Source organism: Molothrus aeneus, chromosome 1, assembly GCF_037042795.1.
Source record: "Molothrus aeneus isolate 106 chromosome 1, BPBGC_Maene_1.0, whole genome shotgun sequence".
Classification (NCBI taxonomy): domain Eukaryota; kingdom Metazoa; phylum Chordata; class Aves; order Passeriformes; family Icteridae; genus Molothrus; species Molothrus aeneus.
The window spans coordinates 148,606,710-148,864,476 of record NC_089646.1 but is presented as its reverse complement, the minus strand read 5'-3'; the positions used below and the strand labels follow the sequence as shown (position 1 = coordinate 148,864,476).

Genomic DNA, 257,767 nt, shown 5'->3' with positions numbered 1-257,767 from the left:
GCAGTGTCACAGCAAGTTCTCATAACAGGGACAGAACCCAGCACAGCCCCAGTTACAGCAGGGGTGGGGATTTTTAGGCAATTATTGCATCTTGTATGAGATCAAGAGGCTTGTGGAGCATTGCATGGGACCTGGGGAAGGTTCTGTGGGGAGCAGGACGTGCAGATGCTGTGCTCACTTGGGCTCAGGGGAAGCGACAGAAGGAAGATTTTCAGCTGCTTGTCCCTTTGAGAGTGCCCCGTGTCACAAAGTGCTGCTGAGATCTGCATTAGTGAGCTGCAGTCAGGGATCCAGGAGTGTGCTGGGATCAGTCAGATAAATCCAAAATTGTAACTGAGAACCAGAGAGGATCTTGCTAGTACTGACTCCTAAATAATGAGGCAGGAGTGAGAGCTCAGAAACCAGAGTCTCATTTATTGTTGCTTAAGAGAGAGGAAGACATGTTCAATATGGACAAATTTGCTTTTTTTTCCATTATTCTTTTTTTTCTAAGGCTGGAAAATCTGTTTCAGAACTATTTCCCACAGAACTGCAAGATGCTGCAGTGGAGGAGATGGCTGTAATTTCCAGGAAACCCAACTAAAGAATTATTATCGACAAGGCTCTTCTGGCAGACCATTAAAAAACCCAGCAGCCATTTTTTCACTCCTGATATTGTGTGAGATAATGGAGTCAGTGGCTGTACAGACAACTCCTGCCTCATTACTCTGACACCATGGTCAATAGATTCAAAGAGGCAGCTGATGGAGGTGGGACCAGAGGGTCTGCAGGGAGTGACTGAGGCACATCCAGCAAAGCCTGGCTGGAAACTTCTGCCAGCAGATCTGTCTGGGCAGCCAGACACCAAAACCATGGCAGGGGTGAGTGGTGGTGGGGGATAAAAGTGACCCTGTTAGGGGAAAAAAGTGACCCTGGGTCTCTCTCTGATGAGATGATAATCTGCTTCTTTCCTCCTTTGGGAAACCAGTTTCTAAACCATAAACTTTCTTATCCCCTCTAAATGATAGTTGAAGATCTTTGTAGCTCTTTTTGTTACTTTAGTGAATGAAAATCTGTGAAATTTCACATGATGGCTCAATTTATTTTTCTTAAAGCATGATTTGTTAAGAAAACCAAGGCCTCTTAATTTTCTAGAAGCAAACTCCACTAAGAGACTTTGATGGAGGATGTTTCTGTGTAAAGACAAGATCCCTGAGTGATAAGGGGAAGAAAACACAAAACCTGTGTTCTGTGACCCTAACCCATCTCTGATCATTTAGATTTGGTACTGCACCAACTGAAATGATACAAAACTCCCATTACATCCAGCTGGGTTAGGTTAAATCCCTAAGGAGAATGGTTTGGAGGTAGGAGCTTGGTCCTTTCTCTTTGAAGTCTCATTAGGATTCCATCGAAAGGAGTCTGACATGGGCATTTCTTCTAAGCCACAGGACTGGAGACAGTTCAGAGCAGCAGTGACTGGATCAGTTGCCCTCTCCTGTGTGATCAGAGGGACTCAAGACAGGGACAGATAGACCCAGGGCATCCAACTGCTCAGATGTCCACACCCTCCCAGCCAGAGCCTTTGTTCCAGGCTCAGGGGTGCAATGAAGATGTGGCTGGCCAGGCATGCTAAATTACCCTCTCATCCTGTAGGTGATCCAATTAAGCCAAATTTGAAGAGAACCAGAGAACTTCATGCTCTGCCTTGCTGTGCATGAAGTCAGCAACTTACTAATGGACATTGATCTCTAGGGCTGTCAGTCTGTCCAGGGCTGGATGGAAGAGTTTTCAGATTTTTTCCCATCACATCATTAGGTTTCATACTGGAAGCAATAAACTCTGTAGCTTGCAGCTGTGAAAACACTAATTTGAAAGATATTCTGTTTTATATTTTTGAGAAGTTACAGCTCTATTTCTGATATATATTTGTATTTTTTGCAAAAAACCTTCAAAAATTTCTTTCAGTTTATTTTTCCTCTTTTCTGATTTTCTGAACTTTCCTATCAATTAGACTATCTTTTTTTTGGTCCTTCCTTTTATTCCCCCTTCTCTTTTTTCTCCTTTCTCTCCTTTTAGTTGCTAGAGCAACAAAAACCTCCAGAGCAGAGGGGATTTACACAGTAAAGACTGTAAACATACGGTGACACTAAAGTTTTGCCTGTTATTTATGAATATAATATGAACTCTTCTGGATGACAATCATCCATTTGTTAATCTAATATTGTCTTCCCCCTTTCTAGGACTGTGATTTCCCAGATCTGTTGGCTTCATTCTACATCTTCAACCTTGTAAGATCAAAAGAATAGCCCTTGGCTAGGACTGAGTGACATTACCTAGGAAAGGAGCTGTCACCCTTCAGTGGCATGTGCAAGAGCATCTCTTTCCCCTTTCTGTTGTATTTCTTTCTTCACCCTGTGTTTACACTCCAGAGATTTCTCTGCTTTATTGGTCCGTGCAGCTCCTGAGTCCTGTAGTAGTTAGCAAAGCAAATTTTTCTAGGATAGTTCTCCCCCTAAGGTATCAGAGGGACATCAGTGCAAAAGCTAGTCCTGGGCATTGCTGTTTTGAAGGCAGCAATCATGTGAAACCTTGAGACAATTTTATCAGCCTGTGTCTTTTGCCTTAGTGAAAGAAAGTGCAACACCTGCCCTTCTGCTGTTGTGGGAGGTTATGGTTAAACATGGAAATATTGCACTGGGTGAGAAAAAGCCACATTTCTGTCTGAGTTAAACACAGGCTTGGAAAATAATAACAGGAGTTAAAGTGTGACTAAGCACTTCCAAGGGCTGTTATGCTTGACACTGAATGCAGCTGGTCATGCCCTTAAAGTCCTTTTTAATATGATTACTGTGTTGCTCATTATTCAGAGGTCTAGAAAACGCAAAAATTGTTATTTTCTTACAAGGGTAAGTAGCTGCTCAGGTATGTCCTTATTCTTCCTGCACCAGGAGCCCTGAAGAGCCCTCTCTGTCACGACCAGGTAGGACCCATGGGGTTTAATTCAGGATTCTTTCTCATTGAGTATTTTATAATGAACCACGGTTCATCCAAGTCCTTAGGTTTGTGCCTAATTACATCTGAAGTCAGAAGCTGATGCTTTCTCTGAGTTACAGAAGACACACTGGTGCCATAGCACTGCAGAGCAGAGCTGGGGAACTACAACACCAATTCCGCGTGGCACCGTGTGGTCACTGCTGTCCAGGACAGGGCGCAGTCCTCAGGAAGCAGTGCTGGATCTGCCCCTGCTATTAATGAACAAAAAGAAATCCCTCTCCTGTCTGGGCAATGCTGGGCCAGAGAATGAGCCATAGAGGAAACTTGGCTTTAATTTCCTTTTCAATCCCCATGTTCAAATCCCCACGACTGTGATTCATTACTGAGAAATGACTCTGTTCTACCTTCCTATGTTGTAACCAGATTAATAGAACCATTTCACATGTATTGGTGATGATGGCCAGTGCTCAGCACACCTGGGATTGAATTAAAAGCTGCTGGGGCTGAGAGCATGAGTCACAGACACAGGCTGAGCTTGGGAGCCAACCTTTGGAGCTGTGGCTGAGAAACAGCTCCTGTGGATGAAGGAGGGGTGAGGCTCTGCACAGAGCTGGGAGGTCACCTCAGCCTCACCCCATTTTTACATTGCAAAGAGGAGTTCTGGCTCAACACTGACACATACATGGGACTGAGAGCCCAAGCATGAGGGGATCTGTGGAATACTGACTCCTCCCACCCTCTGCCAGGCTTTCTGGAAAGGATTAATACATTGAGGATCAGATGCATGGAAAGGTTTGAAGGAGTATCTGTAGTTGCCCATAGTCATTCATGAAGGTTTGTCTCCACCTGAATTCATCTCCCAGTGCAAGTGCTGCTGTGGGTACCACCAGGGAGATGGTGAGAACCAGATCTGTGTGAAAATACAGGGCCAAACCAACCCTGTACCACCAGGGAGATGGTGAGAACCAGATCTGTGTGAAAATACAAAGCCAAACCAACCACAGAATCATGCTACATGCAGAGTTGGAAGGGCCCACACAAAGACCATCAAGTGCAAACCCTGGTCCTGCAGAAGACAACTCCAAAAATTGCACCAAGTGCATGAAACAGAATTTTCTTTGGAAGAGTAAAAGAGCTAGGAAACAGAGTTTGCCATGATTGTCTGAGATTAACTAAAGCAATTAAGAGAAGGTTATTTTCACCTACCCTGGATAAAGCACCCTCCTAAACTGGGGCTGCTGTGAGTTAAAGTGCTGGTTGTATTCATGTTTTCTCTGTTTGGCACAGGTCCAACATTATTTGCAAACCACAAGCAGCAGAAGTCACTGTGAATTTTTAAATTAATTAGTTCCTCTTTTTTTTTTAATGGATTAGGCTGCTTTTGGATACAATGAATTCAAGTTCATTTTCAGCTTGTATAATGGGAGCTTAAGCTATCACTGACTTCTTTGAATCTGTAGAAATAAGAATAAAACATGACCCTTTGTGTCCTCAATGGCTCAAACTGAATTGAAGTAGATGATTATTTAAGGTTCAGAGCAGGTTAGATATCTCCTGTGTTTTACTGTCAAGTCTGTCTCTCTCTCTTTCCATCTCTTTTGTACTTTTTCTTCCTCTGCACTCTGGCCAAGTCCTGGAAAAAAAAAAAAAACTATGCCAAAAATAAAGCAAAAAACTTGGATTATATAGGTTCTTGTCCAAAACATGGTGAACATACAGAAATTCAGCAGGAAAAGATATTCTCAGAGGCCAAGTGATCTGGATAGTGAACAAAGCTTAGGAATTACTTAGTGACTAATGTTTATTGTCACTATGGATTTTGTTTGTTTGTTTAAAGCTGAAGTGTTTGGTGCTTCCTGGACTGGGCTTGTGTTTGTTAATAAGCAGATAAAATTTTCAGAAGAGAAACACTGAAGAAAAATCACTGCTGTGGTGTAGCCCTATCCATCTATGATGGATACAGCCTACAGATCTGAACCTGCTGTGGAATGTTACCATTCCAGCACAATTATTAGCTTTATAACCATTTTTCTCGCTGTTACTGGGAACCTCTGGTATTTGGGATCAATCTGTAACAACTTCTAAAATCTGCTCTTTGCATGCCAGTTGTTTCTACTGGCTCTTTCTAATTCCTCTGTGCCTAACTGGTGCTGAAAGCATTTTAGTCTAGACTCAGCCATCACAGACCAAGACACACAGACCAAGACACAGCCTTTTTTTGCAGTAAAAGGCTGGAGCATTTTCTACTGTTGCATGTAACTAGAAGTCACTCTGTCTGTTTTTTTATGTGGCAGAAAATCAATGCCATAATAGCTATTCCTTTTTGGCAAGAGACTGATAGCATTGGCCAGCACCCAGAATAATGCAAGCTGGAGATATAGAGCTCTGCCAATGTACCTTAAATCTCCTGACCTTCAGCATCTCAAGATTTCCAGCCCTGAGAGGAGAGCTTTTGGGAGAAGAGATTGATAATTCTGCCTGGCTGCGAGACAGTGTCCAAGACAGAAACTCCAGTGGGAAACTGAAAACCTCCTCTCTGTTGCTGCTTCTTTCACAGTAAGGTAAATAATGGCTGATGCTACTGAAGCCAAGGGAACTGATTACTGAAACTAGGGCTAAAGACAGCAAAATCAGTCCTGCCAGGCACGTCCTGGCTCCAGGACTGGCTGTGCTGGGTTTGCTCACAAATGTCGGTTGGATGGAAGTGAGGATGTTCTTGGGGTGACTGTTCTGCCCCCCAGAGCAGCCTGGGTTTTGGGAGGGACTCCCTGTGGATGCTGATGTGCTCTGCCCCTGTGGGCCACCCTCTTTGGGTCAGGCTGGCTCCCAGAGGCTGGGGGCTCTCTGACCCTTGCAGGCTGCTCCCTGCAGCTGCAGCTCAGCATCTCTTGGTGCTGGGAGTGCCGCTGGTGCTGGCGTTACCCTGATTAACCTGCAGGGCTGCTGATGTGCCAAGGTAAACTCTCCCTGCTCCTTAGACACCAGCATTTCAATTCTTGCTGAATGGAAGGGTTTGGTTCACTACTCAGAGCACGGCTCTGGGAGCCAAAAGTGCTGACATCTCAGTCTGCCTTGAGCAATGACTTTACTGCATGACCTTGTCTCAGATGCTCTGCTTGATTTTTCCTTCTGTAGAAATGGGTTTGTGAGCTTTGGGACCCACCTTTGCAGGACTGTTTGCTAACATGCAGAGCAGTAACATTTCCCATTTCCTGCTGGCTTGACTTCATGATCTAGAGTGGGTTGCTGGATGTAATGATGCAAAACAAACATTGCCCCAAGCTGATCCCCATAAGATAATAATAATAATAATAATAATAATAATTTCATTTCCACCATGAAATGTGGCTTCTGAAGAGATATCAAACACAAGGATTCTTATGCATGGTTATATCTTTTCACTCCTTCCAGATTTAAGCTTGCAGCCCTGTTGTCTACAAACAGCTGCTGCTCTAATCCTTCACGTATTACTTAATCTGAGAAAATTCCTTCCAGGGGTTATTTTGTTGTTCATCTGCACAATCTTTTTCCTTATAGTGAATAAAACCACCCTGCCCACATGCAAACAGATTGATGAGGAGTAAAGAGGTAATGTTATTGCACAGGTCTTAGATCAAGTGCATCCATTATTACTGTTGAAAATAATCTTCTGCATAGTCAAACTGTTGAATTTTGCCATGAGATTTTTTGCATGCTTATGTGTTTTTTATATAAATAATACGTATTTAACTTGCTTTTCTTTTCTGAAAAAAAACCCAGTATCAAGCAATGTCTCTTCAGACACAAGTGTCAGGAAAAAAGGAGAAGCAAGAGTTAAACTAAACTGGAAAGTGACAGCACCAGATGCATTGACACTAATGTGCCTCTCTAAAGTTCATGCCTAAAGGCTTTGTGTGCAATGATAAATATATTTGTTTTGGTTGCTGGAGGTGCCCTTAAATTATTGAAAGACAAAACAGAAAAGGGACTTTTCATTTTCTAGCACCATTAACTTGTTTCACTGGCCATGAGAGACTCAAAAAAGGATTCAGCATTGAAATAGCAAGGCTCAGACAGCCCTAAATTCAGTTATAATTTTCAACCTTCTGTTGTATTTCATGTTCCTATCTGTCTAGGCCCTGTTAACAGGGTTGCTTAATCATAAACCCCACAACCTCGGGCTGCTGCAAAAGTCTTTTTATAATAAAAGAGGGAAAATAGGGCATTTTCAATATTTCTTTCTATTGATTTTATGTATGGGAGAGAAGAGAAAGGGAAAGAAAAAATACACCATTGTGATAATATAATAATGCAGTACTGGTATAATTTTAGCTAAAAAGAAAAATGTTGAAGGGGAAAAAACTTCTGGCTCTATGAAGTTCTTTGACACAGCCAAGGACATATTTAGGGCTAAACTTTTTAAAGTGGAGATTCACCTCCATCATGTGTTACCTTTTATCTATTCAGGCTGCATTTTAGCTGCTGTTGCCCGTTCATTTAACCTGTTGCTCCCTCTGTAGCTTTCCCCATCACAACGTTCTTTAAAAAGGCAAGACCTCATCTAGAGCTTGTGGAGCTCCATAATTACACTATGGTTTTTTTTCCCAGATTGAAAAGAAACCATTTGGTTTCATGCTGCAGCTCCTCTTGGCATTCCTCTGGGTACACTGAGCTCAGGCAGGTGGTGGTCAGGGGGCTGAATGTGTCTGTCAGTCCTGTTTGCCCTGCACCTCTGCTCCCCTCCACTCAGGTACAGACTAAATGTTGGTGAGTAGATATCAAGCTTTGGGTCTCTCAGTTCTGAAAATAGTAGCTTTTTGAAAAAAAAGAAAAGTTGTTATATTCATTAATTACCATGGAGAACATCATTAGGTACAACATTTTATGAGACACATAATAGCTCCCAGGCTCAGTTAGAAACTATCTCAAACTCCTTGCCTGTTTCTTACAGCAACATCCTGATTGATGCCAAAAAAAGGAGAATATTCCACACCAAGACATGCCCTTCTGGAGGGAATGCAAGTAAATCAGATGCATCTGCCCTCATGACTTCTGTGCATTGAAGAGGGGTGAATCTGTGCAGCCAAATGCCACACAGACTGACACAGAGGACTCAGCATCCCTGCAGTCCTACATATTTTGATGTCAGACCCTGCCTACCCATCCTGGAATGAGAAGATCTTTCTGGGCCAAATAAAATTAAAGACGGTGGTTCCCTAGGTGGGTTCAATTTGTAAGTAAAGTGTCCCACAAACTTTCAAGGAGCTGGCTTTTCTACAGAAAAATCTATTTGTTTATTTTTTAAAGCTATATTTGTTCAGACTAAGGAAAGTTCTTATGTAATAAACTATGGTGATCTTTATCCCATTAAATACCTAATAAAAAGATCTCCCTTGTTAGTGGTTTGCACAGCGTTTTTAAACACCAAGTCCCATTCATTTCACATGTAGTGGAAGAACAATTTAAAGGTGCTGTGAAAGAAAACCTGGGTAATCAAACATAAACATACACTTGGATGCAATTAGAGCAGCAAATGATTGTGTACAGTAAATCTCTGTTTAACCTAAGCCATGCAATCACCTTCTGAACCCTTTCCAGTATCTTATTATTAACCTCTTGTCTATGGAAAAGCCCCTCTCAAAATGAAGGAGCAAATGGGAGCAGTTTTAATGGGAGGCTTTAAATCTTAGCTGGGCTTTTATTTGGGAACAAGAACAGTCAGAGCTCACAGTACAGCCCATAAGACTTCCAAACACTGCCACTTCTTTATCACTTCTTTTTTTGAAAGTTTTGCCAGATTTTCATACAACTGTGGAATAGCTTTAACTGCCTTGACTGCAATATTCTGTCTGCCTATTTGCGAGATATGTCTTTCTGGGGTTTTTGTGGTTGTTATTGGTTTTAATTATTATTTTGTTAGTTGGAGGGTTATTTTAAATATTATTTCTTTCCCCAAAAACCTCTCCTTTAATTTTAGCAAAAATTATTTGTCTGTAAGATATAAGAAGGAAATGGAAAAACTGCTCTTTTGCCCAGTTTCCTGGGATTTGCTGGGAAGTGGAACATTCAGATGTTCCACAGCGGACATGATATCCCCCTTGTGCCAGGAATGTGCCTTCTGCTACTGCTATTAAAATTCATCTCTATTAATTTTAATTATTAGCTGCTGAAATGTGTTTGCACATCCTCGTGGGGGATGTGTTGGAGTCTGCCTGCTACAATGCCACCCACCCTGAGTGTGTTCCTCTCTTGTACTGGGTGTAAAATTCCCTAAAACACGTGGCTAAATATGTTAATCTGCATTTCAGCCATTCCATACCCACCTGAGCAAGCCCCACATCCTCTCAAAGTAGTGCAGAGCTGTCCATGTGGTCAGTGGAGATCAGGACATGGTAAATTTCACTATCCTTGGTGCAATGATCATCTTTGGTCAGAGCTATCCTGAACCCCAAGTTCTTCATGGGAGGTCAAACACTTGGGTGCAAACATCTACACTGTGAACAGGAAAACTTAGTGGAAATGAATTTTGTCTGAATTTTGTAACTGATTAGTCCAGTACTGGAGGGATTGAGCAGAAACGTGTCCTGGGAATCTGTCATGATGAAGTATTTAGAGGGAGAAATTTCTTGCCTGAACATTTGTTTAGCATCATATCTGGGTGGAATTTTTGACACTATTTCTTCCCAAATTAACTCAAGCTACCAGGGACTTCAGGCCAATTCTAACTTTTCTAATGGAATAAGCAAAAGAAGACAGAAACTGCAAACCTCTGAAAGCATCAAGCTAGCCAGATGCAGTGAAGTGCCAGTGGAAAATTTTTATTGTGCAAGGATTAAGAGAAAAATGTACAATACTAAATAAACTTAAACTTTAAACAAAGACACGTATTTCTGTGATAGAAAAAAAAATCTGTGATAGACAAAAATTATCTCTCTCAAAAAAAGAAAGTATTTAAAAAAAAAGCTAAGAGTTAAAATATTTTGAGAATACTCATGGAAATTTTTTTAGAGGGAAATATAAGACTTGTACTCACATAAACTCAGGTGGGATTGCCTACTGTTAAAATACACATCTAAATGGAATATGACATCCAAATTCAAGTATTAGTTTATATTGTTACTCTGGACTTCCTAGATTCAAATTCTGCTGATGCTCTGAACTAATAGGCTTGTTAAATTAACTTGGATGTGCCTTATTAACAGCAGGCAAGCCTGCAGGTAGTCATTCTCTGCATAGGCACTGACCTTCCCTTCCCCATCTGCTTTCAGGATGGGCATTACCCAGTGCTCCAAAGGCTGAAATGGCACTCCAGAGGTAATTGGTGAAGCACCAACTGTGCCTCAAGACTCTACATTATCCTTTCTCCCAAGCCTGCTAAATTAAATTCAGTTCCTTCCCCAGTTTCTGTGTGAGCTCTAGAAAGAGTTAAGCATGAGGATGATCCTCTCTTCTCCAAGAGGCAGGGAAAGCAAGAACTGCTAGGTGCTGTTTCTTTAGAGGTGGACATACTCAGCACAAGAAATCACAGTTACTGGATATTCCACTCCAAAATCCAATGAAAGAGAAAAGGACAGCCAATCCACAGAGATACTTCCTAAAGACCTGCTGAGGACAACAATAAAAAATGGGCAGTTCTGTGAATATGTGAGAGACTGAGGATGCAGATCCACAAACAGCAAATTCCCTGCTCTCCTGGCACATGGCTTGTGCTCCCCTGCTCTCTTGGTTTTCATCTGTCTGCATTTCAGTGCTGGGGGACCTGGGCTCTCCATGAGCAGCATCTGCCGAGCAGTGAGAGCCTGGCAGGAGAGAGCTCTGTTGACAGACAGTGGTGCTGACCAAACTGGTAACCTCTGCTGCAGCCTCTGTGAACTGCTCATCCAGAAACTTCTCAGCTGTTTGTTAGCTACTGCACTTGAGAACATGACAATCCCTGGTGCTGCTGGAGAGTCTGTTCACTGCTACAACCCTTAATGGGATGCAGCATGGCTCTGCTGCGTGTTCTGCCAGCCCTGACTGCCAAAGGGAGGAGGGGAACCAAGGGGAAGGGCTTTGCTCCTGCTTCCTTTTCCATTAGGACAGAGGGAAGGAGGGAAATGGTCCTCAGCTCTGAATGAATGCTGGGCTTTGCCAATCCCTTCAATATCTCCAGTTTACCTTAAAAAAAAAACATATGAAAAGGCTTGGCTTAGGATTCAGTAGCACTGACCAGTTCTAGGCATTTCCAGCAGCCTCAAAAAGTTCATCATAGCTTTATAACAGTTGCCATTTGAATATTGCTGCTCATAACGATGCAAACCATCATCATGGCTTTGGAAGTTTGTGCAGGGTGTCAAGGAAGGAAGGGAAAATATCTGCTCACTCATTTTATTTCAAGGTCCTTTCATCCATGGCATTGTAAATTTGGAAGCTTGAGGAAGAATTAAGACTGAAATGAACTGCTGCAGATGGTGAAAGATCTCATTTATTGATCACCACGGGTGAAGGATGTGTCACAGACTTCTGCTCTTTACTACACTTGCCTGCTCTCAGGTTCACAGGTAGAGGTGAAGAGTGTTCATTTTTAAAACTGAAAAATATATGCTGAGGAGTTTCAGGGGAAGAAAAGTAATAGTTTTGACATGATTTCTACACTGGAAGACTTTGCAACCTGATTTAAATACAATGCTCAGTGATCAAAGTGAAGAATAGGAGGAGGTGTGCTCAGAAGTTGTGGTGAGTTAGTTTGGTGTTTGTGTGTGTGTCTGTTTGCTGCTCCTTCCTTTCCATCCATGAAACAGGCATCCAAAACAAATGAGTTGGGCTAACCCAGGCTAGATGCTTCATGCCTTTTGAAAAGGGAAGACAGTGTTGTCCATGTCCAGAACAAGATATTTCATTTGAAAGTAAAAATAACTGGTTTTGTCCATCCACAGGAAACAAAAATTACCTTAAAGTGTATCCTCTTCTCTAGCAGCCTAGAGCTTGTTCCTTTATCTGCCATTTGATCTTTCCTGTAGCTCTTTCTACTGTTTACCTCACTTTCACACTCTAAACTTTTCTTCATTACTTCACTGTCCCTCTGATTTCCCTATACCTCCTTTATCCTTTTTTTTCCTCAGTAGCAACATCCTTCCCTAGCTCTTCTCACATGTTTTTCAGAGTTCAGAAGACTCCACAGTCCTCACACCACCATGTCTTCACTGGTCTGTTCTGACAGGGATTTTTTGCATGTCAGTATAAAAACCATCAGGAGGTGGCAATGACCTTATAGGTGTTAGCAGGTGTGTTTTGTGGGGAAATGTAATTCAGATCCAAACTGCCAGCACAGCAATAAAATAATGAGAAACCCAACCTGGACATCTGATATCCACAGAGTACAATGTGTCTGTAGACTGATCTCATGGATTACCACTTGTTGCTCAAGTGCCTGAGGTTGTTCAGTTCTTTTTGTTCAGTTTAATCTAAAATGAAACAAATTTCAGGTGCAATCCCATTCTTTGTAGGGAAGTGCAGCAAGTGTGACTGAGAAATTCACTTCCAAGGCAAATCCTGATCTCCACTACAACTCTAATGTGGACAAATCCAGTATGTCCATCTTAACTACTCTAGTAGAAAGGTGATACTCTTCAGTTGTTTTATTATAAAAGGCATTGTAAAATGTGTTATGGGTCAGTCCTGAAGGTTTCAATGACCTGTAATTGCTGGAGTATGTCTTTTAAAACTATAAAGCAGGTTCTCTTGGCAATACATCAGGAAGATACCTCTTCTGTTTTTAAATTCAGGTGCCTTGTGCCCTGATGTTTCCCACTTAGATAAGCTTCTTGTGATTGGTCACATTTTTATGAGACTTGATACAGTTCAGCTTAAGAGACACTCCGAACTTTTCAAACCTGCAGCCAGATAAGTTTCCAGAGGTGGGCTGTTCATCCCAGCTGCTTTTTTTTAGGGCAGAAGCAGCCAAACAGAGCTATTGCTGAAATTTGCTGAAATTTGCTCTCAGCTTCTCTTTAGCTGCCCACCCTTACTCTGGTGGGGAGACACAACGTAGTGGTCCTCCTCTGTCTCTCCTCTTGGTAAGCTCTGCCTTGTGAACAGTCTAAAGACCAGGATCCAGAAGAAAACTGGGAGTTAAGTTGTCTTCTGATGGCTCATCCACCCACCACTGACCCATTTGTGAAAGGGAATTTTTGGAGCAGAAAATTAGAAATTGACATGTTATAGGATTTTCTGTACTAAATATCTATAGGGCAGGGGATAAAAACACCTTAGAAGCAATGATACTGTAATGGCAGATGCTTTACTTTTTGTTTTATTAGCTATTCTAATGTCTTATTGCTGTTTGTCCTAATTTTGTCCTAGTCTGTTTACACTCTTAAAGAGCAGCACAGTAATTCTGCACTGATCTGTTGCTGGTGGGTGGCTAAATGAAATTCCAATAAGTTTTTCCAGGCCAATGATATTGATGCATTTTTTGGAAAATTTTCTGAACATTTTTTTCTGCAGTCAAAAATATCTCTCTCAGAAGATTTGCAGAGATGTTACCTTGAGAATGAGGAAAAGCCTGACCTGACCAGCTTGGCTTTACCCTAGAATATGCCATACCAGTGAGGAGAAGGGGTTCTCTCTAGCTGGGTGGGAAATTGCAGCTCTGAAGGAAGTCACTGCATTACTTCTTTTCCGTGCCATTTCAAGTTGGCAGAAAAGATCTGCATAATTACTAAGCCCCACAGCCACCAATGTACCCATAGGGTTATTTTACAACCTAGGAAGTCCAGTTAGGTGGAAGATATCCCTTTGATTTATGACCCTGAGTAGTCAGCTCATAAATTAATGTTTGCATTGGCAGCTTCAAGATGCCTTTTTGCATCTGAAGGCTGTGGGTAGCAGAGAGTGACAGGAAGGCATCAGACTAAGATGTGTAAAACATACTGAAATTGTGTCTATTTTCTGTGTTTCAAGTGAGAAGGCATTTCACTGTGAGTGTTATACCGTGGCTCTTTAAATGCTTTATTATTTGCAGACATGACTTGGAAATTATTGAAAGCAAGACTTCTGGGTGACAGGAGTGGGCGAGGAGAGGTAAACATGAAGAACAATGCAGTCAGACACAGAAGGTCTTAGATCATTTAAGTAATTGGGCAAAAAGGTGACAAATCCAGTTCAGTGCAGATAAATGTAGAATAATGACTCTTAGAGCAAAGGAAATAAAGACAGAAAATGTTGAGAAGGAGATTGCAGCACCCTACTGACTAGCAAAGAGGTGGGGAGAGCTAAGGGAGGGAAATCTCCTTAATGATTGGGATGGAACTGCTCCTGAATGGGTGGAATTCAATGGAATAAGAAAAAGGTTAAAAATTTAATTTTTCATAGACATTGAACTCACTTAGGTTATCTTGTCCATCCTCTTGCATCAGCTGAGAGACAATTCTTTCTGCAAAGAACCCTATTATGTTGAATTATGAGGACTGTCAAGGTGATTTATAGGATAGATTTAGTTACTGTGAACGTTTTTGCTAGCCAACACAAAAACCAGAATGTTTTGGATGAGATTTTGACCTCCCTGACACAGATGTAAATAAAACCACCTGTAAAATCTTCAGCAGAATCTTTCATGCTCTATAGGAGAAAATACACACTTATTCTTGCAACTGCAATTTTACTGCAGGCTTTGCAATACTGGGATTTTAGCCACAGCTGGGACAATACGGAATCCAGTGGAGATGGGTTTTCCTCCAGGGAAATTCATCAGACCTGTGAAGCCCAAGCTGACTTAGGGCTGTGGACTGGATCCTACTTCACCTCTTTCCTGGCTGCTGCCTGGTGACTCAGTTCAGAAGTTGATCTGAATAAAAGCTTATCTGCCCTCTCAGCACTCACTGACTTCAGAAGGGACCATTGGAAGGTGAAGAGTTGGAGCTGACTCTTGCAGTAAGTATCTAAACATGGAAGGCAAGATTCCAAGACCAAAATTTTGAGCTTCAAATCCCATGTTCAAGTCACCCTAGAAGCACACACATCTATCAGGGACTATTTTACAGCAATGTCTTCCAGGGTCTGCTTTGCTGCTGGAATCTGCACCAAAGTCCAGCTGGGATCCAGATCTGGTTGTGATCTTCCTCCAAGGGCTTCCTCCTCACACACTTTACATTTAACAGGCACAGAGGCAGTGAGAGGAACCCAGACCTCCCCTTTCCTCATGAAATCAGAGCAGACCAGTCCTCTTGTGCTTTTACACAGCAGCCCAATGAAGATTGTGCCCTCTCTTCTTTTGACAAGAGGGGTGAAGACTTCTCCTTTTGAAGCCTGCAGTTACAGACACAACACAAAGGGCAAGATACATCTTGCTTTGAGGAAAACACTGATCCCAACACCTCTGTTAAAGAGCATGACATCTGTGAGAGCTCCAGCTTTGCTCTAGAATGGAAAGAGCCTCCTGTCCATGGCTTTTGGATGATGGACTATGTTGCTTCTTCAGGGAGGTTTGGGGGGTTTCAAGGCTTTCAGTTCTGAGAAGACAAAAGAACCCCCCACCACCTTGTGCTGAGTGAAGAACCAATGAAAACAGGGAATCAGTGCTGGCTCTTGGATCTGGGATCCTGAAAACCAGGCAGGTATTTTGTTGCCCAAATCTTTCATGAAAAATCCCAAGATTCACAAGTGACCCAAGTGCAAAATTAACAGGGCAATCTAATCAGAGCACTGTCATTTTGTTAATTCAGCCTTGGAGAAACTTCCCTCTAGGTAAGGAACAGCTGTAATATCCTTTTTTCATGTCAATGAGGTGCATATTCATCTGCACCATTTGCCTCTGCCAGTTCTTATTTCCAAACCTTGCTGAGGCACCAGAAATTGCTTATGCTGTTAAGCACCAGCAATTTAAGATGCTAGCACTCCACTAGAATTTGAGATGTTAATTAAAAGTTTGATTTTGCAACCTCTAGGGGTTTTTTTGTCTTCTTTTTGCGTCAGTCTGGGCTGTACTTCTGAGGGGGTAAAGCTGAGGCTGGGTGAGGTAGAAATAAGCAGTGCAGAGTGGGATGGAAGCAGGATGGCTGTGCTACACGCATCACACTGTGGTGGGCCCAAATCAGCTCCCTTTGTATCAACAGGTCCATTTTGACAGTGATTTTCAAAGAGATGGACATGGAAAGTGGAAAAGAGAAGATGGGGAAACGAGGGAAACCTTTGTTCCTCTTCAAGGTTTTCCATTACAAAGGAATTTCTGTTTTTATATCACTGTGTGTGAAACACAAACAGCATGAAAACAGAGCCCTTCCCCATCTCCCAGGGCCAGGATGCTGATAAATGCATTAAACTTTCTGTTTCGGAGAGCTTGGCCTTGAGAGCTGTTGTGACCCACCCCTGAAGGCAAGGGCAAATTAGGTTCTTGTTAATAGGTCCCTTGAGGTGGAATAGAGTGAAAAAACACTGAATGATTGGTGCTTGTAACTATATATATGTAGGGTTTATTTTAGAACAATTTGATTGCAATGAAAATCAGTTATGTAGCCATTTTGGTTATTATTATTATCTACAGTAATATGGCAATATAAAAGCATAAAAATATCTCTTAAATGTATAAGGAATAGGAGGATCTCACTGCCCATGGACCTCACAAGGAGATTTGGTTGTTGCAGTTTCAGTGCCTGTTGGTAAAAGTGATGGTCACTGTCTGGATCTGTCAGGGGTGGATTAACCAAGGGAACTCTGAATTTCCATGCGTTATAAACACTCAGGAATGCTCAGGAATGTGGGGAGTGCCAACTGGATGGTGTAATGCTGCCGATCAGGGAATGATCTGTGAGTCTTTGATGGTCCATGACACTCCCAAGGTGCCACAGCTGCCTCCCAAGCCAGCAGAGTTTGAGTCAATGGGGGCCCATCAGAAGGGAGGGAACCTCCAGGCTACTCCCAGCACTTTCCCAGGGGAAGTTTTCACAGCTGAGCCATTTGTGTAAGGAATTTGGCATGATAAAAAGCATTGCCTGCCTTGAGGGATCAGCCTCTTATCAGCCTCTTCCCCTGCCTTGCTCAACGCCCAGCTGTAGCCTGAGGTGGGGCTGTGTCCTCTGCACCTGGGTGGTTGCTCTGTACTTCATCAGCTACTCTCTAATTGTTCGAGCCATCAGCATTCCACTCTTTCTCAGGAGCCTCCAAAGCACCTGGGAGAGATTTTTGAGACTTATTTTTTTTTTTAAGACATGTGCTCTTCCAGTAAAATGTGTTGTTTAGGGGCAGACAGTAGACTCAGCTGAAACCACACGCAACTCTGATATTTTTGGAAAAATAATTTTCTTTCTGATGAGTTACTGACTTTCTTGGGCAGTGCCAACAAAATTCTATTTTATTTATTATTCTCATTTTCTTTCCAAGCTGGATTTACCGTCAGTGTCTACTAAAGCTGCTAATAAGCCTTTGCAACAATTTTTTTCCTTCTGAGGCGTTGTTTGCAAGGCCTTTGAAAAGTGTGACATCACACTGGCTTTTCAACATATAAATGAAATGGTTTTTGGTGCTCTTTGATCTGCTATAGCTTCCAAATGCCTTTATATTTTTATCAAATGGATGCCAGTGTTCAGCTACATGATTATCAGGTATTCATTTAACCTTTTTGACACACCAAAATGTCAAATGCTTCACAAATGCCTTTTTGAATACAAAAGGCTACAGAAGTTTCTTCTGAATTCTGACGTGTCTTAACAAATCTGAGTTTTTGTTGTTTTAAATACTGTATACGGCTTTAAAATGAAATCCTATCCTGCTTAGTGCTATTCATAGAATCATATAATCATTGAATTGTTTGGGTTGAAATGGATCTTAATGATCATCCATTCCGGCCATAGGATCTTCCACTATCCCAGGTTGCTCAGAGCTCCATCCAACCTGGCCTGGAACACTTCCAGGTATGGAGCACCCTGTGCAAGGGTCTCACCATCCTCTGGGTAAAGAATTTCTTCCTGAAATCTAGTCTAAACCTACTATTTTTCAGTATGAAGCCATTCCCCCTTGTCCTGTCACTGCATGCCCTGGTAAAAAGTCCCTCTCCATCTTTTCTGTTGGCTCCCTTCATGCACTGGAAGTACTGAAATTTGCTCACCCTGAAGCCTTCTTCTGTTCCAGGCTGAACAATTCCAACTTTTTCCTCATGGGCAGAGCCGCTCCATCCCTCTGATCATCCTGGTGGCCTCCTCTGGACTTGCTCCAACAGCTCCAGGTCCTGACATGGGTATGAACAGACTATGAACTTCGGATTTCTATGGGCACAGGAAATAACCTGATCTGATAAACAAAATGGAGCAGTTCTCCATGAGATTATTTATTATTGTTATTTATCACCTTGTCCATCAATGTACCCTTTTTTCAGAGCTGCAGATGATCCCCCTTTCAGAGGTGAGGTCCCAACATAAACATAATCTCCAGTGCATGGTGATATTCACATAGTCACATCAAGATCTTGTCCCACCAGCTCAGACCCTCGATTATTGTCAGTTGAGAAAGAAATTCCACATCTGAAGTACACAATAAGATTTTTCCTAAAAAAAAAAAAAAAAGAAAAAAATGTCTGATATGTCTCTGTGGAATGATATACTGTGCTGAGGGAGCAGGACCAAAAGGGAATTGAATACACAGGGATAAACAAAATAGCAATTTTTTGGCAAAATGGATGTGTGTCATGTGGCATATTTTACTGCAAACAGAAAACTAATCTCCAGCAAGTAACTAGTAGGACAATTCTGTAGAGAAAAAATAGAGTCCTTTCACTTTAATTCTTTCAGTCAAGAGTGGCTATCTTTCCAAAAAGTATTGCTTATTTCAAAGAGGAAGGAGAAATTCAATGCAGTGTTTGCTGTCTGGAAATCATAATAGCTGGTTACAGTCCCTCAACTTGAGGGACTAACCCTCAGCTTGAGTTGAGAGGGTTACAGCCCTCTCAACCTGAAACTCCTGGGTGAGGTCCTGGTTTCTCTAGAACAGATGGAGATGGGATTTTACCACATCAAGTTATGCCTTGTACATCCAGAAGATACATACACACATATCTGTATTTTAGATTAAACCAACATTTGAAGCACAGTTAATTTGGTTTTTATGACTCAGTGCAGGGAGAAGTCCAGAATCAGCTGTAAGAGGCAAGTACAACCAGTATTTGATGGAAAGGTGTCTGCTATCATCCCAGATGGATAAAGATAGAAATTGCTGAAATGCTGGAGTTGAGTCAGAAAGGCCAGAGGATACCATCCACAGGACTTGCTTCTGAATCTTGATAACAGGCTCAGAGCAGGGACTCCAAGAAGAGCTGTTGTAGAGGAGGACTAATGTGGGTACATTTTTGAAAAAAAATGGGCTGAGATCAACTGCACCTCTGCTTTTAGTGTCAAAGCACACCTCAGTCTGGGACTGTGGTAGGACATTATCACACATTGGCATATTTACAGTCATGGAAATTGCTGTAGGCTGGAAGGAAAGTGAATAAAATGTTCAATAAATGTAGTCTGTGTATCTGTGTAGATATATAAATATAAAATTTGGTTTGTATTGACTATATGGCATGTTAAACACCTGAACATGAGATGAATGCACACGGGGCATTTGGATTTTTGGCACTTGTCTTATAAGAGAGTGCCTGGTGCTCCAGTGAAAAGGGAATTAGATTTGAGGTAAATTCAGCAAAGGAGACCTGAATTTTCCTACAAGCTTTGTTGAGACAGCCTGACCTATGGAAACACTTTGGACAAAGTGGGTGCAAGTCTGTGCCCATCATCTCTGCAATCAATAAAGGGGGACAGAGCAGCACACTCAGTGAATTCCACTGTGACCAAAACCTTGATGTCAGAGTTAGGAGGCTCAGAAGGGATTTATGGTGCTTGGCTTTAAGGATGAGCAAAGGACACACTACTCACTCCAAAAGAGGATTAGGACCTTCTTGTGGCTTTTACTTCTCCAGAAGGACATTGCCATTGGTGGAGCCTTTGATTAAGAAGCAGTACTTGAGACATAACAAATTTTCAGTGATTACCATGGGAACCACAAATGATTTCATAAGGGTGGAGAAATTATAAAAAGTTCTAATTGAGAGAGAGGATGAGGCTTAAAACAGTTTCTATGGAAACCAGAGGTGGCATCCAAAAAAAGTGTGTGTACTAATCTGATAGTCTGATTGGCAGGTAATTGGTGCAGTGCTGGAGTGGGGAAGCCTTAGGATGTAAGATGAAGTGTCCATCACACAAACAGATTAAACACACAGCCTTCTGAAGAAGAGCTGGAGCTTCAAACTCTTTCCCTCCCAGTAGAATACACTCATCACTCAAGGGTGATTCATTTTCATTCTTGTCCTTGTACTGAGTGTATTTTTTTTAATTACAGTATGAAAAACTTAAACAGAGCTGATGGATGGAGCTGCTCCCTCACCTTACCCGAAGAGCAGAAGTCATGAAGGTGCATTTATGGACAGCAGACACGACCCCCAGTCTGCTTCTCTTCTCAGGCAGAGGAGAAAAGTGAACACAGACTTCCAGCATTCAGTAAGCTCTCTGGACAGCTGGATGGGATACTTGCCTGAGCTTTCCAGGACTTTGGTTTCTTCTGGATAACTGGCTAATATCCAGCTAAGCTCATTTCACAGAATTCAAAATTTCTGCAATACTTTTACTTGTCAGATCCCAATGGAAATTCCAAGGACACAAAGTCTGATATCACCTGTGTAGGAACGTAGAGGCATACATTAAACCAGATAACCAAGGATTTTTATCTACCTGAACTATTTGCTTTAAGGGAGAGTGGAAAACTCTTGTCAAGAGTTTTGTGGAAGACATGGGATGAGCAAATCTAATCTTTGCTCTCTCACAGGGCTACAGCCCAAGAACATTATGATATCTTTCAGCTTGATGCCTAAAGAAGGAAAATATTACTGTTGTCAATAAATTAGACAAATAACAGGCCTTTGGCCAGCTGCAACTTGCTGAAGTCCTCAGCAAATTCTTTGCCAGCTCAGGGGTTTGGCAGACACAGATTTTTTTTGCCAGTATTCTCTGAGCTCACCAAATTCATTTCTCCATTCATCAGATGCAGACAGAAAACTCCACATTTAGAAATAGACAAACCCCACAAAATAGAAATATTCTGTGGATCTAAGGTGTTTTGAAAGAAGATAAGCCTTTCTGTTGCAAGATCTAGAAGGCTGGTCTGCAATCTCTGTGACACTGAGGTTCATTGCTCCCCAGTGTTATCCAAAATAATGATTTAAATGACGTATTGAAAAATTATTAGGAGAAAAATCATCCTTTCACTTAGAAAATGTGCATTTAGAGAACTTTGCCCATTTCCTGCTCACAGAACTAGCAGTGTCAGCATGGTCTAGGCTGGAGCCATCTGCAGAATGGCCACAGTCCCCATGGCTGGAGGCAAATTCTTGTTCATAAGGGCTGCCATGTCATAACCTCTGCATACTCCAGCATAAACTGGATATGAAGAACAGTGCACAAAGATAAAGAAGGAGATCAGGAAGAATTCTAGTTCCACTTTTGATGTGCCAGTTTAGATGAATTCTGGGTCAAGCAATATTCTGTTTTGTATATAGGACTAAGGTTAGGTGAGTCTTATACATAACACACTTCTGCAAAACTTTGAAATGTCTGCCTGGATGATAAGCTTAAGATGTAACCTTTCAAGGATTCTGTCTTTATAATGTGATAAAAAAATTGTTTTCCATAGACTGAAGGGCTCAGAGATACTCTGAAGAGATCGGTGACATGCATTTAAAGAAGGCTCAAAATTAACCACATTAATAGTTGTCATGTAACTGAAGGGGCTCTCAGGTGGTCACCTTGCTTTGTGGTTCAGTGAATCCATCACTGCTTATACCACATCTTCTTTTTAACAACATTTCACAAAAAAACAAGGCAGTGAACTAAACAGAGCAACTGAAGAAAATAACAGAAGATGTAGCTCAGTTCAAGAGCATCCAGAGCTCCATTCTGCTCACTCTGCCTGGGTAGCCTTACTGGTGTTTTTTTTTCCTCAGCAAAATTCTACATTTTTGAATTTTCCCATATGTTTTCATTCCCACTGCTGCCATTGGGCAGGGAGACAGAGAAACAAACTTGACCTTGTTATACTTCTGGTTGGTTGCTTGCACATCTGCTTTTTCTCTGATTCTTTCATGGATGGTGTTGGTCTGTGTCCTCTCTGTTATGTACCATGCAAAATTCTGGCAACTGAACCATTAATCCATATTTCATTTATTTAATTTAGTTTAATTTCATTTCAGGTCTTGCAAGTGCACTTCTCAGAAATGCATGTCCATGTGGTGGATGGTGTGCAATAGCCTGATTTATACACATGTTCAGTAGAAAGAAACAATGTAAGTTTCTGGTTCACACAGTAGAACATTTCTCTGTGTATTTTGCAGGTGGTGCTTCATCCTTTCAATTTAACATGCCAGTAAGTTTTTAGTCCCTCTGGAAACTTTCACTTTTTTTCTATGCAAAGAAAATATTCCTTTAACTACAGATATATCAGAGTTCTGTAGATGCAAAAAGGCAGGAATCCTCCATCATTGTGAACAGAAGACACAATTTACCTCCTTCAGTAGCTAAAGAGGACTTGCAGGAAAGCTGGAGAGGGATTTTTGACAAGGGCTTGCAGTGATAGGACAAGGGGGAATGGCTTTAAACTAAAAGAAGGAAGGTTTAGATTAGGAAGAAATTCTTTCTGGGAGGGTGGTGAGGCCCTGGCACAGGTTTTCCAGAGAAGCTGTGGCTGCCCCATCCCTGGAAGTGTCCAAGGCCAGGTTGGGTGGGACTCTGAGAAACCTGGGATAGGGGAAGGTGTCCCTGCCCATGGCAGGGGGGTTGGACCTGGATGATTTTTAACATCCTTTCTAACCCAAACCATTCAGTGATTATATGATCATGGGGGATCAACATGCAGGAATAACAACTGGGTCAGGATTGGGATAACTAAGTGAAGGAAAGTTTGCAAGACTTAGACAAAAAGAGATACAGAAATGTTTGAGCGTGTGCAGAGCAGTTGGTTATTTCACTTAGAAGCAACATTTTGAGAGTAGAGGAATACTTTGCATGAAAACATAATTGTGCTGCTCCACAGGGGTCAAAAATACAAATCAGGAGTGGGAGAAAGGAGTTGACATCTTAAAAGAGAACTTCATTGTACCTGTGTGACCCCACATTACTTACATCCTGATGACTGTATGGAGGTGTGCCATCTATCCCAAAAAGGTGCAGTAGGCCTGAATTTCGTGGAAAAGGTGACACAGCAAGGGATAACTGTGTGAGGGATGATTCAAAGACTAAGAATCTTCTCCCTTAAAAGTGAATAGCAGAGGAGGAATTTTAAAGAGACCTTTTAAAACCTGAGTGGTATGGAGAAAATTATAGTTTACTTCATGTTCTCTTTCAATACCAGAAGTAGGGGATAATAATGAAACTACCAGGCTACGGTTCAGAGCCAAAAATAAGAGGATACTGTCCCTTGTGTAATGTATAATTAGGCTGTGAAATTTCTTCCCATGGGATGCTGTTATAAGTTTATGTGGGTTCAAGAAGTGATTAGGCAGATTCATATAAGAAAACGTGCTAAGGACTATTAAATACATACACACGATGCCTGTCTGAGGAAGGAAAGTCACAGAAGATGGGCAAATGTCAGCACATGCTGACTCAGTTCTTTCTCTTTCTTAGGAATCATCTTCTGGCCAATGTCTGGGTTAGCATAATGTGCAGAAGAAAATTTGGGTCTCACCTGAAAAAGCTGCTGAAAGCAGCTTCCTGAAAAGAAGTGGACTTGTGCAGGGATCTAGCTGTGAGAGAGACAGGCTGAACATGGAATGTGGAGCAGAAGGTGCTAACACAGGATAACAATGACCCACTGATGAGAAATGCAGTTCAGGAGTATCAGATGAGCTCTCAGAGCACTGCTGACTTCTGCTTGAGTTGGAAATCATAGAAACTGCACTGCGAGCCCTTCAGAATTCTTGGCAGAATTGTGAATACACAATCCAATAGACTAATGCTTTGCTGCAATTTTTGGAACTCAGATAAAGGCATATTCAAAGACCCTGATGTTCAGATTGTGAGTAGTCTCATCCCTGTTCAATAAAGTCATGAGGCTCAGGAATAACCAGGATCCTGTGAGGAAATTCTGTTGAAAGGAGTTCACGTGCAGGTGTTTTTCTGATCCATATATCCAATGAAGAAATTTTATTGAGTGTCTTGGTTTTTTTAAACTGTGTTTTCAGCTCTCCTTTAAATCACAGTGCAACCTATGTGTCCCAGAGCAAAACTTCATTTTTTGGCAACATTAGAATCATAGAGTCAAGTTTTGGAGGAAGGCAGAAGGAGGCAAAGTCTGCATGTAACATGGCTTAGATAGAGCAGGTGCTTTTAAAATGCAAATCCAAACTTGCTTATAATTTTTGTCTGAACTTAGTTGTTATTTAGGCCTTAATGACTTAATGATGCCACAAATATTTGTGCAGACTTAAATGAAAAGCAAAGAATTTCGTTTTTTATTAAAAAAAATAAAAGGCAAACATTCATGTCCACAATCAATGATAAATCAAACTTTAAATTAAACCATGCCAGTTCTATTTGCCAACATGCCAACATTACTTGAGAGTGAATTCAAAGTGCATGTTCTTGAAGATTGCTTACAGTGATCTGCTTGCAGAGTTTGCAAATACAATGATTTTCTCATTTGTTGAGTGACAGCTAACACAGTAGCCTGGCTAATGTACATCAGCCTTCCTTTCTCCAAGCTCTGAGGTGGGCTAGCATTAAAGGAGGATATAGAACAGGCAGTTTTGGGAGAGTAAATTGCATCAATAATTTCTCTGATAAATGTTCCTTTTTCTTTTTTTTTCTTTTCTACACAAATTGTCGATTAATAGGTTATGGCTAAAATTATGTGCTGAAGCTGAACAATTTCTGCCACTGTGTCTATCATGAACTCTTTTCTATGAATGTATGATTGACTAAGGTCAAGCAGCTTTGCCTACACACATATGTTATGTGCATTGTTTCTTTTCCATCATTGGTTGGCAGGAAATCCAAGAGTAAAATCTGGAAAAACAGCTCTGAAACCAAATTCTGAGTCTGTCTGCTGATTGATTTAATTATATTTTGTTGTCTAAGCTTTTTGAAGTGCATTACATGTTGCCTTCCAAAAGACATCATTCACAAGGAACCTTCATCTCAAAGGCTGAAGAAAATCATGAGCTCAAGTATAGGAGCCTTCAGATCCATTTTCCATGCCATTTAAAATTAGTATTGCTCTTTGCCTAAACACTCTGGACAATACATTTTTCTTATAAATATATTTTAGAATCAGGGATTACTGTAGATTAGGAAGTACATCTGGAGGCCTCTAGTTCAACCTCCTGCTCCTTGCAAGACTCATTTCATATCTGGGTCAGTTTGCTTGAGGATTCTCTCTAAGAATGGAGAAATCACAGCCTGCCTGGACACAACCCATTCCAGTGTTTAGCTGGAACATTTTGAAAAAGGCTTCCTTGCAAATAGCAGAATTTTTCCTTACTGCAACCTGTGTCTGATGCTTCTCATCTTTTCATCTGCCCCCCTGAATAGAATCTGTTTCTATCATTTCTATAAGCACACACCAGGAGTTAATGAAGTCTTTGGCCTCAATAAGAGCAAATATGAAATATTGGAAACCATACCTGTCTGGATAAAATTATGTCAGAATGAGAGCTACTTATAAAATTGATCATTGGGATATTATCCTAGGTCCCAGTGGCAAAATTCATTAGCACAGATTTCATTGTGACAGGACACGTGAAAACACAAAAGTAAAGAGAGTAAACAGACATACTTAATGCATGGTATAGTTTCTAAGTCTCTAAAGCTTCTTGTTGCAGCAAAGTTCTTCTCCTCTCCAAAATACCCCAATGCCACTACTGTGTGCACATGTAATCCTCACAGATCCTGTCTCAGATATCCTTTTCTGCAATTTCCAATACTTCCATGGCATTAAAAGACTCCCATATAGACCATCACAGACAAAGAAGCAAAACCCCACCCTGTCCCACTGAAAGTGCAATGCCTTTGTTCTGTGGGAAATCTCCTCCACAGGCCATAGCACAGGCAATGTGATAGCAGGATCATTTCAGAGTGGTTTACTGTAGTCCCTACAATGCTGGTAATTGCCAAGGAGGATTTTTCAGATGAGATTAGCACAGACTTTGGGGATATACAGTTACAGAGTTATGGGCTTTAATGGTGCCAGTGGTGCAGAGCACTCTGCCTGCTGGCTGGTGCTGGAGCCCTGAGGGACAGGGCTTGCTGATGCTGCTGGAGGGCGCTGGGGTGGGAGTTTTCCATCCTCCTGAAGGCAGCTGAACACCAAGTTTAGCTGTCCAAGGGACTTCTCAGCTCTCTGTCCTTGCTCCCCTTTCCCACACTGGGAACAGCAAGACCTCAGTATGGTCATTAATATTCAGACTTGTTGGTGTAAAATTAGTTTTACCCTTTATGGGGTGCACTCAGAAAAGGATACTGAATGTCTCTGAAAGCACACTCAGTTCAGTTATTGCTATCAGTACTGAGATGTTAATTTCTGAAAAAAAAACAAGTATCAAATGATTCATTTCTGCATAGGCAAAGATTAAAAAACCCTGTTAAATACCAAAGCCTTTATTCTCCTGTGTGTGCTAACCTAGCCCTTCAAGGAAATTTTTGGCACATGTGTGTCACTAATCAGACCCATTCTCATTAGAGTACAGCTGTTTTAGCATCTTTCTGTAACCCTCATGGATCTCTCCAAGGCACTGAGTCAATAAGTGATTTTAAATGAACTGCTCTCTCCAGATCATGCATTAGGGGTCTGTGATGGGTCTCTCACAGGGAAAAGGAGGCCACAGGCAGAGCAGTGCTGGGTGCTGGCCCTTCATGGAGAGTGGGATCTCCATTATTGACCTTGAATCTCTTTTAACCAACACTGTGAGCAGACAAAGGGCCACCACGTGGACCAGGAGGGCAGGAAGGTGGGTTAAAGCAATCTTGGCTCATATCAGTTGTTGTGATGAATTCAGGCATCTGGAACAGGAGCTAAGACAAATTAATGTGGGGTGTTGTTGAATGGAGGCACTGGAACACTTGGCCACAGATACTAAACTGCAGCACCAGTGTAAAGCATTCTCTGCTGGCTCAGTAGTGACAAATTATTTCAGTTGGGTTCAGAGCTAGCTGGTAACTATTCCAGCTGGCCTATGTTAAGTGCTAGGCACCTTCATTGCACTGTATGCTGATGTTAAATTATACTAAAAGAGGGGCTCTGTTAGCAGTCTGTCCATTGACTTTAATGAAATAGCTAATTTGATCATTTTAATTATGAGTAGAGGCAAAGCAAGAGCATAAATGTTAAAATATCATTTCATGCCAGTAGAGAGAAAAGTTGACATTTACTTTAACTAAGGACTAGATTGCTGAGAATGAAGGGAGAGATAATGAGCAAATGCAAAGAAAAATAGGAATGAAAAGGTGAGACAATCTGAAAACTGACAAGACACTAGAAGGACATGACCTGGAGCTAGAGAGGGCTGGAAAAACCTTCAGGCTGGGAGAACATGAGAAGGTTAGTGAAAAGATTCCATGTGCTTTTTTAGTCAGGAAGAATCTCGGTGCTGAAAAATGGAGCCTCTGTTTCCTGCAGTTCTGAAACAAAGCATTGGATATCATACAGACAACAATATCTCTGGATTCTCTTCTGAATAGAATTATTTCTGCATTTGTAAAGCTAAATTTGATCAAATTCCTACAGGAAGAGAAGCAGGCACACAGACTGTCTTTTTGTTTGTTGGTTTGTTTAAATAAATAAAACCATACTTTCACTGTGACAGGCTAACAGCTACAACAGGCTTCCAACAACGTTAGCAGAGAACAGGTTTCTAAGAGAGAAAGGAAAATGGGATTACATAATCCCTTCAGTACCAGAAGCAGGGCAGAATTACCAAAGCACTGCAATTGCAAACCATTGAGGCACCAAAGGACCTCCTCCTCCTCCACAGGCTGAGTTCTTTGTCTGCTCTAGCCCTTTATGAGGTGTGTGGACTTTATATGAATCATCTAAATTCCTTAAGTGAACTTGTGGCATAGAAATTTTAACACTGGTCTCACTGAAGGCCAAAATGTTGGTGCCCAGACGTGGCAGGAGTTTCAGTCACTCCCTGGTTGGGGCTCATTTAGAGCTTGGATGGACATGGGGCTGTGAGAAGCCCGGCTATGTTTGAAGGTGGATGAATTTCTGCTTTATATACCTTATGGTAGAGCCATAAGATTTTCCAATAGTTTTTCTTTTAAACAATTTTTTGTCTTTATCAAGAAGTAAATTGACTGCAGTGAGCTGTGTCAACAACTTTACCCAAAATCTGAGAGGTGCAAGTCACCACAAGAGCTGGGGCCTGGTGCTGCCATTCCTGAGACAGACCTGACATGGGTCTGGGAAAGCTGCTGTTAATTGCTGTTAATCAGCACCCTCACCAGGAGATCCTGAATGGTATCTGATGGGAATTCAGAGCTGGAGGAAAGTTTCTTCATCAGAAATTTCTCATGAGAACATGTTTCCTTACAAAAGAAATTTGCGGTTTCTAATAAATTTATTAGCAATATTGCAAAGAGAGAATGCTTGCCTCATATGAAGAATTTTTGTTCTTCCCAATCCAGCAGAGAGAAATTCCCCAAGATCTCTCATTCTAGAGGACTGCTTTGATCTTCCATTAAAGGTATATAGTATCTGACAATTTCAGTGGTTTATTGTTTGCATAATTGGATGCAGTGAATGGATTGGGTCAAATTCCCAGCAGGTTTAAATCGCACTGTTGGCAGCTTTGAAGCTGTATTTTCTCCAGTTTCTGTCAGCTAAAGATTTTGGTTTGGCTTTGAGTTTATCATATGGAGGTTTGAAATCTTGTTTGTGTGGGCCTGACTGGGGAACAGTCTCAAGGAAATCTGGTTCCCATAAGTGCTGGACAGGTACTTGGGGGAGCAGATTTGGCCTTTGTGTCTGCATTGCTTTTGGTTGAGGTCTCTGATCTGCACAGGTTTCCTGTGGGCAATGCTGTAATTTCTCTAAGATGCAGTTTCCTGTCTGAAAGATGAGGGTGGTAATTCAGCACTGAATTTCTCCTCAGTCAAGTGATGCAAGGAGAAATCCATTAATGCAAGGCAATTGGGTAATAGGGTAATGGTGACTATGAGCATCATGAATACCTGGATTTAGTCCTGAAGAGATGCACTCTTATATTTATAGGGAGATAAGAGCCATGCTTTTCTATCTGTTACTGAACCAATTGACATTCTGTGTTGAAAAAGCAGAAGACAGGGAAATAAATATCCTAATTGCAGTTCCACAGAAGAATCATGTGGAAATAAAGAATGGAAAATTGAAAAGTGCTGTTTTAACTTCTGTTGTCATTTGTTCTGCCAAGCTATGTGAAGGTTTTGAAAAATAAAAGTGCTATTTTGTGGCTCCTGCTCTCCCTCTGTAATCATCCCCTTTCTCTTCTCTAAAGCATCATGACAGTGTGTCAGTTAATAGTGATCTTACATAGAATTAAATTCTCCCTCTCTCCTCAGATCCCCTAGATTCAGCTCCAGGTCAGGCCTGGAGCTCCTACTCTATTCCTTAACTGCAGAAGTTGTGCTAGGATGGATTTAATGACATATTCATAATAGATGCTTTGGGCTAAATCCTAAATGTCTTTTCCCTCATTCTCAGTCTCTGCTCATGCAAAATGCTAGTGAAACCAGTCATTTCCACCAAACCCAGGCTTTGATTTTCCAGACTTCAAAACACACAGAGAATCAAGCCCTGAGTAAGGTTCATCTTCCCATAAATGAAGAAGCTGTAGCCCAGAGGAGTGCAGAGCTGTCCCATACTGCAGAGCCAGGAACACAGACCTCTGCTGGCACCCCATGAAGGTCATCCCAAGCTGTTGTCCTGTGTCATGACAGAAATGATTCCCCCTGGGGATTTGTGTGAGCTGGTGGCATCAGGGGTCAGCAGGCAAACTGCATCCAGGGAAGTGAGAAGCATGGAAAGAGGCGTGGAGTCAGGAGAAGAAGAGCAAGATAAACAGAGTACGAGGGCCAGAGTAACTGCGAGGTGGGAGGAGAAGCTGAATGATGGCGGAGGATGTGATAACAGATGAGGCTGCTATAAGAAGCCTTAACTATTAGTAGTGTATCAGTCTTCTGTTTTACTTAGCAATGTGCTGGAAAGTGTGATGAATTCAGTCTTGTGTAGCCTGTGGAGGGATGGTGCTGTGTGTGTTTGAAATGCAGAATGTGCCACGGTCTGGAGCGTACCTCAGCCCCAGTTTTATCTTGCACACCTGACACTTGCTACAGTGGGAAATGGAGTGCAGTTTATTTCACAATATATGAAAAACATTCAATCATGTGCCCTGCTGTCTCATCCTCTGCTGTGCTAAGAGGATGAGATTGATAGTAAGTGGTCTTATGAAGCTATCAAGCAGCTTCATATTCAGAGCTCAGATTTCTGCCTTTTCAGTCTGCTCAAAAAAGGCCTTTGCAAGACTTTCCAATCTGCCCAATGGGTCTTTTCAATCTGCCAGAAATTATTTAACCTTGCCAAGGCATGATCTTCAGAGAAAACCAAAAAGTCCCTAGCCCCTCCTTCCCCATCTCCTTTTCATGACTCGGCAGGCCAGAAATATCATTTGCCATTGTCTCATAAACTTTTGACCTGCCACTCTTGTGGGTTATTTAATGTGGCTTTAGAGCAGGTTCAGCAAGGAAGAGCCCAGCAGTGCCCTGAGCACACACAGGAGACCCAGGGCCAGCACCATTCATGCTGCTTGGCCACCACTAACCACAAGCTTTTCACTGGCCAAGCAGCATTGCCCTGGGCTGTGAGGAGGTGTGAGCAGCCACTGTCTAGCTCAGCTGGCAACAAGTCCTCCAAGCAGTGTGGCTATGCAGCAGAAACCTCGTGCTGCAGTCAGACAGCTTGCTTTGCTGGTGGGGAAAAGCTACTAAGCTTATGCAAAGCTCTGCTTTGCAGGCAGGAGTCTGCAGACACTTGCAAAGATGCCTTTCCACTATAGTTTAGCAGTAGAGAAATTAATCCACTCCAGACATAAAATTAATCTCAGGAAATGTCTGTTTAAACAGCAAGTTTCCCTCCTAAGCTATCTTTTCAGGAGAATGGATGGGAGGTGTTTTAGCTTTAATGCCCCTCAGATACTGGAACACACAAGGGTTCTTCAGCTGCACTATTGGGAACAGATAAATGAAGATCTGGTGGAGATCTGGCTCTTTTTTTTCTTCTCACATATCTTCTCTATTGACATGCAAGCACAGGCAAAAGTCTCTGCAGTGTGATGTCCATGCAAGAAAAAAGCCTTAGCAAGAGATGTGCTCAGAAATCTTCAAGGCACACAGTTCAGGACAGAGTTCAGGTCTGAGAGTCCACTTTGTTATGCCAGTATCAGGGCAGTGATAACTTCACTGGACATAATGTGCCTTTCCCAAAAATCCCCTGGGTTTGGAACATTGCATGACAGACTGTCTGTCCCCCTGAGGAAAATAAAATGCGGGTGCTATCTGTTCCCTCCTCTACTTTGTTGCCTTCAAGAGAAAATGCCAAGAGGATTCATCCAGAGTCTCCAGACAGCTGGAAAAGCTGCAGACACAGCTGAAGTGGACATTGATAAACATTTTCTGAGTTCTGACTGCAGTTTTTTTCTGCCCAGTGTCAAATGACTGATTGTACCATCTCCCTCCTGGCCCCACATCCTCAGCATGCAATTTCTCTGTTCACTTCCTTCCTCAGTCTCCTACATCTTCATTCCAGTCAGCTTTTTCCCCCATCTAGGGTAGATCCCCTGCATGATGACCTTTGCTGTCATTCTTTTCACTCTCTTTGTGCATTCTGCCCTTACCACTGATCTTTTTTGTCTTGCACATCTATAGTGTGAGCCACCAGTGGCAGTCATCCTTTGTCTTGACTGTTCCTTCAGGATGGACTTACAGACCCTGGCTGGCAGTTGAGCATCTTCAAACCTTCTATTAAGCACAGTTTTTAAACTTCTACTTCAGTTATTTAGATGAATGACACAGAATCACAGAATCATCACAGAATCATCACAGAATCATCACAGAATCACAGAATGGGTCAGGCTGGAAGGGACCACAGTGGCTCATCTGGTCCAGCCTTCCTGGTCCAGCAGGGCCATCCCCAGAGCACAGGCACAGGATTGTGTCCAGAGAGGTCTGGAATATCCACTGAGGGAGATTCCACACCCTCTCTGGACAATCTGGTCAGAGCTTGGTCACTGCACAGGGAAGGAATTATTCCTCAGTCCAGGTGGAACTTTCTGGGCATCAGTTCCTGCCCGTTCCTCTTGTCCCATTGCTGGGCACCCGAGCAGAGCCTGGTCCCTGCTCTGAGCCCTCCCTGCAGACACTGACAGGGATGAGGTCCCCTCTCAGTTGTATCTTCTTGAGGCTGAACAGCCCCAGCTGCTTCAGCCTTTCCTCGTAAGAGAAATGCTGCAGTCCTTTAATCATATTTTGTTGTGGCCCAGATCCAGGAGCTCCATGTCTCTCTTGTTCTGAAGAGCCCAGAACTGGACACAGCACTCTGAATGTGCCTCACTAGGGCTCTGTAGAGGGACAGGATCACCTCCCTTGATCTGCTCTTCCCAATGCACCCCAGGATCCCCTGGGCCTTCTTGGCCAAAGGGCCCTGCTGGCTCCGGGACAGCCTGTTGTCCACCAGGACCCCCAGGGCCTTCCCTGCAGAGTGGCTTTCCATCAGATCAGCTCTCAGCCTGTGCTGGTGCCTGATTATTCCTTCCCAGGTGCAGGATCCATTTACCTCTGTTGAATTTCAGGCAGCTCTTCCCTGCCCATCTCTCCCACCTAATGAGGTCCTTCTGCATGGCTGCACAGCTCTCTGGGGTATTGGCCACTGCTCCCAGCTTTGTGTCATCAGCAAACCTGCTGAGGAAGCATCTGCCCCTCATCCAAGTATTTTAGATCTAAGTTAAAAAATACCAGGCCCAGTATTGGACCCTGAGGGTATTGTGGATTGTCAAGAAAAACCAAGAGTCTCAGGATGATGGGATGTGACACCATGAAGATAAAAAGGCAGTAGTACCATGCTAAGTTGTCAACTTTTGTAGCCAAGAGACACAAAAAACCAGAAATTCTTGCTGTGTTGTGAGCAGCCACAAGGAAGAAATGCTGTCCCAAAGCACTGCTCTGTAATAATCAGGATACAGCAATCTGCATTTGGTTCATGCTCTGCCACTAATTCATTTGTTGGGCTTGTAACCATATAACAATGCTGTGCTTCAGAGCAACCATCTGCAAACTGAGTGTAGTACTTACTGAATCACAGGCATGTTGTGAGGCTTCATCAATCAATTGTGGTTTTAAAAGGAATCTCAACTTGTGGCCCAAAATTGTAAATCATCATAATTTATATCCTTGTTAGATTTTTTTTATACAGGACTTATTTTTCTATTCTTTTCTCATAACAAATGTATACCAGGTCAATTCTCAGTGGGTTATTCTGGATTTAAATGTGTGTAAGAGAGCTAAGAAGCAAATCTTCAGACAGGGGAAGGCTCTTAATAATGTAGCCATTTAAACACCCTCAAAAATGGAAGCTGTTTAAGAGCTTTGCTTGACTTCAACAGCAGGAAAATGTGCACCTCACTTTGCTCAGCATCAATCCTTTTTAAAGCATATTGTGTGTTTACAAGCTGTCTTGAGCACTGAAATTGGTTTTAGATCTGGGCAGTTATTAAAGGTTCACTTTCCTTCCCTCCTCCAGTTTCAAAGTAAGTGATAATAATATGAGGTGGTGGGAAATTGTCTCCAGGAGCTGGTACTGCCTTTGCCCTGACTCTGAGCTTCTCAGGAAAGGTTTTCACTGCAGTAAATATCCTGCCTGATCTCTGCCAGTAACACTATAATCTTCCTTTCAAAGAAACAGTTCAGCTTTTTGTGTATATACAGGTTGGAATTTATTTTGGAAAATACCCGTAAGAGACCCTGGCACAGCTACATGTAATCGAATTAGCTGAGGTTTAAGCTGCTGCTATGGTCTTGCTTCCATTTCAACACAGTCAGATACAGTTATAACAATGTTTAGCACCAGCTTTTTAATTGCTAGTCAGTCCAACCACTGTCTGAATTTGAAGAGATAAAGCTGGCACTTCCAGCATGTCTGTGAAGATGAGGGGAGAAGCTTTGCTTCCACTTGCTCTACAACTGATTGTCTTGGTTGGCCTTAAGGTAGAGTTCAAAGCAGCATCCACAACTGGAATATTCAGGGGTATATGTTGGAATATTCAGGCCATATGGACCACTGAGGCAGCTTGGCAAGAGCTGCAAGTGGAGGCAGTGGGGACACCGCAGCAGGTGCCACTGAAGTTTGTCAGATCTGGGCTAAGGTTTCAGCTGGGCACCCCATTCCTCCCAAAGTGTTTCCATTTCTGGGAGGCAGTCATGTCATAAACAATGGGAGTAGAGGCCAGAAAAAATACGTTGGAACAAAATGCACTGTGAAAATGATGGAGGTAACTGGAGGGTGAGTGTATTCATGTGTCCTCAAATAGGAAAAAAAAAATAGAAGGAGATGTGGAAGACCCCACTCAATCTTTTCCAAATAAAAAGGATGAGTATACATTAACCATTTATTCCAAGGAGATAAAAGCTGGATCCTGCTGCTCAAGCAATCAAAAGAGAGAAGCAAGATAAACCAGAAAATTTCATTCACATTTCATTCAGCATTATTCTAAATATTCTAAGCAATTTTTTTCTGGATGGAAAAGGACAATTCCACAGTAAATATACCTGACAGCTCCTATTTTGCCTTTACTGTGGCATTCCATTAGTAACAGTTGCAGCTCATTGCACTAGCTAGCAAGCCCCCTCAGCAACTGCTTTCCTTCTTCAGTGGTGATTTTAATGAAATGCACATTTTCCACCACTTCATTCAGAAATTGTTGCACCAAAATACAGTACCCATTGCTGCAGGAAGATGTCTCCCAGAGCTCTGCATCTCTGCAGCTCAGCTACCTCTGGTGACAATGGTGAGGGCTGTGCCTGTTCAGGGCTCTTCTTTTTTACCTTGCCAGAGTTTTCCTCAAAGACATATTCTTCATCAGGGGCAGGTTTGGTATGGGAATTATTCATTTAAAATATGCATTAAATATCACATTGAGGCATCAGCTGCAGTAAATGCAAAAGTGACAGTCACACTATGAGCATTTGGTAAGCTACAAATAGACCTGGAAGTCACAGTGGCTCAGGAAACTTAGATGGAGTCGATTCAGTAAGAAATGCATCCATATCCAACACCTTTGCTGCATTAATTCCTCCAAGCAGCTCACTCCTCTATAGTGTGCCTACAAGACGTGCATACATTACTGTCAGTGACTGATGCTGTCCCCGTGGCTGCTCATGTTTAATGAAAGCTTTGTGCCTATATATAAATTCTGTGCCGGGGTGAAATATCTTCCAAATCCCTCACAGCAGTTCTGGAAGAGACCTTTGGCTTGTACACCGAGAAGTGAACTCACCCTTTCTGCCACGCACAGGCTCTGCAGAATAAAAATGATATACCAGGATAAAAATAGAACAGAAGAGACTATTTAGGTTGGACCAGATGCTCACATTCCTGCCACCTAGGTGGATTTAATATTAGCGAATTCCCGGTGAAAAGAAACGAGTGTGGGAAAAATACGAAGCGTAGGTCTGATTCTGTTCTTTTTTTTTTCTCCCACGTGTGAAGTTGCTTCACACAAGCACCCTCTCCCTAAGTCAATGAGACTCTTGGTGCATGTTTTCTGTCACTGCTGATTACTTTCAAGAGGACTGTCATGTTGCAGGCACAGGGGGGATGGAGGCAAACACTGCCTGGTGAAAGGAAGGCTGTGGAATCACGTGAGCCCTGCCCGAGTGTATCCCACAGAGGTTGCACTCCTTTGAACATCAATGGGAGGGAGGTACAAAGAGTAAAATGAGAGCTGCACAGGGAAGGTTCCCTCCTCCATCATTTTCCAGAGCTACTGCCCTAAGGACACAGGTGCACTCACCTAGTAACCCGAGCTCAGCTTCCCCTTGCACTCAGCTGACTGAGTCCATGGTCCACAAACACTTCAGTGACGGAGTAAATGCACACAGCTGGCGGAAGCAAAGGACATGAAGGGAGCCTGTGAAAATAAAGGGAGCTCTGACTCCTTACAATCCAGTCACTAATACTTGTCATCATAATCTTTGTGTTCCTGATAACAGCCTGATCCAAAGGCCACCAGAACTGATAGATATGGCTGTGACAGGCTTTGAGTCAGGCACTGCATTTTTAACTGAGCCACTTCCCAGTTCTTAAAATTGCAACGTTCAGTTCACTGCCGCAGCTGCATTGTAAAGTACAGGCTTCATTCATGGCCAGATCATTTAATGAATGAATTTTGTAGATTGCAGGGAAGAATTTTTATGGGGGACCTCTGGTGATTCTTAGTGACTGAAATTGCAGTGTCTTTCTTATGTATTGCCAGTCTCATTAGGTCTTGGAATTGTTACAGATTTGCAGCCCTCCTCTCATGTGAACAGCCCGGCAACAGCTACTCCTTGTGTGTGACCGCTTTCTGTGAATTGTCACTTTAAAGAACATCCACAGCAAAATTCAACACAGTGACTCTTTTATAGTAGTAATTCAAAGGAATCCCCCAAAGGGCCAGAGACATTTTATAGGGCAAACTGAGCCAGGGCTACACCTCTGCTTTGCTCACCTGTATACATGAACCCTCCCATAATAGAGATGGGAGAGCCACATGGAGATGTCATTTTATGGCCCTGCACTGGGAAAAGTGGCTAAAAACAGAGCTACATTCTTGAACTTCAAAGTCTTTACCAAGCCCTGATGGCATGGAGAAATTGCAGTGTGTTCTCTGTTCCAGCCCAGGGCCTGGCACCACTGAAGGAAGCTTGGACAAAACAGATAAAAGGGAGCAGTTTTCCTGCTCTCAAGAATAGATCCATTGATCCGTTCATCTTTGGGAAAGATGAGATTTTTTCACGGATTTATAGAATGGTTTGGGTTGGAAGGCAACCTTGAAGGTCATCTCATTCCAACTCTCTTGACATGGGCAGGGACATCTTCAATGAGACCAGGCTGTTCAGAGCTCCATCCAACCCGCCCTCAGCTTGAATTTTTGCTGAGGAGGCAAAAAGTTTCAGCTGGGGTCAGGAAGAGGGAGGACAAGTACTTGGGAGAAAGATCTGTCATGGGTCACTGGATAGAACAACTAAATGAGAACTCAGAAAATCCAGTGATTTAAGGTAGGCTGAGGTTGGGAGAGTATTTAAGGAGATGAAAAAGAACTGCACATACTTGCTCCACTGGCATTTCTCCCTTTTGCCTGTACAGCCTCTGTGGATGAGTGGCTTCTGGGCTTGATGAACCTTGGCCTGAATCAGAACTGCTGTTCTGGTCATCTTCATGCCACCATTTTCAGAGAAAGAAAATGGTTTCTTAATAACCTGTATTGAAAAATAGACAGGTTAGGTCTTCTTTCTAGTACTGATCATATTTTTCAGTTATTTTTCTTGTTTTGGGGGCTTTTTACCTTTTCTGGTTTGTTGTGACTCCTGTGATTCATCTGGAAGATGGCTCATGGATTGGCAGCTCTCAGCCCATTCTTGCACAGAGAGAGAAATCAGATTTCTCTTTAGGAGAGCCTCCGTCAGGTCCAAAGGATGGACAGGAGAACAACTCCCAACCCCAGTGCCCTGAGGCTGGCTCTTGCCTTTGTTGCAGAGTGAACTCAAGGTAAAACAGAAGAGCTGCTGTGACACAGCAGCACCCACATCCTCTTACCTAAAACGTGGGAAATTTCAAATTCCACTTGGCTTTTTGTGGAGACAGTAGGTGCAACTTTGGGTTAGCAGAGCTGTCAGCAGCCAGGGCACCCACTGCACATCTCAGAGCTGTCTTCCAGCCTGCGTTCTCTCCCACAAATTAGACTTAACCCAAGAGGAGCTAAGTTATGTGTTGTCCCTTTGAGTTAACTTTCTTTTTGGTGACTAAACATAGTTTGCTCCTTTGGTAGCACCATCTACAGCAGAATAAAATACATTTATTTATTTATTTATTTATTTATTTATTTATTTATTTATTTATTTTTAATCTTATGGAGAAAAGTATTGTCCAGGAGTTTTTAGTCACTTCTGTCTATATTAAAGAAAAGCTCTTCACTCACCACTTACCCCTCCAAATCTTTTCCTGCCAGAGATATTTTCTAGATTCTTCTTTACAGTTTCCTTTTCTTTTGGTCATGCTGTATATCCCAGGTCCAAATCCTGCACTCAGGATGAACTTTCTGTTCCTGGGTGTGTCTCTGCCTCTAACTTGGCTGAAGCCTGCCACTTCAGCAGAGCCTGTAAGCTGAGCCATAGACCATCCTGTCCAACATCAATCCTTCTACCTTGCAGTTTGCCTGGCAGCTCTCTTGTAGATGGAACGATTGAAGGACACTCCCCTTTGCAAGTTATTTTCTGTGCATGTATATGGTGTTGAGTTTGGATGAGTGAAGACTGGTCCTCAGAGTGGTGGGTACTCCCTTGGTAATGGGGTCAGCAAAAGAGAAGAAAACTGCAGATTCTTATGGAAGTAAATAGATGTTTAAAAAAATGACTGTTACTTTTCTCTAAGCAATGTTGAAATGTTTGTAAGTACATAGAACAGCATGTATTTTCTGTTCCAAAACCCCAGTAAAATGTCAATATTCAGATATTTCTCCAGAAAGCACCACACCAATCAGCATCTCGTCACTGTCGCCTGACCAAAGGAAGGCTCTGAGCTCATGGCCGTGCCTGTGCCCCCACAATGTCACACTGCTCTGTGCCCCAAGTCCCACAGAGCCCTCATCCCCTCCCAGCTGCCCACAGGCCCCACTTTGGCCTCCTTTCAGCTAAAGGTTAATTACTCCAGGGGACATTTCCATCCAAGCTGTTGCTCGCAGGTTGCAGTCCCTGCCTGAGTCCTATTTTTAGACCATCTCCTTCCTTGCTATTGATCCCAGTCACCCTCTGTTAATTAGATACACACAACACACACAGCATTTGCAACTCATTTATCAATTCTGTTCAGCACCTCCCTCCCCTGAGATGTAATTTGGAGCCCTCCTTGAATCATGCTATTGATCTTTCCCAGCAACTTTGCTATAGGATTCTGTGTGTTGCAAACTATTTATAGATTCCTCTTCTCCTGCTCTCCCTTGAGGAATCAGAAACGGGCAAAAGTAATCAGACTTCTATATTTAAGGAGTTGATCGAAACCAGATATTTCCTTTTTTCTCCACCTTTCCCCTCCTTCCCTTTGTTGCTGATCTGTACACACTTCTTTTGGCAGGTGAGACCTTGCTCCATGTCATGCTGTAACGATTCTGGTAACTCTCAGGTGATGTGATTCAGAATTTGCCCTGGGTGAACTCTTGTTTGCTGAATTGATGAAATGAATTCTTCCTCCTCCCTGCATCCATGAGTTTTCCAAAGGGCCTTGTGACCAGCTTCATCCACTCAGCTTGGGGTGCACCTTTCAGAGGGCTTCAGTCTTGGAGATTGACTTCTGATCTGATCCTCCTACAAGGCACTGGGTTCCCTTTGCCCCTCCATGCCTCAGGAAAGGTATCCAAAGGCTTTAGGCCAGTAGTGAGACAGACAGAGTTACTTTTTTGGATGGAGAATTACAGTAATGAGCCCTGTGGTCCTAGGATTTGAGAAAGACCTAAACCAAAGGAATGTAACCTGAGGCTCAGAGAAATCAGGACCAGCTCAGCCTTCACTGGGTAAGGCTAAAAATCCCAGCTCTAATGCAGGAGGATACCTGCAATTATGAGCAAGACAACACCAGGAGGGTCAGCCTTGTTTCAGGGAGTACAAAAAAGCAGCCTCAAGCTCCTGTGGTAACACCTGATGGTGAATGAGAGGCAGGATGTGGCTCTCATTCAAAGGAGCTGAGGGGTTGCAGCCTCCACAACCCCACTGGGCAGTGGCTCAGGAGCCATGGGGCTGGGACTGGACCCTGTGGAGCCAGGCTGGCTCCTCTGAACCATTGGGAACATTTTGCTGTGTGTATGTAGGTTGTATGCAATGAGTACAGAACCACAGAATGGTTTCAGTTGGAAGGAACATTAAATATCATCCAGTTCCACCCCTGTGACATGGGTCTGAGTGCCTGCCTGTGCTTTGGAGGATATGCTAAGGCTGGGGAAGGGGCTTTGCTGTGCGGCAGGCACTGGTGTGGCCAGGTTTTGGAGTGTGTGATACTGTGGTGCATTTGGTAGGGACATGAGGGAATTTTGATATGTGGGGCTGTGGTATTTGTGGCTGTGGTGTGCCGAGGTCAGTGTGGGGTGCCTGAGTGGAACTGTGATGTGTGGATTTCTGTGTGCAAGGAGTATCAGCACACGATGTGAAGGTGTGGTGAGTGACTGTGCTGTGTGTGACTGTGGGGTGTGATTCTTGGGGCATGTAGGGCTGTGCAGGTGTGTGCATGGGGACCATGGTGTGTGACACTGAGGGTGTGCAGGGCTGTGTGTGTGTGTGTGTGTGTGTGTGTGTGTTCGGTGGTGTGCACCGCAGGGCGTGCAGGGGATGCTGTGCGAGGCTCGGGGTGTGCAAGGGATGCTGTGTGAGGCTCGGGGCGTGCAGGGCTCTGCCTGTGTGTCGGTTCCGGCGGTCTGTGGAGGAGCGGCGGTGCAGTGGAGCCGTGCGTGGGGCCGCGGAGCCGCTGTCCCCGGGGCGGCGGAGGTGGCACAAACCTGTCCCGGCCGCTACGCGCGGCTCGGCTCGAGGGTGGGAGCGGCTCGGGGCTGTCCCTGCCGGGACGGCACAGCCCTCCCGCCGCCGCCGCCCGGCCCCGCTCGGCGGCCGGGGCGTGGCCGAGCCCGGGGAAGGGGGGCGGGAGCCGCAGCCGCGTCGGGGGAGCTCCGCGACCGCTCCCTGCCGGGGCGGCGCCGAGGGGGTTAAGGCGCTCCCCGCGGCGGGCCGGGGCGGGCTCCGCATCCCGCCTCCCGCATCCCGCCTCCCGCGCCGGAGCGGGCACGGGCACGGGCACGGGCACGGGCACACACACACACTCACACACCCGCACACACGCCCGCACACACACGCGCAGGCGATGGCTGCGGGGCGCGGGCTCGCTTCTCCCCGAGATGATGTCAAGAGCCCGGGAGAAGGAGGAGGAGGACGGTCGCTCTTTTTCTTAACGGCTTTGTTCTAAAATCATCCAAAATAAAGCAGCCCCGGTACCGACCGCCGGGGTAGCAGCCGTGAAAGTACCCTTTCATTTTTCCCTCCTTTTTGCCTCTTTTTCTTTTTTTCATTTTTCATTTTTCTTTCTTTTTTTTTTTTTTGGTCTTATTTTTCTTCTCGCCTCCGTCTTTGTGTCCGCCCGGGGCCGAACTGCCCTCACGCGCTCCCCGGGGAAGCCGCCGGCGATTCTCCGCTCCTCCCGGCGGCAGCCCGCGGCCGGAGCCAGCGCCGGCCACCGTCCCGCCCCGCCGCTGCCCCGGGCAGGTGCTCGGTCCGCGGCCGCCGCCGCCGCCTCCTCCCCGCCCGCCGGCCGGGGCGGCTCCGCGCCGCTCCTCCCGCTCGCGGAGCGCCGGCTCCCCGCCGCCAGGGCCACGCCGCCGGCCCGGCGCCCCCGCCTCCCGCCCGAGCGGCGGCGCGGCCCGGCGCGCCCGGGGATGCTGCCCCCGGCCCCGCGCCCGCCGCCTGACACCGCCGCCGCCGCCCTCGCCGCGCCGGACGCCGCTCCGCTGCCCACGCCGCGGCCACCTGCAGCAGCAGCAGCAGCAGCAGCAGCAGCAAAGGCAGCAGCAGCAGCAGAGGCAGCAGCAGCTGCCCGGCTCCCTGCCGCCCTCCGCGCACCGCGGCGGAAAGAATAGAGCGCCCAGCCCGTCCCGACCCTCCCGGCCGGCGCTCCCGCAGGCAGCCGGGGCCGGGGCGGGTCGGGTCCCCGACGGCCGGAGCCCGGGAGCCCTCCTCCCCTCGCCCCGCTCCTCCTCCGCGGATGGGCGCGCTGCCGCTGCCCGGCTGCCCCCGGCCCCGCCGCTCCGCCTGAAGAAACTTGGGACGGCGGCGGCCTCCGCCTCCCCGCCGCGCCCCGCCCGGGCTGCGGGCGACCCTTCCCCGCGCCGCCGCGCCAACTTCGCGGGGGGACCCGCCCGCCGCAGGACTCCGTGCCGGGGCCGTCGGCCCCTCGGCGGGGACCCCCTGCCCCTGGCCTCGGTGCTGGGGAGGAGCGGGGGGTGCCCTGGATGGCCCTGCGCACTGGGACGGCTTGGTTTGGGCAGGTCCTGCGCAGAGTTTCCCGTCTTCAGGGCACCTGGTCCCGGCGCTCCAGCAGCCTCCTGTGCCTCTCTTCTTCGCAGGAGCCCGAGCAGGCGGGCGGGGAGCGACCGCCGCCGCAGCACAAGCTGCCCCGGAGCGGCGGCAGCGGCGGCGGGCGCCGCCGGCCCCCCCGGCAGCTGCTCCCCTGCTGTAGCTGCTGCGGCCTGTCGGAACCCCGGGCGGCCAGGGGGGGACATGGTCCCCTCACTCGCCCCTTGCTGGCGGCCATGAAGAGGCAGAACGTGCGGACCCTGTCCCTCATCATCTGCACGTTCACCTACCTGCTGGTCGGGGCTGCCGTCTTTGATGCCCTGGAGTCCGACAACGAGATGCGGGAGGAGGAGAAACTCAAAGCCGAGGAGATCCGGCTCAAAGGAAAGTACAACATCACCAGCGAGGACTACCGGCAGCTGGAGTTGGTGATCATGCAGTCCGAGCCGCACCGCGCCGGAGTCCAGTGGAAATTCGCCGGCTCCTTCTACTTTGCCATCACGGTCATCACGACCATCGGTGAGTGGCTCCCCTCGGGGAGACCCTGTGGGGCCAAGGCCGGGGCTGGGGCAAAAACTTCCCGGGCTGGAAAAAAAAAAGGGAGAGGGGCAGGGAGGCTGTGGCATGCAAGGGTGTCTGTGCTGGATGAGTCTTTTTGCTTCCGTCCCGTGTTACGTAATTTAATGCTCTTCTTGGGCACTTGTTGGACTTGAGGGTGTCCCGCGCCTCTTCTCCTGGAGATGGATCCTCTGTCTCTTGTGTGACTGGAGAAGAGTGGGGCTGGTCTGGCTAGGGGCATTGGCACTGCCAGGTGGCTACCATGGTGCTGTGACTTGGATGGAGAGGAAGAGAGTGGAAGAGGGAAGAGGCAGAGTGACACTCCTGGGGTTCCCCTCAGGAGGAAGGCCCTGTTGTCACACTCCTTCCACCTTAAGAGACATGGGGAAAACTTAGGCAAAAAGTAGCTGGAAGAGAATGAAAATGATGAGGGCATGGGAACTGGATCAGCTGGGAAAGCCCTTCATGTAGCCAGGCATGGGGTAGACCTGCTTTTGCAAACTTTGTTTTGGAGTTGGCAAGGGCAGTGGTGGTGGTTCCCACTGCTGTGCTCAAACCCTGGGCACTGACAATGTGTTCCTGGAGTTTTTATTGCAACTGGAGCATCTGATGTGACAACAGGTCACAGTCTGCGTTTCCCCTTTGTGGGCACATAGTCTGCCAGGCAAAATGATGCTCGCTGTCACATCCATGCTGCCCAGCCTCCCAGATGTGCTGCTTCCCAGGACAGTCAAGGGGCAGTCAGTGGACACAGCCACAGGCTGTCATTTTGTACTTCCCTGCTTCCCACAGCTAAAGCTGAGAATTTGTCACGAAGTTTGCTTCTCTGCCATAAAAATAAATACCATGGTGATTAGAGGCTATGGAGTGCACACAGAACTGTGCTACAACTCTGGCTTTGGCTGGATGAGCAGGTTTACTCGTGCTGGTTTTGTGTTCTTTAAGGTGAATTTACTAAGGCAGTTGATAATGTTTTTTCTCCCAGAATTTCTAATATCTGCGGAGGTCTGAAAAGACCCCTCTAACTCAGTGGCTGTTTGATAGTGCATTAGACATGACAGGACATGAAATTAGTTCTCTTATTAATACAGAAGGACTTGGTCTTTTTGCCATGTAGGGACTGTTACAAGAAATTTTCACACTGCCACTGGAAGATACTGAGTTTTCAGCAGAACGTGTTGTCTACTGCACTTTGAAAAGTGTCTGCTTATGTTTGTATTTGACTATATTTACCTGGGGCAGTAAAAAATTTCCTTTGAGTGACCATCTGACAGTATAAAGCCTATTTGCCCTTACAAAGATAAGATGTTTAAGGGTTAATTTCCTCGACCTTTCTGTTATTAGCTATATTAATACAAATGCATATATTATCAGGTTATAGAATATAAAGTAGAATGCAACCTTGGCTGATGATTTGTATTTCCCGCTGTTGGTTACAATGTCAGAACTCTCTTTCCTCCTTTGACCATGAGTCTCTCCTCCTCAGCCTGTCTCTTGCCACTTGTGTGTGCTAAGTGAATACTGTTCTGCTCCTCTGTGTTACAACAGCCTTCCACACACCCCTGTGTATTCACGGTGCCCTGTGCTCCTGCCTAGGAGCTGCCTGCAATACTTGCTGTGTTCTTAAGCTCTGTTGCTGACAGAAAGGGCTGTTTGTACAGTACTTTGCTGTTTTGATGGTATTTTACCCATAAACAAGTACAACCTGCATGGGAAGTTGTAGCATTTTCTCCTTCAGAGGGCTGGGATTTGTTTGGGAAGCTTGGAGTACCTCAGAATGCATTTCTGTAGGCAGGGGTGCTTTGGGATGTATGAATTGTTTAAATTTAAAAATGTGTATAGCAACAGGGAACCACTGGGAGGAAGACTGATAATAAAGATTGGTGCAGAAAGTTACAGACATTCTGTAACAATTGTTCACTTGGGAAGCTGTGCTCTGGGAGGATATCTGATCCGTCTTTCAAAAGTTTATTAATAGTTGCTCTCTGCATCTTGCCAAATGAAATTCTATTTTTTGTACCATCTCTTCAGTACTAAAGTGGCTTCATGATGTTATCTGATCTACACCTAGTCTGTAAAAGTAAGCATGGAAGATTTTTCTTTAATTTCTTATTTATCCTAAACTAATTTGTCTCACAGAAGGAGAAAAACCCCAAAAACTGCAGGGAAGTGACCTAAAATGTTCATATTAATATTTTGTGCTGGTTATTTCTTTTCAAATCTGTGTGTATGCCCTCATCTTTCTCCCTCTAAAACCTTTTGGACAGACTTCCAGAAGCACATACAGTGGGGTGTGCATTCGTGAACCTGCTTTACTCAGTAGATACTCCAGCAAAAGTGTGTCTTAAATATCATTGCAGGCTGACCTTTAAAAGAGAATGAACAAAGACCTTGCCTAATCTGGAAGGGTACCTCTGTCTCCACAAAAGGTCCCTTCAGACAAAGCAGTGATAGGAATCGGCGGACCACAAAGCCGAGCAAGATGCATATGGTTGCAGATTAATTTATGTCTAACTTAATTGCACTCTGTGATATTGCCATGCTAGCAACATGTCTGGAGCGATTACTTCTTCACTGTGCTGATTTCAACTACTGTGGCTTTAATTTAATCAAAGGTGTTCATGGTTGGCCATGGCCCATCAGTAGCCAGGAAGAGGTTGGTGCTTCTCTTCCAGTGCCAGGAGACAGGTCCAACAGTGTCCCCAGACCATGGAACAGGTGCTCCATTGCCCCTGAGACATGGGGCTGAAGGGACAGCTCTGACAGTGTCCCCAGTCTGTGGTGCTGAAAGGACACCCACCCATGGCAGTGTCCATGGTACTCAAGGTCTAAGTCTGGCAGTGTCCCCACTCTATGGTACTGGAGGAACAGCTCTGGCAAAGTCCACTGTCCATGGTTCCGAAGGGACAGCCCCGGCAGCGTCCCCTGTCCATGGTTCTGGAGGGGGAGGGACAGGGACAGCTCCGGCAGAGCCCTGGGGCTGTGGTGCTGAAGGGACAGGGACAGGGACAGGGACAGGGACAGCCCCGGCAGTGTCCCCGGTCCGTGGTGCTGGAGGGACAGGGACAACTCCAGCAGTGTCCCCGGTCCGTGGTTCTTCAGGGACAGCTCCGGCAGTGTCCCCGATCGGTGGTGGTGAAGGGACAGGAACAGCTCCGGCAGTGTCCCCGGTCCGTGGTGCTGAGGGACAGGGACAGCCCGGCAGTGTCCCCCGTCCGTGGTGCTGAGGGACAGGGACAGGGACAGGGACAGGGAGAGGGACAGGGACAGGGACAGCTCCGGCAGTGTCCCCGGTCCGTGGTGCTCAGGGACAGGGACAGGGACAGGGACAGGGACAGCTCCGGCAGTGTCCCCCGTCCGTGGTGCTGAGGGACAGGGACAGCTCCGGCAGTGTCCCCGGTCCGTGGTGCTTGAGGGACAGGGACAGCCCGGCAGTGTCCCCCGACGTGGTGGTGAAGGGACAGGGACAGCCCGGCAGTGTCCCCCGTCCATGGTTCTGCAGGGACAGGGACAGCTCCGGCAGTGTCCCCTGTCCGTGGTGCTGGAGGGACAGGGACAGGGGCAGGACAGGGACAGCCCCGGCAGAGCCCTCGGGCTGCGGTGCTCGGGTTCGGTTCCCATCCGCTGCCGCTGCAGCTCCGGACTCCCCTCCCCGGGCAGGCTCTGCCGCTTGTTGCTCGCCGTGGAATCGCATCATTAAAGACCTGTTTGGAAGGGACCGTGAAAACCTGAAAATCTCCTCTGTGAGGCAAAGCACTGAGATTTGGTCAAGTCTCTCTTTTCCTCTATTCTGTGGTATTTGGCTTTTATTGGCGGATGCTTTGGGGTTACTGCTCACTTGTTAAGCTGAGTATTAAATTTAAAAGTGAGAGCTAATCAAGTATATGAAAACAGTTTTTTTTTTTAACCTGGGACAGAACATGTGTTTCTATTCCTCAGGTACAATGTTCATGTTCTTTCTTTCTTTCTTTCCTTTTTTCTTTTTCTTTTAAACCAACACAACAATGGAAAGGTTGACAACAGCAGGTGCTACAACACTCGATGAGTCTGCTCTTAAAATCAATTAGCAGAAAATCCTCTCCCCCTCCCCTTCTTCTCCCCCCAGCTTCTACAAAGTTTTGGCTGTGTTTGAATTGCGTAAAAGTCTTTAGGGGATCAAAAGAGTTAATAAGCTTTTTTTGGCTCTCACCAGGTGCTGCATTCATTTCAGGACTGTTCTTGTTTCAGAGTGAGCTAGTATGAATTCCTATCCATTTCCACTTGCAGAGTCAAAATGATGAAAAAGAGTGGTTTAATGAAGCTCTTCATCCAGCTATTTGTCTTTTATGAGATATGCTGTAGAATATGCCACAGAGTTCATCTAAAGGCTTGATACTATGAATAAAAACACCACCTTATAAAAACAAAGGGTTATTTCTAGGATTTCTAGCAAGTTTTAATGCCCTTTTCTATAGGTCATTAAACTGCTTTTCTGTAAGCAGGTGTCAACACTGTCACAATGTGTTATTGGTATGGATATCGCTCTATCATTTAGGCCTTAAAGGGTGATAGTTGTACTTGATTTAACACCACCAAACTCTAGTAAACACTGAATATTTCTGGAGGCTTATGCGGAATGTAAAGAACTGAAAGCTGCTTGTGTCACTGTAAATTGAACTGAAACAACTAACAGATTGAAAATTGTTATTCATTTATTTTTTCCTGAGAAGTGACTCTAAGGGGAGCAAAATTAAGGCAGTCTGTGCTGTGAATTATGAGTCTCTTTTTGTAGCTTTTAGGACTCTGTTTTCAGTTTTGAACCTACGATAAGCAGTGAGTGAACTATTCACATAAAATACTTTTTTAAAGAATGTCGTGCAATACCTGTAATGGTGAATGGAACACCCACCTATTGACAGCTGGTTGGCTGCTGAGTAGCCAAACACTCAGGAGCTGTCTGCATCCAGATGAGGACATTTCATACTTCTGGCAGATGGTGTCCTGACAGGGAGTTTGAACCTGCATTAATGAACTAAGCAAACACATGCTTAAATCCATTTTGGGATAGCGGTTGGTTGAGTCTCCGTGTTCTTTCTCTGCATTGTTTTACCCTTCCATAAAATGAGTGCAAAAACACCAACTTAGAAGTGTCTCTAATCTGGGTACGGAAAAGATTGAAGTGTTCTCACAAGTGAATTATTTTGTCCGTTGCTCCTCTTTTAAGACTAACATCTGGTGTTTTGAGTCTGCTCTTGGTTTTTGGTGGATGGTAATATTTAGAGCCAGTCCATTGAAAAGGTTTGAGTAGGGAATCATGGCAGATGGATAACCTGCAATGGAAAGAAAAAAAAGAAAGGAAGAAAACAAGACGTGTAAGGGAAGAGATTAAGAGTAAAGACACAAATGTTTTGGTCAATTAACTGTGGCATTCCTGACTTGCCGGGACCATGAAGGTCATATCTTGTTAAAAAACCAAACAAACACAGAGTAGATTAAGCCAATCAATTATTAATAAATTCAGGTGAAAGCAGAGAGCAAGATTTTCTAGTGAGAGAAATACACTGTAGATGCACCGAAGTAACAAATCTCTTAATTCATGCCATCTGAAGGCTTAGTGGAGAATACTGGATGCTGAGGACCTGAATATCTGCTGGTGGTATCTCCAAAGCAAGAAGGAGGTTCTGCTACAGTGAGCCCTGTGAAGATGGACTGCGTATGGGATTTTTCTCCCCTGCAAAACTAGAACAGTCAGGAAGATGCAAAACTAGAATAGTTGGGAAGATTGTTTCACACTATATTCTTTGTCTGATGAAAACTAAAAAAAAAAAAAAAAAAAAAAAAGAAAACAAAACCAGCATAGTATTCTGCCAACAAAAGAGACTTTGAAGCTACTTTGCTCATGTTTGTGGATAGAGTTCTTGAGTTCTTGAAAACTGGTTTTGCAATGATACCGCAGATTCCTGCCAGAGGCACTTCAGCAAAAGCTTTTTAAAAATCACTGATAAACAAGTAAAAATTACAGCTCAGAATGATGTTGAGCTGCAACTTCCCACAGTGTGGCTTATTGGCAGTGCAAACATAATAGTAAGAGTTGGAAAACAGTTTTGGGGAAATATTGAGAAACCTCTGACCACTGAGCTAGGTGGAGGTGTCTGAAGATTCCCTTATGTAACAACTGGAGAAATTAGTGTCTTGTAGTTTTTTAGGATTTGGTGCTCTTTCACTTCCTCCTAACTACGCATAACTTCTTTCTTTACTTTTCTTTATCTGAAGCAAGTGAGATTTAGATTAACCATGAAGAAAACTCTTCCCTACCGTCAGGATGGTTGTGTGCAGGTAGAGACTGCCTAAGGAGGCTGCTTTAAAAAGAGATAACACAAAAATTTCCCAGTAATGAATAAGCTGTAGCTGCTTTTGCCTTTGGGAAGGAAAGTGGACTGGCTGACCTCTTGAAGTCTTTATCAGCCGTACGTTCTATGATTTTCTGAATCTTCCTTTTTTTCCCTACTTCTTGAGACCTAGTAGTTCTTGGGTCAACTTGTTTTTCTTGAGAAAAAAACCACAAAGATAGTTGAAATTCTATTTTTTCCACTTTATGGTCTTTGCTTTTTGATTATTTTTCTAGCCAGTAAACTCATTTATGGACCCTTGCTAGTGTCAGAATAGAAATATCTGTGTTTACCCACAGTCAAGGTTAGAAGCTAGAGGTGTTGGTGTTTTGGGAAAGAAGTTAGCTGAAGGAGAAGATGATCCTGCTGATACAAGGATGGCAAGCAGAGGGTCACAGGGCAGAACTGGGAGTGAAAGAAGGTGGTTTTGACTAAGAATAAGGAAAGAAATTTAGCTGTTGGCAGTGGGCTTAAGCCTGCTTCAAATAAAAATAATGAAAACCTTTTGCTTTTTCTTGGGACAGCTTCACAACTATGAGGCTTGACCAAAGGAAAACTGATTAATGGAGAGCTTCCCTGTTGGACACCATGAGTTTTGGGACAGATGCTGCTGGTCTGGCATGAAGGACAGCCGAGAATGCTGTTGTGTTTCCTCGAATGCCATGTGAGCTGAGGTGCTCAGTTCCTTCAGTGTCGGAGTATATTCCCCCATAAATGCTGAAATCCTTTCTCATGGCTTTGAGCTGGAGCTGCAAAGAACTTTATATTCAGAATGCTGTACTGACATTAGGTGATTCATCTTCACAACACTTCTGTGTAAAAATTATCCTCAGTTTAGAAACAAGAAGAGAAAATGACTTTCTGAAGATCCAGGTTGGGAGCTATTTCTAATTGCCAAACTGCTCACTTCTTTCTCTTTTGGATGACATGGCATGAGTTTACAGCCAGATTGAACAGTGGAGATGAACCAAAGTCAGAGATCCATAAGGAGTTTAAGGTGATACTGGCAAACTCCTTCAGCCTAGGTCTTCTGACATGCAGTAATAGCAGAACCTGGAGCTTTGTTTCATGAAGGTTCATCTGCTGTTCTGCCTAATTATCTGTTATTACTATGTGTCTTCTCTCAAAGGCTCTTTAGGCTATCAGGTGTCCACTTGCTATGGATTTTACTGAAGGTCCTTGGCTGGATATAGTTAGAGGTCATATGAAAGATCCCCTTGCCCTCTAGCTAGCAAGGACACTTACTGGTGATGCAGAACTAATGAGTCCTTGATGCCTGTAAGTGGAGCTAAGAGGTTACTGTGGACCTGCAACAGATGTTTGCTGTGTATACCAGGCCTATTCTCCTCTTTTTGGATAATTTTGGGTGAAGCTGTGGACTCCTTCAGAAATTTCACCCATGGACATTGCTGCAATGCAAATCAGTTATAATTTTTTATTTTCTCAGGATAATAGTCCGTGGAATCTGCTGATTTTAGGTAGATTTCCATGCTACTGATACCCACAAGGTATCTCTCACTTGATTAGCTACAACTAAAATAGATATTGCTGGTGTTGTAGCTACAGCATTTCCTTTGATTAAAGTGAGACTGTCTGTGGACACCTCCTCTATAAAAGAATATTTGGCAAAATAACAAACAAACAAAAGAAACAAAAACCCCAAACCCAGAAATAAAGGCCTGATCCAAGATTTATTATAAGTAACAGAGAAAATACTTTGAGTCATAGTTGTTTCGGATCAGGCCATTATTTGACAAGAATTCTTCAATGCAAGGAGCTATATTCTATAGCAAACCAACTAATGGAAAATATATTTAAAAACAGTTTTATATGTTTATAATAATTTATAAATTTATTTGTTTTTAATAATGAAGTTGACTTTGACATTTATACTGATTTGTGTCTTTTTAATTGAAACTGAAAGGCTGAACTTACATGCCTACTGCATATCTCAAACTTGAGCAAAGAGAAATCTTAAGGAAGAATGTTGACGTTTTTATTCTTTTTTTTTTTTTTTTGGGTGGTGTGTGGTTCTTTTCTTGTTGTTTGTCTGTTTTCCTTACTTTCATGACTCCCAGACAGTTAACAGCTTCTTAACTTCTTCTGATCTATCACTTTCTGATCCACTGAGATGCTTTTCTTTTTTCTCAAGTGTAATGGGCACTTATATTTTTTCTGTTTCAGGGGAAGAATCCCTGAAGTTTCCTAGGAGTTTTTTTCATTTTTAAGGAGTTCAATGACTTTTTTTATTAATACCTGGCCAATTGCCACAAGAGGCTTAGGCAGTTATCAGTTGGTTAAAGGGTTCAATATCCTCTTTAACTGCTTTCATTATGGAGGTGATTAGGGCATGCCAGTGAAAGGAATCTCTCTATTAAGGGCTGCTGTATTTGTTACTTATTAGGATGATTAGGAGGGAGCAGCCTGCTTTGTCCTTTCAATTCCCTGCACCAGAAGGAAAAAAAGAGCTTCAGAGAAAAGCAGGCAAGTAGTGGGGTTAAAATGCATCTGATGGGAAGCTGATTGTCTCCTACTTTCCCATCAGAGAAGAGGACCTTCCTTCTCAGGCAGAAAAAATTCACAGAGGGCTTGAGGGCACAGATTGATGAATGAAACCTGCTGCAGCTCTCTAATTGTGTAGTGCAGGAGATTAGCTCTAAGGAAATGCTCACAGACTCCCAATTTAGGGATATTCTTGACATATTGAAGGGAAGATATAAATAAGGAGATCCACTCCCAAGGCAATTGGCAATGTCGGCAATTTCAGATGTCTTAACTCATTACAGGGGTGTTTTGGGTGGAGATAGAATATTTTATTTCTTCCACCCTCTTTGCTTTTGATGTCCTCTGGAGAGGATGTCCTCCTCCTATGCTTAAACCAACATGGCCTATGGGAACTGTGTCAGAAATTATATGTTGTAACAAACCTAAGCCACTTGAGTTTTGATTTGTCACTCTGCTGCATTTCACAGCCACATGGAATTTCTCAGGACCAGACACAGTAGGAAAAGGTGTCAAATATTCCTGTTTCAAAGGGGTATATCTCCATTACTTGAACTAATGAACAGTTGCTGTTAGTTTTTAGTAGTTTGAACTGTTATGGTGAAACAAGGCTGACTTCACTCAGTGCAAACAGTGTTTGCAGCAGTAATAAATTCTAAAAAATCTGCAGTTTGGTGCTTAATTTAACTTTGCTCTGGATACATATAAAATACTGTACTGCAATAAAATGAATTCCAGCACCAGGAAGGACATGGAGCCCTGACCATACAGCTCTGCTTGCAGGCTGTGTCATGTAAGATACTGCATCAAGAATATTTAAAAACAGTTCATGAAATGAAGATGATTGAACTCTCCATTACAATCTTGCATCAGAAAAACATCTCATACTTGTAGAAGTGACTTGAAGTCTCAATGCTGGCTCACATTTTTTCTGGCCTTTGGGGACTTCTTGGGCTTCCAAAGTAAACCATGAATTTTAGAAGAGTTCCTTACAGAATAAAACATATTGTATTTTCTGCTGAGAACTAGAAACAGTAAAAGGATTCTCTTTCAGCATTATTCAGGATCATCACATGTACTAAGCTTTCAAAAAGACTGGATTGCCCCAGACTGCCAAAGAGGGGAAAAAAACCCTGTATTTTGGGATGTGATAGTCTGGAGACCAACACTTGGGGAGTGAAAGTCTCTTCCAACATTTAAAGTTATCCACCCACCTTCACTTTGACATGTCCTCTAAAAATGTTCCTGATCTACTGTTTGTTTGCTTGTGGACACTAAATATGTCTTTGTTTTTGGTTTGTGTGGGGTTCTTCTCTCTTCTCTCTTCTCTCTTCTCTCTTCTCTCTTCTCTCTTCTCTCTTCTCTCTTCTCTCTTCTCTCTTCTCTCTTCTCTCTTCTTTTTCAATATTACTTAAAAGTGTTAGAAATGACATTGGGCTGGTTCTAGGCAATTGATAGTTAAAACAGCAACACTGGATCTGTGCCTTTGGAAGCACCAGGAAATCCTAGTGAGTCGACCTGAACTCTTCAGTTGACCTTTCAACCGATACATTGACAATTCAATGATCTTCCCAACCTCTCTACTTTGGAGTTTCTCCTCTCTTTTGCTGTTCCATGTGGGAATGAAGATCCCAAGATGAGGAAGGAGGTGGTTGCTGTTCAGTCTGTACTGATGCCCTATCAGCTCTTTCGTTCATTTCTGGTATTTTTCTCTGACAAACAAAAAATGATCAACCAGTCTTTTGGCAGCAAAGGCTAAAGCTCTTAGAACACATCCTGCCTAGTAGTAAAAGGCCTCTTGTTTAAAGGGCACTTTTCAAAACAATTAGTACTTCAGCAGCAATGTGTTTGCCTTAATGAGTGCACTCTGGCAGTCAGGGGAAAGAGCATGAGCTGATACCTAGAGATGTGGGCTAACATAGGCAAATTAGCAGTGCTACAAGTCAGTTACTGAATGTACTGCACATCCAAAAGATTTATTTTAATGAGTGAAAAGCACTAGGTATGATTCAGAACGACTTAATTTTTTTTCTCCCCAGATATGCACCCCCTTTTATATCTTCTTTCAGAAGGCCTTGTACCACTCCTGTACTTTTGATAGTTTATGTGTGGGTTGCATTCAGGTCTGGTTTGACTTGCTGGACTGGCACCAGAAACAATTTTTCGTAAAGTTTCAGACTTGCTTCATTGCTGTTGCTGTCTGATGTTTGAAATCAGTGTCTTTATGATGTAGGTATGCTGCTGGCATTTTGGTATAACATAGATTTCTTTTTAAAAGTTTCAGGAGGTTTTTCTTTTCCCATGATGGATCACACACAGTAAAGGCTGGTGGTGTTGAAGAGGAAGAGGCACAGGATGCAAGCTTGGCTCTGAGTGCCCAGCAATAGCTGTCTTGGGGAAGGTTGTTGGCTCTTGGGCATGTGTGGTCCTGCTCTGGATAACTAGATGGACCCTGACTGCAGGTTGGGTGATGAGAAGTTAAATACTATTTCTGACAAGAATCCAGCCTGTGGAGCATTTCAAATCTGACCAAAACTCCAGGCCTGTTCCTGAAGACCTTGAGTGTGGCACAGTGAATAAGGAGAAATGTTAACAGCGAGGAAGCATTAGAGTGGCAACACAGAAAAAAGACCTTTCTAGCAGAGATACTTGTGAAACAGAAATGTGTGGTTGGTGGGGGGTGCCCTGGGCTCTTCTTTGCTAGGTCTTGCAGAACAGGATGGACAAGCATCTGTCAGGAATGACCCGTGCATTCTGTCCTGCCTTGCGGCAAGGTATGGACTGGCCTCCCTGTCCTGTATTTATAATGGTTCCCTACACACACAGGCTATTTGAAGTTTGCCTTGGATCTTGCTTGGGATCTTTGTATGTTTATCTTGTCCTTTTTTTTTTTTTTTCTGAAGGTTTGGGCTTCCCTGAGGGGCTGTCAGTGCATTTTACAATTCTGTCTCCAGCTGAATATCAGGATAAGAATCAAACCTCTCCTCTAACAGCAACTGCTCGGTGTTAGCAGTGTGACCAGCTTTTTATGGCTGCTGTTTGAACAGCCATACCAGTGGCTGTTGCAAGGAAAAACAAACATGCTGCCTATCTTTAAAAAAGGGACAGGAGAGAACACGGGCAGTTAATGCTCAGCCAACCTAAATTTGATCTTCAGAAAGGTATTTGACCAAGCTGTTAATCAGCGTGAAAGTACCTAGGGGATAACAAGGGACAAGCTGGAACAACCCCAAGTTTTTCTTGAGTAACTCATGCTCTTCTCTGGCTTGTTTTTATTCCAGCAGATAGCTGATGGAGAGGGAATTTATGATATATGTGGCATGATAATAGCATTGAGTTCTCATAATTGCAGTAGAAAATCCTAGACTGGGTTAAACTGCAAGGTGGCTGTAAAATCTGGATGGACACACACTGTGGACCAGAGGCTGGATAGTGACTGGGCTTATCACATGTGTGAAAAACACATACACTGTGCAGGTGTAATTTGGTACAGAAAATACAAGCCCACAGATCTGCTGAATCTGCCACCAGATAATTTCACAATAGGATTAAAAAATGCAGAAATATTTATCACTGGTTTTCTGTCAGATTGGATGGACATAACATAGGCAGTCATACTGGGGTCTGTCCTGTGGCTGGTACTATTCAAGTTTCCCATTAATGGCTTGTCTAGTAGAACAGAGAGTACACACATTAATTGTGAGGGGTGGCTAGCACTGCGAGGGCAGGAGCAGAATACAAAACGATTTTGTTAGGTTGGAGAAATGGTCTGGAATCAATATGATGAAATTCAATAAAGTCAAGTGCACAGAATTACACTGAAGAAGAAAATATCAAAGACATAAAAATTATATAAACTGACTAGATGCAGGTACTACAACATCATGCTGATAAAGTGGTAAGGCTTCAGCCTGGAAACTGAGTGCAGTTTTGGTCACATAGTGTTTTGTGGAAGGATGAGAAAAATCAAAATGCTGAAAGAAAAATTAACCTGTATTCAGTGTGAAGTGTACAGATATGAAATATGTGAAGGGAAGGAATAATAACAGCTTCAAACATGGGAAAGGTTGTTGTAAAGAGGACATTGATAAGTTTTTTCTGCATACATACTCAGATGTAGGCTGATCATCAGCTGTGAAAACAGCTATAACCTGATCTGTAAGGAACCTCCAGAGTGCCAGTACTGGGATATTTGTCTGAAGTGGTTTAACAATTGTCCAATTGGGTTTGGTAAACTTCAGCCTGCCTCAGTTTTGAAAGGGCTCAGTTACCTTTGAAGGCCCCTCCAGCCATGTGTTCCTAGGAATGGGTGGCTGAGAGCTGCTCTACAGGAGCTGCCTGCTGAGCTGAGTAACCCCCAAATGATGGACTGAGGATCTGAGCATCCTAAACCAGGTCAAATGGTTTATTGGGGTTTTTCCCAACCCTCAGCTTCTGGGATTATGCATTTAATGGATGTTTCTAAATGCTCAATGTACAGCAATGTTTGCTGTCTGACAGTGGACTTTGTGGTGGTCAAGGCTGAATTTGGCTCTAAGAGAGCTGTTCTGCTAGGACAGGCATCAATATTCATCTTGCAGCCCCTGCTCACTTGGCATTTTGGGTTGCATATTCTGTAATGCTGAAACAAAGAGGTTCCTCCTCTTTCCCCAAATCCCATGCATACAAACCAGCAATTTCCATAGCACAGACAATCATCCAATCTGTTATCTTGGCAGACACCAATGCCTTTCTACTTTGGAGGAAGGAAATCTATCCCATAATACACCTGTGCAATATATGGCGATGGCGATTTTGTTGCTAACCCCCGCAGCAATCAGTTTATGCCCTCAAGCATGAGATTTGATTATCCTTGTCATTATCTAAGCTACAAATGTTATTAGCAGCCATAAAATTGTCCATTAAAGTGAGAGGAATTACTTGCCTGCACCAGGGGGAGAAGAGATAATTTACCACACAGATTTAAGCCCAAATGCACTTTTTTTTCCCATAAGAACCCTCTAAGCCTTTGTACAGCCTCCATTTTTGCATTTCAAAATCTGTTTCCCCCTGCATGGCTCTCAAGTCTGGGTCTTTTACCATAAGAGTGACATAAATACCTGCTGTTGAAATAACCTCAGAGATAATGACCTCTTATTTCTTCTATGTTCCATAGCTTGGAATGAATGCTTCCCTAGTTCTGGAAGTGCAGATGCCCAAACTTTTGTTGGGTTCCATATTTTCTAGACTTCAGCACTGGGCTGAACTTCATTTACACAGAAGCAGTTCTGGATGCCTTGGGCTGACTTGGCACTCATGGACTGACTGTGCACCACTGGCTGGGTGTAGGATCAGTTGATTTGCTCCTAGCAGGGCCATTTTCAGGTCTTCCCGATCCTGCAATACTAGGTTTTTGTGAGAGGAAGAAGTGATGTATCACAGGGGCCAAGAAAAGATGCTGTGTCTGAGTGGGTGAGATCCAGGGTAGTGTCTCAAAAATTTCTTTGTCTTCCCTGGGACTGGCTGATTCATCCCTTCCCACCACCCTGTTAATTCCTGTTCATATATCAGTTCACCATAAAGCTGCTTTTTTATTCCCATGTGGTATTGTGTTCCCACCCCCTTCAAACAACAGGGAGTGGGAGAGAACACCCACAGCTTTCCCAACAGACAAAAATGGTGGATCCTGACAGACTGGAACAGATTCTGATCAGTTTTTCTCTGTAAATCCTGCAAAACTTGGTTGTTTTGGTGTATTTGTTGACTTTAAACTAAGATAAATGTGTGCAGAATGTGGTCTGGAGAGCCTGTATTTTGAAGGAAGCATCTCCTCCTACTCACCCAACAAATTTACACACACATGGTGTAGCATCGATATTAGCTCCTGTAGCAAATGGAAAATATGTCAGTAGCCCGAAAGGAATAGAAAATGTTCTCAAACAGGGCTTAAAAAAGTAAACAAACATCATATAACCACCAAAATCAATACAGCTGCATATTAGCCATTACAGATATCTCTGTCTTTGTCTACATCATACTGTGCACATTTCAGTGCTGAAAAATGTAGAACCCAGGGGACCTAATTTCAGAACTTGGAGATGGTGTATTGAACACAAGGCCTGGGATGGAAGGCCTGGAAGAGATTTATGTTAAATAACAGAAGAGATTTTCCCCTTGAACCCCATGAAAGAGCATTAACTGAGTCAAAGAAATGTAAATATATATACAAAACCAATATATATTAATTGGTGTTACAACATTAAGAGAAAACGCTCCTTGAAAACTCCTTTTTTTTTTTAGTCATCTCCACTGGCATAAGGAAATCACTTTGTGAGAACTAATATTAGGTTCAGGATGTCCAAGAGGAGGGGACAGCTTTTCAGCTTTCTGCATTCTAAAAGCTTTGTCTTCCTTAGCTGCTCTTCTGCTTGGAGGGAATCCGAGAGAGAGAAATATCCTAAGGCTTTTGAGCCTTTGCCTCATGGCCTTCCTTTACTCTTCATGTCTTCCAAAACAATCAGTGGTATTCAAGCTGTTCTTGTGGATTCCTTCAAGCCAAGCTGCTCTTGGCTGCTGTGAGCATTCCCTCTTCTCCTGTTCCCTTGAGAACTTGCTACTCTTATTTATCCATGAAGCAAGAGTGGAGGCTGCAGACTAATCAGGTGCTTGATGCTCTTCCTAACCAGAAGAGCACATCTCAGTAGAAGCTGTGTGAGATTTAACAGGAGGAAATGCTCTTGTGACCCAGTGTCATTCTTTGGTTGCCTGTCTAATACACTTAATATTGAGGGAACATCCTGTGTCTTTTGGATGGTGACTTTTGCTTCCATTCACAGTGCAGAGCTCTTTGGCAAGGAGGGGCTGGCAAGATTTCCTGCACAGGACATGGGTAGAGACTTTGAAGAAGAGGAAGAAGCTGGAAGCAGCTATTAGGACAAAATGGACCATTGCTTGGAATCCTCCACTCAGGTGATTTCCTGAAAGAGAAATGTTTGGTTTTGGTGGTCTGTGGTCTTCTGGAGTTTTAGTGCCATGTATCAGCAAAGCTGTGCTGAGTGTGCTGGAGACCCACAGGAGCTGTGCCTCCCTGTGCTTGCTTTTCAGCTAGAAAGATAATATTACTTGAAATACAGATTGATTGATAGATAGATTGATAGATAATTTATTTTCTTTTGATGTGATGTGCTCCAGCCCTTTAACAAGTGTCCATAGGCCCTCTGGGAGGTCCACAGCCTTTCATCCTGAAGGGTGATCCAGAGGGTTCTTATGTCTCCTCTGCCTTCTATTCCACCTCCCTGCAGTGCTTGCTGTTGATCTCACTGCTCAGAGTGCCTGCAGCATGCACAAGACCCAGGGGCCTGGGTTTCTTGTCTCTTTAGTGGCATTCTATGAGCTTGTGTTCAGAGAGAGACAGAAAGATCAAAGGCTGTGCAAGTGCAGTGTGCTTGATTTTGCTTACACCAATACAAATCGATTGACTTCACCGAGTTATGAGGGATTTACAGCTAGGGGAGAACAGATTCTGACCTAATGGCTCCAAAAGAGGCTTTTCTTGGATGAGCAATGTAATTAGAGCACTGGAACAGACAGATTTTGTGACTCATCTGTGGGTCTGCAGTCTTTTCTTTGCTTCTAGTAGGGTGCTCACTAATGTCACCACACTTTCATTTCACCCGTGGGCTGATCTAATGAAGGACCAACCTTTGCTTGAGCAGAGATCTCTGTTCAGCTGCAGAGCATCCTCCAGTCTTCATGTCACTGTGAAGACTTCAAGCTCAGGACCAGACATAGGGGGAGTGGAAAATTTCCACTCTTGTCCTTTGTTGTACTGAAGCAGAGGATTAAAATAACTAGAAAAACAAAGCAGGGGCCAGTGAGAATGGACTGATGACTGAATTCACTTACCAGTCTGAAACATGTGTCCTAGCAAGGGGAAAAATCATGTGCCAAGGTCAACCTGCTCTATATATCCAGCTGGACAACAGTACATGAAATCAGTTGCTGCTTTTCAGAGCTGGATGGAGGTCTGGGGATGAAGTATTTTTGTTAGAAGATGCCACTTCACTGGGACTACAGGACATTCATTTGGGAAAATTTGTTGGGAATGTTTCCTAAGTTTGAGGGTGAGGAGGGAGTCGTGGCTAGTGTACAAGGGACTTGGCATGGATTTGGGAGGGCTGGAGCTGAGTGCAGCCACAAAGCTCAGGCCTCCAGGTGTCTGGGGGCTGTGTTGGGCACAAGGGCCTGGCAGAGAGCTGACAGCACTCAGGATATGGAGGTGGTGCAGTTTTGGCTGCTGGTTCTCCTTTGGTCCCAGTGCAGCAGGAATTGGAGTCGGGGGCCAGCTGTTGCTGTTTGGCTGGTGGCCATGATGGTGACAGCAATAATGGCAGGGTGTGACAGGGCAGAAGCTGTCACCCTGCTCTGTGTGTAGTGCCACCTCTTTCTCACCCACCCCTCATTTCATCTGAGCTCGAGCTGTGAGACCCCTTCAACACAGTAGTTTCAGGAAAGGATGGGGGAGCAGTGGTGCAATGGACTGGAGTTTAGCATGGGTTGGGAGAGGTGAGACAGTGACAGCAAATCTGGCATCACTGATGGTTCCTTCAAAAAGTTTGGGGGCCACTGACATGGGGAACTCAGTGGAGGCACCCACCTTACATGCAGCCTTGTCCTTTGTGTCTGTGTGCTCTCTTCTGGAGCCTTCCAGGTGCCAGAGTGCATCTGCACTCCAAACCACAAAACCTGCTGCAGCCATCCCTCTGCTAGATGTACCCCTCTGAAGTGTTGCTGCTGGTGGGGTTCACATTCAGCACAGACTGTAAGACCCACCTGGAAGAAGGTGAACTTCTATGTGCTGAATCATGTGCCTCACCACTTGGCAGTGGCAATAGCACAGCTTTATGTGCAATTGGATTTGATGTCAGTTTTCTTCTGATTTGCCACTCATTGAAACTGAGAGCCAGTCAGGATGATTGGTCCTGTCCTTGGATTCAAGCCCTGCTGCACTGGGCTCCCTACCAGCACGAAATTCAGAGTAATTTCAAAAAAGTGTCTAGAAGACCACAGAACTAAAGCTCCATTTTCAAAAGTAGCTCTTGCACTTAGGAGCTGCTTTCCAAGCCAAGGAACCCCGTCCTTGCCAAATATGGGTTTAGAAAACAGGTTGGTTGGAGTGTGAAGTCATTGAAGAACAGGAGAAAAATATGCCTTTCAGGACAGTTTATAAAAAAAGGAGTGTACACTAGGTGCTTGGTAACTCCAAATCCTTTGGTAATCTACTTCTTCAGCTATCTGTCACACAAACATCCCTGGAAAGATTTTTCTCTCTTGTTTTAGCTGAGGAAGTAAGTCAGCATGTGGAGTATTAATGAAAGCTTCTGTCTCTTGTACATTAAAACTGCTCTTTTTGCTTGCTGACTCATGAGGTACCAACTCACGTTGATTTTCACTTGATGAATACCTGTAAAACACAGGAGTAAGTCTGTGCTTTAGAGAAATTTCTGTTGCTTTGAGACGGGTCACAAATGAGTGTAACAAGCAGTAGGATGAAGGGAGAGGAAATAACAGTTATATTCTGCTATTTACTCTTAGTTGCCACCATCACTGATCAGATGAAGAATTTATCCCAAGAAAGATACTGGGCTTGTGGGTTAGTTCAGGGACATGTTTTGCATCCAAGATGCTGTGAGGAAAAATGCCTGGAGACGTGTTTTGAAGGAACCAAAAAATTGTAGTCACAGCTGGCACAAATGGCATTGCAGATGGGAAAGTGGGTGATGAGAAAAGAGAACTGGGAAAGATGGGACAGGGTTGTGTGGTCATGAAAAGCTTGGAGATGTGGGAAAAGGAAAAGTTAGTAGAGAGGAAAGGGTAAAGCTCTTGAGGTTTTGTGCTGCTCAGAATTGAAGTCTTGGCCTTAGTTTGCTTTAAAGTTTTTTCCAAGATATCCCTCCTGAACTGAGTAGCCTGCAGGTATAGAACATTCCAGCTTATACAAGTGCAGTTTAGAACAGTCACAACTTGACTGACCTTCCCTGGTGGTGGTAATTGGACTTGGCTGAGGGTTTTCTTTCTTTTCATGCCATGTATGATTGGAGGGATCTGGATGCAGGATGCACTGTCCTTTCTGAATTAGTCTGAAGCTATGTATTTTATTTTTTAAGCCTCCAGAGATAAGCACTGCCATAAGTCCCCAGGCTATTTGCACTGCACAGCTATCTATTTTATGGTCTCACACAAAATTAGAGGTTCACACAGTTCACAAAGTTCCAATACAGGCAGGGTCAAAGCATCCCAGCAGTGTTTTGCCTTAACCTACAGGTTTTGTGTGCTCTTTGCACTGGTTTTAGCATCAGCCTCATTAGTAGCAGAGCTCTTTTTAATGATTACCAACACCTTAGCAATCTTTGGGGTTAAAACTCTGATGAGAGAGTCATAAAATTCTTTGTGCTGTTCTGACCTGTAGAGGTATTTGGCTTTGGAAACAGTTAAGCCTCAGCAGGATTAGATAATATAGAAATCCTAGACCTATGCCATTAAAGCCATTGATCAATAATCTGCAATCCTAATTTTCCAACCTCAGAGGTTTCTTAATGACTTCAGCTGAATCTGTGGCCTCCTTCCAGCTCTGGGTGTTTGGAAACAGAGCTCTAAGGAGGGAAGCTGCTGCTGCTGTGACGTGTGGCAGACGTGCTGATGCTTCTCTCTTCAGCCTGGGGCAGGGCCATGCAAACCTTTCTGAGGCTGTTCTCCAGGTCAAACCACGCTCAGGGAGCACTAAATATTGTCACTATTTCTTGTGTGACCAGGGAGAGCTGAATTACCTTGGGGAGGAAGGAACCGGCCAGATCCGCTCTGGTGGCCGCACCGCCCCAGAGAAGAATTTTGATGGTGAGCACACAGCTCCAAAGTGCCTGTGATGTTCAGCTGTCAGCAGTGCAGGGCTGAGGCAGACGTGCTCCTTCCACCCTGGATTGTGTATTTTGAGCACGTTTCAGTAGTGCTCCAAGTTAACATTTTTTTTTTCTCTTCCTCTACAGTGCCAGTCATTGGCTTTTCTTCATTTTAGTGATTAATTGCTCTAAATACTCCTGCTCCTGGGCTGCAGGAGTACAAATTTTGTGCTGTATTTCATCTGAACTTGCTATGCAAGTACAGGCGAACTTGGGGGAGTGCACACACCCACGTCTTGCTAGGTAGAGATGGTTGCCAGAAGGACACCAAGTAAAAGAACAGTTAGTTCTTAAACAAGGATATAATCTAATAAGAGAGAAAAAAAAAAAAAAAAAGAAAATTACATACTGGAATCTTCAGTGCCTTTCCCCTTCCCCCCAGTTTCAAAATTTACAGCTAGTACAACCCCTGACTAGAGCAGTGATTTAAATATATATAGGCATCTGTGCTTCTAAGAAAAGGAAGTGTGTCTGTTTGGGGAGCTGTGTGGAATGAGTTGGTGGATCTCAGTCCAACTTCTGGCAGACAGGTTTTCACATTGCTCAAAGTCACCCTCTCACCCAGCCCCCCTCCAGGGCTTGTGCCAAGGGGTCTTTATCTATTCCTCATATGATCCCACCTGCCTTAGCACCTTCTGCAGAGATGGAGAGCTCCTCATATTCTATTGTGTCCTTCTGGGCTGGAGCACTGTCAGCCCTGCACGTGGAGGGTAGGGTTGGCTGTGTTCTTGATTCTCCCCAGTGTTGCTGCTCCTTTGCATCTCACTCCACGTGATCCCCATGTGTTAGACACTTTTAGCCATCCACATGACTGGTTTTGCCTGGCATGTGGCATCATCTTTTCATCGTGCTGAAAAGAGGCCAGCTAGAAGGCACAGCAGTGTCTCCTGACAGGACCATGGCATGGCTGCTGTCCTGGATGGGCTGACACACACCTCTTCTGGGGCTGCTCTGGACCCTGGAATTCATCTGGGGTGTTGTAGCATAGTGCTTCTTCATCTTTTCTATACCTGTTTCTGTTTTGTTATAGGCAAAAAGCTTCAGGGCTTGCAACAAATTTAGCAGCTCAAAAATAGATGGTTAATTTGTACTGCCTGGACTTTGCAATTTCCTTTTCAGCTCCTGGTTGGAAAATCCATGGCTTGCTGCTGGCCCCCTTCACCTGTTTGTAGGATGTGCATTGCCAGGATCCTCAATCTGGTCCTATTTATGTGCTGCCTTCCAAACCTCATGGTGTGAGTTACTTACAAAGCTTTTGCTATGCCTGTGTGTATTCAGCTGTTTGAAGGATCCTCTTTGCCCCTTGAAAAGCACAACAGCCCTTTCTGATGTCAGCCACACTCTTCAGGCTGAGTGCTTTTACCTTGACTCAAAAACTTAAAGAGGAAATGTTAATTGCTTTAGTGGTGTTATTGTTGCAAAAGGCACACCAGGCTGACTAGCTTGGAAAGATGAGTCCTGCTGCTGGTAAGGGAGAGAACAACCTCTGTGAGTGCATGAAAAATCTGCAGTGCCCAGGGCAAATTCAAAAGTGGAATAGAAATTTCTCAGTGCTTGTCTTCCTTGTTGCTTTTGTCTGGAGATGGCAGAGCTGACTGGCATCTCAGGGCTGCTTTGCTTCTGCAGTGATTTGTCACAGGCTCTGTGCTGCTGCCTGTGCTGCTTTTCCCTGCTGTGGCACATGGCCAGCTGCAATGGAAATGTGAAGGGATAAGGGAAAAGACACTTTTTAGGGAACACATTGGTTACAGGACTCATGGAGAACATGGGCAAGGTGTGTGCTTGCTCTTCTCCTGGACTTGGAGATGCTGTGGGTGGAACAGCACAGTCAAATTCGATATTCATTGACTATTGAATGCCCTGGGGGTTGAGTAGGTCTGGAACAGGTGGCACAACCCTCTGGGAGCCTGGGTCTAGAACTGGGGCATAGTACCCCAGGAAAATGAGGGTGTCCTAACAAGTTCCCTTTCCCAGCTCCCATTTGTCATAAAGACAAATCAACATGTCCTTGCAGTTGCTGGTTTGAGTTGTAGGTGATGTTCCTCCATGTTTGGGGCTGGCTCTCTTTGTTGCTCAGGTAAGCTTGCCTACACTCTTCTGCTATCTCTGCTGTTTCATTTCTTTTCCCTTGAATTTTTGTGCATTTTTGAGCTCTTCCAGTCACAACAGCTGCAGTTTGGCATGTGTGCAGAGACAAGCCAATACTCTTTTTTCAACTCAACACTTAACACACATTAGGCATCCCCAGGATCATAAATAGAGGTTACTTGGAGCAGAAGAAGGTGGGGAATGAGCATTTTCTCTGTTTGCTGTTAAAAATGAGCCATTCTATCAGCAAGGATCCAGCAAGAGAGAGGAGAAGGGAGGGAGCAGGGACGCTGTAGAATGAGAAAATGTTTTGGGTTTTACTCTGTAAACTTAACAAAAAGTATGTACATTTCTGTACCTCGTGCCCCAGGAGCATTCTGCTTCTACCCTAAATTTGACTGTGTCTCATTTTCCTACAGGTGATATAGTTATTTGTGCCTCCTCCTTCCCCTGCACGTGCAGTCTACCCTCAGAATGAATCCTTTCCTTGTCTTTTGCTGCATTTTTGGAGCACATAATAGATAGATGCTTGGCTGGGGGTTTAGAAGCCCAACTCAAATCCAGTGAACTAATGTGTTATTTCAATTTCTGTATGCACCTGTTACTGTTCTCCAAATTCCTGGATTTTTTTTTCCTTTACAAATTCATGCTCATTCTCCCCAAAGAGGTTTTAATGGGAAAGAGAGAATTAAGGTAGACAGCCTGTAAAAATCCAGACACTTAAGAAAGAGCAGCAACCTAAATTATCATCTCAAGTTATTGCTCTACTGTGTTAGTGCTTACACTACAAAGTGCTTTGAGCTGTGAGGAAGCAGCTGGTCTGGAATAGTGCAGCTGATTGGTATCAGGTAGAGCCAGAAATGCCCCATTATTTGCTAGGCAGTAATGGTGGTATTCTGCATGAGAGCATGGTGGAAGCTCTCTTGCATCAGAGAAATGCCTGGTGTCTCATGTGGCCACAAACAGGTTATAAATGGCATTTATTTCATAGTATCTCCAGCTCATACAACAGAATAATCAAAAATATAGCTTGTTATCAGTTATTCTTTATGCTGGCTTGTGGTTCAGGAATAAAACAGCATAAAAATCATCCTACTTAACAAAGCATGAAGGAAAGAATCTGTAGTTTATAGAGTAGGAGATAGAGTGGTCTGATCCAATCTTGGGAAAAAACGTAGCCTTGTGGTCTGCAGGCTGATTTTTCTTGCTGTAGCACTCACTAGCAGACTCATTCCCCATGCATAACTTTTTTTTTTTCCTTAAATTATATCACAAGCTAACTGCCCCCTTTCTAACCCTCCAAGCCCTCCACCATCCCCATCTCCCTTTTTGATGCTTAGCCTATGTTGCATGAATTTCATAGAATTTCTACCTGGGCTCTGATGCTGAAGGGTTAATACAGCACATAGTAGGTGAACAGTGGTGGCTATAAATAAGTGCCACTTAATGCTTGCTTGAACTATTCAATAGCCTCTAAAATTGGCCACTAGCCTGAGACATTCATAATATTCCCAGAAAAACTTGGGCTTAAGGTTTCACAGACAACTGAGAGTATTTAATCCTAGCAGAAGAGAATGCTTTTCCTGCCCTGCGACTTTTTATTCCTGAGTAATGAAGGCCTATTTTCCTATTAAAGCATTGCTTTAATAGGACTGTGGCAGAATGTGGCTGCTTGGGTTTAACAGCTCACAGTTGTGATGGTGTTTGCATGAGTTTCTCTTGGTTTTCATGTCAGTCTCTTTTTTCTGGCATGGTCCTTCTTTGTGCCTGTCATTGCTCCAAAGAGAACAGGAGCGGATGAACCAGGCTGGTAGTGAAGACAGACTTGGGTGAGATTCATGTTATCACTCTGCTAATGGCTCAGTAAGATGCAAAGTGGGGAACAAGTTCAAGGGATAGGGAAGGAAATAGTATTTTTGGAAGCTTGATGGTGGGATCAAGTCCTTTGTGAATGGAATTTGATCAATGATGGTGCTTTTCAGCCTGACATTTCATCCTGGTCTGAAGGAATGCTCTATGACAAAAGTGGTGTGTTCCTAAGCAGGGGGAGCAAGGACTGGATTGAGAGTTCAGCTGAAAAATACTGTGAAATGACTGCATATTCATTATCTGTCCTTGCTGCTGCAAAGGAATCCAGCTGTGTGTCCTGTGTGTCTCCCAGCAGAAGCAGCAACTCTTCATAGAGCTAAAATTAAGTACAAACCCAGTGCAATTTTGAACTCAAAATGAGTGAAAGCTCCTTAATATGTGCCTGAAAATGCAATGGGAATCCAGAAGTGCACCCTGAGTTCTGCATTCTTTGGTAAAATCTAAGCAGGCAGAAAGAGAAAAGAGTGAATGCCTTATACAATTTAAGTGATAGAAACAGCTCTGTCCTCACAAATCTGCTTTAGATGTGTGGAGGCAGGACAGTGACTGCTCCTGAAGAGTTGTTACTGCTGGGCAGCCCCAGAAGGTAATCTGAATATGTCTCATTATTACATCTGCTCGAGGATGTTACCTTTCATGGCCTCTTGTAAGCTAGGGCAACCCTGAAAGGAGCCTAAGAAATTATTTTAAAAGCTATGGATCAGTGGCAGGGATCCTGGATGTGGGGGGAGGCAGCTGGCAGGTGGGACCTGGTGAGCAGATGAGGACTCCCCCAGAACATACCCAGGGCTATTGAAGTAGGAACTTCATTACAAAAAACTTCAGGGAGCCAAGTACTCTGTTTCAGCCAGTGTGAAGTAATTTAATACATTTTCCAATATTCTGTGAACAGGAATAATGTAATGGTGGTGCTTTTTCTTTTATCCCTGATGCTCATCAGGAAGATGAAAGCAATGATGTTGTGACTCAGCCAACTTGAATGAGCCTGACAGTTTGTCCCTCTTATGGGTTGGGACCAGGTTATGATGTGGAGTCATTTACTCTTAGTTGGCTTTCAAGCCATAAGGACTCCAGAAATGTCCCTGGTGAGGTAGGGATGAGGGCACTCAGCAAAAGCTGGTTCTTCTCTAACTGACCAAAAAAAACCCCAAAAAAAACGTGAGAAGCTCCTTATTCCTGGTAGAAACATAACACTGACTCAAAGAAGGTGGAGTGGGAAAAGTGCCTCATTCCAAAGTGTGTTTATCCATGATAAAGTGCTTCTATAAAAGGCATCTTGGGACTCCAAGTTTATTCCCCCTCAATTACTTCTAGAGGCTGGGTTTGCTCCATTTTCAAGTCAACAGGGGTGATGCTATTTTTCCCTACTGCCAACCACATAAACTTAGCTGGGTTCTGGAAATAAAGCAGTGCTTTCTCCCTCACAACTGTTGCCTCCAGTAATATCCTGCAATCAGCACATGGGAAGCATCTTTATTGGTGATACATGAGCCAGTTTAGATCCCAGTTCGTCCCCTCTCCCCCAGTGACTTTATTCTGCTAAGGATAGGAAAAACCTGTCCCTCTGAATAAAATCAGAAGAATGAATTGCCACCTTGAGAAAGGGATTGTTTTTTACTTTGACACATTGGTAACTGTTGACTTACCTGCTTTTTCCTGGTTCCTGCACTCGTATTTAAAGATCACCGTGGTGGGTCATCAATGCTGATGCAACTGTGCCTGTTTTGTGGTGAAGAAGAAGGCAGGCTCCTGTTTGTATGTGTGTAGGTATTATTCCTCTTTCTGGAGGGCTGTATGGAATTCCCACTTGTATCATACAGAATCTTTAGGCTGGGAAGTGCTGTGTCCTGAAGGCAAGCAGCTCAGAAAGTGATTCTAAAAGGTGAGCATGCAAAGGTGGCATTAGATTTCCATTTGTGCCTCAGAGATTTTGGGTGGATATTGGGGTCTTTAACAGTCTCATGGGGAGGGGAAGGAGAATGATTTCTTAGGGTTATTTCTGATGCAGTTCTAAATCCATTTTGTGCTTCTGAGTGCACTTGCTCCTCATTTTGCTCTGTTTGGGTTCGAGTCAGCTCCTTATGTAGAACCACAGAATGGCTTAAGATGGAAGGTCCCTCTGTTGGGCATCAGTCCAAGCCTCTCCTCTAATTAGCCCAAGTCCTGACTTAGGTTGGAGCCTTATCTGGTTGTGTTTTGATCATCTCCAAGGCAGATTTTTACCCAGCTGAGATGGCACTGCTTCTCTGCCCCTGTCAAGTGTTTGTCATAAAGATTTTCATCCTTAAACTTGAGTTTCTCTGCAATTTGTCACCATTCCCTCCTGTTTTGCAGTGCACAGCTCTGGGTACACAGCTCTCCCTTCTCCTGACCTACCCCTTTTGCTCTCACTATTGCAACTGGTGTGGTCAACCCTGGTTGCTTCAAGGGCATGCTGCTGGCTCTTCAACTTGCTGCCCACCAGGACCCCAGATCTTTTTCTGTAAATCTGCCTCCTCACCAGCCATGATAGTTTCCAGACCTCTAATGACTGTCTACAACCCTTTCCCTTCCAGAGGATCATAGGGGCAGGAGAAAGGGGCTGATAATCCATCTGGATGAATATTAGAAAAAAGGAATGAAAAGCCTTCAGTGCGGGATCTGTTACTGATGCTTCCTTTTGTAGCTGGAGCGATGTTTTTTCCCTCCCTTAGTGCAGAGCTGCTGAAAACTGCACAGTATCAGTTGTAACAGCAGCATTACAATTTGCAAACATGCTCTGCTAAGCACTGAGTGTGGAGCTGCAGTCTGAAGGTTCCTGCGCTGATTCCGGCTGAATCCTCGCAGATGTCAGACTGTTCTCAGAGACGTTTTCACTAAATTAAATCTTTGCTTTTCCTGGGAAAGATCGCTTTCCTCGACAGACTATTCCACTCTGATAAACCCAGAGTTGGGAGGCAGCTCCTAATTTTTAGCTGGCCTTTTGTATTTCATAAATTCCATCAGTTCTTGGTAGTTCTACTGTCTCTAGTAAAGTGTTTGCATCTTTCCAATGTTTAGAGGCTGCTCTAAAGTCCTCAGCATAGGTTATATTTAGTCCAAGAATATGTGTAATTGGCTGATTTAATCTCCCCTTGTTAGCCAGTTCTTTCCAACACAGAAATAATTTCTCATGCCTTTCTTTGGAGTTCCTTATCTCATTCAATTTGTTATCTTGCCTTTCTGGGCCAGGGAGTACTCTGGAAAAACACTCACAAGTGAGCATTTCGCCTCTCATTTTTTCACTGGGACATTCATGCTGGTTATATTTCATCAGTGATTTAAGTTTTTAATTTTGCCTTTCCTGATGAATGTGTGAGTGCAAGAGTGGTGCAATGACATCAGAAAGAGCCACAATGAATGGAGGGCTTCTGGAAGCAAAACCCACATCTGTAGCTGAGGCTGAAGTGGAGGAGGAACATACTGGCCTGTAACCTCCTGTTTTCTTCTGCTTTTGGAAGCATGGCTTTTCCCAAACTCAGCTTAACTAACATCAAGGACCATCAGAGTTAAATCCCCCAGACTGGCAAGGACTTTGGGGATAGGAGGATCACAGATTTACCCCCCCCCCTTCTCTGAGGGGATGCTTGATGCATATTCCCTGTAGAATTTTCTGAGCTAGAGATGTTCAAAGAACTTTGTGTCACTGAGGCAAATGAACACACTCCTCTAGTCCTCAGTGACAATACTGATGGAATTAGATGGGATGGGTGCCGAGTGATGAGGGAAGAAGATTTTGAGATTGATTAATTCAGAAGCCATTCGGAATTCCCGAGGCTCTGAGAGATGGCACAGGAGCTGATGGATAATGTGCCACCAACTTCAGTATTATTGCTGGTATTCATGGCAGTGCTTGGGATGCCTTGGGATGCCTTGGGGTGCCTTTGTCCTCTTGTGCATGATCCCAATCACAGGAATAATTAGTATGACCCAAAAGAGATCCTGTTGTTGAGAGCAACATTGTAGGGGCGGATTGGCGTTTGCTTCGCCCTCCTTTTTCTGTTTCTTTCAAGCAAGCTGACAAAACGCCGTCAAGCAGATACCTGAGTTTGCAAACTGAATTTCTAGGGGAAGAGGACCCTTTTTTAATCGAGCAAGAGGGAAAGGGGCAGAAGGTTCCCCTCCTTTCCCAATTTCACAGCAGAGACGGCCCCGAGGGGGGGGAACCGCGGTTCCCGAGCTCCCCCCAGAGGCTCGCCGGCATCCCGCTCCCAAAGCCTCCCAAAGCCTTTTCTGGGTTTTTTCCACCTCTTTTCCCTCTCTTTCTCTCCCCAGTGAAGCCTTAGGTAAGTAAACACTCTCTGATCATCAGCACAAATGCCCCCCCTCCTCTGTTTCCCCTCTCTTTGTAGAATTTTTTTGGTAGATTGTTTTGGGTTTTATTTGCAGAATATGGTGTCCATTGCCATCTGCAATGCAAAAAAAAAACCCCAAAACTGCAGTGCCAGGTACTCTCTGGTCAACTAGTTGTTAAACCTGTTGTGGGCTCTGGGATAAGAGGAAAAAAACCCAACCAAACAAAACCACAAAAAAAACAGGAAAGGAAACAAAATGCCTCAAACTGTATCTTAAACAATTTTATCAGCTTTATTTTTAGTGTCGGCTTTTTTAGGAGAAGCTTCAGGTTAAAAGAGATTTGCCAGTGGCTGAGAGTGTACAGACACTTGTCATTTAGGCTGCCTGGTTCAGTACAAGCCATCACTGGAGGGAGGGAATTGAAAGCAGGAGGGGCACTTGTGCTTAGTCCTTTTGTGCATCCTCCTGTTGGATGTTCCTATTAACTCTGGATTCCTGGCCAAACCAAACTCCCACTTCTTGGGAGTGCATTCTCATGTTTCTAGGTAACGCTTATTTCTGGCTGGGTTGTTAGGATTTCTGCAGGTTTGAGGGATGTGATTGATTAAGCCCGTGTTTTTCTTCTGGTTTTGCTGGGGAATTTTGGATCAATTCCTCCTACCATCCCACTCCTCTTCCCTTCTTCCCCAAAAGGGTGGGTTATTTTGATCAAGAAACACGAGCTGCAGAGAATAGCAACATCAGTTACACTGCAATGTGGGGACTGTGGGGTCAGCCTTGAGGGTTTTTTTGGGCAACCCAGTGGGTGCTGTGGAGGAGAGGGATGATACAGCCACTAAGCTGGTGTCTTTTAGGTCTTCAAATTACACATTTCATGTGAAGGATTATAGGAGGAGGGGCTAATCCATTGTCAGAACTCATCTCCCAAGCCTGTGTTACTGTGTTTGGTTAACATTAGAATGACATTTAGGTGGTGTCACTGGCCTTGCTGAGCTGAAGGAGAAGTCAGAAATCTCTGTGTTGTCAGCCTTGGCCAAGCCCTGGTACTTCAATGAACAGACAGCAAAGTGCAGCTGAGGAGCTGTGGGGGTGTCAGTTTATTTGTAAAGAGCTCCCATTTCAGAATGGTGGCATTTTCCTTTCTCAGCTTCTATTTGCTTTGCCATAGACACAGTCTTCCCTCCTTTTTAATGTGTTATGTATTCAGCTGGGACATGCACAGACTGGTGGATTCTCTATTGGATTTGTTTTTGGCACCTGGGCTGGATTTTTACAATGGACTGTGTACTTACCAAGGTTTATTTTCTGGTATTTCCCTCTCCATTTTATGCAGTCTGACTGTACCTGTCCTGCTTGAGCAAAGGCTTAATATCTCTCATCTAATGTGATTTAAGTCACTTAAATGCTTTTAATGGACAGGGAGTAGCATTTGGGGTGGCTTCTTCTTGTCCAGTGAGGAGTTTCTTCACTTGATAGTAAATTTATTTAATCTAAATTTGAGGCAGAGTGGGAGCCAGTGCGAGACCATCTGGGGAGCCCGAGTTCAAGCTCAGATGATGAGTAACCCTGTCAGTGAAAATGTTCTCAGGACACTTGCACGTTCCATGTGGCAAGCAGATATTTTCTGGTGGAGCTCCATGCTGTGTGTGCCACCCAAGGCAAATCTCCAAGATGCTCTCAGGAGATTCTCCATCAGCATGAGAGGAAAGAGTAGGCACATTCTGTTTTTCCAATCAGTGGGAGTTATGTAGGAATTCTGAGTGCTGCAGCATGTTCTTCAGCCACGACTTTTGATGTCAGTTCAGCCCCCTGAAGGCTGTGCCCTGGGGTCACTGCAGCTGCTGGACAGCAGAATAATTCTGGTGGACATCAGAGAGGCTTTGACATCTGTTGCAGGAAAATATCTACTGGAGCAGAACTGATCTGAAATTGGCTGGTCTGGCTTTTCTTACCCACCTCCTTCTCTGTAACCATGGAGCTCAGTGGGGATGGAGTTGGAGTGCCTTGCTTTTTCTTCTTTAAAGTATATTTTCTAAATCTTTGGTAAATGATAAAAAATTAACAGACTCTCAGGCAGTGATGTGTAAAGAAGAAATAAATAGGTTGTGGTGACGGCATCCAAATATCATAATCAGCAATGCTGTGTTAGATTAAAAGGACAATGATACCAAGTAAAATCTTTTCAGTATGCATGCATCTCATTCATGATAATATATTACCTTCAAAAAGTGCTCTTTGTTAGCCAGTATCTAGTTAAACTTGAACTGTGTAATGACTATGAAAAAAACCCCAACCCCTGTACCTCATTGAATGTGTAGGTACAAATCATATTTAATTCTGGTTAAAGGATATTTAATAAAACAGAGTAAGAAAATGATGCATTAATACTTTTCATCTCAAAGACTGTAAAAAGCATAAAACACTGTGAGAAATACATGTTTTAGATAGATACACTGCTTCTAATTTAAGGAAGTTTTATTATAAGAATCATGAGAACATATATGTTGAAGTACTTCTTTTAAGTATGTAGTAAAAAACATGTTCAAAATGACCAAAGAATTCCACAGGGATGATGCAGAATTAAGTATCTATTGATATTTTATTAGGATAATGATTTTTTTTTACTTTACAGACAATAAGGTTTCAATAAAGGGAAGCAAAATTGAAGAACAACAGTGACATTCACATTTTGATGGAATTGACTTAAATAATCAATTCCCTTGTCTGAATCATTCAGTTTTTCATCAACAGATTCATTTCTCTTCTTTTTCTCCTTTGATTTGACAATTCAGTAGTGCCACTACTTTATCATAATCATAAGAGACCATTTTTAGTATCTTCAGCAGAATGATGTTTGGTGGGAAGAGGAAATTAAATAATGAATCCTAGCAAAGACAAACAAAGAGGTTTGAAATTTTTCTTTTTTTTCTTCTAGGAAGGGTGCTACTACAATGTTAGGTGAAAATTATGATATGTTTGTAATTGAAACCAATCTTGTAGTTTGCATTTTCAATTAGGAGTATCAGTGAGTCATGTTCTAACTCCCACCCCAAGTTCTCAGTAGGAGCCAGTCCCACACATGGGATCAGTAATCCTAGAAGGACCTGCACTGACACAGAATCTTAGAATAAACTCAAGACTACCTCAATTATGAAAGGAATCATAAAGGCTATTGATTCCAACCCCTTGCTCCTCTCAGGACTATCAAAAACTGAACCATATGAGGAAAGATCTTTGTCCAGACACTCCTTGAACTCTGACAGGTTGGTGCCATGACCACTTCCCTGGGAAAGCTGTTCCATGGCTGACCACCCACCCACGAAGAACCTTTTGTCTGCCAGGACTCAGTGCTGACTCACATTCAATTTCCACCAGCCCAAATCCCTTTCTGCAGAGTAGCTCCCCAATTTATATTTACAATAATAATGACTTCTTATACAAATGGGTGACTAATGCATTGTTACCTTATCACCTTCATTTTTGGCACTACCTGCCAAGCCTCTCAGGCCCTACAGCTGCATCCCATGGAGTTCTCTCTCAGGACTGCAGGACTTGGAAAGGAGACTGGGGGCAGCCAGAGCAGCTCTGTGCTCCAGTAAATCTGTCCCTCCCTACAAAAAGAGCCTCCTGCACCTGCAGCAAAATTAAAACTTGTTCTCAAAAGCTGAAAGGAGAAGGTTTCTCCTAGAAGCCATGTGAGAAGTCAGAACTGCCAGAGTAGCCACACTGGTGTTGTCCTGCCTTTATCTTTCTCTCTATAAACATTTAGAGGGAGAGGCAAACCTCTCTGAAAGGCCAGACTCTGACCTGACAGTCTGGTTCAGTGGGTCGATTTGGGATGGATATCCTTTTAGTTTAGCTCCTTCTTTCCTTTGTTTTGTTGGGTCATTCCAGACAATTGGCTTAAAACTGTTGCCTGTTTCCTTCTCTAATTGTGACAGTACCCACTGCCTGCCTTCCTGAATCCTTGCTGAGGATTGTTAATGGTGGGAATGAAGAAATACCTCCAGAAGTGCTAGTTGTTAATTCAAGTGAAGAAATGCTGTTGTATGTACAATAATTGTGCACAATAATTTTGCATTTGGATGAATTGGCCAGTGGCAAAATCAGCTGATGTTCAGAACAATTCACTCCAAGGCCCTGTTTAGCTGGGTTTATCAGCCATTGGATTATGAGCCTGGGGTATTGTTTTGTGTTGCACAGTGAAGGCATTATATCTGCACCAGCAAAGCCTCTGTTAGCCAGGCAGGCTGGGTGTGATGCTGTGAGCTGCAGCCAAGCCCAATTACCACGCGAGAACGCCTCTCCTGTTCGGAGCCTGCCAGCCATTTCCTTTGCATATTAATGATATTTATTCTATTTAAGTGCCTTTGCCATCACATCTCCAGCTCCCATTCCTCTGGCTGCATGGCTGTAAGCAGTGTCAGGCATGGACAGAGGTTGTTCCAGCTTGAAGGGAGGATTAATTGTCCTTTGAGGACCGGGCAGGGGTTTGGGTTTTGGGGTTTTGACTGTATTGAGGGGTTAAGCTGTACTCAGCAGCACCAACCACCTCTGTCATTTGCATGGGGTAAGAGTAGAAAGGTTGGTCTGTCGCCTTTTCCCCCCGAATTTTCCTCCTTACTCCCATCTTGCCCCAGCTTTCTGCACAGTGCTCTTTGGAAGAGCTCCAGCTTGGCTCCTGACCAGAGGAAGCTGCACAGTCGGGTTTCTCTGTACCAGCCTTTTCCAGCCTCTATGAGGTGACCCCTGTGATGGGGCTTCTGCAGTCTCAGCCCTCTGGCTGCTGGTACAAAAGAGGGATTAGGCCCATAGCTGATCCCCCCTGCTAATCTGAGGAGCATGGTCTGTTCATTCAAGAACAGTTGCTGTAAAGATTTTAAGGATGTTGTTACAGCTACACTCGCAGGCAAATAGAGCAGTTCATCTGCTTCAGGCTGTGAAGATTTAATTGAGCTCCAAGGGAAGGCTTGAAGCTGAATTAAATCTTTTGCTGATGGAGAACAAGGTCTGCCATGAAGAAATTCTCCTGATTCTTCTCTCCCCTGAGTGCTGCCATACCAACCCAGGACCAGCTCTGAGACAGTCCAGAGCAGAGGTGGTGCTGAGAAAGGGGCTGTTTACCTTCATGGAGTTGCTTCCTGCAACCAAATAAATTATTTTATTCTCTGTTCAACATGTGTAAAAGATATTCAGAGTAACTGAATGCCATTTTTTAATTGCTGACACTCTGTAACTAGAGATTGTGAGATTTGCAGGCTCTCAGTCGAAATGTCATAATAAGATTATTCCCTGTAATCGTGTAAGAAGAAATAGCATATGTGAGAGGAGACAGACCAGGAGAGAATAGTTTATCAGTTTTCCTTAATAATGTAAGTATGACACATGTATTAATTTTGGAGCAGACTGTGGAGATCTGTAGTAGGACCCATTTTTTCTTCCTGGATTTTACTCTTGGATAAATAAATACTCAAGTTCCAGCACATTATGGGTCTCAGGACATTTTTTCAGACTCCTTACTGCCAGAGGTACCTGGTTAGTCCATCTCTGTAAGGATTACGCTTGGAGGTCCTAAGGCACAAATCTTGTGCCACTTTGCTTGGAGTCAATTCCCCTGGATTTCTGCTCAGTAAACACCTCTTAAAATGACTTTTAAAAAACACCTTCAGCCCTGTGTTTCTGTTAGTCTGACAAAAACATCCTCAGCAGCCAGGAGTCCACTGTGGGATCCTCTGGAGATAGCCAGATTTAGTCCTGAGACTCAGAAATCCCACAATATCTTTAAGAATATGTCAAAAAGTGCTTCCATGGAAGGAAAAATTTATGCAGACTGTCATCTGCTGCCTTGGGTTTGTCTGGGCTTTTTGGACAGGAGAATTTGGGTTGTTCTGTGAAACAGTGTTTTCATTTAGGATCTGTAATGTTTTTCACATGGAAAAAGAAATACTGAAAATCTCTTAAAACCCCAGGAGGGTCAGATGTCTGGGTAAGGGGTAGAACTAACTACAGGACACTGGTGGCCCTCAAAGTTCTGAGAATATGTAAAGTGTCATGTTTTGTAACTTGAAATAGAGAGGTGCTTGCTGAGAAGATATTTCTGCAATAACACAATTACTTTCATGGATTTCTCAAGAATTTAGAGGGATCTCCTGCTATCAGATCAGTTAATTAACATACCCCAAAAGTCATTGTTTTAGACTTCATGTCTTTTTCACAAATCCTCCCTGTTTGTAATGTACCTTAACACATTTTTATTCAGATGTATCCAACCTAGGACCAACACAAAGGTGTCAAACGTGTTTAAACTAGAGGAGAGTTATTACAGAATTCAACCTTGAACTGCCTGGGGTTACAGGAAAGGATAGAACAAGCCATGAATTATGGGGAAATAGATGTGAGGTGAGTGACAGGTAATATTCTTGGAGGCTTTAGGGTTCCAGAAAAAAGGGAAATGTGAAATTCATGGTGAGACAAAATGAGAGACCCTTCAGAGACACTAATAAATCTGATGGGTGTTGATTAGTGCAATGTTTGTGAGCAGATTCCCATCTTTTGTGCAATCAAGGGAGAATTCTTTCTGAGTCAGTGCGTGGTAACCTGGTCCTCACCTGGTGTAAATCACAGAGCTGATTAGTTTTAATAGCATTTTACCAATGTTCTGGACAGGAAGAAATGAAAACAGCCATCATGGCAGCTATTCTGTGTAGGGGTACCAGTCATTGGTTTTTCTGGGTCTCAAAAGGCACTTGAGACAGTGATTCGTGTTCGGACTCAAGTGTTTATTATTTCTTATGAGTAAAACAGTCTCATTACTGTGAGTTCTGCAGTCTTTCATTAGAAGGCACAAAATGGCCAACAATCTCTTGTTACAAGGTCTTTTAAGACTAAACTATCCAATTAAGAACTGACACCTAGATTATTTTCCCTTTTGACTAATACCTGATCCCAAAGAGCCCGCAGTGCGGAATTTCTGCCCAATTACAAAATGCTCCCCAAACCCGTGGAGAAGAAGGAAGGAGAAGCATGAAGAAGAAACCCAGGATGACGCCCTGTGCCCTCCATCTTCCTTCCATCCACAACATACTGAAAATCCTAAACCCAAAATTTCTCACCAAGTGATACACCTACACTACTCTCTATAATCTATTTCACACTTTTGTGGATTCCAGTCTATCTTGAAGTCTAGGAAACTTTCTCCATGAATGAGGATCAAAGTCAGTGCTCCCCTGGGGGTCAGGGCACCCCAGAGCAGACAGAGAAATATTCCTGGTACCCTGGGTTTCCACAATACTGATTTTGGTCCTCTGACTGCGATTTCATTGCACAGTCTTAGGTCTTAATTATTTTGCCTTTCACTGATGTAACAAAATGAGAGGAGTCTAAACCAGACACAGCTTCATCCATACCAAAACTTGAACCAAATCCAGTGCAAAAATGAACAGACTGATATCTGTGACTGAAGCTTGTGGATGCCTCACCCCTTCTTATGCTGAAACAGCTCTGGGAAGGGTTTGCCTCTCCCATAGGAGACCCAGTCTCCTGTTGTCCTCTAATTCCTCCTGGTGCTTTAGGTATCCCATCAAGTAACTGCATGGAGATGATTGCTGGAGCTAAGGCTCTCTGTGACCTTGTGAGGTTAATCCTCATGTGTGCTAACGTGGAAACAGCATCCAGTCCATATGTTCAGCTTTGCCTGTGGCTCTGGGCAGGGCCTTGGGTGGGTGCAGTGTTAAAGCCACACCTCTGCCTCCTCGGGTGGAGGGAAGCTTGCCAGGACTGGAGGGGGAAATGTTGGCTGATGCTCTTGAAAGCAAGGACAGTCACGGTTTTTCCTCCTCCCACCCAGGTTAGAGACTTGGAGAACCTCAGGACCTTTTTGTTTATCTTTGTTTAATGAGCAAAGAGAAAGATTGATTTTGATTTAAATGTCAGATGACAGAATTATAGACTTGCCAACGTCTTGGGTGCCCTTTTGTTTAAAAGAAGCATCTGTGCAAAAATTGGTACCCACAACAAAGCCAAGGTCTCAGCCAGCAAAATTGAAGTGACTCTAATAAACTGGTAAATGCAAAGCACAAAGATGCCTGAATCTGCCTCAGAAACTTCAACTTCTCTTGAAGCTGCAGGATGGGGGCAAGAGAATTTTCTAATCCTCTGACTCACATACCAAATTGCTCTGCAAAGCCTGTGAGCCACAGGATGTAACATTGTCTCTAGAGATGAAGGGATGGGAAGATTTAGGAATAGCTTACAGTGGGGGATGATGGTGGTTTCTTGGGGGTCAGTTGCTCATTTGGCCCTGCTCGGTAATGAAATGGGGCTGATCCTGAGTCATGGGTAATTTCAAGGGTCCTGTGTCTATATTTTGGTCTCCCCAGTACAAGAGAGGTGTAGGCATACTGAAGAGAGTCCAGAGAAGGACCGGAATTGTGATTAAGTGACTGAAACTTCTCTCCTATGAGGAGGCTGAGAAAGGTGGGAGCTCAGGGGGAATCTCATCAAGGTATATAAATATCAGGAGGGAGGATACAGAGAGGACAGAGCCAGGCTCTTTTCAGTGGTGCCCAGTGACAGGACCATGGGAGGGTCTATCTGAACATCAGGAAATGCTTTTTTTACTGTGATGCTGACAAGGTGCTGCCTGGCTGGTTGTGGAGTCTCCTTCCTTGGAGATGTTCCAAAGCCATTGGGCTTGGCAGTGGCTCTGGGTGGTCCTGTGAGGGGGGGCCACAGGATGACCTGCAGAGGTCCCTTCCCACCTCCACCATTCTATGATTCTTTGTAAAACTAAGGGTTCAGTTTACCAAAAGGAATTACATCCATCTAACTACAGGTGTGTATGACCACACCAATATTTTTCTGTACAAGAAGTCTCTGGTAGAGGATTTCTCAGGTTCCAGAGCTCCACATGGAAACATGAAGCTAATCCAGACTACAAGATGGGGATGTGCAGGCTGGAGAGGAGCTATGGGCTCTCTGAAATGATGTTTAACTGTGCTTTGCTCCTGTAAATGGGCTTTGACAGAGGAAGTTCCCTGCAGTGAGGAAACCTGGCAGCACCTCAGGTTGGGTAGTGGCAGTGTCCTTATCCAAGGGACAGACTCTCAACCTCCATCCCATGTGGACTTGCTTGGAGCTTTGCAGTGTACCCAAAATAGCAGCACACCATGTCTGACTCATTTGCTGCACCACTGAAGCCCTGTGCAGCGCTGCAGTTGACCCAGCAGTGGCTTAATAATATCTGCAATTCCAGTGATGTCTCCTGGAGAGATCTGAACTACTGACACCATGTAGTGCAGTGGAATAATGGGAAATGAGTTTTGATGGGAGAGAGGGTAGCAGTAAAGACAAAAGTCCCTTCTAGGTCAAGAGGTTAATGCAGGCCAGGCCAGTGAAGTGTTGCTGGTGGAGGTGCTGAGAGGCCATGGAAAATTTACAAGCTGACATCCTGAGCCACTGCCAGACTGCAAAACATTGAGCTCAGTCCTCTAGGCCTGTCATGCCATGGCCAGGCAGGGGACACTGAGTCTCTGCAGGAGATGAGGTTGTGTGCTGATGGTCACTCACCTTTCCCTGCAGTGTTCTTGTAGGATCTGCTGATCTCTGCACACACTCGGTGTCATCCCGAATACAGCTGGGTGTCTGATCTGTCTGCTCCAAAAATGCAGAGCTGAGGCCTCACTGGAGGCTTGGCAGGAGGTTGGGGGCTGGCTGGTCTCTGCTGAGCTGTGGGCTTCACTGGAAACATGAAGAACACAATTTCACATCAGGTGGAGGTCTCTTTGACATAGCAGTGCCCTTGTAACTGCTCAGCATTTCATTCTCTTCATTGATGCTTTTCCTTCTTCATAAAATTGCTGAGTTTGCTTCTTTTTGCTTGAAAGAAGGGAATATTCTAGCTCTTCTTGATGAGGTGAATACTAACCTAAAGAGTTCAAAAATTCCTGTGAGGATACAGGTTTTATACCATGTGTCTTCCCTAAGCCCTGGGTGATGTGCTCAATGGAAAACTGGGAGCCTCCCAACATCTCAGTCCCAAAGAGGAAAGACTGGTTGGAGCACCAGGCTAAAAATTATCTCAGCTGTGTCTTCCTCTCATTCTGATCCTGACTTGCCCTGATGGTTGTAGAGGTGCTTTTCTCCCCCTCCAAAGCAGCTCACTTCCTCCCTGGTGTCAGAAGGTCTGGTTGCCTGGTGTTTATAGAAATTGGAAGTCCTCCAGGGAAAGGCTGAGTGCTATTTCACTCCTTTAACAACCCACCATCCTGTGTGAGCTGTAACCCCCACGACAACCATATGTCAGTCTTATTTTAAACCTAATCTGATATAAATTTGCTTATACAAAAGCAGAGAGAGAGACATGAGGAGAGCTGACCTCTCCACATATCCAATTAGATTTCCAGTTTGAAGACAGTGTAAGTAAGTAAAGAGTAAAACCTGAGCAGGCTCTTCAGAGCTTGGCCCCTGGGCAGCCCTTTTCTCCCTGAAAAACAAAAGTAGCAGCAATGGGAGCTCCTTGTCCCACATCTCTGGGCCCACCTCTTCCTGTGCTCTTGGAGACACAGGTTGTTTCCACCTCTCTGAGATCCAGCCCTCTCCACCATGTACTGTCTCACCTGGGCATCACCAAGACAATGCTTTTGGGCCAAAGCTGGCAACTTCAACTTGTCAGTGCTGACAATTTGGTGTCCTTCAACTGCATGCAAGGCACTAGCACTGGAGATTTGGGCCATGCTGCCTGACAGAAGGGTAAGTGGGTGAAAATGATACAGCCCAAACCAGCTGGGGTCTGATTAGTGGTGTCCAACCCTCAGAATGGTCAGGCAGCTGTTTGTCTTGTGAATGATGGAGCATCTGCTTGTTGGGTAAATCAGACAGGTAGTTGTGAGATATCCAGCTGAAAATTCTCCTAACACATGCTGATTGAGTATTGGCTAATAAAAGCCTGAATTGTCTGGCTCCTGTTGAGCTGTGCAACCAGAAATCTCAAAGACTTTACTGCTAGAAGTCAGGGGAAAACTTGGGTACATGAAATGGCAATAAATCAGAGCCTGAAAGGTTTTTAGATTTAATGGGGCAGTGAACAGCATGCAAACAGGACCAAGTATTTCCCTTTCTTCCATATTTCTTTCTCTCCCCTTCTCCCTTCAGCTTTTATGCTTTGCCATAAGGGAGTACTGAGGGAGGCTGCACAACATCACTTTTCCTAAGATGAAGTCCCTAACTGTTGTGTTTTGTTCCATTCTCCAGCCACAAAATTTATGATAACAATAAATTGAAGGTGGTAATGTGCTCCCCAGTTTATCAGTGAATTCATGGATAGAAATGAATGTGAAACACAACCTTCCTGCTCTTCCTGCTGCTGATTTGGAGTGTTGTGGCAAGGCAGCCAGAAACTACAGATCCCTTTTCCATTGCAGTGGGGAACCCTCCTATTGGCTTCATTCACGCAGAGGTGATCAGGCTTCTCATAAATCTTTGCAGGCTTCCAAATTTTCAAATTAATTTCCTGCTTGGGATAATAAACACTTGATTCATCTCCTTCCCAGTTACAGACTGGTTGTGGTGACACTAAATACTAGACAGTCAAGGTGAAAGGGATGTGATGATGGGCAGTACACAGACTGCAGAGGAGCTCAATCACTTGTTTGCATCAATCTTCACTCCAAAGCTGTGCTCATATTGGAAAGGGTTTGGGTGACAGGGTGAGAAGAGATTTGTGGGAGGGAATCCCTTTCCTCTCCTGAGTTTTAATTTCTGAGTGTCATTGAACTATTCTCTTGGTGAGGCAGTGAGGCAGAGTGTTTCAGGCACAGTGTCTCCCCTGTGAGTGCATGACATCAGAGCAACTAAAAGACTTTCCTGACACTGGGGCTGCAGGCAATCCAGGATCCCATTCTGGAGAATTTTTCCTTCTTTGCTCGTGCTTTGCCAATAGGATAATAAGAGGGGGAGGGCAACAGAGAGACTGGGAAAGGGAGCCAAAATCAATATGGCACTGGAACAAATTGGGATTTTAAGGCTGCTCCTCAGTAGGGAGCACATCATGGGCACTTCTCTCTTGTACCCTGGTGAAGTTGGCTGGGTGCAGCTTTGGTTCTTAAGGACCAGGTCCCAGTAAAGAGGCACAGATCAGAGCAGTGGGGAAAATCAAAGTGTTCTGAAAGAGCTGAGCAGTTCAGTATCACATGGAAAATGCACAACCATGCATCAAAAGCAGCTGGAAGAACAGAACAATGCTGCAGTTAAAATATTTGGCTTGGGTTCTTGTGACAGCTCTTCATTCACTGTGCTTTGCTTAGTTCACTTAATGTTGTTTGCAAGTAAGCTGAGAGCCCCAAAGGATTTGGGAAGATATCTTCCAGTCTTCAGTTAATCAATTTAAATGATTTTCCATCAATTTATCATTGATCAGGGATTTTCCACTGTGGTTTGTTGCTTCTCTGATAAAACTGTTACAAAAGATTGTGGACACTGGGAACCAACTAGGAACCAACCATTAAAAGTAAAGAGTAAAAGGAAATTACTTGCAAATATCTCTAAGTCTATTTTTCAAGTGCTTATAAAAAAAAATCAACACATTTAAAGAAAATCAGGATGGCTCCCAAACATTCTGCTAACCAAAATAGGGCTTTATTCATAATAAATACTATTTATGATGAATAATTTGACTAGGAAGAACTGGAGAGAGGCCAATGTATCCATCTATTTAATATGAACTATGGGTGATCCAAAGAAGCATAGACTTCTCAGTCTTATTTCAGCTGCTGAAAGAATAACTGAGAAATTAATTAAAGAACAGGCAGTAAAACACCAGGGCAAATATAAGTTGAAAGCATTAAAACTCCAGAGATTTTAAGGGTAAAATCACACATTCTTTAATTCACATTTCCTGGTCAAGGTAGGGATTACTCCTTTCACTAGCATTTCTATATCTGCTAAGATCATGAAGAGAGATGTGGGCTTTCACTTGGTGTAAGCAGAGCTTATCACATTGCCACCTAATCTTTGGTGATGTCTTAGAAGGCTGCAGCACCTGAATGCAAATAATGTTATGTGTCTGCTGTTAATAACCCCTCAATTTCTTTGGGAAGATTAAGAGCAGAGCAGATAATGGATGACAGGCAGATACAGTTATTTTAGATTTTCAAGATGCTTTTTTTAAAAAAAATGCATTACAAGAAGCTATTAATGGGATTTGGTTAGTATAGAGGAGGAAGGAAGGCAGAGGCATAGCTTCAGCAGTGGTGAAGAGGAGGGACAGAAAGACAAGGGCCAAGAGTTCAATTCTCAGCATGGGAAGAGGTTAATAACAAGTTCCACCCAGAATCAGGTTCATGAAGATTTGTGAGGAATAAAAGCAGCTCCATAAAAGCCTAATAAACCATTAAAATTGCCAACATGAATTTCAGTATACCAAAGCAGAAATCAGTGCTGCTCAAAAGGGCTGATGTAAAGGTTCCATACACACTGATGATTTCTGTATTCAATTTAACCCTCTGGACATAGGGACATAATTGCTAGCAACTGAAAGAAGAGATTCAGGCAGCACACAGCAGGGCTTGCAACAGTGAAAAGCCTGCTCAGCTGAGTTAAGGAATGGGTGGAGGAAGCTGTGTCCAATAATAATGATGTGTCTAATAATAATCCCATGAACTAATGCTTCATCTGTGCCACCTGCTGTATCGAGTCTGATCACTCTTTTGTTGAGCAAAAGAATGGTAGAATCAAAGAATCATGAAATTGTTAAGGCTGGAAAAGACCTTTGAGAGCACTGAGTCCAACCATTAACCCAGAACTGCCAAGTCCCAACAGCAAACCATGTCCCAAGTGCCACATCTACACTCTTTTAAACACCTCCAGGGGTGCTGGCTCAGTCATTGCCCTGAGCAGCCTCTTCCAATGCCTGACCACCCATTCAGTGAGGAAATTAACCTAAACCTACCTAAACCTTCCTTGGCACAGCTTGAGACTATGTCCTCTTGTCCTGACACTTGTTAGGTGGAAGAAGAGACCAACCTGCAGCTGCAGGCTGCTGTCAGGGGGTTGGAGAGAGTCAGAAGGTCCTTCCTGAGCCTCCTTTACTCCAGATGGAACAACCCCATCTCCCTCAGCTGCTCCTCATCAGACTTGTGCTCCAGACCCTTCCCAGCTCTGTTCCCTTCTCTGGACATGCTCCAGCCCCTCAGTGTCTGTCTTGTTGTGAGGTGCCCAAAACTGAAGCAAGAATTTGAGGTGTGGCCTCCCCAGTGCCCAGCACAGAGGTGCAGTCACTGCCCTGGTCCTGCTGGCCACACTGGTGCTGACACAGAAGCCCAGGATGCCACCCTCCTCCTGGCCCACCTGGGCACATGCTGGCTCATGTTTGGCCACTGTCAGCCAGCGCCACCAGATCCTTTCCTGCTGGGCAGATTTCCAGCCACTCTGCCCCAGTCTGGGCCACTGCAGGGGCTTCTTGGGACACAAGGGCAGGACCCAGGCCTTGCTTTTCTTGAACCCCATCCTGCTGGCCTCACAGCATCCATCCAGCTTGTCCCCATGCCCCTGCAGAGCATTCCTCCCCTCCAGCACATTGACACTCCTGTCCAGCTGGGCGCCATCTGTGAACTTACTGAAGGTGCCCTTGATTCCCTAGTCCCGATAAAGGTATTAAACAAGACTGGCCCCAGCCCTGAGCCCTGGGACCAGGAGCCAGTAGTGAGTGGCTGCCAGCTGGGTTTACACCATTCACCACTTTTCTCTGGGCTTGACCACCCAGCCAGTTTTTTACCCAGTGGAGACCATGTCCATCCAAGCCATGGGAACGCAGTTTCTGCAGGACTGTGCAGTGAGAAATGGTGTCAAAGGCTTCACTGCAGTCCAGGTAGACACATCCACAGCCCTTCCCTCAGCCACCAGGTGGTCACTTGATCATAGGAGATCAGGTTGGTCAAGCAGGACCTGCCTGCCATAAACCCACGCCATGTAGCCCCACATTTCTCTTCACAGAGAAAAGCAAAGCACAATTCTTCCCAAGAATATTTCTGGGTTTCACATTCTCTGAACATCAGAGAAAGAAAACACAATTCTTATCATTTGCTGTGCCTGTGTTTGTGCAAAAGTAGAATGCAATATGGAGATTGTTTACCCAAAGTGATGGTGTTTTGTTTCCTTGGCCTAGCAGGGCCAAGAGTGTGTGTGTGTGTGTGTGTCAGGACTGTTGGGTGACAGTCACAGGATTCTGTGCAGCTGGAGTGAGGCTGTGTGCAGAGTTGAGTGCTTGGCAGGTTCAGTTTTAGGTGTATAGAATAATATAGTATAATGAAGTAATTCATTAGCCTTCTGATATCAATGGAGTCCTCCTCATCATTCCTCCTTTGTTGGGGCCTTCACATCACGGCAATAGCTGGGCCTGATCACCTGGTTGTCCTGTACATGTCACATGATGGCACTGCAGATGGACTTCTCCATAACCTTCCTTGATTCCTAATCTTCCTTCCACTGAAATCAGGTTGACAGGCCTGATGTTCCCTGGATCCTGCTTCTGCTCCTTCTCATAAACGGGCCCTTCTCATAAATGAGCACATCCTGCTTCTGCCCCTTCTCAAATGGGCACAACATTTTCAAACCTCAAACTGGAATCTCTCCAGTTAGCCAGGAGTGCTGGTAAATGATTAAAAGTGATTGTGATGCAAATAGGAAAAAAATGACAGTGATCAGCAAAATGTAGCTTTTCTTTACAGGCTTGAGGGAAAATGTTGCAATTTAATTCATAGGGAAAGAAGATAAGTTAGAACTGATGTATTTTATAGGGTTAATACTCAAAGGGAAGAGCTTGTGTGCCCCTTTCTGGTTTTGCTTTTTGTGTTTTAATGCTTTTTATGAAGTAATGAGTACAGAAAACTACAAAGACAGTAAAAGGCAGTTTGTTTCACAGAACTGTTCAGAAGCTGCATGACAGTCTGTATTTTAAGTTTGTGGACCTCAGTGGGGGAAGTATTTCTTGGTGGCAGCTGTATACTTTTGTAATGTATGCCAATAGAATAGAATAGAATAGAATAGAATAGAATAGAATAGAATAGAATAAAATTGAATAATTATATTTGTGTATATATTTTTAATTAAGGATTTGGTACTTTCAGGATCTAGAATTTTAGTACTCTAAATGAAAGGAAATGTCCTGGGCTGTGAAAATTCAAGGTGCATACTGATCTCAAATTGGGAATGGAAAGGGATGTCATGCCATGGAAATATCACCCTGCTCACAAGTGCTACTCTGCACAAAATCATTTTCACTCTGCAGTGATTGTAACATGGGTTTTCTCTTTCCAAACTGCACAGGGTTCAGATTTGTTGGCAGTTTGGAGCTCTAGGTCAGGCTATTTTGATGTTACCCATTGTGGTGTCCCAGACCAATCTGAAATGCTTGGGCAAGGGTGTGAGGCTTTGCCTGTCTGTGACTGCAGTTTTCATTCAGTCTGAAGCATTTGAAACTGAGAATGAAACATGGGCAGGTCTGTTCATCCCAGCTCTTGGGCAGCAAAACTCCAGATCTGTTATTTTTTTTTTTGAAGAATTGCAAAGTGAAATCCCTGCAAAGCTGAAGAATGCTATGAGAAATTACCTGTGACCTGACACTCCTGGGTGTGATGACACAGGCTGGGATGTTGCTGTGCACATACATGTTCTGGTCTGGGAGTGACAGCAGGCTCCAGGCAGCTGTGAGGTGTTTGCCGATGGTGATGCTGCTGTGAGTGAGATGTCAGGGCCCTGTGCCATCAGTGGGGATCACTTGCTGGAGAACTGAACATGTGCTCTCTATATTTCCCTTTTTTTGCTGAAGTCACTTGATGTGCATGTTAAGATGTGACCACCTGAGGCACCTGATTTGCCTTCTTTCCCATAATGGTGCTTGCTGGCCTAGCCCTACACTAATTGGAGTCCTCCAGCTGGTGCTGAGAGTCACCTGCTGGCTTCTTGCCTTACCTCCTTTTTCCACAGCACTCTTAATGGCAGAGGCAGCAAACAGGACAAGGAGGAGCTATCTGGATGCTAAAGAAGCACTTAGGACACTGATGAAATGTGACACAGAGATCACATCTCCCCTTTGCTTGAGAAGGCAGGGAAGTGCTCCAGCCTTCAATTATCACTGGGGAGCTGAGGCACAGAAAATTTCCTGGTCACACCATGAAGAAATTCAATGGCAGCAGCTGATTCCATCTTTCCTGGAGTCCAGCCCTGGCTGTAAAGCAGAAGCCTGACCCCTCAAAGAGGCTTTTTTTTTCCCTCCTTCCTGTTTGTCCCTGTGTCTCATTGTGTCATGCTTAGAATTAACATCCACACGTGCTGTGGACAGGTCAGGTCTTTCTGGGGTGCTCTGTGGGGGATAAGCCTTACTTCAGGGCTTTTATGCAAATTCATACCAGCAATGATCCAAAAATAGTAATCTTTAATCATGGATAATTTCTAAAATGAATCAAGCACATTCTTTTCTAATGAACGATTCTCTTAATAATGATAAGGACTTTCTAATATCCCTAAATATGTTTTTAAAAGGCATCAGTCTCTCCTTTTAATAAAACCCCTTTGGAAATATTGTGTGTAATTTGAAAACCTCAGGAAAAAAGGAGAGTCTGGTTGAAGGCAGTCACTGCTCTTCAACCTTAATCACATCAAGATGGTTTTTGTCTGCAGGTTTCACTGGTGTGTGTGGATGTGTGGCTCAGACCTTTCCTTAGGCATGCACTGACTTGATAAGCTGTAATGACCATGTCAGTGACCCATGGATGATGGGCCACTGGGAGATTTTGGGCATTTTGAAACTGCACCTCTCCATCCACTCTGCTGCACCTTTGGGGGGTTTCTGGGGCAGCCACAGGAGCTGGTCTGTTCCAGGAAAAGTGATTTTGTACCCACCACAGAGCACCCTGGAAACACCTTGGGCAGGGACTTTCAGCTTACCCCTGGCCCTTGAACTACTCTGAAGGACAACTCTAAACTGCAGGAAATTGTACAAAACCAGAAAGCCAGGGGAGGTTGTGCTGGACCACATTGCCTTGCAGAGGTATTGCTTTGCTCATTGGGCATAAAGCTGCTGTGGGCCTACTGAATAAGACTAGAAGAAAAAGGAGGAGCATAGTCTGTCCTAGAGGCACTGTGTAGAGTGAGCAGAGGGATCCAGGAAATATCTGGCTGGAGGTGTTTGCCTCAAAGTGCTTGGACTCTGAGAGAGGGCATAACTGAGCCAGAGCAGAGAGACAAGAGCAGTGACACATGTGCCAAATGTGCATGTGCCCTCACTGCCAGGAGTGTAAAACTTTAAACTAATATTGGTCTTTCCTTACTATCTGAGTCTTTCGCTCTGCCACTTTTTTTTTTTTTTTTATCTTTTAGAGATAAAAAAAACACCCCATAGATTGTTTCCTTAGAGTGCTGAGGTTGTGAGTGCTCAGTTCTATTTCAGGGAGGCACAGTTGCACTCAGGAGTTCCTGGCACTTTGATTCATACTTCTCCCATAGGATGTCCTGACCACCTGTGCAGTAGTTGTTTTACCAACTTATGTTTGGTAAAACATGTCTGTTTTATGTTTGGTTAGTCAGAAGTAGGAAGGTGTGGAATTACCAAGAGAAAACCTTTATTCCTTCTTGGAATGTGTTTCACCAGGAATTGGGAGCTTTTCCCAATGTGCAGTGCCCAAGACCCAGGGCCAAGGATGCAAAACTTCTTGTCCTGCAGCATGATTACACTAAATATCCAGGGTGAGCAGCTGATTCTGGCTTTTCCTTCAGTTTTCAAGGTTGTCCCACAGACAAAAGCAAGATCCCTGCAAGGCAATGCAGCATTAGGGTTGAGCTCTTGTTCTGTGATAATGTACAGTTCTCTCTTGCATTTACAAGTGTGTCAGCAGAGGGGTCATGGCCTCGTGTTGCAGACCCATAACTGTGAGTTGGAGCTTCCCTTTGTGCCCCTGCTGAAGGGCAAGCAGGTTTCATGGTGATGTGAAGAGAAAGCTCCTTGGGTGAAAAGTTGAAGATCTAGATAGACACCATTAAAAAGCAAGGGGTGTGAGGCAAGTGAACATCCAAACCAAGAGATGAATTTGGAAATTTACTGCTCTTCTAGCCTGTCCAGTGTTGGTTGGATGTGGTCTCAGTGCTTGGATCACTGGAACTGGTAGTTTTTAATAAATAAGATATGGGAAAGCTTACATAGCTTTAACTTTTAATATATAGCTTTTTTACAGCTTTAGCTTTTAGCTGAAGCTAGCTTAAAAAATGCATATGCCTGTGCTTAAAGGTGAGGGAAAGGTAAGTAGGTTATGGTGAAATCATGTGGTATGATTGACTTGTTTTTATAAACATGTTTGTTTACTTATGCTCCTAAAAGCGTGGGTGCTAGAACAGAGGAACTGTGGTGTGTCTTGTAGCAGGAAAAGGGATGGAGGCAGGCAGGCAGAAATATGTGATGGAGGCATGGAAATCCTTTAAACTGGATTTAGTTCTGGAGATGTGACATGAAACTGCCCCCTTCAACATCAGTGTACCAGGATGGTCATCCTCCTTCCCCATATCCCTTGGGACAACCCAGCTGATGTTGCAGTGCTTTGCTGCAGCTAAACAGCAGCTGCTCCTTGGCTTTCCATGTGCTGCTTTGTGCTGCACAGAGCCTGGAGATCATTTCTGGGCAGTGCCATGCTCTTGTCTCTGTCCTCTTGTGGCTCAGATCCCCTTGTCTGCTATTGCTATTCCTGGAGTTCATTTGGGTTCTCTGTCTGGGTCTTCTCTCTACCTGCTTTCTCCCTGTCTTTGATGAAAAGAACCTTTAACTAGCAGAGTTGGTGGAGTAATTTGACTTAAAATTATCCTTTGATAATCCTGATTTGGATGCCATGCAAGATCCAAGGTGTTTCTACAGAATGAAAGAGACAGTGATGCTGTTTGTTATTGCATGGGGCTTAGAGTTGCAGAAGGAAAATGCTGAGGAATTCTTTGTGTCCCATCATCTAAATTTCATTCTGTACATGCTTTCTTACAGAGAAATTGTTCTGCAAACACTGTAGAGAGCTGTAAGGTATTAAAATTGGATTTAGGTTAGCATCCTCCCACCTGGAAATCCAGGTGCTTTACTTATCATGACTTGAGCTCTCCAGAGCGCGGAGACAACCATAAAGCTTCTGTGAACATCCTTAAATAGCTGTTCTGCATGTATAAATGCTGCTCCTAATTTCCAGAGCAAGTGATATGTATTGCTGTGCCTGGCTCTCTCTTTCCCTGGGTATTAATTACCCCATTCTTCTGCTGAAGAGCACGGCAGCAGGAGCGGCAGGGTTTGTGTTAGGTACTTCTTTCTGGCCAAATTCCCCTTCTCCATTTAGCAGAAGGTGCAAGAGAGAAGAAATGCTGTGTGAGAGACAGAAAAGAGACAGTATGTGGAAAATTCAAAAAACTATAATCAGTGGTAGTCACTGGAGGTGTCCAGATAAGGTGGTGGAGGGGTAACAACACAATGTATCTATATTCTTGTAATCCTCAGTGTTATCCTAGCAACTCTCATCACAGGGAAATAATTTCCCTGGTAGGGAGTAGAGCAATTATTTTTAAGGCCACACTAAAATCTAAGCTCTCTTTTCATCTGGTGTGGGATGGCATAGCTGCAGGACCTCAGCTGAGCTCAGAGGATTCACTGCAGCCAAAGTCCTGGTTCATGGTCCTACTGCCATAAAACGCCCCACAGGTTGGTTCTAGGTGGTGGACACAGGGTGCTGCATCCAAAGAGACATTTTAAGGGAAGCATGGATAACACAAAACTTGCTCACCCTGCTCTGGTGCTGGGATTTACCCAGCAGATGCTTACAAACAGGGTGGATGGCCCTAGTTGTAGCTGTCCCCTTAATCTGCACAGCACAGCTCCTCCCAGGAACCTCCTGAGCCTTGGGGTCAGTGCTGCTTCTGGGGAAGAAAAGCTGCCAATTAAGGGGCTGGCTGCCTGATGTCCTTTTCTGGCTTATGTGTTGGAAAGCTAATTGCAAATTTGTCATCTTTGGGGAGAAAAAGGTGGAAAAGAAAAATTTTCCAGGGGAAAGGCTGGTTGAGTTTTGATCTCAGCCTGAGAAGGTGCAGAGTTGGAGTGTGGAGTTTATTGGGAAATGGAGGTCTAACCCAGTGGCTTTGGAAATCAATAGGAAGCTTCCAACTGGCTTCGGTGTCTCTTTATTCTAAGCAAACAGAAGATTGCAGAAATAGGAAAACAAAATTATAGCAAAGCTGCAGAATGCACATTTATCCTGGGCTCTGTGGATATGCAATTACCTGTCTAGGCTTGTGAAGAGACAAAACAGTGATGTTTCTCTTAAGGGAAATGACTTAAACAAACAGACAAACAAACCAACCCAAATAATGCATTCAGGGGAATTGCATGGAGGAGTCTGCAAAGGAGGAGGATTAAAGGCTTGGTTCTGCCTGCTGCAGTCCTACCCAAACCTGAGTTTAAAAGCAATGTGAAATGGTGCAAGGAGCAGAGGAGGCAGCCCCAGTTCTACAAGGAGATGCTAGATTTGTTATCCAAACAGTAAAGGAAAATAAATTATAAAAAAACAACTAAAAACTTCCTAGTGTAGAGTCAAAAAACTGAGATCTGTTAGAACTGTATGGAAGGGACAAAATACAATAAATTGGCAATAAATTAAAAACAAACAGGTTGTCTTGGGAGCTTTCAATCTATCTGGTTCTCTGTGAATGTGTCTTATACCTGGTGCACTCTATAACTACAGTAGAAAATCAGAGTGGTCCATGATGCACATGAGGGTGTTGCTTTGCATATGTATTCCTGAACAATGCCTGGTTATTATGGTGATAGGCACTATAGAGAGTGTTCATATGGAATCCTTGACAATTTGTAATCCAGTGGGGAGAGTGATGGTCTGAGAGGGTGTCTCTGGCAGATGGAGAGCCTCCAGAGAACCCCTACAGGGACTGAAGGGTCCTCACTGGAAACCTTTGATTCATTGGCTGAATTAATATATTTTGAGAGAAATAAAATGAGCTCTACCTACCCAACATCTGTAGCTTTGCTGGCTAGACATTGACTCAGAAACTTATGGACACCTGAGTAAATACACTGGGTTTTCCATTTAGTGAGACCTATCAGATATTTGAACTCATCTCTGCTTTTAAGCAGCTAATTCCATATGTAGGTGATACTAAGAATGTTAAACAGCCAATGAACTGGGATGAGACTTGTTAAATCAGAGTCATGGAGGCTTGAAGGGACCTTGGGAGATCACCTAGTCCCCAGCTCAAGCAGGGCCAGCCGGTGGCTCCTGAGTGTCACATCCAGGTGGAAGTTAAATATCTCCAAGGAAGGAGAGTCTCTGAGCAACTTGTTCTAGGAGTGACCACTCTCATAGTAGGTAAGTTCTTCATGTTGAAATGGCATTTCCTGGATGCCACTTTGTGCCCATTGCCCTCTGAGTGGGCACCACTGAGAAGAGTCCTTGTCTTCTTTACATTCTCCTGTCAAGTATTGATACACATAGACAAGGTTCTCCCTGACCCTTCTCTTCTTGAAAGCTGAACAGTCCCAGCTCTCCCAGCCTATTCTAAGTCAGATACTCCCATCCTTTATGGCCCTTTGCTGGACTCACTCCAGTATTTCCACGTCTCCCTGGTATTGTGGAGCCCAGCCTTGGAGAGCTTGGCTACAGGCACTGTCCTTTGGCCACCATCCACATTGTGCATCAGAAAATGATCAGAGGAGGCAGGATCCAGACCTGTGTGTCCCATCTCTCAGCTCTGACAGCCAGACCATGCTTTCTAGCCAGGCTCAGAGATGGTTCCCTTCTCTGGCTTCTCTTCCTTGCTGCAGTGGAAGCCTGGTTGGAATGATGATCAGAAGTGGAGAAGTTGATGAGTCACTGTCGTGTAGAGCAGCGCAATTTTGTGTGGAGCACTGCGCTGGTCTGCCCACCCATCTCGGGTGAAGGTTTATTTATGGTGCTCTCCCAAGTGATACTGTAATATCCTTCCCTAGCCCACATTTCTGCTGGTGCCTGCTCACTACGAGATTTCTTTCTTTTTTTTCCCTCCCCCCAATCTATTAAATAAGATTATAGTGTATTGAGGTTGAAGGGAGCAGGATATTATTAGGATTTTTATCATCACATTACTACTTTAGACAATTTGGAAGTCTCTTATCAGTCATGTAGAGCACAATGTACTGGGCCTGGCCTTGACATCCTCTCTGAGCACCAAGGCAAGATTCAGTGATCACCCAGAGGTTACCCAGGGTAAAGGTGAAAAACATTTTGGTGTGAACAGCTGTTCCTGGTGCTGGCTGCTTTACTCTCAGGGAGGGTTCAGGGATGTTGCATTTGTCTCAGTGAAGCTTTTCCCCTGTTTGCTAAGTTGTGCTTCACTAATGCACTCGTCTGCCAGGAGGCTTTTTCAGTTTATGCCCATTCCAAAAAGGAGAGAACATCTCCCCACTCCTCCCCACCTCCTTGCTCTGCCCAGGGAGGGCTCCAGGGGCTGGAGCAGGCATCCCTGATGCCTGCAGGGAAATGTGAGTGCTTTGCCATCTTTGTCTTCCATGCAGTGTCAGATAAGTGATCTGTTGAAGGGGTCTAGGGGAGGTAGAGCTGCTCATCCACCACTTTCTCTTCATCTGTTGCAGGCATGGAAGTGGTCAATTCATATTTAATTTTGGTATGAAGTTAGATTGTGATTAGAGGCAAATTCAGTGGGTTGCCTGGCAGGCAACCTGGATTGCTCTCAGCACTGATAAGTTTAGATTGCTAAGTGCAAGTGATAAAATACCTTCTCTTTTTCAGAAGAAGTTAAATATCTCTATTTCTGATCATTTATCAATTTCATTCTATACTTCTATTCTAATAAAACAATAATGTTTGATAAAATCAAAGGCAATAGAAATACAACAATGAGTTTTGGATTCCCAAATGCTGATATGTGTCCTGAGAGCTGCTCAAAGGTGGCAAAAAAAAAGACTGTTTCTTTTCTATGGTCAAAGCCAAGCACAGCTCTCCTTGTACACTGCCTAGAGCAGTGCTCAGAGCAGCTGCTTCTGGTTTTCACTTTGGTGACATCCCTGGAAGTGTTCAAGGCCAGGCTGGATGGGGCTCTGAGCAATCTGGTTTAGTGGAAGGTGTCCCTGCCCTTGGCAGATGTGTTGGAACTAAATCATCTTTAATGACCCTTCCAACCCCAAACCATTCCATAGTTCTACAGTGGGCTGGTGAATGCATGGTGGTGATACTCCTTTCCTCTGCTGAAATACTAAATTTTGACTTTTTATTTTGACTCATGCCACCCTTCAAACAGTTTTGAGAGCCTATTGAATCTAACACTCAAAAATTAACTCAGAGGGCAGCAGTGAAGTGGTTAAGAAGAAGGGCAGTGGAGCACAGTGATGGAGATGAAAGGGAGATGAGACAGGATTATCCAGGACAAGTTTGTGTTTGCCGCAGGGGGATGACTCAGTGGTGACGGTGGCTAATGTAGATTTTGAGATGTGAGGGATTTTTTTCCAAGTGAGATTTTCGATGGAAAGTATGGTTTTAAATGTGGACTAATGTGAAATGATACAACAGGGACAGTAAAGTGCATATGTTAAACTGGGAAGCTCCGCAGCAGCCACCCAGTGAAAGGACTGATGGGTTATTTATTGCAGATTATGTGACAGGGAAAGAAATCTGGCTCATCAGAGGTCAGGGAAATGAAATGTTGTCCTCTTGTCATGGTAGGTGCTGAAATCGATCTGCTACCTCCTGTTACATCTTTTGATGGGCATGCAGAACAGCTTGTTGCTCGGTGGATGAGGTCAGGTTTTAGAGTTATAGCTGACTAATTTCTAGGCCAGCAATAACATTTCTTGTTTTCAATCTAATATAAACCATAGAATTATTTGGGTTGGAAAGGACCTTAAAGATCATGTAGTTCCAACCCCCTGCCATGGGTAGGGACACCTTCCACTAGACCAGGTTTCTCACAGCCCTATCCAACCTGGCCCTTGAACACCTCAAGGCATGGGGCATCCACAGCTCAATTTTGGACCACAAAATGCTTTCTCCATAGATAAAGAAAAACAGCTTAGCAGATGGACTATTGATTACCCATTATGGAAGTGTTTTTACATAAAGACAGCTTCTCAGTACCATCAGATAATGGTGCTACTAGAAGCATGTTAATGAAGCAGACTTGCCTTGTTTTTTCCTGTTTTGTGCAAAATTTTGATTTCCATAGGTTTCAGGAAAGGTCACCCAGTTTACAGCCTAGTGGGGCTTATCCTGTTTACATGTCATTTACTTCTGTGCCAATATGTGAATGCTGTGTCTGTACTCCCCTGTGAACATGTGACAGCATTTATCAAGGTCCAAAAATGTGAATGTGTTAGCCCAGACAGGTTAAGTCCTGTGCTTAACATTCAGTCAGCAGTACTGCTCCCCAAACCCTTCCTATATCTTTAATGATGGAGCTGTCCAGGGCCAGGCTCATGAGGAGTGGATCACCCTGGTCTTGTGGAAGGTGTCCCTGCCCATGGCATGGGAGTTGGAACAAGATGATCTTTAAGGCCTTTTCCAACCCAAATCATTCTGTGAATCTGTGATTCTGTGATGAAAGTTCACACACAGTCAGCGCTGTTGGTGACTGATTTAGCTGGCCCAAGTTTTCTAAAAGCATGAAAAGGTATTTCCTCCTCTGAAAACAGTAGTCATTTCTTTACTCATCTGCCAACATCTGTCAGTGTGTGCCAGTCACAGTTTATGTGTTTTAATCCAAAGCATGCCGTGCTCTAGCACCCACAAAGCCCCAGGCCTAAAGGGCTTTGGCTTATGCCTGTGGCTGTTGGACACCATTGCTAAACAAATTACTAAAAGTGACAGCATGTCTGCCATGGCCCTCCATGGCTGTTGATGCCAATATTTGGCAGATTTTGCCAAGAATGCTGAGCACTAAGGGTTTTTTCTTATGGCCACCCTTGATGTGGTAAGTGGCACAGATAGTGCTAACAGGTACCTAAGCAGGTAGAGCTGGAGAGAGGTGAGTACAGCTTTTCCTGTGTACAGGCAGAGTAGAAATCCAAATCTGCCTTCTGGTAACATACAGCTAAGTTTTTTGGGGGACTTAATGTGTAAAGTGATGGTTTTTCACTGGAGAGACATTTCTTCTGTTATAAAGAACCTGGTGGCTGGTACCTGACTACAGGGTTCATTGCATTGGGCTTAGAAATGAACTAAGCTTGTATATCTGCTAAGATTAAGGGCCTGAATCTGTTCCCACCAAGACAGCTGTGAGGTTACCAAGCAAAGAGCACCCAGCATTACAAAATGATTTGGTAAATCTGAGTGAGATCAGCAGTCACTGAGAGCAGCCTAAAGAACAGCACAGAGGAGGCAAGCTGAGTGCAAGCTGGATGGATGTTGTTGCTTTGTGCAAGAGACAGTCCTCTGGAGTCAAGACATGGGCAAAAAGCAGGGCTAACCAGCTTGGCAGACAATTAGGCTGTGGCTGAATGGAAGGAAATGCTTGTGTGATTTAAATGCCAGCAAAATTGTCAGGTTGGGGTTCTGCTCCTGACTCTGCCACAGGCTCTCAGACTCCTTCATTCACTGACAGTGCTCCCCCCTACACAGCCTTGTTCCTGCTTCAGAGCTGCTGAGATAAGGGGTGGCTGTATGGGCAGCAAAATGTTTTACTGTAGACTTTGAGCTTGTTGCAACACCAGTCATGTCTTTGTTGAGAGAAGGATGCTGGTGGCAAGGCTGGTTCCTACAGTATCTATAGCTATTTATGCATATATATGTATATATATGTATTTATATAGCTATGAATGTAGGTATGTATGTGTGTTGTAAGGTTGTAATCTTTGTCTCTGGTTACCACTGCAAGTGCTTTTTTGGAGGTGGTAGAGGAGGCAGGAATAGGAATGCAGCTGTAGCCTCATCTTCTTCACCCTGATCTCTCCTGGTGTCTTTGGCTGGCCATGGAGAGAACATGGGAGAAGCTGCATCAGGGTCTTCAACAGGCTAAATCAAAAGCTGAGAGGGCCTGCTTTGTAAAAGCAAACTGTTGTAAACAAGGAGTTGCTGATCTTTTGGGTAGAGGAATCAGCCCATCTAGCAGAATGGTGGTCCTTTTGACATTGCCTGTAATCTGACACACCCCTATTGGGAAAATAGACCAATCATTTACTCAAAAGGCAGTATTTGCCTGAAGGTTTTATGCCAAAGTATCTCAGTCAGTGTTCTGCATGTGAGGAGATTCAGGGTTTGCCTATGCAAGCCCAGGGGCTGGTACAGCTCAGGAGGACAGGGGCTAGCACTGCTCTTTGGAAGAGGCCAAATTTCCTGCAGCACCTTGGAGGGGCTGAAACCTTTTGGACAATGACATCAGGAAGCTCAAAGTTACTTTTGCTTGTGTTGTGTGCATGGAAAGCTCTCTAGGAGCACACAGCTTGCTGTGTAAAGGGGAAGGGAAAGGGAGGGACAGATGGGAAGAAAGAGGCGGGAGGGAGAAAATGGATAGGGCAAATGCAGGCCAGACTTGGAATCAGTGGTGGCCAAACCTGCTAGCCAGAACATGCCAGGAGGAAGCAGAGATCATGCCCAGCCATCAAAATATCCTTGCTATCCCTTACCAAACATTTCTCCCTGGAAAGACAAGTAGGAAGCTGACCGATTTAATGTCATCCCAGGAGCCTTCAGCACAGCGTCATCAGCATGGCATGACAGAGGCTGACCTTCCCTGCCCTGAGTCAGACTTTGTCCTCTCTTGGTTTGGAGCCCCTCTCTGAGATAGGCCAGAGAAGATCAGACTGCCAGGAGCCAGAGGGTGAAGGGCTGGACAGGCTGTGATGGCCACGTCCTGCATGGCCAGGAGCAACAAGGAATGTGACACAGCCCTCCAGCTGAAACACAAGAAAATGTGAGAGCACTGTTCCTAATTTATCAGTTGGGAAGAGCTCTGGTGACGTGAGGAATGGGAAGGGACACCCTGTGGCACAGCCACTGTTAGGGGCTCAGCCCTGGTCTGCATCAGGGGGTGGTTATTTGTGGTTATTTCCTACTGGTCCCCTTGCCCACAGATGTACCTGAGTAGATCTGCTAAATATGCTGAATTATCTGTTTGCCTATAACAGCCAGTGAAATAGTAATTTTGGCAAAGAACAGGTTTTCAGGAAATCAATTACCTAAAATTCAACCTCCAGCTGGGTAAAGTCCCGCAGATTCCAGTGCAGTGTTTATGGTGCCTAATGTATTTCTTGTGTTGTGAATTGCTCTCTCCTCATTTTTATTATGACCACTTTCAACAAATGCAGCAAGGAACGCCCTTTGAAACCCTGTCAGTCAGCTCTTCCCAATGCACCTTTAAAAAATGGGCAACAAGGCCGCTGATCTCTACCTTGTTACATCCAGAGATCATAAAATGAGACTTGTGCTTAAGTGGATTATGTAGTTTTGCTCAGTGGCTTCACGTGGAGAGCAGAGACTGTGAGCCAGGATTTCTGGTTCCCTGCACTGCCTGTTGGCAACGGCTGGGCTCTTCCACAGTGTGGGGCATGGCCACCTGTTCCATTATTTGGTAGGAAACTGGGGCTGCCTTTGAATGCACCTTCCTAGGGGACTGGCCTGGATCCCCCCTGCAGAGCTGGGTTATTTCCTGTTTATTCCTTTCCTGTTTTCATTATATGCTTTAGTCTTAAATTCTGCAGAATGCAAATGGAAAGGTGATACACAGATGAACTTAGAGGTTCCAGCTTGTGTGTGAATCCCCCTGGACTCTTGGCATGACTTCCAGCTATGCTGTAGGTGCTGGGAAAGAAGTAAATGGCTTCAGACCAGGATATAAAATGTGCTACACTCCCTGCAGGCACAAGCAGAGTGGGGAGAAGAAATCACCAGTACAGGCACTGGGAAGAAAAATGGATGAGACTGAAGGTATTGTACCCTATCAAGAAAGGGAGTTCCTCACTTAGAGTTCTAGTAAGGGCAGATATTTGGATCTTCTTTTGTCATTACCATAAAAAACCCCTGGAAATGCAGGGAAATAGCAGGAAATGCACAAAAAACCCAGTGGGAAGGCACTGTAAAATACTAGTTAGGGATTAAATCTGGACAGCATGTTCAAAGGATGAGTTGAAGGGCTTGTGCTATCTAGCTACAAAAATTTAATGGGTGTAAAAACCAAAGAAAGGGGGGAATGATTTGGCTTAGCAGTAATGGGGATGGAGGGGGAGAGTTATGGAAGGTTTCAAACAAAACCAGGCTGAGTACAGGAGAAATCTGCAGTCAGATGTGTCACTTGGGAGAATAAGCTCCCATGGGGATGAGTGGCATTTGGTTTGCAGTTTGTGACTAGGTAAGGACACAGAAGGGATAAGGACAAATGGACATCTGGAGAAAGAAATCTGTGTGAGCAAGGCTGGTGGGACAAGAATGCATGTGAAGCTGTGTTGTGAGGATCCCTGGGTACCTTGTCCATAAATAATGTGGACAGAAGAGCTGGGAGAATCCAGTGGGATGGCTTTCCAAGCAGCTATCACAAGGAAGATTCTTATGAGAAAGATCACAAACCAGCAGGATTTATCTGAGCATTTTTATATCTAGTACTTGCTGTTCAGAGATCCCACAACTATTTCCACTTACTGATGGACAGACACCACTCTTCCTAATTTATGGAGACAATAAAGAGAATATTTGGAAAGGCAAGACTCTCTGTAGTCACTTAGTTGGTTAGTGACTGACTTGAAATAAATTATTCTAATAATTTAGGCTTTTGTCTGAAGTGTACCATCTCTGAAGCTCATATATACATATACAATTCATGTCGTTTTCCTTTTTATCCTTTTCCATTGAGTACTGGAACCTGCTGTACCCAAAGTGTTGCTGGGAAGCTGTGTCATGGTTGGGGGTCTCTATATCCACCTGAATCACAAGAGAAATTGTACCTGTCAAATTTACTTCACAGCTTTGGAGTTCTTTCACACTTTTTCAAAAATATTTGACATTTTAATTGTTCTTCAGACCCAAATGAAGCAATGTCTGAGGTCTCTTCAGCTGTCACTTCAGCAACTCCAACCAAACAGCAGCTTTCTTGGCTTCTTGTGGTGCCTGCTGTTTAAATCAGTATGAAGGAGCTGCTGTATTCTAAATTTCCAGCAAGCCACAAGTTCATGTGTTCATTCATTTATTTTTCATTCATGCACTGAGCAGGAGTCAGCCAACAGCTGTTGCACCAGGATTCAGGGAGCAAGAGAATAGCAGCAAATCAGGGATTACAAATAAGTCCCTTGTGAACAAGAAGCAAAATTTCCAGGTGAGCAAGTCGGAGACAGAAATATCTGTAACTGTTTAAAAAAGTAGTCCTTAACTAAGAAGCTGGTTTCATGAAGAGTCAGCCTGGAGCTCCAGAGAAATTTCCTGAGAAACAAAACCATTTTACATCTGCAAATCTTAAGAGTAGCTGTGAATTTGTCCTGAGATGGATAGGTCCAGTGGTGACAAGAGACATTACATTTTCTTTTCTTTCCTCACTCATTTGATGTGCCTGTTTATTCTTGGCCACAGTCATTTTCCCAATCTCTCTAACGCCCCAGGATCCATCTCTGCTCATTCTTCATTCTGTATTTATTTAATACATGCAAGAAGAAGTTGGTTGATGAAACATACTACTGAACTGAATGAGGCCATCAGAGGCGAAAATGGGTTTATTTTTCTTCTTAATGACAATTCAGATAAATAGGCAATGACTCTTGGAGGATTTTGCATTGAGATCATGAAGTTATAGGCAGCTCTCCTTCTATAGCTTCACTCAAAGCCTCATCCTTGGTCCTGAACATAGAATTGCAGAGTGAGTGATGTTGAAAGGAATCCCAGTGGTATCATCTAGTCCAACCTCCCTGCTCAAGTGGGGTCTGCTTGGAGCACTTTGCACGGTGAGGGACACTGGTGTGTGACATTCATGAGCTTTGTCCCCTTGGTTCTGATGGTGTTGTGCAGTGAGATGCGCTTGGGACTCAGAGCCGAGCACAGAGCTGATGTTCAGAGATCCCATGTTGGTTCCCAGACCCACAAAAGTCAGTGGAAAAGCACCTCCCAAGCACCACACCTAAACCTGATCTAAACCACAGAGCCAAGTCCTTCCTCTCCATCTGGGTGGAGCTGACTGATGACATCAAAGGAGGCAGCATCTCTCTTCCCTAAGGCCCATGTTTGAGCACAATGGTCTCCAAACTGGCAGCTGGAGAGCCAGGGCCCCAAGTCCATGAGGATTCAAAGGTGCTACTGTGATGCTGGTGTGAAGAGAGGCTCTGGCAGACACTCAGCTGCAGAGGGGGGTGGGTGGTTGGTGTTGTGGCCACCAGAGCAGGGTTTAACCAGCTACCCAAGGTAAAGTTAAAGAAAAGCTACACAGTGTTAAGACTCTCACATCTGGCTGTTGAAGAGGATCTGTAACATACATCTGTATGTTTCCAGACCTGTATATGGCTGAATCTGACATCCTTTACTGCTCAGCTTAACCTACACACTTTGCAGGAGCAAATATCTTATGCATGCAAGGAGCAAGATCTCCTTCCTGTCTGAGATGGGATTTTTTCCTAATTTGGTTAATGCCAGCTGCCCGTGCTTCCTGGTAAGCTGAATAACTGCAGTTGGGATCATCTTCATGGAAATTTCCATATGCCCCTTGCAGAGAAGCCAACAACCAGCTGTCAGGCAATGAACCTCAGCCCCAGCATCCAACCAGGATGGCTGCTAAATGGGTATGGAGGGAATGATGGCTCCACATCCATAGGTGACAGGGTTGCAGGGGTGCTGGGGCTGCTGTGGAGTGGCTGCCCCACCCATGCAAGAAGTTTCCAAGTGGAGAGATGGGACCTGGGAGAGATGGGACCTGCTGCTGTCAGATTGCCCATAAATTCAGCCCAATTGTGGATAGAGAGGATGTCTGCTTCCTTTGGTCCTTATCCCTTTCAGTGCAGAGGTGGAATGAGATGTTATGAACAGTTCTGGGATATAGGGCTTTTTTTTGTGGTTTTTTTTTTTTTTTTTTTTTTGTGTCCAGCAATCTCCAAAGCTGGTTTTTCCTCCTCCAGCCCCTACAGAGTCCCCAGGCATGACCACAGGATGAGCTTTTCTTTTTTTATCAGCTTCTCAGCAGTAAAATCTGTTTTAGAGCTTTGTTCTTTCATTCCTTGAAACACGGGATGGTGTCTCCCCTTTCCTTTCTGCTGCTCAGGGAGTAGTAGAGGTGGTGGACTTGGAGTATTTAGAGCAGACTTTTTTCAGTTATTTAATCTGTAGCTTGAGAGAAGTAATATATGTTATATGTCATTCAGGAGTGTATGTAGAGAGTTCTTTTGTTATTATTTTATTAAAAGTGAATTTTTTGGTAAAGGGGATCCTTAGCCAATAATCAAGTAAGAAGCAGCACATCATTAGAAAAACAATAAAGGATCAGAGTAATGACTCTTAGGGCCTCATTTGCTCTCCAGTTAATTAAACAGACAACACAGATGCTACTGCTGTTAATAATATCATTCAATTACTGTGCTGCTAAGTATTATGATCCCTAGGAAACCATTACCCAGTGCTGATTGAGAAGAGGAACTGTGAAGGGCTATGTAGGGGACAATAAACCATGTCTCTGTTGAAAAGGGGGCTGGAGGCAGAGTTTTCTGGAGACACGAGGTGCTCGAGTACAAGTAGGTGCAAGGTTGTTTTAGGTGATGGAGGAGAGGTAGAGGAATCTGAAAAGTTACATTCCTACCCCAGGATGAAACTTGGAGCAGCCAGCTGGAGGTCACTGGAAGGCATTTTGTGAAGAAATGGCTGGGGAGGAAGGTTTTTTGTTTGCAGAAAGAAGAGAGTGTGTGCTTATTGCAGCCAGGAGATGGATGGGAAATAAAAGAGAATTGGAAATGGAAATGAATGTACCTCAACACCCTAGAGTGTACTAAGCATCTCTCCAAGGGGAACAGGGAATATCATAAAAGCCTCATTGAGCAGTGCAGGTAAGAGATTCACTTCTCTGATATTTCCACTCATCTACTTTGAAGGTGAGTGAAAAATCCAAGGCTGGCAGGAGGAGACTTCATCTCAGCCACTGGGACTTTATCAAACTCAGCTTTCCCATCCAGGCAGTGTAGTGACAGGGACTATTAAGCTGAAGGAGCACAGCCCAGCGTGGTCTCCCATTCATGGCACACACCTGCTTCCCTCAGCATCCTGGGAGGGTGATGCACAAAGCTGTGAGAGAGCAGAGGGTGGATGTTGAAAAAAATCCTGAGCCTTCCCCAGAGTTCTGATGTCTCTTTGCACCATTTCCCCAATGCCAATCCATTGTGTATCCCTCATTTTCCCCACAAGGAATAGAGGGTGCTCATTTGTTTTCTTTTTTTCTTCTTTCTATTTTTTTTCTTCTGTGTTTGCTCATGCAAAAGGAGCTTTTGTAGTATTTATATATACTGTGGTAGCAGCTGGAGACCCTGACCAAGGATGTAGGGAATCTTGTACACTGTGATGCTCAAACTGACCATTATCAGTCTGGGATTAATGGTCTGTGTGCTCAGAGCATTCAGCTGTTCTCTGATCCCCAGGAAATGCCTTGGGTCGTGGCCATAATAGTTAAAGTAATATGAAGATATGTGTTGGAAAATGCTTGGCAGTAGCTCTGTGTAAGAAAACCTCTCCTGCATGTCTGCCCTGATATTTCAAGGAAGAGGAATTTAGGTCTGTGTCTGGCTTCTTTGTGTGCTCTCAGGCTGAGGGTGTGGATATGGATGTTTGGGGAGCTCCATCTGTAAGGAGGTGTCACAGTGACAGGGGTGCACTGCCACGTGGTGACACCAAGCTGCTTTCATTACACCTGGTTTTGTAGAGGGATCCTTTGGTGAACTCTGCTGGAGTGCTGTGCCAAGATCAGGGTTTCAATTTGCAAATTAAATGCTGAAAAAAAGAATTTATATTTGTGTGTGGATTCCCCCATGATACAAAATGATTCAACCCCAACCCAGTAAGAAGGGAGTCATACTGGATTTTGAAAGATGCTCGGGAGAATGTGGTTCATTTTCTTTAAAGCTCAATTTTTAAAAATATATTTATGTAATTTAACCAAACATGCATTTATTCATTCAGGTTCTTCTTTATCACTAGATTAATAGAATCATAGGATCATCTAAGTTGGAAAAGCCTCTACCATCATCCAGTCTGTGAACCCAACACTGCCAACACCTAACACCAAACCACGCCCCCAAGTGCCACATCGACATCTTTCAAATACCTCCAGGCATGGTGACTCAACCACTGCCCTGGGCAGCCTCTTCCAATGCCTGACCACCCATTCAGTGAAGAAATGTGTCCTAATACCCAACCTAAACCTTCCCTGGCACAGCTTGAGACTTCATCCTCTTGTCCTGACACTTGCTAGGTGGAAGAAGAGACCAACCTGCAGCTGCAGGCTGCTGTCAGGGGGTTGGAGAGAGTCAGAAGGTCCTTCCTGAGCCTCCTTTACTCCAGATGGAACAACCCCATCTCCCTCAGCTGCTCCTCATCAGACTTGTGCTCCAGACCTTTCCCAGCTCTGTTCCCTTCTCTGGACATGCTCCAGCCCCTCAGTGTCTGTCTTGTTGTGAGGTGCCCAAAACTGAAGCAAGAATTTGAGGTGTGGCCTCCCCAGTGCCCAGCACAGAGGTGCAGTCACTGCCCCGGTCCTGCTGGCCACACTGGTGCTGACCCAGAAGCCCAGGATGCCACCCTCCTCCTGGCCCACCTGGGCACATGCCAGCTCAGGCTTGGCCACTGTCAGCTGGCAACCCAGGGCCTTTCCTGCTGGGCAGATTTCCAGCCACTCTGCCCCAGCCTGGGCCACTGCAGGGGCTCCTTGGGACACAAGGGCAGGACCTGGCACTGGCCTTGTTGAACCTTGTCATGGTTCAACCCCATCTGGCACCCAAGTACCACACAGGTGCTCATTACTCCTGCTCCTGCCACCCCAGTGGGGAGGAGAATCAAGGAAAAAGGTAAATCTCATGGGTTGAGATAAGAACACTTTAGTAATTGAAAGAAAATAATACATAATAATAGTACAAATCATAACAACTACAACAATGATAAAATTGTAATGAAGTTGCAATTATTACAATTGTAATTGTAATGAAATGGAGAGGAAGAAATAGCACTCAATAGAAATAGGTGATGCACAACAACACTGCTCACCACCCACTGAGTGATGCCCAGCCAATGCATGAGCAACAACCAGTGCCTCACTGCCAATCTCCTCCAATTAATAAACTGGGCATGATGTTCTATGGAATATTCCTCTGGCCAATTCAGGTCACCTGTCCTGATTCTGCTCCCACCCAGCTTCTTGAGCACCTGATCCTGGAAGAGCAAAACTCACTGAAAAGTCCTTGACTTGGGACAAACACTGTTCAACAACAACTGAAACATCAGCCTGTAATAAAAATTATTCTCACACTAAATCCAAAACACAGCACTGTCCCAGCTATTAGAAAGAAAATGAACTCTATCCCAGCTGAAACAAGGACAGAACCTCATCCTGTTGGGCTCGACCCATTGATCCAGCCTGTCCAGATCCTTCTGCAGATCCTTCCCACCCTCCAGCATGTCAACACTCCTGCCCAGTGGGGTTTCATCAGCAAACCTACTGAGGGTAGGTTTGCAGAACTTGATATCCTTGTCCAGATCAGTGATAAAAATATTAAACAGGACTGGCCCCAGTTCTGAGCCTCGAGGACCCTATTGGTGACCAGATTCCAAATGGATGTGATTCCATTCACCACCACTCTCTGGGCCCAGCCATCTGGTCAATTTTTTACCCAGAAAAAAGCACACCTGTCCAAGCTGTGATATACTATTCCCAAATATATATCATTTATTATCTATTATATATATTTGATATGATATACTGTATATTATATGTATATTATATATCTGATGTACTATAATGTAATATTCCCAAAAAATTTCAAATGGCTTTAGTCACACACATCCCTGCACTCCTCCCTCAAATTCAGAATGCAGAGACTGTTCTGCTTTCAGGAAGTTTCATCATGGCAAGGCAATTGGCATCTCTGCACTTCTGCCATGAAGAATGTACAGAATTGGGAATACTCCAGGATCTGAGACCTGAACACGCACCAGCCTTTGGGGTATAACAGGGCCACAAAGGCTGAGGCTAACCCAAGTCTAGTGGTGTTGCCAGGTGCCTGTTCCTTGGCCAAGGCATGGCCAAGGTCAGTGCAGTGTGAGACTGAATCTCTCAGGATGTGTCCTAGCACTGATCAGACTCAGGCAGAGTTAGACAGGAGGAGACACTGCAGTAGTTTCACAGGACATTTGAACACAGTTCTGTGCTTAAAACATGGTAAAATGGGACTAATGGCAATCAGGGGGATTAAAAGCAAGAACAGCCCAGGCCCTTGCAATTGCCAGTGCTGAGAAAGGAGATTTACTGTGAATGAAATCCTTCTCTGGGATGCTTTGATGTAAGCAAAGCATCTCCTTGTTTCCACGTGATTTGTCTCTTTGTGGGAACCCCCTGGAAAGGGTCTGGCAGCCCCCCAAAGACACCTTTTGTATGGTCAGGGGTGTTTGGTGATCAGGCAAACTTCCCCAGTGCTCCAGCTTCCCTTTTGGTGCTATCAGCCACAGACCCCTCCTTTACTGCACAAGTATTCATGGCTTGCTATCTGGCTCATCTCATCCCTGGCATCCTGCTTCTGTCCCAGTAATGGAAATATTAATTAAAATCAGCCCCACTGTGAGTTACTCCACATGTGCTTGCAGGGATGGGACCTCTTTCCTGAAAGGCTTTGCCACTTCTGCCAGTTGCCCAACCACTGTCCCTTGTCTGCAGCCTGCTGAGATCTGAGATTCCTCATTTTCATGAGGGATTCCCTGTGGAGCATCTTAATTAATCTCACTGAAGTACAATAAGAAACACACCTGCAATTTTCTTTCTTTCTTTCTTTCTTTCTTTCTTTCTTTCTTTCTTTCTTTCTTTCTTTCTTTCTTTCTTTCTTTCTTTCTTTCTTTCTTTCTTTCTTTCTTTCTTTCTTTCTTTCTTTCTTTCTTTCTTTCTTTCTTTCTTTCTTTCTTTCTTTCTTTCTTTCTTTCTTTCTTTCTTTCTTTCTTTCTTTTCTTTCTTTTCTTTCTTTCTTTCTTTTCTTTCTTTCTTTTCTTTCTTTTCTTTCTTTTCTTTCTTTTCTTTCTTCCCTTCCCTTCCCTTCCCTTCCCTTCCCTTCCCTTCCCTTCCCTTCCCTTCCCTTCCCTTCCCTTCCCTTCCCTTCCCTTCCCTTCCCTTCCCTTCCCTTCCCTTCCCTTCCCTTCCCTTCCCTTCCCTTCCCAGGAATATTTATACATTCAAGAACATGGGGAGTTTTTCAGGCCTTGTTACCAATTTCCAGCAATAATTAAATTTCTTTCTGCTGGAAACAAAAACAACACTTTATTCTCATGTATAACTCATACTCATCCTACCCTTGTCACCCAGATGCTTTCTTTCCTTACATATCTAAAGAGCCCTCATCTGTTCTTTTAATGTCTCTTGGACCATTGTCATATTATTCCTATATATAAAAACTTGGACATGGAATTGTTGATTTTTCCTTTTCCCACTCTTAAATGTCCCTGACAATTCTTCCCTTGCAATAAGCATTACTGTAATCTTGCAATAAGTTGCAAGATGTATTGCAATAAGCATTATTATACTCTAATCTTGGTATTCTTTGTCAATTTGTCGTGGAGAAATCTCAAGCTCCTTTGTTACCATCTCTGCATTCTTAATACCAAGTGACTCAGTTACTAATCCCTTTAATTCTTCACCCTTGTGCTTCAGAAATTAAGGACTTTGATACCTGTTTTTGCTTATCCTTCCTTTAATTTCAACAATAGTAGTGAACATCTGATCAAACCCTTCCATTGAGATCTAAACCAAGTCTAAAATAAAATTGCTTTTTGCTGGTTCTGATACTATTTTAGGGGGAAAATATCTATTGCCTATTGCATCCATGAAGGGCTGAGCTAAAGTATCACTTGTAACCGTAATTCTTCACTTGCCATCTAGAAAAACACAAAATGACATATTTCCCAGAATTTATCTTCCAAATGGTTTCCAAGAGATCTCATGTCATGTCTGGATCCAGTGGCAGAGATCTGTAATGACTTCCTGGAAAAGGAATTATATTCAGATGGATCCTGTTATGTGCATGGTCTCATCTTTTAAACCCATAGAGGTTTATTCACCTGTGTCATTCACCTGCTCTGCAGCTTTGTGGTTACTGCCTTTATTTCCCTCTCTGGTCATATCCCTCAGCCCTGCATACTGACCATATCATGTTCCTGTCGTCACAAAAATACTCTTTCACATCTGGTTCCCAGAATTCTTGTTCTTTCAAGTATCCACATTGCATATTGCCATTTTTATTGGGCAAAGTTCCCTCATCTTTTTATTTCCTTCTAACTTTCCCTTTTTTTTCTCTTTCTTTGTATCCTACTTTCTCTTTCTTCCCTCTTTTCTCTGCCCATTTAATATCTTTTTTATACCCTTTCCCATCTCATTTTGCTCTTTTCTCATCCTCCTTTCCCTTTTTCCTCTCTCGTTGTGAAAAATCTTCCATGTTTTTTATAACTCCATTTGTGCTTCTCTCACTACTTTACATTAGCTGCAAAAGAGTAGCAGGGAATCATGCTTTAAAGGCATTTAACCTGTTCTTAGTCTATAAAACATGGAGCACTCTTGAACATAGTGATTCTGTCTCTGCTCATGTCCTGGTGCCTCAGCAAGAGATGATGTGCACAGCCTGGGAAAAGGAGGACAGTGTCTAAGAGCTGATGAGGAATAGGGCATGAGAAGAGGCAGGAAGATATTGAGGGTGGAAAGGGGTAATGAGCAAAGTTAAGAAATTTTGGGGAGAACCATCATGGTCAGGATGGGGTGAGAAAAGCCATTTGGGCACCCAAGTGGTGTTGGGGGTAGTGCCATGGCCAAGACAGTCCTGTGCTCTGTTGCATTCCTGATGGGACTTGGTGGAGTTGGGCTCTTTTCCCACACAACCAGTGATAGGACAAGGGGAAGTTGCTTCAAGTTGCATCGGGGGGAGGTTCAAGTTGGATATTTGTATAAATTTCTTCACTGAAAGAGTGGTTAAGCACTTGAACAGGCTGCTCAGGGAAGTGGTGGAGTCACCATTCCTGGAAGTGTTCAAAAACCAAATAGATGTGTCACTTTGTGATAGAGTTTACTGGGTATCATGGTATTTAGTTGAAGATTGGACTTGATCTTTTCCAAGATCAGTGATTCCATGACTCTGCATGCAACGCAAGGGAAGGAAAGTGGGCAGAAAGTGAAGAGGAGCCAGTGTATGATGATAAAGGAATGGGAAAGGACCAAGAGTTATAATATGCACAAAATGGGCATGAGGTGAAGGAGGAGCCCCCGTGACTTCCCTGCCTGTCTCTCTCACCATGGGAAGCCACTGTTCTCCCCCCAGATCCCACTTGGTCTCAGGGGGTGCTGGCACCCTTCCCTGCCCGCTGCTCCCTCCAACAGCAGCAAAGTGCCAGAGTCAGCTGCTGGCAAACTGCTTTGGTTAAATAACAAAACAACAACAAAAATGAATTTATATACATAAGAAAAGGAAAATGAAGCAATGATGGGTTGGGCAATTAAACTAAAAGCATTTTAGAGTGTAATCCAGCTCTCTCTATCAATAATTCAGGAGGCCAAGATCAGTCTAATTGATTGAACACCTTCCACAGTAGTCAGCCACTAATAAGACAAATGAAATGTCTTTTTTATTGTCAAATCTCCATCTCACATTTGCTCAGGCAAAATCCTGCAGGGCATTTCATTTGAGGAGCTTGGGTATTTTTTTCCCTTGATGGAGATAAATTGAAGGCCAGCATCTGTTTTTAAAGAGCAGTAAATTAAGCCTGTCTGCTCCTTTGGCCGTGGGTGGGTGGAGAAACAGAGCTGTGCTGAGCAGGATTCACACGTAAACCTTGTGTGGGTTGTCAGAAGTTGAACCCAGTTCCCAGAGGATGTGTTTTCACTGTGTAATGATTTGAGTGCCTGGGACACTTGGCCTTGACAGACTCCAAAGGACTGCAGATCCTACCCTAAAGCTGATGTCTCTCACCTCCTTTCCTCTAAAGAAGAACCTCATTAGGATCCCTGTTTCCCTGATGGTGATATTACTGCTTAACTTTTGACATGGCACAGGTGCTTAAAAGGTGCTGAGCAGTTGTTTAACTTTTCTAATTTGCCTGAGCAAACCTTGTAACAGATTCTGGGGGGGAAAAAAACAGGAGTAGAAACTGGTTTATGTTTTATTGTTTTCCTCCAAAATCATGCCAAATGCAATGATTAGGGGGACATCTGTGAAGACAAAGTAGGGCATGCCCAGCAAATTTGCTTGATTGTGTTTCCTTTGGACTGTATCACTGCATGAGGGGGTGATTGCCCCAGCAGGATGGAGCTTGTGGACACCAGCTTCAGAGCATTGCCCATCTAATCAAAAGCTGATTTGAAAGGGTAAAACTTGAGCTACCACTGCTGCACATGCAAGTGCCAGTTCCACAGGCTGTGAATCTGTGTGTGAGAAGGCTTCTTTAAGCTCAGACACTCACCAGTTATTCTAAAACATCATCTTATGCACAGAGGCTCTGGGACTGGAATTTTAGCCAATATAAATCAAAGTAGCTCCTCAGGGCATTCTGCTGACCTATATGAGCCAAAGATCCTGCCCTGGGGTGAAGAAAGAGCTCTGATTATGGTGTATGTGTGTGTATTTAATTAGGAAGGACTTCAAGCTGTGTCTGTGCTCTGGAGTCCCCACTGAGTTAACCCAGCGTGGCACAAGTAACCTTGTGAACAAACCCAAAATCTGGAGGTCTGGTAATGACTTTCCTCATTTGCTATTATGATATGTGCTTCCTCACAGCCTAGATAAGGAGGGAGGGAAGGAGGCAAAGTGCCTGAGAGGTTTTGTTTTGTCTGTATTGCCTTTGAAATATCATATAATGTGTTTGAATGCTTGATCTAACCAAGGAGTAGTTGCTTTACTTCCTAATCTAATAACTTCCTGATGTCTGTCTCCTCTTAGCTTTGCTGTAGCTTGACTGCACAAATACCATTTAATTGTGTTCTTGTGGAAGCTAAAGGCCAGCAGCTTTGCCAAGAAGGGATAATTTCATAATGCCCTATGCCAGAATTAGCTTGACAGCTGAGATAAGGCTGATGGTTTATAGTTGGCAATTATCATCACAGGAGAACTGTTGCATAGGGTGGTTACAGGTTATGGAGTTCTCTTAAATATTGTGCATTGCCTTTGGAGGCAGGTGTTTGCTGCAGTTAGAGCAGAATGAAAAAGGGGCAGGTGGGAATGAAAGAAACTGGGTGACAGAGAGGAAGAAAACAGAACCAAAAGGGTGATAACAGCAAATGAAAACAAGCAGGGTGTAGGCACAAGAACAGCAATGGAGTGATCTATTGGTGGAGCAGGCAAGGAAGAGGAATGGATATGACCAACAAAATGGGTGAAGTGTGGAAATGAAATTGAAAGGAACTGATGGGAGAATCAGGCCAATGAGTACAGAAATTTGAGATTCAGCATAGTCAAAGACTTTTTTGCGGTTGTTGTTTCAAAGGAAATTTTCAGCTTCTGTCTTTAGGCCAAGTCCTTGTCCGCCTGATAAGAAAAGCAGCTTGGTTACCCAGTAGCTGTGCTGGTGCTTACTGGAGTCTTCTCCCTGGGACAGGTTCTTTGAAGCTGAGAGCTGGTCCTCTGCAGAGATAAATGAAACCTTGCCAGGTTTATAATGCTAATGCTGCTGCTGCTGCTGCTGCTGCTACACAGCTGGGGAGTAAGAGGTCTTCAGGATTCAGGAACAGCTTCAGACTCAGTGTGAGCACTTGAAGCTGCTGGCAACAACTCTATCAAACTGTTTATGGCTTTGCAAGGCAAATTGAGACCCATCAATGAATGAGGTAGCAAGTCTGAAAGTGAAGTTGTTACTTCCAAGAGTTGCAAGCAAGCAACCAAGCAAATATAAAATAGCTTTTGGTCTGTATTTGGTTTGTGTGGAAAGGTTTTGGCTGCAGGGGTGGCTTCTGTGAGAAAACATGGGAGCTGTCCCCATGTTGGACAGAGTCAGCTCCAGCCAGCTCCAGCATGGAACCCACCATGGCCAAAGCTGAGCCATCAGCAGTGCTGGTGACATCTCCTTGATATAAGAGAGGGCAAAAAATGCCAGACAGCATCTGTGAGAGAGGAGTGAGAATATGAGAGAGGAACAACTCTGCAGACACCAAGGCCAAGGCAGAAGGATGGAGAGGAGGTGCTCCAGGTCCCAGAGCTGAGATTGCCCTGGTGCAGACCATGGATGTCCATGGGGGAGCAGAGATCCACCCCAGAGCAGATAACCCACCCTGAAGGCTTTGAAGGACTCTGTTGGAGCAGAAGGATTTGCCCTGAAGGAAGCTGTAGCCCTTGGCAGGCACACACAGGAGCAGGAATTCCTGGCAGGAATGTCATGGAAAGGAGCCCTTGCTGGAGCAGGTTTGCTGGTAGGAGCTGTGGCCCATGGGGAACTCACATTGGAGCACTCTGTTCCTGGAGGACTGTGCCCTGTGGGAAGCACCCACATTGTGGCAGTTCTTGAGGAACTGCAGCCCAGAGAAAGGACCCAGGCTGGAGCAGTTTGGTAAGGATCATATCCCATGGGAAGGACCCTGTGCTGGGGCAAGGGCAGGAGTATAAACAAGAAGGAGTGGCAGGGACAAAGTGTTATGGACTGACCACAACCCCCAATCCCCATCCCTTGTGTCAAATGAGGAGAGGAGAGGAGGAGAGAGAAGAGTTGAGAATGAAGGACTGAAGTTGAGAATGAGCAGAAGGAAGAAGTATGGTAAGGGGTTTTTGGATTTGCCTTTTTTCTCACTGACCTTGTCAGAGAGTAAATGGCAACAAATGAAATTACTCTTCCCCAAGCTGAGCATGTTTTGCCCATGAATGTAGCTGTTGGTCAATCAAATTGTCCTCACAAGCCACAAACTTTTCAATCCTACTTTTTCCCCCTATTCTGTTGAGAAGAAGTGAGAAAGCAACTTTATGGCCAGCCAAGGTCAACCCACTACATGATAATATATATTGATTCCCAGAAATGTGCAGTTGAGGAAACTTGACTTCCACAAGACTTTTCTAATAAACTTACAGATAGTCCAAAATTCAGCATGTGTTTGCAGCTCAAATCCCAGACTGATGAGTGTGAGATGATAAATAAATCCCACTGTAAATTCAGGCCCCTTGCAGATGCATGGGACAAGTGGAGGGATATTATGTTGTTTAGGTCTCCAATAGACCCTCAGCAGTGCTGCTCCTTGTTTATAAAAGCTTCAAAGCCTGCAAGTGAAGCTGAACTAGAGACTGAAATCACAACAGGAATAATTCTGGAGAATGTTTAAGTCAAAGAAGTTTTAAATAGGACAAGAGAGAATGACTTTAAACTTAGATTTAGATTAGATATTAGTAAGAAAGTTTTCACTGTGAGACTGGTAAGGCACTGGAAGAGGCTGCCCAGACAAGCTGTGGATATCCATCCCTGGAAGTGATGAAGGCCAGGTTTGATGGGGTCCAGTGCAACCTGATCTAGTGGAAGGTCCCTGACAATGGCAGGGGATTGGAATGAGAATGATCTTTAAGGTCCCTTCCCACCCAAACCATTCTGTGATTTTATGAAATAACCTTTCTAAGTGGTTTTTCTCTCGTGTTGAGTAGACTAAAAACTTCTCTCATTGCAAAGCCCTTTTTGGGGGGATATTAAACTCTTAGACTGATCTGTATTCTTCATGACTAGGCCTTCTCCCTCTCTGCTATCCATGCTTTGAATGTGCAGATGGTAATTCTGTGTGTCAGAGCAGAATTGTGAATAGTTAAGGACCATCTCATGTGTCATTTATATAGCCCCTGCCACTGCAGGGTCTTGGATCACAGTGGAGGTTCTCAGGTATAAAAACTGTGCAAATGATGTTTATGACTGCTCAGAAATCTTCCATGAAGTACTTTGTCAGTCTGATTTATTGAGCCACCTTGTATAGAGGAGTTCAGCGATGAAATAAAATGAAAAACACTGGTTATGATATTAAAATAATATAGTAGGTCATTGTTTTCCACCCAGCAGAAGATAAATAGTGAGGGGTTTGACAAAGTTTTTCTAAGTGACTTCCCATTTCTTCCCACTCATTTTGACTATTCCTTTTGGCTGGGAATAGAAAACTGAAGTGATGGATGGCTCTGATTATGCCTGGTAAGGTGCATTAAATGGTGTCTCACTCTGCTGCCTCCTGCAATCTCTCTGCTTGCTGTGCTTATCAGGGCTGGTGGGGAAAAGGTAGATGTCTGCAAACAACAAAGAAGTAAAAGGGGAGGTGAAAGAGCTCAGATTGGTCTCTGCAAAAGGATTTTCTGGGCAGTGGAAATGTGTTGAGGAGTTTGAACAGATGCACTTTTAGAATAACTTATTGGGATATGTCTGTCAGCTTCAGGAGTCGGTATCACACATGAGCCCCATCCTGCTTTTCATGGGTCATTTCATGGGAGAGATGCTTGCAGTATAGGGAAAGTTTCTTTTTAGCATCCATCTGTTTAATGCTACATGGAGCTTGGCTCACTTAGCTCATGCTTGCCTCTGGTTAAATCATGAAGTCATGTGCACTTGAGTTACAGTGCTGTGAGTTCACAGACACCAAGAAAAATGACTCCATTTTCATCACTGTAAGACCAAATAAGATCCTATGGATTTTTAGCTATGAACCAAGGATGGGTAGGTTTGAGATGTAGTACTTCAGGTTTTGTGTCAGTGCTGTATACAAGAGCTGTCTAAAGTTGTATGAAATATAATTTGAAGTCTGTACAAATGCAGCATTGAATTTCTGTGGCTCTGTATCTAAATTTGGGTTGTTGATGTCCGAGAAAATTGAATTCAAGCTGGAAAGGTGCAAAATGCTATCAAAGTGACCCTGTCTAATGCAACAGAATAGCTGTGACTAGTTTATTCCTCCTTGGAAAAAACACACAAACAAACTAGGCTAGTGAGATATGGCTCATCTTTATTAGTCTGTAGGAAAGGCAAATTGGGTGGGTTGCTGTTTGAGCTGAAAACTTTCATGAGAGGAATCAGACCTTGGGCAAATCTGGATTGAAAACAGGAAAACTTTTAGCTGTAAGAGCAGTGAGTTTGGGGACAGCCTTACAGCTTGATTAGTGGAGATGGGAGCCCTAACTGAGGTGTGCCTCTGCTTTTTTAGGAAGGAGCTTTTCAATGCACAGTGAGCTCAAATTCTGGGTTTAATATCTCTTAGGCTCAATTTCCTGACTTTAGCTGGGCAGTTTCTGATGGCTGGAACACTATCCCATGAGAACTGCTTCTGGCTTTGTCTTTCTGGGGAAAGGTACCAAGGTCTCTCTGCTCCTGGTGTGTCCTTGCTTCTGTGGGATCAAAGTTGCCATCAGAGAAATGTATGAGGTTGCTTCATTTGAAAGTGCCAGCCCAGTGAGTTAGGCTGGTGTGATTACCCTGATACAGCAATTCCAGCAAATCTTCCCACAGCCAAAGCTGAACAACAGTGCAAAACTTTGACCTTCATGTTTTAGCTCAGCTCTTCTGTCTTTAAAGTACAAGGGCAGTTGTGTCTCAAAGTTAGAACTGGCTCAGTGGAAAGCTGGACAGGACAGTACCATTGGGCAATATATTTCCATTACCTTTCTTGGTTTCAGCTTCAAAAATGCTTTCTCAATCAGAATTGAACTTTTTCCTTCACAGAAGTTTTGATTGAATGATTTAAGTTTTTCAAAGATAACTGACAGAACAGACTTTAAAATTTGTAGGGGATAATTGAGGCATCTCTGCTTTTATTTTCAAGCATAAGGTTTTTTGGGGGGAACAATAGCAAGAGTAAAAAAAAAATCAGAAAAAAACCCCATGTACCTTTCTAAAAGAAACTGAACCCAAAGCATTTGAGCATTATTTTTTCTTTAATTTTAATGAAATCCAGGTAGTGCTTTCACTGAAATCTATCTCTAAATCCAACAGAATCACTGCTCAGCTGATATGTGATGTAATGGTAGAAATTGCAACAGATTCCACTGACTTTTGCTGTTAGATCATTAAAGCCAGGTTTCAATTAATAAAACTGCTGCAAAATTAGAGTGTCTGCAGGGGAGATAGCCTTGGCCAAAACTGCAGCCAGCCAGATTCAGAAGATATGTTTGGGGATGCTTTTCTTCAGAGAAAGGTAGAATAAATGCTGTAACTGATGTAAAGAAGTCTATGATTGAAAAGTTCTAGAAGCAGGAAAACTTGTGTCATTCTGGCTAATTTCTTACTGTGGTCATTAAGGGACAGAGAATCACAAGCAAAGGAGAGGGAAGAAGAATTTTTGATTCTTTCAGACTTGGCTGTTCACCTGCTGACACAGAGACTTCCCTTGAAGAAATGATTTTGTATCTGTGTAAGTTTGACTAAAACAGAGAAAGCTCTGATCTAGACAAAGTTGTGTCTCTAAATTGATTTGCTGGCATGTTTTTCTAGCAGGGACTGAACCTAAGCACAGTGGGAATAACTAACCCTCCCTTTAGCTTCCCTTTAGGATGGGGAAAGTCCTGGTTTCTCAACAGCAGAAAGGAGAATCTGCTTAAAATACAGTGGACCTATTAATATATTTTTTAAAGTTGGAAAAATACTCTTTTTATCTTCCACATGGGAAAAATCTGCAGTAGAAACAGCACAAAATTGAAAGAGATCCATGAGCAAACTCATGGCAAGTTGTCTGTGCTCTTGTGTGTCCCTTAGCTGCACAAAGGGGAAAGTTGTAGAAGGAAAAATACAAGTTTTTACTTCAGTGCAAACACATCTGAACCACTTTCCTGAGTGTCACCCCTGTCTCTTGCTGGGTGTGCTGTGCTTTGCCAGACCTGGCAGCATTTGATGTCACATGGATATATGAACATTACTCTGTGAGCTGCACTGGACAGTGACATCAGAGCTTCAGAGGACGTGGGTGCTACGTCATTAATGGTCTCAGTCACTGCTCTGAGCTGGCCTTTGGTAATGTTTGTTTTACAGGGATTTTGTTCAGATACAGCTTCTCAAGCCCTGGCAGTGTCAGACTGAGAGCTGAGAGCAGGATCCTGTTAACCCTGCAAAGACTCAGGCCTGGCATAACTAATTCTTATAATTAATTCTAATTCTCATAAAATAACTAATTCTTTGAATAAAGTGGAATCAGAAGTGTAGCCACATTTCTCTTCACAGAGAAAAGCAAGCCACAATTTTCCCCAAAAATATTTCTGAGATTCACATTCTCTGACCCTCAGAGAAAGGAAAAACAATTCTTATCTCATTTGCTGCTCCTGTGTTGTGCCAGAGTAAAATGCAATATGGAGATTGTTCACCCAAAGTGATGGTGTTTTGTTTCCTTGGCCTATCAGGGCCAAGAGTGTGTGTGTGTGTGTGTGTGTGTCAGGACTGTCAGCTGACAGTGATGAGATTCTGGGCAGTGTGTGCAGAGTTGAGTGCTTGGCAGATTCACTTTAGATGTATTGTAATAGAGTGTAATATAGTATAGAATAATATAGTATAATAAAGTAATTAATTAGCCTTCTGATAAGATGGAGTCCTCCTCATCATTCCTCCCTGCCACGGGGATCCCTGCAAATACTATACAGAAGTTTCTCATGCTTCTTTTTTATTATCACAACATAGAAGAAACCCAATTAATTTTTGGTCTTTTGTTAAGATATGATTCCTTGTACTTCTTCCTGATGTATTTCCCCCGATCCCTCAGAGTGCTGTTTGGATCATCCTCCCAGCTCTGCAGTTGATGAGTCCTTCATCTTCCCCCCTCATGGAGAAGACTCAGGTCATTGCCAATAAACTGTGAGCAACCAAAATCAGTTACAGAAAACTCTTAAAATTGCCCAATAAGTCAATCTATATAGGTGAAAAAGGAAAAAGTGCTTATTGCAATCACATCCATGGAGTGCAAAAAGCCTTTTGTGATGTAAAGAAATGACAGCATCAAGGAAAGTTTGCTATGCAGTGAGGACATAAAGTTACAGTGATGGTCAGTCACATCTACTTATGCAAAAAGGAAAATATTTTGCAGTCCAGGGAACTGATAACCCTGACACCACAGTTCTGCAGCTAGAAAGGCTGCACACAGCTCTAGCAAAGATCCTGAAATTTTTGAAGAGCAAAAGTGGTCACAGACAAGTACAATAAAAGTGATCATATAAGGAGCTGCTTCTAAAGAGAAAAAATATGAATTGTATATATACATGTATATGTGTTGTAGAATGCCTCTTTCTTGCTGCAGGACTCTGCCTCCAAGAGCTCTGTTTATAACTAATATTTACTAAGGAATGAAGCTGTGACTATCTCCAAGAAGTGTAAAGGAGTGAGCAGTGATGGAGAGAAATGGGGGTGTTGGATTGAGGGCTACAAAAGATCAATGTCATAAAAGGCAGCATAGAAGAAGAAAAGTACAGGCTGTGTATCAAAAAAGAACTTCCTAATAGCTGGATCTACTGGACAGGGCAACAATTTCCTAAGGGAGAGAGCAGAAACCCTGTTATTTCAATCATTTAAACAAAACTGGACAAAGCCCTGGAGAATATATTGTAAGGAACAATCATATGCCATCCCCTGGGAATGGATAACATGACCTGATAAAGTCTTTTCCTAGTGGTTGCAATGATTCTCTTCAGATTGAGAACTTGTTCTGGGCATGATTTGTCTTGGGACTGGATATGATGTGAGCCTCAGGTCAGTCCTCTGATTGATTCAGAGAACCAAGCAGAGAGGAGGAAGGGGAGGAAAAGAGTGCAGGGACAGTCAAAAATAGAGCTCATGGGAAAATACTGACTCAGAAGTCAGCTGTCAACTGCTGCCCAGCTGGAAATCCAGTGCAGAGCTGCTGTTGGTTTTGGGAGGAGTCAGGAATGGTACACCAGACACAAATCTGGTACACCAGAATCACTGCTGCTTAAATGGTTGTCTCCTCACAGAGCTGGAGAGGAACCTCTCCTCTCTTCCCAGCCTCTTCTCTGAAGCAGAGGAAATTTTGAGGATGAGCTGAGATATTGTTCTATCTGCTACAAAATGAACTGGTGAGTGTTGGCATCCTTGATTTCTTGGGAGGTGGTAAACCAGGTGGAAAATACCTCAGCTGCTCTTATTCAAAAGAATTGCCAGGGACTGAAGACATCTCCTATCTAAGCAGTAAAAATAGAAGCTAAGTTCAACCAGAGGAAGTTTGAGATAATCAGATCTTCTGTGTCAGATAGATGAGCAAGAAGATTGTGATTTCATGGGGCCATTTGAAGTTTCCCACTTTCTCTTATTTACTTTTTTAGTAAACCCTTTATAGTGTAAATTTTAAACAGAAAAAAATTGGGAAATAGTCACATTCAAAGGTAAAACAATAACAAACACAAGTAAACACAGATGTCTCAAATATTTGGGTTTTTTTTAAAAGCAACATCTTCCAAATTTTGTCTTTTGCTAGAAACAAGATGTTCCTTTATGAGCAGCAGTAGTCAAGCCTGGTTTCCTGTGGACTCAAAAACATCCCCAGTTCTCTTGAACTCTGACTTGCATCTTCATCCTTGCAGGCAGATTTCCATCACAGGCTGTTTTATAAGGTGATGGAGGCATTTTATTCCTGCAGTTCTCTCCCCTGCCTCTACATCTCACCCCACCTTGCAGGACCCTCCAGCTCTGTTTATTTGCAGTAACTGGCCAGAGAAGGAGCTGATCCCAGCTGCAGCTGAGCCTGCACTCTGGGTGTGTTGATTTTTAGGCCCTTTTATGTGTATTCACAGATTGACCAGATGGCAGGCCCAGCAGAACAGATCACTATCAAGTTCACATTACAGTTTCTTCTAAGTGGTGGAAATTGGTGAGCAGCTTCAAAGTTATCGTGGAGGAAAAACAGATGGGCAGAGATATGGATATAGATGGCTCATCCTTACCAAGAAATGAGAAAAACACTGAACTAATTAGAAAAATGAAAGTTTTTTAAGCCTTGGTTTAAACCCATAGACCTATTCCTTACTGCCATAACCCAGTGGGTGTTTGAAAGGCCCAAATGTGACCAAATCTGTGGTTTTGCATTATGCAGAAACAATAGCTCTCAAAGGAGAGGAGCTGTGTCCTGCTGGGGTGTAAATCCAGGAAGAATACAAGATCTTTTCCAGGGGAGGCAAAGAAGTCCCCAGGTCTTTCCACCTGGGGGAATGTTGAAACTACCTGGGTCCAAGTCTCTGGCAGGAGGGGTGCTGAATAAGCAGCACCTCCAACTGCTCTACCCCAAGGAACTGACTGGATTTGTGTCCTCAGCTCCCCAGGGAGGCATCCAGCAGGGAAGAGGAGACATACATGCTAGTGGTGGAGTCCAGGCAGGGAATGAGGAGGGAAATGCAGTCTAAGCAGTCTGAGAACCTCTGAAACACATTTCTCCAAAGTGTCTCATGAACATGACCTTACTGAGACCCTTGCAGGGACTGGAACACATTATTTGCCTTGATCCTTTGAGAATCCAAAGCAAATCTCTTCAAGAGGGTTGTCTTCTTACAGAGAACACCTGACTGTATTGCATGTGATCTCCAGCTGAAACCAGCCAAACCAGAAGTCCTACCGTGAATCAGAAATGACCATGGCTGTGTTTCACTACATTTCTGCCTTTGGATCCCTGTAATTTCAGTCAGTGTGAGAAATATTACTGTCTTCCCAAGTTCCACAATCAAGAGGACTGCCCAAAATGCTGTTACAGTTTTTAGCTTCAGCTCCTGCTCCACTGAGGCTGTAAGAATTCAGGGCTGTGTTCTAAAGCAGTTGGCCAAGCACTCTTGGTACTTTTCCTATAGTTGAACCTTCCAATGGAGCATGGTTTAGCCACATCTGGTAATGGTCAGGGCTGGGGGCTGATGCCAACAGGCATTTGGGGTGATGCAGAGCATCCACCGTGTCGATATTTACTGCGACTTGGTGTGGCTGCAAGAGAAGCTATGGGGAAAAATTGCTACCACTAATGCTCCAGAGCAGGAGGTTCAGGTTCCATAAGGAAGGAGATAATGTGGGATGGCTGCAGACCAGGATAGTAGAGGGAGTGAGGAAATGTGGCAGAAGAATGAGTGAGTAGTTATCAGTCTTATCAGTTTTGGATAAGTCCTTCAGGTCTGCTGCTGGCTGTGCTGACAGGCAGCAGATTCAGCACCCCAGGTGAGCTCACTGGAGCCACTGCTGCAGAAGCAGCTCCTGAGGGCCAAACTCTTGTCTGCCCCACCTCACAATGTGCATGAGTGGCTTTCCCACCTGCAAGACTGGCTTTGGTTGTCTTCACCTGCTGCTCAGCAGATCCCAGAGATCACAGAGAGAAGCTGTTTCTTCCTTTTCCTCCTCATTTTCTTGCTGCATGTTGTCTGTGCCTGCCTCTCCCATCAGAGTGATTTTGAAGCTGTTTTCCCTGAACATCTTGGACGTTTGATTTCAAGATCAAGAAGAAAACAAGTCTCTCCTTATGGTGGGGAGAAAAAAATCAGTGGAAGCCTGTTCCATCCCTTTCACCCCAGAACAGGAGATCTTCTGCAGGTTTGATGTAAAACAAAGCAGTGAGTGCAATCTCCAAGGTGGTGTGACCTTACTTCTGCAGCCAGGACAGGCAAGGACAATTATATACAATTGTAACAGACCAGGGGTGGGCCAGGATGAGAGGCCATGCCAAGCTTGTTGGAGGATTTAGGATTTGAGGTTGCATCTGGTCATGTCAGATTCTTTTTCCTCTCCTGTGATGTCCCGGAGATGATATTTTCACATATTGCTGTGTGTTTCTGTAGGGAGACATGTGCCATGCTTTATCCTGACATCAGAGACTGTCTTTTGAGCATGGAAGGGGAGGGTGTCTTTGAGGATGGAAGGGGATGTGCAAAACTAAGAGGGATTGCTCAGCTGAAGTCTACAGTGAGACCAACTGACAAGGGAATGAAAGAACAAAGAGGTCCTGGAGATGTTTGAGGAGAAAGGTGACACCGGCTGTTTACAGACACGAACGGGGTGGGGCTGCTGCTGAAAGCACCTCGAGCTGTTTTATTTTTCAGCATCAGTCTCATTACATGATTATGACAATGGGAAGATGCCAGCAGCTCACATTCTAGGCAGCAGACCAAAAAACTTAACGTTACAACTTACTTTATAAGCTTGACCAATCACACAAAGCAAAAGCACATTGACAGTAGTTCTGTCCAGTCACCATAAGCACACGTAGCTTTGGTTAAAACAATGCTTGCTTATTTTGAATACAATATTTACTTGTAAGCCTTAAAACTCAATGCACAGAGCTCCATTATTAAGCTTTAACCTCTTAATATCTTGCTAGGTAAACTTTCTGTAGCTTAGAAAGCTATTCAGACAAGCGTTAATACACAGACCATTGTTCTATTTGCCCTTGCTTTTCTACTGTTTAAATACTTTTTCTGCTGACCTATCTCATAGCTGCTGCTTTAGTCTACTCAGAGTTCTGCTGTATCTGAGGCCTGCATCTTGCAGCTTTCCCAAAACCCTCTAATTTTGTGGATTCCCACAAAAGGCAGCAGGATTCAGGGAGAGGCCAGATGTGGGAGAGAGAAGAGGGAGCAGTGAGCAGAGCCCATGTGCCGGGAGGGTGGTGTAGCTGCACAGCAGCTCTCATCCAGGTAACAGCAGTTCTTGATTACCTTACAGGAGAAAGTCTTTGTCCTGGTGAATGAGTTACTACCAGTTAGCTAGATAAAGTATCTCTCTGATCCCTCCTGAAAATCTCTTTCATCTGCACCACAAAGGCCACGTTGTTTCTTCTCTCTGCTGAAAGCTGAAAGCATGAGCAGCAAATCCAGCAGACACAGCCTGATTCTTGTGGCGGTTCCTCTGACGTAGATGAACCTCTGAAGTGAAGTGCGTGACATCAGGAAGATGTTTTAATCTGAATTATACTTGCCCATCTGAAGAACAGGTGCCATTATCCTCTCTTCATTATCTCCTGGCCTGGGCTGCTGCCAGCATGAGTAAGAAGGGTTTGAGTCACAGGGATGGAGAAGTTAATTCCTTTCCTGGCCCAGATGCCCATCATGGGGATGAATGATGTGTAGATGAATGAGGGGAGAAACCTCCTCCTAAGAGAAATAGAGCATCCCTCATGAATAATGTAGAGCATTGCTTTGAGATTCAAGACATCCAGGACTTGTTGCACACTGAATGTGAATGTGAATGAGGCTCAGCTGCTCTGCAGACACACTCTGGCCTGAGCACAACCTATAACTAACTCACCACTGCCACGGGTTTTATTTTTTAACACTGGCCATGTACTTGGCCTGGTACCAATGCACATCTAGAGACAAACCTCCCTCAATCTCTGACAGAGCTCAATGCAGAAAAACACTCAGAAGACCAATGCAGGCCCTATCTATGCTACTAAGTGAAGCAGGACCTGTGTTTTGTGGGACACAGAGGCCAACAGAGATGTCACCCTGAGTGCCAGAAATAGATAAACACATGTAATGCACCAGGAGGGTGCTTGGTTCCAGGGGACCCTGGCCATGTGGAGCAGGCATGGACTTTGCCTAGGACAGTGCTGGTTATTCCAGGGGAAACCATTAATGGGCTGGGCTGATGGCAGAGAGCGCACATCATGGGCTGGTGGTGGAATTCATCCTCAGAATCACAGAATTTTTAAGATTGTAAAAGCTGTTTAAGATCAAGTCCAATGGTCAACCCAGCACCAGTACCATGTTTACTATTAAACCATGTGCTCAAGTGCCAAATTCCCAGGTTTTCTGAACACTCCACTGCTTCCCTGGGCAATCTGTTCCAATGCTTTACATTCCTTTTCATTATTTTTTTTCCTTCATATGTAACCTAACTCTCACCTGGCAGAACTTGAGCCCAGTTTAGTTTGCTAGAGTAGAAGCTGCCTTGCAGTGTTGGAATGGCTATTATGTAGATGCAACACACTGAATATATGCAGGATTTTTTCCCATAATGTTTTCTTTTTGTTATGGATTTACTTATTCTGAGGAGTCTGTATCATTACAATAGCGTGAATTTGTTTAAGATTCTTTTTGCCCTAAAAGCAAAGTGTTATTTCAAGGAATTTGTTTTGGAGGACCGGACAGATGCTACAGACCTGTTTGTACCCTGCAGCTGAGTGTGGTGCAGAAATCACTGATGTAGATCTCAGCAAGCTGCTCTGTCCACATGGGGCTGCAAAGTGGCAGAGGTACTTGCTTGGGGCCTGAATGCAACATGGCATTTTTGGAGATAAAAGGGCTATAAAGTCATGAGTGACACAAAGAAGGGGAATGGGGAACGATTGTTCCTGGTCTCTTCCAAATAGGAGGACATACCATTGCCATCAAATGATAGTAATGAAAGGGAAGTAAAGGAGCAATGGGAATTTTTTTAGAGAACAGATGGTTGTTCTATGAACCTTCTTGCCACAGGATGTCAAAGACATGGAAGGGACAATGCCCAAGCTCATGGAAGAGAAATCCATTTTGTGTTACTAAACTCAGCAAAAAATGGCTTAAGAAATCCCTGAGCACCAAATAATGAAGCTGATACATGAATTTTTGGGGAAAGCTCACATGTAATCGTAGCATTCCTATGCTGCTCTTCCTCAGCCATCTGCTTGTGGTCACTGTTGGATTCAGGGTAGGTGTGCACAGAGTTCCTCTGCAGGTTCTGCTTGTGGGCTGGTACACCAGGACAATGTCTCTTTACAACCCAGAGAAATATACTGGGGTTTTCCCCAGCTGGACCTCATAGAGATTGTAATGAATATTTTCTCTCTGTGTGTCTTCTAAAATGCACCATAGAAAAATAAGTGTTGAAGAAGGCTCTAAATGGTTTTTCTTCAGACCTTTATAGCTACACTCTGGCAAACAACAAAATAGAATTCTTTTTTTCTTCTAGAATTACATGTAGGTGCACATGTTCTTTGAGAGTTTTTCATCAGAGAATGGACAAGGCCTGGAAAAACCAAAGACAGGGAAGACCCCAACAGAGTACTAATTTGGAGCTACCCCTTACAGTGTGATTCTTTTCTTCCCTTGCCTACAGCTTCCTGCAGTTCTGCTTGGTGTCTGTAGCCCAGCTGTTCCATGACTGGGAGGAGATGGATTTTGTGGTGTATTGGTGCTTCACAGTCCAGAAGTGACACTGAAACATGACATTTCTCTGTGCCAAGCTATTCTTCTTGGTGCCAGCCCAGATGAACTTTGTCTTGAAAGCCTAAGCAGCTGGGAGGGGGTTTGAAAGTGAGGGAGACTCCTAATGACATTGCTTCCAATCAGAGTGAGAGTTATTTAGACTTTCCTTGATCACTCAAATGACATCTAATTAAACACCAGACAAAGCTGCCTGCTGTGGTCACTTTGCTGTGTTGTGGTAAAAAGCACAAGCAGTTGCTATACTAGAGTAGGATGGGCAGTGTTTGTTTAGGTGTGGTCCAGTGAGACCTCCTTCTATACCTTTCTCACTCCTACCTCAGCTCTGTGGCTTATTATGAGATGCATTTCCTGTACCCAGTACTAAAGTCTTCTGTTTGATATTTCTTCTTCACCACAGAAGCCCTGATGTCATCATTAATGCTTCTGGTTTTCTTTAAGCCTTGTGTTTCTTAAACATTGCACAAAGTCATCTCTTTATACTCTGCTAAAGGGCAATGACATTTGTGTAGAGGAAATCAGGAAGAATTTTGGTAGCTGGAGTCTTCTACCAAGGCAGTTGCTTCCACTTCTGCCTTTCCTTGATGCAAGTAAAACCCAACTACCTGGAGACTGACTATGTGACCTGTGTCCTTTCCCAGCATTACTGCTCCTTTGTGCCCCTCTTCCTCTGGCAATTATTCACCTTCCCCTTTTTCCCAGAGGCAGTCTCTGGTGTTAAGAAGGCAATGGTTTGTTTTAGATTTGAAAAATACTGAATTTCAGAGAACATGCACTGCTGCAGTTTGCTTTCCATGTATTACTCTGTACAGTGCTGGATAGATTCTGCAATGCTTAGGTAATGGAGAGTTAGGTCTGTCTTTGGGGTATTTTTCACATCCCTCATTTCAGAGTGTTTAAGACAATGGCAATTCCTTAAAGCCATATTGTATAGGATAAATATGTGTCTCTAATCCTCTGTACATTAATCTATTTGTAGAGTCTTATTCCAGCTTCATGAATAAAGTTCTTTCTTTACCCCAGATTCATGGTGAAAACACAGTAAGAGACATTTATCTGATATTGGGGAACATGAGTATGACTTGGGGGAGGAGTAGATGTCAAAATTTCTGGATTTACTATCTACATATGTGAATTGGAGGGAAACTAAAGCCTGCTGGTGTCTGTGCTTCCCTGTCTGTAAAACAGGGATATGGATATATTTGTATCTTATAGGAAAAATAATTACAAAATCTGTGAAAAATCTTAGAAATTCAACTGTGAGATACCATGCAAGCACAAAATATTAATGTTTTATTATGTCCCTAAACTGTTTCTTGGGGATATATTTAATGGGAAGGATATAGTGAGATCAAAATAAACTTTTTTTCACCCCAAATATTTTTTTTAGAACCCAAAGTAAAAGTTGTCTCCACCAACTGCTATTTCTGCAACCATCTGGAAAATCACATTTTCTGAAGCTTTCCTTCTCTTTATCATCTGTAACTAAAGCTATAAAATAGGAAGACGTCCCTGGTTTAATTAACACCCCTGTAGTTCAAAAGCTGATCTTAGTAATGAGAGGCAATTACAGCCTTTATTGAGGGACAGTCAGGTGGAACTAACCCAGCATCAATCTGCTGAAGACACTTCCTTTTCCAGGTAATTTGGAAACTGCTTTTTATGATGAACAGACTACCTGGCTCAATACAACAGGTGAATCTCTTTCCTCTATAACCTGGAAAAGAACCTCCTGTTTTGAGTTTTGTGCTTCTTTTCTAAAGTGGTTTTTACAACCCAACCATCACCAAATACCAACTGACCTAAAGAATAAACCTGTTGCTTTTTGAAGGGGATTCTTGCTGGTTTTCTTGTTTTATTTTCCTTGTCTACTCTCGCTTTACATTTTGAAGGTTGCCTGGTGTTTGTATTCTAGTTCTAGTAAAAGTGCAGACTCTTGAGATGCAGCCCCATCCTGAGAGGAAGGCAGAATTCTGTGTTCTGCACCTCAGCAATGGTGTGGCAGAGCTACAGAAGGTCCAGAGAAGGACGCAGAAATGATCCAGGAAATGTGACTTCTGCTATATGAGTTAAAACGGCTGTGGATTCAGTTTAGACAGGAAAAAGCTGAGAGCAGAGATAAAGCTGAGTTTAGCTGAAAACATGAAGGTGGTAGATAAGGAAGATTTAGAACTTCAATTCTGCAACTAAGGTGTTCTAGCTGAAACAAGGAGATATCCTTGAAATTAAAATGTACCTTTTCTACATAGCAGATAATGAACTTCTGGAATTTGTTGCCACAGGAGATTGAGGAGGTGTGCAATGTCAAGGGTTAGAAAAATAATTAGACAAACTCAGAGCAGCAGGTCCATGACCTGAGTCTAAAGGTGATGGGCAGGGCTCCTCAGTGGTCCTGCCTCAGTGGTATCTCATGTCAGACATGTCCTCCAGCTTCAGATCTGTAAGAGTGTGGGTCTGCTGAATGCCCTGTGCTTTATCTGCCAGCCATCTATGGGTATCCTGATATCTCAGAGGTCTGGTATAAAGCTAGATGGTTCTTTCTGGAAAACTGATTTAAACCCTCAATATCTCCAATGCAGGCAGATGTATTGGAGACAGTCACTCAAGGTGACCATCATGATTAGGATATCTTCATTTGGCTGTTTACAGGTAGTTGTCTGCCAGTGCTGTGGGTGTCTAAATTCTTCTGTGGTCAACAGATGTCTAGTCAGTCTAATGGGGACCTAATGAACATGATCAATTAGCAGTCAGAACTGTCATTTCTTTTTGCCAGACTTGGGATGGTCAGTGAAATAACTCACTGCTGCCTGTTTTCATAGAATTTTTGTTGACTGCAACAGGAGTTTGGACACATAGAACACATGCAGATATATAAACGTAGGTATATTAGTCTTGAACAGAGTTCTGTCCCAAGATTTCCATTATAATGCTTGTAGAAAAATAGTTGTCTCCTGAGAATAACTCACTGACCTGTTTTAGACATCTCTATGTACACAACAGGAACTGCCCTTGTGAAGTACATAGTTTTTCTCACTGACTGTAAAGGAACTCTAAATAGTGGTACTCACATGGTGAATGGACACAAAGGGCAAGTGGGTCCCAGCCGTCTCATTTTGGAGACTTTGGTACACTCTCTTAAAATCTCAGCTGTAAGAAATGTAGATTTTTTTAAAGCAATGTAATCTGAATAGGTATAATTATAAAATCAAAACAACCCCCTGCTTATAGTTTGATTTAGAATGATTAGCCATGATTTTACCATCTGAAAACTATGCTGTGAAATGTGGTATATCCTCTATTCTTGGATTAGTTTAACATCCTGATGAAATTGCCTTTTCCATACTAACTGTCAAAGCCGTAAAACTATGGCACAAGATGGTAGGTTGTTTATTCTTCCAGTAAGTAAAGGTAGAATGGGCATTAAATCCCTAAATTCCTATGCTGTTCCAGCCATGAGTCACTTTCATTAGGTGTCTAGGAGAAAGGCTTATTCAGTATGGGAGAGTTCAAAAGGAATTTCTTTGGCTGGTGGGCCTGTGGATGTTGTTAACTCCATGCTGTCAGCAGACACAAAATTTGGATCCCATCACTGTACTCTGGTTTTGGGACAGAGTTACACCAACTACTCTCAAAAACACCCTGAGAAAGTCCATCTATTTCCAAAATTTCCACTTTTACCTGTGACACTGAACAGACATGAAATTTCTTCGGTTAATCAATGTGATATAACCTTGTTTTGGAGACTCAACATTGTTGAGGTAGAAAATTGAGGCAGAACAGGCTGCTCATTCTTTCACCTTTCCCACTCCTGCATCTACATTGTTTTTCTGTGCCTTGTTTACTTCAGACACAGGGCATGGGTGAGGTGATATGGGAAGATGGTGTGACCTCAGGGTCCCTGCAGCTTTGGATCTGGCTGTGGCATCATGTTGTGGTGTTTGAGGGTCTCCAGGATGAGGGACGAGATGAGAATCTTGACTCCATGTTTCAGAAGGCTGATGTATTATTTTATGATATATATTATGTTAAAATAAAATTATACAGTAAAACTATACTAAAGAAAGGAGAAAGGAAACATCAGAAGGCTAGAAAAGAATGGAATGAATAATAGAATCTTGTGACTGCTCACAGCCTTGACACAGCTGGCTGTCATTGGTCATCAAGTAAAAACAATTCACATGCTGGGTAAACAATTCTCCAAATTACATTCCAAAGCAGCAAAATAAGGAGAAAGCTGAAGCTTCCCAGCTTCTCAGGAGGAAAGATCCTAGCAAAAAGATTTTTCAAAAAACATGTCTGTGACAGAGGCATATAGAATGTCAGAGTGATTTGTGTGGCTTGCTTGATGGGGGAGCCGTGACCATCCCCTGCCCTGCTGACTGTGGTGTGTTTCCATCCCCCCTCCAGGCTATGGACACGCTGCCCCAGGGACGGATGCAGGGAAGGCTTTCTGCATGTTCTACGCCGTGCTGGGGATCCCTCTGACCCTCGTCATGTTCCAGAGCCTGGGCGAGCGCATGAACACCTTCGTCAAGTACCTCTTGAAACGCATCAAAAAGTGCTGTGGCATGAGGAGCACCGAGGTCTCCATGGAAAACATGGTCACTGTGGGGTTCTTCTCCTGCATGGGGACACTCTGCATTGGAGCAGCAGCCTTTTCCCAGTACGAGGAATGGAGCTTTTTCCACGCTTACTATTACTGCTTTATAACATTGACTACGATAGGGTTTGGAGACTATGTGGCCCTGCAGACCAAAGGGGCCCTTCAGAAGAAGCCTCTCTACGTGGCTTTTAGCTTTATGTACATTCTAGTGGGGTTGACAGTCATTGGGGCATTTCTAAATCTGGTTGTTCTCAGGTTCTTGACCATGAACAGTGAGGATGAGAGGAGGGATGCCGAGGAGCGGGCGTCCCTGGCAGGGAACCGCAACAGCATGATTATCCACATCCAAGAGGACTCCCAGCACGGCCGGCCGCGCTACAAGGCCGAAGTTACAGACCTCCAGTCAGTTTGTTCCTGCATGTGTTACAGGTCCCACGAGTACACCAGCCGGGTGGTGTCCCACCAAAATTCGTTCAGCTCGAAGCTGAACCCCCAGTACTTTCACTCCATCTCTTACAAGATAGAGGAGATCTCGCCAAGCACATTAAAAAACAGCCTTTTCCCATCTCCTGTCAGCTCCATCTCACCTGGGTTGCACAGCTTTACAGATAACCACAGGCTGATGAAACGGCGAAAGTCCATTTAAAGGGATTTGTCTTATTTTGCTTTCCTTGTTTTTCCCAGTTCTTTGTTGTTTTGGGTTTTTCTGTTCCTTGAGTGAGACGGAGCGAGGCCAAAGGGAGTAGAGCAAGCCAGTCCTCCTCTGAGACTCAGCTCTTGAGCATGAAGCATGGATTATTACTGTTCCAGCAAAGTATGCCTTACATTACCCCCTTGGTGGAAGTCAGAGGATTCAAGGTGACGTGAAGTGGGTACCAAATCCAAAGTTGCACACACAGCTGGGAGCCTTCATGTGCCAGTGGCACTCCTGACCTAACAAACTTTTTTCCTCACGAGCAGGTTGCAGTGTGCGTGCGTGTGCCTGTGTGAGTGCCGGGTGCGTGTGTGTGTGTGTGCGCGTGTGCAATTCCACAACCAGTGCCATGTGACAAAAATTAAAGCATCAGGTATTATTTTTTCTTTTGCCCTTGAAGCAGTTGTGTTCCAGCCTGCTTTTTTAGATTGCTTCCAAAAGGAATGGGGAGGGTGGGAGGGGAGCCAATTTGTTTTGGTTTTCTTTTTTTTGCCAAGAGAAGCATGCGCCATAAGCAGTCAATATACCAGGTGTATCATGGTAAATTTTTTAATGCTAGATTTTAGATTGTATTAACATTAAAAAAAAAAGGCAGGAGAAGATGGATCATTTTAGCTTGCCAGTTCAAAATTAAAAAAAAAAAAATAAAGCATGCACTTTGTAAAACTGGTATGCATAATAAAAACACAAGAAAAACTAGCAATGGAATTAATAATCAAAAGCAAATAATCATATTAATTTAACTATATTTAATTTTATAATTTTCAACTGTTCCAACAATTTGCAAATAGAATTCCTAGGACAAATTGGAAAAATTGTTGGAACAGAAGAGTGTATTTTGTTATTTTAATTTTATTTATAAATTATTATTATTATTATTATTATTATTATTATTATTATTATTATTATTATTATTATTATTATTATTATTATTATTATTATTATTATTTTATGCAGCAATTACCTGCATGAATAGGATTTTCTATTCTTTGGAATGCTTGGTTGAGATGGGTATAAATAGGAGGATGTATATTTTTTCTTATATAATAGTGACAGGGCATTCCTTGTTTTAAATAAAAAAAAATAAAGATGATTGTCTCTAAATGCTTTTGATTTGTAAATAATGGAAAGCCTTTGTTGGTCTCAGGAAGAATTCAAGGGACAGTATCTTGTGTTTGGCTCACTGGGAACTTGTGAGATTAGATGTGATATTGCTTTTTTTGCTAGGCAAAGGCAAAATGCATTTAGCAGTAACAGGCAAAAATAGCTTTACTCCAGTGTTTGAAGGGTAACAGCAGGAGCAGTTGTGTTGGCAAGTTGTAGTGGAGGATGTTGAGACCATGTCATAGAGTTGTTCCTTGGACATTGTCCATCTCTCAGTTGTTCATCCAGACCAAACAGACTTTACAGAACTTAATTAGAGGCCTGATCCAGCTCCCTTTTAACAGAATAGGAATTTTCAGTGATTACATGGGATTTAGTGCTTTTGGAGATTTATCTTTGATTTTACAAGGGTAGGACTGGGGGTTTTATGAACCTGCACCTTTGTCTCTGATTTAATTCTATCTTTTAAATCACTTTCTGTGTTAATTTGCCATACAAAACCCATTTCTTTTTGGCACTAATCACCTCCTGCTGATTCTACCATTCTGTGCTCTCAGTGTAAAAGCAATAATCCTTTTTTTACCCTTAAAACTAGATGGTGTGTGCCCAGCTCTGAGCTCTGTGTGCTGATGGATGTTGATACCCTCTCAAAGAGACATTTATAAAGAGCATTAATAGGGAGAAATAAGGGGTGTCATTCCTCCTCTGTTGTCTTCTCCTTGGCTTTAAATTATTAACTATCAAATATGCTCATGTTCTCCACATCTGTCTTTCAGTAAGTAAATGACAAGCAAGTTATCTATGACTTTGACTCTGTTATGCAGCTTCCTTTGGGTGTAGAAATTGCTGTGGCATGAAATCCTCCATTAAGATTGGTGAAGAACAGGATTCTTAATGAGGATGGACATTTTCAGAGTAATGTGTGGGGCAAGCTGGGTGCATCAATGCTGTGCTGCCAGTACCATGTCCTAGGGCAAATGCTGTGGCAGAAGGTGCAATAAAAGAATACCTAAAAAAGCAGTTTCGGGTTGTGTTAAACCACCTCAGTGTTTGACACCTCGAAGTTGCTTCCCCTGACAGCCCATAGGGTTCACAGTGCTCCCCAAATTCACTTTTTTCCTCTTTGTTTGTTATCCCAGAAGTGAAAATAAATGCATGTCTCTTTTCCTGCTATGGAGATAAGAAGTATGCCTGGAATATTCACCTCTGGATCATGTACAGCTGCTGGGTGTATTTGACACTGGAGAGAAGCAGGAAAATTTTAGGGTTTGGCAGATTTCGAGTTGAATTCTGTGCCTGGCAAAGGAGAATTTTGGTAACAGGACCTTTAGCAAAATCTTTAAAAAGAAAAAAAGCAGTTTCATCTTATAAAACATTGCATAGATTTTTTTTTCTTTTTCTTTAAGAAATGAAGAATCTATTATTTCTTCTGCATATAAAAAAATCACCTTTAAATGTCTTATAAAACATGTTGAACTGGAGAGGTTGAAAACTTTACGTACTCTAGCTGATTTGTTACTAAATCTTCCCTCTGGAACCATAAATGAAGAGTCAATTTTAATAGATGGGGTGTTTAACCAGGGGAGAAACTTACCTCAGCATATCATGGGTTATCTGCCACTCAGAGTCTCTGCATTAAAACTCAATGGCTTTATAATAGCTCTGCTTTAGCTTAGTTGAAGTTTGTAGATGTAGTTGAAGAAATCTGTGTATGTTGATATGAAGGAGCCAGAGTAGATGTCCGTAGCCATACTTTTAAATTTAAAAGATATAACCAGTGTATATGTTTGAAAGTGTTTTGCTTGAATGTATCTGCATTCCTTGGGATTTTCAAATATGCTTATTTATTTTATTTTCTGGCTGAAGAACCCACAGTTGTGTCCAACATATATTTTTGCCACACATGGGATTTTGAAGTAGCAGGATGGATGTTTCATTTGCAAGGAAACTCTTGCAGGACTTTGATTTGTGAGCAGCCAGACACAAGAACCCTCACATGTGCACATCAGAACACGAGGCAAAATCTGCTTCTCTCTTTAGTTGTTTTCATGGTTCTTGACTGATGTGTGAATAATGGCTTGGGCTGTCTGGAACTGGAACAGGCTGAATCATGAAAGGGAAGCTTTTATCCAAGGTTAATCCCAGCTTTTCACCTAAACATGAAAAACCAGCCAGTGAAAGGTGAGCTGACCTTTGTCAGTTGTGTCTCCGACTTCTTACTGCTCTACATGTTTTCTTCTCACAACACTGCTTTTCACAGAATATTTTGGCTAATACATTATTGGGTTTATTCCATTTAAGATATAATCTCTTTCAGAGCAACTTCTGTTGCTCACTACTCGCTCTTTTGAAATTCAGCTACGAGCAGGTAGTAGTGGTGCTGCTTATGACTAGACATCCTAATGTCTGCTATCACTTTGTGATGCACTCTCATTCCCCAGAGTCTCATTTCCCCTAACATTCCCTATTATTAAGCATTAGAAATAATAATAATAAATCAGATTAGTCTATTTATGTCACACTAATGTGCTCTTCATCAAAACAACACAAATTTAGCTCCCTGCTGTCGACTTTGATTATATAACAACCCTATTATCCTATAATATTTCATATTATCATCAAAGGGAAAAATCAGTTTGATCAGTGAAGCACCAAAATAGCTTTGACTGAGCATGCTGTGATATGGAAACAAGAGGAAACTTAATAGAACAATGCAGGCACAAGTCTCCACTTGGTCTTCATTACTGTGTAAGGAATATCCTGACAGATCTAACAGGCACTGCTGTGCCAGAACTTTGTACATGTACCTGCTTTACAGGGATACCTGTAGCTGGGCAGCTCCAGAAAGGGTCTTTGGGTGTTCCTGGAAGAGTCCAAAATAGCTTCTTGGTTGTTAGTGAATGGAGAAGATGTACAGTGACCTTCAGCAATAAACTTCTGTTTGAACTCTCTGTAACAGCTCATTAGGATGAAACAGATATTATTAAAAAAAAAAAGAAATAAAAATAAAATAAAATAAAAAGAGGGAAGTGACCAAGTTAATATTTTCTTATTAGTTCCCTAGTGCTTTGATCAATGAAATGCCAGGGCTGTAATCAAGATTATTGTGAATCTGACCTTAAGCAAGGTAATCCCTTGTTTTCTCTGACAGATTTGGAAGGTTTTGTTAGGGAAAAAATAAAGCTTGATTTGTTGCTAAAAGCTTAAAAAGGAGCAGTCAGTAGAACCAAGATGGAGCATGAAAATGTTCCAAAACCATTTGGTGTGTGCAGAGCAGAGGGCAGGGGTTTGGGTAGAAGTATCTTTCAGCTGAAGTTTATGTCCTCATTTAGCTTTATGTAATATTCCTGTTAATATTAAGATCTAATTAAGACAGTCATTTAAAATCTTTATGAGGAAGCTGGATGAGAAAGATGTGTTGGAGTGTGTCCATTACACTAATGTTATGGACTTTTTCATGCATATTTCAACAAGACACTATTACTGACTGGAATATTGCACAAATTACAATGAGAATCACACCACTGCTACTTTCAGCAGCCAGAGATGTGTAACACTCACAGAACTGAAAAAGAAAATAATACTTTTCTGACCAGCCTGCTGTCGGCTAACTTTTTATATAAAATTTTATTTTGGGAACTTCAGCAAGATAAATTGTAGAAAAAGGATTTGCTATCATAACAATTCACCAAAATTGAAACAAATGGAATAATGACATTGGACACAGAGAAATTGATTATGGATGGAAGGTGCCCTGGAACTCTTATGCCAGTTAGTCTGAGCTCAGAGGCTGAATGAAAACCATTAAAAACTGATGAAACCCTTTGCCAAAATGCAGTTTTCAGTTCTTTAAGATGCATATTATGAATATGGCAAAGCAAATTTCACCCCCATAAAAGTAGGAGGAAGGCAAAAAGAAAGTTGGGAAAACATGAACTTGTTCTCAGAAGCAGGAGTAGTTCTGTTATTTCCAGTTGAAATGGCTGTGAGGTGGTGCTGAAGGACTGCTGAGCTTTCATCTGTGTAGACTCAGTCTGGGAGACTGACTGTCCTCTGCTCAGTCAAGGTCTACCCCAGTGTTCCACTGATAATGGCTGATAGGGAGATTCTTGGAGTTCCTGTCTCTCCAGTCAGGTTTTTGCTGCTGCATCCATTTAAACCAAGATTTTATTCAACCAGCCCGTCCTGAGCAGTGCTGGCCTCTGGGAGATATTATGTTAGTGATGCTATTTCCTCCTCCTGGTGCTCCCAAGTACAAGAGGACATGAGCAAACTCTCTCCTTGTCTAAGGCCTGGCTAGGCAGGGCCTTCCTCTGGAGCCAACTGATTTGGGTGCCATGCAATGAGTCCTGATTTATACCCTTTTCCTGAGACTGGAATTTTATTTGTACCCTTTTCCTGAGACTTTTTTCCATTTACTGCTAGACACTCTATCAGTGCCTCCAACTACTGCTCACCATGAACAGCCTTTCCTAAACCTAAGGGAAAGCAGTAAGACCTAAAACCAACAGTCATCCTGTGTAATTCATGCAGCTGTATTTTGCTTTATGGAATCCAGTCATTCAAAGCTGCCTGCTAATTTTAGGCTGGAAATACTATCCCTGGAGCCTTCAGCCTTCATTTGTCTCTCCTTCTGTGAATATTGTAATTAATAAATATCCCAAAGCCCTCCTTCACCTTGCTTTCTGACAGGGTAAGGAGTGCTGCCATGTATTAACACCCACAACAGATTGGGAAAAAAAAAAGGAGGGGAAAGATTAATGTTGCAATATTATTGGTAATTAATATCCACAGTTCCAAGCCGCGTTGTCTTTTAGTTCACTTTGAGAAATGCAGAGCAAACAACAGGACGATAACATTTATCATAGCTGGCAATTTCACAAGTGGAGCTGGCAAATATAATAATTGAAACTGTGCTCCATAATGCATCTTCCTCATGCACGAGTTCTGATACCACCATCCTGGCTTTGATTCATTGTTTATCTGGCCCGTGGAACAGCTTGCAGTAATTGCTGTATCCAGAGCACTCCACTTGAAGCTAGAAGAGAGATCCATTTCACAGACAGCCACCCTCTGGCTTTCCCTACACCCTCTTCCCCCTTTCCCACTCAGACATTAACTCATTAGTTTGCCATTTCATGGACGTATGTTCAGGCCCAGGATCCCCAGATTCTGTACTCTGCCCCCTCATCTATTAATGAACAGCATTATGCTACACAACTACACCCTGGGGAAGGAAATGTTCCTCTCTAATTACGACTGACAAAAGAAATCTACAGATTGATTAAAAGCAATATGTCGGGAATTAAGTAGGAAACACAACGTGGATAACCTTGGATGGGTGAGATCTGTTTCTTCCCTGGCTGGGATGCAATGCATTGTCCTACAAGGAGAACTTTGGAGTGTGTTGGTTTGGGAGAAGGCCTTCAGAAGAATGGCCAGCACAAATCAAATAAGCAGGTAAAGAGCCACAGTGGTTTGGCTCATTGTCTGTAGGTCACTGGTGAGGTCCATGGCATAGTTTCAAAGAGTCATGGCCTTCTGGCTTTAGTTTATTTTCCAGTCATCTGCAGGCATCCTCCCACAGGAGTGGCAGGAGGTGTGGGAAGGATGGACCAGGGCTGGTTCTTAGTGGAGTGGATTGTTGTGGTGAGACCACCTTGCCAACACCAGTATCAAAGGGAAAGTAGGGAAAATTGTCTCCTAGTGCACCTTTCCTCTCCATTCCATGGAAGAGATCAGTTTCACCAACCCTCCTGCTGCCTGCAGCAAATCCAAAAGACCTGAACTGTGGTATCCTTGTCCATCTTTGATAGCACCTCCCCAGAGCCATAGGAATAGGTGGGAAATTCTAATCTTCTTTAGCTGAGTTCAGGAGGTCACAATATAGCAAAGAAACCTCTTTGTATTGACTGTGTTTGGACAGTTACTACATGTCAAAATGTCATCAAAACTGACCTTTAGAGAAGTAACATTTATTCATTATTGCTGGCTCTCCCTGCAGAGGGGGTACGAAGCGCCTCAATCATAATTATTGTTCAGAGGATAATTAATCTGATAAAAGTATTTAATTAGATTATCTGAAGTAGACTGTGTAAGTGATTTTGGCCTCCCAGAGTCTGAAACTGCAACTCTAGAAAACGATTTCCAAAAGGCCTGTTTGATAATATCACTTCTGACATGGGGGTCATGCCTCAGCTGCCCTACTGACATGCATCATCTTGGCATCTTGGCTGGAGCTGGTGTTGGAAGAATCCGGGGAAGGGATTTTAGTTCAGCACCAATGCAGTGAGGCTCTTAATTACCTCTGAATTCAGGGCTGATATCTGACTTGCACACTGGGCAAGAGCTCAGGGCTGGTTTCTCCTTGGGGTTTCTCCTTAGAAACCAAGACATGGAACTTGGGTGCCAGTGCCTTCAGATAGATCTATAGCTGTTCCTTTCAATGCTTCCTGTGAAGTATCCACCACCTTTATCTCACCTCTCTGATTTGAAGCTCTTCTCAGAACCGCTTCTGAATGGTGAAGTGGGTGGTTTGAGGTTTCTTGTTCAGCATGCAGCAGTGGGCACATACCATTGTCTCCATTATGCCAGTCATCCAAATGCATCTGGGGGCTAGGTCACAGCAATTCATTGTGGCTGTGACCACCAAAACTTTGCCAAATTCTTCCAATTTCTCTAGCAGCTGCTGTCTTCCCAAAAGGTTGGCCAAGTGGGGCAAAAGACATGTATGTGAGATCTTTCTAGCAATGCAATTAGTTGGGTTTTTTATCTTCATTGTACATTCCTTTCTAGTTCTTCAGCATTGAAGCTCCATCTGCTCTATGGTGACTGATATCTCCATGCAATTTCTCTTTTCTTTGAATAATTCATTACTGCCATGTGTGTTTTCCAGAAAAGATCCTTTTTAGCTTACCTTCTCAATGCCCAACATGGAGAGACACTGCAGTCAGAGGCAGCAGTGGGAAATTCCTCTTGATTGTTGATATTGTGCCCTTTGTATTCTCTTGGGAAGAGCAGAATCCTGCGTGGTCACCATTGACCAACACAACTGGTTTGCTCAACACAACTTAATGATCTTTTCATGGCAATTTCCCTCCTTTTCAACTGTTCAGCAGCATTTACACTGTGGCAGATGCTTTCTATATAAATTCTTAGCGCAGGAGTATTATTCAGCTGACTGGAGGACAAGTGTAATACCTGCATAACAAGAGAAGGATCCCAGTGTCCAGGTCACAAGAGGTTTAAGACAGTTAATCTAGCAGTTGGGTTTATTAAGTAATTTCTTGGGTACCACTCTGAACACTGCTTTTTTGGGCTTTGACAAATTTGGTTAATGCACACAAAGTTAGTTTGGGTGTAAGTACTGTTGGGTTGACCTTGTCTGAAAAAAAAAAAAAAGCTAATACATGCTTCAGAAAGAATCCTGTCTACTACAAACCTTTGACAATTAAGAAATAAGCAGAAATTATGAGGCAATGGCTTTTACTTTAGAATACAAACCTAATCTTTCTTTTACAGAATGCACATTGCCTATAACATGACCAAAAATCCATCTGTTCTTCTTTTTTCTTCTTTTTTTTTGGCAAGGTCAGGAGTGAACTGTGGAAGAAAAAAATGCTTTATTTTTCCTCTTCCCTTGACTTGTTAAGATTTGTGTGGTTGTTTGTTGCCATTGAGGAGTGTCAAGTAAAACTTTTGACCCTAGTGACATGATGGCAAAGGAAATTAATTGGAGCTGGATAGGTCAATGGGGAAAGGGAGGGGGGCTTAACAGTTGTTTCCAGTAGGCCAAAAGAATGTGGATACTGTCTCTTCAAGGTGCAATTTCTTACTTCAACAAACTGTTCATCTATGAGAAACAGGGATAAAAGTGTTCAATTTGGGACCTAAGGAGTTTATATGGAAATTCTTGGATTTCTTCCAAACACACATACATGTTGAAATTAAATTGTGAATCCTACTTTGGAGACTGAGCCTTCCTGCTCAGACAGGAGCGTGCGTGTATGCGTGTGTTTGTGAGTGTGTGCTGATGCTGTGTCTCTTTTGGATCTCTTGACACTTTTTGGTGCATTTTTGTACTTCTTTGAATGTGCATATGCGGACTTACCGACGGTGTATTGACGGCATTCTAAAGGCCCTCAACAGCCTGAGATAGAGAAAAAAAAATCTAAATTTCTACCCTGGTTGATACATTCTCTGTGCAGCACACAGAGCATTAGGTGCATGGTCATCTAGAAAGAGGAGCTGCTTGGCTGTGGAGACTGCACTTGGAATTTACCTCCTGGAAGCTGTTTTCTGTGCTCATTTCAGACCTCTAAACTTCAACATAGTTGTTGAGCTGGTCCTAGCAAATGAGAGCAATCAGGTCATAAGCATCAAGATGTGATTTGTTAAACCAGTGATAACTTGATTACAAAGAACCAAATTAAAGACTCTTTTGTGTTTTTCATTTCTTTTCCTGGCCTTCTCCGTCATGGGAGAGGATGCCTTCACACATGGCCTTAGAATGCCGTACTGGAGTCAGAATGCAACAACAGTCAAATGAAAATAAGATGTATTGCAGCTTACTTAAAGAATGAAAACTGTATCACACAAATGTTTACAAGTCCAAGTAGACAGCGAACCCCTGTACAATATGTAATTTATGCAAGGGATTGCATCTTTTTTTTGTAATGAATGCACTACGCAACCCTGTATATATTTTACAATGTCTTTACAGAGAAAAAAAAAAAGAATCATTTACTGTAGTGTTGTAAAATAATGCACTTTTCTAATTTTTTCATTAAAAATCCTATGGCACGTTTTCAAATGTATATTGTTTCTTTTATATTGAATGTGGAAATGTTAACTTCCTGTAAAATTGCACTACAGAAGTAAAATCCACTGATGGAACTTATTTTGTTAAAGAAAAGTCCCTTGAAAACCAACAGATGTTTATGATTATACAATATGTATGTGTGTGCATATATGTGTATATAGTGTATATGTAATGTATGTATATGTATATGCACACACAGACATATATCCAGTGATATGTGTATATATAAAATGATATAGGTCCAGATTTATATATGATTGTATTAATATAATATCTATAGATTGATAGATATATAGATATGTATATATATTCATACATACACACAAGAATCACAATGTACAAACCCAGAAAGGATTACTCATTAAATTTAAGGGGGTTGGGGGGCAGAAAGATGTCATATACAGAAGATATTTTGCATTGCAATAAAAGCTTTTTTGACAAAAGTACGTGCAGAGTGAAGTATGAACCTTCATCAAATACCCAACAATGCTGTTCCCAAATGACTGCAGTTCAGAATAAGCAAAACTAAACTGCTTAGAGGAGGCATAAGGGCAGAGTCAGTGCATGGTGGGCTGGAGTCAACTGTTGAGACTCCCCCCATCTTAACTTTGTGGAGCTAAAGGCAGGATCTTAGGATATCAAACTGAAAAGCGTGACTTCTCCTGACTTGAGGAGATCAGTGTTCTGCTCATTAAATGATTAATCCTGTGCTGCCTAATAAAAGAGGGGAAGTGGGTCTCAGTGCTAATTTTAGCAGGCAGATACTGCCTTGAGGCACAAGCATGACTCCTTGTTTGGGATGGAGCATTGGGCAGCTTGTGCTGTTGTTGCCATCCAGGTAAGTCACAAGGGAAGCCAGGGACAGGCCCTCACTTTGTCCTAAATTATGTGATTTTGTTGTGAACAAATGTTTTAAGATCACTTAAAGAATCACCATCAAAGCTATCAGTAAATACAGGATTGATATAAAATGACAGCATGACAAAGTTCTTTGGCAAGATTCACTCCACCACTTGCTAGATGGTTAAGGCATACCAAGGGAAAGCAAACAAAGAAATCCAGAGTTAATCAATGCAAACCAAAAAAGACACAAAACTATCCATGTGGAGGTGGGGTGGGGATGACACAAAAAGACAGAAAGGGTAAGGGTAAAAAGGAATATGCCTGAAGGCCCAACAGCACCTAACAGTATTTAAGCTTAACGGTACTTAAATGAAACTTAACAGCACCTTAACACTTTAAGTTAAACAACTCAGCAAAGGATTCACGTAGGATTTACTGTGCCACAACAGTAACTTACTTACAGGCCTCACCTACAAATCCAAAGTGTCTAAGAATCCAGGAGAGCAGCATTTCTCCCACATTTGCTATGGCATATGCACACTTGCATGCAGACAGACATGAGGAGCCTGTACAAGGTACCTGTGAAAAATTCCCCATGAAGGGAGCAAAATCCTCACTTCAGATGCCTTTGTATGTTCTCAGCAGGTGAAGGGCTGAGGAACTGGGGTGTCAGGCCAGGATCTCTCATTGTTCTGTAGTCCCCCAAGTACAGGAAACTTGAGAGGTCTCTGTTTCTGAGAGGTGTCCACTCAGAGGGAGCTGCTGGTCACAGCCCTCTGTGCTCCAGGAGAGCTCAAAGGGTCTCACTTTGGGCTGCTGTTTATTGGCCCAAAGAAAGTTTTGGGCTTTGGTCACAACAATGTTTCATCCTGGCTGCAATTCAGGTCAGTGGCTTTCTTTGAAAGTCTCAGAACACAAATATCATTCCACTTGGGTTGTTATTCAAGCAAAAAACCGTTTCCGAGGCTGTTCATTAAGAAAGAAGGGAAAAGCATGGGCTCATTAGACAGCACAAGTTCCTGGGAGTGCACATTGTTCCTGATAAACTCAAGAGGGGCTCATCCCTGGTGCTGTTCATCAATACTGGGGCCTAATGGGCTTTTCTCAGATTATAATGTGGTCTGGGGGAGCAGGCACCACCACAACGACTCCTACACAAGCTTCACCACACCCTCCTACTAATGCAAGGATTGTAAAAGTTGCCAGAGTTAATATTTCACATTTAAAAAACATCTCACTAATGGGAAGAATCCTCTCTTTTTTCCTTCTTGGTGATTCTGTGGCCAGAAGCTGATCCCAGCTGCACAGTGACAGAGTGAGAGGTTTTATATTTCCTTCCAGCAGCCTTAATGAAAGGAAAAATCTACATGAACAGTGAGAATAGTTAACCGTTAGAATAAAATGCTGGTTGCAGCAAATTTACCACAACAGGCAGTGATTAAACACAGACCAGCTATGTGTTACAATATAATCATGGAGTTGTTTGGATTGGAAGGGATCTTAAAGATCATCTCATTCCAGTCCCCTGCCATGGGCAGGGACACCTTCCACTTGATCAGGCTGCTCCAAAACTCATCCAACCTGGCCTTGGACACTTCCAGGGACGGGGCAGCCACAGCTCCTCTGGGCAACCTGTGCCAGGGCCTCCCCACCAACTCTAATGAGACATTACAGCGACAGTGAGATGAGGCTGCTGTCATAGCCTTTATCTGCTCTTTCTATTATGAATCTCACTTACAAATGGGTGAAGAGCCAAGAAGTCCTGTGTCTTGGTACACTGTCAGTGTTCAACACATCTTTATTTAGTGCTTGGCCTACATTAAAACAATAAAAAATATGCATGTGACATCTTCATCTTCTGGTGGAGACGGGAGTACTTATGGCACAGAAGGGAGGAAACCAGCAGTAACCACAGAGAAAAGAATACCAGGGCAATCTCACATGTGTTTTGGGCTGCATCAGGTAACATTCTTTACTGGGAGAGTAGTGAGTGGCACAGGCTGCCCAGAGAGGCTGTGGGTGCCCCATCCCTGGAAATGTTCAAGGCCAGGTTGGATGGGGCTCTGAGCAACCTGGTCCAGAGAGTGGCATCCCTGCCCATGGCAGGGGGTTGGAACTAGGTGACCTTTAAAGTCCTTTTCAAACCAAATGATTCTATGATTTCTATGAACATCTCTATTAGCAGTTAAGATCAACTATTTCTTTCTTTTTGGTGTGGTATTTGAAAGCATATTTTATCATGCACAGAAAAGCTGAAGTGGTGTTGAACCCCATTTGCTCCTTTTCCAAAAACCTTTCAGAGTAATTAATTAAGCAGTCGATAATATAGACTAGAAGACAACATTTTAAAGAGCTCCAGGTAGTGCAGGAGAATTTGAAGAAAACTTTTGCATGTTGAGCTTAACAACCACAGGAATGTCAGACTTCAGGGGATGGGAGTAAAAATGAAGGAAAAAAATCTTCAATCTTTCATCTATAGGCTATAGATATCATTATAAATTTGAAGAAAAGTCTGATTTTTTAGGGTTTGGCTGCTGCCATGTGCATGGGTCCTGTCTCAGAGGAGGAAAGGAATTAAGCATCCTGCAGAAAAATGCAAGAGCCTGCTCAGTACATATTTTGCTTGGTTGTCAGCAAACCACACATTTCAGTCACTGAAAACAGGTTTGTGTCTGTAATCATGCTGTGACCAAATCTCTGCATCTTTCTCACCTAAGGCAATATCTTTAGTTCAGCTTGTCCATTGTAAAAACAGTGACTTTTGAGATAGAACAAATGAGGGAATTGTGCTGGAAGTATACCAAATAATGAGCAGTACAGAAGAGATAAATGAACTCTTCCCTGTTGTGCTCTCTCACTCTCCCAGGACAAACCAATATCCAATTGAACAGAAACTAAAGCCTTTAGAACCGAGAGAAGAAAATATTTTTATTTCTAATATTAAAAACAATAACTTTACATTTCTAATAAAGTAATAAAGTTATTATTTCTAATATTAAAAACAATAAGGAATTTAAAAAACCCAACCAAACAAACAAACATATTACTACGATCTTCAGGGCCGGGAAAGAACCTGTTATTTGATTAAAAGGCAGAAAACAAAAGCTCTGGAAGACCTGAAATTAGTGTGTCAGTCTGAATTCAGCCACTGAAAGAGATATAAACGACCATTTTGCTGCTGGGACATGATTCTGCCCCTGTCCTCTGCTCTCCTGGACCCCATGTAGAGCACTGTGTCCAGCTCTGGAGCCCCCAGCATAAGAAGGACATGGACCTGCTGGAGTGAGTCCAGAGGAAGACACAAAGATGATCAAAGGGCTGGAGCACCTCTGCTGTGAATTCAGGTTGAGGACTTGGGGTGGTTCAGCTGGAGAAGAAAAGGCTCCCAGGAGACTTTAGTGCCTCTTCCAGAACTAAAGGGGCTACCAGGAGAGCTGGAGAGGAGCAAGGGGGTGATGGGACAAGGAGGAATGGCTTTAAACTGAAAGAGATTTAAATTGATATCAGGAAGAAACTTTTTACCATGAGGGTGGTGAGGCCCTAGCAGAGGTTGTGTCAGAGACTGAATGTTAAAATTTATGGCTTAAACATCTTCATGAAGGGCCTTTACCTATTGTAGCACAACTGTATTACAAAAGCTGCAGAGAAGACCCCCACACCCTGAACAGACCTTCTGACAGAGCTGCTGGTTGATGGAGATAAGATAAAGCAACAACTCAGGGCTGGGGAAGAGGGATGCATTCACAGAGCTCAGTCTTAGCACCTCGGGGTGGAGCCCACAGCCCTGGGGCTATCAGCTATCAGCTATCAGCTATCAGCTGCACAGACCCTCCACCACAGGGTGGGGAAGAGGTTTGGGGTGTGTGGAGGAAAAGGCTCTGGCCAGAGGCCCAGAGACCTCTCATCCTCTGCTGTGCAGACCAGCTCAGCTGCAGGGGTCCCTTCCCCCCAAGAAAAGCTCATCCACAGCAGAGGGGCTCTCATGGCCCATCAAAGGCCCCTCCAAATGGGTCCCCACACCCTGCACCAGAGCACTGCAGATGGTGAAACAGATCCTCAGCGTTGCAAGGGACAGTGTCAAACCCAGGCCCCTTAACAGAGGTGTTCCTACCTGCCCAAAATGAATATTAATCCATGGGACTGTAAACTTCAGAGTGTGGTGCAGCAGTGGTGACAGGAGATCCTCACCACCAAGAAGACCAGATGGAGGAGAGCAACGAGAGGTTGCTGGGATCCTCTGATGGGTGACATGCTTCCACCTAACCCCTGTCACTCTCTCCTTCCCCCCCCCACCCCCTATGCACACTTCTGTCCATATTTCTTTCTTTATTTCTTTTCTCTTTCTTTCTCTTTGCCTCTTTTACTATTAAATCAAATATATCAATTTTTGGCACCAACATCTAACCTTATTTGGTTTTAATCACATTTTTTTGGGTATATTTCAAACCTTTCTGGGTCTGATCTATTTTATTCACAAAGGCTTAGCTTTCTTTGCTCTTCTGGGTTTAGACTGGTTCATAACAGGTTGCCCAGAGAGGGTTTGGATGTCCCATCCCTGGAAGTGTTCAAGGCCAGGCTGGATGGGGCTTGGAGCACCCTGGGATAATGGAAGGTGTCCCTGCCCATGTCAGGGGGGGCTGGAATGAGATGATCTTTAGAGTGCCTTCAAACCAAACCATCTCATGACTTTATATTCAGACTATCCTGGCCTCCAGCATTTTACTGCTGGGAAATGCTGACTGTTGAAGAAAAGGAGAAAATGTCCTTGTAGATGAAGCCAATGCACTGTGCCACTTTCATAGTGGCTGTTGATGAAAACTCTTGGGTTTAACACTTGTCATGGATTCAGATGACCTGTCCTGACTTAGGTCTAGGGTTATTTCTCCCAGGTCTGGCTAAGGTAGGAATGTATCACTTAGTTTCTGAGAAGGTGGAAATGCTAAAGATAGAAACTACCAACCTATACCACCCCAGTCTATACCAAGTTAATCTTTCCCTTCTAGTCAAGGTTGAGAGGCAGGACAAAACCTTCTAGTTTAATATCAATTTTGCTCCTACATACCTCTTACAATAATGGTCTTGTGTCACAATAGACCCCAATTTCACTCTGGAAATTCAGGTCATATGAATGAACTTGGTATTTCCAAAAGGAGCAACCAACAGCAGGAATATTAAAACTTAGGTTTGAATGAAAGGAGAACGCATGGTATGTCATGGTCCTTCTCTCCACAAAAGCCAGCAGCTGATTTTTCATGGAAGAAGAGTTTACTCCATCCTCTGGTGCCCTGTGCTGCCCAGTAGATTGGGAGCAACAGCTTTTATCTGTTTCACTGTTGTAGTGTCTGGTGAGTGTTATCAGCTGCATTTTGAATTGGATGCAGAGGAAAACTGCAAGATGCTGACATCTGTGGAGTTTTAGGACAGAGTTTTGCTGTGTTCTACACAGAAATGAGAGGGGAGAAGTCCAACTCACAAGCTGAGTGACTTTGATCTCAAACTTTGAGTTATGCCTCTTGATGGGTCATATTTAGTAAGCACAACTATTGATGTGCTTTTATTTTGTTATTTCTACTTCATAAAATGTAAGAAATTCCATGTATAAAAAGGAAGCTGCTGAGACAGTAAAATAATTTTACCAAGAGATAAAAGCAGACAAGGAGCAGAGGTGAAGCAGGAAGACAATGTCCCTCAATTCTAGATTCATATTGCTATTGTGAAACACTGCACAGTAGAAATGATCCCAGTTTGTACTTGTCTGTTAGTCTGTCTCTGTGCTGTGCATGGGCTCTGACTAACATGGTACAGGCTCTGCATTTCACAATTATTCTGATAGCAACTCGTTGAATTTATATTACTGTAAAAAAGAGGAATATTTGGACTAAGGAGTTAAAATAATCCATATTTTGGTGCAAGAGCCTGTGGGGTGCTATGGGACAAACACATGGGTGGAAGTGTAAAAGCCAACACCATTGAGATGGGACTCAGCTGAATACAGGTGTGGTAAAAAAGAAAAGGGAGATAGGGCAGCAGTTAACAGAGACTGATTCTCTTCTCCTTGGCTCTGATTTCATGCTCACGACATACTTCTCTTCATAATGCTAATACAATTTTCCCTATTTTTTCCTTCCATAAATGTCCTTCCATAAAAGTCTTTTCGGCTCATATTGTAAATTTACCTGTCCAGAAGTTGTGGTCACCAAGGAAGAACCCTCCTGCAACTATAAAACATGCAGATAGAGAATGTGGATGCTAATAGCTTCTGGCTCATTAGCACAAGAGCAAGTATCTGTGGGAGGTAATTGCTGTAAGGGTAATAATGTAGGAAACAGCCAAAACATCGATCTCTGTGTGAAGGTTAATCCCCAGGTGCTAAATCATTTAAATTAATCACCCAGAGCTACAGGCAATGATTAGTGTCTGCTCCCCCCAAGGGAGAGGGATGGAGAGAGAGAGGGAGGAATCTAGAACACAAATCACAAAGTGTTTGCTGTCCTTTGGATATTCTCTACCTCCTTGCAGCAGCCTGCAGGCCAAAAGGGCTTTGCCAGACTTGGTCTTGTCAGGAGTCCTAATGCAAACAAGTCAATCAAGTCTGGCAGATCTGCTAACAAGAGGAACAAGAGGTGACCAGGTGCTGTTTAAGTGAAAGAGGGAGCTCTGGGAGGCCCCTTGGGCAGTGGCACCCCAAACACAATTGATTGCACCTGGATAATTTCAATATGATTTTGGCCTGCCTTTGATCATTTAAATCCATCCCATGGTGATAGTGGGAGCAAGGGTCTCTCAATTGAGTGACCATGTAGTTTCTTTTAGAAGATGAATTTTCAAATTTGCCATTTCTTCCCCGTGCTTCATTAGATAACCTGACATGGTCCAGGGCTGAATGAGTTGTAGAGAAGGATTCAGTCATCTTGCTGTAAAAAAAAAAAAAAAAAAAAAAAAACACAAAAAAACCCAAAAACATCATATTTTGCTTATCTTGGCCTTTAGGGGAACAGCTGAAGGAAGTGATGGTCTGGAGATGTTCCTGAGCTCCCTCCAGATGTCCCCCAGCCAGAGAAACAGCACAAGGGCTCACATCCACCATGAGGTCAGGGTCCTGCTGAGCTGTTGAGTAGCAGCTGAGCTGTAAAACCAGGACTCAGCCTCTCCTCAGGCCATGGCCATCCTATGTGGAGTTTCCAGTCAGTTCTGGTGGTGTGTGTGTTTCTGGACAAATACATAGGGAAATTTATTCTACCTCAGATTTACTGGGGAGCTACATGGCCTGCTCTACTCCAGCTAATTCTCTGTAGGAAACTGGTGTATAAGAAATTATATTCTTTCAAAGACCTTTTCACAGGGTCCATCCTTACACAGGTTGAAAACCCAAAGACAGTTTAGCCAATCCAGCAGGGTCCTAGCAGGGAGATGTAAGGAGTGAAGGGTGACTAAAAGGGATTGTGAAAGACTGACCTCAGCCCCATTCCCATTCCTCTCCTCAGGAGCTGGGAATGAAGAGGTGAAGGCAGAACTGGGAAATGTATGGGAGGAAGGTGATGTTTCAATTTGTTTCTCATAATCCAAATTTACTTTAATTTGCAATAAATTAGTTACCTTGGTTTGAGTCTACTTTTCCCATGACAGTAACAGGTAAGTGATCTCCCTGTCTTCATCTCAGCCCAAAATATTTCTGGACCTTGGTTTTGGCTTTGTTTTTTTTCCCCCATTGTGTCATGTTGAGAAGTGGAAGAGCAGCTGAGTGGAGTTTGTCCCTTAGCCAAGCTTAAACCACCACAGCACCCATGTGGGATCAGCTGTAAACAACTTGGTCTGACTTTAGTGTTGCCCCCAATTTTAAACAGGAGTCTGGGCTAGAGACCTCCTGAAGTACCTCCCAGCCTGAGCAAGACTGTGATTCTGTGTTTGAATCAGTGTAACACAAAGCAGACACCTGCAATCAAGACTTACCCCACAGATATAATAGCAGTGACTCAAATATAGCCTCTTAGTATCAACAACACTTCTCCAGACACAATGGATCTGTCTCTCCAAATGGACACAGTGGAAGATTTGACCTGGTGTCTGTGAATGAGGAGGAAGCTTAAACAAAGCATAATCTAAGCACACTTTAAATAAATCTTGATTAAATCTTAGTCATTTATGGACATTTTCATAGCACCCTGCACTTACCCAGTAATGATCATTCATACCCATATTCCAGTGGGCCCAAAGCATTGCACATGCAGCAGCTACAGTGCCTTGCAGGGAGAGCTGTGCAGGCTCAGGTAGGGAGGCATTAATCATTGAGGACATCCAGGTGATGGATGGCTGAGTGAGCAGGGCGCAGCAGCCTTTCCTTCCCAGACAAGCCTGTGATAAGCAGGAGCCAGGGTTGTAAGGACATGATTATTGGTGTAGCTGTCTGATTACCAGAGAAACAGCAACAGAAGACACAGTCTGGTTGCAACTGCTTCCTTTTCCCTGAAACAGCTCTGGGAGAGGCAAAGTCAGGCAGGAGATGGATGGCCCTGCAAAGGCTGCAGCCTCGTGAGCTGCCTGTGAAGCAGAGTTATGTGCAGAGTGCAAGACCTAGGAGGCTGTGCTGCTCCCTCTGCTTGCAGAGGACGTGGTGACCCTAAAGAAAAGTTGTAAGTCAGCCTCTCCTGGCCAACCTGAGCCCGTGGAAATTCATAAGGAGATATAAGCTTTATATCTTCAACCGCTTATATAACTTCATATCTTTAACCACTGATTGGGGAAAGGGCTGCTGAGATTAGGGGCAGAGAAACAACTGCATTCGTCAGCATTGCCACATCTTTTCTCTCCCCTGGAAAGCTGTCAGATGTTCAGTAGTGTGTCAGGATTATCCCCAGTGACAGGAAATTTCACAGAATCACAGAATTTCTAGGTTGGAAGAGACCTTTAAGATCATCGAGTCCAACCCATGTTCTAACACCTCAACTAGATCATGGCACCACGTGCCACATCCAGTCTTTTTTTAAACACATTGTGGGATGGTGACTCCACCACCTCCCTGGGTAGGTGATTCCGGCATTTGACCACTCTTTCTGTGAAAAACTTCCTCCTTAATTCTAGCCTGTATCTCCCTTGGCGCAGCTTGAGACTGTGTCCTCTTGTTCTGTCTGTTGTTTCCTTGTGATTCCAGTGCAAAGAGCAAAACCTCACCTCAGACAGACAGGTTGTTGACAGGCAAGTGTCTGGGTCATAAAACCAATATGCAAAATTATGGCAAAAGTTTTCTTCAGCAGAAATCTCAATACAAGGAGAGAGACCAAGAATGTGAAAAGAGATGACCTTCCTTCTGGCCACCCCCTAACATGGACTCAGGTCTCTGCTGTGGCACTAACACAAAGGGAATCTGAGATCCTGTACAGATCTCAGCAGGAAGAAATTGTGCCTTACACAGACTCATCATGTTCTCCAGCCAGCTGAGTTAGATGTTACAGCTCCTTATCTCCATTGACTGTATCAAGAACCAAACTCTGGTGACCCTTATTAGAAGGCAGTGTGAATAAATCACAATCACAAGAGCTGAGAGCCTCATGCTGCTGCAAGCAGAGGACTCAGCCCTCCAGTTCAGTGGTGTTTGTTTCAATTGATCCACAGAACAAATGACCACAGAGGGGAAAATCATACTGATGTGTTTGTGAAGGCTCTCCTACATAGTCCTATCATACGTAAAAAAATCACCTTTCCCCAGAAATAGCTAGGAGGTTGTGTGCCTTACAGAACCTAAATTCTGTTCCAGCAGCTGGTTTCACAGTTCTGCTTGTCTCCAGTACATGTTGCCTTCCATTTGGGTGCAGTCTGTTCTTTATCTGTTCCATCCCTGGCTGAAGGACAAGGATGTTCCTTGTCACCTTAACTTCTGGACAGGAAGTTATTAAAAAACTCATCACCACCTCTAGGGATACTTCTGAGGGGATAGACCATGGCAGTGATTTATTGCTCTAGAAGAAAGAAAAGAAATATTTGCATTCAATTTTCAAAAAGCAGATGGCACACGGCTTTTTTTATACTGCAGTAAATTTTGAAGTCCCTACTGAAAAATAAGAAAAGTGAGTGTATTCGCTTTTATTTCAAACTTCCCCTGTTTCCATGGCAATATCCCAGTGAGGTACCAAGAGTAGATGCTGGGATATGAGGTATTTAACAGTTCTTTCTCTCTGCATCATGAAAGGCAATGCTGAGATCCATGCGTGGAGAAAAGCAAGCTGCAAATGACATGGGGACACTGTAGAATTATTGCACAGAGGAGGAGACAATTCCAACACCCTATGAATCCACAGAAGGAAAAGGTAGGTTTGTCCCTTTGTTTTAGCCCAGGGCAATTCAATTGATTTTCTGTAGAGTTGTACCAGCACTAAAAAGATGGAACCATTCCCACGTGGAATGGGTGGTTGGATGGAGCCAGACTCCAGCTGGAGCTGTGCAGCAAAAGGATGAGCAGCAACAGACAAGAACAGCAGAAAGTGAAATCCAGGGAAAAAGGCATCACAAGGAGAATGGCCAAGTCCTGGAACAGGTTGCCCCAGTGCTAACCTTGAAATAATCAAAGTCTGACTGGAAAAGCTCTTCAGCAGCTTGATCTAATTTTGAAATTGGCTCTGCTTTATTCAGAGGTTAGATGATCAAGTTCCATTTCCACTCTAAATTGTTCCATTATTTTATGGATCCCTGTCATGAGCACTTCAAGAAGCTTCCTTTTTCCTTTCACACTGTTTATTTTGCCTAGTCTATAGGAAAGGAAAATTAAATGATACTACTTTTGTTGCATCCTTTTGCAGATCATTCTGTTTCACAGATTTTGTTTATAATGAATAGGAAAGCCAAATTTCTCCACTGCTCCCTTCTCCTCAGATTTAACGTTGCCCTTGGCTGACACATCAGAATGCACCTGACTGAGCTCTGTATTTACTGTTTGCTTCAGTAATTGGAGGCCTTTGATACCACAACAACCAGAAATGTGTCACCTCTTCAGATAAAATGTGTCACCCAAGCATCATTAGCCAGTTGAGCAAAATAACAGGATCATATGATAATTCACTTTGGAAGGGACCTTAGGAGATCATCAATCCAGCCTTGTGCCTGGAACAGGACATGGTGAAAGCTGATTTATACAGACTCACTGATTCAGGGGAGGATTTAGAATAGAATCAACAAACCAGAGGATCAGAGTTATAACAGGCATTGGACTGTTTTCTCTAATAACAGTGAAAATATAGGTAGTGATCTGGTGGTGGTGGTGGTAGTAGTGGTATGCATTGAAGTCCTAAGCCTTTAGATAGAAAAATATTTCCTTCTTATAATCTAGGTGAGGAAATAAACAAAATGGACATTAAAAGAAGTATATTGGAATAATAACTTTACAAAATAACAAATCACATGACATTTCTGAAAGATGTTCCCTATCATACAGCTGGGAAACATTCACTGAAACTGTTCTCAATCCCAGGCCAGTTCCTTCCAGCTAAGACCACTCTTCTCTCTAATGATAGCTTTTGTTCTCTGAGGGGCAGGTTTGCCCCAGCAGCATTCACAAAACCTTAGGATCCTTCAGTGGGGAAGATGATAAGAAGAGGATTTTGCCTGTGACTTGGGAAGGAAATTGAGATCTCTTTTAAACTTGTTGCAGGTGTGAAATGTGAAGGTTATTCTTTAAGTGGGTCAAACCCATGAGTACTTTTTCCAACTTTCAAGCTGGGCCAAGATTTCAAGTGGCCAAGACTTCAGTACCACTGTCCCTGCTGTTAATGTGGGGGCAAATGAATGAATGAAAATCCCCACAGCACAATGTGAATCCATCTGTAGCTCTGTCCTCACAGTAACATCCTTGGATCAGCCCTTACAAGTTCACCTACAGTGATAGGCCACCTTTTGTAGTAACTCTGAACTGGCTACCAAGAGGAAAAATAGCTGATTTTCTGAATTCTACAAGTCAAAGTCTGTCCTGCTATGGATCCCAAGAAGTCTGGTGCATTCCCTTTGTACTTACTGTACTTAATTTATTACTTTCATGTTTTCATTGCTGTATTCCCATCAGGCCCTCATGGAACAGCCACTGCTTTGTTCTTTGAGCAGTGACTCTGATCTCTGAGCTTGTTTCCTTCCTTAGTTACTCCTGGAAGAGGCTGGTTGGAATGCTCCCACTTTTCCCTGTGTTTCCACCTAAAGGCTGACACAGGCTGAGAATATTTTCTTTTGTGAGGGGTTCCTAAAACAAATTATGACATTGATTATAGTGAGTAGTTTAAGTATAATCTGAGCTCACTTTTCCAGAGAGGGAGGCACTAGCTGGGCTCTGAGGTCCTACTAAGCCTTTTAACCCATCACTAAAGGATCCCCATGGGTCTAAAGCTCAGGGAGGGCAAAACAAATTCTTGGTCTGCAGAATGACCCATCAGAAAAGTGAGACTGAAACCCACTTGGCACAGCTCCATCTCATGATAAAGGAGCTGTGTCTTCATCTCTAGTGCAAAAGAAAACCACAGCTTTTGAAGTAGGCAGTGATTCATGTCACTGGCAATGTCTGAGTTCTGCAGATAATTTGATTGGGACCACTTTAGTTGTTGAAAAGAAATTTAGAAAGAGCCCAAGTTTGTTCTGATTTCAGGAAAGGCATTTGTAGATTCAGTTGACATTCACTGTGATCCATCCAAATCTGAAGGCTGGGTGTGTTTTAGCAAAAAGGACTGGAAGTATCTGGCTAGACAGGTCGTGTTTGAGCACTGACCACCCTCCAGGAGTACCCCAAACACCAGACAGCACCAACTGTTCTGTAACTATTTAGGAAAAGAAATGCTTGCAGCAAACACTTTCTTCTGTAGCAACAGATGGCTTGAAGCTGCCAGGAGTGAGAATTCCTAATGAGGTCCTTCCAGAGGAGCTCCTGCAAAGGGCAGAGGAGGGAGAGAAATGTGTCCTAGATTCACAAAGTGTTCATCTGCCCTCATGCTGTCCTCCAGCTGTAAAGGGAGAAGCAGAATCTCACTTCCTCCTTTCAGGGATTAATCTCATTCAGTGAGCCAAGCCAATTAGACAATTACAAAACCAAACAGAGGGTTTTTTTAAAAGACATGAGCTGCAAGCTGGCTTGTTTTCAAAGTTCATTGTTGGTATACTTTTGTGGCATGTGGAAGACTGGGATGGAGCTTTCATATTTGAAGAAGCAATGACGTGTGAGTGGAGGGCTGTGCAGAGAGTGTGAGGCACAGAGACACCTTTGCCATCTCTGCTGAAATCTTAGAATTTCAATATTAATAATATTAACACACACAGAGGCTGAAATAAAATGTATTCACCAGGGCTTTGATATTTAAATATGGTCTTTCCAGTGAGCAGTGGAGGATAATGAGATATGACAGGGAGAGCAGTTCTCAGAACCACAACTAATAAGGAATTTAGACCCCTGAAGTTACATTGTGGGATATCTAATTTTCACTCTTCTGGCTCCAAGAGTAGAACTGAGAAGTCCTGCTTGAGATATACAGGTATCCTACATTATGTGCACAAAATTGTGAGTTAAATTTGAGTGAACAGAGGGTTCTGCTACCTTTTAGAGTGACCTCAGCAGGCTGAAGAAATGGGCTTTATGAATTTCAACAAAGGGAACACCAAGTCCTACCCCTTGGGGAGGAATAACTTCAGGCACCAGGAGCAAGTGGCTGGAAAGAAGCTTTGCAGAAAAAAAACCACAGAGGTCCTGGTGCACAAGTTGCTCAGGAGCTGGGAAAGTGCCCTTACAGCAAAAAGGAAAGGCCAACAGCCTCCAGTGCTGCCCGCAGATCAAGGGAGGTGGTTCTTCACCTCCTTCCAGCACTGGTGGGAACCCCAGGAGTGCTGTGTCAGTGCTGGGCTCCTCAGCAGAGCAGAGACATGGAAATGCTGGAGTGAGTCCAGTAAAGGGCCCCAGTGATGGGTCAGGTGTTGGAGCACCTGACATATGAGCAGAAACTGAGACACATTCATCCTTGAGAAGAGAAGGTTCAGGGGAATCTTGCCCATGTGTATAATATTGATGAGATGAAGTAAAAAAGATGGAGGCATCTTGCAGTGTCCAAGATGTCCTCAGTGGTGTCTAGTGACAGGACAAATGGAAATGACAGAAACTGAAATAGAGGCAATTCCATTTAAATGTAAGATAAAACATTTCTCTTGGAAGAAGGGAGGTTGAGGGAGCAAGACTCTGGAACAGGTCACCCCATGAGTCTGTGGAATCTCCATCCTTGGAGGTATTCAAAATCTGAAGGGACATGGCCCTGAGCAAAGTCCTTTAGCATCATGATGCACAATCTTATAGACTTAGAGAAATGAGCTTTTGCAAATGCACATAGACAATAATGTCCAAGATTTTAGAGAATAAATACACTTTGAAAGAGGTGTATTTGAAAGAGGTAAGATATAAGCTATCCATATGCCAAAAGGAGTAATGCTCACAGAGACAGTGATGGGCTACCTGCACTCAATGTTCAGTGTCTGTCCAGTGAGAGTCCTGGTCAGAGTTTCTCTTCAGACACAGTATTTTCTGATGGCATTCTCATATTTGCCATAAAGAATGTGCCTAGCTGGGCTACCATGTGGTTGGGAGGTATATAGAATGGGACTGGAATGGTTCTGCTGATTTCCGTCAAAACTAGAATTCATGGATCATTTAATCACAAATTCCCTAATAGCTCACTGCAATCTTGATCAGAATGCAACTGTAGGCCACACACATCGTAACATTTGTTTAGCTGGATAAAATGTGGTCATCAATTTACATGGCCCTGTGGGGTGTAGAGAGGAATGATGAGGCTTCACTCTGGCATTTGACTATAGCTGTTGTGAGGGGGAGATAATTTTCTTTTACAGTGAGTTAATAATTTATCCCCTGACCAGAGGAATATTCATTAAAAAACTGTGTTGTCCATCTGGGCAAACAGAAGTCACACCAGGCTATATCCAGAAGACATTAGTCTGTCAAATGCTAGTGGGGCCAGGCCATGGTGTGGGGATGGGATGCTGCAACACTCTTCTTGATTAAGAAATTGTTGGATCTGAAGGATCTGGAAATTTAAATTATGAAAGAGCAAAGGGATCTATGCATGGGTTGCCTTTTGTGAGGCAGCCAGATGGTGAATGGGTTGTGCAAGTCCTTGAATAAGAAGCCTGAGAAGCATCTTTCAGCTTATTAGCTGAATCACAGAGTGTGAAAGAAACTTTGAAACCTGCTAGACTAGAAAGTAGCATATTTATAGAAATGTCTCTGTGAACTGCATTATCTATTCCTGCACTGCACACTATGGCTGGTATTACTACTATTTGTTCTTACCTTAGTGCAGCTTGAAATGAAGAGATTTAGAGATAATGGCCTAATACCAAGACTTCCCATCCTTTTGTCATGCCAGGCCTTAAAATGAAGATACTGAGATGATCTAACAGTATTCAATTCATGGAAAATCCCAAGAAAAATGGGAATGTAGCCCCCCTCACCTGCCACAGGGTGCCTGGCAGCATCTTACAGGGAGAAAGGAGAATCTTCTCATGGCCACCAGTAAGCCAGAAGGTCTTTGATGTGCAGCAGACCCAGGAGCTTTGTGTTGGGACCACTGAGTCTTCAAGGGCTCTAAGGTAACACATGGAAAATAGCTGATACAGCAGGAAGAGACTCATTCCACTTATACAGTGTCCTGAGAAGAACATGGTCCTCTCCTGAGAAGAGTAGCTTGGCCCAGAGCCCAAGGAGGAGGAGCAGCCCATGAATGGTCTCGGTTTAGGGAGGCTGCAGCTCATTTATTTCAATTTGCCTGAGAAAAAATGTCAGTGAGTGCAGCACCTGCCACAGAGACAGTCCTGCTTTTCCATAAGGCAGTTCTGGAGCAGATTCTGTTACCACTAAAACAAAAGTAGTTGGATATATCAGGCCTGATTATGGATGCCTATGCTATGAGACTTTCAGCTCTTTCCCTGAGTGTCTCTGTACATTTCTTGGTGCCAAGGCTAAGAAGGTTGAGGATAGTGTGAGAAACAGTTACATCCTTAATCAGTCAAAGCCAATTCAGTGAGAAACAGATCAGTGCAGTGCAGAGGATTAGTCCTAGCAAAGGTCCACAGCACAGAGAATAGAGAAACCATTTCCCATGGTCATCAGGAGATGTGCAGAAAACTGTCCCTGGAGTGAACCAAATGTGCTGGCACAGAGAACAATTCCCTTGAGCAGCATTCCCCAGGGAAATGGAGCACTGGAGAGGTTATGAGCTGGCTCCATGTCTGTGTCCTCACACAGGGCAGGGAGGGTGGGACTCAGCTCACAGGTGATTCTCCAGATTTCTGTTGGTCAGAGTGACCCCAGGACGCATTAGAAAATCTCTTTTCCCAGCCCAGCTGTCAAAAGAGGAGTCAGGATTCTTCTGTTCTCATTCTCAAGGTTGTTTATTGTTTCTTATCTATAAAATTCTTTCTCTGGCCTGCAGAGGTCTGTCCAGTAGGTCAGACAGAGGCACTCTGGCTGCCCCTGGGGCAATGTTATCTTTTTATACTAAAAACTACATGTACATTATTTACAATAATTTCCCAATACCTATCACCTGTGGTAGACAGTGAGCTTCTACTCTAAACCAATCTAAAAGTGCCAACATCACCCAGAAGATGAAGGCTAAGAAGAAGAAGGAAAAAGACTGAACACGCCCAGATTCCTCCATCTTGCCTCCTGAACCCCCATTCTAAAAACCCCAAAATTCCACATTTTCACCCTGTGATAAATTCACTATCGTTCTACTTAAAATTTTGTGGCTTGCAGATCCTCATATAAGGTTGGTAATTTTTTCCAAGGGTCAAAATCAAAATCACAGGTGTTTTTGACTACATTCCAAGATCTCTGAGCCCCCTGTTAGGGTCTCGAGCCCTCCAGGGCAGCCAGAGGAATGTCTTGGGTTCCAACTAGTGATGAGTGGGAGTGGCAGTGGGACAAGGGAGGGATGTACCAGACCCAGAGCATCCTATTTCTGGGTGGGGAACAGTTCACTGCCAGTGCAGCTGGGTGGGCTCTGCTCAGGGAGCTCTTTGGTGACAACCCAGCCTTGCTCTGCTATAGTAGAGGAAATGTATTTAAATATCTGTATAGAGGCTTTGTCCCAGAGGTCCCGGTTGCCCTTGATGGGCTGCAGCTGCGATGTCCTTAATTGGGCTGCAGCTGTGACCAATGAAGATGACTGAGATAAAAGGGGCGGGTTAGCCAGTCAGGGAGAGTCTTGGAGGAGCCCTGACCTGAGAAAGAACAGCATGTGGAAGGAGTCAGTGAAGAGCTGCAGCCATGAGAATAGACCCAAGAGGTATGGACTTTAGAAATCTAATAACAACAATGTGGGACTCTAGAAATAATAGAAGAACAACAATTGGTGACCCCGATGTGATAGTTAACAGAAGATAAGACAGCTGAGAGCCGTGGCAGCCAAGAGCTGCAACAGAACAGCCTTTGGGTCAAGAAGCTGTGAAAGAGCATGGCCTTTGAGCAAGGAGCTATGTGAGTTGTACATGGCCTGTGAGTCATGAGAGAATATGTGGGTTGTACATGGCCTGTGAGTCATGGAGAAATGTGAGTGTTGTAATTTAACATCTGTACAACTGTTAACTTGTGTAAAAGAAAAGGGGGAAATATAGTAGAGGAAATGTATTTAAATATCTGTATAGAGGCTTTGCCCCGGAGGTCCCAGTTGCCCTTGATGGGCTGCAGCTGTGACCAATGAAGATAACTGGGATAAAAGGGGGTGGGTTAGCCAGTCAGGGAGAGCCTTGGAGGAGCCCTGACCTGAGAAAGAACAGCATGCAGAAGAAGGAGTCAGTGAAGAGCTGCAGCCATGAGAATATGCCAAAGAGGTATGGACTTTAGAAATCTAATAACAACAATGTGGGACTCTAGAAATAATAGAAGAACAACACTCTGCCCTGCTGGGATGGAAGGAGAGGGCCCTTTGTGCAAGGGCTGGATCCATCACTGAAAAGCCTTTATCTTTATGTGGTATCAATTAACACTTACCTGTGCCCTCTAGCAAAACAGTTCCTGCTCTTCTCCCCACATCCCACAGCCACCAGCTGCTTTCAAAGCTGCTGCTTTTCCCACCAAATTGCTGCCATGTGGAGGAGGGGAATCAGCATAACATATGTAACCTTTGTAAATGTTTTAAATCGAGTCTATCTTGTGGCCACATCTTATTGGGCAGGGAGGATTTGGGGGGATTAATGTGTTTCAGCACAGCAGCAGGTTATAATGACACAATGTCATGAGTGACTGCTTGGGGTGGGGCTCTACTGCTGCCTTCTGCCACCACTCGGGGCTGGAGAATGAGTTTCATAAAGAATTTAGATCTGCTATGGAAGTAGGAAGTATCTGGCCACTGTAGAGAAATATTTCTCTGCAGGATTTTTTGAGATTTGCTCCTTTAAAAGCAGTTGTGGTGTTTAAAATCATGACAAAAGCTACTCCTTTGTGGAAAAAAAGGCTAGATTAAATAAAGCAGTTTAAAATTTACAACTGGGGGGATAAATCTCTACCTTACAGGCTTCCCCTGAAACCACATGGAACTCTGATCCTTTGGTCCTGGAGACAAAAGCCAGAGCCAGATCTCCTGGGGTGCAGGCAATGCTCACATACCCCAGCACTGCTGAGCTGAGGGTCTCCATCCACCCCAGCTGCAGATTCCATGGACAGAGGCATTCCTTGGTGACAGGGAACTTCCCAGTCACAAATTCTAGGTCTGACATGATTTTTGTAGGTCTCTACAGGGACTAAGGCCTCCTGATCTGTCCCTGTTTCAAGTCACCTGTACCCATGCAAATAGCAGAGGATATTCAGCAGCTTGTTCCCTGGAGTTGGGACAGGCCCCAAACCATTGAATACCAGGGTTGGCAGCACTGGATAAGATCCTTCCTCAGTTTCCCCACTTTATTATATAGTGCAGAGGTCTAGAGAGGTGTTTCACCTTCAATGCTTGTCAAACTGCTGAAGCAGCTGAGGTTGATCTGCCTGAGGATTAAAATGCAACACTCAAAATCATTAAAGCACTTCAGGTTAATAATTCAAGCAGCACTGTAAGCACAGGGGAGTTCAAACCAAGACCTCGTAGCCAAACCCAAATGTTGGGTGTCTGGGTGTGTAGAATTCTGGACTATGTTGGATTTTGCTCCCTCAGTGAGTATTTTATGGGTAGGGCTGGGTTTTCTGGCTCAAAATTATTTTTTACCCAGGCGGGATTTGGTCTCGTTTAAGTGCAATACAGGCTGTCCAAGGAGTATCATGTGCATCACCCAGACTTGTGCATTTTTACCTTGTTTATTTCCCTTCTGCAAGATAAATATTCAGCTTTTGCACTAGTAGGTGGATAAATTTTCCACAAAGAGAAAAACTCAGCTCTGGTAAATGGGCTTGCAGCAACATCCCTGCACAGGGCTGCCAGGGGTGGGGAGGATGGGACCTTTCTGACTGAGTAGGTGTTTGAGTTATTGGGGAACTTAATTTCTTTTCCCTAAGCACTCCCTTCCTTTCTGTGCAAGTTATTTTTTCACTTGCTATTTAAACTGATGCAAAGTGCCTAACATAGATATGAGTATCCAAGCCTGCTGCAAGTATTAATGGATAATTGAAGCAGCAATGCAAGTGAATGGGAGCACCCTCCAGGATGTAATTGACTGATGTCCTCAATTCTGCAGAAATTCACAGATCACCAGCTGGTCCAAGGTCTACTGGGGAGGAGGAAAACCCACCTACATACACAAACATAGATGCTACCTTGTTTTAGGGCTTCCTGCAGCTTACAGTGACATTTGAATGAAAAATATTATTTCTGAAAATAATAAGTTCAGTAGTTAAAAAGAAATATAGTAAGGGAATGCAATATCCCTGCAGGTGCAGATAACCTTCTGGGACTTACACCCCGGACAGAGAAGGTAAAGCATAACTCACAAACAATGGAGAAAGGATGAAAAGAAAAATTCTGAAAAGCTTTCATCAAAGAAAATTGAATTTGGGGGATGAATTTGCCCCATAAATCTAGGAGTAAAAATAGCTGAGGTTGACTGATAGTGGTCTGAAAAATGAGTTCAGTCAGAACAGTCACAGCTGTGATGGATAGGGGAGCTGCTTCTTATCAGGTCAGGCCAGTAATGGAAAGGCAATGGGATAATCATCAAATAATTCTTTTTACTACCTATCAGTTACACATAAGTGGTTGCCTTACAGAACCAGTTAACTGGTGACAGTAAATCTGAGCAGAGCCTACACGCTTCAAATGAGGGTCTCCTGGTGCTCCTCCCTTACTCGTTGGAGTGCATCTTGTTTTTCCATCTCTGATGTAGCTGGGTTAGCTCTGACTTAGTGCTCTTGCTGTTTGATAGTGTCCTGGTACCTGTGAGAAATGAGCCAGGGATGCCACAGTAGTTTCCAGCAGAGATGCATCACCAGCAAGCCCCCCATCCCAGACTGAACTTTTGCCAGTGCAATGCAACTGAGATCCCTAAAGAGATTTTTTTTTTTCAGATAAAAGCTGAAGTCATGGCTCTGCCTACTAAAAATAATGCTCCTTTTACTATTGTTACTACTACTGCCAATACTACCACTACTACAGGTGATACAGCATAACCAGTAGTGCTAGTGGTAAAAGCAACAAGGAGTAATCATAGTAAAGACATTTCCCACATTCTCCTGAGCACTAGAACTGCCCTGGCAAGAGTAAAAGAAATGGCACTGACTGAGCAGCAGCATCTTTGATGGTGATGAATACCCACCCCCTTTGATGGCTGTGGCTTATCCATGCAGGGGTTTCTGAGGGTGTCACTTTGGAGCTTTGCTGTGGAGTTGCCTTTAAAATGTGGTTGAAGAGGGTGGAGGGGGGATGTGTGAAGATAGATCACCTGGTGGGATAGGTGGTGCTGGGGCTGTAAGCAATTGCATCAAAGCAATAGAGTTTGTGATTAAAATTGTGACCATAGCCATGTTCACAAAGATGTGGAGTATGTCTCTGAAGATCACTTAAAATTTTCAGAGCAGAAACAATGCCCATATAGGCAATTACTTGGCAGATCCTTGTGTTTCCAAGTTGAAATATGCTCCTGTTTTGTAAAACACTGCCCTTTACAGGATTCTGAGTCACCTCCTGTGCTGAGGCATGGTGCATGCTTAGAACAACCAGGTCAGGATCTTTTCTGACCCCTGACACTGGTTGCTCTCAGTGTAAAGGAAATTAACCCTAGAACTGGGCAGTAATGGTAGCTACTGGTAGGGTACAGTCCCAGTTGTTTCTGTTACTTAGGGAGTACTCAGAAAATTTTAGGCTAATGAGGTGTTTTTGGTCATGAGAAGGTTCCATCCACCAGTGAAGTTACCAGGGATCTGTGAAGCAAATTGAAACCTGCAGCCATGTTCTCCTGAGCTGCAGAGTGAAGGTACTGACTTTCTATTGGAAATGGGCTGGGTTTTTTTATTGCTTAGTAAATTCTTCAGTGGAGTCCTAACTTTGTGTAGGGTTTTTTTCATGAAAGGGAAATGTTGATTTCTTTGTGTCTCCTCTTTTTGACATGCAAAAAAAAATGCTGGAAGAAAAATACTCACTATTTGCTTCCTAGTGATGTTGTCTTTCTACTCTTTATCAGTCAAACCTCACATTCAGAGTTTCAGCTGTTCACAAAGCTTTGCACTATTCTTTCCAAAACACCAGACTACTCAGGGAAGCCTGAGCTATCTCATGAGTTTAATTAGTTATGTGACTTAAAGGAAAACACAGTTGCAGTTTCCCACGTGCCATGTCACACTGTGCATCTGTCAAAGAGGCAGTGGGAGTCTTCCAAGAAATGCTTGCCCAATTATTCAGAAAGCCAAGGCCTTTTGTTCCTTTCAATGGCAGCTTGACTTAATAATTAATGCCTAGCACTATGTAAACATGAGCTAATGAACCCTCACACTACCCTAAGGCTAAGGATTAGCATTTCCCTCGCAGTGAGTGGGAGACTGGGCTCAGCAAACCCTTTTGTGCCTTCTTTTCTGCTTATGATGGCCCAGGAAACTTCAGGAATCTGATGACCCTGTAGAAGAAACTGACTTTAGGCAATGAGCTGAAACAGGAGGTATTTTCATTCAGGAACAATATGAAGAAACACTGAGTACAGTGGATCTGTGCTTCTGGACTCTGTGCTTGCTGGTGGACCAGAAGGCCAGAAACCAAAACAGGCAGGAATTCAAGCTGCTGTAAGTGGGGTTGGCTAATATAAATTCAGTCTCCGTGTCAGAATCATTCTTAGGGGACCATGACTCTCACGGCCTCCTTGACCTTTCTGAAAGTTTGATGTCACAGGCTGAGATACACAGTGATTAGTCAGGCTTGTCACTCCCTCTCATCTCATAAATCAATAGAGAAATGGAGAATCCTTGAAAAATTCAATAGACAAGTGAAGGTGCCAAAGTGAAATAGGACTCTGGTCAAGGAGAAGAATTCTGGCTCAAATATTAATAATAATAAAAAATTCAGATAATGAGCCCTTGAGCACTTCCTCTTAGAAATGCAAGACAACAGACTACCAGAAGCAGGAGTCTCCTGTTCCACGGAGTTTATAAAGATGCAGATGATGCCAATGATGTTCTTTTTCTCCTCCCCTTCGTATCTGCAAAAAGCCCTAAACATTCACCAGTGTTCCTGTGCCATAAGACTTTCAAAAAGATAATACCATAACCATACTTCAAACCTACTGATAAGGTGAGCAGGACAAATCTGGTTTCAGGCACCCATTCCATAGCCTTGCTTTGGCCTGGCTCTGTGGATGGCTCACCAGCTGAAGCTGATGGACAAATACGAGGTTTTTTGGATCGTGTCTCTTGAGGAAACTTATGTTCCCAAGGCACCTAGGTTTAGGTGACACCTGATCAGTGGTTTTCAGTATGTTGGTGATTAAACAATAGTTAAAAAGTGCTTGCAAGGATACAGGGAAATATCTCCTACAGCTTTGTTTCTGTGCCTGATCCCAAGAGTTTTGTTTCCCTGGTTCACAGAGCATCACAGCTGCAGTCTTTGTCATCAAATCATTGCTGACATCGACATCTCAGAGTTCAAAGCTCTACCCAGCTCTGGTGTCTCTGCAAACAGCATTCAGCCAGGGGGCTTTTTGTATAGAAAGGATATTGTCACATTCATAAAAACAGGAGGCTTCTCTATTACAGGGGTTTTTGTTCAGTATTTTCTGCATAATGGTGCTCTCATCCATTAATGGGAGTCATGCAGATCCCTGTAAACACATTCCATAGCCTGGAGAAAAGGAGACTCAGGAGAGGCCTTATCACTCTCTACAACCATCTGAAATGAGGTTGTAGCCATGTGGTGTTGGCTTCTTCTTCCAGAAAATTAGTGACAGGACAAGAGAACATGGCCTTAAGCTGCACCAGGAGAGCTTCATTTTGGACATCAGGAAGAATTTCTTTATGGAAAGAGTTGTCAAGCATTGGAATGGGCTGCCCAGGGCAGTGAAGTCACCAACCCTGCAGGTGTTCAAGAAATGATTGAATGTGGTACTTAGTGCCATGGTTTAGTTGACAAGGTCTTTTTAAATTTTAATGATTCTGTGATTCTCACTCTAAGAAGAAATGAATGCCATTGGTTTAACCAAGTCAATCAAAGCTGTGGCAGAGCCAATAACTGAATCCAAATCTCCCAATATCTTCCCGTGTTTGCACATCTGGCTGGACATAAAACTGAACCAGGGTTGTGAGTCTGTGCACCTTCACCCTTCCTTTTCAATGGCATCAGAGGCTTAAATGCCACAGTCAAAACTCTCCTTTCTTATCAGGCTGTGTATGCAAAGCTTGGCAAGGAAGGGCCTGCAGGGGAAGGGGAGACCTCTTCTTCAAAGCAGCTTAATCCTGGCAGGGAATTGCTTCTGAGCCCAGTGCTGAATGTCACCCTGCCCTGCCTCAGCACTCTGGTGAGGAGAAACTCCATGGCTTAAGCTTCTCCCTGTGCCGGGGGATTCTCCCCAGTGATTACCGTGGTGACGCAGCAGCAGCTCATCACTGACTCATTCATCGACGTCTCTGAGAGGAGCAGGGGCAGGAGGGAGACCTGCATTTCTTTCATTAATATTCCAGAATTTCTGTGAAGCTGGTGAGGAATGCCCAAGACTGCCTGCAGAGAGAAATGTTCACCTTTGCTTCCTGTGGGAAGCTGCCTGTGGCATCCCCCACCCCTCTGAGTCAGAGCTGGCAGCTCTTCACTTTATTTGTTCTCCTGGACATAGGCAAATGCTTCATGTGGGAAAATGGGAAAGGAAAATATGTTCAAAGGACAGTCACTGGCACGGTGGAGAATGGCACAGCTTTCCACGCAGCGCAAGGGAAAATAAAACTTAAAAATAGCAGCATTAATAATGTATATGTGTGCTAAAGCAGCATGAGCAACCATGAAGAGCTGCATGTTGCACAGCTTTCCCCAGTTCTCTGTGGCAATTGCCTTGGGAGGTCTAACAGTTCACCTTTGTCTCAAGCTGAATTTAAAAGGGCCTCTTTTGTCAGTTTGTCTGCTACTGCAATGTTCCCAGTACCCTGGTTCTTTGCCTGCAAAGCTGCCATGCAGCAGAGCCTCCTGGCGTACTTATCTTGGTGTCTGACATGGTTTTGCCCTGAACATGTTGTGCCTCTGCAAATTATAATCCAATTTGAAAGTGATGCTTATCTAAAGTGGGCTAAATGACTTACCATTCATAATCCTGGGCTTCAATGAAAGAGAAGGCATCAGATGCACAATATCTCTCTGTCCATAATGTAGTGTTACAGTCTGTCAAGGGCCCTTATTTGGGAGAAGGGATTGAATTCCTTGTGTGTAGCACAGACATCGTCGCTTGCACGATCCCCAGGCTTTCAAGTCATTACACTACTGACTGCTCTGCTTCTCAAGCAACTCCTCAGCTTCATTTCTGTGCCTGATCCCAGGAGTTTTATTTCCCTGGTTCACAGAGCATCACAGCTGCAGACTTCGTTATCAAACCATTGCTGACATCGATGGAGTTCAGAGCTCTGTCCAGCTCTGGTGTCTCCAAACAAAATTCAGCCAAGGGTTTTTTGAATGGAAAGGATATTGTCTCATTCATAAAAAACAGGAGGCTTCAGGGTTTTTGTTTCAGTGTTTTCTGCAAAGTGGTGTTCCCATTCATTAATGGGAATCATTCAGGTATCCACAGGCACACTTTTGTTAGTCCAGTGGTCAAACATCTGGAAGACAGGCTCAGTGTGCTGATGGTGACCTGCACTGACTCTTGCTGTCAGCAGGTGGATGATACAGTGCCTGGTAGAGAATTTCTGATAACTGAGAAGCAAGACCAGGCTGGATGAGGGTCTGTCCAGGCAGCCTCATCTAGTGGAAAGTGTTCCTGCCCCTGGTAGGGAGTTGGAATGAGGTCATCCTTAAGGTCCCTTCCAACCCAAATCATTCTATGGTTCTGAGTCTATGACCCTTGGTGCTCTACAAGCTCCTGTGGTAGCAGTGACCCTGGGAACAGCCTGGAAGGGCAGCAGATAGATAAATTGTGGCTAAGTCTGTCTACACAGACATGCCCTGGCACTGCACACATCTTTCAGTTCTCAAAGGAGTTTTCTCCAGGGCAAGGAAATGCAAAATCTGTAATGTCTATACAGGAAACAATGTTTAGCCCTACAAGGCAACACCAAATGTATTTGGCTATAAAGACCTTGTCACTGTAAAGCAGGGGGAGAGCAACATGAGGCAGGAGCAGACAGATGAAGAATGACTGAGGCTGCTCTGGAGATTTGGGTTGAATTTGAGTTTTGCTGCACCCAGGAATCCTTGGACTGTGTGAGACCCTGCAGGAATTCAGGGCCCCTCACATTACTGAGTGCAGTCACCTGCAGACTCTGCTGAGCTGAGTTCAGTGACTGCCTTGACTTCAGGTCAACACTGGATTAGCTTTGCATAAACAACCTCCTTCTCCAAAGCTGGACAACCTTGAATAACCTTTCCCAGGATGCTCTCTGCCTCTTTTGAGTCTTTTCATTTTGCAATCTGAAAAAAAAGACAAGTGTTTCTAGTTCTAGGCTGATGCTGTCCAGATGCATAATGGAAACCACGTGCTTTGTTTCAGCTCTTCTGGTTGTGGCCCATAAGATGTATTGAAACAGGTCTCAAAAAAGCTGCATTGAGGAGGAGGAGAACAGAATGAATAATTTTTCTTGCCTCAAGTGCACTCCTGACATGAATTTGTCTTCCTTTGCTTTGGGCACAGCCCTTGTGGCATTCATGGGGTGTTTATACTCCACTGCTTCAGGACATGAGAATGACTTTTTCTGCTTGTGAGGCCAATTTATTCAAATTATCCACCACTGTATGAATCCCTGCAAGGATGACTTCCCTACCTCCTGCAGATCCCACCTCTGTCTTCTAGTGTTAGTGCTGTGCAAGACATCAGACTTCAAACCACCCCTTGCAGAAAGTCTTGTCTAATAATAGGTAACAATGGAATGAAATCCCAGGTTTTATGTGGTGTAATTTTTATAGCAAGCAGAATTGATTCCTCCAAAGATATTTGCTTGACAATGATAAAATAGAATTTTGGAAATAAATTAGCTGGAGATTAACTCATTGTTTAAAGGCAGAATGAGGTGAAAATATCAAACCTGAAGTAAAGCTGTCTCTGGAGATGGGAGATGTGAAGTCTGTATCTGGATGATGATTTGGATATTCCATTTAACACAGTAAAGGTTTCATGGAGAATAGCTGTATTATTCATGAATGGCACTAATCCTTCTGGTTTGTTTATGTACAGATTCTTACAGAAATATTATGAGTTAGAGAGTTATAAAAGACTTTATGGTCTGCACATCCCACTACAAATCCAGGTTGCCTTAGTTACCATCTGGCTAACTGCACAGGTGAGGGGAAAGAGAGAGACTGGAAGGGAAAGAGAGAGATTAGTACTAATACATTTTTTAAATCTAGAAAGATCTTGTGAATTCTAATGCTGTGATATGACAGAAAGCTTTCAAGGCCTGCATAATACAAGAGGACTATGAAAGCAAGGATTTGGACTGGCAGCTCTTTGACAAGAACACACTGATGGGTCTTTTTGCTAAGATCATGAATTACCTAATCAAAAGCTTCAGCAGAGCTAATATGCAGTCACTTCTTGAGTATTTCCTGTATTTGGGTTGAGAAGCTGTGTCTTCCTTGGTTACAAAATGTGCTTCAGGCAGGGGGTTACCAGGTGACCAAATTGTAAAGACTGGATGCAGAATGCCATGATCAGGTCCTTGTCTGGTCTAAATTAGGGTACATGGAGGCACAGGAAGAAAACACATCTTCCCAATGTCTTCAAGAAAGGCCTATCTGCTTGAACAAAGCAGGCTGGAAGGGCAGCACTGGTGTTCCTGAGAAGTTTTGTCACACAGTTGTGAGTCACATATTAGTTGACTTAGAGCAAGTCCCAGCTGACAGAATCAACAGCAAAGACTTGACATCCTCAGCCTTCAACTGAAAAGGCAAAAGAGATGAAATCAAATACTCCTAGCACATGCTGTTGTGAAGGAAAGTTTACATGAATGGAGGTCCTTTCCTGTGGGAAGAGGGGCCAGCACTTCATAAAAGCTGTTATTAAAAGCCAAGCTCATAATCTTGTGAGAAAAGAGTAATTTCTTTGTGAGCAGCACTGCTAGTAGGGTAGATGTCTGAGTCCTAGTGCTTTCCTCATCCCTATGCATACAAAGTAAACCAAATTTGCTGATGTTTTGTTTTCTTTTTTGGGGATTTTTTTTTTGAGCTTTTTTTTGTGGTTTTTTTTTTTTTTTTGGTTGTTGTTTGTTTTTGTTTTTTTTTTTAAATAAGGCAAAATGCACATAAGCTGGAAGAAGTTTGTAAACAAAAGCAGAAGTATCTGCCCATGGCTGTTCTTCCCACACAACTTGGAACAGTATTCATGGCTCATTAGGCCCATGGCTTGCCTTTTTGGTTAACTTCTAATGAGTAATATGATCACACAGAGTGAGAGCTGGGAATTGACTTTTGTGGGACTCTATGCCTCCAGGGATGCCAAATACAGATGATTGCAGTCACTCTTCTCTAAAAGATACCCTGGGGATCTTGCATATTAGTGATGGTAGCTTCTGTGTCCTGACAAAAATAGTTTCTCTAAATTAGAATGAGGAAAATGGGTAGAAATTGTGACACCTTTTTTTAAATTTTTTTGTCTGAATTCATACTGAAATGACCATGAAAGATGGCTATGTGGGCATGCTGACTGCTAGTCAGTATCTCCTAACCCCTATAAATTTTAACCTGATGGCCAAATTCACTTCCCTCATCTGCACTGGTGTGGCCTCACCTTGAGTCCTGTGTGCAATTTTGGTCACCACAATATAAAAAAGACATTAAACTGTTAGAAAGTGTCCAAAGTAGAGCAACGAGGATGGTGGAGGGTCTGGAAGAGAAGCCATATGAGGACTGGATGGGGTTCCTTGCTCTGTTCAGCCTGGAGAAGAGGAGGCTGAGGGGAGTCCTCATTATGGTCTTCAACATCCTCCCAAGGGGAAGTGGAGGGGCAGGGACAGATTACCTCACCCTCTTGACCAGTGACAAGACTGGAGGGACCAGCATGAAGCTGAGGCAGGGGAGTTTATGTTGGATGGCAGGAAAATTTTCACCCAGAGGGTTGGGCACTGAAACAAGCTCCCCAGAGAAGTGCCAGTCCCAAGCCTGACAGAATTTGAGAAGTGTTTGGACAATGCTCTCAGGCACATGGTGTGACCCCTGGGCTATCCTGTATGGGGCCAGAAGTTGGACTTGATGATCCTGATGGGTTCCTTCCAGCTCAGCATATTCTGTGATTCCATGGCTCTAAGATTCTTCTTTTGTCTGCTGCTGCTTGCTGAGCATGAAGCCAAATGGTGTGGGACACTCCTTTGGTCAGCTGTTGTCCACTATCCTGGCTAAAATATCTCTGTATTATTGACATCTTTTTCATCATAAATATTGACACTATTTTCACCACATGAGCTACTATGAAGAAAATTAACTCTATCCTAGCCCAAATCAACATAATCATTGAGGAACTAAATTTTGTGTGTTGACTAAAAAATGCCCCAGATCTTTTTCTATGCTGGTAGTCATAGTAATGATCCATAAGTAAGAAAAGCAGGAATGTTAAGTTGATGTGATTGAAGGAAGGAAGGAGAAACCTTCATTCAGATCACAAAAGAAGGTGAGAGGAAGACTTTGGTACACACTTGCTCTTCCTGCAGTAGCTCTGACTGCTTGGTGATATTAGTTTTTAACATAATGCTCTTTCACAAAACCTGCACTTGGTCAAGCATGTGCTTCTTGGGATAATAAGAGTTCACCAGTTCTGGCTTATTGAAGGCAGAGTTACTGAACTTCACCCACAGGCAGAACACTTGGACATCAATCTTTATTCTCAATTCTGGCATTGGCAATGTGGTTCCTCAGGGCTTCTTTTTACCCTTCTCCATGGTGAGTGCAGTCATAACTTATCCATCTCAGGTCTTGAGATTTCAAAGTGTAACTAAGAAATCTTTATTCTTACTGGTCACTGAACTAGGTGGGATCAAATATTGGATTGAAATACAGAGTGGAGTACAAAATAGCACTCATTACTTTCTCCATGGTGCTCAGTTTCCTTTTTAGACTTGATGTCTGAAATATACTGGACAGAGAATTTTTCTAGCAGTGCTAACTATATATAAGTAATTCTGATGGTCTTTAAAAATAGCTCAGGCAAAAAACTCCCCATCTACACAACTAATACACTCACAACCACCACATCTTGAAGTTCTCTGGTTTCTTTTAAGGGTCCCTATTCCAGCATTTGAAGCTTAGTGAAACAATAAATATGGCAACACTGCCTTTTCTGATGGGATGAGGAGCTCAGGACTGGTTAGTTAGTTAATTTACTCCTTGAGGTGGTTTGAAATTTGACAAAAAATGTTGTTTTGCTGTTTCTGTTTCAGTTTGCTGGCTGAGCATTTTTTAAATGCCTACTGCCTCTGCTCAGCAGTATAAAAGCACGATTGCTTTTTATTGCCATTCTCTCCCAGCACAAGATTGTGTCTCTGTCTCTTACAGGCTTGTCAATCTGAAAACTTCATTTGTAATTTGCCAGAAGCCCTCAGGGCATATTTCTTGCAGTAGCCTACTCTCTGTCTCACAGGAGAAGAGAGAGATTCACCTTTGGCTGTGTGGGATGGCAGAGAACCAGCCTGCATCCTCCTGGGAGGGTTCTGCAGGGGCTGGTGATGATGTGGTGGGTGGGCTGCATGTTTTCCCTTCTGTCCCATTTTCAGTGGGACTATGACAGCAAGCTGCAGGATCCCAGGGCAATCTATGGCTCAGGGAATTGTATTTGCTGTTGTGGGGACTGTGGCACTGCCTGAAATACATCCTTTGCTCATCCCAGTGCTTTTCCCTTCTCCTTCCTTTCAGTCCTCTGGCACCTCATCACATTTCCACTCTTATCTGGGTTCTGGGCCCTTCTGCTTCTCTTGGCTGCCTGGATGCCAACCTATTTTCAGTCCCATAATTGTTCCTACCAGCCAAAAGAAGCAACCTCAGGAAAAATTTGGCTCAAAACTTGGGGTGGAGTGTCCTTGCTAGACTGAATGTTCTAGAAGGACCAAAAGACTTTGTGAAAAATACTCTGCTGAAACTGCAGCTCACCAGGAACAAGGAGAGTGGACAGGACACTGCTGGGAACTGAAGCTTGGAGGTGAGTATGAGGGTGCTAGAGAATTGCCATGAAAACAGTGAAATAATTGAAGTCTATGGAGGATTTACTTCCCTAGATTTATTTTAAAATACTTAATATCTGCTTCTTCCCTTTGTGTTATTCCTTCAAACAGCAGAAGCAATTTTGCTGAAATTTCCTAAGGACCCTGCTTTTTCCACAATCAGAACATACATTTAAGGGAAAATGTTTAAATGTTCCAAGCTTGCTGTTTGCAAATAACAGGGTGTTATAAGAGACTTTCTGTTGATTTCAGTGGAAGTTGAGGACAAAGAGAGAAGGCTGAGGCAGAAACACAAGGGACAAAGAGATCAGTCAAAATGTGTAAGATCGGTGAACATGTCCTGTCCTGCCTCCATGGCTCACTTTTCCTTGCTTTCCTCCAGAAAATGAAAGGTGCCTTTTTCTGCTCTGCAAGTACAGCCTGTGTCTCACTGAAGATGTTGAGATGGGGAAAGGGAAGGTTTGTAGGGGAGCTGAGAAATGAAGGGAAAATTCTGCTCATGATTCATTTGCATGCTTCAAACTTGAAATCCAAGGTTCAAATGTCATTTAAAAGATTGTGATTAAAGCTTGGGTTTTTTTCTTAAGGGATTTCTGCATGCAGACATGAGTAAGGTTGCCACACAGCACTTGTAAAAGGACCAAAGAAGGATGGGTGCCTAATACTTTACAATTCTCTTTTTAGGTTCTTTTGGAGATCATACTGAGTACCTATCCCACATTTAATATGCCTTTTGTAGACCTTATGCAATCCTATATCCACCAAATTCCTTCGCTTGATTACAAAGCAGGCAGCTATTTTCAGCAATAAGCAATGAGAACAGCAGATGCTTTTGATCAATATTTCCCCAGAAGAATTTTCATTCTATAAACTGCTTTATCATCCCACTAATGCCACCCAACCTTTAGGGAAAGCAGAGCACCAGGGCACTGCTAACACTGAGCATTCCCTGTGTGTGTTCTGTTTTGGGGTCAGTGTGGAATGAGCTGTCTCTCACTTCATCCAACACAATTCCAAGCTGGTACCCAGCCACTGAAGCCTCTTTCTATAACATCATCTCATCATGCCACTTCTATTTCTCACTTCTCTTAAAAATGCACACTTCAGAACTCATCTGTTCTCTACTTTTGAGAAGTCTGAATCCAGACAGAAATCATGTAGGTGTATCCTTTTTTTCCCCCTTCCCAGATGCATTATTTGAAATAACAGAATTTTTTTTTCTGAAGCTTTAGATGTATCTATGCATCTGTATATCTATATATTTATATCTTCCCCATTCTGTGGGCTATTTTTGGATGCTCCTGCTGAGTACCATGAGCTACTGCCTGTGAGCAGGTAGATCTATATATTGCCTTTCCTTGTTCCTCATCTTCTACTGCAGCTGTAAAGAAGAATGTGGCTTGAAATAAATCTGAGTTACTCATATTATGATTACTTGGTAGAGCCAATCAGTTTTCCAAAAAAGTTTTGATTCATTTTATTCAAGAAAGTAACTCTCTAGATAGAGGACTAAGTGAAGAGAAGTCAGATTTATTATTGTATTTGTCTGTATCTCTTTATGGAGCTGCCTGAGTCTTAGATACTGAAAAAAACAAAGGTAAACCCAGGCAAAATAATTGAAAACAACGCCAAAAAAGGTCTTTAGAAGCTACCTAATTACATCTTTGAAGAAAACAAAGGCTAGTAGATTCTTCTTTAGCATAGTGATTCTCAAGCATTAAGTTACAAGTAAAGAACCTGGTTCCTCTTGGTCTCAATGAAAATTGTAGAGACTTCGGTGATCAAAGTCTATGTGGGTTCTGCATTTTTACTGCACTTTTTTTTTCCTGTTTACCTCCCTCAAAGCTTCTTCCTCTTCCATACCCATGTAACATCTGTGACACTTAATTGGGAAGATAGGCTGAAACCTCATTATTCTGCTCTGTGCTGTTTTGGAGTTAGTTTTCTCCACAGTATCTGGTTTGGTGTCACATTTTTGATTTGTGATGACAAGAGTGTAGGTTACACAGTGATGTACAAGATATGGAACTTCCAGGACAGATTAACCCAACTCTCACTATCTACAACCACCTGGAAGGGGCAAGGGTGGGTTCTTTACCAGGCAGCAAGTGAGAGAATGAGAAGATGGCCTCAAACTGCACCAGAAGAGATTCAGATTGGAAAGGAAAAATGTTTTTCACTGGAAGGGTGGTCAAACATTGGAATGGGTTGCCCAGGGAGGCGGTGAAGTCACTGTCCCTGGAGGTGTGTAAAGAAAGACTGGATGTAGCACTCAATTCTCTGCTCTGGTTGATGAGGTGGTGTTTGGACTTGATGACCTTGAAGATCTTTCCCAACCTGAATGATTCCATGATTTTAAGAATTGTCCAAAGGAATATTCCATACCGTAGGGCATCATGCTCAGCATATAAAGCTGGAAAGAAGAAGGAGCAAGGAAGGGTTGTTTGGAGCTATGACATTTGTCTTCCTGAGTCACCATGATGTGAGATGAAGCTGTGCTCTTCTAGAGCTGGCTGAGATGAGCTCAGTTGGCCAGAGCCAGCTGCTCATAACATCAAGGTTGTGGGTTTGATCCCTATTGAGTTGGATTGGATGATCCTTGTGGATCCTTGTGTGTCCCCTTCCAACTCAGAATATTATGTGATTCAGAAATTCAAAAATCTGCCTGTTGATGGGTCTTAGAGAACAAATTCTTTATTTTGCTCTGCTTGTGCACACATTTTTTTTGTGTTTGTCTGTCAAGCTGTCTTTATCTCAACCCACGAATTTTCTTACTTTCACCCTTCCCATTCCCTCCCCCATCCCACTGGAAGGGAGAGGCTGAATGTCTCTGTGATGGTCAGGTAAGATATTCTTCCTATTTCCATGTTCTTTTACCCCTGTACAGCTGAGCAAGCTTGGCAAAAGTAATCTGATGGCTCTGAAGGTGGGAAGTGAAGAAAGGGTGGACAGCTGTAGGAGGAGTGAAGGGACACAGGAATTCTTACTGGATGTTGCACTGAAACTTGAGTGTGGCTGTGTGTTAGCAGAGACTATATTGTAAGAAGCTGGGCTGAAAGTCTTTTTGGGAAGGAAATAAACAAATCACGTAGTCACAAGAAGATAAATGACTGAAGGACAGAAGGTCAGGAGCAGCCAGAGAGTGCAAGTTACTTGTGTGGAAGAAAGTGGAAGTGGATGTTCCCAAGTTACTATAGAGAAAGAAAGTGGGAGATATTGATATGAAGCAGAGGTAAAAGAAGGTGAGAAGAGTCTTCATGTAACCTCCACAGAAGCCTCTCCTGACTTCCAAGCCCACCCTAGATGTTCTCCTGTGGTGTTTCTCCATGTCATATCTGTCAGCCCCTGTTCTAGTTATCCTAGAATGCAGATGAGAAAACTGCACTCAGCACTGCAGTAGTGGTTCCTCCAGAGTCGGTAGAAAATGTGCAACTCTTCATTTCTACTGCTATTTATGTTCTCATATGAGCACATATTATATCTGAGTGGGAAAAAAAAAGATACACCAGCCAAACCATTGTAATCTCTCAGCAAAGTTCTTAATGAGTGTTCCTTGCAAAGAAAAAAAAAATGAAACTCACTATGTTTTCTTCCTTTGTTTCCTTCTGCAATTTTCCAAGAAGCATTGCTCTACACATTATCACCACTATAAATCTAATACTCCTTAGAAACACTTGCTTAAGAGATAAGAGCCAGGGACAAAAATATATAAAAACTTGATGCTGGGTCTGCAACCACTGCTTTACAACAGATCATAGGAGGGGTTTGTTTTTCTGTATTTCTCCTCTCAGGGAATTCATAACTTTTGCTATGACAGATAAAAATATTTTTAATAATCTTGCGACAACGAATTTGGTGTGTGATCCTTAAAACTAAGGCAAGACAAAATCTCCTTTGCTTCAGGAGCACTACTGATCAAAGAATGCATCTGAAACACCTCCGGTGCTGCCACCTACAATTCCACTCATTGGAGGCTCACACGTTTCATATGTTGCAGAAAAACAAGCAACATTTAATGCATTCATATCCCATCCCTTTTTTTACACTTTGTTTCCTGTTCTTATTATGGAGCATTGTCAGACAACTGGATCTCTGTACTTCATGGTTCATTAGCCCCCTTGCCAAAGCACTCACGGGATTACCAAGAGCCAAGGCAGATTCACTATTTGCACAAGTACACACACAAATGCACACAGGCTATTTAGATAGAATTATTATTCATAAATTACTCTTAATTAGACTGTTCATCGGTCTGAGTGATTGTGCTCCCCTAGTATAAGTAGCACTAAATTACTTTTTGAAATTCATTACCATTGCTTGTTTTTCCATGTGTGTTTCCCCCCACAGTTTCAAAATAACATCCTCTTATTGCTGGAACAGTTGATAAGATTTTGGCATTGCTCAGCCTGGGGTTAACTCCATAAACCTGGCTGCTGCCCCAGTCAGGGCTCTTCACCTTTCATAAGAGGGGAACAGTATGGGACAAGATCATACTGAGAAAAAATGGCTCACAGAGAAATAAAATCATTGGGATCCACCTTGGCTTGCATTCCCAGAGGTTTCATACATGAGGTTCCACATCTGCATTCCAGGCTGAACCTTGTACTTCCAGCAGCCTCTTTGAAAGGTGGCTCCTATCTTAAGGAGGGTGGTTGTGTCAGTATTGCACTTAGACACTTAGATCCTGAAGATGAGAGGCATTAATCTGCCTCTGGCATTTCCCATCTCCTAGTATGTGTGTTCTTGGCTTTCATGTGTGGCTTTTATTGATCCTTTTCAGAAAAATCCTTTCCCTGTGTTGACACCCTGAGCCTTTCCCCAAGTGTAAGGTTTCTACTATAAAACCACCCACCAAAATGGAATTTGCCATTCTGAATCTCACAGTGGCTGAATGAACCTTTGGGAGGTCTTGGCTGGAGACAGAGGGTCAGTGCAGAGGGTGGGGGGAGTAATTTGTTTTTCCTGTGGGCTGCAATTTAATGCCTTCTCTTCACAATGCAGTCTCTGCAACCAGTCCAGGCTCCTGTGTCTAGAAATGAGTCTTTGGATCTGGTACCTGCAGAGGCAGCTGGGTCTTTCCCACTTTTTTCACTAGAAAGTGCCTATCTGTGAGGCCTTTACCTGGCCAGTCAGTTTGCCCTCTTCTCCATCTTCCTTAACAGACCACACCATCAAATGTTGTATTGTTTTTTTTTGCTTATGACATGGTAAGGAAAGAAGCAAGAAATCTCAGGAAAAAAAATATAAGCAGCCAAGAAAAAGAAAAGACAAAACAAATCCTCCCACTGAAGCAAAGATCTCAGAGCTCATTTATTTCAACTTTCAACTTGCACTGAGATTTTCCAATTTGCTGACGTTGAAAAGTACATTGAATCTTGGCTGAAGTACAAGTTCTAAAACACTTATTATTTTTTTTAAGCAGAATTTATATCCACAGTTGCACGGGAGACAGATAAAAGAGCAGGCAGATGAAGCCTGCCCTATCCAGGGTGGGGAATTTGCAAGCACTGTGATAAATTTCAGAGGAGAGTTGTTTTCTTTGAGTTTCAGTCATATTGTGGCATTGAAAGCCTTCAAAGCTAATTTCCTTGTTGTCAGGACTGAGGGAGGAAGGAGACATTGCTGGGCTATTTACTTCATTGCTACATTTTCCTTCCTTCTGCTTTCAGCATCTGGAATCTTTCTTGATGATGCCCAGCTTGTCTAACTGTGATATTAAAGTGTGTTCTGCCAATCTATTACCTCTCATCAAACAGGGCTTCCAGGCACAAGGAGGACCACAGATCGACTGTCAAAAGTGTGTTCTTCACTCTGCTGTGTTTTAAACTTGCTTTTTCTCCACTTGAGAACTACTTCAGCTACTTGCCATGCACCCGACTCAGCTGAGCCCCAGCAACACAGCAGGAACCAAACATTGGGCAAACCAAATTAAGGGTCTGACTCACAGCTGCTCTGAGGAACAAGCCGAGAGGTTATGACTGATCCCTGTGGCTTGGTTCAAGCGGTCCTTGTCCACATAAGGAGAAGGACTTGCTGTGCAGTGGTTGCCTACCTTCCCTCATTGCCATACTCTGGTACTGGGGTGGGGTTAGTGGAGGGCAGCAGGATCATTTCCCAGTTAAGAAGAAAACTTACACTTATTTGTGTTTGCCTAAAGCTCTCATGGATTTTTCCTGACCTTCACCCACTGAAGATGATCAGAGCTCTGCCACTGCCTTTCCTACTCAACAAGGCACCTCTGGAGTTCATCTCTGAGAGACCACAGTTTGAAGAGATGAAGTTGAACCTACCCTACAGTCCTGTATTTAAACAAGGAAGGTATCAGTATCCTGTAAGAGCCACAAAATGTAAATTTCCTTTAGTTACATAATTTTCCTTCAATTTGTTCTGCTACTATCATATTCTTATAATTGATTTTTAAGCTCAACCAGAGTTCTCCTTAAACTTGAAATGCCTTAGCTCTGTTTTAAGGTTTTTCTTTTCATGTGTACCAGCTGCACAAGCCCAGGTTCTGGCTCTGGGGCTGAGGGGGGTCTCTGTGAGGAGAGTTCAGGGCTGCCCTGTGTCAGACACAGATGATCCAGTGGTTCCACCTCTGCCAGTCTGGGGGTGCTGGGGGAAAACAAGTTCTGGAAAGGGCCAAAGGCAGCAGTGGCAGAGCAGGAATGAGCAACAGGGTGGAATTTCAGCCCTTAGCTAGGGCTAATCTGATACATCATGACAAATCTATCATGTAATTAAAAACACCTATTAATTTTCTTTGCTTGTTAGGCAATATCTTTCCTTATGATTGCATTTGCATTACTCCAGCAGAATTGCTCAGTTTTGGCTCTCCTGTTGGCAGCAAAACCCCATTTCCCCAGTGCTGTAAGATGGAACGACTGAAGGTTGTTGCTGTATTAAGGTGAAAGCCTCAGGAAAAGTGAAAGTTTGCTGGTAAAGCACCTTGTGTAGAGAGACACTCAGACCTCTTGAGAAATGTTCAGCATCATGAATACTTTTGAAAACATGAGTGACTGACATACCCCTGAGGACCTGACTGGTCTGACTGTTTCTGGGAACCCTTATAAACTCTGTGATGCCTTCAGAGTGCCCTTTCATGACAATATTCCCAACAGGAGAACATATTTAGGATTGCTGAGACCCTCTATGGACTGGAAGAGGTTAACTGCTGCAGCTCTCTCTGTTTCATGCTAATGCAATTTCTATACCTGACTGCTCATGCTTTCAAGATCAAGGGACCACATCATTACACTGGCCATTTATCTTACTAATTTCTCCCTACAAGCCAGAAAAGGGTCTGTGATGGCCAGAATTTCTCCTGACAAGCCTAGAAAACATTCTGTCAGGACAGGTTTTTCTTGCTCAGATCTCTACCCCAGCTGGCTGTAGGGATTAAAGAAGATGTTTTAAGATGCTGAGTTGTTGCTCCTCTTCTGCAGTAGAAGTTAAGGGCAGCTGGGGATCCAAGGGGCAGAGGAGTCTCAGTGAATTCAGTTTGTTCCCTGCCAGCTATGCAGGAGATAACAGCCTGGGAAATGTGATAAGCTAAGCTTGAAATTGTGCCCTGCTGCACTCCTGTTTTAGGCTCAGAAGGAAAGGGGCCACCATGCCTGATGAAAGATATGTAGGACCACTTCAGTGTTCCTAACCCATCCTGCCTGGGGCATACCTGTGCAGCAATCCTGGATGTCAGTGGCATCTTAAATCTACTGCACACTTTTTGGGCAACTGAATTGAGCCAAACAATTAAAAATGTAAAAAAGAAACATATATCTTCCACGCAGGCTTTCCCGAGACACTTTTACACCTCAAAATTTTAGTGTAAAAGAAATAATTGTCTAAGCTTTTGCTAATATAGAGATTAACAAAAGAGGTTAGCATTTTTCAATACACAAGTTCATAACAATCTCAGTAATTAAAATATCTTCATGACATTGCCATGAATGGGATTTGAGAGGAGCCTGGCTGGAGTTGCATATTTCATGGAAAGAGAATTGTAAGAGATGACAATGGTCTAGTGCTGAGCAATAGGCTATAGCCCCTCAAAGGAATGATTGGACAATCTATTTGAAATCAAGATAAACAGAGAATTGGAGCAAATACTGTGGAAAGGCTCAGGTATTGACAGTGGAGTGATTGCTATGCTGTCTGTCTGGAATTTTGCCAGTCTCACAGTGGTGGTTCCTTCCTTGGTTGTACTCTGGACAAGAATGGTCAAGAGCAGCTTGAGACATGCAAACTCTAATGAAAACATGAGGAAATTAAATCCAAAATATTATTTTCACTGAGGGCCAGTAGCAGGAAAACACTTAAGAGAAGCAGAGAATAAGGTAGAAGAGCATGAAGTCCAGGAAATTTCCCTAGAAATTTCCCTAGAGAAAGGCACAGGTAAAAAGGGAATATAAGAATATAGGAATGAATATGGCAGACAGTGAGGTCAAGGAGAAAAAGACTAAGTGGCAGGATTAGTGGACATGGAACTAAGTTTTATGTTGGGACACCTAAGATCTGTCACCAGTTCAGCCATAATTTTCTCTCAAGTAAATTACTTGCCTTCTCTGGACCTCTAATTCATTTTCTGCTCTTTATTTAAGGGCCTTTAGGTCTGATATTCACTACAGCAAGGCCCCTCTTGTGTAGCAGTCTGAGGAGGGGCCCATCAGAGTCCTGATCAGTGACATAAATAGCAAGGACAGAGCACAGAGGACGAGAATCCTGTTTCTTGGAGAGATCTGGGATCCAAAACAAGCAGGAGGAGGGTGGCAGTGAGCAAGAACAGCTTGTTATAAAGAGTCCCTACCTTGTTCAGTGCACTAAGATCGCTTATGACTTCATGGATCAGGAATTGTCCTGGGCTGGCAAATGCATATGTGACCCTTGGCAAAACCCCAGAAGGGCTCAGTTCTGCAGAGTGGCTTCAGAAGGTCAGGAGGAAGTAAATCAGCCTACTCTTCACTTTCCTAGTGTTACTCAAATGTGATTACTATCCAAGAATCTGCAGTAAAGACATCAGAAAGTCACTGCAAAGGAGCAGCACTTCCATCAGAAGGAGTGGTGGAACTTTCCTGTGGAGAAGTCTGACTAGGTGTGATCACAGACTTCTCTCCCGTCTCTACTTGTTCCCTTTTCTGAGTCCTTCATGCTGGAACTTGCTGCCCACCTGTATAGCAGGCATCTGCCTGCCTGGATCATACAGTTTTAGAAACCTCCCAATGTGAAATAATAATAATAATAATAATCAAATGAAAGAGGTTATTGAAAACATTACAGGCCATAATTTTAATAAATGTTGGTTCCTGTCACTATGTTCTCTAGTATTTATAGTTTTATATACTGCCAACAGATCCAAGTGTTTTGTCTTTTTGACAAATATTTCATGCAATCATAAATTAGCTCATTTCTTAGCAAAATCTGACATCAGCAGTTAAGATGTCAGTATATAGAAGTACTAGGGCTGGCAAATCCTCATCTCATAAAGAAAACAAAGAGCCTAAATGCATCCCAGACAGTGAGCTAAGTGTGCCTGAGCTGAGTCTGCTATAGGGGCCACATTGGTCACAGAGCTGACAGGTGGTGATTCTGCAGCTCAGGCATCAGCCAAAATGGCTCTGGACATCTTGGTCTTATTAATAACCCTGCACAGGTATGCAGGAGCAGCTCCTGGGCTTCCAAAGGAGACACATGTCTTAAAACCTCTCCATTTTTTTTCTTTCTGGCTTTTGTTGAGCTCTGTCCATAACTGGTTTAGATCTTCAGAGAAGTTCTGCTGCTGGTGTTTTTTTTCAGATACAGTGCTGATAGAAACAAAATATAGACCAATAGAAAATTAATTTATCTGCTTGATGCTGGGATTTATCCCCTTTTAATTGAATAGGACACTTTGAGTAGATAGATCTGCTGCCACATCTTTTGAAGGAGCTGTAGATGAGTCAGATCTGCCCTGAGCTCTGCACAAGCTCATGAAGAGCTCTGTTTTTAGCTATAATCTATAATCTGTTTCATTCTGAGCAGAGATGCATGCTTTAAAAACCCTGTAGTTAGTCTCACTAGCTTTTCTTTCTCACACTTTTTTGGGGGGACATCCTATGGAAACCTGTTTAAACACAGTGCTGTTAAAGCACTCCTCAAAAAAGGGGGAAAATTCACCCTTCTGCAAAACACATCTCTAATTTGCATAAAGAGTGGATAAATGAAATTATAGCAATGAGTGACTCCTTAGAGGAGTGGGGATGGAAGGCAGAGCAAGGAAAACTACCCAGGCTACCCAGGTACAGTTGTAGTTGACAAGGAGATACAGAGGCTGCTGAAAGAGCACCCAGCAAGCTTGAGACATTTATGTGCCTCCAGATCCACCTGAGTTCTTCCAGAAGCCTTGATATTAACAGGTATCACCCAAGCTCAGACCTGAAGTTCTGAGATTAAATGTGGCCAGGAATTTATTCTCTGCTCCAGGCAGGCAGCTCTTACGGGAAATATTTGCTATTAATACCAGGGAGTGATGTACAGGGAGAGTCCAGCTGACCCTGGCTGGGCATCAAAGTGGCCACATGTGTGTCAGATCCAGGATCTATGAGCATCTTAATGGATTTATTGGGAGACTGATTTTCCTGCTGTAGCACTGTACCATCACAGCTGCACATCTTCTCCTGGCAACAGATTTGTATCAAGGTTGCTGTGAGCAGGAGAGAGCAAATTTTGTTTACTGCTATATGATGGAAGCAGCTGCTTTTGATTTGGAATGGGCAGCGTGAAGGGATCGCGACAAAACTCTGCTCATAATTCACTTAATGCCCACTGCTTAAACTTCAGTACTCAGCTCCATCTTAGACTTTGTGGCACATCTCACCTGGTATCTATTGGGTTGTGAGTCTCCCCCAGGACCTACACCATCTCTGAATGTCCAGGACATGGTGGGGTATTACACAATGTTTTCAGAACTGAAAAAATCCCTGAAGTTCTATGGAAACATCACCAAAAAACGTTGCTGTGCTTTGGAGCCAAATTTTGAATGACTAAGGGATTTGTGACTGTCTTGGCTTGGAGAGACAGGAGTCTGCTAAGGAAGGCAGGAGCCTCCCCTGAAATGGAGAATGTAAACTCCTCTCCCCCCGCCCCCCAAATTACCATAAATTTTAAATTAAGGGGCTCTCAGGCAAAAAAATATGGGAGCGGGAAATAACAATTCTTTAATAGGGAAGAAAATAAAAGGATAAAATAAACAATGCAGTACATTAGAACAACACTGACAGAGTCAGAACCCAACCTGACACCCTATGGGGAGTTGGTAGCAGTCCAATTGGAAATGTGGCTGAAGTTCTTCTGGAGTGTCAGGTGTGGTTCTATTGGAGCAGGGATCCTGTAGAACAGGGTGCAGTCTTCCGCTGAAGATCCAGTGGAAGGAGAGTCAGCTGCTGTTCCTCTGGGAAATCCAGTGGAGAAGCCGAGCTGGTGTTCCAGAATCTCCAGATTATATCCGGGTAGGAATGCTTGGCTCCTCCCTCTGGGCAGAGCATCTCACAATGGGATGCTGTAGTCCTTATCAGTCATGCAGTGACATTCAATGGCCTGTTATCAGCAGATGTCTCCCCTGAGAGAGGAGTGATTATGGAAGAGATAAGGAAAAACTGCCCACTTGACAAAAGACAACTGCCATACAGATGGTAATAGAATACGTCTTGCCTTGCAATCTGGAACAGTGACCCAGGAAAATTGTCCAGTGAGGAAAAGGTTTCCATTCCTTTCTTGACTGAGGATTTCAGCTGGCATGGGGAAGAAGAAAATGTTGGCTTTCTGTTTTGGGAGCCAGTATGGAGCAACTCCCTTGTGCATCTCAGGAAACAACCAGCAACATCCCCTGTATCTTTTGTGGTTTCCAGCCTATTTGTCTGGGGACTGGTGTGACAGCAATAGACATTTAATTAAAAATAGCCAGCATCCAGTTATACAGAATTAAGTATTAAATTTAAAAAAAAAAAAGGATCTTTTAACCAGTGGCAGATTCTTCAGATTCTCTAGTGACAATAAAAACAGTATCGTGCCAATGTCTGGCATTTTTTGTTCAGTGTTCCTGCTTCAGCTAATGTCTCCACTCATTCATCATATCTTTTCAACATTTTGGCTTTCCTCCCAGGCAGGATATGTTTGATTTTTTTTTTTTTTCTGAAAGGAATAGAATATAATAGGAACCATTTTTAGTTGCAAGGAAATATACATGGAGATAAATAGCCCCTGAATCAATAAAAGGTGAGACCACAGGTCTTACTGTTTAAAGCTTTAAACATCACTTATTTATCCATTCTTCCAAAGTGAAAAAAATGCCATTCTTTAATCATTTGACAGTGATTATAGACATATGTTCAGATATGGCCTTCGTTTGTTTATCAGTGTCTAGTGTAATGTGTTCCTCTTGTCTTCACTTATTTAATACAAAGCCTTTCAAGATCTTTTCTCTCAGCTACTTTGTTGAGGGGTGTGTGGACTACTTAATACAGAATAATTCTCAAAGTGCCATCGACATCTCGCTTATACCCTTATAAATGAAGAATTTTGATTTTTTTTTTTGTTAGGGAACTAAAGGGAAGCCAGATGGAAAGCAGGGTGTAAGGGCAGGTAATAATTTCCTGTAGGAGAGCTAGGCTAAGCAAAGATTTGGCAGATCTTTGCAGCTTTGGCTCCAGTGATTCTGGATCTTTTTTGACTTCAGACCCTGCTGAGAAATCTTCTTATCACCTGACTTGCACTCTGGGCTTCTGCTGTTGACCATCCAAGAGGAAATAAAGAGGAGCACGAGAAAGATGCTACCAAGAGCAACATTTTGGCAGTAAAGGAGTATAAAAAGGTTAGTCTGGCTTGTGCCCTGTCTGCTCATTAATAATTCCTGTTTCCTGGTAAAGTGAGCTACAGCTCATTCTAATAATGCTATGGATTCAAACCTCCCACTCGACAGACATTGCCCAAATATTAACCTAGTACCTTAAAGGGTTAAAACCAGTGTAAAAATCTTAGCAGAAACCAAGAAAAATGCCTGGTATAATAATTTCCATTTCCCCTCCACAATATATGAAGTGTGGGAGTATTTAGAAACAAACCTGACTTTTACTCTTACAAACTGCTTTGATTTTACCACAGCTTGGTGGTGGGTAGAGTTTTGTGCTATTTCATAGTGTAGAAAAATAGAGCTGAAAGAAACTAAGAGACTCGCCATGGTATCACACAGTGGGAAAAAATAAGACCATCCTCCAAGCTGCTTTAGCATTATGGAACCCATAGAAATTGAAAGATCTTTCAGAATGAGTCTAAAAAACCCCACACAGCTGGAAGTGACCATGGAGTGGGGCCAGATCCATCTGTACTGTAAATTCATCAACTCAGATGGTCAGCTAGAGTTATACCACAGCCAGGAGTGTAGAATGCTTTCTAAGGTAGTGCTTTTCCTTTTCCACCTAGTAAATCTCTGCCTGGTTGCTTAGTGAGCTCCCTACATTCTGATGTATCTGAGAGAAGTTTTGGTCACACAGTTCCTTGGTGCTCCATTAGCTGTAAACATGGGAGGCCCTGACTGCATTATCCCAGTGTCCTGTTTGTCTTGGAAATCCTTGCAAATCCATCATAATCCCAGTCATCTCAAGCAATTATTCTGTGTGTTTAAATGCTCCCTGAAATGGGATTGTTTCCACAGCTGGACTCAAGTGGCTTAGCTAAGTGCAGACTGTACTGCAAGTTCACCACTTCAACAAGTGGCTACCACTTGGACTTGTCCAGATTGTTGTATTTGCACACAAATCAATTGCAGGAGAGTTGAAAAATCCATTGGAAGTGTTTGACTGATTAAAGAACTGCTCACATCAAAGTGAGCATACAAATGCTGGACTGGATTAGTTGGTTCAACAAGTTCATTTCCTTACAATTATTAACAAGTGTATAGTAAATGTGTAGCACAGAAAAGTCTATAAAAATTTATTCCATGTGCCTTCACAGGCCAATAAAGCATTTATAACAGTCTGTGATAAGATTTATAATAAAAAATCAATTGCCTGTGCTATAGTATGGCATGCGAAGAAGACCAAAGGCTTTGCCATGACATCCTACAGTAGTTATAGGGGGCAGGGAGTGCAAAAATATATGGAAAAATTATATGGATAAAAGCAAAAACCCCACTCCAGCACTCTCTACCACTCTGATGCATGGGGCATTGTGAACATGAGCCAGCATGTGCCCAGGTGGGCAAGAAGGTCAGTGGCCTCCTGGCCTTCTGTGTCAGCACCAGTGTGGCCAGCAGGACCAGGGCAGTGACTGTCCCTCTGTGCTGGGCACTGGGGAGGTCACACCTTCAATCCTGTGTCCAGTTTTGGGCCCATCAATTCAGGAAGGACATTGAGGTGCTGGAACATGTCCAGAGAAAGGAACAGAGCTGGGGAAGGGGCTGGAGCACAAGTCTGATGAGGAGAAGCTGAGGGAGCGGGGGAGGCTCAGCCTGGAGAAAAGGAGGCTCAGGGGAGACCTTATTGCTCTCTACACTTCCCTGACAGGAGCTGGGCTCAGTCTCCTCTCAGGGAACCAGTGACAGGACCAGAGGAAATGGCCTCAAGCTGGGCCTGGGGAGGTTCGGGCTGGACATCAGGAGGAATTTCTTCACAGAAAGGGTTGTCAAAGGCTGCTCAGAGAGGTGGTGGAGTTTCTATCACTGGATGTGGCACTCAGTGCCATGGTCGAGTGACATGGTGGGGTTCAGTCAAAGTTTGGACTTGTTGATCTTAGAGATCTTTTCCAACCTAATTGATTCTGTGGTTCTGAGATCACTTATCACCAATGTCTGTCTGCAGCAATCTGGAGTGATTCAGAGAGAGGCAAAGTCTTCTTCTAAACATCCCAAGGGACAAATTATACTCTAAGAAGGAAGGAGTTCTTTCATCACCTCTCTAGACAACTGGTAGAAACCCTAAAGAATGGTAATTATCTTATATTTAACAATTTAGTCCTCATGCTCAAACCAATGCCATCACCCCAATGCATCAGGCATTTCAGAGGAAGTTGAAAGGAATGAAGCTGACATGCAAACAGAAATGAGAAGATAAGAGGAGTGGGGAAAGCTGCATTTGACCTGTAGGTCCACATCCTCTCCAGTCCTCCTATAATATGAAAATACTGTGGTCAGATGATCCATTAAATAGGGAGGAAATAAAAGAAAGGAAAAGACAACATACTGTCTGTTTTAATAAGAGATAAAAATACTCCATGGTTCTGCAGTGGTAAGAGCATGGCATGGACATTTGAAATGTTTATAAATATGTATGTATGTTTGCAATTGCAAATATGCACAAAAGACATTTAATCAGAGTAGAGGCAGTCTCAGAAAGTTCCCATTAGTGAAGCATCTTCTGATTGCAGAGGCTTATAATAAAGTTAATGAGAATAACACTTTAATCATGGATAGCTGCTGCTGTTGAGAGTATAATAGCCACATTATTTAGGCTGAATTTTTCCTCTGAAAAACACAAATTTAGATCATAATGGTCAGAGGTTTGGTTCCCAATTCTCAACTGAGTCAATTAAAAGTAGAGAGAGTAGGAGAGTTCTTGCTGAGAGATGAATGGACACAAACTCCTTTGAAAGACAAATCTTTTTTGTTCACATCTCTACATATTGATTTAGGAACTTAACATTGGCTACTGAATTTAAATTAGGAGCCAAAAGATACGGTTCTGTTTTCTGAACACAGTTAATGAATTAATCTTCCCAGTATGCCCTCAAGGTAAGTAACAATCATTATTTGAATTTTAGAAATGCAGGCAGCTAAGGACAAGTAATTTCTGAAGTATCCATCAGTGTGCCTACTTCGGGATACCTGCCTTTTGATTTTCCAGAGGCTTGTTCAGCATTCTTTTGACAGAAGGTCCACTAATGAGGCCAAAGAAAGAGATCTAGAAAAACACAATAAGCATTTCCAATTCAGGTGTCAGGGGAGGAAAAACTGGATATCTGTGCCCTCTGCCCTGCCACTTTGAGTGATGAGTAAAAGGAAGCAGTTGGCATCATTCTGAGCTCTTTGGAAGATCAAAATGTGTTGAGAGGAAGGTTCTTCAGCCAGGAGGCGAGCCAATGTGGAAGAACTGCTTTACCCCCAGATCTGAGGCTGGTGCTGGTCCTACTCTTGTTTATGAATATAACATGAAGCTGGAACCTTCCCCCAGAAATCTTCTCCAAAAAGAAATGTAATGAAGATGTTGACTTGGTAGAAGAGGGTCACCTTGCAACTTATTGTCTGAAAACTATAAATATATATTGTGACTTTTATGCATGGTATTCAGATTTCTAGGAGTATGACAGCAATGTAAATTGAAGCTGTAAGAGGAAAATTTGAGGAGAAATTGGAAAAAGTTGGAAGGCTCATGCTTGCTGTCTTCCTCTTGGACAAGTCAGCAGCTGCTGTCAACACAGCCCAGAACTTACTTGAATGATGTCCATGGAAATTTTAGTTAAAACTCTAACAAAAGAAACTGGAAGGAAACATTTTCTTCCTATTCACAAGGTAAATGGAAGACATGAAAATGCTCATTCCTCAGCTTGTTTCAATAGCAGCATCTGGTGGTTTTCTCTTGCCTGAGTGATGAGGATAGAGCACTGGAAAGAGTTACCTTTCCAGGGCCTCTAATTCCCTGCTAAGGTTAACAGCACTCCTTTGGTACCACAGGCTGTCCTAAGGACAGAAAATTTCATCCTTGTCAGATTTCATTACTTCCATTTTCAAAATCATCTTTTAATAGTGCGCATTACAGCTGCCCACCTTCTCCACACAATCCTGCAATAAAAAACACTGACAAGTTTTCCAAATTTTCTTCCAAAAATTTGCCACTGCTTGGATGAGACAGGTGAGCAGTAAAAAGGACTCAGTAGTCCTCCATATGTGTCTGTTTTTTGGCTTTAATTTTTGAGCGGACACCCAAATGTAAAGACCCTAATTGTGAAATTCAAGGTGAAAGTAAAACAGACACAATTTAGTTCATGAGTAACTGCTTTAGAAATGAAACTCAAAATTAGCCTAGCTTCAAAAAAAATCATTCTCTACATTTCAAAAGAAAGTCAGAGAAGAAGCAAACTTTCCTAAGATGATGTGCTCAGAGTATTTGGAAAATGTTAAGGAGCATTTCAAGATGTCACTTTTTATCTTCAGCTACAACATACCTCTTTCCTGGTTTTGTGGCTGCTAGACTTACATGCAGAATTTCTAATCTGATTGGAAGTGTCTTGAAAATAAATGTCAGTGAACTGGAATGGAAATCATAACCTTGCAAACAGATGTGCAATTAAATGCACAGCCACTACAACCATATTTTTCCAGTCATTAGTGGAAAAACCTCAGCTTTCTCTTTCTGAGCAAAGATCCCTTTTGATTAAGTGCCTCTTTCAGGTCAACACATCTGAGTGAAGCTTAAATTTCCATGATGAAATTATTGAAGTCCAAGTTGAAGTCTGTCTTGTCAGATGACCTCCTTAATGACTGCACACAAGTAGCAGTGACACATTACAAACCCTGAAAGCTGGCTGAGAATCTGCAATGCTGGAGTTCTCATCATTGCTTCTCTGAGGGCAATTTTATGACACTGATGGCAATGATAAACCTTTAGGTCTATGACTGCACTGTCTTTTTTAATATAGTGTTATGAGGAATTTCAAATTATGATTAGATGAGTTAATTATTAGCCACATATTATTTTAACCTCCCATTTTTGTGCAAGGTGCAGATCTTACTGAAAAATTTCACCCTGGTTTTGGCCCTTGAAGGACAGCACAGAGGACGCACAACCCAGTCACACAATACAAGTCATAGAAGAAAATGAAATGTGACCACAGATATTAGTGTTGAAACAGATTTATTGGTGATGGACCTGAACTGACATTTCCCTAAACCCACTGGGGTTTGTGGATTTAACTGGTTTGCTCAGGGAACCTTTTTTTTGCAATACACTTTATGCTGTGTTTACACCAAGTCCAACCCAGGTGTCACTTGTTCAATTAATTTGTTTATTTTCCTAGTCTAGTTCTATGGTCAGATGCCATCAAGGGGATGGTGGGGGGGAATCCCCAAAAACCTGTGCTGTGGCAAGTGAGCAGTGCTGCCTTCCCAGAGCAAGCTGAGCTGGCCATCAAGAGGTTGGGGGGCAAATTTTGTGAGCATCCTTGAAAAGGTGGGATGGATCTGGAGGAGTCAGAAGTGGTGACTGCACACTTCAAAATTATGTTCTCTTTAGTAGAAAAATGTGATTGAGGAGGAGAAATAGGTAGGACTTGACTGGAGGATAGACACATACAGCACAAATACCTGTGCCTTGATCACAGTGGGTTTTTCCCCTCTGCTTTTTTCCATGGCCTCTATGTAGTTCTCTCAGTTCTTCAGAACCTGGTTGAGGTGCACTGATGCCATCTGCTCTGCTGACAGGTTTGAGGAGCCAGTGGCACCTATGGAGGAGGAAAGCCTGGACATACAGGGGTGATAACCTCTCTCCCTACCTGAGAGAGATGTCATTGAAGGCCACAGGAGAACAACAAAAACTTGAACTCCTCATGGCTTTATTTATCCAGAGGAGTGATTAAAAAAACCATTTTTATCTGTAAACAGACATTTTTATCTGCATCAACATCTCCAGAACAAAAGCAAATGTAATGAACTTGAAATAAGCCTCATATGGTGTCCTGAATGCAGAAGCTCTGCAGTCTGTTGTCAATGGCCTTCCAGTTTGACAACAGCTATTGTTCTCATGTAAGTATTTCATTAAGTCAAATTTCTGCCAAGCTGGTGAGTCACTACTGGCTTCTCCTTTATGATTTATACCAGATTAAAAATGCCTCAGTAATAAACACCTGATCTTAATCTCAGTGCTGCAATAACGTATTGTGAACATATATTAGAAACTATTGCACAATGTATTTACAACACCAAGCAGCTTTACAATAAATTATGGAACAGCCCTGTCATAAAACATATAAATAATGATTCTTCAGATGAATATGCCTTTGATATTTTGTCATTGTTCATTATGTTTTATAGCACAATACATGGTCATAAATATTGCCCAAAAGACTAGCATAGCACGTGACAGGTTGTACAGTAATCTCATTGATATAATTCTTTTCCTGCACAAGGATTAGAAAATATTATTTAGAAGCACTTGAGCTTGCAGAAGGTCAGTCCAAATAGGGAAGTCACTCTTATGTGAGCAGGGCTTTGGGTAGATGCCTGCTGAATGGGAAATTCCTGTGGGACAAAAAACCTTTGAAAGATGTGATTTGACTGCCTGTTTTTCCCAAGCCAGACCTAATGCAGTGTTCCAATTATGTGGTAATGGTGAATGTATATCACTGAGCAGTACACATTGTATATGTTGTGTGCAATGGGCAAAGTGAAGGTCAGGGCAGAAAAATCCCTTGGGCTTTCAGCAGGAACAGCTCTTGGCTGTTCTGTGCTGATGAAATTCCAAAGTTTTGTTACAAACAAGCAAGAGGAATGGAAATTGGTTTCTGAAACTTCCTAGCATTAAAGCATGCCTGTCCCCAGTATGACTCTCCCTAGGTACTGGCGTGTTTTCCTTCTGGTACGGCGTGCTCTGCATTATTAAAAGCTTCTTGTTTGACTTCATCATTAGGGTTTTATTTTACTTTTTGATTGTAGTGACTAAATATAACAATAAGTGATTTAAAGAGGAGACAGAAATAAGTGTTAGAGAAAACAAACAGCCTCCCCCCTGCCAAAATGCTGAGTGGCGTAGCAGCGAATGGTTGAAAGAATCAGATTTAATTAGGGTTCCTTTCAGCACTGAAAATTCCATTTATGCACACTATTAAAATAATCTTCTGCATTAATACTAATTTACATCATCAAAATAGCACTTCATCTATTATTCATAGGGCATTGTAATTTCTCCCGACTGAGAGGCTGAAGCGTGGTAAGACTTCTGCTAAATACTGAGCAGAAATTAAGATATCTGTAATGGCTTCAGTTTTCTTTCTACCACATTAGATATACCACAGTTTCCTCTCTTCTATATGTGTAATGACCACTGATAATATCATAATCATTATTAGGCTCTTCCTATGCCCCTTTGTGGTCAAGGATCTCCCTGTCACAGGCTTCATGTAAAATCAGCCTCCCCTTACCTGCTGTCCAAGGGCAGCCTCATTCAGGGGAGGTGAAGGAGCTGCTTAATCAAGAGAATAGCTCTTGGAGGAGAACAAACAAAAATCTCCTTTTTCTCTAGTTTGAAGGGTGATGGGAAGAATTGACATGCAGAGTGCAGCACAGCTGGAATTTCATGCATTCTGGCCTTGGAGATGGAAAACTCTTGCTTTCTGTACAAGAAAAAGTGTTGTATGCTATTCTGCAGCTTTTGTTCTCTGCAGCCATGTTCTCCATGTCTCTGTGTGTGTGGGATGTTGGTGCAGCTCCCTGCTCCAAATGGGCATCATGGTCCCAGTGCACACCAGGCTGGGGCCTCTGGCTTTGTGAGTACCAGGTCCTAATGGATGTCATGACAGTTTTAGATTTCTGAGCCTGACTCCCATTGTGCTAAAAAGACAGACCAAAACTGTCTTTGAGACTACCCTTGCAATACAGAAGGGTCTTTCACCAGGGTGGTTTTCATCTACTTGAAATCATGATTCCCTGAAATGCTCATTTATCTATTTCTAGATGTGAAAATGAGAGCTTCTAAATCAACAGTTAAGGAGAAAATTCTATGATAACTTGCCTATTAGTCTGAAAAAAAGAGGAGAGAGAGAGAGATTTGAGCATCAAGAACTGGGCCAATTGAGCATGGGCTTATACCTTCTGCTCCAGTGGAGGGAAGGGCAGATGACCTAGCAGGACTTTCATGTTTGTTGGTGGAGTGAGTCACTCTGCTTCTACTGATTAATAAAGGAAGAAATAATTGTCTACAAAGACTGCTGTTAACCACTGAATAGCAAGCTGGAGGGAGGGAGAGAAGGAGGAAGGTAGGTGGGATGTAATTTTTCTTTTGCTAAAGAAAGGAGGGCCAAACAGAAGTTTCATGTGTCAGTTGAAGATGGAAAAAAGACCTCACATGGAATGTTGTGGTTTTGGGACTCCAGTGGCCTTTCAGCTGCTTGTTGGTTTAGAGTCTGCAGCAAAGCACAGTATGACTCTGCAATGTTTAAAGAGCAGTAATCACAAAGGCTTGGAAATCAATAACTAAGACAAAGTAACTCCAGCCCCAATAACCCTAAATATCAGAAATGTTATAAAAGGGATTATTATTTTCCCATGAGTTGAGAGGTTTGGCTTTATTACTCTTGTAGTTTTAGTAATCTCTGTAAAGCTCTTTTTGCATCTAGGCCGGTGATATTTAATAATTCCTGTTTGTCATATTCTTGGCTTTTTAGAATACATTAAGCACTGTAGATGAGATGTACAGCAAAGTTTGACTAAACTGGTCATCATGAAACTGTTTGTGGGAAGGATGCTTTGATATAGATGTAAATGTTGAGGCACTATAAACCTCTGGAAGCAGACTGAGTTTTCAATGCACTTAGAAAGCCATTAACTAACATGTGTTATGTATAGATTTACATCACTGGTTTCATGCTGCTATATGTGATCATAATAACATAATAAAAGATCTCTGACGGAGTCAAAATTAGGCTTTAGAGTGGATTAATTTTATTTAAATGAATATTTAAGGGAAAAAAGATATGTTAATGTGATCTGCATTATTTCTCACAGTGTGAGTTCCATGAACTTTGTTAAGTTACTGACTCTTGGCAATACAACAAAACAACCATGTGCACTTGCAGCCTGAAAAACCAACTTAATCCTGGGCTGCAGTAAAAGAAGGGTGACCAGCAGGTTGTGGGAACTGATTCTCCCCCAAAAATCTGTCCTGGTGAGATTCCACCTGGGTCCTCAGCATAGGAATGACATTGAACTACTGGAGTGAGTCCAGAGGAGGCCATAAGATTATCAGAGGGCTGGAGAACTTCTCCTGCAAAGACAGGCTGAGAGAGCTGGGGTTGTTCAGTCTGGAGAAAACAAGGTTCCAGGGAGACCTTTTTGGAGCCTGCCAGCACTTAAAGGGTGCCTACAAGATTTCTGGAGAGACTTTTGGCAAGGGAATGTAATGATAGGACAAGAGAGAATGGCTTTAAACTGAAAGAGGATAGACTTAGATTGGGTATAAGGAGGAAATTCTTCCCTGTGAGAGTGGTGAGACACTGGCATAGGTTGCCCACAGAAGCTGTGGATACTCCATCCCTGAAAGAGTTCAAGGCCAGGCTGGATGAGGCTTAAAGCAACCTGGTTTAGTGGGAGGTGTCCCTGCCCATGTTAGAGGGCTTGGAATGAAATGATCTTTAACATCCCCTCCAACTTAAACAATGTTATAAGTCTACGAATTAAATCAGGGTCCTCACAATAACGTATCCTGCATTGGTTGATTGATTAATTTGTCTTTACAGCCAAGACCTTGCCATTCCAATGGTAAAGATAAGCAGGTAGAAGCTGTGTGAAATGAGTTTGGATAAACAGCTGGATATTTGTAGCAGAGAATATACAATTACTTTTTCCTCATGGTCTCTGAGGATATTTGTGGAAACCAGAAGTGGCTACCTGGGAAAGAGATCCAAATTATATGGTAAGGATGAGTTAAACAAGCAGGTTTCAGAAGGTTTAGTTGGCTTGGAGCAGTAATGACTGGACAGCAGGGAGCTGTTTTGGAAAAGCAGAGCTGCCTTTAGCAAACGTCAATATCTGTAACAGAGAAAGCTCGAACAGATGGTTAAGCTTTCCCTCAACCATTTTCAGAACTTCCAAAGAGAAGCTGAAGGACCATGGCTTCATGTTGTAGTCAAGATTCTCTGTGAAAGTAAGGATTCTACTTTCCAGCCTTCAAAAAAATTCAGCATCAGGTTTCTAATGTAAAATAAGCTTGAGCAGTGATAGATCTCCCTATCTAAGCACACTGGAACCAGTAACCATGACAGAATTCACGAGTCACTGTCTCATCATGGACACCCAAGTCATCCACTCAAGTAAATAGGAAAATGCTAAATTCTAGCCCTCAAACCCTAGTTGCAACTCTGGAATATCTTGCTCTTTCCCTACTGTTTCAGCTTTTAAAGCCAGAAGAAACGACAATAATTATCCAGAGTAAAATGCAGAAATCAAGCCATAGGACATGCTTTAAGTGATTCCTTTTTCAAGACCATTAACTCTCCTTGAATTGTGATGGAGCTTTCAGAAAAACATTCAATATTTATTTAAAATTTCCAGGGATAGAAAATCCATCATAGCTGTACATAGGTTGTTGTGATGGTTAAGTACCTCACCTGTTGACAGTTCATGACATATTTCTTGTCTGAGCTTTTTAGTCTAGGTTGGATCTTTCTGTGTGATTACCTGAAAGATAGAGGAATCTTTAAATCACTTTTCAGATCTGTATGTGATAACTGGTGGGCAGTTACCCATGTGACCTTTCTAAAATTTTGGTAACCACCCTGAAACAGATGAGTAGAGACCTGAATTAGAAGGAGCAATCCTACAGCTGTGATACTTTATCAAATCAAGAGCCTGTGTATTTTCTGTTCATGCACTCAGAAATCCTCAAATTTGTGTATCCAACAGTCCTATTATCATTTCTGAATATGTTACACTCAAAAGTCATGATTTTTTCAAAAGTCACTAATTTCCAAGAGGAAAGGGGCCAATGCATTATTCTTTGTTCTTTCATAAGAAGCTTGACAGTTGATAAAAGCACAATTTTTGTGTGTCTCAGTAACCTCTCATTTCAGTATTTTCTGCTTAGAAACCCAACTAAATATACATTCTGTTTGCAATTTCATGTCAAAAACTATCAGTCAACGGGGTTGTAAAAAGTTCAACATCTACATATTCGTTTCATATCCTCCTGGTTCTTGTACAAGTTGTTTCTGGTGTAAAGTCAAATACCATAGTGATTTCTACTGTTTTGACATTAATGTCTTTCCTCCAAGCCTGCTGTCTTAGGACAAAAAATACACTATATTATTTTAAAATATCTATTATCACACTTAGAATAAGGTTCTTCCCCCAGAGAGGGGTAGAGCACTGAACAGGCTCCCCAGGGCAGTGGTCACAGCACCAGCCTGGCAGAATTCAAGAAGAGTTTGGACAACTCTCTCAGGCACATGGTGTGACTCTTGGGGCTGTGCTGTGCAGGCCCAGGGGCTGGACTTGATGACCCTCGTGGGTCCCTTCCAACGCAGATTATACTATGATTTTATGATGGAACTCTGATTTACATATTGCCATGTAAATTCCTGATTAATCAACTCACATATTGTTCAGGCCATTTTTTTCTCCCCAAGGCTAGATGTCAGACAAAAATTTAGTGCTGCAATTACTGTTACTCACATTTTTCTTTTAAAATATTGGGTCATAAGAATTTTACTCTAGCTCACTGGAATTTTCTCTGTGTTCTAAAATACTTTTGAAAATAAATAGAACAATGCTTGGCCGAACATCTCTATTAAGAAGGTTGGAGGCAATTAATATGAACAAACAGATTGAAAATATTTTAACTTCATAGTTCACATTCCAAAAATCCACCCAAACCAATAATGCTTCTATGTATATGAAACACTTGACCCTTCATAGCTTCTAAATATAATATCTTTGGATAGATGAATGAACATATCACTCTTTAATGCCAAGGAAGATGGGTCATTATGGCATTAATAGTTTGTAATTATCATGGTTTAATGATCAGGTGTTCTGCTATATTTCTCTTGTATTCCTAATGCTTTTTTCATTAGGAATAGGCTGCAGTATGGTGTACCTTCTACCAGCTATGGGTTAATAGGAAATTAATAGACATGTATGCGTTTTTTCATTGTTAATGTACTTTTTTATTTTATTGATCAAGTATAAATCAGAATAAAGTAATAGGGTTTTAAATGGTAGGTGAGGAATGTCTAGCTTGCAGGATATACACTCTAATTTCTGGGGGAACATGGGGAACAGAGATCAGCTGGTCTAGGCACTAGCCTGAGTTTTTAGTAGTTCGTGTGTTCTAACTGCTAGGAAATGGAGGGTCACATGCTCCTAAATGTAATATTTCTTTTTTTACTTCAGCAGATCCATTTAATCATTTGTGTTCTCTTTGGTTGCTTAGTATCTTGAAGACAGTCTGTGCCTTGTATAAGCAAAGAGAGATAAATCCTTGATCAGAATAGGAGAAATGTGGAACTGTGTGGGAGCTCCCACATGATGTGACAGGGAATGTGTTTGCTGAAGAGAAAATAAATAGGTACTATTAGACAAGTTCTTCTGATTGGTTTAGACCAACTGAACATTTGTCCTTGATTGTGTCCTAACAAACCAGCCCTTCTCCTTCTCCTTCTCCTTCTCCTTCTCCTTCTCCTTCTCCTTCTCCTTCTCCTTCTCCTTCTCCTTCTCCTTCTCCTTCTCCTTCTCCTTCTCCTTCTCCTTCTCCTTCTCCTTCTCCTTCTCCTTCTCCTTCTCCTTCTCCTTCTCCTCCTTCCCTCCCTCCCCCTCTCTTTTTTTTCCATTCTCTCTTTTCTCACAGAATCATTGATGTTGGAAGGGGCCTTTGACTATCATGTGGTCAAGCTCCACAGCTCAAACAGGTGCCCCAGGATCGCGTTGCCCAGAAGCCAAATGTCCAATCAACTTTTGGATATCTCCAAGGGTGGAGACTCCAAAGCCTGCCTGGGCATCTTGTGCCAGTGCTTGGTCACCCTCACAGTAAGAACCACGTATTTTAATGTTCAGAGAGAACTTCCTCTGTTTCAATTTGTGCCCATGGTCCCTGAGTCTGACACTGGGCCTGGCTAAATTGCTTTTAGCACCCTTCCTTCAGGTATTTATACACATTAATAGGAAGTCTTCTCTTCTCCAGGTTTAACAGTCACAGTTGCCTCTTCTTCTCTTGTCTCCCTTTGCTTTTTCTTTTTTTTTCAGATAAAAGTATCAAGAGGACTTAAGCACAATGAATCATCCCATGTCATGGAAGAGGTCAGGTATGGAGACTAGAATTACAGCTGTCATGACTATAGTACAAAATAATATTTACAGAGCCCTTAGAGCCTAGTGAACTTAAGATACAACACTGCTATTTCAGGTGAAAAGGGTTGTATTTTCCCAACCGTTCTTTCAGCCCCAGTAGTTAAACAGATTAATTGCTGGCATAATTCCAGCACATTAGGGATTGATTTGCCTGATTTATTTGTGTGTGTATCTTATTGAAGGGCTGCAATGAAGCATATAGTACTTCTAAAATAAAAAGTCCTAACCTGTGAGCTCTAGAGAACATTTCAAATCTGCCTTTGTTTACTAGACATTCACTGTCTGAAGCATGTCTTTGATCAGCATTTATCAGTGTTAAAAAACTACCAGAATATGATCTGTTGCAATGATCAGAAATTCCTGAGGGTTGTAATAAGGCAGAGGGCTGTCAGGTTAAAATGCAGATATTTTTCTTTCTCACTATCACAGTCTTCTAGTATCAAAACTTAACTGAGGCTTACACAAAAAAAAAAAAGAGCAACATCTCCAGGCTATGCTGAAGACTTTACAAAGACACATTTGAATGATACCTGTTTAAACAAAGGGACTGTCACAACATTCAGAGGGATTCAGTTGTCCCTTGCCCTGGCTAATAATGTCTCATTGGGACCCAGCCTACACTCTCAGGTGAGGAGAACACCTCTGACATCTCTTGATCCGATATGGGGTGAAGGATTCATTACCGTTTCTATTTTTGCAGATCTCTTTGGAAATCTTTTTCTGGATAGCTTGAGAAACCTCAAACCCTGACAGCTATTACAGTAAAATTTGAGGATATATGTACTGATGGAATACATAATTTACACAGTAACACTGTAGGAAAGGAAGGTGTCCTTCTATGACTGTGCATATATTTATTCACCTTGAAGAGATTCACTCTGTTTCAGCACACTTGCTCAGCTCTCCCAGCTGTGATAAAAACCCACAGCAAGGCTGTAGTATTCCAAATTGCTTTCATTGATTGAGGTCTTGATCTTCTTTGTCTTAGGAGGAAAATATTTCCTTAGGAACTCATTTTGTGCTTGGGATTCTGCTCAAGTTCAAACCTTGCCCCTTGAGCACTTTCTATCATTCATAAAAATAATATATAATGGAGATATTACATATTCACTTGCCTTCTGATGGGTCTTTCCTGAACATGCTTGCCTTCAGAGGTGTTGGTATATTTTGGGTATAGATATCCAGGTAGATGGATCTTCTGGAAGACTAAACAAAATTTACTAATTACGGCTAACAGTAATATACTTTGTGAAGAAAACCAAAATGTGCACTGAGGTTCAGACACACTAATAGTGTCTATGAAGTATGGAAAAGTGTCTGAAAAAATGCTGAAAAGTTGAAAACATAGACTAAAAAACACATTTATGAAAGCATGCATAGGAAAACAATGTCTGCAAAAAGTTATTTTGATTATAACTCTACACTACAGAAGGTGAGTTTAACTTTGCAGAGGGGGAAACACTCATTGGCCTGCAGTGCTGTCAGGAGAGGTTTAGGTTGGATATTAGAGAAAGGCCCTTCACCCAGAGGGTGGTTGGGCCCTGATCAGGCTCTCCAGGGAATGGTCACAGCCCCAAGCCTGACAGAGCTCAAAGAACATTTGGACAAAACTCTCAGCACATGTTGGGATTCCTGGAATGTCCTGTGAGGTGCCAGAAGTTGGACTTGATGATTATTGTGGGTCACTTCTAACTCAGATTATACCATAGGGTTAGTTCTATGATATTTTACACATATTGAAAGAGGTGATATTTGATAGACTTTGTTACCATCAGGTGGATGAGGCCCTGACACAGGTTGCCCAGAGAAGTTGTGGATGTCCTGTCTCTGCAGGTGGTCAAAGCCAGATTGAATGGGGCTCTGAGCCTCTTGATTTAATGAGAAATGTCCCTGCCCATGCCAGGGTAACTGGAATGAGATGATCTTTAAAGGTTCCTTCCAATCCAAACCATTCTCTATTTCCATGAAATACAGTTTAGGTAAATTATATAGGTTCCTTCTAATAGATCAGAACAGCAGCTCTCTCTCTCCTTCCTTATGCCCTTGCCTGACTACTCTTTATTTTATATTTGCAACTAATCAGTATTTGATTTTTTCCCCCTTCATATGCATTACTGGAAAATACTTGATCTTTAAGCTTGCCACATTGGTAGAAATGATCAGTGAGTTATAGTTACTTAGTTAAAGGCCTAAGGTAAAGGAAGAACTTTTCAAACACAGTAATATCACTGCCAAACTGAGTCTTGGCAGCTGTCTAAATTTAGCAAGGTTGAGCTAAACTAGTACAAAATGATAGACCACCAAAAAACACTTGACTTGCTAAGCAGCACTACATCTTTTCAAGCAATTTAGTTCAGCTCTTGCAACACAATGCCATTAGATGTTATGCTTTTTTGAATGAATAGCTATTGGAAAATAATAATGCTCAATTTCTTGTTGCCTTTATTTTGTGTTCATTTTTATACAATGAAGATTTTTAGGTTCAGGAAAATTAAGAGCTGCTTCAATATCCCCAGTTCAGTGAGTAGTTGCTAATGTCACTATGATGCTGAAGTGGGTTTTTATGCCTACAGCGATTTTTATGTATCATCTCTTATTTAATCCTGATGAATATCTCCCTTCTTAGAGAAATGAAATTCATAAACAGAGAGTTGACTTCAGCTTTAACACATATGAAAACCTGGTTTAGAGCTATATTTTTCTGGTGCTGAAAAAGAACTGAATTTTTCAGTATGAAATATTTTTTTTTTTAATGGATCACTTTTGTTCTGTTTTCCTTTTTTTTTTCTTTTTTTCCTGGAGATGAAGTGATGATTCTTTTTTCCTTTTGTCATAAGCCAAACCACTATTTAAAAAAAATGTTGAAGTTTTTTTTTTTGATTAAAACAGAAGAGCTCAGGTCGGTTGAAACAAGTTAAGATCTGAATAAAAAGTTTCCTTCTGTGATTAATTTTTTAACTTAAAGGAAAAAACACAGGCATATGTCAATTTTACAAAAGCAATCACCAGTGAGGAGAGATTTTCTTTGCTCCTCTGCCAGGGACTTTCCATCTCCCAGTAGGTTAAACAGCAAGAGAACTGAAATGTGGAGAAGCTTTGTTGAAAGCCTATCAGGTGACATTTTCCGTTGACATCTCTGATGTCTGATCAGGCTCTGTGACCACAAAAGCATCCAAGGGTTTGGTCTGACTCGGTGGCTTCAGAGGCCCCAAGGGTGGTACAGTTTGTCTTCCCACTGATTTTATCCAAAAATGTTAAAATATTGTCCTCAAACAAAATGTTAGGATATTTAAGCATCGCAGCAATCAAGAGTGCCACATTCCTCAATTATTGTAGCTACTCCTGGGGAAACTTTACTAATAGGATTTAACAGTCTGTTGCACAAGGAAGCCAGCAGCATCTAAAAAAAAGCCAGAAGCTTTGTTCTTCTCTCCTTCCTTTTGTTCAAAGCTGCCAGGTTTTAGTTTAGTCTGTGAATATGCACAGACTTGAAATTACCTTTCAGTTAGCATGTACTGGAATGGGAAAAATCTAATTTGCTGCCAGTATCAAGAGTGTCAATAGAAAAGAGTCATCAATATGATGTGCACATGGAAAGTAATTCATTTCACTGTGTTCCCAGGTGGCTGTGGTGCAGATGCAGTGGTTGCTTGCATCCCATAATTAAGTCCCAACAGCTTTGCAATTGTATTATCTATTTCATGCATTATCCTCAAATCATCTCCTTTCCTGTGTTATATTTGACTGATACCCTGTGCTGTTAAACAGCTCTGAGGATGATGGTGCAGCATTACCAAAATGAACCTTTTATGCAGGCACTGGGGTTATATATGGCCCTATAATGGCTCTGTTTCAGCTGAGGAGAAAGAATTCAGGTGGGATGGGATGACACAGGTGGAGCCTTTTGTACAGTAGGAACAATCTCCCCTCTAGGCTCTCTCTCCAGCACTGTTTCTTCTGGTTTTATAACAGTGGATTTCTAAACCTGTCTGACTTCCCTCCCTCCCTCCCTCCCTCTGTGTTTAAATAACAATATTTAACTTTTTATAGCACTGCAGTGGTAGGGATGAACTGTGACAACTGTTGCTGAAAATGAAGAGAAATTACAACACAGCCCTGCTCACCAGAGGATGGCTGTCACCTCCAGAATCAGCAGTCCAGCATGTCAAACCTTCTTGTCATTCTCTTCAAAGCTCTGCAGAACTTTTTGCCTCCCTACGAGTCCCCCCTTGCTGGACTCCAACTCTTTCTCACCCCCATGACCACTCTCCCTCTGCCAATTCTTCTAGTTCTGTCAGGTTTTTGCCTATGAGCCCTACCAAATATAAGCCCTCTATACAAATGGCCAAACTTCCACCCACACCTAAAAACTCCTTTTTGTTCTACTACTTACTATGAAATGATTTGAATATGCTCTGCTCAGCCAAAGTCTTCAAAATTTGATAAAGTAGATGATTACTAACTTAGCTATTAGGTGTCACCATGGTTTTTTTAGATTTTCTAAGCCTTCTGATGTTGACATTCTTGTAGTGAACTTTTTCACACACTTTCTGTAAATAACTCATTGCTTTGCATTCCTTTATGGAGGAGGAGAGAGTTGATAGACTGTTAGTTTGACCAGTGTCATTGGAGAGGTGTCACTGTCACCCTCCAATCCTCTGTCACTTTTGGAAAACTATAAATGTTAGAGTCAGAAAATAAACTTCCCTTTTTTCTTCACATTGAGAACAGTGGTTTGAGCTTGTGTTCTTTCGTGTCCTATAGTGACAATTAGGTGCAGCAAGTATTTATTATTTGGTAGGAAATATACCTCATTGAAATTTGCTAGGTTAAAAAGTCTCATCCTGTTCATATTTAGTCCAAAAACTTGGCATTCAGTACTGGTGTCTACTCTCAAAAGTAGGCTAAAATTTGCTGTGTGCCTGGCTCTCTTTACCTCTTTTAAACTACATCCATCCTCAAATAATGAGCTTCTGGGCATAAAATACCCCCATCCTAAAAAACGCAAAAATTTGGCATAACTTTAAAGAAACTTTTGGCTTTTATACAAATGTTACTCCATAATGCTTTACTGCTTTAAGGGAAGACACCTGGTATTGAAAAAAGAAAAAAGTGAAAAATAGGGAAATTTAGAGTGGTGCTGGAAAGTATTTGTAGTTAAGATTTGAGGTGAGAGGTCACAGGAAACCCATGGAGGTCTGTATGGAATGGGAGTATTACAACCGAGTGTTTGAGATCACTTAAAAAAATCATTGGCAAGGGTATGAGCAAAACCAGATTTAATATTAAGTGAGAGCACAACAAAGTTCATTGACAAGATTCACTCAACAACTTACAGGACACTTAAGGCACAATAAGGAAAAACAAGCAACAACAAAACCAAATAAAATCCTAAAAGCTTTACAGCACCCAAACTTAATAGTACTTTAGCTAAACTTAAGCCTAACAATTCAACAAAGAAACAGCACTTAACTTATACCTAACTTATAACAAATTAATAACTCTTAACTTATGACTTCAGAGTCAAACAGTGCTTAACAAAAGTACAACACTTAGCAGCACTTAACTTATAACTTATGTTGAACTTAACAACTTAGCAAAAGAACAACACCTAGCAGCATTTAAGTAAGGTTAAGTCATAAGTCACAAGCTTTCTTACAGGCCTAACTTCAATATCCAAGGTACTTAAACATCTAAGAAAGCAGAATTTCTCCCAGATTTGCTATAACATATCTGCAAGTTTATGCACACAGACATGAAGAGTGCAAGCAATGTACCTCTGGAAAATTCCCCTTGGAGGTCAGTGAAATACTTACTTCAGATATTTTGCTTCTCCTCACAGGAAAAGGGCCTGGTCTTGAGGAGTGAGGTATCAGTCCAGTACTCAGTACAAGTAGAAAATGCAAATTCCATAATAATTCTGGATGATATGGAATTAGTCTGCCTATAGGTTTTTTGTGCACATGGTTAACTAAGAAAAACTAAGGCAAAATGGTTGGCAATTTCCAAAAACTCATCTATGTGAAAATTACAAGGAAAGGTGGCCTCTTCCAAGGTGGGCTGTTCCCAGGTGTCTGATTCAATGTTTTTCTCATAGCAGCACTGTGGTGAAGGGTAAAGAAGCCAAATGAGGAGCAGTTGAGATCTCTTGGGCTGTTCAGCCTGGAACAGAGAAGTCTGAGGGGGGACCTCATTGTGGGTGCAACCTCCTCACGAGGGAAGCAGAGGGGCAGCACTGACATCTTCTCTCTGGGGACCTGTGACAGGACATGAAGGAATGCCAAGAAGCAGCATCAAGGAAGGTTTAGGTTGGTTATTAGGAAGATATTTTTCACCAAGAGGGTGGATAGGCACTGGAACAGGTTCCCCAGGATTGGTCAGTGCACCAATCCTGACAGAGCCCAGTGCTCTCAGGTGCATGGTGGGATTCTTGGGCATGGTGCTGTGCAGGGCAAGGAGCTGATGAATCTTGTGGGTGCCTTCTAACTCAGGATATAAAAAAACCCCAATAAACCTAAAAAAAACCAAAAAACAAAACCAAAAGACCAACAAAATAAAACTTCAACAGATGCGAGACTTCAGTGGGAATTATACTGGAACTATGTTACATCTTTAGGATTTTTTTCTTGGTTGGTCTTCATCTAGTTGTTCCAGAATGCCTTTGGGCCAAATCCCAAGGCATGAAAAGTGAAATTGAACATTTGTATGAATTTGACAGATTTTAAGTCATACCTTCAATGTCATGGAAAAGGGATTTGGGATCACCTTCACTGTTGGATCAAGGAACAAGGTTGAGGGAATGGCAGACTTCTTAAAATGTTCCCAAGGTCAGACTACAAGACACTTGCTCAAATTGAGCCCAAAACTTCAGTGCCAGTACTTTGGTTTCTATGCTTTTTTGTTTGTTGGTTTATTTTTCTCTCTGGATTAGAAGGATCTGCAAGAAACTTAGGACAAGTCACTAAAAAATGAAATGATTCATCCAATAAGGCAGTAAGAGATTTAATTAGATTTCAAAATGAGTAAATCTGGTTGGTTCATGGCAGTGTGGAGCAGGTGCCAAGCATGACAATCATCTTTATGGGGGTGGAAAGCCCTTTCTGTTGGCACAGAACAAGGAGGTTGGGGGATGGAGAATGCCAAGTATCTGTCGATAACTCTGTAGAGGGAACACATAAGGGGAGGCAGAGACGTGCCATCAATAACTACAGCTCACTGTGTCTGCCATGATCCCTGGAGCAGAAACTTGCCTTGAAAGTCCCAGCATGCAGTGTACCATGGGATCCTTCTCCAGGGCTAATCATTTATCTTTCTTTGTGGCAACCAGTTGAAAAAGAAATTTAAATTTTTAAACAATGACACATGGAAAATTCAGGGAACTGGAATGTTTGACAAATATCAGTTCAAAGACATTCAATGAACTGTGATTAATGTTTCAATTAGGGCTTGAACGAAACAGAATCCAGGTGCACACAAAAGCTACAAGTGTCTTCAGTTCTGGTCCCTACCTAAACTTTTAGGTTTAATCTGTACTGTATGTTGTGTAGGGAAGATTCAGAATGGGTTCTGACCTGGAGCTTTGCTAACTTTGTTTTGCACATTGGAGTCAGAGAAAATGGAAAAAGGAAGGTTACATGGTGCCCTTCAGGCACTGCCTCGTTGTGGAAGGAACAGGTTTCCTATGGTTTGCTCATGCCAGGTCCTTCCTGATCCCCGAAACAAGTCATGAATAAAGCAGAAACTGCAGGTTAGTGTCCTAAAAAAATAGACTGATTAGATGCAGGCTGGCACAATGGGGACCCTGATAAATTCTGTAAACTCAAGCACATTTTTGGTTCACTTAATTCTTGCTTTGGTGAGAGGAGTGAGTAGCTCCCCATTTCATACAGCTTAGTTAAATCTTTGTTTACAGCAGGGACCACTTGAGGCTCATCCTACTCAGAGTCTCTTGCTTTGCTCCTCTCCCTGCCATGGTACTGAGGTGCATTACATGACTGTTTTATTTCCATTACAGGCTCGATCAGCCTTTCACTTTGTGAAACAGCTGCCACCAGTTAAAATGAAATATCTGCACATATTGCGCCTTTTAAATTTTAGTACTGTTCAGTTTGCAATACCTTCTTTTCTGAAAAGCTGTACTTTCAAAAATTACCTATTGGAATGTGTAAGAAATAAATTTAATGTAAAAGGAAAGTGATCTAAAGATTTCAGTATAATTTAATGTAATTCCAAACAATATTCTATATTGTTTTACCTATAATAGCTTCTTTTTGATGATGGGAAGTTTTCTGTAATGTTGTCCTACTTTCTGACAATCATTCATATCCTAGTTGAAACGATTTACATGTCTATTACTGTAATTTTTATATTAATAATTGGCGCATCAGCTATCCAGTAATATTTTATAGAGATATCTTTCTTATTCTACAAAATTCCTTCCTGCCTTTTATAACTATTCAGAAACAAAAGAGCATAAGATATGCTGTTTGGAAAGGAACTTGTTGATAAACCTTACTGACTGGAGAGATTGTAATCTGGAAGTTCCCCAAAACTGACAATAACCTTCATTTCATAACACACCATTAGCCTCAGCTACAAAGGCACTGAAATCAGGATGTAGCTAATTTTTTTCATAGGAGCCAAAGATTTCAAAAATAGACTCTGGAACAGTTACTTGTTCACAAATATTTTGAAAACATTTGGAAGCTCTTTGTGGCACCTATGCTTACAAGGACAAAAGGCCAAGGACAGGTCACTTGTCCTGCTTTGGTTGTCACTAATGAGATTTTTTTTTCCTCACTGTAAATGACTTTGCACTTGCTGAAAAACAGAGCTAAAGAGGACTAATAGGTGAGCTTCTAATGAGTCACTATCTCTACATGACCTTAAAATGGTCAGGCACAGTGCACAATGTGCTAGATGTTGCTTGGTGCTCATCTTGTTTTCACTGTTGGAAAGGAGAGCAGTGTACATTGTTTAGGGATGTTCCAGCCATGGTGGTTTCAAAGCAATTGTTAGGGAAAAGATTTAGTTCTCCTTCCTCAAGGGAATTCAGTCTGATTGTGGAAACCTCCTTGGCATTGTTATAATAGAATTATTTTTCTTTGGAGAGATTGAATACCTGGGGTGAAGGTGACACTTCCTTCAATTTGAATTTTTGTGTCCTTTATGGGACCATGTTGGTAAGAACTGTCTGGAAATGCCTGGAGAAGAGCACAAATGAGAAGTTCCTCCAAACATGATACATCAGTGTTATTAACTGTATGAGTCTCTGTCCTAGGAGTTCCTCTTCCAATAGATTCATCAGACTGGATGAGAAAAGGAATTTTAGCACTTCAGAGGGTTGCTACAAAGAAGTAATAAAATCACAGTTTAACCAATTTTAATCAGTTATATTTCAAATAAAGTAACATCCTTCCTATAAGTGGCAGCTCATTTTTTCAGTCTCCCATACTCACTGGAAGAGAAATTCATGCCACTTTTGTAGCAATTCTGTTAAGTAGTAATTCAGATTGCCTTCATCCTTCAGAATAGAAAGGATTTCAAATATACAAGTGCAAAATGGAATCAGATCCATTTACCAAGGCAGGAGAACAGAACAAAATAACACTTTCCAGAGGAGTCCTAAACTAATTTTTCCCCATTCACATTTATGCTCTTAAAAAGTGATTTAGGTTATGTAGTAACCAATGAAGGATTCAGAGTAAATTCCAATTATTGATTTTCCTGGTAGTGGAGAACATCTCCTCTTTCTTTTACCATACTTCTAATCTCACATGCTGAGTTTTCTCCTTTTCCAGTACCACAGCTGCATGCAGCATAAGTGGCATTTCTGATTTAATCATGCACTGTAGTGCACAAGGAGCTAAACCTCTGCATTTATACCTTATCATGAGGAACAGGATCAACTGCAGGCTCACAGACTCCAAGATAAAAACATCCAAAGGAACCATTATATTCAGGTGTCCTGACCTGTAGTGGAGTACACACCTATGGACCTCCCTGGATTTATCTCTGTTAGAAGAAGATAGTACAGTTTCCAGGTCACTGTGATTTTGCTCTAAGGGCTTTAGAATCCTCTGCAATTGTTATTCCAATCTTTCTGTACTTAAATTATGAGTCTCAGCCTAGCTTCGTTGTCCAACTACAGACTTTAGTTTATAACGTTTGTCTGCATGATCAAAGATCTCATTATCCATGAACATGTTCAATTCCTACCCATTATTACAGGTGAGAAAGATTAGAACTCAGCTGGAGAAGAGGAATATTTGAAATATTAGGCACAACATTCATTCCAATATTGTAATTAAAGTACTGTAACTCCCCAAACCAGCCACAACTATGAATTTTACCAGGTGTTCACAAACTTCTTCATTCTCAATTTTTCAGCCTAGAAAGGACAATTATGCTTTTATAATTTGCCTATTTTCCTAAATACTGGGAACTACACCTAAGTGATTTCTACACACCAGAACTTTTCTGTTGAATACATCCCCTCTTGAGTGAAGAAAGTGTAGAAGAGGACCATTAGGATGCCAAAAAATGGGAAAATTAAAACAAGATGTTCCATGTCCTGTCACTTAAAGGTCTAGAAGTGGTTATGTGAGAGGGTAAAGAACCCAGAAAGTTCTTTTAAATGCTCCAAATATATCACTTTCAAGACTGAGGTCATAGTCAGCAAAGTAAGCCATGCTATTGCAGCCCAGAAATCCAAGCCATGTCCTGGGCTGCATCCAAAGCTCCATGGGCAGCAGGTGAGGGAGGGAATTCTGCCCCCTGCTCTGCCCTGGTGAGACCCCCCTGAAGGGTGGAGAGGGACTTTTGACAAGGGCATAGAGAGACAGGACAATGGGGAATGGGTTCAAACTGAGAGCAGGTTTAGATTGGATATTAGGACAAAATTCTTCCCTGTGAGGGTGGGGAGGCCCTGGCACAGGCTGCCCAGAGAAGCTGTGGCTGCTCCATCCCTGGAAGTGTTCAAGGCCAGGTTGGATGGGGCTTGGAGCAGCCTGGGATAGGGAAAGGTGTCCCTGCCCATGGCAGGGGGTTGGAATGAGATGAATTTTAAGGTCCCTTTTAACCTGAACCGTACTGTGATTTTATGATTCCACATAGGAATTCTGTTTAAGATTTACAACAATTCATGATCTAATTAAAAATAAAAAGATAATTTGTGTATCTGGACTCTGCTTCTCTATCATTTTGGCATATCTTGATTCTAAGTAATTTTCTTCTGTCATTAGAGCATCCAAAGATTTCCAAAGGACAAGAGACACAAGACAATGAGAGCAGTAACTGGGTGTAATATTCTCCTACTTTTGTGTAAATCAGTCCTTCATTAGGGTTTGAAACAGGTGAGAATGATAGAATAGGAAATACTGACACCCATTTATTGCCATCTGGACTATGGTATGTGCAGGTGCCTGTTCTGGAGATCTGGTTGCACCAAGGCTGTGCCTCAGTTGCCAGGTTGTGCTTTCTAAACACAGCAAACATGAAATGAACCACAAACTTATTTTATGGCAGGAAAGCAAAAAGTGTTTGGTCTCTGTACTGCCAAGTTGCTCATCAAAACTTGTATTTAATCTTGCCAGTAAAAATAAAAAAAGTAAATAGGAATAAAGATTTTTAGTATCCAGAAAAAAATAGAATCTCTGAAGACTCATGCTGGAACCTGTTTCGTTTTTATCCTGTGCAAGTTAGCAAATAGAGGATGTTATTTTAATTTGCACTGAGTTTATAATTTTAAACTGCAGTGACAATAGTGTCAAATTAAAAGTTCACACAGTACTAGCTTTTGCTTTAAGGACTTGGTTGTATCTGAAAATTCTCAAAACCAAGCAATTTGGAAAACTATCATCTTCAAGCACAGGGGTTTTCAAAGTTTCTACGAGTAAAAGTATCTAATAAAAGGCCATAATAGTGTCTATTAAAATTCCCCATAAATCATGTGAAGCCTGAGATGAATCTTTCAAGCTTGATATTAGACGTTCATCTTGTCCCATGTGAGCTTGTGATATACATTCCTTTCTGCTTTTCACTCCAGCAAAAGCTTAACCACTTTGGCAGGATGGTTCTGTGGATCTGGCTCAAAATAATACTGAAACATCATGTCTAGGCCTCCTTTAGCTACAAATCCTAAATGTATTATACCTTATAAAAGCTATTACAAAAGGCAGGAGGAGCATTACAATGTTCCTTTATGCCTCTGGAGCCACATATGAGACTTGGCCTTCACATTTTCAGGTCGATATTAGGATACCACACGGCCATGGACTTCCTCCAGAATGCTCTGATGTGTCATTTCTGGCATCAGCCAAAAGTATATATTGAATAACCATAGGTTCCAAGACATTTCAAAGACATATGGGAATAAAATAACCAACACAAACAGGAAGGAAAAAAAAAAAAACAAAACGGAAATATGGAAATGCTTATTCCAAACTTCTCACAGTTGAGAAGAATGGTGTGGAAAAAAGGAGTGTGTTTGTTTAGGAATTGTGCATTGAAAGAAAGTCCTCTCAATAGATTTTTGGGATATTATTCTGAAAAAAACCTCAGGGTTGCTGCATCTCAGGGTTTTCAGCTGTATTGCTGTCTAAGTAGTTTGTGATGGAACAGATTCTGTCTGCCCAGTTCCTCTCCGAGACAACTCATGAGCCACTCTGCTGGGGGTTGTTAATTAATTACCAATTAATTTTTGTGTAAATATTATGAGGATCTACATTCCCTCCATGAGTTTTAAGTGATGAAAAAGTAAAACAAAAATAAGTAACAATTTTGCAATGGCATTTTTGTTTTCTTTACCCGATCACCTGTGGTAAAGCTGGGTGGAACTCTCTTCACTAATTGTCTTTCATTCCAAACCAAACTTCCCTCCAGCTGGGAGTGCTGCAAGGCCCAACAAATCTTTAGGCACCTCACCTCAGTGAGTCTGATAGAGCACACTCCAGCCATTGTATTGAGCAGAAAATTGGATAAACAAGGAGAACCTGTGATCAGTGAAAAGGTCTTTCAAACTATCAGGTTACACAAGAGCTTTTACTGAAGTAAGATACATGGAAATATTCCCAGGAGGAGCTGCTGGGAAGTCTAAGCTAACCATGAAAGGGAAGATCTCTGAAGATGCCATGGAAATGCTGGGTCTCCTCTGAAATGCTTAGGGATGTTGCTTCCAGAAAGAAATTCTAACTACACCAAGCAGGGATGGACAGGGAGAAAAAGTGGTACGGCATCAGTCATAAGGTTGTTGTGGTTGTTTGATGGATCTGTGAAATAATGAGCAGTGCAATACACAGATAGTCTACTTGTAACATGAAAAGGAGTCTTTTGAATGGACAAATGGCAAACTTGCTTATCTCCAATCTTATTAATATAAAGCTAAAATTTAGTAGTTGTTATCATATCTGTTCCTCTCAGGTCCCTGAGAACCCTTTGAAATGCATGTGCTGTGCTGTGGGGAGGGTAGAAGGAAAAGGAAGGCCTGGCTGCAAAATAAAAACCATGAGTCACAACGTGTCAAGGATCTCATGGCTTTCTTTTCTCTTGTCTTTTGGAAATCAGTCTTTTATAAATTTCTCTCAAAGGAATGTATGAAAAAGATGCATCTTCATAATATCAGCTTGGCTACAGCAATAAATTGCAGCTTCATACACATTTACAGTGAATTTCCTACTCACCAAGCAATTAGTTATCTGGTAATGCTTCCCCTTTGTCTCACTTGTACCCTGATATGATACCTTTGTGTTTACCCATTGACTCACAACTGAGACCTGGAAAACATAATTGAAGAGAAACTGTACAAAGCAGACCATTAAAAAAACCCTGAAGAGGTAATTTATTTGCTTCTCTTTGCCTTGATACAATATAAATAGTTATGATCATCTGCACAGAAATTGGTTGCTGAAATTGCAATACAGGCAGGAATAAATGTAGCAGCAGCAGTATTTTCCATGCAGTTTTTCATTCCAGGGGGACACTGGTTGTATTTGCAGGTGATATGTGAAATATGTTAGACTCAATTCTTCTTTGTTATCCAGTTTGTATCTTCTTCTCGGCAAGGTCTTTTTGAAAAGCTACAAACAGATGTGATAAAATGTTACATCTGGTTTAAAATATTATTAATGAGTTCTTGTCATGGTTAGACACTGGCACAATGCCAGTGCCCCCATGAAGATACTTTCTCCCTGGTTTCTGCTGTGAGATGTGACCAGGAATAAGCAAAGCAGGCTCCTACTTAGGGAAAAAAGAACCAGAACTTTATTAACTACTCTACAACTACAGATAAAAAGGAACACACACACAGGGAAAATGAAAACCTCACAAATGCATTTCCTCCTCCCCCCACCAAATTTCCAACACAATACATTTGTTCCTCAAATCACCAACTCTCGGTCCAGCAGCACCTTTTAGACAATCAATCCTCAGTTCATCAAGAGGAGAGGAGTCCTTCTTGTGCCATGGGCTTCCCCTGGAAACACAGTCGAAGCCTCATGTGTTTCTGTGTCACTCGTGGCACTGCCTGGAGAACATCTGCCATCGTGACTTCTTCCTTTTCATGTCCAGTGCTCTCACCACTGAACACGGACCAGAGCTGCTTCTAGGGTTGTCTTTTAAGGATGCTCTGTCCCGATCCAAAAAAGGCACAGTCTCTCCTTTGGGACACCTGTCCCCACAATCTCTCCTTTGGGACACCTGTCCCCCCCATATTTTTTCACCCCCTGGGGCCGAGGGGCATCAACACTGAACCCTCTTGGTTCTGAGGCCATTGCCTCCCCCTAGAATGCAGTCTCTGTATCACAAGGAACATGGTTCTGTCCATGGCTATACAAAAAGAGTCCAGCAAAAGCTACTCCATCATCTCTTCCCACTAGGATTCTTCTCTACTCTTCTACTATCTCTCACTTGCCCAGACCTCTCTCACACTGGCCCATTTCCTTCCTCATCTTCCACTCTATCTTCTAGGAAAGGTCAATGTTCTGTAAAGTTCTCATTCTCCAAAAAGGGGTTAAAAGCTCCTACAAGCGGCCGGCTGAACCCCCCCCTCTTCTCCGTCCCAGCCGTGCTGCCGGCGCAGGCCCATGTTTATCCAGTCTCAAGGTTACAGTCCCAGGCAGCGGCTCTCTCTCTCTCTCTCTCTCTCTGTGTCTCTCAGGGGGGGCTGCCCGATGGCTCCCGGTCTCTCTCTCTCTCTCTCTCTCTCTTCCACCCCGGGCTCAGGCCTACCCCTCTCTCGGCCACATGGCTTTCCCCTCCCCCTGCCCAGCCAGCAGCTGGGCCGGGGGAGAGACCCGAACTCTTTCCTGCCCGAAACCCAAAAGGGCCCTCCCAGGGGAGAGCTCTGCTTTTAACCCCGTGTTCTCAGAGGCGTGTCCATGTCCCAATGGCCAGGTTAAATGCCAATATTAAAGTCTGAATATCCATTGGCCAAAAACACAACATCCCAAAAAACACATTTCCTGTCAAACCACCACAGTTCTCTATAAGGGAAACCAAGATGGACCCTAAAAGCTTTGCTTTCAACTTGTCTTGCGATTATGGTTTGAATCCATTTTTCCATATGGGCCTGGTCTGTCCTTGCACCTGCATAAAAAATGGGGTAAAATGAGACTAATTTGCATTTTAACCTTCCTTCAGGGGAGGTTACTTGGTTACATGAAGTACCACGCCAGTGGCTTCACTGTTCTCAAAAAAACTCATAATGGATCCAGATTAGAGTTTAGGATTATAAATATTGTATTACAGGATAAAAAGTAAATCATGACCTATGCCTAACAAGACTTTTTGATTTAGAAAATAAACCTAAGAAATAAAGTAGATAGGCATAAGAAATGAAGTAGATAGAAAAGGCTGGAGAAGAGTTAAAAAGGGATATTTTTCATGAAGACAAATGATTTCTTTGTTCTCCTTAGCATTAATTCTCCTCTCCCTTGGGTGTGACCTCTTCCAACCTAGTATCAACAATCCTCTGCATTAATATGATGTTTGCTCCCTTTTTTAGATGATTAATGAAAGTACTCAATCTTCAGTCACTAATTAAAGTTGACCTTGATAAGGACAGCCTAGATGGACATTAGGGAATGGAAAGCAGTGAGGAGAAAATTCTGCTTGGTGAGGACTTTATGGTAGGAGAGGTTTACATGATGAAAATTGGATCTCTGAAGTAAGAGAAAGTGCTGAAGTTCTTAAAATTTTGGTGATGTGTGGCAATCCACCAGAAACCAAACAGCTTAGCCTGTGTCTAGCAAAGAAGATGTGAGCACCCACCATGATCCAGTGTTTGCCAGACAGGAATATCTGGGATTCCACACCCTGAATCTGCCAGAAAAATGATTGCAAGTTTTCCAGTGAATCTGTTTACCTAAAAGCCTGGTCTTATAATACCCAATGCTTGGGAATAGTAATTTAAAGGGTCTTCATTTAGATTCAGGAAAGTAGAATGGGATTTGTGAGTAAAGCAAGGTCTTTGGCCAGAAAGTCAGACAGTTGTATTGGATTTGCCATGTGACACTTTTTCATCTGAAATTTTCATTACTTAGACACGAAATGGTAACATTTATAAGCAGAGTAAGAGTAAATAGAGTAATGCTGAAATAAAATTCATCAAGGATGCCATAAGAAATAAAAAAATTATATTTATCAGGGAACACACAAGTGAGGAAGGATATGAGCCCTTTAGCCCACGCATTCAAGGAAAGAGGACTTGGCCTCAAGTTGTGCCAGGAGAGATTTAGATATTAGGAAAAACTCCTTCCTTGAAAGGGTTGTCAACCACTGGAAGCAGCTGCCCAGTCACCATTCCTGGAGGTATTTAAAAGATGTGTAGGTGTGGATCTCAAGGGCATGATTTAGTGGTGGGATTGGCAGAGCTGGGATAATGGTTGGACTAAATCTTCATAAAGTTTTTTTCCAATGTATTCTGTGACTCTGGGATTCTATGATTATTATTTTTAGTCTACTACCTCTCTCTCATAGTATTGCAATTGTTGCCTGCTGTTCTCAAAAGCAAAAAAAAACTTAATAAATCTTAATATCTTGCAGCAAGTTATTAGAAGTCTTGAACTCCAAAAGCTGATATATCAGCACCAGATAAGAAAGTGAACAGAGTATGTCTGGATTAAGTGATAATAGTTTAAAAAAAATCTTAAGAATTTACCAGATGATTTTGCGGCAATGAAATAGTACAATCTCCAGCAAAACCTCTGCAGTGTGCTGACACAGGTTCTGTAGCCTCAGGTCAGCCTTGGTTTGCTCAGTTGCAGATCCATCTGGCTAGCAAGTTTCCTAGCTCGAATCATAAATCATTAAAAAGTTATTCTGTTATTCCAAGCACTGATGTTCCGGTTTGTTGGTGCTGTTCTCATGCAGGGGCACAGCACAGCTAAACAGGTCACTATTTGACTTATGCAGCACTTCTGTGAGAGGCTGGTAAAATGTTCAGAATCACTAATGCCCATTTTCTGTCCACTGGCAATGACCTCTCTGTGAGAGGCTCAGAAAAGCACAGCTTGTGCTGAGATGTACCACTAGGAGAAGCTGGAATCTCTGCTGTTGCTTGGTGGTGCTATGAATGAAGTCAATGTTCTATGTTAGTTAAGCAAGAAATGTTCAGTGAGACCATATCTCTGATATTTTAACTTTTCTACCCATTCCCAACAGGCATTGCAGATGTCTGCTGGAATTTCCTGGAGACATCCTGCATTCTTGCAGTGTCCATTTTCTGGTAAGCACTTACTGTGGCCCCCATTGTTCCTGTGCACCAATGACACCTCCCTCAGGGAAATTTCCAGATTTATCTGTTGGAATACAAGTGGAGCAAGGGAAACAAGCAATGACATTGTCTGTGGAAGTGTCATTGGAAAAGGAAAGCAGAGCTGAATGAATGTACTGGACACCTGACCAATGTTCATTACCAGAGAACCTGACTACCATGTCCTAATGCTGAAAATCCATCAAGATGTTTTTGGTCCTGAGGTGGAAGTTGAGGAAGGTGAGCACACAAGCTATCATGTACATCAACCTTCAAAATGCTCTTAACATTTTAAAAACTTCCAGGTGTTGGTGTTAATTGATGTTTCCACAGATGACTCAGTGGGCTGTTCAGGGCCAGCTGGCTGTGTGGGGGACGTGGAGGGATGAGAAGGAAATGTCAGGGCTGTACATACAACAGAGAGTCAGTGGGTCTCGTGTCTTAAAAATGGGTCCAAACAAATAAGGACCTCTACCTTCACTGGCCTGCTTAAGAAATAGGGCTGAGTGGTTTGGTATGGCTGAGTTGTAGAAGGCAGCAGAAAAACCTTGAACATACATCAGTAGTGCATAGTTTCCTGTTCAAGGGGAATGGAGAGACTTTCAGCCATGATGTATTTGGAGAAGCCAGTGAGTGACTAATGGATGAGTAACTGCATGCTGGCTTAATTACAGTGTCTGGATTTGTGCATGTAGAGTCTTTGTGGAGACCTTTAATATGTGCCTTCATCTTTTAACCTACCTCTGAGCCTCCCCTTTGACTCTTCAGATCCTCCCTCTACCTCCAGCAGGTACTCTGAAGTACATGCAAATATCATGTAGGAAACACCCAGGGCCATGGGGGGGGCAAGCTTGGCTAAATCTGTAACATGCCCCTCAATAAAATTTAAAGTGACTTTTTCAAGCTCCTTTCTCTTTCTGCTTTGTTCTAAACACAACTACATCAGCTGCATTTTGCATCATGTCCCTGGGGCAAGCTGCATCCTTAAGTTACTCCCTGCAGATAAAAAATGAGTAATGCCACAAAGAGAGCTGGGACTGCAGAGAAAAATGGAGAAAGTTAATGGGTGGCTGCAAAGCTGCAGTACCTGCTTCAAGTGTGTGACATCAGCCAGCACTGAAAAACCCAGCTCAGAGAGGCACTGCTGTCAGCTCATGCACTTCAGAAGACCAGTTTTCTCTTGGATCATATTTTTTTACAGTAAATCACAGTGTATAAAGCTGACTCTGCCATTAAATCGAGAGTTAGATAATCCAGCTATTCACTTAGAAGGAAACTTCCTTGATAATTAACATAAATAAAGCCTTTGAGGCTTGTAGGTGTCAGAGCCAAGGCTCAAGAGAGAAAGTGATAAAGGCAGGCAACTGTGGATGGCAAAACAGGAGGATCATTAAAGGGATTGGAAATGGACTTGTCATACTTAATTTTGTTAGCAATTTAGTTATTAAAGGAATTAAAGTTAGAGGATGTTAGAGAATAAATTGCTTGTTTTACAGTGCTGTGAAGGGAGCTGCAGACTCCAATATGTCATACTCATCTCTTTTCAGAAATCTGGAGGAAAGGCTGTCCTGTTGGTGACTGCAGTTTGCTCACTAGGCTTCATCTTTGGAAGTGAAAATTGTCTTATCAATGGCTCAGAATTTTTTGTTCTTCCTCTATCACACTACTTCTATGTCATAAAAATAACACCTGGGACTAGTTTGAGCAGCAGTGAAATTCCTGTTGAGGAATATGATCAGTGACATCTTCCTGGGGGAAAAAATGTCAGAGCAGGTTGTAGAAACTGATTCCATGGTGGTAGAGGGTAGTGGGGCAGTGCAGGTTTGGTGCACCTGAAGCAAGGAGAGGAAATGAGGGAGTTATCTCTCACTCAGAGACCTGTTGGGCCTCTCCTCTCCACTTGTAAAGTGATGGTGATGCACACAGACAAGATCTGGGTGAGGTTCCTGTACTCTAGTTTGGGAACACCAGTTTGGATTACACCAACTTGCAAGAGCAGCTCTGATCAGGAAGGATGTTTTTAAAATATCTCCTGCAGATGCAGATTTGCAATGAAGGGAGCAGCAGTTGTTTCAGTTCCTCTGAGGACTTTGGCTCCTATATAATCCTTCCAGTGTGAATACCTGAGGTGATTGTTCTTTCTTGGGGTGCTTGGAGACACCGTGGGTAGAGAAAGGTATTGCTGTGACCTTCAAATACCATGCGAGAAATTCAGTCAAAATTGGCATTCTTGGGATTTTAAATATTGCCTGAAGATCTGTGAGCCCTAGATGGGAGAAAAGAAGAATTTTCTTTTTTCCCTCCTTCTTGAAATTGTAGAACATTACCCAAGACCTCTGGATATAATCAAAAAACAAACAAGACAGAGGAGTTAATGCAGCTGAATGTAACCAGCCTTAGTAGCTAGAAAGAAAACCCATGAAGAAGGGCTCCAGCTCACAGGTGTCTGACAGTCTCCAGGCTCCATCTCACCTGGCTTTGGAAGCAATCCAATTCAAGGGAAAAACTGGCAGAATGTGCTTGGGAAGGCACCCAGAAGCAAACAAGTTGGTGCCAGCATCTTCTCCAAGGCTTGGCAGGGAGGTATCAGGCTGAGCTGAGTCTGATAGTCTACCCCTGAGGATCAGACAAGAGTTTGCCTGTCTCCTCTTTTACTTTTTTCCCCCTTTCATTCCTTTATTTTCAAAGAAATCCTAGGAATCATTAAAAAGAAAAGTAGAAGTTTCTTGACCGAAAAACCCAGAGAAGATTGACTTTTTTTTTTCCTGCTTTGAGAGAGATTGCTGATGCTGGCAAGTGACTCATTATACAATAGACTTCTCTTTGAAGCATTGCTGTGCCTGTGAGAGGAGTAAAGGAGAGTTTTCCTATAAGAGAAGTAATTTGATTTTTTTCATTGTATGTATTTTCAGTTTCCTTTCTTTAATTTTTTTTTCTTGGTGCACTTCAAACTTTTTCCAGGGATTGCTGTACAACCGCTACTATAGGAGAAATTAGTCTTTTTTTTTAAGTCATCAGTTAACTATTTAATATTTTAAGAGTGGAAAACCCTTTACCTTTTAGAGAGAGAATTATGCCCTTTTTTGTGAAGCTTTTTTCTGTTAAGCTTCTAAAAATGGACAGAAGATGGAAAACTTGAAACCAAAACCTATGAAACAAGGAAAAGTTCTGCAGTTTATTTCTATGTCGAAATGTCTCTGTTTTCTCCTCCATGATACACATCATGGTGTGATTTTGCTTGAGACAATTTGGTTAATTCAGAGTGACAGCATCCCAGAGCTTTAATTTCATTTCATTCCTTGGAGGACTCTGGTTGACCTCTCCTTTTATAAACCTGAGCTTACCTGGAGTGAAGGTCTGTCAAACTGTCCTTCCTCATCCAGCAAGAGGCCTTCAAAGGGGTTTATGGCTGCCCTGCATAGTGGAACAGCTGACACCTTCATTACAAGGTGGCTGTAACCATTAGGCAGCCTTATCAGAAAGGCCAATCTATAAATGCTCTGATAATGGTGACAAACGTTAATGTTCCACTTTTTTCTGAATGCTACAAAACATTGAATCGAGACATGTCTGAAAATTCTTTTCTGTCTGAGATTTCACTCTGCCATGGAAGTCTTTTCCAGAATAAGAGAGATATTTTTTGCAATCCTGAAACTATAAGCAGTAAAAAGAGAGGAGTGTAATATAAGCAGAGTATAAGGGAAGTCTCTCCTTATGGACTGAAAGGGTTATGTAATTGCTGCTTGGAAAATCTCATATCTCTTTGAACGTGTGTCCTGTTTGAAGCATGACTTATGCTCTGAGTTTCTCAGTTTAGGAAGTTCCTGGTGTGCTCCCAGAAGAGGGAAAATCTGGGTATTAAGGTCATCCCCAGCCATTGGCTCAGAAACAAGAGATATCCTCTCAACATGTCTGTAAAGGCACTGGTCTGATTTAGGTGGTCTTGGTCTCACTTAAACTTCTTTTCTTAGTGATTTTTACCAGCTTGATGTGTCTGAAGCCTGGACTCAGCCCAGGGGAAGCATGAAGCCCAAACCCATAGATGGCATTTGGGCATGAAAGTCAAGGCTGGCAGACATCAGGCCTTGTGCAAATCTTGGTGGAGAAAGTAATTGGAGGTTCAGTCCCCAAATACCATGACCCATATGGGACAGGCATATAAGAACTGCTCTTCTCTTGATGCAAAACTATCACAGAAGGAGCTTAATTATGGACCTTAAAATCTGTGGCAATGATGTGAAAAAATAAGAGTCCTTGCCATACTGTTCTAGGAATATGGGAATCATCATAAATGCACAGACAGAACATGAAGCAGTTTCTCCAGTTGTAAAATCTGATTGCAGTCATATCAACCTTCTCAGCCTGAAGGATGAGAAACGTATAAAGGTAGAGGTGGAGGTTATTGGGCCTCAAGCAGGTGAGGAGAGGAGAAAACAGGACCAGGCATGTGACAGGTGTTAAAGATCAGAAGCTTTCATGCATACAATAAATGATTGTGGTATGAAGTGTGCAAATTCAGAGGGAGAAGGTCAGATACACGCATGGTGAGAAAATTAGACACACAATTCCTCGTGGATTCTTTGACACCACAAACAAATATTTATTTTATTGCAGCCACTCTGTGTGAGCTAAATTGATTTTACTTGAATATCTCCAACAGACATTTCACTTGCTTTCCTCTATGCAATGAAGGACACTGACATAAAAACCTTTGAAAGTAGATGCAGGAAAGAGATTCTCATTTGAGGTGGGAGATTGGTTCAGATTCATCTTTGAAATGGAAAAAGATTTTTATAAGTTTTTTTAGTCAGAGAAGTCAGGGTAGAGAGAGCAAATAAATATTGATTAAGAATGAAACTGAGCATATAACACCACATTCATTACATTGCTCTCTCCTGAGGTTCTGGAATGTTTTATGCATTTTAAATTAACCAGTTTAGCAGAGGCCAGGTTAATTCCCACCACCTGGAAATGCACACATACGTATGTATCTATTGAAAGTCCTTCTGAAGCAGGAGGTATTCATCCAGTGTTTAATTTGCTCTGTAAGTTTTAATTTTAAATTGAAAAATGTCTCATAAATAATGATTTGAAGCCACAAGAACAAAAGGCCAATGATATAAAAAAACATGAGGCAAATAAACATACTCACATGTGCAGAGAAACAACCACAACAAAGTCTGTGGAATGAATTAAGGCAACCTTATGGCAATGTTGTTGTACCATTTGTGTCCCAGTCTGAAGAGGAGGTAATCCATTCAAAGTTCCTGTTGAGTTCTCTGACAATTTCTATGGCAAATTTCTATTGAAAGAAGTTCTAAACATTTTTTCCACAGATGTGCTTTTATGCCAGCTTTGACACTGACTCCTGTTGCCTTAGGCAAATTCCATCCATTGATTAAAACCTTGAGATTTCTTGGGCTGGTTTGCTGCCTTTTGTGAAGGCTGTCATATTTATGGAATAAAATGCTTTATTCCATAAATATGGAATAACTTTCCATTAGACCCAGAGCAAACTGGGTCTAATGGAAAGTTATCCATGAGACTCCTTGTACTCACAACCATCTTTGTTCCTTGATAAATGAGGGGTGCACCTGCTGTTCATGAGTTAACCTCAGGATCAGTGTTCCAAGCTCATATACATCAGTGCTCTCTGGGTCTCTCTTTTCTTTTGTGGGTTTCTTGGAGTTATTAGCCTGGTTGTAGGTCAGGCTTTACCTCTTTTGGAGCCTGTACCAAACCTTGTTTGGTTAAATGGGTCAAGTGCATCCATCTGAGGTCTGCCCAACTGATAGTATACATTTACAGTCTGTTTTGATATTATCCAAGACTAATAAAAAGTCAGAGTATTTTTTTATTAGCTTTTTGGTAAGAATTAATTTGGGCTCCAGATACAAACTGTGACAATGTTAGAAGGCCTTGAATGTTTTACCAGTTTTACTGCTAGCATTACTGTTGGAACATCAGTCCCCACATGGTGGTGAAACTAAACTGAAGTCAGTTCTGACAGAGCCCAGCTCGTTGCTTTCACCTTGAAATGAAAGTCAAGTTGGAAAACTGCTGAAACCAGCTGTTTGTTGCAGCTTTTTCACAGTGCCTAATTGCTTCCTGGATGTCTGCGATGCTGGAGTTGGCTCATTGGCCTGATCCTGCCTCCTCAGCATTGGGCCTGGGAGAGCACAACAAAATTTAACATGAAAGAGATACCACCACTTATGTCCTGTGATATCTCAGGCTGCTGTTTGCCTTCACTCATCTGTTTTTCAACTTCAGTGGTCTGTTTCAAGAAATCCCTAAAAGGAAAGGGGACTTGTGTGTGCCCAGAGTTGCTGCCTGTTGCAGTGTTATCATGGCTGGCTCCTGACACTGCTTGCAGACTCAGCCTTATCACCCTCTAGTACTCCCTGACAGGAGGTTGTAGCCATTTGGGGTTTGGCTTCTTCTTCCAGACAACCAGTGACAGGACAAGAGGAAATGTCCTCAGGTTGTGCCAGGGGAGGTTCAGGTTGGACATCAGGAAGAATTTTTTCATTGAGAAGGTTACCAAGCATTGGAATGAGCTGCTCAGAGAAGAGGTGTGAAATTCACCCTGAAAATGACTGCACATGTAACTTAGGGCCTTGGTTTGGGCTTGATGATGCTGGAGATCTTTTCCATCCTTAATGGCTCTATGATTCTAAGATTCTATGAAAATCCAGGCTACACAAACCTGTAATGCACGCTGCCTTTCGCTCTTTTTTCGCTCTGTTGGCATTTAGGAGGTCCATATGCTTTCCATTAGAAAAGGAGGTGTTTGATTCCAGAATGTTGGGATATCCTGCATTGTACAATCACTCTCACTTCCCCTGTATTATACACAAAATGAAATTAACCCTTTGGCATGAAATGATAATATTTAGTCACCACAAAGAGCACAGAGATCTCACAATATTAAAGCTACAACCATTTAAAGATGAGATTCCAGCTGAAAGCTTCATGTGTTTAAATCCCATTTTAATTCAGATGTGTTTCCTGACTTTCATGAAAATTTGTGTTATTTATAACCTTTTGCTAAATACCGTTGATGAAAACTTTTCAATCTGTGCACTGTTTGCAAACTGTTCCTTTCAAATCATCACTATTCATCACATGTGTGAGCTCACGTGCTCTGGTTCTTTGCAACCTGCTCAGATGCCTGAGACACATTCATAGGAAAATAATGAGCAGAATTTCTTCAGTGCAATCTGTTTAACATTCAGGAACATTTTCAGATTGGGAAACAGTTCTTTAATTCACAACTAAGCAGGAGAAGAGGGAGACCTGTTGAATAGAAGAGCTCTAAGTTACAATCTAAATTAGATTCAATTATTCTGAAATACATTCATGAATATTTTACTTAGTCAAAAGTACGCAGTGAAATATTTAAAAAGGCAGGCCTGACCCAAGATAGAAATAACTTCGGTGTTCAGTATAAATAATGACAGAGATTTTATGTGGTTGGATTTCTCTCTGCATTCATATTATGCCCTTGGACAATACCAGCATTTTTCATTATTGCAATACCTGACACCACAGAGATGCATAATCTTTACCAGTGAGTGTGCTTGAAGACACAAAACCCAACATCAAAAAAACCTCGTATGGGTGTCTCTCACTTATGGTAGGTTTAAAATAAAGTAAAGATTAGCCTGACCAGATTCAAATTTTCCCCAACTATACTTTCACAGAATACCAGAACTGGAACCAGGTTCCTCAATTCCCAACATCATGCTCTGAATTTGTTTTAAATGGTACCTTCTCAAAGTTATTAATTCCAATCAAAATCTATCTAAATATGGGGGGGTTTATTATTTGAAATTATAATATTCTTAAGACCTACATAATTATGTAATTGAGTTTTGTTAATTTTCATTATCTTTTAGTCGTTTAATTTAATTGATAAATTGCACAAATGCTTTTGATAAAATAATTTTGTAATGGCAATAATGTGGGATACCAAACATATGCTTGTTTGAAGAAATTTAAATTTATTCAATTATCAAAAGAACTGCATTTATGTAGTGCTTTTGCAATTTTTTTTAACCAAAAGCAGTTTGTGCAGAAATTCTACAACAAAAAAAAATAGGAAAAGGATTTCAGAAGGTAAGAATTATGTTTTGACAGTTGCTTGAAAAGAAGGAAGAGATTATAGTGCCAGAAAATGAGAGTTGTGAAGTGCTGAGGTATCAAAAATGATGCAGAGATTGTATTGAAGGGGATGATACAGAGTACAGAAGACACATAGCTGAAGAGTGGAAGCTGGACAGAAAATGTGCTTTGGTATGGTAATCTGTTGAAATACTCCAGAAGTGAATCAGGGCTCTATTTTAATAGAATATGAATGATTTATATATCTCACAACCTACTCACAAAAAACATAAGCAAAAAACCCCAAAATGTTTTTAACCTTTTTGACATGCTCAACTCCACATCACATCTCTGCTGTGAAACTTTAATGTTCTTTCAGGCTTATCTCCATCTGCAAAATGATTATGGCAAGTACCTGAACCTCTTTAGCAAGTCTTACAACAGCTCTTTTTATTTGTTCCACTTTGTGGTTTCTGCAAGTAAAGTACACACTCAGCACCATTTAAGGGGGACGTTTGAAGTTGATGTCTTGTACTTTTTTTTGGTGGCAATAACTATATATACTGTAGTAAATACAAGATATAAAAGCAGAAGTGTAAGTAGAAAACCTTGATCTATGCAGGCTCCTGAGAAGCACTTAGGCATTAACTCAGGAAGGAATAGTGTGGAAATCCTGCATATTCTTTCACTGTTCATTTCCTCAGTAGCTAAAAATATTCCTTTGCTTCACCATTAAGCCAGGCGTGATGAGGGCAAGGTAAGCCAGCATGAAAGCAGAGGTTGCTCTTCTTTTTCAGAAGGAAAATATCCAAATAAATCAGTATGTACTGACATACATAACCAAGGATCTGGGCTGTGTTCAAGGAAGCTGTGAGCTGGGGGTGGTTTCTTGGAAGTGGAAGAGGATTTGGGTAGCTTTGGGAAGAAGCACTATTTTGGGAAGTGGCTCTTTCAACTGCAAGGAGCAGAGAATTTGGAGACTCTCATTACTCCAATAAACCTCAGTATCCAACAATTAGCAAATCCTTGTTAGCAGCTTTTTTCTCTGAATGTTTGCGTCTTCTGTTTTATTCACGTACAAATGAAGACTACAAAGATTATTCTTTATTTTTCTATTCCTTTTTTTCAGTGAAACAAGTTAATCAGAACTATTTTTAAATTTTATTTTTTCCTCTTCACTGTTCCCTCTCAGCTTCAGTTGATAGGTTTCCAAGCCTGCTTTCTCATGTCCTGTAAATAAAACAAAGGGATGAGAGTTGGAATATTTCTGATGCACTTATATAAGATGCACAGGGAACAAATTCCAAAGGACACAATCACAGATGTTCTCAGTATGGAAGACTACATTTGGCTTAAGTTCCAGAATTAATGACTGTGCAGTTAGTTATTGTTAAAACTGGATTTACTGCCAAGTTTGTTAAAAAGGACCAGTAATTAATATTGAAAATATTTTCTTCCTATATAAACTAATGCAGTCATATCTTGGGAGTCAACTAACATCATGATTTGATTGCTATAGCCCAGATTTTATTGGCATCTTTGGTTATTCTTTTCAAATAATTGTCTTAGTGTTTTCATTTGATCAGTTAAAATTTTTAGTTACCGAAAAAAAAGTTATTCTGATGCCAAGTAGAAGAAGCTTATGTATAACAGAAACTGATAATTTAGTGAAATGACTGTTCTGGATGATGAGCAAAGCTTGGAGAGAAAAGCTAAGGACCACAACAGTTAAAACTGCTCTTCTGAGTAAAAATGAGGCTCCTTCACCAAAGAATAATGAAAGAAATGGGACTCGAAGTTATTCAAAGGAACCCTTCCTACTAAGGGAGAGGAATTTATTACATTTTAATCAGATGCTAACAAGGAAAAAAATGTCTCCTTTTCAAACTAGTTTCTTGGGAAATTATAGAAATTATAGAACTAGAGAGTTATAGAATGTTCTGAGTTGGAAGGGAGCCACAAGGATCATCCAAGTCCTGCACAGGAAAGTCCCCAACATTCCCATCATGTTCCTGAGAATGTTTTCCAAACACTTGAGCTCTGTCAGGCTTGGTGCTGTGAGCACTGCCCTGGGGAGCCTGTTCCAGTGCCCAACCACCCTCTGGGGGAAGAACCTTTCCCTAATATCCAACCTAAACCTTCATTGGCAGGATTGGCCTCCTTGGATTCCTGTCTGTGGTTACCAGAGGGAAGTGATTGGTGCTGCTCCTCCTCTTTTCTTTGCTAGAGAGCTCTTGACTGCTACAAGGTCCCCCCTCAGTCTCCTTTTCCCCAGGCTAAACAGACCCACTGACCTCAGCCATTCCTCATGAGGCTTCTCCTCAAGGCCCTTCACCATATTTGTAGCCCTTCTTTAGGTGCTGAAGGAGAAAAATGTGTTAACAAACACTCCTCTTGGGATATGCAGAGAAAGCCCCAGCAGGCTTTGTGAGCCACAGGAGGACTCAACCTCAGTCATTTCTCCCATAATGATGGGAGAAGCTGTGGATGCCCTCCTTTCTGTCTGCTCACATGAGGAAGACAAGACACTTGCTTGAAAGGCACCCTTGCTGCATCCTGAACAGGGGCATGTGGGATCATCAGCTTTAAACTGACAGATTTTGTAGCTTTTTTTGCAGTTTTTTGTAGCTGGGTTTCAGTGTTTTGGTGGTTTGGTTGTTTTTGGGTTTTTTTTATGGTTGCTGTTATTGTAAAACTGGGTGATTTTATGACTGTCTAAAGCAAGGGTAAGACTCAAGTCCCAGCTCTATCACTCAGAGACTCTGTGGTTCTAAAAATTCCCAAGAATCAGCCAAAACTCTTTACTGAACCTCATCTTTGGATTTGAATCCTATAGCCATGTTTCTCTTCCTGCTTTGATGAACTTCCCCTCAACAGCTGCATGGAAGAAATATTTGATGGAAGGCTTGATTTCAAACTGATGTAATAGACTCCAAACTACCTTTCCAGAATCAAGGTCCTGCTAATTTCCCTATAGCTTCTTCTTAATGTCTGCAAATAAAATATTTACACAGGTTTCAAATTGCTTCTCTTGAAATCTGGATATTAATTAATTTTGTTCCTATGAAAGCACCTTAAGCATCCTTGCCCACTCACTTTCTTATTTGTTTATGCACTTGCACTATAAAAATAGTTCATTAAAAGAAAAATGGAAATCATGTTCAGATGCAGAATAAAGTCTCCTCAGTTACTGAGCTTGAAATGCTGCCATAAAAAGCAATGCTTTCTGATGAGACACATTTTGTAATGTTTATGAAAGGTAAAATGAAGACTTAAAAAAATGATAGATCATAAAAAATCCCATACTTAATGCAGCACAAGGGAGAGAGAGATTCATGATTCTGGTGCATGCATATTTAGGAATGGTTTTCTGCGGCATATCTGCTTTAACTCAATTAACTTTGCAAAATCTGTTTTAGGTGCAGAGTAGAGGTGATTCAAATTTTTTTCTCCCTCATGTTACCACTCAATTATCTCCCTTTTGTAATTTTTTTGTACATATAAATGTGATGTGCGTGATAAGTACATATGTAGTCCTCATATGCAAATAGACAGCTAGACTGAACCTTCTCTGTCCCAGCATCCTCTAGATTTCTACAAATGTGTTTTTTTCCTTGGATTTTGGTTTTTCTTTTGATTCTTTGTTTGTTTAGCTAATTACTATGCTTTTATTTGAGATCCACTGAATAGGACATCTCACAGGACATGGCCATGATAGGTAAAAGATGCTTGAAGTCATTCAAAACTTGACACGAACAGCCTGGTCTAGCTTAACCACCTTTGAGTAGGAGGTTGGATTAGGGACCTCCAGAGGTCCTTCCCAAATCAAATTATCCTGTGATTCTGTGATACTTTATTTTCTGTAGGCCAGCTGGGACAATGCTAGAATAAAGCTGTTACCAAAAGTAGATTACCTGTATGATTTAGTTTGGAGGGGAAGAACTCAGCAGCCTCTGCCCCAAATGCAAAGGAAAGCAAACCAACTCTTCTGTAGAAAAGACATGAATGGATTGTCTCAATCCTTATAATTTAAAATTAATAAGAAAATGTGGAGATTTAAATTGTTCAAGAGATATTAAAAATGAGTGGACTTTAGAGACAACTGATTGATGATAAAAGGAGGCAATAATAAGAGTATGAATAGTGAAGTAGTTCTTTTTGCTCAGAAAGTCTTTTGGAGAAACTGAGTGAAGTGTGAGGGCAAGATTTTGGATCTAGGTTAGCAAACTTATTATTTGGCTGTGAAAGATACATATCCAATTTTGTTTTCGAAGACTAGCAACAAATTTATTTATTCGCTCTTATTCCAGTCACCAGAACAGAAAAAAATGTCAACAAAAAACATCTGCTCAACTCAATGAATTGAGCTCTGTCACACACTGGGAAGGTCAGAGCTCCTATGTCATATATATGAACTTTTTTTCTGTAGTATAGCACATAAAAAAAATCCAGATGCCTTTTCTAAGTAGCAATAGGCTCCACATTAAGGTTTTCTCCTAAAAATTCAGTTCATAATTAACTTAAAATATTGCAAAAAACATTTCTATGAATTTATCTAGTAAGTAGATCATGGTCTGGTAGTTTCAAAGGCCAGATTCTTTCCAGAAGAGAACCACAGGGAGACATTTGAGAAGTCTGGATACAAAACTATGAAGGGGAAGTAAAGATTTTCAAAGGAACTAATAGGTCTAGGGAACTATTGCAATGGAATTTGAGAACTTTATAATTTATAATTAAAATTTATAGTTTATACTTTATAATTAAAAGAGAATCATTACATTAAGAAGATTATTTCTGTAGCTATTCAAAACTAATTCTTACAGCTCATTGCATCTGTTGTTTTCACCAAAGATAAAAAAAATATAAGATCACATCAGCAGAGGTGATGACAAGACAGCTAGGGTTCATTATCAAGGTAGAGAAGTATTGGACTAAAATACAAAAGGATTTTCTTCTCATGAAGATTAGAAAAACTGCCATAGGATGAAATCTGGAGAAAGGTTTAGAAGTTTTAAAGGTCTGCTGTAAAACCAATTCTTCTCAGCAGAAAACAAAAGGGAGGGAAGATTCACACCTTTAATTGACTCACAAGGATTGTGACCCACCAGAGCCAGGCTGCCAGGGGAAAACACACTGGGGTGTTTTAGGTGGGATTTCTCCATATCCTGAGGGAAATTTTCGTGCCATTGCAACTGACCTGGAATACAATTTATATGTCTCACAAGAATTATTCAAGAGGGTTGTTAAATTTAGAATATGGTTACTAGGATGAAAGAATAGAGATACTACGTTAAAAAAATGTCTAAAAGTATCCCTTCTTCCGACTAGCAAAATGAAAGCTAGGAAGGGATGTAATTATTGCTTATAAATATCTACAAGCAGGTAAATTCCAGGAAGAGATAGAAGCCAAAGGACAAATGGAGTATAAATTGATCATAAATATGGTTAGGCAGGGAATTAGCAGCAGCCTTGGAGGAAGGAGATTAATGCAGATCAGCTGTTCTCTTGGAGTAGCAGGTACAGATTACATAACTAATTTTAAGAGAGAGTTTGATAAATGCATGACTAGTGTGATATGACATGATTTCCTGTGATGATTGAGGGCTGGAACTGATTACCCAGGAGATCAGTTCCTGAGTGGATAGATAATTGGTGGAGGGAAGATGGAAAAAGCCAAGCAGCACATAGAACTGGGACCTGGATAGAGAGAAAGGCAGAGACTGGAATTAATTTACCCATTTAGGAGGTAGATATATGGCTTAAGAGAGTCTTTTATGTTCACCCTGTAGACAAGGCAGAGGAATCAGCACTTTCAAAGGGCAATTCATTCCACCAAAACAGCAGCATATAAAACCAGGGTATTTATCCTGTGAAACCTGCTCAAGGGGAACCTGCTTAACAAGGGGGTTGGTCTAGGTGATCTCTGAGGTCTTTTTCAACCCCAACCATTCTGTGATTCTGTGATTCTGTGATTCTGTGATTCTGTGAGTTATCTTGTAAAGAGAATTATCTTTTCCTAAGTCCTTCTTTGTTGAAAATAGCAAGAACATAAAAGGCAATCTTCTAGGCCTACATTTTCAATGGCTGTAGTTAGTTGAAATCAATCTTGCCGTATCTAAAGGAAAATGTGTGAATAAATGGGGAGATATAGAGGGAGATGTGAGAAATTCTTCTACAGAGAGAAGAACGAGGGCAGTGGTTTAACCTAATTTCTGTAGTTTTATAATAACCTTGATATTTATTCAACATATAAATTACATTTGCAAGTGATTTCTTTGGCAATAAAACTGAATTGATAATGACAGTGTGTGCCTCAGAGAAGTCCTGTTGAAGATGTGTGTTGGAAGAGTTGAAAGGTGAACACTTTTATCTAAGTTTATAAAATAATTCTTTACTAATTTTCTGTCAATGTTTCTTAAAGTTACAAAGCTGTTGCTACCTAATTTTCAATGAATTTGGTCTGAGGAGAAATGAAAGCTTATATATATATATTAAGAAATTAAATTTTGTACCAACTACCTGTCCTCTACCACATTTACTATAAACCCACACTTGTTTCTTATCTTAATCTGGGTGTTGAATTCTTCAAAATTCTGCAATTTGTCCTCTGGTGCATTCATAGAATTATGGGTTGCATTGGAAGAGACCTTAAGGATCATCTAGTTCCAACTTCTCTGGGATACTTGAAGGCTGCCTGCAAGAGGCATGCAAAGGGACTTCTGACATGGGCATATAGGGGTGAAACAAAGGGTGATGGATTTAAATTGAAAGAGAATAGGTTTAGATTGGACATTAGGAAAAAATTCCTACTGTGAGCATGGTGAGACACAGAAAAATGATGCCCAATAAGATGAGGATGCCTTATCCCTGGAAGTGCTCAAGGCCAGGCAGGATGGGGCTTTGAGCAACCTGGTCTAGTGGAAGGTGTCCCTGCCCATGGCAGGATGGTTGGAACTGGATGGTTTGTAAGGTCCTTTCCAATCCAAACCATTCTACAATGATTCTATGATTCTTATAGCCCTGAACATCTCTGGCCAGAATTATTTCTGTGAGGGCATTACTGTTTCCAACCTAATCCCTGGCTGCTTGGAAAGTTTCCCAGTACTCTTCCCAGATTACCTGTATTCACTTCCACCCTCTGCAGCCTCCCTGTTTGTGTTTAAGTTTGTTCAGGAGTACCTTGTTGATCCATCCTTATGTCCTGACATTTTTGCCCGACTTCTTCATCAGGATGTGTTGCTCCCAAGTTTGGACAAGGTGATCCTTAAGTGCTCACAAGCACTCTTGGGCTCCTCTTCCCTCCCAGGGTATTATTTCCTGGTACTCTACTAAGCAAATCCCTGAAGAGGTGAAAGTCTTCTCCCCAGAGGTCCATGGCAGTGAGCTTGTTCACCCTCCATGCTGCCCTAAGGGTCTTGAGCGCCACAATTTCATGGTCACTGCAGTCAAGGCTGCCCTTGAGCTTCAGGTTCCCCACCAGCCCCTCCAATGCACTCCAGGAACCTCCTGCACTTCTTTTGCCCTGCTGTGTTGTCCCTCCAACAGATACCAGAGTTTTTCAAGTCCCCCATGAGGACCAGGGCTTGTGAACATGAGGCTTCTCCTACATCTACTTGAGCTTATTTGGGTGGTCTGTGGCAGATCCCACTACAATGCCACCTGTCCCTGCCTTCCCTTTACTCCTGACCTGTAGGCTCTCAGTTAACTCCTCATCCATCCCCAGGTGAAGTCCATGTCCCCAGCAGGTCATTGGCATAGAGGGCAACACTGCCTCCTCATCTCCCCTGCCTTTTCCTCCTAAAGAGCCTGTATCCTTCCATCCTAACACTCCATTGTCACAGGAGCCATCCCACCATGTCCCTGTGTGCCAATAAGATCCCAGCCCTGGGATCTCCAGGCTGTGCACAGCTCCAACCCCTCTCGTATTCCCTGTGCCAGCTCACTGGATGGAGGGGCTGGAATTCCTTTGTGCTGCTCTTCAGGGGCCCTTCTGTTGACCTCTGCAGTCTCTGGGAATCTCCTGCTGGCACTGGCATCCACCTGGTGGGGTGGCTTGAGGCCCTTCACCCCTACCCTATTAGAGGCAATTACTGCACTACAGAAAGTGCACTTACAACAGTGATTTGCAATTTCCTCCAAACCACACAGACATCAAAGCTTGTGAGACACATGAATGAACAATTTCAAATTCATGCCAAACTGGGCAAAAAGACAAGGGGCAAGATCAATAGCAAATACCAAAAAAATTGGAAAATGTTTCTTTCTTATGTAAAGGAGCAGTGATTCTTAACAAAGATCATTAAATGTTGTACTGTTCCTGCCATTTCATGCAGATGAAAGAATTCTATTTAATTTCTGCAGGGAGTTGTTTGGGAGAATTCTTTTCTTAGCTGTGACCAAAAGTCAGTTCAAAGTTACTTTGAAAATATCTGTCACACAAGTGCACACCTGCCTGCCCTTTGTCTTTTCACTTCCTCTAGAGGTCACACGCTTCACCTGTAAATTCCTGCCTCCCACACTGACCTTATGCAAACCATTACAATGGAAGAACTACTGATATCTCCAGGCTGGAATACTGATATCAGCTGTTACACTCTCCCAAGGCAGATGCTCATAGCAGTGGTTGTCTCTTGTGTCAGGTGTCAGAAGCCAGCAAATAAAACTTCTACCATTGGCTTCTACAGTTGCCCTCACCTTGTCACAAACTCTGTGTAGTCTCAGCTGAAGTGATACAATCCCACACTGAAGAGTGGATTTTAACCAAGAAGGTTAAAAATCAAAACTTCATCACAAGGGATGTCTCACCTATATCAATCTTCCTTCTAGTGAAGAAAAATTGGTGATCTTGTCATTTTAGAGATGAAGGAATTGAATAGAGATGTACAAAGTACTGTTGCTACGTCCACTCATGTTACTATTTCCATTTTCCTCACAAGAAATAATTGATGGATAGAATCAATATAAAACTCATGCCCCATGTTTCAAGCACTCACACTACAGCAGGTAACACACAGGGCTATCTCAGCCAGAGTTACTTGTCCTTAAAGAAGTGGATGTCCAGCTGGCTTCCTAGCAGTTGGCCATTACAAGGGAATATTCACTGCATTGAATTTACTGAGCCTGGCTAAAATTGGCTTGGTTGGGTTAGTTTGTTGGCACATTTGCATTCTGCAGCAGACAGAGGTTTGTTTTAATTACTTAGAAGTGTTGCATGCACACAAATCATTACCAACCATTTGCTTATAATGCAGACACACAAGGGGAAGAGCTTCTGCCAAGCCAGTATTACTGGGCCAGTATTTTACTGTGATTGGTATCTTGCAACTGAAAAATCAGAGGGTTTTACTACCTTTTTTGATTTTTTTTGGCCTCCCAAATACCCCTAGCATTCTGGCTTATATATTTGACCTGAACATCTGCAACAGAATGAGAAAATCAGAGGACTCCCATCACACAAGCCATCCTCCATCCAGCACTGGGGCTGAATTGTGTTTTAAGTGTTTAGAGCAAAGAGAAATTAGGTAGAAGTACTGTAAAAAAGTATGTCTGGTCCTTAAAGTATTCCTAAAGCTTTGCCCAGTGTTCATTAATACCTAGCTAGAGTCATAGAATCTTAGGTTGGAAAAGACCTTTAGGAACATCAAGTCCAGCTGCTAACCCAGCAATACCAAACCAGCAACTAAACCATGTCCATAAGTGCCACATTTACATACCTTCTAAATAGCTCCAGGGATGGCCACTCAACCACCTCCCTGGGCAGCCTCTTCCAGTGCTTGGCAACACTTGCAGGGATTAATTTTTTCCTGATATCCAATCAATAGCTCCCCTATTACAACTTGATCTCAACTCCTCTTGGGCCATCACTTGTTACTTGGGAGAAGAGGCCAACACCCACCTGGCTACAGCCTCATTTCAGGGGGTTGTAGAGCATTAACAACCCCCATGAGTGTCCCTTTCTCCAAGCTAAACACTCTCAGCACTCTCAGATTCTCTCTGGATCCTTCCCAATGCTGTTGCCCTTCTTTGGACAGGCTCCAGCACCTCCAAGTCTTTCTTGAACTGAGGGGCTCAGAAGTGAACTCAGGATTTAAGATGTGGCCTCACCAGTTCAAAGTCCAGGGGTGATCACTGGTCCTGCTGGTCCCACTGGTGCTGATACAAACCAAGATGCCATTGCCCTTCTTGGACACCTGGGAACACTGCTGGGTGGAGATACTTGTGGTTCGACAGTGCCTGGGGCAACCAGCAGTAATAACTGATCCATAAAGGGAGTCTGTGTTCAGACATCTCACCTGCAATCATGCCAGTTGTACAAAGCAAATTGTTGTACCCACTCAGAGCCATGTGAGTGGTTCTGACTTCTTTCTCGATGGATGAGACATAAAAGTTGGCTGGCACACACAGGAGGACTAGATGGAAGGGAAAAGGAGAAGCTTTTGGCTGTCACAAGCTGCAGTAATACACCCCAGCTGTGTGCTCAGTTTTCAGTCTGTTGGTGGCAGAAAGCAACACCAGCTCCAGTTTACTGCATAGACAATCTCTGAGGTGATAGCCATGAATCTCACAGCCTCATACAGATTTTTCTCACAGCCTGCCTCCCTGTAGGATTTGTGCCACTTTGGAGAGTGGTTGAGGCCAGATTTGGTGCAGAAGCTGAGGAGATGGAGTCATTTGGGCTGGACCACTCCATTGTTTTTAGGGAGATGGAAAGGGTCAGACTGCATAATGGATTATTGCAAATCCTTGGAACTGTGGTAGCTGACTCTGTGCATCCTCTTAATCCATTGCATTTTGTCTTTGCTGGAATTCAGGTTTGGTTAAATCACTGGGAGGTGAGAGCATGAACAGACTGTAGCTGCAGGCAGGAATTGTGTTGTACCAAATCTGACTGGCTGAGGAGCTGCTCTATTCTGGAGCAGCACCCAAAGTGACTCAGGAGGTTGTGTTTGGGAAAATGAATTTTATTCTCAAAGTAACTGAGTCACAGCAAAGCTTCAAGCTTTCTTGAAGCACCCCACAGCATGTAAGAGATCAGGGCTGATAGGAGACTTTTGATTTCCTAGTGGAGGTTGGAGAGGAGCAAGAACATGGTGGGGCATGAGTGTGTGGAGATGTCCTGTATGTTATGATGCTTAACATGTGATTTACAACATGTTTCCAAATGTAAACTCTCAAATGAAATCCTGATGTGTCTGGCTATTTCAGATCTTAAATCTTTAGAAGACTTATCTTTGCCCTCTCACTATATTTTAAGACTTCAAGCTTACTTTTCCTCATTGTCCAACAACTTCCAATGATGTGACAGGAATGAAAACTCCCAATTAATTCTATGTAAGTCTTTCCACTAATTCCAATAAAAATGTAAATCACTATTAGCAATTTCTTTGCATGGTTATATATGAAAAAGAAGCAGAATGGCACTGCTATTTAAATAGCCTAGAATGAAAATAAGGGTGCACTAGGTTGATCAGAGGTTTAAAATAAATGTACCTGCTCTAAAATCTAGGCAGCAGTTCACTGTACAAGTATGATATTTAATCACAGCAGGATGGTCAGGCTTCTGGGGATGTTATAGCTGTGTTAAGACTAAAAATAGAGATGAGTTAGTACCAAAGTACCAACCTGCTTTTTCAGTGATGTGTGCTCAAATGTTAAGCACCTTAACCTAGTGCCTTAGAGGCATGTGCCTTGAATATTTATTATATGCAAAGTGATAACAACATTTCATGTAGTGAATGCCTCTAATAGAGCATTAGCTGGTGGTAGAGCTCTTGTTCACCTGGGGAAACAAACTCTTTAGATCAGTTTGAGCTGGGTTTCATACTCATGCAATCTGCCTGTCCTTGGGTGGCCTCCAAGCTGAGTGCAGAGCTTGAGGGGAGAACGGATGGGAAGCTTGGAAGAGGGAGGGCTGAGGTTGGCTCAGATCGTTCCCAAACTTGCTTTTCATCAAGGAGGGACAGGATAGCCACAATGTGCTCCTGCACAGGGACAGCCATGCCTTCAGGCTCTCTGATCTGCCTCCTGCAGCCATTACCTCTGTGTGTGTGTAGCTCTTGGCAGGACCACAAGCAGGGAGTGCAGGAAAGACATCCTTAGGGGCTGGAGCTGACTGCAAATAATCCTCCTCTAGGGAAGACAGAAGTACATTTGCCCCCTCTTCTCTGAGGCAATCCCCAAACCTCTGTGTGCTCTTCTCCCCACCCTGGCAGCAGAAGGTTTGGGCTGCCTGGCTGTAATTAGCACTTCTCTGCCAATACAAAGTAAGGAGCAGCACTTTGTTGATGGCTCATGAAAATTATGTGGGATAGAGCAGAGCAATGTAGGTGGTTCTGACTGGAGCTGCCAGGACCAACTAGCAAAATGACTCTTTCTGCAGGAAATGAGGAAAGGGGAGGTATATTCCATGTTGAAAAGCAAATTACAAAACCTAAATTGCTCTTTTTTGGAGACTTCATCTGGTATTTTCTGGTGAAAACAGAATTATACGTGTTCTGTCTGGCAAGAAATAATTTTATTTTACCACTCTACTTTTTGTGAGAGCTGGAGATAGGACCTGATTTGGGAATATCTTGAAGGAAGTGCCAGGCCTTGGACATGTATTATGGGTCCCCATATTTATGCAATGGGAAGCCCAAGGAGTGTGCTTTAGGAGTCATTTTTTATATCTTTCCAGAGGCACTACTAGAGTTTCAGAAGTATTAATACTGCTAACTACCTGTGGGACCTGAGTTGAACACATTTACTGCAGAAAGAAAGTGCTGAATTCACTTCTGCTGTGATCATCCCTTTTTGTGTTCGCTTTGGCAGACCATTCGGGGAATAAGCACATCACCACCTTGTTACAGGATCACATTTGTCTCCTAAGTGTCTTTTAACTCAATATTGACACTTAAGAGGCACTTTGGCATTTGCAAAGCACCACAAACATATTTAACTCGGGTCTGAATGTCAGTTTTTCTGCCTGGCCTTAGGTGGATCTGGATTTGTTTGTTGCTTACTACCTATTTTTTTTTTTTTTTAAATTTCTGGGATGTGTCTTGTTGAGGAAAGGGAGGTTTTGTGTCTTCAGTTGCATTTCAAACTGAAGGTTCATGACCTCCAGTTGCATCTTTTTTGTGTCTGTTGCTTTGTCCCATCTCCTGATGAGGACTTCCCTACGGTACTTGCAGGTTGCTTCTGTTTTGGTGTTGGGCTTGCTCCATTCTGTCCAGAATTTCCTACAGATCCTAATAAATCCCTACCCTTCTTCCCACAGCTTCTTTCAGCTTGGCATTGGGACTTTGCTTCGAGTCATGGCTGACACTGGGAATGGTTCAGAGGATGTTCCTGTGGAGTCCTGCTCTATAATTCTTACTGGCTACTTAGAGTTTGCTTTCAAAACCACATTTTATCCCCTCCCATAACGTGTGAGCCTTTACAGATTAAAGTAGAATAGAATAGAATAGAATAGAATAGAATAGAATAGAATAGAATAGAATAGAATAGAATAGACTGTTTTACTCATAAGTGAGGGACCTACAATGATCATCTAGTCCACCTGCAAATATTATCCCTGACCCAGCCTGCCTTCCAACACAGTGAAATATACAGGAATGCATGCAGGAAAGTGAAAATTCCTATTGGATTTCCACCATTATTCTGGCTCATTATGAAGTTTCCTGTGATGGTTTTTCAATTTCTTTGTTTCCCCCACCTCATCTCTCTTAGCTTCTCTTACCTTTCAGAGAAGAAGGGGGAGTATTTTTAATGAGTAATGAATGGTTCTGAAAACTCATCCCAGTTGGGAATGATTCACCAACAGCCATGCAATGCCCCAAAACCATCACTGGAGGGACATGAGTGCTGTAGCTGACTCTGAACTCCCCTTATGAGGTGTTTAATCCTCTCTGTTGACCTGCACTGACTTAACTTAGATGGTTGAAAACATTCTGCTCTTGTTAAGCATTACAATGGATGCCTGAAGTAATCATTTTATACATGGCCCTTTCCTCCACAGCAATAAGTGGGTATTTTAGAATTCCTGTGTCTAATGGATGTTATTAGGATACCATGAGGTGCTTTGCTGCCTGTCTTAGAGGAGCTGTATAATAGCTGAGATTGATGTGTGTTGACAAAAGAGATCATACCCTGAATTATTATTCATATTACAGTGAGATGTAGAGTGCTCAGCTCCATTGTATTAAGTCATGCATGAAGTTAAACAAGAGAAGATTGATGCTTTTTGCAATCTTGGAATAAAACAAGCAAAGGATACAACAAAGACAGGAGTAATGTTACCTGGTGATGATGAGATAAATGTGGTCACTGTGATTACTGGACTGTTGAAAGAGTGTCCTGATTTTTCACATCAGAAACTATTTGCAGAAATTATGCAGCAGAATTTTTTACATAAAGAATTAAAACGGAGTTCTTCTATATTCATAGGGAACACTTCATGAAAGGGAAGTATCTAAATTTGTTGAATAAATTATTCACTTGGAAGTAATTGGCAGCCTGACTTTTTCTGATGTCCTTCATGGCATTGAGGTATGAATTCATTGCTCAAAGACAATCAGGAGCAAATTTAAACTTAGCTGAAGCACAGCATTCTCTACTTAAATGGGGTTTCCGTGTATCTTCCAGCACCACCTCACTCGCATCAATGTGATGGCACTGGAACTTTATTACTTTTCAAATTAACTTTTTTTTCATGAGCAGATGAACAATAAAGACTAGTTTCCAGTGGATTAGTAAGGGGAAGTGTATTCCTTAATTTTTAGTAAGTGTGAGGCCAGTTTTCAATGATCAGTAGGTAGGGTCTCATTCAAAGGCTTTCTAGACAGTCAGGCAATTGAGACACAGATTTGTGTTTGTATTCACTTACACAGCACAATGACTTTAGCCTTGTTTTCTCCAGAAATCAGACAGAAAATGTCAAAATCTCCCCACTATTTCTTCCAGTCCTTGCAATTTTATTCCTCTCCTGTGCATACCTGGCAGTGATTTGAATGGCTGAATTTCCTACATTCTTTATAAGCTCTTACAATGAGAAGCAGAGATTTCATGCCTTGCACTCACATTTGTCCTGTGTTTTTGCCACCTGCTTTGTCTTGAATGAAGTGTCTGAAGAGTTGCAATAAAGAAGAAAAGAATAAGAGGAGCAAGATCTAACCCCAGGTTCTTAAATAAATTTCAAAGGAAAGGGTGAATGAAGGATGAATAAAAGGTGAGTAATGAAGAAAGCAATCTGGATTTGAGATTAGGATTGTGTCAAGTTACCCAGTAGTTTTCTTATGAGAAAACTGGGCATCAACAGTGTAGTGTATTTCCTAAAGTTTTTAAATGTAAATTAGCACAATAATTGTAGAAATAGAGATTGCTATAGGGTTTGAAGAGCTTGCAGAGAACTAACTGGGTGCAATGACAATGGTTGGTGTTATTAACAGAGTCCCATGTGGAATATGGTGTTATATTTGTTAAAGTTGTTAAGGTTTTTGCTCACCAGCAGGGCCTATGGGAAATAGGGCCCTATTAGTTCATGTGAACCATTGTATAACTGCTTCCTCAGTCCACATTAAGTGTGGGAATGTTGAATAAATTGCACTAAAGCAGGAGATCTGGCATGTGCTGTCACTTCCACTAGACATTCTCTGCCTTTCCCCTGTGTAATGTGTCTCAGTCTAGTGCTTGAAGTTTGGAGCTGAATAGCTGAAATAAAAGGTTTATTATAGCATTTGGGGAATTATTTCTGCTTTCTGAATCTTCAGTTCCTCCCTTTGGGCTCATTTTCCTTTTGTGCTGTTTTTCCTTTGTTGTTTGAAAGGGCTGCTGTTTACATACACAGTCATGTCTTCTCAAGTGTGCTGCAGAAGGAGCCTCCACCAGCTCCCTTGAGAGTGTGGAAGAGGAGTCCTCCTCTCCAAGCAGTGACTTTCAGAAAATAACTGGAAATTTCCCTAAGGTCACCTTGCTCATCCTTGCCTGCAAGAGTTTTATTGCTGTAAAATCTACCTCTGAAATATGACAATCCATGGCTGTCTTTCATTTTTGCAGATAAACTTTTCTATAAATATTACTTCTCTCATCCCAGACCTCCCCCCATTAACAGCTATTAATGTCTTAATAATACTGGCATTCACTGGGAAAATGTACTTTACCTTCTATCACATTCTCACATTCATATCAAAATGGATCTTTTCTTTTTAGCTTCAGATAAGTGATTCTTTTTTCCAGGAGATGCTTGCTATTCAGAGATTGTATTTCACATTGCAATTGAAAGGGATTTAATGATCCATTTATAATAATTAGAGCTGTTGTGTTTTTGTTCTTAATATATTTTGTGAATGACTAACTGCAGCACCTCCCATCTGGCCCCAGTAATGCTTGATGGGACTCTTTGCTCCACCAGGTCTGGAAGTTTCATAAAAAGAGTAATTTCAAATAATGAAATCTATAAGGGTAATGTGTAAGTCTTTATATGACACACCTATTCAAATCATTTGTCATGCCATGGAATTTCTGGAATAGAACTATCAGAATGAGAAGTGTTATGCTGTCTTCCACAGTTCAGTGTTTTATTTGCTCTATGACCTTATTTTTCAGTAACATTTTAGGTCTACCAAACCTAACCCAACTAGAAATTGTAGCCTGAGGCTGCATTTGCCAGTTAAATGGCATGACTGTGTTATACCAGAGGAGTCTATAATGGTATAATAACTTCATAGCCAGACTAAAATGTAATTAATCATCTATTAAGAATTGGAAAATAACTGTAATTGGTCACCCTGTATAGCAGGAGCTGGTTAGGCAGAGAATTGATGAGTTTAATGTTAAGTAATTTCTCTCACCACTTTACCTAAACATCTTACCGTAGTCATTTATTCATACATTTATTCATCTTTTCTTTCACTCATGTATGCTCTCAGTATCAGCTAAGCATCAGTCTCTTGATCTTGAAATATTTGCTTTCTTTTATTTCTGGAAATTTTCAACATGTTACATGGGTTTGTATTTTGGTGCTTTGATGAATGGAATATGAAAGTGCTAATGGAAGAATAACTCTTTACCTGATTAATCACACTCTAAAATTCAAAGGAAAGAATAATTAGACAAGGATGCCAGTGTAAAATATGAATGCCAAGTGGCTTTATCTGCACCTAAGGCATGCCAACCCCTGATGATTGCCTTCTTGATAAAAGAAAGTCTATTTCCTTCTTCTGGATTTCAGTAGTGATTAAATTGATAGTGTCAAACTTCTCTAATGAAGCAAGAAAGAGTAGGAACTGATACACACATTGAAAAATGTTCTAGGAATTGGATATACTGGAGATGAATGTGGGTTGTATGGAAAGGAGAAGTAACTTGCTTGAAAAGGAAGGCTGATCCATTTCCAGAACAGATTCCAGAACAGATTAGGTGATGTGTGTGTCCTACTGCAGGAGCTTTGTGGACCTGAAATCTGAAGAGATCCTTCCAAGGTCCGTCTTACTGGGAAGGGAGGGAAGGAGGTGACATATTTGTCACAGAGCAGGAGGAAAACTCCAGCAGTAGCATCTTGAACACAACTGTGGAGGTGAGGTTTTAGTAGACAGAGAAAACTTTTCTGAGATAAGGGACACGTGCACCTGGACATCTGCTGGTTGTGTGTTGTTTCTGAAGAGAGGTGTGTGCTGGAGGAATTGCCAGAGCTGATGCAAAAGGTTTTCAATAATTCAGCTCAGATCTAACAAAAAAACCAACACTCAGATATTTTAATGCTGTAGTAAGTGCTCAACATGCATATTAATGTGGGGTGTCACTGGATCCTTCAGACACTGCTGGGACACAAAGAATAACCACAATGCAAACAATGGGAGGCACCAGCAGATTTATTATAATATTCAGGAACTGTCTTACACTCTGCCAGTCTGAAGCAGATGAGAATACATTGAAATTCATGCTAGCTTGCTTTGGGCAATGAGCATCCAATTTTTAAATTAATTTTTAGTGAATTAAGGTAACTTAAATTTTTTTTTCAACAAAAATAGCATTATTAATCTGCTCCACAGTCTGCATATTTGACAGGCAATGTTGATGGTGTCATTAATGATATTGATGTAATAACTGCATGGTGGCTGTGAAGGCTGGAAAAACCACTAATAAGTAAGTAGATTGGTATGGACAGAAATTGCTAAAACCACCAGAATTCAAGAATTTAGGAACAACTAGATGGAGATGGGAGGAAAACCAATGAAGCTGGAAAGAAGAATGAAACTCTATACTGTGAAGGTGGTTGACTACAGAAACAGTTTGCACAAAGAGGTGGTCAAGTCTCTGTCCCTGGAGATATTCAACCCCCAACTAGACTTGTCCTTGAGTGACCTGCTTTACCTGTCCCCACTCTGAGCAGATTGATTGGACTAGATGATCTCCAGAGGTTCCTCTCACCTTCCATCTTCAACTAATTTGTGTGATTTTGTATGAAATTATGGTTGCATAGAAACCTTTACTTCTGATGTTTGGTCATTTTTCAATGCTTGCTTTTGTAGCACTCTGGGTGTTTTATTGTCATGGGTACATGCTCATGTATTGGGATGGGGAATGTGAACATGAAAACATGTATAAAAATAAATAAAATACTGAGTACAGTACAACATCTGAAATATAATTTGCACATCAGTCACTTCAAGCTGTCAGCCCTGTGCAGGATACTTCTTTCCCCTTAGGACAGAGAGTGAGGAAAACTCTGATTTAGAAAGAAGAAAACAAAAGGGTTTTTTTCCAATGTCTGATTTCTGACCTACAGCATAATCATGCAAAATCCTCTGGGTTTACACTGTCCACTGATAACACTGGAAAATCAACATGTATGCACAGAGTAAGGTATCCACACCAGCAGGAAATACCAAAGTACCTGGTATTGACTCAATCCTATGCTCTGTACATGAGAAGAAGGAATCACTCTAAAAACAAAGCCATGTTGGTCCATTCACCATATCAGGATATGCTTGAGGAAAGGTTTTCTCTTTGGCAGATGTCATGAGACAAGGGCTGTGGAAAGAAGACAAGCACAGCCCCATGTATTTGTGTGTGGGGCGTTTGGGTTGCTCCAGCCTGTCCTTAAATCCACCTTCCTCAGCCAGATCCACAGGGAATTCAGCAAGCAGCTGGCTCAAAAAGGGAACTAACTAGTCAAATATTTTTTCCAAGATAGACAGCTGAGAGGATGTCCTGTAAGCTCCATCACCTTTTCTTTTCTAGAAGAACCTGTTCAAATCTAGAGTGGATCAACGTTGACGAAATTGTTTCCATCTGGGGAGAAAATGAATGCATGACAAGGTCCTGTTTTAGTGGGGACTCTGTGTCTCCATACAGAGATTGCTGCTCTCATCCATCATTCCTACCAATCTTTACCTGGCCACAGTGAAAGATTAGTGTGCAGAGCATGGACTGTGGGGCTGTAGTCCAGTCTATGTATTTTGCTCTTTGAGATATAGAAAAAAAAAGTAAAAAATACATTTCTTGAAGTAGTCAAATGGCATAAAAATATAAGGGAAAATAAAAACAATTAGGGTTTGTATCTTCTGATTTTTTTCTGTATTTTTCTGGTGAACTTTGAAAAAAAATGGCTGAATTCTTTTTCATCTTCAGAGACATAAAAAGTATTAAAGGGAATGATAAACATGTCCAGAAGTAAAATTAAAAAACAAACAAACAAAAACAAACAAACAAAAACCAAAACCCAAACAAACAAACAAACCCCAAGCTTAAACAAAGTTAAAAGAACATGAAAAAAAGTCTTGAAAATTTTAACATTTCAAGAAGAACTTTTAGCATTAGGTTTTTTTTAAACTGGGGCCAGGGGAAGCCAAGTGTTTTTCAGGTACATGAAAGAAATATCATTTTTAGCTCATATAGGTGAGAATGCTGCTTGAATAAGGGGCACAAAACTGCTAGAACATGGAATCTGAGTGCCAAAGTCACAAAGGAGATAAGGAATAAACAGCAGCATCTGCAGGCCGGCTCAGTGCCATGGAAAGAGAGACAGTCCTGAATTTGAATGGGGAACCAGATTGCAGAGAGAGCCTCATCTGCTCTTCTGCAAACATTTGACTCTCAAAAACCAACAGAGCTGTGAGTTTCCATTTGGTTTTATTGCCATTCCCAGTGAAAGGGAGGAGCAGAAATGGCAGGAGAGGGAATGAGGTTGGTACAGAGAGCTTTTGGAAAGTACTTGGACAGTCCTGAGGGCTTTGGAGTCAGATGAGAAGGGAGTCTGAAAAGAAACAGGGCAAAGTATAGCTCATCATTTGAAAAAAGGTTTCACAGAGTCATAGCAGAAGAAATGCAGAGAGAAGAAGGATGTGCAGCTTGTTCTGGTGAAGCTGTGGAGCCTAAGCTGGCTGCCTGGGAAAGCAGTGCTGCCTGTTCACAATATTAAAGCATTTTATGCAGGAACAAAAATAGAAGGAATAATATTTTCCAACTTCAAAGAAGGCAGGGTGTCCAAAGAGAGATCTAAGGAGAGTTGTGATCTATTATGTTGAACTAGTCATCATTAATGACCAGACTGATTTAAAACTGTTAGCAAGGATGTGGCCAGGAGCTGGGACAGTGTGAAGTGTGAGTCAAGATTACAGTTTTCACAAAGAGAAAGGAGAATAAAACTTTATGGTGCACTAATCAAGGGCTGTGGAACAGAAGGCATAGGAGGATAGGGAGGGTAAACTTTGAATCAGGAGAGGTGTCTGAGAAGCCCTTGAAAGGGAGAATAGTGAAAATAAATTAGGAGTGGCTTTCCTATCAAAGGAAGTTACAGTCATATATGCAGAAATGGAAAAAAAATCTCAATTCTGTCCTTGTACAATACTGTTTCAAAATACATAATAAAACAATATCATTAAAAGCAAAGAAAACGAGAAGGAGTAAAGCATGGAGTGAGTATTCATTAAAAAAGAAAAACTTCTGCTATTAAAGATTTGCACAGAGTTGGGCTGTTGTCCTCCTGCTGTAGTTGTTACAGTTCTTGGACTGAAGTCCAAAACAAAAGCATAAAAGGAAGATCCAGCCAAACTACAGCTGGCAGATTATTGCAGATTCCTGGCAAACTGCTGTGAATGTGCCTCACTTGCATTTTCTTTACAACCTTCACCAGGAGCTACTTCAGCCTCTCAGTAATGAAGATGTGACTCTCTCATTTACACATATTGAAGCCGTTCTACTTTAACATAAATAATTATTCATTGGAGCAGGAATTAGGAGAAAGTGTCCAGCATCCCAGGTGATTGCCCAAACTACTTTATTATGGAGAAATTCCCATTTTCTCTTGCTCATTAAGTCTTAATTCAGCTATGCAAAGCAGAGCAGTGTCAACAGAAGTAAATGAAATGGCTCTGTCCCAAATAACCACACAAAGCACTGAGAAGGGCATCTCCAGAGAAGGTGAAAAGCCTTCATTTGAAGCAGACCTTTAACACTCAAGAAGATGTAGCCACATGAGTACAGAGTTTTCTTGAGCCAAGTTTCTTCATTTACAACTGGGGCACAAATTGGTTGAATCACAAATTTACTCATCCATAGAAAATAAAAATATCTGTGGGAAGGGCTGCCTTCTGTCACAGAATGTGACTTTCATTCTTAAAGAAGAATTTCTAAGAAAAAGAGAGAGAGAACATAATTCATAGAGACTTTCAAGCCACCTGCAGAAATATCAGCAACTTCTGTTTAGGGGACTCTTTTTCACAAATGAAGAATATGGGCTTAAAAAAGAAACAAAATAGCAGGATACAAGTTAGTCCGAGTGATACTGCTTTAAATATCAGTTTCATGTGCCAGTTGTACCTCCCAGTGCCTTGGTACATTGCCTGGAGAACTGTGAATACCTTTGCAAAAGATGAACTAAAGGGCAGAACAAATAAGGAAGTTTGCACATTTAGGCTACTCACCTAAATAAGGTCATGTAAAACTCACATCAACATGCAGCCATTGAATAACATTTTGAGGAGAATCAGATGTAAAATCACTACTGCTGTAAAAGGCAACTCTTTGGGAGCATGAGTCAGGGAGAGATTGGTACAGAATGCATCTATCAGATGGCACAGCTGAGAAAAGGCCCTGGGGGTGCTGGGCGATGGCAGCTGAACGTGATGCAGCCTGTGCCCAGGTGGGTCTCGCCTTCTGAGTTGTTGGAATGGCTCCCAAGGTATTAAAAAGTCTTTTTTCCCAGCTCTGTGCTCGAAGAAGAAGTCAGGATTCCTCGGCTCTGGTTCTCAAGGTTGTTTATTTTCTCTTTCGGACCCACCAAGGTCTGTCCAGCAGGTTGGGTTGAGGCTCACTGACCGCCCTCAGGGCAGTGTTATCATTTTATACTAAAAACTACATTTACTTTATTTACAATAATTTTCCAATACCTATCACCTACATCAGACAGTCTGTCTCTACTCTAAACCAATCCAAAAGTGCCACCATCACAGCAGAAGATGGAGGACAAGAAGAAGAAGGAGAAAGACAGGACACGCCCAGATTCCTCCATCCTGCCTCTTGAACCCCCATTCTAAAACCCCCAAAATTCTACATTTTCACCCTATAATAAATTCACTAACATTCTATTCAAACCCTTGTGGCTTGGAACTCCTCACACAAAGTTGGCAATTGTTTCCATGGGTTAAAATTGAAGGCACAGGTGTTTTTGACTCCATGCCAAGGCCTCTGAGCCCCTGCCAGGGTCTCAAGTCCTCCAGGGCAGCCAGAGGAATGTCCTGGGTTCTGACAGGTGGACAAGGAGGTCAGTGGCCTCCTGGCCTTCTGTGTCAGCAGCAGTGTGGCCAGCAGGACCAGGGCAGTGACTGTCCCTCTGTGCTGGCACAGGGGAGGCCACACCTCAAGTGCTGTGTCCAGTTCTGGCCCCCTCACTGCAAGAAAGGTCTGGAGGTGCTGGAGCAAGTCCCAGAGAAGGACAATGGAGCTGGGGAAGGGTCTGGAGAGTCCTGTGAGGAGGAACTGAGGCAGCTGGAGGTGTTTAGCCTGGAGAAAAGGAGGTTCAGGGGGACCCTACTCTCTCTACAGCTCCCTGCAGGGAGTTTGTAGCAAGGTGGGGTCCATCTCTTACCCAGGCAGGCAGTGACAGACAGCACCAGAGGAAATGGCCTCAAGCTGTGCCTTGCAGGAGGTTCAGGATTGATATCAGGAAGATTTTTTTTTCACTGAAAGGGTTAAACATTGGAACAGGGTGATGGTGGAGTCACCATTCCTAGAAGTGTTCAAGAAACAGCTGGACATGGCATTTAATGTTGTTTAGTTGGTGTGGTGGTGTTTTGTGAAGGGTTGGACTTGATGATCTTTCCCAACCCTAATGATTCTATGATTTTATGATGGTCAAGACTGATGATACATCAAGATTATTTGTACATACTACCAGTACTTCAATATCTGTCAGATTCCTATGCCTTTCTTTCCTCTTTTTATCCTGGGTGCAACTGAGAGATGCTGGATGTTTGTTGTCTGGTCAGCTTTAATTTGGCAGCTTTTGAAGAACATGAGACAAAGAAACCTGCACTTTTCCTATAAAAGTCATTAACTGAGTTCATACTGGAATTTGTATCCCTCTTGCCGGGTGATCAAGGTAGAAAAATAGTATTTTTCAGAAGATTGCCTTTATTTTTTAAATAAAGGCCTTTGCACATACCTCCTACATTTTTGTTTTCTGTTTCTCATAACAGCCTTACAAAGCTTTCATCAGCCTTCCACTGTTGTATTCATTTAGGGCTGCCCCATGTGGTGTGGATGCTTTTTTCAGACAATGCCAGTGACAAAAAGTCAGATTTGATGATAAAGGCAGTCAGCAAAGCTTTAGCAGTAGCTTGCTACTTCTGCGTTATGATAGAGAAGAGTTGATGGAAAACCCACATTTTAGGATAAAAGGAATACTTTTCTCAGAGAAAAAACACAGTGATTTTATGCATTTGCTACTTTTTGTTGACTTTGAATACATGATACCCAACAAAATCACCCAGAGCCCACTGTGGTAATGCTGAGGGCTACAAAAATCAGTTGGTTAAGTGGTGTCCTGGGGGAAGAGTGAAACAACTTCACCCTCTGCAAAAATGAGGATACCTGGGAGTGCTCTGTCAGTATGGGAAGTTGCTTTGCAAGAGAAAGTTCTTGCACACGACAGTATCAGGATTATGGCTGTGTTACAAGCTTTGGAAATAGCTTTAAACATTATCCAGAGCTGACTGCTGCATGCAAATTTATCTAATGCACTTAAGAATGTGCTGTCAAAGATATGGCATGTGTCCCTCTTCCATGTCAAGCAGCATCACTGGTGTAGGACAAAGGAACTTTTCTGCTCTGCACCACGACCTGGTGGCTGAAAAGGCATTTAGACTGCCTGAGGTAAAAGGCTTTTAGTGTCCTTTTTTCTTCATCTACTGAAGCATTTGCTAGCTTAGTCTGTTTATGGCCACACTTTCTTATGAATTTTTAATTATAAACAGCTAAAGGTTTAGTAAATAATTAATTGTTTCTATAAGCATCTTACAGACACAAGCACCTGGATAAGAAGCACTTTTTAATTATGAAAAACTATGGAGTGGGCAACATATTGGGCTGCTGGGCTTTTTAAAAGCTAATTTCAGAATGCTTATTAAAAGATAAGATATAAATTAACCCTTTATGGGTAACCTTCAAGGAATATTTGACTATGTGCATTTTCAAAATAAATATTACAAGGGTTGGGGTAATTCCTCTATGTTTCTTCTTTGTCTGACGATGAAAATAGCTGCAAAAGCTCTGGTTTGTAGCCAATTTCAGATCAAAGTTGGCTGTATGAGCCCTGAGCTATCCTGTGACTGGGAGTCCTGTGAAAATTTGCATTAGAGCTCTTTGGAGTTGTGCATCCTATGGAGGTCCTGAGGGTGACACAGTTGAAGTCTTGGTCTGGAGAGAAAGGAACAGCTCTGGCCTTCCCATGGCACAGCACCACTCAGAAAATGAGAAACTGAAACAATCCTTTACCCTATCTGTGCTCCCTTACTGCAGCCACACTGAGCCACACTTCCCTGTGAAACCTGGGAATTGTCCTAAATAATCAAAAATCTTGTGACAGCAAAGCAAGTGCAAAGAATAAGATCACAGCAAGAAAAAAAGAAAGTTCTCTTGAAAGAGGAACCCAAACCAATCCCAACTAAAGGTCTGTCCCAAGAATCCTTCTGCCATTGAGACATAGACTCAGACAAATGCTCAGTTCACTCCTCAATCCCTCCTCAATCAAAGGGGCATGTGGTGAACTCAGACCAAAACATAAGTTTGCTGCCAAACTTTTTAAAAAGTGTTTAAAAAGTAAAGTATTTTCATGACATACATAAATAGCACGTCAATTATGTAAACTGAGGGTTTCACAAAATAATTTCAAAGTTTGCTTTCACTATTGTGAGTCTATTCCATAACAACCATTTGTTTCTATATTAAAGACAAACCATGAAATTGTTATAGAAACAAAGCTGTCCTGCCTGTCTCACTTACTCAAATGCATCAAACTGAAAAGCACAAAGAATACCAAACCAAACCCACCTGCAGATCCAGCCCAAAATCCTTTCCGCCACAACCAAAATCCTTGATAGACAAAGGTTTAATTTAGCACCAATGCTAAGGTGACCCCCTTGCCCACATTCAGAGAAGGAATTCAGCACAGGCACACCCATGGGAAAAGGACAGCAGCTTTTCCAGTGATTCTTTAACTCTCTGTGAGGGTGGTGAGGCACTGGCACAGATTGCCCAGAGAAACTGTGGATACTCTATTCTTGGAAGTGTTCAGGGCCAGGCTTGGATGGGACTTGGAGCAACCTGGTCTAGTGGAAGGTGTCCCTGCCCATGGCAGGGGGTTGGAATGAGATCTTTAAGGTCCCTTCCAACCCAAACCATTCTGTGATTGTCTCTCCATTGTAATCCAGGGTTTCTCTCAAGCAGAACTCCAAAGCTTCCATGGTTACATGGAAGGGGCAGGGATTGGAACCTCTTTCTGGTGTCCTGGATTGTGAGATCAAAGCTGTAGGCTGTGGAAACCCAAGGTGTCCTTGCATGTTTTGAGTGCCTGCAGTGGCTTCAGCCTCATCTTCTTGTGGACTGGATATTTCTTTTATAATCAATCTCCTTCATACGTTGATAAATAGAGGCTGTTTGAGAATCTAAGAGGAAAAATGTACAAAAAAAGAAAAAAGGCTTCTCTCACATGTTTGACAAATAGCTTCACAGTCCAACAGCCCCCTCTCCCTCCTCCATCCTCCTTCTGTGCCTCTCAGCACATTGCCTGGCCGCGTTATTCCCGGTTCAGCTCCCGCTCCCATGCTGGGGCTCTCACCTTGTGCAAAGTCAAGTGGCTGCAGAAGTCACGCAAGCAGGTCAGTGCCTGGGCTCTCTGCACTCGGGGGACAGATCCTGCACAGAGGCTTGGCTTGGGCTGCTGTGTTGGAGCTTCCCTCAGCATCTCTCCTGCCTGAGCCACAAAACACGGGGCCAGATTGATGGGGACGTCAGAAGCACATTTTCCCAGAGGTCAACTAAATCCTGGTAATGATGCAGTGCTGCAGTGCACTCCTCCTAATCCAATCAAAAAACACAGTGGTTTGGGCACTATCAAATGAAGTTCAAGGTAAGCATGTGAAACATGGCTGCTCCTCAGCTGCTGGCAGCTTTCCTGAGTGCTGAGAATCAGATCAGAGCAAGAAAAAAGCTTCACATCTCCAAAAAGAAACTTTCACACAGACACACACTTGGAAAAAAGATGATACTTGAGTTCAGCTTTGTTTGCCAGGCATTTTGTTTTTCCTCTTTCTGATTTTAAAGCCTGTTTGTTTTAGGTCCTGATTATTTCTAAAATTCTAATAATTTTGGTGCTTCATTTTTATCGGTTGAAACCATGTCTGGAGTGGGAAATCCTGATTTGTTGTCAGGTGTGCGCAGACTCAATACACTGGGGAAACTCACAACCTTTTTACAAGACCTCAAACTGACTGTCCAGAAAGTTGATATGCCAGAAAACATTGTTCATTTCTGGAACTCTTTATCTTTGAATATGGTGGTAATAACACCAAGGGTTGTGGGTTCAGTCCCTGTCCAGGCCACTCACCCATTCTGCTGACTTAAGAGTCAGGCTCAGTGATCATTGTGGGGCCCTTCCAACTCAGAATCTTCTGTGATTCTTTGCTCAGTAAAGGCATTGATGTCCAAAATATAGGATCAGGGAATATAAGACTCTATATAATTAAGCCAGTATTGGATAAGTACTGTAATATTTCTTCTGTAAGAATTTAATCCATCGAACGGTAAATGCAGCAGCAAAAAAATCACACTCTTATTGACCTGGTTTATTCCATATTAAATTTTAATTGCAGTTTCTTCATCATGTCCTATTGAAGTTTCACAGCTGTTTGAGAGATATATACATATTTATCTTTTACATAGTGCCATGCAGAGTGCACACAGCATTGATGGTCACACTTGTTATTCCTCATGCAGAACACAGGAATAAAAGCAAATTAAAAGTACTCTACAGACCTATCTGCTACTCAGTTTAACCCCACCCAAATAAGAATTTTCTGGCTTTGCATAGTGGCTGCCCCTCTTTTCTCTTATCATGTTCTGGTCCCCAGTGAAACACCTTGCAGTGAGGACTCTCATGTCCCTGTGGTTGAATTTTCAGAATTAGGCTTGCTATGAGCAGGGTGTTGTGGACCTTTCTCAGGCAGTTCCAGAATATGGTCAATTCTTAATTACATGTGAGGGGATTACCCAGGACATGGATTAACTCTGCTGTGGCTGCAAACCACTGAAGCCAGACCTGCCTGAGCTGGCTCAGATCTGCAGCCTGGCAGGGCTGTGCTGGCTCTGTGCTGTGGATGTTTGTGGGTCTTACCTCCCCTGGGATGTCCAGCTGCTTCAGGAAGGTTAAGCTTTAGCCTTATTTGGTTTTTTGCTCGTGTTAACCTTGCAGAATAAGGATCCTACTGCAAAACACTGTCATGGCAATGAGTTAATAGTATTAAATTCCAGCTAAACCTAATTTATTAATATAAAACCTGCTTTGAAGGAAAATGAAGTCCTGAGCTAATTATTTAAGACTTGATTCTTTCTGTTTCAGAACACCTGATTTCAGTTTTCTCATGCACCTAATATTCTCATCTCCTGGTTTAGAAATGCTTTCCAAATTTCTGCAGTGTTTTTGCACTGGTGTGATGTATAAGAAGTGAATCAGCTCCTCTCTGATTTATTTGACATTCCCAACTCCTCCTGAGCAAGTGTTTCTTTGGAATCCAGTTGCTCTGAGTAAACTGTGCTCTTGCCAGTGTTTACTGAAGGGATTTGTTGGCTGGGAAATGCAACTATTTCCTTCACGTTGATTGCAACTCTTGCCAGCCACTGTTTTGAACTGTGTTTTGTTTTCTGAAGAGCTCATTACCCTGGCCAAGCCTTTTGTTTCACTCAAGTGTAGCTTGCAAGTCTGCTATGTTCATCTCAGTTCATGGAATCTCCAGAATCAGAAGGGTCCAACAAGGTTAATTGGTTTGGTTTGGTTTTTTGTTAGCTTGCTATTAAATAATTTTCATTTTCTTCAGAACTATAGAAGAGTTGACCATGAAAGCTCTGGTCATCCCAGGGCTAAACCTGAATGGTCCTAGAGCAGTGGATAATACACCAATCCTCATTGTCCATGCAGACATGATCCCTTTTGAGCACCCCCTGGGCACGTCCATGGGTGTTCCAATGCAACAATCATAGAATCATAGATCAGCAAGGTTGGAAAAGAGGTCCAAGATCATCAAGTCCAACCATCCAGATTAGATCTTCCATCTTCTGATCTGTTGCACTCCCCCACTGCTGGACACCTCCAGCCTCAGCTGCAGGAGTCCTGGGGATCCAGGGATCAATCTTGCGCTCCAGCTGAACAACCAAGGTGATGGCAAAGGGCATGAAGCTGTAAAAGCAAATGTTAATTAATTCAGTAAGGGCAATGCAAAGCACTTGTGTAAGGCAGGAGCCCCAGATTAGTCTCTAAATCAAACTCCCCCTCTCTTCCATGCAAGGTTAAAAAAAGACAGTATGTGCTGCTAGGAGAGCAGCTACATCAGATGCTACAGTTGGTTTTATCTTTTCCTAAAGTTTGACTCTATCAAGGGGTGAGCCAACATGCCCCAAAATCTGAGAAGTCTGAGGGAAGCTGATTTCAGCAAAGCTTATTTGTTTGGAACTGTCTTTTCAAGGAATACTTTTATTTTGTGACATTTAGTTTTCTAAGTATACTGCAGAATGAAAGATTGGTTTTTCAGGGAAGGAAAGCATTTAAAAATAAATTTTATTCTGTCATATTCTATTCTTTGCCTGGGGTAAGATACAAGAGGAGGCAGGGCAAGTCCAAAGCCCCCTCTCATTTTTTAGAAAAGAGATAATATGGTAACATTTCCTCTGGTTTGTTCTTGGGAGGAAGTAGCTGGGACAGCTTTAAAGTACTGCAGTAGCCATTCATGCACATGATTTAAATCAGGCCATTCTGCTGACAAGATGAAACCTGCAGGAAATGGGTTTTACTTGCTCCTTAAGTAGATAATTTGGGGAGAGATGGGATGTGAAATGAAAGAATCTGACAGGAGCAGCAGTTGAGTTGGTAAAATCTTAAAAAAATGTTTAGTAGGCATTCAGAAATAATGAATTCTTTACTTACAGAGTAAAGATGACATTTTCAGATAATATCTCTTGAATGTTGGTTTTTGTTTTGTGTTGTTTTCTGACAATTTTGTGTGTGAAAACTTCCTTCTCTGCTCCAATTTTTACTAATTCTTTGAGCCACAGGGTAGGGAAAAGGTGACAAGACTTGAATTCAAGGAATAAATGATGAGTGTGGTGCAGAAATTACCCATTTCTCAAGGCCACATACAATACAGTGTTCAAAAGATTAGAGGAGTATCCAAAGCATACTGAGTGAGGAGGGGTCTGTCTTCCCTGGGCTCAGCTGTCCAGAGCAAGCCAGAAGATGCTGAAAAATTGGATTTTAATAACTTGGATCTCCACTGCTTGATTCAGAGCTGCAGAGAAGCTCTGTTCCCTCTGAGTCCAGCCTTCAGCCATCCCTTGGATGTGTTACAGCTCCTTCCTGGCTTTTCACTGTGTTCAGCCAGGTGATGTCTTCCTGGTTTCTCCATTTTGATTTCTCCATTTCTTCCTTCCCAAGTGCAGAAACAGAGTTTTTGGACATAAGGGAGAAAGAAAGGACCTTTCTTCACCCAGGGAAGGGGGGCTGGAAGGATATTTATTCCTAAAAAGGTCAGGATTAATCACATCTTTATGTCATTAGTGATATGTATTTGTCTAACCTGTTCTTTAAAAGCTCTGTAGGAGGAACTGTCCAAATTTTCTGAGGGATTTCTGCTGCCCTTCATTAGCACAATCTATCAGTCTAATGTGAAACATTTACCCTGCAAATTTGTCTTCCTTGATAGGCCTCTTCCATAACCTTATATGGGCTGGGAGACCTTTAGTATAGATTAACATCTCTTTATCATTGATTACTCACATCATGATTTCCTAAACAAAAGAAAACCAGTTTTCCCACAGGCCATTTATAAACTTGCTTTCCTTGCTATTTTCCTCTGGACTCTCTCCAATCTTTCTACATCTTAGTGGGATGCCCAATCCTAGATACAACACTCCAGCTGAGGTCTCACCACCAACATAAAGGAAAATAATCCTAATTACCTCCTGTGCCTTCCATATGTCAATTCAGTCAGGAATGAGATGTGCCTTTTCTGCTACAGCAGCACATTGTTGGGTCCTATTTAGTGCTCAGCTCTCACCCTGACTTCTTTTCTGCAGCATTGCTGCTGTGCCAGTTATTTCTTATTTTACATTGGAATTCTCCTTCCTAAGCAGAACACCTATTTATTGATTTTGTTTATATCAGAGCAATTCTTCAATATGCCAAGACCATTTTTGTTTGTCATCCTGCCCTCTGGGGTCCCTTCAAGACCTCTCAGCTAGGCTTTATCAGCAAATTTTATGTGTCTTTTCTATAATACCGTCCAAAGTATTACAGGTAGTATTGAATGAGCCACATGCATGAAAGACCCCCAGAGGAGCCCTTGTAATGCTCTCTGAGTTTGATAGCAAGCTGCAATTTACAGTTGAAATGCTGCATTTACCTGCATCCAAGACATGCCTGTAATCTCAACTTCACCCTTGTGCACAGGGTTCATCAAAGAGAAAGGTTTAATGACTGGACTCAACTCATTAATTTCACTAGGGCAATAGCCAGTTCCTAAACACACAAGGGAGGTTGGGTGGTTTTTTGCATTTTCTGATCTGTCATTGGAAAGAAAGAAGTTATATGTTCTCATCCAAGGCAAAAGATGATAAATATCTCTTTTTTAATAGAAGGGTGAGGCAACTTCAGCTGCCTTACATTTATCAGTGGGAAAAGGCCAGGTTTTGTGAAGCAGCTAATGCATGACACCTTCATGTCCTGCTGTCTGTCCTCAAAGCAGCTAAGATAGACAGACTAAACAAACTTTGAATATTTGACATTCTCAGGGCAGAAAAAATAGCACCTGGAGTGTGGGTAAATATGTTCACAATGATGAAAAAACATTTTAGAAAATTTCTCAGTCCCATCTCCCTCTCAACTGCTTGTAGGATGTTACACGAGCCTGTAAGAAAGCCTCAGTGAAGTCAGCTGAGAACAAATCTACCACTGCTTTCTCACCCCACACTTGTGCTGCCTTGTCAAGGAGGAAATCTGGTTGATCTGACATGAGATATTATTTTCAAATCCCTCATGGCAGTTTCCTCTCAACTGTTTTTTACCAAAGTGCCTGTGGATGGTTCAGTGATTCCTTCCAGAGGCAGCCTAAGGATAAAGGTGAGGCAGACTGGGTCACCCTCATGGTTTTGGGTTCTCCTTTAGGTTCTCTCCTTTCTCTCTTTCAGTACTCTGGCCTCTCTTGTGTCTTCCTCAAGTCTTCAGGGGTAATTGCAAATGGTTCACGGATTATTTTGGTGAACTCCTTGAAAATCCTTTGAATGACATGACACCTTATGAATTTCAATAGCTCTATTTTATCTACATGGTCTTTGACCTACTAATTTTCTGTTTGAGCTTTGTCCTCTTATCATCTTTTTAAAATTAATTGGCTTAAGTAGCTGTTCATAATTTTTTAACATAGTCTGCAGCAAAGCATTGAATTCTTCAGTCTTCTTTGGATCATGTACTATTTATTCTCATTCCCTGTAAAGTAATGGACCAGTAATTTCCTGTGGTTTTTCCTACTTTCAGTGTATTTTTAAGATTTTTTTGTGTTACTCTTTATGATCCTTTCTACCCGCAACCCATTTAATCCCAAACCCTCACTGAGGTTTTTATCTCTTGTCCTTAATGATAGACTTTTTTCCCTTTTGTGTCATTATTTCTTTTTCTTAGTTTATTTTGGGGCCCTTAAAGTACTCCTGATGCAGTTGTAATGGTTTCTCACTGTGCTCTCTGTCCTTCCCCTGTATCAAGATAGGCTGCTATTGTGCCTTTAATACACTCTCTTACTGTAACTGCCAGCTCTTCTGCCCTCCTTTATCCCTTAAATTACCTTCCCAAGAGACCCTTTGGATGAGTTCCCTGGGCTTGGTGAAATTTGCTATTTTTAATTTTTTTTTTTTTTTTGGAAGTCCTTTTTTCTCTGACTTTTTTCTCTGACTTTCATTTTTTTCCTTAGAATAGTGACTTACAGCCCTTTCACCTTTCACCTCCCCTTTTCAGATTCCTTTCCAGTT

At 42.6% G+C, this 257,767-nt stretch overlaps 1 protein-coding gene and 2 long non-coding RNA genes across 6 annotated transcripts; 2 read left to right on the top strand and 1 right to left on the bottom strand.

Annotated features, from left to right (window-relative positions):
* Positions 1-5,322: 5,322 nt before the first annotated feature.
* Positions 5,323-8,342, top strand: LOC136555612 (uncharacterized). Its single transcript, XR_010783514.1, has 2 exons — positions 5,323-5,537; positions 7,907-8,342. It is a non-coding gene; the product is annotated as an uncharacterized lncRNA (long non-coding RNA).
* A 9,656-nt stretch (positions 8,343-17,998) lies between these two features.
* Positions 17,999-43,005, bottom strand: LOC136555626 (uncharacterized). 4 transcript variants are annotated; one of them, XR_010783520.1, is made up of 4 exons: positions 37,345-38,016; positions 36,047-36,163; positions 18,274-18,470; positions 17,999-18,154 (listed from the first exon to the last, which is right to left on the bottom strand). It is a non-coding gene; the product is annotated as an uncharacterized lncRNA (long non-coding RNA). The 4 variants fall into 4 exon arrangements; XR_010783518.1 differs by lacking the exon at positions 17,999-18,154 and adding an exon at positions 42,629-43,005 and having other exon boundaries at positions 18,234-18,470; positions 37,345-37,493; XR_010783521.1 differs by lacking the exon at positions 17,999-18,154 and adding an exon at positions 20,494-20,634 and having other exon boundaries at positions 18,234-18,470.
* Positions 42,275-131,496, top strand: KCNK9 (potassium two pore domain channel subfamily K member 9). Its single transcript, XM_066548457.1, has 2 exons — positions 42,275-42,857; positions 130,655-131,496. The coding sequence occupies exons 1-2, from the start codon at positions 42,275-42,277 to the stop codon at positions 131,494-131,496; spliced, it is 1,425 nt and encodes a 474-aa protein (XP_066404554.1).
* Positions 131,497-257,767: the final 126,271 nt, after the last annotated feature.

Bases quoted from the DNA above. Each gene is read 5' to 3' on its own strand.
- KCNK9 (XM_066548457.1), top strand. From the start codon at position 42,275: ATGGCCCTGCGCACTGGGACGGCTTGGTTTGGGCAGGTCCTGCGCAGA. The intron at 42,858-130,654 runs GTGAGTGGCTCC...TCCCCCCTCCAG, and splicing joins CACGGTCATCACGACCATCG to GCTATGGACACGCTGCCCCA.